Consider the following 271,000-nt stretch of genomic DNA (forward strand, 5'->3'; position numbering starts at 1 on the left):
TCCCCGCAAAAGATGCCAGGGTCGACAGCGTTTTTTCTACCCGGAACAAGCAAACGCTGCCCCAAAACTGGGGCGTTTCAAGCCATGGCTCCTCCGGCAACAGTCGCTTAAGCTGCAGTTCATCCAGTTCCCCCAGCCTTTCCAAATATTCCAGGCTGGAGCATTCACTCCCTCCGCAGTTCCTCCAGCCATTACGAGCCGTTTCTGGTTAAGTTCAAACAAATACAAGCAGATTCAAGCCGTGGCTCTTTCCGCCCCGAAAATCAGCTGATCGGGCGTTTCAAGCTGCGGCGTTTCAAAACGGCCACAATCTCCCGGCAAGAGCTCCTCTGCAGTTCCTCCAGCCATTACAAAGCAACTCTGGTCAAATTCAGGCCGTTTCGGTCTAATTCAGGCAGATGCAAACAGATTCAAGCTGCGGCTCTTCCACCCGAAAATCAGCTGATCGGGCGTTTCAAGACGCGGCGTTTCAAAACGGCTACAATCTCCCGGCCAGACCTCCAGCTGCCTCTCGCCGATATGGAGGGCACCAACGCCCCCAAAAACAGGGACGACAAAGCAGTCTAGTCATCCAGCCCTAACGTGGAGGCATTATGCACTCCAAGGGCGCCCCCAAGACCACCAAACCACACCAAACTCACGGAGCTCACCGAGCTCAGCTCGACACGTCCGCCATCTTAGTTGAGCCTGTTAACAGACTTCATCAGTTCCAAAATCAAGATCACACCGGCAAGCTTTGTCAGTTGTCACTCGCGGCAGTACAAATACACTAGTACGGAAAGCTGCCGTTCACTTTCGGGGGGAGGAAAAAAAAACACAACAACACCGCACGCTTTAAAAGATTGGAGTTTTGCAGCCTTTTTTCTCGGGCCCGTCCGCCACCTTTAACTTAAGGCTGCGCTCTCGATTTCCTGGTGTGTGTGTGTGTGTGTGTGTGTGTGTGTGTGTGTCAGACCCACGGGAATGGCTGGTAGGGAAGCGGCATTCCGGCATTCCCCCCCTTCCTGTGTGTCGAGCCCACGGGGCTTGACACACAGAGAAACGCAAATGCCGGACTGCCGCCACCTTTACTAGCCATTCCTGCGGGTCTGACACACACACACACACACACAGAGACACACACGCACGAGGGGGAGAAACAACGCTGGACTGCCGCCACCTCTGCCAGCCCTGCAAGCCTCTGCCGCCCCGGCGTTGGTGGTCGAGCTCTTCGGAGCTGGCAGAGAATCTCCCGCAGGAGGAGGTCGCGGCTTTCTCTCTTGCTTCGGACTGCAAGGATTTAAACTCCAGGAACAAATCCCGATGGAAGTTTTTTTAAAAAAAATACTCCTCCGGGTCGGACAGGGGACCCAGGCTGAGGTATAGGGGTAGTGGGGGGGGCTCGTGGACATAGATGGGCTCAAGTGGAAGCCAAGCAGCCCTCCCGAATCTGGGCTTCTGGACGGAGCAGCCGGTGGTGCGTTTCAAAAAGCAGAAAAGTTGGATTTTGAACATTTCAGCAGCGCATCTGCACCCGCTGCTTTTATGACCGACCTGCCGTTTCCCCCCCTCCCGGTCCTTTCCCCCGTCCAAGCGGACACTCCAGGCTCTTTAGGGGGGCGGGCGGGGGGGGAAAGGAAGCGTGCCGAGGCGCCGCTCACCTGCAATCGGCGATTGCGCTGGACTCGGCTGCGTGTCCGTCGGAGGGTTCAGATCATTCCGGGCCGGAGCGGCTTGGCGGGCGGGGCCATTGGGCAGGCGGCGCGGTGCAGCAGGGGAGTCAGGGCAGCTCTGCCATGGAGCAGCTGGGGTGGGTGGGTGGGGGGAGGAGGAGGAGGAGGAGGAGGAGGCGGAGAGGAGCGAGCGGACGAAAGACGGAGCCTCCCGTGGCTACCGCTGCTGAATATTGCAATGAGCCGCCGTCTCCCTATGACCGCCGGCGAGGGGATTTCATCAGAGCACGCAATCGGGGCTCCCCGCCCCTTGGTCCTGCCCAGATGCAGCAGCAGCAGCAAGACCCCCCCCCCACACACACACACCTCCGGTCTACCTTACGGCCCGGTGACTTGACCCCGGGGATAGATCGGAAAGAAGGCAACAGACCTGCAGAATCGCGGCGGCGCCCCCGGAGAAGCCTACCCCGAGGCTGCGGCCGATTTTTCCTTCTCCAGGCATTTTTCCTTCTCCAGGAAGTCCAACAGTCATCAAAGGGCCACGTTTGAAGACCCCTGCGTCTATGCGGTATCTAAGAGCTACCACCACCACCCACTAACCTCTCCACGGTGCCCCACCCCTTGGCTCTTCTCATTGCTGGGGCTCCTTCTCAGCGAAGGGGCAGGAAGGTCTGTTGTCAAGTCACCGGGCCGTAAGGTAGACCGGAGGTGTGTGTGTGGGGGGGTGGTCTTGCTGCTCCCCATTAAAATTAATAGTATAACAACATTTCTGTTCAAGGATTCAATGTAATACTTTGTTCTATTCCTCTCTCTTCCTTCTCCTCTCAAAGTGATTCCCAAACTATCTGGGGATTGCCACACAGTCATTCTGCTGAAAAGGAAGCATTATAGCTCCAAATGTAATGCCACAGGTTAAGATCTAATCATATTCATTACTGTTCAAATTTCTGTTTTCCATGTGCAATGTAATTATACACAATACTTAGTGAATGTTCTTTAGGATATAGTAAGCTGTTGTGCATATCTCATTTTAACACCATAAGAAATTAATTTCACGTTGTTTAATATAGCCCGCCATTGGTTTACCAAGAAAGGTCATTCAAACTTGTTATTCTAGGTTACAGGAATTATATCAATTTATTCAGGTTCCTCTAAGAAAAGACTGCTGGCTAATTCTCTAAAACCTCTAACTTCTGTAAAGTATCAGAAGCTGCAATCACATTGGGATAAAATAAACCAAATAACAAATATGTAAGGTGAATATATTGCTAAAGATGGAGTAGATTTCTAATTTTTCATCCTACAGTACCAGGCAGAAGACAAGCCTCAAAAGTTTAGAATAAAATCAAACATCGCCATCTAGTGGTAATTATACAAACTGAGGGTTGCAGAAATGGTGTGCCTTAGTTCCAAATTTGACTTTGAAATCAGCTTTTGGGGGAGGGGGAGAACTTTAATTAAATCTGAAGGCATGGCACATAGTGTTAATTTTGTGACATAAAAAAGTAAGTGTCGTGATAAGACACAAAAACTTTCTCTGACATGGTAAAAGAAAGAAAAAACTGAAAATTATTAAAGATGTACATCCTTACTTGTATTTGAAAGACATTATTGGCTTTGGCTCTTATATCCTAAAGTTTGCTTTGTTAGACAATAGGACAGCAACTGGCTGTGTTTTGCTTGCCTAGCTATTTGGCTCACTCCCATACAGGACTAACAATCTGTCTTGTATTTTGCTCTGTTGGCATCCATATACCTTAACCAGTTTGCAATACCAATACAGAGCATTGGCTGGTAGCTTGAGAGTTAATTTAATTCCTTCAAGTGTCTCGATTGGAATCCAGACTTCTGTGGTTGATGCCTTCCTGCATTGAAATCTGAATGCTTTGTCAAAGTCTGGTCTTTTCATTTTCCAACTACTGTCCTGCAGTCTCAGGTTTCCTTGTTTGAAGTCTGCTGTACATTTTGAGTTTCCATTGGGGCACCGATCTCATTTGCTCCAGCCAGCCTGAGATACTGAAGAAGATCCTGTCTTCTGTTTTTGGCTAAAGAGGTAACTTCCATCTTACTCTTCTTCTGTCTGGATGCCAAGAGAGTAAAAGCTGATTCCAGGCTCTTTCTTATCAATTTCATTATTGAGATTCTTTCAATCTCTTGGCTTTCCCTTGCTTCTTGGCGGCAAATGACTAAATCAGGGGTGTCAAACTGTCGGCCCCGTGGGCCAGTTTCATCACACTGAAGCCATACCCACCCCCATTGCCGGCAATGCAAAAAGAGCCTCAGTCTTCCTCCCTCAAGCAGAAACCCAAAGAGGCTAATCTTTAGAAATGGAGATTTTGTAATCCATTCAGAAAGACTGGACCACTCTGTTCATAAGCAAAACATCTTCAGCCACAGCTCCCACAGAAAGCTGGAGCTGATGGGATTAGAAAACAAAGACTTCTAAAATCTACATTTGCCACCCAGCTCCAAGGACAGGGCATGACCTCCTAGCCACAATAGGAGTCAGGCAACAATATTTAGAATACTAAGAGGACACAGTCAAGCACAAGTCAAAGTACATTTCACAACGAACAGGCATCTCAAATGCAAAGACCCAAAAAATGTAGAAAAATCCACCTACGCTCAACTCCATTTTGTCAGCTCTCCCAGAACTGCATGCTGTTGTTAGTTCTGCTCATCAATAAACAGAGCTTCTTTCCTAAGCAGCTAGCCTCCATCTTTATTTCCAGCACCTTTTCTCCCAGATTGGAACTGGACCTGATTTTTTCCCCCAACACAATGATACAGCTAGCATAGCATTTGGGATATAGCTTACTTCATCTGGGAATCGGTTAGCTGCTGTCTAACCGATGTTGCTCCATTCTCCAGAAAGTCTATCTGAGAGGTTCAGAATGGGTCAAGGTGAATTCCTGACTTTCACAACACAGCGTAAACTGTTCATCATGGGCATGCGAATGGATTTCCTACAGATTGAACCAGGGTTGCCTTTATTCTTAGCCTACTGAAAGAGGGATCAGCCATATGGGCAGTGAGTTTTCTTTTCCCCTGTTGCCTGCTAAGACTCCAAATATGTGGAGCCTATGCAAACAGGAGAAATGACGAGGTCACTCACTGCAAAAGAGAAACAATGAAAGTGAAACCTTGGGTTGTATTTTTACTGCAGTACACTAGGTCCAATATCTGACATTATGCAATTGTACTTTATAACCCGATAGCCTTTGCAAATTCATGGCTTAAAATACAACTCAGAGCTCTTTTGGACTCTAGGACAATTGCCAATTTTATAGATAAGGCTATTGTGCTACAGTCCATTTTACCACAGGAAAAGCCTATAGCCTGACTTCAAACTGGTAATCCTGATATTTACTGAGAGCAAGGGACTACTTTTCCTTCAAATGTCAACATCAACAAATGCAGGATTCTTTTTTATCTCCCCCCATCCCAACACTGCTGTCTGCACCTCTTTCAATGCCAAAAAAAGTATACGGATTTTCTCATTGTTTTGAGGGAAAACATGACTTTACCTCCACATTGGACTTTCAACCTCATAGCAGGAGCCCAGATCCCACTTAATTGGCAATATCCCATATCTACTCAAGAAGTAATTGATTTTTTTAAAAAAAATCTGGACTACAATCTGAAAACAAGGATTTATCTACCTGTTTTCCTTAAATCTGTACCTTGGTTTTTATAAAAAAAAGAAAGATAATTTTTCAAGACCTGATTACTGTACAAACGTATACATTTTGTGGCCATTACAAATCACTACCCACATGATAAATCAGAGGAGAGCTAACAATCTGATCTGGGTGAAAGAGGGACATGAGCTTATTGACCGTCGGTATGATAAACATGAATACACAACTATGCTAGTACAATTTTTATGTTGCTACATTTCCTATGAACAGGAAAACTAGCCTAATTTGCCATTTGTAGAATTTGTATATAGCAACTTTCTGCTTTACTTGATCAGCAGGTCTCCCCTTCAAGCAACTTTTGTTATAATGTGAAAAAAGTAAGGTTCTACATTTAGGCAGGAAAACCCAAATGCACAGGTATAGTATAGGTGGTACCTTGCTCAATAGTAGCAACTGTGAGAGAGATCTCAGAGTCCTAGTGGACAATCACTTAAATATGAGCCAGCAGTGTGCTGCAGCTGCCAAAAAAGCCAACACAGTGCTAGGCTGCATTAACAGAGGGACAGAATCAAGATCACGTGAAGTACTAATACCACTTTACAATGCCTTGGTAAGGCCACACCTGGAATACTGCATCCAGTTTTGGTCACCACGATGTAAAAAAGATGTTGAGACTCTAGAAAGAGTACAGAGAAGAGCAACAAAGATGATTAGGGGACTGGAGACTAAAACATAAGGAACGGTTGCTGGAATTGGGAATGTCTAGTTTAATGAAGAGGAGGACAAGGGGTGACATGATAGCAGTGTTCCAGTATCTCAGGGGTTGCCACAAAGAAGAGGGAGTCAAGCTATTCTCCAAAGCACCTGAAAGCAGGACAAGAAGCAACGGATGGAAAGTATTCAAGGAGAGAAGCAACCTAGAACTACGGAGAAACTTCCTGACAGTTAGAACAATTAACCAGTGGAACAACCTGCCTCCAGAAGTGGTGAATTCTCTAACACTGGAAGTTTTTAAGAAGAGACTGGACAGCCACTTGTCTGAAATGGTATAGGGTTTCCTGCCTGAGCAGGGGGTTGGACTAGATGACCTCCAAGGTCCCTCCCAACTTCTTCTTCTTCTTCTTCTTCTTCTTCTTCTTCTTCTTCTTCTTCTTCTTCTTCTTCTTCTTCTTATTATTATTATTATTATTATTATTATTATTATTATTATTATTATTATTATTATTATTATTAACCTGGAGGGAGGGCTGCCTCTGACCGAGTTATGCCCTCCAGGTTTCCGGGTGCTACACCAGCCACGGGCTCAGGGCAGGGGTGGTGGGGTGGCGGTGGTTGTTCGGGAGACTCTGTGCCCGCGGGAGGCCACTATTGTCCAAATGGCTGGGAGTGAATCCCTCCTCTTGAGATGTGGTCCTCGGGCTCAGTTGGGCTTGTTGCTCACATACCTGGCGCCCAGCTGTGTGGCAACAGCCCTGCCCGAGCTGCTTGACACTCTCTCAGGGCTGGCGGTGGAGTTCCCCAGGCTTATAGTCCTGGGTGACTTCAACCTGCCTTCACTGGGAGGGTCGTCTGAGTTAGCTCGGGAATTCATGGCCTCCATGACGGCCATGGGCCTGACCCAAGTTATTGAGGGCCCGACTCATGTGGGGGATCATACTCTTGACCTGGTGTTCCTATCTGGACAGTGGTTGGATGATCTGGGAGGGGGTTCACCAACCATCGCCCCCCTGTCATGGTCAGATCATTACCTCCTGCGGCTGGTTTTCCGTTATGCCACCCCCCGCCGCTGGGCTGTGGAACCGACCAGGTGGTTCCGCCCCAGGCGCCTAATGGACCCGGAACGGTTCCAGAGGGCGCTTGGGCCTATACCCATCACCCTTACAACTGCGTTGTACCCTTGCGACCTCTGACCCGGCGCAGATCCCGTTGGGCTCCATGGTTCTCTGCGGAGCTCCGGGAGATGAAGCGTCGGAGACGAGGTCTAGAGAGCGGTTGGAGGTCCAGCCGATCCGAATCTGACCGATTGCAGTTAAGAACCTTTATAAGGTCTTATCTTGCGGCGATAAGGACGGCGAAGTCTAACTACTTTGCTGCCCTTATCGCGTCCGCAGATAATCGCCCGGTCGCCCTGTTTAGGGTAACTCGCTCCCTCCTTAATCAGGAGGTGAGGGAGGATCCCTTGCGGGGACGAGCCGAGGAGTTTAGTCATCATCTGGCGGACAAAATCGCTCAGATCCGGACCGGTCTGGACTCTGACTGGGCAGAGTCTGATGTGGAGGAATTGGACGGTCTTGAGCATGTTATCTGGACTGAGTTCGACCCTGTTTCCCCTGATGATGTGGACAGGATCATGGGGAGGCTGAGCACCACCACCTGTTTGTTGGATCCGTGCCCCTCCTGGCTAGCTTATGCGGCCCGGGAGGGGACACGAGGCTGGTTCCATGCAGTAATAACTGCTTCTTTGAAGGAGGGTGTCTTCCCTGCCGCCTTGAAGGAGGCGGTGGTGAGACCCCTCCTCAAGAAACCTGCCTTGGACCCGGCTGTTTTAAATAACTATCGTCCAGTCTCCAACCTTCGCTTTTTGGCGAAGGTTGTTGAGAGTGTGGTGGCGCATCAGCTTCCTCTGTTCCTGGAGGAAACTGATTATCTGGACCCGTACCAATCGGGTTTCAGGCCCGGATACAGCACGGAGACGGCATTGGTTGCGCTGGTGAATGATCTCTGGAGGGCTAGGGACAGGGGTTGCTCCTCTGTCCTGGTCCTATTAGATCTCTCAGCGGCTTTTGATACCATCGACCATGGTATCCTACTGCGGCGTCTCAGGGGGTTGGGAGTGGGAGGCACCGTTTTACGGTGGTTCTCCTCCTATCTCCTGGGCCGCTCGCAGTCGGTGTTGACGGGAGGGCAGAGATCCGCCCCGAGGCCTCTCATTTGTGGAGTTCCTCAGGGGTCGGTTCTCTCGCCCCTCCTGTTCAACATCTATATGAAGCCGCTGGGTGAGATCATTCGTGGTTTCGTGGTGGGGTATCATCAGTACGCTGATGATACCCAACTTTTTCTTTCCACCCCGAACCAACCCAGCGATGCCCTCGCCGTGATGTCCCGGTGCCTGGAGGTGGTCCAGTTCTGGATGGGGAGAAACAGGCTTCGTCTCAATCCCGCCAAGACTGAGTGGCTGTGCATATCGGCATCTCGGGTCAACCAGACTATTCCATCTCTAACGATGGGGGGTGAGGTGTTACCCCCCGTTGATAGGGCTCGCAACTTGGGCGTCGTCCTGGATTCACGACTCAATTTTGAAGACCATATAGGAGCCGTGACCAGGGGGGCTTTTGCCCAGGTTCGCCTGGTACGCCAGTTGCGACCCTATCTGGACCGAGATGCCCTGTGCACAGTCACTCATGCGCTCGTGACCTCCCGATTGGACTACTGCAACGCTCTCTACATGGGGCTGCCCTTGAGGACCACTCGGAGGCTTCAGCTGGTGCAGAATGCGGCCGCGAGAGTTGTGATGGGGGTCTCCCGATACTCCCATGTAACACCTCTACTCCGCGAGCTGCATTGGCTTCCGGTTGCCCTCCGGGTGAAATTCAAGGTGCTGGTGATGACCTATAAAGCCCTACATGGCTTGGGTCCGGGATATCTGAGGGAACACCTGCTGCCGGCATCAAGTTCCCTTCGTCCAATGCGCTCCCACAGGGAGGGTCTTCTCAGGGTGCCACCGGTAAGAGATTGCCGGCGGACGACACCCATGGATAGGGCCTTCTCAGTGGGGGCGCCTGCCCTTTGGAACCAGCTGCCAGTGGAGCTGAGGACTGCCCCCGACCTCCGTTCATTCCGCCGGGACCTGAAGACCTGGCTCTTCGAGCTCTCTGGCCCAGGGTGAGGATTAATTTTATTTTAACTGGGGTTTTACTTATACAGGGATAAATTTATTTTTTTTAAACTTGGTTTTTTAACTTTTGTATTTTGGTTTTTAATTACCCTGTAAACCGCCCTGAGTCCTTCGGGAAAGGGCGGTATATAAATGTAATAAAATAAAATAATAAATAAATAATTATTATTATTGTTGTTATTATTATTGTTGTTGTTGTTGTTGTTGTTGTTATTATTATTATTATTATTATTATTATTATTATTATTATTATTATTATTATTCTCTGTCATTTGCCCTATAAAATTCCTGTCTCTGTGGCAAATGCACATAAGCAAGAAAGCCCTTGTGAGAGACCAAGTACAGTGTTTACTAAGTTTTTAGCTTCCTCTTATCCAAGTAGCTAGACTTGAAATTTATTGCCCCCCCTCTTTATCATAGATCAGATAAACCCAGTGGCCTTCCATTTGCAATTGCCCACCTCAATGCAAATACATCAAGCATTTCTTCATCCTTTTCTTGTGTAGGATGGACTTTTTTAATCTCCTCAATTCTTCTTCCCATCAGTTTTCATAGATGTGGAAAAGGAGTATAAAGTGGATTCTAGATGCTTGAATGGGGAGGCTTAAATATTTGTTTCACTGGAAGGGCTACCTGGACACAATTCTCTAAAGTGACAGGGGATGATCCTGCACTGCAACGTCATAGTTCTGTCTGAAATACTGACACAAGCCCTTCCCTCTCAAACTGCTTCCTTTGGCCTTGACACAATGATTATGTGTTTATGGAGAACAAGCACGGTCATTTCAAGTTTATTTCCTTTTTTTGTGTATGGAGATTCACAACTATCCAGGTCATAGTTGTTCCAAAGGTGCTTTTCCAAAAGGCAATTGGACTTTGATTTTTTTTTCTTTAAAAATGTTTCATTTCTCATCAAAGAAACTTTTTCAGTTCTTTCCTTTTCATTAAAATAAGCAATGATACGTGTTTTATCCCTTTGTTGGAGAGATTTAGATTTCTGCATCTTTTCATTCCTTCCTCACATCTGCAATTCTCGTTGGTTCTCTTTTCCTGTAGTACATAGGCATAGTAGTAGTAGTAGTAGTAGTAGTAGTAGTAATAATAATAATTTGATTTTGATTTTATTAGACTTATATACCGCCCTTCTCCCGTAGGACTCAGGGCAGTTCACAAGGTTTTTTAAAAACAATACAACAAATTACAAAAATTAAAAACAATTAAAATGATTATACTAACCTTGAACTAAAAACCCCAATTACAATTAAAATACAATTAAAACCCCGGTTAATACTCTCAGTCCAGGCCAGAAAGCTCGAAGAGCCAGGTCTTCAGGTCCCGGCGGAATGAGTGAAGGTCAGGGGCAGTCCTAAGCTCTACAGGCAGCTGGTTCCAAAGGGCCGGCGCACCCACAGAGAAGGCCCTCCCCCTGGGTATTGTCCGCCGGCAATCTTTTACCGGCAGTACCCTGAGAAGACCCTCCCTGTGGGAGCGCACAGGACGATGGGAAATTGACGCTGGCAGCAGGTGCTCCCTCAGATAATCCGGACCCATGCCATTTAGGGCTTTATAGGTCATCACCAGCACCTTGAATCTCACCCGGAGGGCAACCGGAAGCCAATGCAGCTCGCGGAGTAGAGGTGTTACATGGGAGTATCGGGAAACTCCCATCCCAACCCGCACGGCTGCATTCTGCACCAGCTGAAGCCTCCAAGTGGTCCTCAAGGGCAGCCCCATGTAGAGAGCGTTGCAGTAGTCCAATCGGGAGGTCACGAGCGCATGAGTGATTGTGCGCAGGGCATCTCAGTCCAGGTAGGGCCGCAAGTGGCGTACCAGGCGAACCTGGGCAAAGGCCCCCCTAGTCACGACTCCTATATGGTCTTCAAAACTGAGCCGTGAATCCAGGAGGACGCCCAAGTTGCGTATAATCATAATCATAATCATAATCATAGCTATGTTGGTGGTAGTGTGTACTAACAGAAGAGTCACCCATTCCAGATAGGCTTCAGCAGAAAATCCAGACTACGTGTATCCATCAACTCATTAACTGTTGAGAATCCAATACTGGATTGATTGCTGTCCAGGTAATCAAGGACCATGTATGAATTCCTGGGCAACTGTTGACAGGTGGGCAAGAGGACTTAGAAGCAGGAGGGGCGCCGGCCGTGGCGGGGTGGCGGCTGCCCTCCGGCGCTGCCTGCCGCCTGGGAAACGCTGCGCCTCGGGGGCCGGCAGAAGCGCGGGAGCAGCGGGAGGGCCGGCGACGGACAGGGAGGGCAGGGCATGTAAGTATTTTCCAGCGTATAAGACGAAAAACCTTGAAAATCTTCTTAAAAGTCAGGGGTCGTCTTATACGCCGGGTCGTCTTATACGCTGGAAAATACGGTATTTATATAGTATGGTTCCCATCTCATATACATGACTCTGGGCAGCTAACAGTTAAAACAGAACATAAATATAGCAAAAACAATGAGCATTAATACTATGAAAGAACACCAAAGAACAACTTAGAACAGCGCTTTTCTACCAGTGGTACTGGTGGTACATTGGCACCTGGCAGGTGGTATGCTGCCATGCCCAGCCTAACCAAGTGTAGTAGGGGAGGGAACGAGCCAAAGCGGTGCAGCACTGAACTTGCCGTGAGGGAGTCCTCAGGAGCTGCAGGGCTGCTGGGGCAAGACAAAGGCCACAGGATCAGCACTTCCAGCTCACCAGGAAGAGAAAAGAAGGAGTGGAGACAGGAAAAGATATAAAAGGAGGCAGTTTTGGTGGGAGAGGGAAAGAAGAAAAAAAAGACTCCAGAGAAAGAGTCAAAAGAGAAAGGGCTGTTGCCCCCTCCTCCTGGCCTACCCTGGTGGTCTGCTTTGGTTACCAAGCTGGGTCTCCTCACATGGAGAGGGAGTGGGCCTCCCTCTGACCCACACACTTTGCCCTCCTGCACCCACCATGAGCAACCTGGCTAAGGAGAGCGAGCACAGCAGGAGCAGCAGCCTCAAGGAGGTAAGCACAGCTGGGCACCCCTCATGGAAGTGGGGCTGGACTGGGTTGAGCTGCAGAGTCCTGGTGCCCCGGGCTGGGCCCTTGCCCTCTGCTGCCCAAGGCTCTGGGCAGCCTGCACCACCATCTGGGAGTCTCCTCCGTGCCCAAGATGGACAGCAAGACTCCTCTAGTGGACCATGCCCCGGCACTCACCCAGTCCCACCCCCCTCCACCAGAGACCTCTGGATCCCCTGAGTGACATAGAGCTGGCCACTCCCCACTCCTACAGTAACCACAATGCTGATGCAGCCTTCAATGAAATCAAGTTTGACACCCCTGATATAAAAGGATGAGGGGGGAGAGGGTATAAAAGGAGAAGGGGTGAGTGAGCCTTGCCCCATTTTACAACTTTTCTTGCCACATTTGTTAAGTGAATCGCTGCAGTTATTAAATTAGTAACATGGTTGTTAAGTGAATCTGGTTTCCCCATTGACTTTGCTTGTCAGAAGGTTGCAAAAGGGGATCAGATGACCCTGGGACACTGCAACCATCATAAATATGAGTCAGTTACCAAGCATCCAAATGTAAATCATGGGACCCTGGGGACGCTGCAACGGTCATAAGTGTGAAAAATGATCATAAGTCACTTTTTCCAGTGCCATTGTAACTTCGAATAGTCACTAAGCGAACTGTTGTTAAGTCGAGGACTACCTGTACTTTATCATGTTTTCCCCTTTTTTTGTTTTTTTGGTCATCAAGTTTTTGACACCTTGCTAGGTGATTGGTGGTACTTGAATATTGCCATATTCTAAAAGTACAATCGGTGAAAAGGTTAAAAAGCCCTGACTTAGAACACTCATTTAACACAATCACGACTTAAGAAATGGGCTTACCCATACTATCAGGACCCTAGGCCTGATGTCAAAACTAGGTTTTCAATGACTTGTGACAGGCTAGAGGGATCAGGGCAAGTCTAATCTCTGGGGGAATGATAATACAGGTGCCACAACAGAAAAGGCTCTGTTCCTGTGCCCTGCCAGATGGAGCTTTTTCACAGACAGGACCTGGAACAGGACGCTTCTCCTGGATCGAACAGAATTGGTAGACAACAATGCAGGGGTGGTCTGAGCCCACAAAGGGCTATTTTTACCTGGAAGTATACCAGTGGCCAATGTAGGTTGCACAGCAGAAGTGTCACATGTGCCAAACAACTGGACAGCCATTTGTCTGAAATAGTATAGGGTTTTCTGCCTGAACAGGGAGTTGGACTAGATGACCTCCAAGGTCCCTTCCAACTTTATTATTGTTGTTGTTGTTAATCATCGCGAAGTCAGCCAGATGTTCAGACTGGATTTGGCATTTTTGTCTACCTATCGAGTCTTCACCAAGGACCTGGGATAGGCAGATGTGGATATTTGATGGTATTACAGATATCGTTGCAGGATGGAAGCAGTTCCTAGTAAGGCTGCCTTTTATAATTGACTAATGGCGAATTTGTCAATGGTGTTCAAGTGGTGCTCCAATTGTTTTGGGATTGCACCCAAGGCGCCTATTACTATTGGTACTACCCTTGCTTGCCTTTGACACAGTCTTTCTATTCTATTTGTAGGTCTTTGTATTTTGTTATCTTCTCCAGTTCTTTCTCATCTATTTTGCTGTCTCCAGGCACTGCCATGTCCACTATGGCATTCTGGGCATTCTGGACCATCCCCGGGAGCAGACTCGCGCCCCGTTGTGAGAGGACGGGTTGTGGTGTGCCCCTGGGAGCATCCAACCGAGTGGCAGTAGGTTGGTGGATGGCCCAAATGTTCCACTCCTTACCTTCGAACCTCCTGTTGGATTTTTAATCATTGGACTGCCCTCTCTGGACTTGCTCGGACTGTATGCATCGATATTCTGATACGGACTTGCTCGCCCTCAGGGGTGCCCCCCTCTCCTGGGTGCGTCCTGCCTTCTTTTCTATCCCCAGTCTCGATGAGGGGCCCAATTATTGGGACCCTGAGAGATGGCCGGGTAAGGCCAGGGGCTCTCGATATAAATTTAATAAGAGGCCCCTGGTTAACTTTTTAGTCAAATTTTTTAGGGGGTTGGGGAGGGGGGTGGGGGGTAGTGGTTGTCTGGCTGTGGGGGGTAGCCAAACAACTGTGTTGCAGGCCAGGCCTGGGTCTGACGGCGTTCGGGGAGATCGGGTTGTGGTTACATCTGGGGCTCGGGAGCGGGTCGTGGGACTGCCGATTCCCACGACACTGGGGTATGGCAGCAGGCGTATGGACAGAGGGCCGTATCGTTACCGGGAGGGCCGTCTCCGCTGTTTACAAGCGGTGAGGCGCTCCGACCCTCTGGTTCTTCCCCAAGGTGCCGGGAGCGAGGATGTGCAGCCTCCTGAGCTCCGGCTGGTGTACCTGAATGCCAGGTCCGTGGTTAATAAAGCTCCCCTCGTTAGGGATTTAGTTGAGGGTGAGCATGCGGACCTGGCTTGCATCACGGAGACTTGGTTGGGCCCAGAGGGTGGGGTCCCTTTGGTTGACCTCTGCCCACCAGGCTTCCGGGTGCTACACCGGCCACGAGCTCATGGCAGGGGTGGGGGAGTGGCGGTTACCATTAGGGAGACCTTATGTCCGCGGGAGACCACCGTTTCTCAGATAGTCGGGTGTGAGTCTCTCTTTATGAGATTTGGTCCTGGGGCGCAGTTGGGCTTGCTGCTGGTGTACATTTCGCCTAGTCGCACAGCGGCAGCCCTGCCCGAGCTGCTCGATATCCTCTCGGGTTTGGTGGTTGAGTTTCCCAAACTTATAGTTTTGGGAGACTTCAATCTACCATCCCTGGGAGGTTCATCTGAGCTAGCTCGGGAGTTCATGGCTTCCATGGCGGCCATGGACCTGACGCAAGTAATTTCAGAGCCAACTCATGAGGGAGGCCACACCCTTGACCTGATTTTTTTATCTAGACGGTGGTTGGATGATCTAGGTGGGGGTTCTCCATTTATTATGCCCCTGTCATGGACCGATCATCATCTCCTGCGGCTGGTCTTCCGTTTTGCCACCCCCCGCCGTGGGGGTACGGAGCCAATTAGATGGTACCGCCCCAGACGCTTAATGGATCCTGATAGATTCCAAGCGGCGCTGGGGTCCCCACCTGCCTCCACTGCTCACAGCTCGGCGGATGCCTTAGTGGAAGCCTGGGAAAGGGCAGCCACTGAGGCACTTGACCGGGTTGTACCCTTGCGGCCCCTGACCCGGCGCAGATCCCAGCGAGCTCCATGCTTTTCCGCGGAGCTCCGGGAGATGAAGCGTCAGAAACGGGGCCTAGAGAGCTGCTGGAGGTCTAGCTGATCCGAACCCGACCGGTTGCGGTTAAGAACCTATATTAGGTCTTATCTCGCAGCGATGAGGGTGGCGAGGTGCAATTACTTCTCCACCCTCATCGCGTCCGCAGATAATCGCCCGGCCGCCTTGTTTAGGGTGACTCGCTCACTTCTTAATCAGGAGGTGAGGGAGGATCCCTTGCAGGGTCGTGCCGAGGAATTTAGTCAACATCTGTCGGATAAAATCGCTCGGATTCGGACCAGTTTGGACTCCAGCTGGGCAGAGTCAGGCGATCAGGACACGGGCGGTCTTGTCAATGTTACCTGGGAAGAGTTTGATTCTGTGACCCCTGATGAAGTGGACAGGATTATGGGGAGGCTGAGCTCCTCCACATGTTTGTTGGACCCGTGCCCTTCCTGGCTGGTTTATGCAGCTAGGGAGAGGACACGAGGCTGGCTCCAGGCGGTTATATCTGCTTCTTTGAGTGAGGGTTATTTCCCCACCGTCTTGAAGGAGGCGGTGGTGAGACCTCTCCTCAAGAAGCCTGCCTTGGACCCAGCTGTTTTGAACAACTTTCGTCCAGTCTCCAACCTTCGCTTTCTTGCGAAGGTTGTCGAGAGTGTGGTGGCGCATCAGCTCCCTCTGGTCCTGGATGAAGCGGATTATCTGGACCCCTACCAATCGGGTTTCAGGCCCGGGTACAGCACGGAGACGGCATTGGTCGCTCTGGTGAATGATCTCTGGAGGGCTCGGGATAGGGGATATTCCTCTGTCCTAGTCCTATTAGACCTCTCGGCGGCTTTCGATACCATCGACCATGGTATCTTGCTGCGGTGTCTCAGGGGATTGGGAGTGGGAGGCACAGTTCTTCAGTGGTTCTCCTCCTATCTCCTGGGACGCTCACAGTCGGTGTTGGCAGGGGGGCAGAGATCGGCCCCTAGGTCTCTCGTTTGTGGAGTTCCTCAGGGGTCGGTTCTCTCGCCTCTCCTGTTCAACATCTACATGAAACCGCTGGGTGAGATCATTCGTGGTTTTGGAGTTGGGTATCATCAGTATGCCGATGATACCCAACTTTTCTTTTCGACCCCAAACCACCCCAGTGATGCCCTCGCTGTGATGTCCCGTTGCCTGGAGGCGGTTCGGGTCTGGATGGGGAGGAACAGACTTCAACTCAACCCTGACAAGACTGAGTGGCTGTACATCCCGGCATCCCGGGACATTCAAAATGTTCCATCTCTTTCTATGGGGGGTGAGCTCTTACCCCCCGTGGATAGGGCTCGCAACTTGGGAGTCCTCCTAGATTCACGGCTTACCCTGGAAGATCATATAGTGGCCGTGACTAGGGGGGCTTTCGCCCAGGTTCGCCTGGTGCGCCAGTTGCGGCCCTATCTGAACCGGGATGCCCTGTGTACGGTCACTCATGCGCTCGTGACCTCTCGCCTCGACTACTGTAATGCTCTCTACATGGGGCTTCCCTTGAAGACCACTCGGAGGCTCCAACTGGTACAGAATGCGGCCGCGAGAGTTGTCTTGGGAGTTTCCTGGTACTCCCATGTTACACCTTTGCTCCGCGAGCTGCATTGGTTACCAGTTGTCTTTCGGGTGAGGTTCAAGGTTTTGGTTACGATCTTTAAGTCCTTACATGGCATGGGTCCGGGATACCTCAGGGACCACCTGCTGCCGGCATCAACTCCCCTCCGCCCTGTGCGTTCCCACAGAGAGGGCCTCCTCAGGGTGCCGCCAGTCAGGGAATGCCGACTGGTGGCCCCCAGGGGGAGGGCCTTCTCTGTGGGCGCTCCGGCATTATGGAACCAACTGCCGGTGGAGCTCCGGATGGCATCAGACCTCCGAACTTTCCGTCGTGGCCTGAAGACCCACCTATTTGAAATAGCTGGTCTGGCCTGACAGGGGATTATGGGTTTTAATTGTTGTTTTAGATTTGTATTACTGTTTTTAACTGGGCATGGGTTTAATCTTTTTTAATTTTTGTATTGTCTTTTTTATATATGCCCTGTGAACCGCCCTGAGTCCCTACCAAGGAGAAGGGCGGTATATAAATTAAATAAAACTAAACTAAACTAAACTAAACTATCCAGACTTTTTTTATCTTTCTTATCGACAATTGTTAAGTCCGGGGTGATATGTTGCAGGTCCTTGTCTGTTTGAATTCTGAAGTCCTAGAGCAGTTTAACTTTATCATTTTCTATGACTTTCTCTATTTTATGATCCCACCAGTTCTTGTTAACAGGCAAATGATATTTCTTGCAGATCTTCCAATGCACCATTGTTGCTACTTTGTCATGCCGCTGCTTGTAGTCAGTCTGTGCAATCTTCTTGCAGCAGCTTACCAGGTGGTCCACTGTTTCTTCAGCTTCTTTGCATAGGTGGCACTTGCTGTCTGTTGCTGTCATTATTATTGTTATTGTTATTATTATCTCCTGTAAGCACCCCATGCTATGAATAAGAAGCTAGTTTTCCCCCCAGGCATTGGGATAGGGTGAGGCTGGAGCTCCAGTGATTTTTTTTAAAAATCAGTTTAGGGTACTGGGAGCTGAAGTGTGTGTCCGATTTTGGCTTTTATTGTTATTGTTTTTTTAATGCTATCTCTGTTGCTGTGAACCACCCAGTTATGGCTGATAAAGTGGGTGGCTATAAAATAGTTAGGGGACGCGGTGGCTCAGTGGGTTAGGATGCTGAGCTTGTTGATCAGAAGGTCGGCAGTTTGGCGGGTCGAATCCCGAGTGCCGCATAGCAGAGTGAGTGCCTGTTACTCATCCCAGCTTCTGCCAACCTAGCAGTTCGAAAGCACGTAAAAAATAGGGACCACTCCGGTGGGAAGGTAACAGCGTTCCGTGCGCCTTTGGCGTCTAGTCATGCCGGCCACATGACCACGGAGATGTCCTCGGACAAGCGCTGGCTCTTCGGCTTTGAAACAGAGATGAGCACCGGCCCCTAGAGTCAGAAACGACTAGCATGCATGTGCGGGGGAACCTTTACCTTATAAAATAGTTAATTAGATGCTGGTTGTAAGCATTCAAAGCTACAAAACTGCTGCACATTTATTTGTTGTGAGCCCTGCCACCTTTACCACAGCCTGCTTTGATAGTCCACCCGAAAAAGAGTTTTTTTTTTCAAGAACAGGCTCCAGGATGTTCCCAAACCTGGACAAATAAGGTAGATGCATTTGCTTTTTTTTTTTGGCTAGTCCACCGTGCGAAAAATGTCTTTTAGAAAATGGTCTTGGCTGCAGCAAAAGAAAACAAAATAGGGCCGATTCGCAGGAGAGCATTTGTGCTTTCTTACAGGAGATGGTTCCGTGATTTTCACTTGGTCAAGGAGCCAGGTGTGAAGCGCACCTTTCAACGGGGCCTTGTTTCAAGCTTCCTGAAGGCTGCGGGCCCTTTAAATGTTCGCGCCCGGCCCGTGCTGCCTTCGGCTGAGAGACCCCGTGCATCCAGTGAGAGGTGAAACCAAGATGGCGGCCGCATAGCGACCGAGGCTGAGACGGAAGGACACAGACGGCCACCGCTTCAGCCATCCTCCCCGAAACCGCGGAGGGGATTTGGGCTTCTTTGCCGGGTGCAGGGAAGGAGCCAGGCCGCGTGAAAGGGACGAGGGAGGTTGGTAGGAGTGCCAGCAGCATCCGGAAGAGCGGGCGCAGGAAGAACATGGCGGCGGCGTCGCGTTGAGAGAGTGCAGTCATCGCTGCTCGTGAGGGGAGACGAGCACCCACGCTGCGTGCCATTCCGCCCCCACACGGGCGTCTGCCTCTTCCCGCCTCCATCCCAGCAAGCCCGGCGTCCCCCGCCGTCCGTTTAGGTCGCGGCCTTTCCCAGGAAGAAGGGGCGGTTCCGTCTCGGTCCTTTAGCCTGGCTAACGGAGCGCGAGGAAAGGGGCTTGGGGCCTAAGCAGCGCCTTGCACAATAGGCCTGGCCGAGGGGAAATTGACCCCCTTTTTGGCCCGGGCTTCCCCGTTCCCCTCCGCTGGCCTCTTCGCCCCTTCTGCTAACGATGCCCCAGCAGGACCCGCGGGTTTTCCTCCCCGTGCCCGTGGCGTTTTCACCTCTCCTTCGGAGGGCTTTTTGCATAGGCAGCTAAAGCTTCTTCCCGCTTTTCCTGTCAGTAAGGCTTGTTTTCCACTTGCTGCTGCTGCTGCTGCTTTTCAGGTTCACCTCATCTGCCCCCTGACTAACGTTAGTCGTCTGCCACTGGTGAATTCTTTCGATTGGTTTTTTTTTTGCTTGGAATCGCCTGTCGTAACGTTAGATTTCGCTTTTTTTTTAACTGTTGACGTTGTCGTCGTCGTCGTCTTTTTCCGTTTCTCCCGGTGTTTTTTTTTTCTTTCTTTTCTGTTTCTTCTCTCGGAAACCTTCGCGTTTGTAATTTCCTGTTTTCTCCTGTTCTACGTAGCTACCTTTTTTTTTACAGAAAAAAAAAGTTCTGTACTCCCCGTGGGTAGTGTGTGGCCTCCTCACCTTTTTTGGGGTGATGAGGCAGTTATTTTAACAGGACCGGTAAAAAAAAAAAAAGATCTGTTTGGGGTATTGTGTGGGACTCTTGCTCCCGTTTCTGCTCCCCTTCATTGAGGGGGGCAAAGCCCCCCCTCGCAGCTTTTCTTGATAGACTTATCATATAGACCCTTGTGGTTTGGAAAAAGGCAGAATGACCGATACTCGGAGGAGAGTGAAGGTTTATACACTAAATGAAGACAGACAATGGGATGATCGGGGCACTGGACATGTGTCCTCTGGCTATGTGGAAAGGCTGAAGGGCATGTCCCTGCTTGTCAGGGCAGAAAGTGATGGTAAGTATAGCTGAACAAGTTTTATACACCAAACAGCTTAATCCTTGTGTTAACGAACTGACTGTGACACGTGCTAATAATTAGATGTGGGACAGTGAATTTCTGTACTGCGTAAGTTGAGAGGGTGAGAATCAGGTATAATTTCTACATGATGGCTTTCACAAAAGACAATCTCCATCTGTGTTTATGTAAGTTGCCTAACTGTCATCAAAGTGTGTGGCTTTAGATTTTTCTAGATGGCAGACTATGGATAGTGTTAATTATTTAAAGTATTAATTAAACTTTCTCCTAGACATTGAGGACTTTTCCTATGATATTTAAATAACCTAATAGTTTAAGCTGATAGTATTCTGGTTTAACTCATGTGTAGGCCATTAAAATGCTATATGGCCAAATATTTAACAAGGTGTTCAAATCTTTATCTTACCTTAGAAATTTTGTAGACTATCTAAAATACTTTGTCGTGTCTTCCATTTTCTGTAGCAAAATTTAATTTGCTTTTTAGTTAAAACGAACCCTATCCATTATCATCCCTTAGAATAAGTGGAATCTATAATTTAAGCATGTTAAATGATTGTTAAACACAGTTTCCAAAGTTGCCAGTTTTGAAGCATGTCTCTATTCTCATATAAAATCTTTTTGTGAAGCAGAAGTGAAATTGGTGACTTGTTTTAATTATACCATTGAAATTTCAAATCCCATCTTGTCTCAATGTACTAGTATTCCTAGCTATTTGGCCATGTTATTCTTCTGTTTTTAATCATATAGGTGAAACAGCTGTTTCACATAAGTTTGAAGATTTTTATTCCGAAAGCAAGCATGAATGGAAGCTAATAGGGGAAAAATAAAACTGGAATCAATTTGCCACCAGTTTCAGTATGTCATTACTTTAAAGAAAGTCGCATTCACTTCAGTGAGACTTGTTTTTAATATGTGCATAAAAATATTCCAATCTGATCCTAATTAAGGAATGTATTTGCTTTAAGTTAGAATACAGTGATGTCATAATTTTAACCAAATATTCAGATGGACTCAGAATATAAAATAATTTTAGAAGGTTGTAACAGATTATTAGAAATGTGTGTCTTATGTTTACTATGCTAAAAATGTGAAATCCCATATTTGAGTGTATTAGTATAATAATGTATTTCTTTGATGTTCCTGACATTACCCACCAAACAGAATATAACATATCAGGATGGTTTTGCCATTGCCGGCAATGCATCCAGCCCATAGGTCGGCAGTTTGATACCCCTGATATAGGCCATCTGACATCTTAGATGGCAAGATGCATTTGATCTTCCCCTAACCAACCCTCAGTTATATGGTCCCTTCCATCATAACAAGATTATTAGGAAATTTGTTATACATTGAACAGTATACATCCTTGGGAGATGGGTTTGGTCGTTGAAGAACCAATTGAACTGTAGACATTACAGTTTTAAGACAGGCCTATGTCAAATTTATGTGGATTAAGTAAAGAGAGCTTTACTTAAGCTTTCTTCTCAGGCAGGGAGTTGGACTAGAAGACTCCAAGATCCCTATGATTCTGTGATAGTCTTCTTTTTATTATGAGTATTTGCACACATTTTCATGATTTCTATGGGCATCACACATTGACTTTAGGCATTTAATCATTACCATTGAGGAGCATACTTTACTGTTATTGTAAAACGGTGTGTATGTACATCTGTATATATAATGTAAATATTTACAATGTTTTAAGAAAGTCCTGTAATGTGTAAAGAATTTTAGGGTATGGATGTAAACATGCACCACTGTTGTCATTTCTTAAACTGAGCAATGTTTCGAGTACCAAGGAACCATGTGGATAGAAAACCTGTGTCCTCTTCACCTAATCAGCATCTTTGTGGCAAGTCACAAAGACCTATTCAAATAGCCTCACTCATATGATTAAATAAGTCCAGCATGTTTCAGTGGGATAGAATTTAGCAACATCAGATACAGTGCTGATACAATGATAAAATAATGAGGTGTGGGGGTCTCTAAGGTTGGTTGTTTTCTTGCAGACATTTTATTACTTAACTAGGTAACATGCTAGAATTTTTAAAATTCTAGTGGCTTGCCCTGCCAATGTTGGTGGGAGTGTTCTTGGTGGTTCCTTGATTAAGCTGTTGTTTACTGTTAGGTTGTTTGTCTGAGTTGGTAATTTCTTGATTGGTATTGTTTGCTTCTTAATTGTTGGTCTAAAGTTAATCTTGGTGTCACCACTAGTCATCTGGGTGTTGATTTGCTGGTGAGACAATGTTTTTGGCTTTTTGTTTCCTTTTTGCCTTTTTGATTGTCTTTTTTGAATGGTATGTAGATGTTGTTTTATCTACATGCCATTCAAAATAATTTGTGATACTTTACCTATTGTTAATTGTTTATCACGCAAACCAGTGCAGTGCAAAATGACATTATTAAAGTAGAGGCTTGTTGTCAAAGTGCATTTTTTTATAGCTCACCTGTTCTTCTGGTGACAAGTTGTAAAACATTAAAACCAATATAGCACTTTTAACCCATCGTACTAAGAACTTTCACTCTAGTTTTATTCCAGGCTTATTTGGAGCAGATTTTTTTAGGGATGTATACTTTTCTAATTTTGAAATACTTTTGAATAGTGTAAATGTTTTTAGTGTTTTATGAAAATGTTTTATTTCCCATGTCAATTTCAGTGAACTTTTATCTTTGTGCCCTAAGGTAACCAGTATAAATAAACACACCATCATTGGTGAGGGTGCTAATAATTTAACCATGAAGTTTATGACATTTTAGCAATACAAAATTTCCTTCTAGCTGGGCTTTGAGGAAATAATAACTTTAAAGGCAAATTTATTTTGCGATTGAAGTCAGTGGTATTTCTATTTTTTTAAGAATGTTCAGTTATTTTCAAAATGCTTCATACAATTGTATTATAAAAAAGATACTAACATAGTCCTGACAGTGTCATTTACACTGGGAATCAGTTTCAGGAACAAGATTGTTGTTTCTGTTTAACATAAATACCTTTTCACTTTGCCACCATCCTAATTTTTCAACTGTTATTCAGCCTTAGCAATATGGTTTAACTGTTATTATATATTTTTCAGATTTTGTAACCACCCAGAGTCCATTGAAATCAGGTAGTTTATAAATTAAAGCAAATATAATCTGGTGCTTAGAGATGTTGTAAATTACAGTTCGCAGATTTCATGATTGTACATCTGGGTGTACAGTGATTGCATATCTGGGTGATACTAGATTGGGGAAAAAACTTTTGATCCACTGATTTGATAAATTATAAAACTACGGCTAATGGTAGGAGAAAATATTCTGTACTGCATACATAATGTTGCTTCTTTCTGACTGAGGCAGTGAGTTCAAATCAATAGTTTCACTGGTCTGGGAAATAATCTTTATGAATTATTTCCAAACCAGGAAAGTTCATATTGCTACCTAATATTTTTAAATGATTCAGTATTTGTGTAACTGGGCTAGTAAAAGTGGCTTAAAAAGCACAATTTTGTATATGGGGCTGTTTTTAGGAAATTTGTACTAGTTTTTCTTAGATTATGTTTGTATCGTTGTTTGCCTATATTTCGGATTGTACAGAATAATGACACTTTCTGTTTATCCCTTCCAAAAAACTTAGAAAAGGTGTGATTTGTTGATTCTTCCATCTGGATTTTTTCACGTACAGTAGTTTTAATCAACTGAATATTTATTAGAGAGAAAACATGTCCAGAATGAACTTGAAAAAGTCTGCTTATCCAGTCTAACTCTTGCTTTAATTTTAAATATTGCACAATTTAATCATTGTCAGTTCCTAGAACTCTCTACAGCAGGCATGTCAAACTCGCAATGTCACGTTGTGCGACGTATTGTGACTTTTCCCCTTTGCTGGCAATGGGGAGGGCATGGTTTTATCGTGATGCATCCGGCCCGCGGGCTGGCAGTTTGACATGCATGCTGTACAGGATAAATACTCAATAAATTACTCTTTAAATAGGCATGTGTTATGAGCTAATAAGATAAGTTTTTTATTTTTATTTTAAAGCATCCTTGTGGAATGGTACACACATTTAAAATATATGCTGCACAAATGGAGATGGAACCAATCAAGTGGTCAATTTGATTGTGTTGCTACTGCCTTGGGGGTGGGATGAGGTTTTCATGAGTTTTTATGTGGTAGATTTTTAAATGTTCTAATCCTCCAAGAGTTTCCTACGTGCAAATTGGGCAGCAATATGAATGTGTTTAATAAATAATAAATTTGTTTTAATAAATATTACAATTTTTCCCTGCTCTTTAGGTTCTCTACTTTTGGAATCCAAAATCAACCCTAATACTGCATATCAGAAGCAACAGGTAATAGTTTAGTCAGTTTTATTTCCTTGCAATTAATTAAAAATTGAAGATATTTGGTATTGCTTCTTTAGGGACTGTAATGATAATAAAGATGGAGAAATTATATCCTTCTTGATAAAACAAAATTACAACATTTTATTAAAGTTAAAATAGAATATCAAACAAAAGTCATTATGAAAATCCTAAAAATTAATTTCAAATTCATAGATTTCAAGTTGATTGACAAAAATGTTCTTATCCGTGCCTGTGAACCTCTAGTATGATATTGAAAATACATTTTCTGATGTTTGATTAGCAACAGTAAATTCAGTTGCTCATAATGGTTTGGTAATTGCAGAAACCTGTGCTATAAAATTTTTTAAAACTCTTCCCTCAGTCACTGAAATATAGGACTCTAAGATGCAATGTGATTTGTTAGTGTTACCAGTCACTTATAGAGAGAATTCAGTCAATTCCCCCCTCCCACTTCACATCAGAGGAATGTGAGAGTTATTATATTTAGTGATAATTCTCATTCTGTGCACCTCTCTTTGTGCCCTAAAAATCTCCTTAATGATGTATTAGGATAAAAGGGCAGCAGTTCTGACTCCATGTATTTCCCTTCTGTTTCTCTTCTCTTTCTCATTCTGTGCAAGCAGACATAATGTATAATTTCCCATTGTAGTTTAAACAGATGGCAGTGCTTTTCAGCATCTAAGATTAATCTGATTGTAGCTTGATCAAAATATTTTCTTGTATTGATACGTAAAAGTAGAGTGGCAGATGTGATTGAAAATATACAACTTTCCTTGCACATGAAGAAGATACATCCCTATTACATAAATTATGATGTTCTCAATTTAGCCTACCTTTGTTACTAAATACCTTTGTTACTAAAGAATACCTTTGTTACTAAAATATACCTTAAAAAGGGTATGAAGTAATGAAATTGTCTATGTAATTACATTGGAGTGCAGGGAAATATGCTATTATATACCCAGTCTTTCTGTGAGACTGGCATAGAAATTTTTAACCTACACTTAGGGATTTGGGAAGAAACTTGTAAATTTGTCATCCACATTTCAGTAAAATTCAGGACAAAACGCATGCTGCAGCTATGGTTTGAAATTAGTTTTGTCATCTTTAAACTAAAATAAAATAAACTAGCTTGTTTGCTATTTTTATGAGTCTGGAATCCCATAAATTTTATTGAAATGGTTTTCTAGCACCTTAAATACCTACAAATTATATACCTTTTAATTAAGTTCATCAAGTTTTTGGTGATTGTACTACATCAATCTGTTAAAATTATAAGAACATGTCCATAATATGAAAACAATACAATGAGGACATGGTCTTTGTTCAAAACGGATGTGCAGAGTCAAATAAAGCATATTTTCATATAAAATTAATAAACTGCCAACAAACAATATGATATTGATATAAAATCACTTTTAAATAAATGAGCCAAGCAATTGTATTTCACATGCTACAGATGCATTTTATGAATATTGTCATTGTGCTACACACTGTTGTTGGGAAAGTAATTATTATAGTAACTCTTAGATATATCTTTTATTTCCTTAAACATATTTGAAGTGCAATCCTGATAAATACAGGATAAGGTAAGAAGAGGCTTGTTCTGAATTTGCGTCTGTTCTGAAGCAGTTTCTTGACCTTACTGAAATGCATAATTTGGTTGGGATTATCATGTGAGCCCAGAAAGACACCTTTTCTGATTTGGACTAGAAATGACTACAGCTCTACTAAATACCTATATATGTACGTATGTATGTACATATACATATAAATTTATTAATTTTGAAGGACACGCTGATTGTGTGGTCTGAAGCGGAGAACTATGACCTGGCTCTTAGCTTTCAAGAAAAGGCTGGTTGTGATGAAATATGGGAAAAAATATGTCAGGTAAGATGTGTACCTTGAATGTTTATCTGCCATAATTAATGCAATTAACAATGCTATATAATTATCTCCATTTCTCCCAGAAGTTTCACCTGTTTAAATTAATACACTGTGTTTTCAGTATTGTAATTGGAAATAATCTAAAGGAGCTGTAAGTAGACTAAAGTTGTCTACTGTAAGTAGATTAAATAATACAGCTGTGTAATGCTTTTGATTTGAATGCAGAAAGGTGCACCCTCCCCATCTTTTGTAGACCTACAAGGCCTGCTAGAGCATTGGAATTGATTGCTTCTTTGCACAGCTGCAGGGTGCAATTCTGGAAGTGGCTGCTGTTTTGTCCTGGGCACAAAATGGCTGGGTTAGTGTTGCTGCCATGTGGCCTGGGGACAAATTGCTCTGTTCTGTTGTGTTAACAAGTCTGTATAGCACTGGAAAAGCTTTCTGCAGCATTCAGAAGCTTCCTCGGTGCTGGGCAGACCTTGCTAAAGCAGCAAAACAAAGCAGTTTGTCTGGCGGTTGCCATTTTGTCCTTGTCTACAAGCAGCCAGAACAAAATGGTGGCTGCTTTCAAGTCACTGCTATGTGATCTTGGGACATGTGGCCTACATTCTTTCCCCAACATGAGGTGCAGAGAGCTACAAAAAGTAAGTACAATAAGTGATGGGCATCTCGGGAGTAGACTCAAGTGCTGTGGGGTCCTGGTGGGGTGGGATGGGGGTGAGAGGCGGGGAATGCCACAGCGTCCCTGGGGTCAGTCATAAGGGTAAATAATATTGGAGCGTCTGTCATAACTTTGAATATTCCTTCTGTCTGGGGTCCCCAACTCCCAAGCCACGGTCCACTAGTGGACTGCACCCTGTTTGGAACTGGGCCGTACAGGTGAGGAGTGAGTGCTCGTGTGCACAGGCTCATGTGCACAACATTTGCACGAGTGGCAGGTATGCACGTTCACACGCACATTTGTGCAAATGGCGAGTGGCTCACAGCAAGTGGAGCTATTATTGATATGCAGTCTTGATTTCGGATAAATTCAGAGCAATTTACAACAGTTAAAATGAATATGTTGAACTAGAAATACTGTAAGTCAAAATATAAAAGTACAAGCCTACATAATATTCTGATGCTGTTAAGAAAGGTTGTTAGTGTTACATGTTAGTGGCTACATCAAAAAAGTTATTTCTAGCATTTAATTTTTAGTGTATATATTCATTGGAAATACTAGGTACAATAGCATAGCCTTTTATTTAATTGAACTTCTTGATTCATGACTTGTTCTATGGTGCTTGGTAGTGTATTTCATTTTTGATGTTCTTTATTTTGCATTTATTGATGCAGATATATAATTCTCAACTCTATTAAAAATTAACATTTTTTTATTATTTTAATTCCATTTATATCCCGCCCTTCTCCGAAGACTCAGGGCGGCTTACAAGCTTAGCAGTAGCCTTCATTCTATGTATATGCCTGCTTATTAGGGCTTTCACACACACCCCAAGCGGCATTATTACAAAGTCAGCTTAATTGCCCCCAACAATCTGGGTCCTCATTTTACCTACCTCGGAAGGATGGAAGGCTGAGTCAACCTTGAGCCTGGTGGGATGCGAACCTGCACTAATTGCAGGCAGCTGGTGTTACTTAAGGAGGCATTAGCCCACTGCTCCACCAAGGCTCTTCAATTTTATAGCAATATATCTATATATACTTGTAGAAATGTAGCAACTGAAATGGTATACTTTCTGCTTTTCTTTCACTTTAACAGGTCCAGGGAAAAGACCCTTCAGTGGACATTACTCAGGATCTTGTGGATGAATCTGAAGAGGAACGTTTTGATGATATGTCATCTCCTGGTCTAGAGTTACCATCCTGTGAATTAAATCGATTAGAAGAGATTGCAGAACTTGTGGCATCTTCACTGCCTTCCCCATTGCGGCGTGAAAAACTTGCTTTAGCGCTTGAAAATGAGGGCTACATAAAAAAACTCTTAGAAATTTTTCATGTGTGTGAGGACTTGGAAAATACTGAAGGACTACACCATTTGTATGAAATTATTAAGGGAATCTTCCTCTTGAATAGAACTGCACTTTTTGAAGTCATGTTTTCTGAAGAATGTATAATGGATGTAATTGGATGTCTAGAATATGATCCTTCTTTATCACAGTCACGGAAACACAGGGAGTTTCTGACAAAAACTGCAAAATTTAAAGAAGTTATTCCAATATCTGACCCGGAGCTGAAACAAAAAATACATCAAACATACAGAGTACAGTATATTCAAGATATGGTTCTACCTACTCCTTCAGTATTTGAGGAAAACATGTTGTCTACTCTTCATTCATTCATATTTTTTAATAAAGTAGAAATAGTTGGTATGTTACAGGTAAGTTTGGATACTTTTTTAAATTGAATTTTTTTTTCATTTATAGGTGGTCCTTGCACCAGCCTTACTGTTAAAAGTAGTATTGCATTTAGTGCTGACAACACATCCTTCACATCAAAGTACCATAAGTATTATGAATAAGGTGAAGGAAATAATTTTGAATTTGAACCATTTCTAAATATTTTGTTTTGAACGTGAATTCACTCTTTAACAGGCCAGTTTTAATATCCTGATAATCTCAGAAGAGTTTTATTTTTGAAACTCTTAGTTTTTAATTTGAAATACCTCCCAAATGATAAATGATTTGTACAAATGATTCTGTACCAGCACCAGGTATTGGAATTCAGAACACTTTGAATTTGAAATGTTTTTGCCTTTCTATAAAACATCAGAGGTTGTTGACAATTGCAAGGCTTAAAATGCTAAATAGAAATGTTTTCTTTCCTTAGAACAAATAGAGAATTTTTAATATATAAATTTGAGCCTTTCTTAATAAAAATGCAGAAGCTGTCTATAAAGCAAAGCAAAGATATTTTTACACTTGCCATAGCAAAAGGAATCCCAGTGAAAGCATCTTCTATGCATGAGCATGCTTGTTCAATTAATGCAGTGGTTGCGCTCATTTTTTTCAAGGATATGGTTCCTTGAGCAGCTGGTATAGAAATGTGCTTTGAGAACACATCTTCCATTTGTATTAGTCATTAGTAGAATCTTCCAAATGAATATGCTTTTTAAAAAAATTTGCATGGGTTTTGTCTTTTTAAAGAAAGATTTTTGTGCAAATACTACTGATTCCAACATGCTCTTTCTAAATAAGTTGAGGGGAGGTGTGCATTTAAACTTTGGGGATGGTCCTCACTATGGCCAACTTACCGCGGGACAACTCACTGCTTTAATCGTTTCATTTAGTTATTTTTATTATTGATGATCACATTTTCATCAAAATTATTGTGTCTTGTATTTCTAGATTGATTTAATTTTATTATTATTGACCATGGTTCTGTTGAAATTAATTTAACTTTTATATTTGTTGAATTGTCTTGTGGCGAGTTGGCCATGGTGAATTATCCCATTCTGTTCAGGGATTTTTGAAAGTTGCTAACCAAGAATGGAAATGATAGTCTAATACTCTGCTTAGTGCAGCATCCATTAAATTACCATTGACATGACCAACCAGCCTCTGTTTGAAGAACAATTGACAACTTCATGTGGCAGTCTCTTCCGCTGTCAGACAGTTCATAAAAGAAATTCCATCTGATGTTTAGACTGAAATCTTTCCTTGTAGTTTTAATCCATTGGTTCTGATCCTTTCCTTTTGAGTTGAGCAATAGAGAATAAGCCCATTCCAGCTTCTGTGTCGCAGCCCTAATTTAGATACCTTAAGTTCTGGATGGAAAGTGGTAGCAGATTTTCATGATAATGTCTTAGTTCTACTTGATCTGTAGATAGCATGTGATCAGTCTGACCATAGGATCCCCTTAGAGCACTTTTTTACCTAGACTTTAATCACATTGCTAGCGTTTCTCCCTATATGTTTTGTTACAAAAGCTAAATTGAGAGATTTTTGATTCTTTATTCATCCAATGACAATTTGAGATTATAAGTCTGTTGACATTATAGCTCTGCTCTTATTTTACACCCAATAATATCATTATGGGCCTTTTGGATTTATTTGTTGGTGTCTAAGAGGTGGTAATGGTAACCAGGAGTGCTTTTTATTGCTGCTTTCCTACATTCTTGAGTGACTGGATCTGAGCTATTTCCAAATGCACTGTGCTTTATCAAGAGCAGCCTCTGAATATGTCTGGAGCTTTCAGTTGATAGAAAATAGAACTTCCCAAATGCTCATGTGGCCCAGAAAATGTGAATCAGTTCTGATTAAAATTGCCAAGTTTGTTTTCATAACAATATGTCTGGAACCATGTTCTGCAATAACCTAGCATTCAGAGGAGGGGTTGACAAACAGCATTACAATTGATTAAGGGTAACAATCACTGCCAGTAGCAACACTATATATACTTCAGATCAGAATATTTCTTCCTTCAAAAAATCATTTCTACTGTGCATTACCACTACTTGTTAAAATACTGTATTACTGTAAGTCCAACTTACATCATTTGCTTGGCTATTTCATTTAGTTAAAAAATAAAGCTATTCTTTATTCAGTTATAAAAAAACTTTTATGGAATAGTACAGGTTACCAAATTATTGGCTTTACCTGTACAATTCTGCACGAATGTAACTTTGGTGTTTACCTTAGCATTTGCTGCTGATATTTGTGAAGTAGGCATGAATTAAGAACAGGCCTTCTTGTCAGTGGCCAAGAGGTTTTAATTCTTAATTCTTCATTCCCGTTCAGAATGTATTTGTTGCTATAACATGTTAGTAGAATAGCTTATTAAATGAGTTGTCTGTAGATACGCATTTTTAAAACAAATTTTACATATCTCACTGCGTATCACTTTGGGAAGCACAGTTCTTAAAAGGAGCTTTTAGAAAATATTGTAAATATTAGCCTTGTTTGTTAAAATTAGTGATGAATATTATTTTTCAAGTTATCGGAATAGTGTGACTGAGTTAATGTGGTGGCACTAGAGCTATAATATCAAATAAGAGTGTTGAAGCTTTGATAAAATTATTCAGAAAAAATATTTTTGTATATTTACTTAAAAATACAAATCATGTAACCAGCACATAAAATAGTACTGCATGGTATTTTTATGAGACAGATTTTTCCTTAAGGATCCATTTATGTCCAGTTTCCACATTATGTGGAATCATTCTTCATGTTATTGTTACCTTGACAATCCCTAGCATAATGCTTGGAGAATGTCACAGAAACCGTTGGTAGATGAAGCTAGAGAGGGAACAACATAGAAATTGTTTTGGATTCCAGTACACATTGTGTTACCAAAATACCTGACATTGTGAGTGTATGCTTAGGTATGTATTTACAAACTGTATTTGGATATAGACAATTTTGAAGCAATAAATGGTATTAAGGCAAATTTATTAAATTATATATTTATTAGAGCAACAAGATCATTTTAAAGCAAAATGTTTGGACTTCTCTTATTGGTTCCCTCTTAATATGAATAAAAAGGAGCAGTAATGAGTAAAAAAGAAAGTTGATTTCTTTGGCCCTAACTAATCATCCAAGGCTTTTTTTCTGCTTAAAATGAAAGAGCAGGCCACTGTCAGGTAGCAGAACACTGTATCAGGCTTTCATCATCTACTTGGCTTACAGATAGTTTCAGGACCACCCTTTTCAAATGGAATTGACCTGAAATACAGTTTTCAGAGCTGGTGAGAATCCTGTTTTTTTGGGGAGGTGAGAGTAGCAAAAACCCAGAAATAGTCTCCTAAAATCAGATATCAACCTTAATGGTTTTATGAATGCTTGTTAAGACAAGTTGTATGAATGAACCAATAGAAGAGAACATAGGGTTGAACTGTGGAGTTTCTTGGTGCGCTCTGAGCATGGTTGTTTGCTTGCAGGCATTTCATTACTTGACTAGGTGACATCAGTTCTAGGGTTGTTAAATCAGAGAACCTGATAATGGGTTCAAAGGACATGGGCTCTCTTTGTTTAGGATACTTATTAGAGATATCATGTTATTTTATTCAATTTTCATATTTATATTGTTAATCACTAAGGAATCTTTGTGATTACAGCATTTTAAAAGTTCGATAAATGAGAAGTGTTGACTGTGAGGCTTTATGTGGAGATAATATGAATTTGACTTGTACCATATGGTGAAAAATTATCATTCCTTTCATAACATTTATTTTATTAAAATGCAGTAGATTTTGGTTTATTATTTGAAGGTATTTGCTGTTATGTTTTTTAAAGTAGTTTTATAAAAGGTCAATGGTCTTAAATCTAACAGAAGTCATATAATTTATTTAAAAAATGATTTGAAAAGAATATTGGTTAAGGGAGGTTAAGTATCTTCAAATATAATACTAAATCTCCTTTGATTCTTAAACACTGGTTTATTTACCTTTGTTACTAACTTGGATAAAATTAGAGGTTATTAGTGGATTAGAAGTAGAAAAAGTTAACATGCTACTAATATTTCTAGATAGTTAGAATAAAGGCTTGAACAAATAATAGGACTGTAATGTATAGGAATAAATGTGGAATGATAATGTAATACAATAGAGAACACAATGAACATTTTAAAAAGTAAGGCAACATAGTGAATAAATATGTTGGTACCTGCCAGATTGGAATTATTCTGATTAAAGCTCAGTTTTAATTATTTAAACTGCTATTGAGATAATAAATACATTCTTTTTATTTGATACCCTATTAGTATATATTAATTTCTACTCAAAGACAAGGAATGTGTTTATTTTCTAAGTATGACTTTTATTATGAAACATTTTTATTTTGTTTTTTCTGATTAATGTTAATACTGTAAAATAATTGCATGATGATATTTAATACTAAAGCAGAAGCAAAGCTGAGAAATCATTAGGTAGTAAACCAGTTTCATTTCCAGTTTAATTAAGTATGATTGGAGGATATATTTTTGATAAGTTTAGAGAAGAATCATCATTACTAAGCCACTTTTACATTGTATTAAAAAGGTTGTTTATATTGTTTGTGGAATAAAAACCTAATCAAAGTAATGGTTTAATAAAATTAATTTCAATTAATGAAATGTATTTCTGATTTGTTTTTTGTAGATGTATTTTTTTAAAAAAAAAAGAAAATTTCACCTGAGTCATTTATCTTTTTCTTTATGTTTGTATTGTTTATAATCTAAAAAAGAAATATTTATTTCCCAGTTTTATCAATGCCTATTGTACAGGTAGTCCTCAACTTACAGCAGTTCATTTAGTGACTGTTCAAAGTTACAGCACACTGAAAAAAACTGATGACTGTTTTTCACACTTATGACCATTGCAGCACCCCATGGACATGTGATCAAAATTCAGATGCTTGGCAACTGACCTATATTTACAACGGTTGCTGTGTCCTAGAGTCATGTGATCACCTTTTGCAAACTTCTGACAAGCAAAGTCAATGGGGAAGCCAGCTTCACTTAACAACCATGTAATTAACCTCAGTGATTTACATAACAACTGGCAAGAAACGTCATAAAATGGGGCAAAACTCAATAACACTCTTGCTTAGCAATTGAAATTTTGGGCTCAATTGTTGTAAGTTGAGAACTACCTATATTTTCTCAGGATTATTATGGTAGGCATTCCTTTTTATGATCAATAGTGGACATTCAGGATAATTTTTCTTGAACCTGTATGATTATATTGTTTCTGTTTCATTATCTAATCTGTGCTCCACATCCTGTATTCCTTGTACTTCTGTCATTGTGTTTTAGAGAGAAGGATAAGGGCTTGATTGGGGATGTGTCATTAACATCAACCGTAGAATAGAACATCTGCCCTGTATCCACTATCTCCAGATACTGGTTATGTATAGAATATATTTTGGTTTACTCTTTGTGATATCTCTGAGATAGATCCCTTCTTAACAATATAGCAAAGAAAGTATAATATTTTGAAGAAATATATTTACATTTTAAACATAGATTTTAGTTATTTAAAATCCTCGTTTTTATTTACCTGGCTTATGATACAACAGTATCAAAAAGCTACAGGTACTTTCTACAGTATTAATAGGAATTTCATGCCTTTAGACACAATAACATGTATTTGGAATAAGATAAATAAAGAATGGTGTATGTCTGTTCCAAGGAACTATTAAAAATAAACCACCTGCAAAGAATAAAAGATTGCATTCTGAAATATGAACAGAAGTGAAGACCATTGTCTGTCTTCCTTATAGCAATAAACCTTATTCATATAAAAAGTTCTATTTATTTATTTGTTTGTTTGGGCTTGACTTTTGATGGTCCATGTTACATTCTGAAATATTAATAGTTTTAGTTTAATATTCAAAAAAGCTTATTGCTACTTTTTAAACTGGTCCATTTTTAGTTTTAGGAATGGGAGATAGTGCTTAAAATAGGTCTAGATATTCAAATAGCGATTTGTTTGCTGAAAATGAATAAGACATCCACTGAACAGATTTGAAACTGGTGCTTTTTTGCCTAGAGGGGAATGATGGAAGAAACATTTTATTTAGTTTTAATTCAAATTTGTGAATATAATTTGTGGACCTCTGTTTTATTTTTGCAGGAAGATGAAAAATTCTTGACAGACCTATTTGCACAACTTACAGATGAAGCTACAGATGAAGAGAAAAGACAAGAATTGGTAGGAACGTTTTTATAAATGATCAAAAAGACAGTTGCTGCATTCTCTTTATTGATAAACATGGTTCTTTTTTCTGTGTTTCAGGTAAATTTCCTTAAAGAGTTTTGTGCATTTTCTCAAACATTACAACCTCAAAACCGTGATGCTTTTTTCAAAACATTGTCAAATATGGGCATACTTCCAGCACTAGAAGTCATACTAGTAAGTTTCCAAACTAGGTGATCTTAATTTGTGTAACTTTTCAGTCTTCTATAATGCTAACAATTTAATTTTGGGTTGGAAATACAATGTATATATGATTTATATTCTGTCCTATCATGATCTAACTGAGAAATAAAAGAGAGCAGAGCAAATGCACAGGCAAATAGAAAAAGAGAAAGCTGAAAAAAATCTGAAGTTTTTAATCAAGAAACACATTTTGTTTCAATCTTATACAAAACCATAGAAAGAAACTTGAACTGTAATATCAAACTGGAGAATATTTTAAGATTGAGGCAGTACATAGAAAATAAAATGATAAATAAGTGAATTAAAACAATGAAAAATGAATTTTAGTCATGCCTTTCCATCATATGTAAACAGTCTGTTTTTCTTTGTTTGCAGGGCATGGATGATGCCCAAGTACGTAGTGCGGCTACTGATATATTCTCATATTTAGTTGAATATAACCCATCTATGGTACGAGAATTCGTTATGCAAGAAGCTCAGCAGAATGATGATGTAAGTAGATGATCTTTGGTGATGCATCCATTAATAAGGAATATGAATAAAATTTGTTTAAAAAGTGTTAATTGAAAGAATTACTTTTCTATAACTTTACAAGTGGATAACAGTTATATAAATTTGTTGCTCTCAGTTTTACATAACATACAGTAAATCTGTTCAAACGTCTTGAGATGTGTTGGATTATAAATTCGATAATATCTATTTAACTCGAAACCTGATAGAAAAATATCTCATCTGAATAATCTGTCACTGCTTCCTGCAAGTGAGTTTACAGTTTAGGATTTAGTTTGGGGGATATAAAATCATCTCTCTTCCCCCCCACACACCTCTTTATTTTCTTAGCACATATTTCTTTGTTTTCTCCCAGGTCTACAATTGTGGTTCAGTGTTACTTATTTATCAGCACTAACCATTATTGTTACAAATGAGATTTCCTTATAGCGCTAGCATTTGCAAATCAAATCCTTTAAATTATTATTTGAGAATTCTACTTATTATTAACCCTAATGCTAATTATATTGTAATCTTATGAGCAAGAATTGGGCTATTTTTTTCCCATCCATGCTGCCAAAAAAATATAGTTAGTGACATTTAACGAGTTGTTTAGTAAATAAAATTCAGTCTATTCAGAACGTATAATTTAGATTATTTCAATTAGTATTAGCTTTTTGGGGAGCAGGGAATAGTTATCCCATGGAAATGTTGCTATACTGAATATTGTATAATTGGATCAGCAACACTCATTTTTGTGTAAACTTGCCTTAGCAAGTTAGATTTGATACTGATCTGGTTTATGTCATGCAGTTGTAATTTGACTTCTTGGTTATAGCTTAATGTACTGTGAGAACCCAGCCTGTCTGTGCAAAAGCCCTTTTAGCCATGATTCTGTCTGTTTGAGCAGTAGCTGAACTCCAAGTGGACCTCCGTGCTATGAGTCAACTCAGTCTGGGAGACTACAATTGTGTCCAGAGTTAAGGGCTGACTATCTTCCAGTTCAGTTGGCCATGAAATCCATAGCCACTGTGTGTTACTAGTTTCACTCTGAATGTGCTTTTTGCCATCCCACACTTAATACTCTTTTAAGGACTGGATCAGAATCACGCTACACCTCCTGTCAGTCCAGGAGTGGATAACAGTATCATCAGTATATTGACGATACCTGCTGACAGATGATCTTCTCCAGCAGCTTTCCTCCCCCACCGTCATTGATAGGAAAGCAGCCACTCAGGAAAAATAACTGCAACTCAGTGCCCCCAGTCCCAATCCTTACATCATATCCAGGAAAATATCATGACCCTGGTATTGAAAGCCACCAAGAGATTCTATAGGACCAGAGAGCTGAACTCCCCCATCTCAGTCCTAAAAATGGTCTTCCAACAGAATTGCCGCTATGGCTTTTGTTCCAGGCCTAGGCTAAACCCTTGCTGATAGAGGTCCAGATAATCAGTTTTATTCAGGATTCTCTGTAATTCTCTGTTGATCAACTTAAAAAAGGAAAATTTGCAGACAAGACTATATAGTTGTCTAAAATAAGCGATTTTTGAGGCTTCTTGAGGAGGTGGAAGAGAAATGCTTCTTTCTCAAAAATGTGTTACTGTTGTCAACACTTAAGTATTTCAGGCCCTTACTGCATATTTCCTGTTATAAATATATTACTTGTCAAATTCTGAAGTTAAAGTGTCTGTGGGTCATTGGCCAATGACATTACATAAATATTTTTGCTGCCTTCATAGATCAAGCACTAAAAAAATAATTGTAACTCTTATTGGGATCCTTATCTTCTCTTTTTGGATGGTCTCTTAAAATCTTTTTATGATATAAAATATCTACATTTGGACACGTACTTTTTTTTAAAGTGCATTATTAGTGAATGCTGATATAGAAACACAGTTCCATTGGGTTCACAAGTTCAGACCTCATTAACTGGAATTGCTTTTTGGTATATTTCACCTTTTAGGGTATGTTTAATGTTTTTGGCGTTTTGTATTTTTAACTAGGACATCTTGCTCATTAACCTCATCATAGAACACATGATTTGTGATACAGATCCAGAACTTGGAGGAGCAGTCCAGTTGATGGGCCTTTTGCGTACTTTAGTGGATCCAGAAAACATGCTAGCTACTGCAAATGTAAGCAAAAACATCAATTTCTGTGTTAAATTTTTTTGCTGTTAAAGCATTAAAGAATTAGTATGCATTAAGTAAAAATTGGTTTCTTTTTATTCTATAGAAAACAGAAAAGACAGAATTCTTGGGATTCTTTTATAAACATTGTATGCATGTTCTCACTGCACCATTACTGGCCAATACTACAGAAGAAAAGCCTAGCAAAGGTGAGCCTTCAGGAGGTTTTCCCACTGTTGTTTCTGAACAAGTAATAATTGCATGTAAGGAAGAATTCTGTTGTAAGGATTATTATGTTGCAATATTCTGTTACATTCGTATTAGGCATTGGGTCGTAGACCTGTCATTCCAAATGTGTTCCCATTTTAAAATAATTTGATGTTACAGCTTGCTTGAATGTATTTCAAGCCCACATTTCTTGCTTATAAACATGTGAAGTTTATTGAGCTCTTTATTCATATTTTATACTCTATTCCACGGGTGTCAAATTCACCGTGTCACGTGACATGTCGTGACATATCACGACTTTGCATTGCCGGAGCTGGGGTCTCCGTGTGATGCAACTGGCCCATGGGCCGGCAGTTTGACACCCCTGCTCTATTCTAAAGATAACATCTGCCAGTAAAAGAACTAAAGAATTAGAGATGGAGGGGAGGAATCTTGTGTTTCCGTCCCTTTTTAATGGTGTTAAATTCCATAAAGTATTTGCTTCACATGTCTAACAATTGAGAGGAAAATTAAGTGATCCAATATAGTGCCTGTTTATGTTTTATGTTTAGCTTTTGCAGGTAGTAAAATGTGAGTTATAAAAGGACATCTGTTGAAAATAATGGAAATGTATATCAGCAAATACATTATTTGTTTTGCTTTTAGATGACTTTCAGACTGCCCAGTTATTGGCCTTGATATTAGAGTTATTAACTTTCTGTGTAGAACATCATACATACCATATAAAGAACTACATAATTAACAAGGATATTCTTCGAAGAGTACTAGTTCTAATGGCCTCAAAGCATGCCTTCTTGGCACTATGTAAGTACGATGTAGTGTAGACCTCTGCCTTTATGTATTCGCAGTCTTTTTAGATATTTCGTTTGCCTATGAAAACAGAAAACATGAAATAAAACATAATTTGTGTTGGTTTTTTTAATAGCGCTGTGCAGCACTTTGAAATTCATCTCTGAAAGATACTCCTAAGCACAAATGTAATATCTGTCTGCAAAACCTTGAAGGAGGCATATCTTTTCCCAGAGTTGTGTGGTTGCCTGTACAGCTGCTTTTCTATCTTGGGAACAGTGTTTTAGCCAACTGTTTTTATATGGTCTTAAACACACTTTGGACATTGAATCCCAATGTTCTGCACAACCTTATTTTTCCTCCCTAGTTTCTAGCTATAAGTTCATTAATACAGAGGAGGAAAATATTTACAACTCAAATCATGATGAATGGACCTCAGAATATTCATAGAAAGTATTTTACTACAAAAATACCTAATATTTAAAAATTTGGATAGATTTAGAATTCCAGGAATATATAGAAAAAATTGTCAAAAGTTACGTCCAAAATAGTCTATGTTACCTACATAGACTATTATCCTATACATTCCTAAAGAAATTCTATGGAGCTATATGTAGATGACATATTTTTCCTTTTTATATAACAGCTTAATAATACATGTTATGAGTAGTGTAAAGCAGCGTTTCCCAACCTTAGGAACTTGAAGATGTGTGGACTTCAACTCCCAGAATAGCTGGCTGGGGAATTCTGGGAGTTGAAGTCCACACATCTTCAAGTTCCTAAGGTTGGAAAACGCTGGTGTAAAGGACAGGGAACCTGACATTGAGATGCTTTGGGGTGTAATTTGCAGATTTCTACCTTTCACCATGGTGGTCAGACTGATGGGAAGTGTGCTGCAAAGGCTTGTCCTTTCTGTGTACTTTTGTTTTTTCCTCTTGTTAGTATATTTCCAATGTCAACAAACATTGCTTCTTTGCTTTTTGCTATTGTATCGCTACATTAAGTTTTAAAAAGACCCTCTATCTACAGGTAGAATAACTTCTTTAAAAAATTTAATTCACTCTTCCCTTCATATCGCCCTTCAAATCCACTTTGCAGAGTTGAGTGATGTTTCAGTGTAGAATTTGGCAGGGCATAGGGGCACAGATAGAAGAGAGAACTTTCATTGCACAACTAGAAGTCCATTTACACAATATTACATGTCTGTTATATACTACTTTTTGACAGAAGAAGAACCATCACAAACTTCTTGACCAAAGAGTGGGCAGTTTTTATTCATCAGTATTGTAGCTACAACTGGAAATTAGATTGGCATGGCCAGTTGTAAAGTATACATTTACTAGAACTCAAATAAATGAGGTTATGCACAAACATTTTTGGAAAATAAAGCATGCATTGTTTGTAGTTCAGTCTTTTTTTGGGATTTTGTCTCATATACAAAATTTTAAAAAGGTAAAGAAAGTATACTGTTGAATCTCCAGTGTGCTTTCTTTTTCTTTTTTAAAATTCAGAATAGAGGTTAGAATTCCAAGAAGCACTGGACAGCAAAAAAACATGGTTTATTTTCTAAAAATGTTAAAATAGACCTTTATGTAAATAAAAATGCTAATCAATTCTTTAATTAAAATAATCTTAAAATATTAAAGTCAAATGAAGTATATCTGTGAATATGTAGGAAGTTGTCTGCAGGTACAGTGTTACCTGTCGATGATATAATACTAGGACTCTTTTTGTACAAGATGAGTAAAAATAGCTGTTTTCACTATTGAAAATATGTATTTTCTCCACTAGGTGCCCTACGTTTTAAAAGAAAGATAATTGGATTGAAGGATGAATTTTACAATCGCTATATAATGAAAAGTTTTTTGTTTGAGCCAGTTGTTAAAGCATTTCTCAACAATGGATCCCGCTATAATCTAATGAATTCTGCTATTATAGAAATGTTTGAATTTATTAGGGTGGTGAGTATTTCTTTTTCGAGAGGAATGAATGTTGATACTTTGAAATTAAAGTGAAGTTGTCTTGCATATATTCACATGGAGGGAGAAGTTCACATAGTCAGAAATATTAGAGATTAGGAATAATGGATATTCCCATAATATTGATTGTGATAGTATTATGAGACTATACGGATTCTTTGAGGAAAACATTCACAATAACTTTCACCTAGAAGTAAGACTTATGGGGAAAGGACCATTAATCATTGTTATGAAATCAATGGCTCAGAAATACACAAATACGTAAAAATGGAAATCTGCAATGTATGTGAATCAAAAGATTGTGATCAATTTTTTGCCACAAAATAGGGTCCCATAACATTAGGCCAGGAATATTTGAACTATCTGGTCTGGACTGAGGGGTTTAATGTTTTTAAATTGTGATTTAATTTTTGTGGCTAGACTTAATTTAATTTATTCTAATTTATTTTAATTTTATATTGGATTGTTTTTAAATTTTGCCTTGTAAACCGCCCTGAGTCCTTTGGGAATAGGGCGGTATATAAACCAAATAAATAAAGAAAGAAATAAAGAAATAAAGAAGATAAAGAACTTAGTTTGATTGTACACAAGGAAATCACCATTCCTGATTTAGAGAAAAATAATGTGTTGGGCTAGGGATTCAAATGAATTTGGATCATTCACCTGGGTTGGGTGCTGCTCCCAACAAATTTTAGCTAATATTCTCTTCTTCCATATACACACAAAAAAGTCTTAAGCAGAAGAAGATTGCACTTATTTTACATGATGGCCCTAATATTTTTTGAAATATTTTCTAAATTAAATCTCATATTATTCTAAAAGAACTGAAGTCTTTGAAAAGTACATTTTCTTTTATTGTCTTATGGAATGACCACAAGACCATGCTATAAGTTTATCAAGTTCCTTAAACATTGAATTATTTAAAAATGGGTCTCAAGACTACCTGAAGCTCATAAAACAGTCACATTCCTCTGTATCCAGTAGGTCCAGTCTGATGAATCTTCATGTAATTCCATGAATTTTAATTTTACCAAATTAGAAATTACCCTGTCAGTGGAATGTAGATGGAATGAAGATAATTCTGATCTAGTACCTCTTCTTCTGATCATCACTGACATACTAGCAAATAACGATATTTAAGATAGAGGCTTATACTTTTTTTAAAAAAAAATACTTGTATTACCAGTTCTAGAGGACAAGTTTGATGTAGTAGTTAAAGGTTCTGGGTTAAAAGTGGGGAGATCTCTGTTGAGTGGTTTTGGACCAGTCATTTTCTCTCAGCCCTAGCTTGGAAAGTGGAAAACCATCCCTGAAGATACTGACAAAACCACTTATAAAAATATTGCAAAGAGAACTCTAGGTCTGTCTTTGTAGCCACCAGGAGTCAGAATTGATTCAGATGGCTGTAATAAAACCTTTATCACTTGTGTTAAAAATGATACTTTGAAGCCTAGATGTTTTGAGCAAAAATAAAATGAACAAGAAGCAATTTTATAAAATTTGATGGACGTTCTTTAGTCCACCATGTTATTACTATGAATTGGGGCCATGGGCTCTTTTCTGCCTCCACAAATAGCACTGGTTTATTTGATTTTATGTTGCCATGACATCCAGATGTAGCATGTTGGATTCTTTCAAATAATTTGTTTTAAATTTCTTTTTTCAATTTGTTCTGCTTGAAAGAATTACAAAATGCTAAGATTAAATGACAAAATACCAAGGTAAATAGACAGTTTACAACTATTCTACTTCAGTGCAGTAGACCAGCTTTTTTTTTGCAGTGATAATTATGTTAATGTGGCTTATCTGTTATATACATGAAAAACTATCTGACTTATGAACAGATCAAATATGCTCTATTATATGTTTTTGAGCAAAATTGTATAGTTTTTAACATTTTAAATGGATTAAAATAACTTTGTTTTCCAGGAAGACATAAAATCCTTAACAGCTCATGTAATTGAAAATTATTGGAAGGCACTAGAAGATGTAGATTATGTACAGACTTTCAAAGGTTTGAAATTACGTTATGAGCAACAAAGGGAAAGACAAGATAATCCCAAACTTGACAGGTTAGTGCACTCTGAAATTATTATATCTTTGCCTATTGAAAATTTATTGAAAAATAGAAGAAGATTCATAGTCCAGTTATTGAAATGTCTTTTCTATGGACAGTCGAATGATCATTTATTTTGAAACGGCAAGAATGAGAATGGTGTAATACATCCATTGAGACTACTGGGAGTTGGATTTATGTAATGCTGAAACTGGAATTATCTTAATCTGATCACAATTAGGCTTACTGACTTAGGAGAATCTTTGTTTCTTGTTGTATAAAAATAATTCAGGGTTGATCTACAAAATTTTAAACATATATTACAAATCAACACATGCAAAATATAGCTGAAGTGCTTTATTTTTGAATAACTGTATGTTTCCGTGCGCTTTTGGCGTCTAGTCATGCCGGCCACATGACCACGGAGACATCCTCGGACAAGCGCTGGCTCTTCGGCTTTGAAACGGAGATGAGCACCGGCCCCTAGAGTCGGAAACAACTAGCATGCATGTGCGGGGGAACCTTTACCTTTTACCTTTTATGTTTGTGCAATGGCTAAGTAATTAGGTTAGAAATGATAATGTGCCACGTTAACACATAAGCACCTTCTCTTTTTCATTAATGACTGCACATCTAGAATTAGTTTTTGGGAAAATGTATTAAAGTAGTGAAGTATGTTCTAGAAATATTAGAGAATTAGGATTCAGCATGATACTCATTTTTGGCAGTGTACATATATTATAACCTCATTACAAAATCATCCTTTTCTAGCATGCGATCCATCTTAAGAAACCATAGATACAGAAGGGATGCAAGGACCTTGGAGGATGAGGAAGAAATGTGGTTTAACACTGATGAAGATGATATGGAAGATGGGGAGGTAGTAGTGCCACCCGCTGATAAAAGTAAAAATGATGAAGATATTATGGATCCTATAAGTAAATTTATGGAAAGAAAAAAATGTAAGTAACTTAGGGGAACATGTTACTAGTTGCCAGCTTGTCCCCATCACTAATCCCCCTGGCCAACATGAGGTAGAAAAAAGCAGGTAAGCTGCAAGGAGAGGGAGGCTTCAGTAGTTAGAAAAGCCTTTAGATCATTTGGAGGACCTGTGTCTGCTGTTATTTCACCCCATTTCACAAGATAAGACAGGGTAGTTATGCTCCAGAGATCTGTGCTTTTCAAACTTGATAACTTCAGGATGTGTGGCCTTGTAATTCACAGAATTCCCCAGCCAGCAACAACTTCTGTTGTTCAGTCCCTGTGTCCGATTTTTCATGACTTCATGAACCATAGCGTGCCAGGCCCCCTTGTCCTCCACTGTCTCTTGGAATTTGCCCAAATTTATGTTCACTGTGTCAATGATCTAACCATCTCATCCTCTGTTGTCCCCTTCTCAATGTCTTTTCCATTGAGTCCTCTCATCTCATTTGGTGGTCAAAGTATTTCAGCTTCAGCTTCAGTATCAGTCCTTCCAAATAGTCAGTGTTGATTTCCTTTAGGATTGACTGATTTGATCTTCATACGGTCCAAGGGATTCTCGAGAATCTTCTCCAACACCACAATTAAAAAGCAACCAATTAACTACTAGGGTTATGTTTCTAGCACAGGTCTCTCCCTGCTTTTCCTCTGTTGCCCTTTATTGTGATTACAACTTCTATTATTAGCAGAGGGATAGAATCAAGATATGTGAAGTGTTAATACCACATTACAATGTCTTGGTAAGACCACACTTGGAATATTGCCTTCAATTTTGGTCACACGATATAAAAAGATGTTGAGACTCTAGAAAGAGTGCAGAGAAGAGCAACAAAGATGATTAGGGGACTGGAGGCTACGAAGAATGGTTGCAGGAATTGGATATGTCTAGTTTAATGAACAGAAGGACCAGACAGCAGCAGTGTTTCAATATCTCAGGGATTGCCACAAAGAAGAGCGGGCCAAACTATTCTGAAAAATCACCTGAAGGCAGGACAAGAAGCAAAGTATGGAAACTAATCAAGAAGAGAAGCTAGAACTAAGGAGAAATTTCTTGACAGAACAGTTAATCAGTGGAAAGAGTTGCCTCCAGAAGTTATGGTGCTCCAACACTGGAGATTTTTAAGAGGAGATTAGACAGCCATTTGTCTGAAACGATACAGGATTTCCTGCTTCAGCAGGGGATTGGATTAGAAGACCTCCAAAATCCCTTCCAACTCTGCTATTCTGTTATACTGTTGTTGAAAAGATTATTGTAATCTAATTCCAACTTGGGTTTATTATTTTTACATCTGGTTATGGCACACTGTTCAATCATAAAAGCACATTAGCAAGAAAAACGTGTCTGAGTTAAATTTACCTGACTCTGTTTTTGGATAATAAATAGATATTGATGTTATCAATATAATAGATAAATAGCTATTGTCTATCTACAGACAGAATAACTATTGTATTTATTCAGCAATTCTTCTGTGAGTCAGTTTCAGCAATGAATAAGATATAAATTTGTAATAAATGAAAGTAATGCAAAACATATCAGTAGTCAGCAGCAGTGCATAAAGCAGGTAAAAAGGGAATAATTAAATCTTTACAGCAGAGCTAAAATTTAGTCAGTTAAAATTCAAAGATTTAAAAAGCTTTGGAAAAATTAAAAACCTGCATCTAGTACTGAAAAATAATATAAAAAAATTGCTAGGCAAGCCATTCCACTGAAGAATATTGTTACCTACTTGGTAAATGTGTATCTCTGTATTAGTTGTTACTTATACTTAGTCACAACTACATAATGTATGTAGTAATGCGTAGGTACAGGTAACAACTAATGTTCTTTCCATTTGAGAGAAAGGTGGTGATAAAATGTCTTTGAAATAAGCAGAGATACTTCAGTAATTTGATCAGATTATATCTTTATCTAATTTGCTTAATAGTCCAACTTGTTACAGCTGTGTTTGTTTTACATTCTAGTTAAAGAAAGTGAAGAAAAGGAGGTCCTTCTGAAAACTAACATTTCTGGTCGCCAGAGTCCAAGTTTTAAACTTTCCTTCTCAAGTGGTACAAAGACTAACCTCACCAGCCAATCATCAGCAAGTAATTTGCCTGGGTCTCCTGGATCTCCAGGATCTCCTGGGTCACCAGGATCTCCTGGATCAGTTTCTAAAAGCACATCTCAGATGGCAGCTATAACTACAAAGGTACTTTTTTTCCTTTAATCTGATTGTGCCTCAGTGTTATATTTTCAATATTATTCAATCAATCTACACAGTGCAAATAAAATTTGCCATTTATTCAAATAGAGTTTGTGATTTTCTCTCTCTATTATATCTGCTTAACAATAAAGGGATAAAATAATTATTGTTATTTTGTGTCTAGTTCCCCTTTATTGCTTTTTATTATCGACTTTTGGAAATGTAAAGAATAATTTACATTTGCATCTCCAGCCCTGGTCCCAGCCCGTTCAGAACCAGGCTGTGGAAGTGGTGGGCAAGCGCTTAAGCACAAAGCTGCATTTGTGAAAGTGGCTCATGTGCATGCGAAACCATCCCTCTCCCTCCTGCCAAAAAGGTTGGGAACCGCTGGAATAATTGATAGAAATTAATCTAGTAATGATTAAGAGATTGGGGTCAGGGCTCTCTTTTAACATGATGGTTAAAATGCATACTTTAGAAAACGGATACAGAAGAGCAGTTCCCCTGAGGATGCTGCGTGAAAACTGCCTTCCAATTTACCTTCTCCCCTCCGTTCTTCAATTGCCAAATTATCAGAGATGTTGAGACTAATCTATACTTCTCTTGAGATAAATTGCTTCATCTTTGCTTTGGCTTTCCCATATATCTTCATCTACAATAAAGCATTTAAAGAATTATGAACTCTTACTGGGGAACATGAAATCAAATTGAAAATCATTAGCTTTCCCAATGGGCCTATAGCTATTAAATCTTTTGAGGAATGTGACAAATGTAATAATAAGCTGGCATCTATGGATGGGCACTCAAATGTGCCTTTCATATCAAATATTTGACAAAACATTTCAGACATTTCTTATCAATAAATTACTAGAACTTTCATGGAAAATTGGTTTCCTGATAGCAGTCTTAACCCTTTGGTTGAATCAGTCTTATTGGTTAGTAGTTCAACAAGAGCACTGTAACTTTCCTGTTGAAGTTATGAAACTCTTTCATAAAAGTTAAGGCCAATGTAATTTTTCCATCCCATTCAATGTATCTAGGAGTGACCTTTCCATTCTCTCAAGATACACTGGCTTACTTTGTAGTTTGGACTGTATGTCTCCACTGGTTTTGGCATTTATTCATTTGTTCTTGAAGACTTAACAGTTTCACCTAAGTGTATCTGCCCATACAATCAGATCGGCTAGAGTAGATATATTCTACATTCCTTCTCTTGAACGTTGATATCTTGTGGCACTTAGGAATCACTTTTTCCCCACAGTAGTTCCTCCCTTGGGGAACACCCTTTCCCTTGAGATCTGGCAATCCTCTATCTTCTTGAACTTCTAGAAAGTTGTAATGAGTTGGCTCTTTCCTCAAGTACTAGAATACAATAAATTTGGACTTGATGTAAAAAAAACCTATATTTGTCACACTCAGTTTTTAGGACAACATGTTGTGAATAGCATTCATTTAATAATAAAGGCAAGAGAAAAAACTAAGAAATAAATATTCCGAGTTTGCCTTACCTGAGTGCTAAAGAGACAACATTGTATGTTTTAATAAGTGGATAAACTCAGATTAGACAGAACATAAAGCAGAGTACCAATTCATAATCTTTAAATTTCAGGCACATTTTTTAATATATTTTATTATTTTTTACAATAACCACCTTTAGTGCTTAGTGTTGTCTGGGTTCATATATTTAAAAACAATAATTATTAATTTCTATAATTGATCAAATGTTAGTTGATAATATATTTCGATCCTCTCTTCTTCCCATAATATTCTGCTTTTGTCTACATTAAACAAATATAATTCTTAATACTTTCAATACATACTGAGTTGGGTATAAACATTTTTTAGTATTTATACATATAACAATGTCAACATATAACATCTTTTCTAATCCGCCTATGTTTCAATTGTATTTATAGAAGTCATCTTATTAAATCATTATATGTCTTGTTTTCAAGATTTTTTATTTAAGCTTAATTTCCCCTCAGTATTGAAACCACTCTTATCAGTCATAATTTTCTCAAAATTCATTACCTTTGAATATCCAAATTTTTCATATACACTGTGTCAATATTTTTATATTTATTATTATTATTTACATATTATAAAAGTATTATACTACTTATATATCTTATCCCTCTTACTATAAGGCCCCTTTATGCCCAAGCTTTGTCTATTCTTTTAACCATGTTCAAACAATTATGTAATCATATAACATACCATCTAGCAATCTTATTATAGGGCTTCTTTACATCCAAACTTTATATTTTTTAACCATATTCAAACAAGTGTTTAGTCATATAGTATTCCATCTGGTAAGTTGAATCATATCTCTTAAATCTATTTCTAATCTTCTTCCTTTGCCAGGTCGCTTTCCAAATCAGTAGGTTTAGCTTGGCAGATTGTATTTTTGTAGATACTGTTGGAGATAAAGAACAAATTAAGTAGAATATTCGCTTTTTGTCTCCCACGCTTTAATGATTCTCCTGACAGCTCTTTAATCCATTTTATTAAAAAAAAATTTGTCCTCAAGTTTGTTTTGAAGTCCTGGAAGGTAAAACATCTTTTTTGTTTCCTTTGTTGTAGCAAAATTTTGCAGATTTTCGTTTGTTTGTATTAAGTTGTAGTTCTTTTCATTTGTAGCTTCCATATTTAAGTCATTTTCCGCTGATTTGTATTATATTGTCCGATCTATTTGTTCATTCTTTATCGTCATTTTTTGATTGTTTAATTGTGAGTTTAGGTTAGAGATATGTTCATTTATGTTATCAAAGTTGTTTTTAATTTTGCCATGATTTAAGACGATTGTCATTTGAATCTGTGGCAGCATTGCATATATTTTCTCCAGGAATGTATTTGCTTTGTCTTGAGTCATAGTTCCTGCAGATCTCTGATATTCCACGCTAGGGTCTTCAGCAGGAGGTGTTAGGTGTGGCTTTCTGTCACTTTTAGATATACAACATCCATTTTGTCTCCCTCTTCTAAGTAGTTTTTCACCAGTATCATAGTCTCCTTAATTAGCTTTATCAAACAACCAAAATCTTGTGTAGTTCTTACCTTTATATATGGTTTTTGTAATCCAATATGTTTCCAATTATCAAAGCACCACTAAAAACAGTATTTTGTAACAGTTCTTTTCAGGGGTCTTATAATTATCAGCCAGCCAAGATTTCAGTCCAAAGTGTTTAACCACCTGAAAGCTTTCCAGTAACTTCCCCTTTAGAAGATTAACAAAAGGCCAAGGTTTTTCTTTTTCTGCAAACAGTTCTTAAACTTAAAAAAGCAGCTCAGTGTGTTTATAATCCCAGAAGGTCAACAATTTCTAAACATATATAATTTCACTCTGTAGTAGATAGCCCAATGCTTTGTTTCCAGATGTTTTTTGCTATCTCTGGGCGTCTTGCCAAATTCTGAGTAAATGCACTATAGTTTTCTCTAATCCTCCACTAGGTATCAGTAGCTGTTCATTTTCCAGCTTTTAAAGCAAAGAGTTGTTGTTATTACTATTAAAGGTAAAGGTTCCCCCACACATGCGTGCTAGTCGTTGCCAACTCTAGGGGCTGGTGCTCATCTCCGTTTCAAAGCCAAAGAGCCAGCATTTGTCCGAGGGCGTCTCCATGGTCATGTGGCCGTCATGACTAGATGCCAAAGGTGCACGGAACGCTGTTACCTTCCCACCGTAGTGATCCCTATTTTTCTACTTGCATTTTTACATGCTTTCAAACTGCTAGGTTGGCAGAAGCTGGGACAAGTAACAGGCGCTCACTCTGCTACACGGCACTCGGGATTCGACCCGCCAAACTGCCGATCTTCTGATCAACAAGCTCAGCATCCTAACCCACTAAGCCACCGTGTCCCTATTACTATTATATAATTTCATCAATACTTTTTCAGATATGGAATTTTAAGAGTTTTCTTAGTTTTCAAATTTATCCAAACTGTAGTATTTTTAACCTCATTTCAATATATTTTTGTTCCCCATGAGAGTTTAATTCACGACTTCCGTCTACGGGAGGGTGTGGACGTAGTCCCCTTCCATCTCAATTTGGGAGGATTTTTGCTTCTTGGGAAACTTTTCCAGGAAATCAGATACAAAATAGGAGAGAGAAGATGAATTCCTCAACTAGTTTCAAACACATTCACAGTTGTTCTGGTTACTGCCTTTGGACTTCGGCTGCAAGTAGCTTGAGCTGCTCACCGAGGTGTAGCCAGCCTTTCTCCTGTCTGGTTAGAGGGCTTCCCCCAGATCAAGCGGGACAACTGCCGTTGTTCCTAGATCATCTTTCTTCGTTGCCTCTCTGGGGCGACTTTAGACCCATTTAGGGTCCCCTGGCAGGGCGAAAGCAGCCATGGGGTGCGGAACTCGCTCTACGGCGCAAAACCGGAAGTCCTAAATTTCAGGCACCTTAACTCCTTACAAATCACCTAAACATTTCTTAGTTGTAATAATGATAAAGCCATTTAAATAGTTCATGCATTAATATTACTTGGTGGTAGTTCAGTATATTCATAATTTGTAATTTAAATACTGTAAACTTTTAAGTATTGTAAATATAATTTAAATATATTGTAATTAAATATTGTAAATAATGTGTTTTACAATATTTATCAAAGTACTATAGTTCTACATGAAACAGTGCATTTAATTGGTAAATTAAATTTGTGAATGAAACTCAGTTCAATTTACAAATGATTTTTCATTTTTTCAGAGAGGACTAGTTGGGCTTGTAGACTATCCTGATGATGATGAGGAAGAGGATGAAGAAAATCTACCTTTGACACAGAAAGCAAAGCTAGAGTCTTCATAATGACAAGTATGAAGACCAGTATCGATTACAATACAAACTAGGTTTCCGGTTTTCCAGAGTGGGAAGTCCATGTTATAAAAATAAAAATAAACTCATTACTGTGTATAACACAGATCAACTTTAAAACAGATTTCTGCTAATCAGTGCCAATTTGGCGGAGCAGAAGAGGAAATACTACGCTTTATGGAAAAACATGCCTTTGACCTCTCCAGCTTGGACCACACATTGCCCTTTTCTCAGGGAAGGAAATGGAAAATACAACGCCAACAGGGCAGGAGTTTTGATGGTGGAATTCTGGATTGGCTGTTCAGTTGTTACAATCAAATTATGATTTCTTGGACCATGTACGAGATTTTGAAGAAAAGGCTTTTCTGCCATAATTCTTCATTAGCTAAGAATGCCAGCAGTTTCTTTATATAAAGAGACCTGCCTTTAAAACCACACATTCTGAACATTTTAGTCAAACTACAACAGATTTTAAAAAAACTTTTTTGGGGAGGGCTCAACATGTTTCCTCTTTTTTTAATCTGTTCCCTTTTGCCCTTTAAACTGCAGATTTTTGTTTGGAGAAGAGGGATATATCTGTCCCTTAATTAAAAGATTGAATGGAATTCTAGATGTCACTTTTATGTCATAATTTTATTTTTATTTTGCCCCGAGTGTATGCTTGGTTGTTGAGTATATATTTGGGACCATTAAAATTTTTTGATGTAATATAATCTCACTGTTGTGCTGGTACCTGTTTCACATGTGTAATTCTGTTCTACATCACATTTCCTAATGTGTTTAGAATTTTATGGGAGATGGTATAGTTTTTATTGAAAAAGAGCAAATTAATCTTGCCACAGTGAGCATACAAAAGCAATACTATTTTGTGACTAAATATTTTATATTAAACTTTACATCATCAACTGTCTTGAAACAATTCAGGGAAATAGGTTGATTTTTTTTACCAGAAAAATAATTTTAAGTAATCTATAAATATGAAATTAGTATTCCAAAGAGATTTTGAAATTTCTTAACTCGGAACATACTGGTATGTTTAAATTCAATTTAAAGTGGTTATCAAGAGTACAGTCATACTAACATTTGAATTTTGAAAATAAAAAAATAAAATTAAGGACTACAGCATTAGTGGTATTTTTTAAAAAGTGATTCCCTTTGGAATACCAGTTTTAATGTTGCACTATTCTGGGCTTATAACATTTTTATGAGAATTCAGTTAAACTCATTCTTGGGGGGAAAAGTAAGTTATTCAGGAGAGGTAATAGCTATCATTGCCTTAACTGCATACTAGACTAATAGCCCAATTACAAGAACTGTTATACAGATTTTATTTGAATGCATTTACTATCCTAGTCATCAAAATACATCAATTTTTCTGTAAAAGTACAGGTTTCAAGTATGATTTATATCCAGTTTCCTCATTTCTTCACAGATTAGAAGATTTATTCATTAGGTTAAAACTTCACATAAAATTCCAATGCCCAAGTATTGTGCTGTACAAAATTGTCTTAGTTTTTTTTAGATGTAGTAGCTGCTCAGTTTAGGTATATAATACAGTTCTCCAACAATCTACCAGGGAATAGGGAGACATGCATATTATTGCTTTTAGTGATTTACTATCCATACCATGGTTAATTGTGAGTTACGGTTGATGGCAAGTACAGGACTGCAGTTGCTGCTAAATTGATTTCTTCCTAATTTTATCTACTCAATAACAATCATCTTGTTGTCCTCATGAGATACTTACATACAGATCAGGAAGCTATGCTATGGTCAAAACATGGTGAAACAGACTGGTTCCAGATTGGCAGAGGAGGATGACATGTCTCTTCCCCTTATTTATTCAACTTACATGCTGAAGCTGGATTGGAAGATGAACATTGCATGCAATTTAAATGGGCGTGAATTAGACTACCAATGCCTATGTTTCTCCATCAATGATGCTGTCCTTATCTCAACCTTAGCCCAACATTTAGGTAGTCTTATGTCAAATCTTTACATTCCAGAAAATAAGTAGTTTCCTGCTTCTTCACAGAGCAAGGAATATAAACTTTATTTAATTACATCTCCCTCCAAGGAGACCACACCAGCTTTGAAAATCATTGAGAGATTCTTAGGACAGAATACAGATAATCCTCGTTTATCAAACACATTTGGGACTGGCAGTTCCATTGCTAAGTACCACAGTTGCCAAGCAAAAAAAACCCCATACGATCGTACTGGATTTATGACATTGGCCAGAATATAGGATCATGTGGCATCAGGCTCTTCTATATTTTTAACAAGAGTTACATTATTTCAGAAACTACTTTTTTGGTTTCCCCCCAATTCCTACTTCTAATTTAAATCTACAAAATGCTTAAGAAAAAGGTTGAAACCAGTTGCAAATAGTGCTTGCCCACTGATTACATGGTTATATGTATAAACGACAAAATATATCAACTACAAAATAAACCAGCTTTATTTTTATAAATAGTAATCAGTTCATAATCTGGCCTGTGTTTCCAGCAATGTAGTTTTTGAAAAGCTTTTTTTGCAGATTTAAACATTTACTTTAAAAAAAGCTACGGTTTCTTCATGCTTGTAAATCATCAAGAAACATTTTGTGTGTTTTCTTTTTAAATTCTGAGAATGGCAGGACTTGCCATCCCTTTAGTTTTGCCCAGTCATTTTTTAAAACCAAAATACTTTTACCATCCCCCTAGTAAATAACTTCTAGAAATGTATGAGCAGGGAACCTTTGTTGATGCTTGGAATGGTTGCTGAGAGACAGTCAAAGGCAGGCAATTACGGTACTTTGTGGACAATCGGCATTTGGTATATTTGAAATGTTTTCACACAGGAAATTCCACTCAATTCCACAACTGTTTGAATATGCCCAGGGAAACAGCAATACTAAATCATCCACATCTAGAGTTAAGAAATCTTCAGTGAAAAAATGTTACCAGTAAATGGCAGGAAAGCAATACAGAAAACTCTTTGCTTTTAATTTTTCAGACTTTCTGATTTGAAACAGCATTAATGAAGCTTGAATGAAATGTTAATTTTAAAAAAGGGAACAACTGATTTAAAAAAAAATGGTGGATACCACTGTTGTGTTGCACATACAGTAACTTTCTTCAAATCAGAAAACTTAACGGTTCAATCCTATACAGGTCTACAAGTAAGGTCCATGGTGCATAGTAGAATTTATTTCAAGGTAACTATGCTGATTTGAGTGGTCCTTGGTGCTCTCTGAGCTTGGTTGTTTTCTTACAGATGTTTCATTACCCAAACTAGGTAACATCATCAATGCTAGTTTTTGCTAGCACTGATGGTGTTACCTAGTTTGGGTAATGAAACGTCTGCAAGAAAACAACCAAGCTCAGAGAGCACCAAAGACCCCTCATTTCAACCTTGAGCTACAAATATTCTCCTTTATTGCTCTGACGATTTTCTTGAGGTTTAATAAAATGTACCCTGTAATGTTTCCGGATGGTTGATCCCCAGTCTAAGTTGAACTAGTGTGTTAGCAGTTTACTTGAATTCTCTTTATATGCACAATTGTGCATATATTAGGTTCTCAGTTGGTTCTGAACAATGGCTTAATGGTACATCAAACTAAAAAGATACATTCTCACATCTAAGTAATTATTTATACTCGACATAAATAAGTAATCATTTATACTCTGTATAAATAACTAATCATTTCTTTATATATATATGGTGTACAAGGGCTAACAGCATGACAAATAACAAAAACACAAGCCAGCAAAGGCAGTGATGAAAGTGCTACAGTTAAAATGTGTTTGTTAAAAGCAAACATTTAATGTAACAAAGCAACCATTCAGAACAGAGTAAGCAAATACTTACTGAAACTGTTTACTCAGCTGCAAGAAATGCCTATTTTCAATCTTGGGTGAGGGGTGGGGATGTTTGCATCTCTTTTGTATTATGTGTGTTTTGTTTTGAAATTCCCCATTTACTATGGTCACTAGGATATTTTTTCTGACAACCACTAGATGGTGCAAATATACTATTGCAGGGTCTTTTTAGTTACTGTAAAATGCAGTATATTGCCTTTTGTAAGCTAAATCACCATGTTTAAAGCTTCAGTTTCATGATGTTTTAGTTTTTAAGACAGCAGAATTATATTTGCATCAAAGTTGGTAGAAACTATGTATAAAATCGAACCACTTGGTATATCGCCACCAAGCCCAAATGTTTATGCCATATAATTTTTCACTCTTTCAAATTTCTCCTGATGTTCTTTCTAACCAGGAACAAAAAAGACTAAATAAAATTCATAGAGACTATTATTAATCTGCAGGAAAAAAATTGAAAATTATCCACCCTTATTTAACAACTTTTTTCTGAAACATGGAGAAATGTCAAATAATGTCATCAAAGAAACAACATTGCTTGTTTAAAGGGGAGGAGAAATGGAAGAAAGAAAAATTGATGCAGTATGCTTGAGGGATACCTCTCATATGTACGCTTAAACCTATTACCAGGGGTCTTCAAACTTGGCCCCTTTATGACTTGTGGACTTCAACTCCCAGAATTCCTCAGCCACACTGAAGTCCACAAGTCATAAAAGGGCCAAGTTTGAAGACCCCTGCCTAATACAGTGCCTGCCAAACTTAAGTTCCTGCCCCATTTATGCAACTCACAATGCTAAATAGCAATGTGGTAAAAGCAGTGGCCCTTTCCTGCTTTTCTATGCTCTGCAAAACAATAATTTATAAAACTATGCCGTGGGGGGGAGTTCCTTCTTTTAAAAAATGTCAGTTCCACCAATCAAAACTAAGCATAACCTTGAAAATAAGGCAAACAATTAGCTGATAATACCTCATCACAGTCCACTTGTATATACAGGCATTTCCTGATGGTCAATTAGACTACAGTTTCCAAAGCTGTAACTATTTCCGGATATGCATACACAATAGTGCCTCTGAAATGTTAGAAGTCTGGCTGTTTCACTGCACTTATGGAAAATAATGCAGATTCAAACTCCCAACACTACTGACTTGGCAAAACATGTTCAGGGTCAGGACTATATAAACAAAGTGACTTCTTATTTGATTAGCATGTATTTATTAAGAGAAGAAAAATACACTCTTCTCAGCTTCCAGTAACAAATTACCCACCTTTTCAGTACATAGCTTCCCCCAAATGCCTTTACTCCATCTTTTAAAATCTTTTTTTTTCAGTCAAACTATATTGCTCAACCGTGGCAACTTGAAGAAGTGTGGACTTCAACTCCCAGAATTCCCCAGCCAGCATGCGGGATACCAGGTGTTGGGGGAGGAGCAGAGCTTTGTGCTAGTCGTGACACCTTATTTTTTAAGCTCTTGTCTACAGGCATCTGGCAAGATATTACAGTAATTAAAAATATGTCAAATGAATATACTTTTAATCTATGCTATATTCCTATTAAATCAAAATATCTTTTGAAAACGTTTGTAACAAATCCACTGGGTGGATTGTGATTTATACAGTAACGGTAAAAGCATTTGTTTGTGGGAATACTGGGAGCTGAAGCCTACCTATCTTAAACTTGGCAAGTTTGAGAAGCTTTTATCTAAGTTTTCAAAAGTGCAATTAATACATCTCTGTTCTTATCAGCTAATTTTAAGGGAGAGGTCACAAAGAAGGACAAAATAGGGAACATTTGAACTGTATCCCAACAACCAATAAGTCAAACACTGATTGAACTTCCCTGTTACCGTATTTTCCGGCGTATAAGACGACCCCCCAACTTTTGAGAAGATTTTCAGGGGTTCAAAAGTCGTCTTATACGCCGGAAAATACGGTAATTGTTATGCTTCCAAAGGTTAAACATCTCAGTGAAAAGAAAATTGGAAAGGACTTTCTTCCTACTGAAATATCTGGGCAATCATAGATAGTTAACTCATCCTCATGTCCTCCAGATGTGTGAAGATTATACCTCTTACTTAAACAATATGTTCATTAACTCTGCTGACTGGAATGATGAGTTTGGGCTGAAGGCTGCCCTAGACCAGGGCTTTTCAACCTTTTCACCCATTGTACCACTTTTAGGATATGGCAACATCTGAGTACCACCAGTCGCCTAGCAAGGTGTCAAAAACTTGATGATCAAAAAAAAAAGGAAAAAAAGTTCGCTTAGTGACTATTCGAAGTTACAATGCCACTGAAAAAAGTGCCCCCCAAGCCACAGCCGAGCAAGACACCTGCCTTGCCACCCAGCCGCACTCTTCCTCCTGTCCGAGGTTTTCATTGTGAGCATTTCTGTTGAGGATTGGTAGCAGGGGTGGGGGGGTTGGTTTTTATTTTCCCCCCTCAGCTGGGTGGTTGCAGCAGGTTTTGGCCAATTCTCATGACCCTGGGACACTGTGACTGTCATAAATATGAATCAGTTGCCAAGCATCTGAATGTAAATCACAAGACCCTGGAGATGCTGCAACATTCCAGCTGATCGGCGCTTCTTCTGGGCTCAGCAGAAGCACCAGGATCAGTGCTGCTTTCCAGCTGGAGCCTGGCGCTGATCCTGGCGCTTCCGCTGAGCCCTGACAGCCCTGCAGCTTCAGCCATCTCTCACTCAGGCTTGTGCAGTGCTGCCACCGGTTCAGCTCATTCCCTTCCCCCGCTACCACTTTTCTAGTATGGTCGCGTACCACCTGCTAGGTGCCAATGTACCACAGGTGGTACCCATACCACTGGTTGAAAAGTCCTGCCCTAGACAAGCTTCTATTTTTAGCACCAATATTCTTCTCAGCAGTACCAGAGTAGTAAAAAGAATGAGTTCATACAACATACTAAGTTAAAAGTAAGTGAGCTGTTTATAGCTCAGTTATTTAATTTAGTAAACCAATGTTAACTATCCTGTGTTTGAGCAAATGTAATCCTTGTGATCTACTATGTAGGTGTGGGGAAATATGACAGATGTTCTAAACCACTAACACTAGTCTTATCAAGCTTTATAAGAGCACTTTATTTGTAGTTGTCAATTTACAAGGATTAAAGCAGACATGTCAAACTCGCGACGTCACATGATGTCGCGCAACGTATCAGAGCCTTTTCACCATTGCCGGCAATGGGGTGGGTACGGCTTCTGGATGACACATCCGGCCCACGGGCTGGCAGTTTGACACCCCTGGATTAAAGCAAAGCATCAATGGCAGTATTTCTTAATCTTAGTCACTTGAAGATGTGTGGACTTTAACTCCCAGAATTCCCATGCTAGGGAATTCCGGGAGTTGGCCACATCTTCAAATAGTCAAAACTGAGAAACTCTGATCTATGGTATGATATAGAACTTGCATGTAATTGACTTTTCAATTAAAAGGACTGTCCGTTTGAGTTCTAAAAGAGATAATCTAGTTACTTTGCTTCAGCTAAATCTATTAAGACCTCATAAATATATTTGCTAGACTGTGTTTCTATCATATCCTAACCATAAGCTAATTTATATTTGTTGCATGAAGCAACTTCATTGTTTGATTCTGTGTATTACTCAGATCCGGACATTTGATTTCTACAACAATCCATCTCAACAAGTGACTCTGGGCAGCATATGTCAAACATAAATTTGTATTACTACCATAAATCACAAGGGAGTGAGTGTATTGTGTGAACATAACCACGATTATCCCTTTTTGCATATTAGTCTCAATTTCTTCTATTAGCTGGCTGTCTGACTGAAATGTGAATCTTACCACTCCCATAGAAGATAGGTAGCAGCAGGTAATAGTAGTACATTCTATATTAACAAGAAGAAAGCAAGTTATTGAGACACTTTTATATGTTTTTGTTACTGAAAAACGGTTTCTGGAGATAATAACTACCACTAGGAGAACGCTTCACTGAAGATAGCAAAAAAAGCCAAGACAACCGGATGTTGTCTTTATGGTTCCCACCACTAAGAGCTCCAGTCTCAGTAACAGGTATAGTCCCCGTTCTCCATCACCCTCCCTAAATTTCTTCCCAGGACTGTGAGTTTAACTCCTCTACCTATCTAAATGATCACTTGCCCATTTCCTCCCCCTTCCCCCCCCCCTTTTCTGCTTTGGACGTTTTTTGGCATCAGTTCATGTTTAAACACAATAGGGAAGCCCAAAGCCTGTTAGCAAAGGCCCTCAGAAGAAAAACACAGAAGAAAAACATCCTGGAGCGCCAAAGGAAGACACGGGACGGCGGGGGGGGGGGGGGCGATGTTTCTTCTGCCGTGGTGGGTCTCTTTCCACCCCCCACCCACCCACCCACCGCCCGTCCCTTCAGGCACAGAGGAGCTCGTTTCTTTCCTCTCCGGACAGAGCGGACACCCCCAGCGAGGCCCAGCCGTCAGAGGTGCCAGCCAAGGAGGCTGCACTTCCTTCACCGCCATGGCAAGCTCGGTGGCACCCACGCTCTTTTCTGCTCTTGAGGCAAAGCTCTCTCTTTGTGTGTGTGTGTGTGTGTGTGCGCAGTTGTGCTTGTTGTTAGCTGCGAAGCCGTGGTGACCCCATGGACAATGTTCCTCCTGTTAGACAACTACTTAGACATGAGCCAGAGGGTGCAGCAGCCACCAAAAAAGCCAATGCAATCCTAGGCTGCATTAATAGAGGAATAGAATCAAGATCATGTGAAGTGTTAGGTGTTGTTGTTGTTGTTGTTAGTTGCGAAGTCGTGTCCGACCCATCGTGACCCCACGGACAACGTTCCTCCAGGCCTTCCCGTCCTCTACCATCTTCTGGAGTCCCTTGAAACTCAACGCCTACTGCTTCGGCGACTCCATCCAGCCACCTCATTCTCTGTCGTCCCCCTTCTTCTCTCGCCCTCAACCTTTCCCAGCATTAGGCTCTTCTCCGGCGAGTCCTTCCTACTCGAAAATGGCTGGTTCTGCCTAGGACTTGCCCGAACTTCTCCAGTCAGAGGGCTCCCAGGATCCCGTCGCACGCCGAAGATCAGAGCGGCTCCTCGATGCGAGACCCACAGTTCCTGTACACGCTTTGCCCCCCCCCCCGCGCGCTCCTCCTCTAAGGCAGCGTTTCCCAACCTTAGGAACTTGAAGATGCGTGGACTTCAACTCCCAGAATTCCCCAGCCAGCTATGCTGGCTGGGGAATTCTGGGAGTTGAAGTCCACGCATCTTCAAGTTCCTAAGGTTGGGAAACGCTGCTCTAAGGGCTTCATTAACGCCGAACACCTTTCCAGCCCAATTCGACTGCCATCAACTTCTTATTGGTCACTTCAAACTTTTCCCCCAGATTGTCATTTGCAACCCGCAACGTCGATCAACACGTTTTTCTTCACATCTCCCCCACACACACACCTCCCCGCGCATCCGACTCCTCCCGCTCGGCTCGGCTCGCTCTTCCCCCCCCCCACCCCTCCTTCCTCGTTTCCAACCTAAGAGAAAAGCGCGCGTCCTTCCTACAGGTAGTAGCTCTAAGCGCTCGGCCCATCCCATCGCCCTTGTAAGATGGGGGAGGAGGGGGAGCTGGAGCGCGGGAACGCGAAGCCCGGCGCGCCTTCGCTTCTTGCTTTCGACCTTTCCTGAGAGAGAAAGAGACAAAACTTCCGAGAGCTCGCTTTTACTCTTCGCAACGAAGTAGCAACTCTTGGGTGGCGGCGGCGGCGGCGGCGGCTGCGCTATTCGCCGCCACCGGAAAAATACTCGCGACGACGACGACGACCAGAAGCCAGAAAAGCGTTGCAAAAAAAAAAAAAAAAGCAGTTCCGTCCCGTTGCTACTCTCCGCTAGCCGACTCTACTCGGCCGTCGCCGACTCTACTCGGCCGTCTCCGCCTCACCCCTCGGCAGGTTGCGAACCGGCGGCGGCCTTTGGAAGAGAAAGTGAGGGCGGCGGACGGGAGGGCGCGCTGCTGGCGCGTCCCTCCCCACCCTCGCCTAGAGGGGAGGGGAAAGGAGATGAACCTCGCATTGTTCCCCTAGCAGGCGACTCCTTCTGGGCCGGGGGGGGGGGCTCCGCGCCTTTGTTCCCAGGCTGAGCGTCGCCCAGCCGCCGCCGCCGCCGCCGCCTCCGCCTCCGCCGGCTTTCGGATCCGAAACGAGCGCGGAGCTTCCCTGGGACAAGATGGAGGTGACCGTTTCCGAGCTCCTGGAACTCTTTCTGCAGAGCCCTTTGGTGACCTGGGTGAGTTCGCCAAACGGCCTTGGCCGTTTGCTTGAACCGTTTTTCTGGGCGGCGAAGGCAGGGCGGACGGAGCGCTTGGCTGCGGGGGGTGGGGTGGGAGGGAGAGAGAGAGAGAGAAAGTTTGGGATGGGATGCGCCTTCCCCTCGTGGCGCAGCGGGCCGGCCACCTGGCCAAGCGCGCTGGCTGGCCAGCCCAGGGGCCGGTGCGTCGAGTGGCAGGCTCTTGAGCGGCGACCGTCAAAAGGCGGCCGTGCCTTGGTTTTGCTGAGGCTTTTTTTCCCTCTGGGCTTCCGAGTTGGGGAGCAAGTTAGTTGGACGTGCTGCGCGGGGGCGGGGGGGAGGGAAACGGTTACTTCAGCGGAAATCAATTCGAAATCAATTGGTTTTCCCCCGACCGTAAGTTATATTGCCAATGCGATAAAATATCACTCGCTGGCAATGCTGGACTAGCCGGATCAAAAAGGGCAGAGAGCAAAGAGGTGTGTGTGTGTTGTTGGAAGGACCGCCTTTTGGTTCTGAAAGAAAGTAGTTTCTGTTTTCTTGGAGACCCGGCGGCAAGGTGTTAGGCACGGGATTAAAAGGAGGGGGTCTCACCACCACCACCCCCTTTTTTTTTTAACTAGATAGGCTTCTGCTTTCTAAATACGTGATTATATGAAACCTTTGTCGGGACAAATATTTCAATAAATGTACGAATCTTGTGTAAATCATTAATGATTTCGGGTTAGTCATTGCGTACATTGCACTTGGAACACTTTTGTAAGACTGTATGTGATTATAACTTCCTTTACGCTGCCTCCTGTACTGCAGTCTCTCCTTACCATAGAATGGTGGGTGTGCATGCATGCCTCCTCGTTGCACGTACGATTTTTATGTGCTATGTGCTAGCCACTTTGTAAAAGTTTTACTTGTACAGGTATATTCCTGCATTGCACCCACTTAGGAGGAAATGTTTCTGAGGTTAGTACTGGGATCCAGCACATTTTAAGGACACCATAGATTTTATAAAAGAAATTATTGAAATTGGTGGAGCAGATGGAAGGATGGTGAGGTGTGGATAGGCAATTAATTTTCAGGTGTTTATACAAAACTTGCACATTTGTAGGAGAGCGTAAATCAGTAGCATATGCTACATACGATGCCAGGCTTATAAATGTATATTACCTCTTCCTTTGATTTTAGCTAAACTTGAAAGTGCCTTTACCAAACCAGCACGGTCATGCCATGGGAAGACAGGAAAAATGCAATCCGAGGTGGTTTTATTTTAGCTCTGCTTTTTGCAGTCAAACTATATTACAGATTAAACCTGATTTTGCTACATGGTGCAGAAGTAATGATAATAGATTAATGAAATTCCCTTAAATAGTCCCAATAAAAATATACACAATACTGAATGAAGTAGCTAAGTGTGTTTTTCCTGGTTGTAGTTCTTCTTTGCAGGAAATTCTTACTCCAAAATTCAGTAATTTACCTGCAGTCTGACTTCTTGTTCCATGTTGTGACGTGTATAGATCCGGCCTCTATAGAATCTGATATGGAAGCTCTTAATAAAGTAACAGGAGCGAGATAAGGGTGTGCTGTGTTACAAAGTTACATTGGTAGAAACCAGACATGTTTGTATTTTAGCAGAATTGTTCTGCTTATAGTGGCTGACAAAAAAATCATGATAAACAGATTCTTTTTAAGGAGCAGTCTGTCGTGTTGGTCTGTGTTGAGAATTTAAATGAATTTAAAGATCTTGGAAGAAAACTCGATCTAGTTCAGATGAATTTTGAATGGATTTATAGCAGAGATAGAGAGTCAGTTTGGTATAGTGGTTCAGGCAGGCTTCAAAAATTGGGAGACTGTGAATTCTAGTTCCACCTTAGGCATGAAGCCACCTAGATAACTTTGGAGCAGTCACTTTCTCTCAGCTCTAGGAAGGTGCAATGGCAAACTACTCCTGAAAAACCTTGCCAAGAAAACTGCAGGGATATGTCTAGGCAGTCTCTGAGAATCAGACATAATTGAACTGAAGGGGGGAAAAACAGCAGAGATAATCATGGACATTTCTTTTTCTGTAAAAGAAATAGGAACGTTTTGTGTACCTTCACCTTATCTACTAGTACAGCTGCAGATATCATGGGTAAAATAGCAAGGAGAGTACACATTTCTGAATAGTCTGCTAAGTGGGATTCCTGTTCTATTATAGAAGGAGATGTGGGTTCTTCAGACCACTGTTAATAGCTGGGGAATGGATCCCTTGCGGCCTAACAGAACCAGGTTTTTTTTTGCCACCAATAGGAGTATGATAACCATTTTCATTATGAGTTTATAACCCTCAAATTATTCAAATGCATGTAAATACACAGTTTCCAAAACAAAATTAGAAAGTATGTTTAATCTTTGAAATGCATTTTCTAAAATGTTTTAATTTGTGTTTTCTGGCAGGTAAAAACATTTGGACTACCGGGGAGTGATAACGAAGACAAACTTGCAGTGTACATGAATCTAGCAGATGGAGTCTTCCTGAATAAAATAATGTTGCAAGTGTAAGTTGACCCAAAATGGCAAATCGCTTTTAAATTGTATAAAATATATTTGTATTGGAAATCATTGTTTCCATGCTAGATAATGTAGTGCTTTTACTTTTGGAAAATTTAATAAATAATCATTCCTAGCCTCTGTTTTTGAAGGGACGCGGTGGCTCAGTGGGTTAGGACGCTGAGCCTGTCGATCAGAAGGTCGGCAGTTTGGCGGGTCTAATCCCGAGTGCCGCGTAACAGAGTGAGCGCCTGTTACTCGTCCCAGCTTCTGCCAACCTAGCAGTTCGAAAGCACGTAAAAATGCAAGTAGAAAAATAGGGACCACTACGGTGGGAAGGTAACAGCCTTTGGCGTCTAGTCATGCCGGCCACATGACCACGGAGACGTCCTCGGACAAACGCTGGCTCTTCGGCTTTGAAACGGAGATGAGCACCGGCCCCTAGAGTTGGAAAACGACTAGCACGCATGTGCGGGGGAACCTTTACCTTTAGCCTATGTTTGGTTTTGGAACACTTTTTTGCTTTGTGTTATATATTTAAAAAAGAACAGCACAGAAAACATAATCTGTCATATTGTGCCAATTATTAAGCAAAAGGGAGCTTCTTGTTCCATAACATTAGAGCACATCCTGACATACACATGGTCTCTCTTGAAAATCTTAAATCCTCCAGTTAAAGATTTTTAGAAAACGGGCAGGGAAAGGTTTTCAACTGAAAGTTTGGAGAACAGTTGACACTTAACCTTTATTCCAAATCGGCCTCCAGAAACTTTAAACAGCTGCTCCCATTATTCCTGATTTGCTAATTGGGCTTATAGAAAATAGAAACTGAACGTTTTGGAGGTGTTCAGTTGTGAGAAAAACTGGTGCAGGTAATAATATGCCTGACGGTCATAAAACTAAGGTATAATTTAGAAGTTGGGAGTGGAGTCACATGTTTTTTGAAAATAATTCTTTAATATTTTAGATGGAAAAGCCCATTGATATTTACTTTCCCCGATTCGTGTATGTTAGAAATTGAGTACATAAAGGAGATCAGGACTCCTGTCTATCCCCAGGATAACTCTGAAAATTGAGCAGAGAGGGACAAAATTTGGAGTAGGAGAGAAAACAGTAAAATAAAGATTGAAGTTCAAAAATGGGCTAGATCCAGCTGGGAGCTGCAGTGCATCATTACCATTGAGGTGGCAGACTGCCTGTTGAGAATAGGCCCTCTACTTCCTTCTTCCTGGTCACATGACCAAGACGGGACTGTCCTTAAGGGATCATAAAGATTTTCATATGCCAGGCCTGCTTCCCTTATTATATTTAGCAAGTATATTTCACAGCTATGTAAGAAGTATCTTAAACCTTTTCATTTTAAGTTACATTATTTATCACCTGTTCCAAGCATAGAAATATCACAGATTACAAATTAACCTAAAATGGTAATGGATAAGAAATGGTAATGCCCAGGGTTAATTTAAATTTGTGCATAAGTCTTTATGTTTTAGCTCAGTGAAGCCTGACTGACCACATCTCTTCCTGTTGCAGAGTTTATGGCAGGATGAAACAAGGTCTTCCATTTGAAGTTTCATGATTGGGTTGAAACAGGCACTTTTCAAAGACTCTTAAGTCATATAGTTTTCTCAAGCTTGAGGTTTTCTTTAAAGATGTCCTTATTCTGTTCTTATTGCACAGTGATGCCCACCAATCTGAAAAGTTCATTGATTTCCAGAAATGAACTTTTTACACAGATGTGACGTGTGTTTAAAACTGGGACTGTTGGAGCAGCTCAACAAAGCTGGTTTTCTTCTTCCGTTACAGAGGGGATTTTTTTTTTAAAAAAATAGAACTGTGTTGGCAGAATGCCCAGTTGTGCCTCAAGATCAATGAAACTAAAACCTTTATTCAGTAGGGTTGGGTCTGTTAACACAAAACCAGAATGGTAGCATTTGTGTACAGTCCAATCTAGCTTCACTGTAAGGTGATCGTAGTGACGGTCTGTGACCTTTCTGGCAAGCTGTTCGGGCTTTTCAAAATGCTTATTTCTCCAGTGTAAAGCACAGGCTTACATTTCTTCTCTTCCTCATTTCTTTTCTGTGTCTGACCTTTTAAAATAAGAATAAAGCTTTTTTTCCCCCAGGGCAAACCTGTCTATTCTTAAGGTCTGTGATAAAAATTCAATATATTGTGTAGTCTTTTGCAAAGTTTGATAGCACATTTTGCAATTTTTTTTTAGAAAAGATATTTTCTTGGCATGTAGCTACACCCTGCGGTTTTCCTGTTGAGTCTCAATAAGTATTCTGATAAGTATTCTGACAGTTATTCAAGTTATGGTTGAATAACTATATTCTCTCATAGTTCAGATTATTCATCCATGTTATAGTGGAAAGCAGTAAAAAAAATTATCCCTCATCTAAGAAGTGCTACAGCTGAATGTTTAGCAAAAACCAAGTTAACCATTACTTAAGTCCTAAACGTGTGTGTGTGTGTGTGTGTGTGTGTGTGTGTGAGAGAGAGAGAGAGAGAGAGAGAGAGAGAGAGAGAAGGAGGAGGAAGGAGGATTGGCTAAAAGATCCAAGTATAGAATTCTTTTATCCATCATGATCATATTTGTTTGTTTGTTTTTTGAACTTATTTGCTGCCCAGTTAAAGTTGAATTATGCAGAATTTAGAGTTGTCTTTCCATATATTTTAAAGAAGTCCAGTAGATTGTAGAATATGCAAATTTCAGTTTTATGAGAATGAGGTTGAATGACTGGAGTGCTTGCATGAAGATGTATGGGTTTGTCTAACAGTAATGGGTTAGGCTTTAATTAAAATTTAATTAAGATAGAAAATTCAAAGTTACTTAAATGGAGTGGAGACTAATCAGATGTGGGTGTATGGTCTATCGTAGGGCTTTCCATCCAGTGGTACAGTTACCACCTATGGTACACTGGCACCTGGCAGGTGGTACGTGACCATCCTAGAAAAGTCGTAATGGGCGAGGGGAATGAGCTGAACCAGTGGCAGCACCGCACAAGCCTGAGAGAGAGATAGCTGGAACTGCAGGGCTGTCAGGGCTCAGTGGAAGCACCAGGATCAGCGTAGGGAAGCGCTGATCAGCTGGAATGTTGCAGCATCTCCAGGGTCTTGTTATTTACATTCAGATGCTTGGCAACTGATTCATATTTATGACAGTCACAGTGTCCCAGGGTCATGTGAAGTGACCAAAACCTGCTGCAACCACACAGCAGACGGGGAATAAAAACCAAACACCCCACCCCACCCCCGCTGCCAATCCTCAACAGAAATGCTCACAACAATGAAAACCTCGGACAGGAGGAAGAGTGCCGCCGGGTGGGAAGGCAGGTGTCTTGCTCGGCTGTGACTTGGGGGGCACTTTTTCCAGTGCCATTGTAACTTCAAACAGTCACTAAGTGAACTGTTGTAAGTCGAGGATTACCTGTACTTCACTTTTTTTCCTTTTTTTTTTTTTGGGTCATCAAGTTTTTGACACCTTGCTAGGCGACTGGTGGTACTCGGATGTTGCCATATCCTAAAAGTGGTACAATGGATGAAAAGGTTGAAAAGCCCTGCCAGGGGTGTCAATCTGCCGGATGCATCGTAGCAAAACCACGCCCACCCCATTGCGGCAATGGCAAAAAAGGTGCGATACATCGCAACACATCATGTGACGTTGCTAGTTTGACACCCCTGCTCTGGCAACATTTCCCGATGTTCCCACTTTAGAATTAGAATAATTCCTGATGATACTAATTACAGGTAGTCCTTGTTTAACAACCATTCACTCAGTGTCCAAAATTAACAACAGCGGTGAACAAATGGAATTGAAGCCCGATCATCAAAGTTGCGACTGTTGCAATGCACTGGCAGTCATGTGATCAAAATGTGGGCACTTGGCCCCTAGCCCGCATTTACAACCACAGGGTGCATGTCGGCTCCCCCTACCTGCCTGTCTTCCCCACCTTTCCCCTTTTGGCTGCCCTCTACTCTGCTGCTCCCACAGCTGTGCCCTCTGCACGGTACCCCTGCCACCCTGCCCTCTTCTGATCCTAGCTGATTTTGCAGTTTACGTCCTCCCACTGCTGACAAACCCCACCCCCACCCCCCAGCCTGGCCATTCTTGAGGCAGCTGTTGGCCACATGCAGCCTTCCTGAAGCCTCATGAAGCCTTCCCAAGGCCATTGGTGACAGTGGGGCAGAGTTGATGTTCATCCTTCATCATTGATAAAGGCCTTAACACAGCATTATGTTAAAGCTAAATGCGGTGAGCCCGAAGATGAGTGGTTAGGCCATTTTAAGCATAGAATGTTCTGGCACATCTTGGGGAAATATGTAGACACTGCAGGTGTGGCACTAGCAGTTTACGCTTATATTGTGCTTCCACAGCTTGCCTTACTTCTTAAGCTTGACAACCCTTATGGTTGATGCCAAGCCAAGTAGAGCAATTTTGTGCCAGTGTTTCCCAGATGGTCGTGTCTAGTCAAGCAACTTCAGGAAGACCTTTAATGTATGTTTGTGATATCTTTTTCTGCCCTCCATGTGAGTGTTTCCCCGCAGGTAGCTCCCCAAAAGGAGCTGCTTGGATAGGCACTCATCCACCATACAGATGTCATGATCTGTCCAATGGGTCTGTGCTCTCACAGCAGTGTGTGAACTGATGGTAGACTTGCTTTAGAGAAAACTTCAGTATCTGGTACTTTATTTGACCATCCGATGCCTAATATTCTACGAAGAGAAGTCATGTGGAAATGGGTGAACTGTTTTGCAGGAATGGGTTCTTGCCTCCAGAAACACTGGAATAGCTTATGAGTTTCTCTATAAGTGCCAGATCACAACTTTTTGTATCTCTGCAACTATGGCATCTAATTCTTGGGCTGTGTCATTAGATAGCAGGCTGACAGCTACTCTCCATGTCAACTTGGGAAATCCTTCCTATTGCCTCATCATGAATAGGTGAAGGTCAGTGCCTGACATCCGTGTTGCTTAGTGGCAGAAATTTTGGTCCCACTTAGGGTCACTAAGCAAGGACTGGCTGTGGTGTATTCCCACTAAATCTAGAGGCATTCTTACAAGAAAACTTCCATAGGGATTGATTAGTTTATGATGATTTTAGGCTGTTAAGGAAAGTTGTTTTTTTCAAATTCAGTAACAAACTCAAATAATATATGCAATAGCAAATTTGAAGTGATAATTGATAATGGCAGTCTCCTACACACACACGTACACACACACAAATCTTTTTCTGTTGCAGTTAATCAAGGAAACTATTTTCAAGCAGCTGATCTAACCTGCAAAAATTGCATTTCCTGTTAAACTTAAGCCATTTCTTTCAAGTCCTTTTGTGTTAACTGGTTACACAAAGGAGCAAATTATGCATGATCATTAATTGTAGAAATAGAATAAGCTCTGGGTTCAATATTCCTTTCTTTAGCAAGTGTCAGATTCAGTGGAGGTATTTTCCTTTCAGACACTACTTCCATTTAACAGATTGTGTGTCTGTTAAATTTGGGGGATCTATTAATTACTGGGTTTATTCCATAAATGGCTTGGTTGCAAAGATATATTTATGACTATGACATAATTACACAAAGATATAAATTGAAGCAAAATATGTAAATTTGGATTTAGTGGACATTGCCTTCTTCTGGAAGATCTGTTAAATACTGTAAAGATTTTATTAAAACAACACCAGCTGTGAATTGGACTTTTCATAGTTATTCCACCCTGACAACGTTTCTGAGTTTATTTATAGCTGTACTTTAAGTTCCAGTAAATTAATTTCCAATCTATACTGCATTTTTAGTTTATTGCAATGAATTGTGTTGATTTTGAATACTTAGGATATTATGACTATATGACTATAACTACTTGAGAAGTAATAAATGGTATAAATAAACTAACCCTCCCAGAATTGGTTGAAAGGTAGACAGCTACATAAATGTTTTAAATGCATACATGGATACATACATACATGACTAGCGCAGGGGTCCCCAACCTCTGGGCTGTGGCCCCCTACTTGGCCATGACTGGTTTGGAAGCGGGCCACAGAAGCGGCAGGTGAAAGTGTGCGCACATCCCCACTTGTGCAAGCAGCAGGTGAATGCGTGCACACGGGCTCCATTTCTGCGAGTGGCAGGCACGCTTTCCCGATACTTGCACAAATAGAGCTGTGTGCATGCACCCTTGCCAGCTGCTCACACGGAACCATCCCCTCTCCCCCACCCCCGCCCTCCAGTCCGCAAAGCCGGAAAGATTGGGGAACTGTCCTACGGTATCTGTAGATTAAGCAGTCCCGAATTTCCTGACAGCCATATTATTTTTCCAAATGTTTTCCTAATCTCAGTACAAATTAAATTATATTACCCTTCAAAGGTACGGCATGTGCTGTGTTAAAACATGTTTTAGCCAGGATCCTTATGTCTGAGTCGATTTGACTTAATAGTTTGAATTTCAATAATAACAGTTTGAAACCCATGTGAACCTGTATTAGGAATGCAGTAATGGCCTATTGTTAATGGCCCAGTCCTGTTCCCTGTTTTTGTGCAATGATGTGTCTTCAGGAGGTATACATTACAGTGCAATCAATACCACTTTACCAAAACAGCATTGTGCTACTCTTGATGTTTGTAATGACAGGAACTAGCTTTGCTTCCTTTTCTGATTGCTGTAGGTTTATTCTTGTTTGCACTCTTCATTTAAAATAGTATTTCATGTCTTATCTGTGTTTTCTTTGGTCTTGGCTGAAAATTAATACCCAGACTGTAACTCCCCCAATCTTTTTCTTGCTTTTCCTCTGTCCAAAAGTTATATTCATAGCATGGGGCCTGTTATCTGGAGGACCACCCATCTCTGTTTCTGTCTACTCAGTACAACTAGATAGACATGCCAAGTCTCCTCAAATGTTGCTATGTTGTGGGACTAAGGAAGCACAGCTTCTTTGTTGCTACTCCAATCTTCTGGAACAGCATCACCATCCCCCCTACTCTCTTGGTTCCAGAAGGCTCTTAAGACCTGGCTCTGTTTCCAAGTCTGGGATAAGTGTCCTTGTGGAGCCGTCTCTTTGTTGCTTTTGTTATTTTTAGGGTTTATAGGAGCTCCATGGTGAAGAAAAGATTGGGAACCTCTGCTTTAAGCAACTTTAATTGCATACTATAATAGTATGATATGAGCTGCAAGGTGGCCTAGTGTGAAGAACTCACCTTCCACCCAGAAGAAGGTTGAGAATTCAATCCTAGGTAGCAGTTGATGTTTCTCTCCTAAGGCACAAAGAAAAAAAAATATCTTCTGCAAACTCTGGCGTTAGGAAGGGCATCTGGCCAGCAAACACTCATCTCCATCTGATTACAGATTGTAAAAAGGGAATGGTTTTTTTAAATTGTACAGTTTGATGTAAACTGTCCAGAATGGGTGGCCATAACAAATTTATTAATAATATAATCCAGTAAAAAAAGTTTCAAATTACTGATGACAGCTTTGTGCTTCTTGATTTATTGCTCTTTAGAACGTACAGAGACTCTCATAAGCTCCAGGCTGGGGCTGCTGGGATTTTGAGTCCAACAGTATCTCACTGTCTAGCCAAGTATTTCTACTAGTACTTAGCATATGGACCCCACCTATACTGATATAATTGTGCTTGTCAGATGGATACATTAACATTTTTTGCCTATGCCAGATAACAGTATTATATAAAGTGACATGAAATTTATCACATATTGGTTCATTGCATTTATTTTTGCTAAAGGTTCAAAGTTTACATAGAGGTTCCTCCTAATTAATCTTAATTACCTTACCTCAATCTGGCTGAGTGTTACTAGTCAAAGATGATCCAGTGATCACTATAGTGAAATGGGAAATTTGAATATGAATTACCTCAATCTTAAGTCAGCACCCGAGCCACTGCAGTATGCTAATGGTATATTAATGTACATACATTAATGTACATACATTCAGCTGGCTTATTAAAAGAGTTGGTCTTCTTTAAATCCTCCACTTTCAAAATAGTCTGTATAGAATAGGTTTGAGAGCCAGTAAAGTATGGCTGTTTTTCTACTGATCTCTTTGTGTTGTCTACAAGAATGGGTTGGAAAAAGCTTGTTAGAGCTTTAAGCTGAACAAGCAGTTCTTACTGTCTCAGAGACAGTACAACTACGGTGGTACAAAACTGCTCAACCCAGAATAAAAAGCTGCAGATAAATTGATACTGTAAGATAATCTTCTAGCCCTCCAGTGTTTCAGAGTCATCTGTATTATAAATAAATAAATAAATAAATAAATAAATAAATAAACCTTTATTGTCAAAGTACACACAGTGACAACAAACCCTCCATCCTACCACACCATGTGAACCAACTACACCACACACCGGTCTCCCAAGTCAATTATGATAGTATCAGTTCTTAATCTTTTATAAATAGTTCCTAGGTGGTGAGCTGAAAAACTTAAAACTCCTTTATTGTTTCCAAAGAAGAGGATTGTTAAACTCTTTGAATAATAAGTTATTTTGTTTATCATCAGGAATCCCTACCTTTCGGAACTTTTTTAAGAGTCTTATTATAATCAATAATTATTGACTTATTGGAAAATACCCATGAACTTAAGCTACATGCAAGATGGTTAATTCTCAGTTTGCACTATGAAGTAGTTGAGACAGGGTCATGTGCTCTTACTGTTTCATGGGTTACTCAGAGAACAACATGGCTATCAATTTTTTCAAGGTTTAACAGAAGATCAGTTGTGTGCAATGAATAAATGTGCTGCTAGAGATAGTTGTGTGGGTTCCATAAAACAGTGACAACTGGAGCTAAATGACTAAGATGTACAACTTCTAAATAATGCTGAATCAAAAATGTTCTGAGGTTACCAGTTGTCTTAACATCAAATGAAAGGTGGATGCTTTCAACTTTTATGATGCCACAGGTTAATACTGATTAACTCTAGGTTCTGTTCTTAAGTTCACACGGGACTTTAATGGAAGCTAGTAGACCCTGCATGGGCCTGTTTGAAATAAATGCTAGCTTTTTATTCTTATATTACATCTTGAGTGCTTGTTTGAGCAGAAAGACTTGATGTAATAGTAAATTTTAGAAACAGAAACTTTATTTGCAGAAAATGCTTACTTTCTGCTTTTCAAGCACAGCTGGAACAAGGGTACTAAAATATATCCACAGATGATTCATCGTACAAAGAATTCCTTGAAATATATATGCACTTGGTTACAAGCTTATCTAATTATGCAATGAGTTCTAAGAAATTGTAAATTGAAGGCAATTGGGGTTTGCTTGGCTGGCTGGGGAATTCTGGGAGTTGAAGTCAATCCATCTTCAAGTTGCCAAGGTTGACAAACACTGAGATATCTTATTAACTTACCTATTGATACGTCAGTGTTAATGCTTTAATATAGAGGTCCCCAACCTCTGGGCCGTGGCCTGTTCAAAACCGGGTCACGGAAGCAGCGGGCACACATTTCCTCTCTTCCCCCCACCAGTCTGCAAAACTGGAAAGGTTGGAGACCGTTGCTTTAATACAAACATTAGACATATTTGTCTTTTTAGAGTATTTTGTACTATGATATTATTAGGAGCAATAAAAATTAGCTATCGGAAATAATTTATTATGAGAGGATTATATCAGCAGAAGCAGAACCGTTTATATTGGCTCCTTATTCGGTCCTGTGCTATTGTGTTGCATTCTCGCTCCCTCACCTCAGTACAGTCAACCATCTGAGTCTGTTTAATAGCCAGCAGAACCCACAGATGCACACTGGAAAATAATGAATGATTCTTTGAAGGATGCTGTCTCCTAGTTAAGATTTTTATTTTATTATTTTATTTTATTATTATTTTATTTTTATTCTTTAAATAACTTTTCCTGACATGATGCAAAACACAAATTCCTAATCCTGAGGATTTAGGTTGAACTGTATTTATTTACTGAGAGTTTTGACAGTTTGAATTAGGGTGGTGCATATTTTGAAAAGGGACGCGGTGGCTCAGTGGGTTAAGACACTGAGCTTGTCGATCAGAAGGTCAGCTGTTTGTCAAATCCCGAGTGCCGCGTAACAGAGTGAGCGCCTGTTACTCGTCCCAGCTTCTGCCAACCTAGCAGTTCGAAAGCACGTAAAAAATGCAAGTAGAAAAATAGGGACCACTACGGTGGGAAGGCAACAGCGTTTCATGCGCCTTTGGCGTCTAGTCATGCTGGCCACATGACCACGGAGACGTCCTCGGACAAGCGCTGGCCCCTAGAGTCAGAAACCACTAGCACGCATGTGCAGGGGAACCTTTACCTTTTTACCTTTATATTTTGAAAATGATTGGGAAGAAAAATGGTGACAAGCAACAGCGAGAAAGCAGAACTATTTAATTCGTTTTTTGCATCTGTCTTTACACAAAGGGAAAAAACAGGCCTACCTACCAAAACCAGTGCCATAAAAAACAGAATAGAAACGCAAGTTAAGATAGGCAAGAAAATGGTAAGTGAGCACCTGTCCAGCCTAGACGAGTTCAAATCACCAGGACCAGATGGATTACAACCCAAAATTCTCAAGGAACTTGCAGACGTGATCTCAGAACCACTGAACTGTATTTTTCAAAGATCCTGGAGCACTGGGGAACTACCAGAGGACTGGAAGAGAGCTAATGTAGTTCCCATCTTCAAAAAAGGGGGGAAAAATTGATCCAGGAAACTACAGACCTATCAGCCTGACCTCAATACCTGGGAAGATTCTGGAAAAGATAAACAACAAATCAGCGAACATCTTGATGCAAACAAAGTCATCACTAAAAGTCAACATGGGTTTGTCAAAAACAGATCATGCCAGACAAATCTTATTGCATTCTTTGACCAAGTGACAAAATTAGTGGACCAGAGGAATGCTGTAGATATAATTTACTTAGACTTCAGTAAGGCATTTGATAAAGTAGATCACAATCTACTACTTGATAAGATAGAAAAATGTGGGTTAAATAGCATCACCACCAGATGGATTCGTAGCTGGCTGACAGCCTGTACTCAGCGTGTCGTCCTCAATGGAACTGCATCTACATGGAAGGAAGTGTGTAGTGAGGTGCCACAGGGCTCTGTTCTGGGCTCTGTGCTCTTCAACATCTTCATTAACGATTTAGATGAGGGGATAGATGGGGAACTCATCAAATTTGCAGACGACACCAAGCTGGCAGGAATAGCCAATACTCCAGAAGATAGGTTTAAAATGCAGGAGGTTCTGGACAGACCCGAACACTGGGTGCTATCTAAAAAATGAAATTCAATGGTGAAAAAAGTAAGGTTCTACATTTAGGCAGGAAAAATCAAGTGCACAGGTATAATATCGGTGGTACCTTGCTCAATAGTAGTAACTGTGAGAGGGATCTCGGAGTCCTAGTAGACAGTCACTTCAATATGAGCCAGCAGTGTGCTGCAGCTGCCAAAAAAGCCAACACAGTGCTAGGCTGCATTATTTATTTTATTTATTTATTTATTTTATTTAGTTATATTTATATACCGCCCTATTCCCTGAGGACTCAGGGCGGTTTACAGGAAATTAAAAAATCCAAAATACAAAAATTAAGAACCAAATTAAAAAATATTAAATTAACCCTGTAGTCAGTTAAAAAGAACCCCAAATTAAAAATTCCTCCTCAGTCTGGGCCCGAGAGCTCGAAGAGCCAGGTCTTCAGGCCCCGGCGGAATGATCGAAGGTCGGGGGCAGTTCTCAGCTCCACCGGCAGCTGGTTCCAGAGGGCAGGCGCTCCCACCGAGAAGGGAGCATTAACAGAGGGATAGAATCAAGATCAAGTGAAGTACTAATACCACTTTACAATGCTTTGGTAAGGCCACACCTGCAATACTGCATCCAGTTTTGGTCACCACGATGTAAAAAAGATGTTGAGACTCTAGAAAGGGTACAAAGAAGAGCAACAAAGATGATTGGGGGACTGGAGGCTAAAACATATAGGGAACGGTTGCTGGAATTGGGTATGTGTAGTTTAACGAAGAGAAGGGTGAGGGGTGACATGATAGCAGTGTTCCAATATCTCAGGGGCTACCACAAAGAGGAGGGACTCAAGCTATTCTCCAAAGCACCTGAAGGCAGGACAAGAAGTAACGGATGGAAACTAGTCAAGGAGAAAAGCAACCTAGAACTAAGGAGAAACTTCCTCACAGTTAGAACAATTAACCAGTGGAACAACCTGCCTCCAGAAGTGGTGAATGCTCCAAAACTGGAAGTTTTTAACAAGAGACTGGACAGCCATTTGCTTGAAATGGTATAGGGTTTCCTGCCTGAGCAGGGGGTTGGACTAGATTACCTCCAAGGTCTCTTCCAACAACAACAACTACTACTACTACTTCTACTACTACTACTACTACTTCTACTTATTATTATTATTATTATTATTATTATTATTATTATTATTATTATTATTATTATTATTATTATTGCCTCTGAATTCATAGGTGTGCTATACTGATTATAGCAAGCACTTTTTTCACCTTCTGGAGGGAGGGAGAGACTGAGCTGCTTTTAAAAAGTTGTCTCCTTAATGAATTTGCATCTTTAATGTAGCTCTTGGAAACCGCATTGAATTTTTTTTAGCTTGCACAAATTTCATATTGGATGCTTTTAATAGTAGCACTGATGTGCACACTTGTGCTTTCAAATTTCAGACGACTGCTTCTCGGTCATGTTAGAAGTATTCATAATCTCAGCCAAAATGTTGGAAACTCATACTCCAATTAGGAGGAATGTCTGTAGCCTAAAATTTTAATTGTGTTAACATTCTGAAAAGCCTGGATGCAGAATGCTCACTTGAATCTCACTCCACATATATCTTTTTATTACATTCTTTGTTAATGATAGTCTTTCTTAATTTGAAAAAATGCTAAATAGCTTTCTTAGATATAATTTATTGATAATAGAATTAACAGAAAAAATAGATTAAACTTGTATATCTTGAAATATAAAGGCACACTGTTGGTGTAATACAAGTAATATAAACAAAAATTAATCATAATGATAGTGTGTTCTTGCTTGTTACCATCATTCCACATCAAGAGAATATATGACTTGGTAATTGTTTAGAGTCAGTTTAATTGCAGAGGCATAGACTTCTGATTAGTAATTCAGTACAGATATTATTCGCCATCCCTTTCCAAGGTTTTCTGCCTGTTCTTTTCTTGCAAAGTTCAGCCCAGACAGGAGCTGTTGCTTTAGAGCAGGGGTCTTCAAACTTGGCCCTTTTATGACTTGTGGACTTCCACTCCCAGAATTCCTCAGCCAGCGTGCCTGGCTGAGGAATTCTGGGAGTGGAAGTCCACAAGTCATAAAAGGGCCAAGTTTGAAGACCCCTGCTCGATAAGCTAGAGCCATACACAGACTTGGGAGAAGGTGCTTCAGAGCTTGCAAGAATGCTAACCGTGACACATTTCTCTATCTTTTAAAACATCTTCTGTACTGTGAATTATTTCCAAAGTGCTATACATCCCAGTAGATGTCACATAGAATTTTCTAGAAACGCTACCATTTGGCAACATATAAAGTAACTTGGAACACTTTAAGTTTGATGCAATAGTGTCACTGCACATTTTTTCCAGTTCATCCGGAAAGTTCATTTCTAATTCTACATCTCTTTCTGCTCTGCACCTGTGTTAATCTTATCATGTAACCATAGTGAATCCAGCTGTGTCCAGCTATGTTATGGTTTTAGACTGTTTTGTGCGCATGCCTAGAAAAAGTTTCTCACAGTTACTTCTTTACTTTTCTCTTCTGCCTGATGAGAGAATATAGTCAGTTTAGGTCTTTTTTTTAATCCCATTTATATCCCACCCTTCTCCGAAGACTCAGGGCGGCTTACAATCTAAGCACAAATCAATGTGCTTAGCAATAGCCTTCATTCTATGTATATGCCTGCTTATTAGGGCTTTCGCCCCGCCCCCCAAGCGGCATTATTACAAAGTCAGCTTATTGCCCCCAACAATCTGGGTCCTCATTTTACCTACCTCGGAAGGATGGAAGGCTGAGTCAACCTTGAGCCTGGTGGGATGCGAACCTGCACTAATTGCAGGCAGCTTGTGTTACTTAAGGAGGCATTAGCCCACTGCTCCACCAAGGCTTTTGTTTTCTCATTAAAAGTTTTACAATAGAATATGCCTCGGATTTTCTTTATTTGACATTCACCATGCAAATGAACCACGGTCCATCCTCCTCTGGTCAGAATATTAATTATTCCACGACAAATAGGAGCTGAAATAAAAATCAAATTGAAGTCCTTTTTTAATTACAATGCTGTATAGTAAAATTTACTAAAGCTAGCACTAATGGCAGAATTTCAGGTCGTCCTTGACGTATAACAATTCACTTAATGTCCATTCAAATTTACAATGGCACTAACACAAGTGACTTATAACCAATCCTCATTCTTACAACCATTAGCAGCATCTGCTTGGTCATGTGGTCAACTTACTTGGCAACTGGCATGTGTTGATGGCAGTTGCAGAGTCCCTGGTCATGTGATCAACATTTGTGACCAGCTCAAGAGGCTTCTGACAAGCAAAGTCTATGTGGGAATCTGGATTTGTTTAATAACCACATGAATTACTAAACAACTATGGCAAAAGAGAGGGTAAAATTTGTAACAACTACTTTACTCAGCAATGGAAAATCCCAGTTGTGGTTGTAAGTCAGAGACTACCTACATAATCTTTCAAACTCTCTGGGGGAGGGGATTTTTTGATTTAGTAACTTCTGAATTTTATGTTAAAATATTTGAAAAGGGCAAGAACGTAATAGTGGTCCCGCAAGCTGCTCAAGGTAGGAGAAAGTAATGATTTAATGGTCATAAGTTAATTTTTGTAGCTCAAACAACAGGACCAGTGATTCATTAAATGGAATGTATGTGGGAATTCAAAATATTAAAATATTGCTAGATCCTTGATTTATATTGTAACTGGTTAGTTTTATCATCTTGAATAAAAAGAAACATTTAAAACATGAAGCTATTAGCAATGTGTACATTTAATCGACTTAGGAACAGAATAATCTGGAGAATTCTAGAAGGTTGCTTCTCCTTCTAGGTCGGGGTCCCCAACTCCCGTTCCATTGACCAGTACCTCTCTGAGGCCTGTTGGGAATCGAGCCATGCACCCAGCAGACGAACAAGCAAAGTTCATCTGCGCATGCACGGGATCTAGATTGTGCCCACAAAACTATCCCACCCGGTTCGTGGGAGAACATTTTTCTTTTGAAACCCGGTCTCTGGAGCCAGCAAAGTTGGGAATCTCTGCTCTAGGCCTTGCTGTTCTAGGGGCTCTTCAAAGTATTTCAGGGTGTACTGGCTTTGAAAGAGGACATTTCCAGAACATTTCAAATTACTTGTGGTTTGGAAGTTTTACTTTTAGAAGTGCCAAACTGGCATCAGAATTGCAAGGTCTGGCAGGATGCAGTTAACATAGTCAAAGGCACGGGTGTCAAACTTGCCATGTCACATGATGTGTCGCGACGTATCGTGTCTCTTTTTGCATTGCCGGCAATGGGATGGGTGCGGCTTCAGTATGATGAAACTGGCCCATGGGCCGGCAGTTTGACAAAGGCAACAGAAATAACATGGTATTCCATATACGGATCAATGAATTTTGTATTGTAAGTCTATGACTTAAGCTTCAGTCCATGGGTGTCCAGCCTTTTGGCTTGCTTGGGCCGCATTGGGCAAAGAGGAATTGTCTTGGCCCACATATAAAATATATAGTTAATTTATAAAAATCACATAATAGTGTTAATAGTTTTTGATCTTATGGGACTGCATTACTAGCTGTCCAGGGCCTCATGCAGCCAATGGGCTCCTGGTTGGACATGGCTGCTTTATATGAAATCACCTCCAATTTCTCCTCCTCTTGCACCTCTGTTGAAAGACTCTGATTGTAGTCCAAAGTTTACTTGGTTGCATTTGTAAATATGATGTATTTATGAATCTCTAACATAAGTGGTTCATGCTATCAAGGACATTTCTGCCCTTCCCCCTGCCCTCTTTGTGAGCTTCAGAAGAAATCAAGAGATATTAAGTCTTTAACTTAAAAAAAGAGGATTTATAGGAATTCAGCAGTGTTCTGTGGCTTTCCTAGCTACTTTTTCTAAAAAGAGTACTGTAGCTATCAGTTTTCCAGCAACTTTTCCAGCCTTGGGGGCCACCAGTAATACAGATGGAAGAAAGGTTGTGATATTTACAAAAGACCGATACGGTGTGATGAAGAGATTTAATGTCACACTTGACTTCTGTTTATTTTTCCTCCATGTCCCTGCCCCTGCTGCTGTTATTAAAATATACTTAATGCCTTGAGAGTGCGAGCAGCCCAGCACCTGCTAATACTTAACAGATTTAGCAGCTGTTCTGAGACAGCTTTGCAATAATCCATAGAGGTTTCTTCAAACATCTGCTAGAAGGACCCTGCCAGCAGCTGCATTTTTGACAAACAGGAGAAAAGCAGGGAAGACATGAACCACAAATAACTCTATCTGATTGCAAAATTGGTGAATATGTGCAGCCTTAAAATAGTCCACCTTAGATCTGATCAGGAAGGAAGGGAACAGGAAGGAAAATGTTTTGCTCCAGTTTGTCTGGGGTGGGGGGCATGACAGATGTGAAGTTTTATGTGGAGAGGAGCTGGAAAGGGTGAAGCCTCAAGCACTCAAGTTCCAGTTGTGGGTGCCTCCCCCTCCTTTCCAAAACAGGTCCTGGCCAGCCCCCTCCCCTGTGCTTGTACAATGCCTACGTTGGGCTTGCTTTCTGTCAGTTCCATCTGCCACAGCAGCCCCTGTTGGGGCAGGTCAAGGGGCAACTGCACAGGTCCTACCAGAATAGATGAAATGGACGAGCTCCAGGTCCTTTCCCTTCAACATTGGCATTTTTTGGGCCCTCAGAAAATACCTTCTCTATGGTATATCCCCTCCATCCTCTCCCTGGAGGACTAACAGGCCCCCACCCTTTTAATTTTTAGGAGAGTACTTCAAATGATATTCTTTTTTAGGTTTTAGGAACAGGAGTGTTTCTCAGACTTGTCAACTTTAAAATATACAGACTTCAACTTATACTTCAACTCATCCTGGCTGGAGATTTCTGGGAATTGAAGTCCAGACATCTTCAAGTTGGCAACTGAAACAGGGGTAGGAGAGAATGTTCATTTTCTCTGGGAGGTATGGCTATATTGCCAGACTTTTTCTTTTTCTTTTGTTATTGATTTTTGGCTTTTATTTTGTGTTATATTCTTGATTGTAAGCAACCCAGAGTTTAAGTTGAGTAGTTACGCAAAGGTTTTAAATAAAATCATATGGTAGAATATGAAACACAAATATTATTATAACGTTATTTTTATGAAGAGAAGGGTCCATCAAAGCAAAAGTGTCAACAAAAGTCATAACCCGTCTCTTGATTGTGTGGTGCAGTTCCTTCCTACAGCTTTAGCCTATTCCACCTGGGTATGGAGCCATACTTTTCACCCTAAAGCTATAGGGGGGGGAGGAGGAGGAGGAGGAGGAGGAGTGGTATTGTGGGCAGGACGTAGCTCGAGTTGAGATAATGCCAGGTGGTGCAAAATTTTCCATGGGCCTCATGTTTGAGAATGCTGATATTAATGAGTGGCAGACCCTTGCTTTTTGGAGCAGAGAAGCAAACCCCAGAATTTGGGATGGAATCAATCCACTCTTTCTATTGACTTGTTAATAGAAAAGAGATGAGATAGCCTTCCTTCGCTGCCAGACTGCCCTGAATGCTACTTTTCCTTTTGTATCTAATGCTTTCCTAGCTGATATAACAGTATGAGAGGAGTCTTTCTCCCTTTTTTCAAAGATTGGTTGTTTTGGTTTGGTGGATGATAAAAGAAATGACAGGTTTAGAAACTACTCTTTGTTCCATACCTTACATTGCCCACAACACCACTGTTCTTCGATTTCACTTTCGGATACGGCAGTCCTTTTGGCTAGAATTTAATAAAGTTGAGGTCTCTGAGAGAAAAGAGGAATTGCAAATTTTGGGTTGACAGTCAATTTTGCTGCTTCATGGTCAAGCTGTATCTTTTGCAGTGAAGCTTCTTCAACAATCTAGAATCCAGAGTTTTAAGTAGAATCTTTTTCAGACATCTTTTGAAAGCCTGAGGCATCTGCTTTTCCCATCTCTTCCTACAAGTCTTTAAATTATTATTTTGCATTTGATTTCTGTCATGTAGATGAATTGCATTAAATGTCTCTTAATTACAGCTTTCCTTTTGTTAGTGAATAGCTGCCTTCCTCGCTTGTCTGCATACTTAATGCCTCCTGTTAAGGCAGTGGCCTGAGGCAGGGCAGGAAAAAAAATTTCTGCTGCCAGCTCTGGGCAGGTCTCCATCCTCACCATTCATGTAGCTACCGTGGTTGCAACAGCATTTCTTTCTCCATCATCATGGAAATTGTCTGTGAATTATATGTGCTTAGCTTGCTCATATTTGTCCAAGGCTAAACTTTTATAGAGTTCGTAAATATTTTTTGTAAATTAGCAACTAAATTACTAACTTGAGTTTCATATACTTTAGTCAGTAGACTTGGTGAAAGGATTATAACAAGAAAGTCTGTGATTAAGTAAATTTTTTGAATTTACATCCCATCTTCTCTCAGATTGCAATAATGGAACAGGTTGGAATGAGAGAAATTACTGACCCAAAGTCATTCAGTGAATTTTGTAGCTGAGGATTTGAACTTGGGCCTTCACAATCATAGTCTAGCATTCTAACTATTGAATGAAAGTTCCAAATAAGTTAGAAAAAGTGGTTTAACTTAAACCAAGCATTATTCAAAGTGAATATCTGCCATTATTATACAAATTGCTCTTAAGCTTTACTACTTAACTACAATTGTGATTAGGTTTTGTGCATTGTAAATATACAGGGAGTGCAGAATTATTAGGCAAGTTGTATTTTTGAGGATTAATTTTATTATTGAACAACAACCATGTTCTCAATGAACCCAAAAAACTCATTAATATCAAAGCTGAATATTTTTGGAAGTAGTTTTTAGTTTGTTTTTAGTTATAGCTATTTTAGGGGGATATCTGTGTGTGCAGGTGACTATTACTGTGCATAATTATTAGGCAACTTAACAAAAAACAAATATATACCCATTTCAATTATTTATTTTTACCAGTGAAACCAATATAACATCTCAACATTCACAAATATACATTTCTGACATTCAAAAACATAACAAAAACAAATCAGTGACCAATATAGCCACCTTTCTTTGCAAGGACACTCAAAAGCCTGCCATCCATGGATTCTGTCAGTGTTTTGATCTGTTCACCATCAACATTGCGTGCAGCAGCAACCACAGCCTCCCAGACACTGTTCAGAGAGGTGTACTGTTTTCCCTCCTTGTAAATCTCACATTTAATGATGGACCACAGGTTCTCAATGGGGTTCAGATCAGGTGAACAAGGAGGCCATGTCATTAGATTTCCTTCTTTTATACCCTTTCTTGCCAGCCACGCTGTGGAGTACTTGGACGCGTGTGATGGAGCATTGTCCTGCATGAAAATCATGTTTTTCTTGAAGGATGCAGACTTCTTCCTGTACCACTGCTTGAAGAAGGTGTCTTCCAGAAACTGGCAGTAGGACTGGGAGTTGAGCTTGACTCCATCCTCAACCCGAAAAGGCCCCACAAGCTCATCTTTGATGATACCAGCCCAAACCAGTACTCCACCTCCACCTTGCTGGCGTCTGAGTCGGACTGGAGCTCTCTGCCCTTTACCAATCCAGCCACGGGCCCATCCATCTGGCCCATCAAGACTCACTCTCATTTCATCAGTCCATAAAACCTTAGAAAAATCAGTCTTGAGATATTTCTTGGCCCAGTCTTGACGTTTCAGCTTGTGTGTCTTGTTCAGTGGTGGTCGTCTTTCAGCCTTTCTTACCTTGGCCATGTCTCTGAGTATTGCACACCTTGTGCTTTTGGGCACTCCAGTGATGTTGCAGCTCTGAAATATGGCCAAACTGGTGGCAAGTGGCATCTTGGCAGCTGCACGCTTGACTTTTCTCAGTTCATGGGCAGTTATTTTGCGCCTTGGTTTCTCCACACGCTTCTTGCGACCCTGTTGACTATTTTGAATGAAACGCTTGATTGTTCGATGATCACGCTTCAGAAGCTTTGCAATTTTAAGAGTGCTGGATCCCTCTGCAAGATATCTCACTATTTTTGACTTTTCTGAGCCTGTCAAGTCCTTCTTTTGACCCATTTTGCCAAAGGAAAGGAAGTTGCCTAATAATTATGCACACCTGATACAGGGTGTTGATGTCATTAGACCACACCCCTTCTCATTACAGAGATGCACATCACCTAATATGCTTAATTGGTAGTAGGCTTTCGAGCCTATACAGCTTGGAGTAAGACAACATGCATAAAGAGGATGATGTGGTCAAAATACTCATTTGCCTAATAATTCTGCACTCCCTGTAATTAGCTAGATATAATGATGTCACTTTGCCTGATCTACATGCTGATATAGTGGGGTGATCGAGGACAATGTTTTTCAACTTTGGCCACTTTCAGATGGCCAACACCTAGAACTTTGGGAGTTAAAGTCCACCCATCTTAAAGTGGTCAAGTTTGAGAAACACAGATCTAAGAACTTATATTCAGACTGTAGGTGTGAACTAGCTGTTCAGTGATTTCAAAAAGTGGGCAATAAGCACCACTATTGCTTGTTAAGTGGTTACTAGTTTGATTATTTTAAAAAATCACATCCTTTCATCTGCAGACTATCATTAATGTTGATCTAGACAATGTTACCCAACCCTGAAAAATCCAGATGTGTAGCCTTGAAGTCCATACATCTCAAACTCAACAAAGGTTAAGAAATACTGGTCTAGACCAGAGATCCCCAACCTTGGCAACTTTAAGCCTTGTGGACTTCAACTCCCAGAATTCCTCAGCCAGCTTGGCTGGCTGAGGAATTCTGGGAGTTGAAGTCCACAAGGCTTAAAGTTACCAAGGTTGGAGACCCCTGGTCTAGACGAAAGCTGGAGCCTAATGTGAATGATATATGAGCCAATATACATAAAGGGTGTATAATTAATTATACAACTTGTATGATTTATAGTGCGTAGATGGGAAATGGAATTTTACAAGATAGCCCCTCAATGAAAATTCGGTCTATGTAGTGAAACAAGTACACGGGGAAGAAGATTGGGGCAGCCTTGTGAGTTTAGAAACCATTTAAAGTTGAGCCTGTTTTAGTATTTGGATGGGAAATGACCTGGGAATGCCAGGACTGTAGATTAATTTGGGAAGTAGTACAAATACTATGTACACAGTGAAACTACCACGTTGAGAAAAAGACTAGACTATACTAACATTTCTGAACTATCATCATTCAGTGCCTCCTACATTGATACTTTTCAGCAATAACAGACACTTGGAGAGCACGGGAGTTATATTGTAGCATATTTAAGGTTGGATATCCAAGTTCTCCAGTTGCATGTGTGCAGTAGTTAGATGAAGTGGATAAGGCCCATGAGTCTTACCTCCTTAACTATAACCCTATCACTTCATTCTGTGAACTTTCCTAGAAGTTTTGAGCATCAGGTTAGAGTGAAGAAGTTTAAGCCAGGAAATGTTTTAATAATATTTTAATCTGTTTAATTTTCAAATTGGTGTAACTGTTCTAAATCTTAATCTTTTTCTTATAGAGATCCACGCCCAACAAACCAGCGCTTCAATGAGCATGTCAACAATGATGCAAACCTACGAATTCAAAACCTCACTATTTTGGTCAGGAACATCAAAACCTATTATCAGGTATATGCATATACAAGTATTTATCTTCAATACCACCTTCCAGAAAAATATTATAAAACATTTTTTAGAAAGAAAGACCAGAGAAAAGCTGTGTTTGCTGAAATTTTCAATTAATGTTCTGATCCTTGAAACATACTTAGGAAAAATACTGAGTCCTGTAAAATTATACACATTTGCTTCTACCATGGGAATGATTTCAGGTAGATAATGTCCACTGACTAATTTTAGAAAATAATACAGAATAATAAAGCCAATATTAAAGCCAGTCTGGAAACATTGACGTTTTGGCTTACTAAAGTCCAAGAATGGTCTATCAGAGCATCCGTTGTTGAGCAAGAAAGTAATTATTTCCTTTGTTTTCTTAGTTAAGTCATAATGTGAATTGCATTTAGACAGAAAGACTACATGGGAAATCACATATCAGTAGCAGATTAAGAATGTGAATTTAAGGTTTCTTGTATGTTTTTAGATTGTGTAACTGGTCCAGTTGAGCTATAGACACAGTTTCAGGCTAAATTTACATAATGAATAATGTCAGTCTTTTTCTGTAAAAGTCATTTGAAGTTATATATAATTGTCAACTATTAATATTTTTTAAAAATGTTAAAACCTAATGTCAAGTCTAAAATAAAACCTACATAACTAATGCCTCTGTGTGGAGGTGGTATTGGCAGTTTAAAGTTAAATAAAGTATCATAATGACATATTATTAACTAGAGCAAATCACTGTCCTTATCTAACATTTACTGTTCACCTGGATGAGCACATCTAGAACTGGAGAATTATTTTATGGTTGAACAGTCTTAAGTTCATACCACTCAAATTATCCAGCAGTGTATATTTTAGTTTCAGACTGATCAGGAGATTAATTGCTATAGCACAGTCTACCATTATTTTTGATATCCAAAAATAACCCACATTAGTTTTATGCTACTTTACTTGTAATTAATATGCACATGCTTAATTTTAAATCTGACTGACATTCTCTAATTTTGGATTCTAAGTAAGGCTTGTGTTTGGATGGGAAACTGTAAGATAGGAGTAGAAGCTGAAAAAAATACAAAAGAAGGCAGTAGCAAGCCACTTTTGTACTGTTATCTAGAAATCTCCATGGATATTTTCAGACATTCACCCAAAGTTAAACATGAATCAAAGATGTCTTTGCTTTTTTTCATTTAATTCACATATCTGGGGATGTAGTTCTGTAGCCAGCTAACTTTGAAGCTTCCATATTCTGAATTTCCAATATATTTTGACAAACTATTTTATTTTATAGCTTTGAATATCATACTCTGCCCAAATAATAAAAAATGCAGTTGCAGTCTTCTTTGTTCATGAAGAAAATATTAGTATGTCTGGGTACCTTGTATGCTGATGTTTCATCTTGTTATTCCTTTTTTCAGTAACGTTACCCTTTGTTAAAACTCTGTGTCTTCCTCAGGGTCAATTTATATTCTGCAGAAGAATAGTTAATCAAGAAAGGCAATATGTGCTAAACTCATAAGTATTAAAATGTGTATTTTCTTGCCTTGTAAAATTTCTATTGATTTCTTCATCAGTAAAAAATCATAATTAAAACAATATAAGTTGAATATAGTGCTTGAAAATATAATTGCAGGAATGCTTTTAAAACTAACTTTTAAAGCAGTTGATCAGAGCTGATAATAAATAATACTATATATAGTAACTGATAGGTTGAAGAGTTAATTTTTAAGTACGCATGGCAATAGTAGATGAATTTTAGTTATATGGAGAACTCCTATTGTACAGTCTCTGGGAACAAGCCTATTCTTCATTGGTAGTTTACATTTATTATAAGTGTTCCTATAATGCAGCAGTTGTTGGTCAGCTGATATATCTTTTGGAAATTCCTGGTTGTTTGGACTTTAAGTGTAAATTAATTCTGGCCACAGAATTCTGTCTCTCTGAAAAGATCACATGTGTTTTCTTGTTTCTGCCATACAGTAATTGAGAAAACAGAAATAAGAATGGAGTGATTTAATTTATTTCTGGATCATGAATGCTTTGTATTTATTCCCTGAGCTATGCAGAAAAGCAAAATTGAACAGTGGGAACAATGATAATGTGGACCAAATTGGTTAAGGAACAGCAATCCTGCAGTCAAGATTATTATTCTGCACTCAAGGATGCTATCAAAGTAATGTATCATGGAGATTCCGCTGCACTATTTCTGACCAATACTACCAAAATTTTGACTTTTATCTCAAGGTCAACTTGAGTTCCAGCATCTTGCCAGTTCCAGGCTGCTGCTGCCCTAATTTTTACAATCTCATAAATCTAGTAGTTGTAAAGTGAATAGAAAAATCTTTACTTTGTAATAGCTGGAGGCCCAATAGCAAGATTGGGCATGTTTTTCTTTCTTTACATTCCCTATCTGTCTCCAAATGTTTAATTATATTACTGCTTTGTCAGGCTGGTGCCTTTCTCTCTGAAATGGCTTTTTGTTTTCTCAGGCATTATCCGAAGCAAATATTTTAGCCCCCTCCTTTTTTTTAAGCAAAGGGAAGATATGGGACATTTTTCAAATTCTGCATCCAGTTTTGTTTCTTGAAAAAAAAAATAACGTTTTGCACTACATGTAAAATAATTGTGCCATTTGCTGCTTTCTTAAGCAAATATTCTTTAACTTTTTCTGGGATCTTTAGTCTTGTTTCTAAAAGAAAACTCAGAAATTTTAAAAAAATATGTTTTATTATTATTTTTTTTACTAGCTAGAAGTGAACCGATTACTATGTGAAAATGTGCTTGATTTAAATTGAAGAATAGAAATAGTTTTGGGAGTTCTTAATCAATAGAAGTAGGCTATGTTACTTCCTCAAGGGAAGTTTTCACCTGCAATGTATTTGAATGGTGGTGTTTTTCCTGTGTCTGATTTATTGCTCAGTTGGGCAAAGAAAATGAGACCTTTCTAACTTGTGTTGTTCTGTAGTAGGTGAAATTTAACAGTAGTAATTTGTAACAGCCTCTTTATATTTTAACCCCTCCTAAGAGAACAGTTTTAGTTTTCCTAATATGTTAACATCCAGAGTGATAAAAGGTAAAGGTAAAGGTTCCCCTGCACATGCGTGCTAGTCGTTTCCGACTCTAGGAGCCGGTGCTCATCTCCGTTTCAAAGCCAAAGAGCCAGCACTTGTCCGAGGACGTCTCCATGGTCATTTGGCCGGCAGGACTAGATGCCAAAGGCGCACGGAACACTGTTACCTTCCCACCGTAGTGGTCCCTATTTTTCTATTTGTATTTTTACGTACTTTCGAACTGCTAGGTTGGCAGAAGCTGGGACGAGTAACAGGCGCTCACTCTGTTACGCGGCACTTGGGATTCGACCCGCCAAACTGCTGACCTTCTGATCGACAAGCTCAGCGTCCTAACCCATTGAGCCACCGCGTCCCAGAGTGATAGAATGCCCATATTTAATATTTTTCAGTATGTATGCATTTTAAAAACACCAGCATGGCTATGAAATTAAGTAACTCCTTAATTGTAAAATTTTGGATCAGAAATAGTACACCTTAAGGCAGTGGGTGGCAGTGCCTGGCTGAAGAATTCTGGGAGTTGAAGTCCACAAGTCATAAAAGGGCCAAGTTTGAAGACCCCTGCCTTAAGGTTACTAGATCTGTGCTGACGTAATACAGGTATCCCCTAAATGGCAGCCAAAAATTCAGAGAATCCCCTTTGCTGCCATCTAGTGGTTGTCAAGAATTTGGAAGCTTTAATGTATAGGTCTACAATACATAGAAATTTGGAGCCGTGTTCATCACTAACTGGGAAATTCTGGTTCTGATTATTATATGCTATTAATAACATGGCAGGGATTTATAGAGAACAAGGTTATACTTGACTTAACAACCATTTGTATAATGACCATTTGAAGTTACAACAGCACGGAAAAAAGAGATTTATGACTGTTTTTGACACTAATGACCATTGTGGAAATCCCTGTGGTCACATGATTAAAATTCAGATGCTTGGCAACTGCCATGTATTTATGATGGTTGTGGTGTCCGGGGCCATGTGATCACCTTTTGCACGTTCTGACAAGCGAAGTTAGTAAGGAAGGCAGATTCATCTAACGACCTTGTCGCTAACTTAACAACTTCAGCGATTCACTTAATAACTCTGGCAAGAAAGATTGCAAAATGAGGCAAAATTCACTTAACAAATGTCTTGCTTAGCAAGACATTATGGGGCCAGTTGTGGTCATAAGTCAAGGACTGCCTGTAGACGATACCCCCTAAGCTAGCTGTCAGTTCTTAGCTGTGTTAGATAGATGGATGTGGATGGGCTTTAGTTTTTGCCTCAACCAATAAAATGACCTGGGCCATCTCTGGCTGGCACCGTTTACCCCATCTGTTGCCTGATTTACAATAAATGAAAAACAGATAAAAACACAATATTTTGAATGAAAGGCCATCTTGAATGTTAGATAGCTGCCCCGAAATTTGGAGTGAAAACCAGGGTTTATTGAACCCTAGACATGGTTGAGATAGGTTAAACTGTTCACACTCAATCTTCCTTTAATCTGGTTTAATAAGGAATGTATTCTGCCAGCCAAAACTCTCTTTTTGTGGTGGTGTTCCTGTCTGTCAAATTTAATAAACATGAGCTAACACAAATTAATTGCATTGAATTACAAGAACAAGATAAAAGCAAACCATTTAGACACATCTATACATAAAACAAATACTGTACAGGATTACTTGGAGGATTGCATTTGAGATAGGATGCAGTTTATAGTTTGTATTTAACAAGAGACTCTCATTTGATTAGAAAGGGAAAAGGTCAGTTTGGGGTTAATTCTTTGCTTATTTGGAACAGCTGCATTGTAAAATATCAAAGGCTCTATTCCCCTGGGAACTACAAATAGCCATGATTAGAAAGTGAAACCAGGTGAATCTTTCTAGGAATCTGTTCCCTTAGGGAAAAGTAGCACATTTTGCACATTCCAAGTTCATGAAATGTTAACATTTTATACACCTCATAACAATCATTCTAAGAGTTAAGATTGACATGGTTTTGGATTAAGCGAAAGTACTCCTCTCTGTGTTACTACACTATGCTGGCTGTTGGGCCATAATTAGATGTTAGTTTGGTCTGGGAATTCAACTTGACAGCAAGGTCCTGTTATTTCTGTTCTTATCACCAGCCAGAGGCCAAGGACCAGAAGGGACCCTAGTCCATGAAGGTCCATCACTAAGGAGCTTCAGTTCAACACCCAGAGAATAGCAGGTGGTAGGGCAAGAATAGGTTCATTATCTGCACCTGAGCAGCTTTCAGCAGCAGCTTTCTGTATTTTTAAGAGCTTTTTATAGGTCTGATTCTACAAAGTCAGGCATGAACCAATCACAGACTTTTTTAAATTTTGTATACCGTACTTCAAATATAACCTCTACGGCAGGGGTGTCAAACTCAATTTCATTGAGGGCCGCATCAGCATTGCAGTTGCCCTCAGGGGGCCAGGTGGGTATGGCCAGGGTGGGCGTGGCCTACTGGGTGGGCGTGGCTAGAGTGCGTATGACCTAATGGGTGGGCGTGGCCAGCTCTACAACGTTCGCATCAAGGATGCCTATGGGGGCCTGGGCAGGAGTGGGACAGATCTGAGGGTCTCTGGCAGAAGGAGGGTCTCTGGGCCAGGGCCAAGGCAGTGGGGGCCATTCCCTCACTGTTTCCAGGATGGCTTCACGGGCCACATGAAACCACTTCGCGGGCCGGATCTGGGCCCCGGGCCTTGTGTTTGACATGTCTGCTCTATGGTGTGTTTCCAAGGAAATAGTGTCTGGTATTGGAATAAGCAAAATCAAAAACCATTTTATTCCTTTTATGTTTTGTGTCTCTAAAAATATAGTCCCTGGCATTGGAGATCATGATAAAAGAAAAGATTAAAAAGTACTTTTAAACGCTATGTTCCATACACTCAAAATTCTGGGAGGAGAGCCATATAAATCTATGATAGTGAAACAATATTATTTCTGACCAGCAAATTTTATTTGAAGTTATAAGTTTTCATGAGATGCAGTACACTTTGTTAGAGGTATATACTGGCCTGACTGATGTAGGTAGGTTAAATTGAAGTAGATGAATAACTATTTTTCATGATGTAAGTAACTTTCATTTCCATATAACAAATTAGGCAGAATGCCCTTATATACATGCCCCTGTATACAGCTATCCTAGCTTCTTTTAATATTCATTCTTTGCGATGCACAATTATTTATCTTTCTGCCAGCGTTTCTCTATTTCTGCATCTTTGCTGAACCATTGTACTGTCTTTAGTAAATATTTTACCATTCTGGGTTTTTTCCTGTTTGACTTGTAATCTGTTACTTCATTTTTTTCTGTCAAGCAGCTAGCTTGGTCTTCAGTGGATTAATTTTTAGATCCATTCACCTTGTTGTATCTCTTGTATCTTTCAAATTAGAATTCTGCTTAATATTTTCCCAGAAACAGAGTAATGCCTCTGTAATTTTTGCAGGGATCACATTCTACCAATCATCAAACACAGATCATAGTCGTCATACACAAAATAAATGTGTCTCTACACTTGCAGCCTTACCATTTGCAACACTCTCACACCATTTTAGTTCATTATTTGATGTCACTATCACATGCTAATCTTAAAATATTATTTCCAATGTTCCCAGTATTCAGTTTCATGTCAGGATTAGCATGAGTTAGTGATGTCCAAATTTGTTTAATCACTTTTATTTTTATTTCCATTCACACTGCTAGGAGCCTGTTGATTAGCCCTATTCATCTAATTCAGACATGTCAAACACAAGGCCCGGGGGCCGGATCTGGCCCGCAAAGTGGTTTCATGTGGCCCACGAAGCCATCCTGGAAACAGTGAGGGAATGGCCCCCACTGCCTTGGCCCTGGCCCAGAGACCCTTCTTCTGCCAGAGACCCTCAGATTTGTCCCACTCCTGCCCAGGCCCCTATAGGCACCCTTGATGCGAACGATGTAGAGCTGGCCATGCCCACCCAATAGGCCATACGCACTCTAGCCATGCCTACCCAGTAAGCCACGCCCACCCTGGCCATACCCACCTGGCCCCTTGAGGGCAACCGCAATGCTGATGCGGCCCTCAATGAAATTGAGTTTGACACCCCTGATCTAATTCAAAAGTAGTATTTTATGTCGCTCAAAAAATCCTTTGTATTTTCTCTTCTGATTTACCATGACAATTAAAATTGATCAGAACTATGTAATCCAATCCTTCTGGACAGTGATAAATTGGTATTAGTATTTCTCTCATAATATAAAGTGTAATTTATTGCATTTTCTGAAGGTTGTATTACTGACGATTTTGAAGATGAAAAGAGGCCATACTTTTGTAGTATTTGAATATAGTAAATTGTAATCCAGTAATATTTTATTGTGTCCCCAAAGATGTATATGTCTAACAATTTCGAGATGGGTATAGAGTTTTCCTCCCAAGTATAGGGGGCTTCATGTCTGGCTAGGCAACCATTAGATAAGAGCAAAAAGCTACCAAAACTCTGACACTATCATAGGATTGCCATGATTTTTGCATTACAGATATGTTAAATCTACTGAAGTATGAATAGGGAATGATGGAAAAATGATCATAATATAAATGGTATAGGAGAGATGGTATAAATATGAGAGATATGTAGCTCCTGGCACAAGAGAAGTACAGCTCCACTGGTTCCTTCTAGAGACTTCTTGTTCTATTTCAAGATTATTGATCAATCATTTAAGAATTACCGGATGGGCTACAGCTTTTACGTATACAATGAGTTCAATAGCAGATAATTTATTTCTTTTGAATAAGTAAAAGCCACAACAGATTTCAGGCTTTCACCTAAAAGAATCATGATTTGTGGCTAAGGCTTTATCTAAAAGGTTCATGCCTATTCTTCTGGCTTTTGGAAGCAGAAGGCAAAGCTGATAGGATATACAGACAAAAGACTTTATATTCAAGTTGATTGGTGATTTTGAGTTGGGCAGTTCTTTGATTGTGGAGCTGTTAGATGGGGATTTTTTTTAAACAGACTGTGTTTCCTGGATTGTTTTGAATAATGTTGCTGAATATATGCTGTTTTTCAGGAATTTTTATCAGTTTAGAGGAGGGGTGTCCAATCTTAGCAACATTAAGACTTTTGGACTTCAACTCCCAGAATTCCCAACCCGGCCATCATCTACCATCATCATTGCCAGAGGACCCAGATTGTTGGGGGCAATTAAGCTGACTTTGTAATAATGCCGCTTGGGGGGGTGTATGAAAGCCCTAATAAGCAGGCATATACATAGAATGAAGCTAAAACTCAAATACTTTGGCCACCTAATGAGAAGGAAGGACTCACTGGAGAAGAGCCTAATGCTGGGAAAGATTGAGGGCAATAGAAGAAGGGGACCACAGAGAATGAGGTGGCTGGATGGAGTCACTGAAGCAGTAGGCGTGAGCTTAAAGGGACTCCAGAAGATGGTAGAGGACAGGAAGGCCTGGAGGAACATTGTCCATAGGGTCGCGATGGGTCGGACACGACTTCGCAACTAACAACAACAAAATACATAGAATGAAGGCTACTGCTAAACTTGTAAGCCGCCCTGAGTCTTCGGAGAAGGGCGGGATATAAATGGAATTAAAATAAAAAAAATAAATAAAATTGCCATCCTGAGAAAACTTCACTGGAACACAGTGACAAAAAGCAAACATGGAGTTGCTATATATTCAGAGAGTTTAATAGTGTGGGTACCTTGACTTAAGACCAGAAGCCTGGTCCTGGTTGCAATCATAATTTAAGGACTACCTCTTCTATTTGTCTTTGGCTCTTTTCCTTGATACTGTGTTCACAATTACATATGTATCGTTGTCTCTGATTGTCATTGTTCACCTTATTCCTAATAAAAAAATACTTGCAATTTATAGTTGCAAAGAGAGGTAGCCTATTTTCTACCAAAGATGTGGTGAAGACTGAAGAACTGAGCTATTGACAATCAACAGGCATGTGTCAGGGATTCTAGTATTTGTTTTTGGCTGATCAGAGACCTTAACATGCTTCTTTTTTTTGTCCTATATTTAGCATTTCAAGCTAATCAATGTAAAATGGTAAAATGTAAAAGAAACAATAGTACAACACAGTGATTTAACATATTTGTTACATTTATATTTCACTTTTTGTAAAAGGTAGCAGGGCAGCACACATTCCTCTCCTTTTTTCTTATTTTTTCTCTACAGCAGGGGTGTCAAACTCAATTTCATTGAGGGCCGCATCAGCATTGTGGTTGCCCTCGGGGGGGCCAGGTGGGTATGGCCAGGGTGGGCGTGGCTGGAGTGCGTATGGCCTACTGGGTGGGCATGGCCAGCTCTACATCATTGACATCAAGGGTGCCTATGGGGGCCTGGGCAGGAGTGGACAGATCTGGGGGTCTCTGGCAGAAGGAGGGTCTCAGGGCCAAGGCAGCGGGGGCTGTTCCCTCACTGTTTCCAGGATGGCTTCTGGGGCCACACGAAACCACTTCGCGGGCCGGATCCGGCCCCCGGGCCTTGTGTTTGACATGTCTGCTCTACAGGAACAGCTACATGATGTAAATTGGGCAGAGGGAAAGTGATTCATAGTCACCCAATAAGCTTTTGAGACCGAAGGTGACCAATATCCGTTCATGTTTTAATGAATGAATACAGTAGTCTAAATTGCATTCTTTCTTACTACTTTGCATGTTAAGTTCAAAGGCGCCAGTTCAAAAGAGCAGAGCAAATGACCTGAGGTTATACATAATACAGACTGACAGAAAACACCATTGATAAAAGAATCCATCTGGTTTATATGTTTATAAAACCTCATTGAGCAGAACACATAGTTCTTTTCCTATTTTATCTTTATAATAATCTTTGAAAAAACATGGTAACAACTGTAACAACTTTTCACCTGCATTGTATCTTTCAAAAGCAAGGCAAAAGTTAAAGCATGAAAACATATGTGTTTATTCAGCATGTACCTACACCGAATAAACAGTCTAAATCCTTGTTTTAAATCCTAAATCCTGTTCTGAAGGTTGTATATAGGTGGGCGTCATCTTACTTCTGTTTGAGCAAAGAATTACTTCCCCAGCTGCTCTGTCGTGCGCATCCCTTGCCCTTCAAGGAATGAACTTCAGGAATCTTTGGCCCTTGAAATAACTTTTGATATTTTTATAGTTGATTGGGCTGGCTATGTACTTCATGCATAACAGCACAATAGCCTGTTTCCAGTGCTCTGTTGATCAGACTGTACTGATTCTGTAATAACACAATTTAGTGACACTTTAATAGCACTTTTATTTGTAGAGAAAGTCTGGAATCAATTTAGTAATAATGTTGTGGTTTAAGATTACTATCCTATATATTCCTATTAGATGTTGCTTTACTTTTTTTTAAAAAAAAAAGCTTGTGAGGGCTTCCTTTAAGTTTGTTTTTGACACAGAATGAGCTAATTCTCAGTTCTATGGTTTCTTACCAGCCTTTTATTAGAATCAACTACCTCATTGTCTTCTCTTTCAAACAACAGGCTTGATAGGGTAAACTGACACCTTGACCATAGATATTCTTATGTGGTGACATGAAGAGTCTTAATACTGCTATATCTGAACAAGCCCCATTGAAAGAGGTGTCCTTCCATGTTGATTTTATAAAGCTGTTTATAAAATGCTTGTTATGCTTCATGAAAGGTGTAACAGCAGATGTTTCTGAATTCAGCATTTATTACTTTTTCATACCGTCTGTCTGGAAGAACTGCATCTGAGGAAATGTCATCGTGAAATTTCTTGGGTTTTGAAAATCATACAAGGTAAAACCTTGCTGTTGATACCCTTTTGAAAAATACCACCCACCCCTCAGTTCCTTAAACAGATTATAATCCACCAAATCAACAGAGCCTATCACATGCAACCTTAATACTTGGATCCTCTGAAACTCACCTAGCAAGGCTATTTTGAGGTTACTTATTTGTGAATGTTAATTAAAGATAGAGAACATTTACCTGTGGGTTTGTTACATGTCAGGACAAAAGCATCTTCTTGATGTGGGTGCACCTGTTAATTTTTCCCCCCATGACTTTTATAGTTAACTCCAGGTGAAGTAATAATTACCTCATGATTTCTGAGGTATATTAATTAAGTGATTTGCAGGAGAGAGAGAGAGAGAAATTAACAAGGCAGAATATTGATGCAGATAAGGCATTCCGTGATCTAGTTCTGTTCTTAACAATTGTATTTTTTAATGCTTGCTGATTTTCATCAATGCAAAGAATCCAGAATTGGTTATTGGTTCTTACAGCGGCCATTAAGAACAATATGGGGATCGCTTAAATATCATAAAGTTATTTAACGTTAGCCTAATGTTATTTAAAGCAATCTATTGTAAAATAACAGTAGATTACAGGTAGTACTTAACTTATAACATACAACAATTCATTTAGTGACTGTCCGAAGTTACAACACCACTGAAAAAAGTGACTTATGACCATTTTTCACATTTAAGACCGTTGCAGTGTCCCCAGGGTCATGTGATTTACATTCGGATGCTTCACAACTGGTTCATATTTATGACTCTGGCAGTGTCCCATCTTTTGCGACCTTCTGGCAAGCCAAGTCAATGGGGAAGATTAAGGTTAAGATTCACTTAACAACCGTGTTACTAATGTAACAACTGCAGTGATTCACTGAACAAATGTGGCAAGAAAAGTTGTAAAATGGGGCAAAACTCACATAACAATATTTTTACTTAGCAACATAAATTCTGGGCTCTGTTGTGTGGTCATAAATCGAGGACAATCTGTACTTTAAACCCAAATTGGTTGTATTCACAACTCAGATTATTAATGGTTCCTGGATAATGATGAATCTTGAAAGCATCATCCAGAATCAGTGCCTAAGGTAGCATGGTTAGGTGATTGTCAAGGCCTGTAAAAAATGGAGTCTGTGTAGAAGAGGACCAGGGTGAACCTGAAGGAGGGGTCAAACATGTCATCAGTGACGAGTCTCTGTGTGCTTGCAAGAGATCTCAGTCCAGCCCACCTTGAATGCCTCTCTTATCTCCCACTCATTTCCTTTGACTGCTAGTTGATTAGATTCTTGTAGAGCTCTTAAGCTTGCAATAAATCTTTATACTCATTTGAACTGCCTGAATCTCCTGATTTATCTGATGCTTGGCAGCCTGGTCCTCTGCTCTTATTGCTGTTCATCTTTCTATTCCTGCTTGTTCAAAGGCTTTTTCTGAGTTGGTGGACATTACAGCAAGTTAAGGGAGGTGGAGCAGTTTCTATTCTCCTTAACTTCTTTGGTTGACTAACTAAGCATATTGGCTCTAGTAAGGAGGAAGATAAAATTCAACAAGATGAACATTTTTACTTAGGGAGTGTTTTTTTTAAAAATAAACTATTAACATATCAACTTCTCTTATTATTCTACCTTGAGTAATTTCACATACTTCTTAGTGTTTGATTTGGATTTGGGAGGTTTAATTTTTTCTGATATATGTACCGGTATTACTAAAGATTGAGTTATTATAAAGTTTATACTATTACATAAATCATTTTGGACTACTTTTACTGAAAGGAATAATATATCAGTTTTGCAATTAGTCATAGTTGAATTTTGAGATTAATTCATTGTGTACACAATTCTTAGGTTACCTGGAAAAATAGAAATAGAAAATACAGATATCTTGGAAAAGCTGGAATGCTTAAATAGCATTTATAGTTTAATTACGACTAAGCATTCGAATTAAGCCCATAGTGTTTGTAGGACATTTTGTAAATAGTCCAAAATTGCCAGAACAATTATAAGATTTGATTAAATAAAGTCCTAGTCAGTTGCCAGTGCAAACTGAATTATAACATTCAAACTAGTCTCTTGAGACTTTAGCACTTCTAGAAAGATGGAGTGCATTTTAACCATCTATGTAACTTTAAGTGACAGAAATTTAATATATTATATTTTCTTATTACCAGTTACAGCAGAGAAACCATCAGTCAACTATTTGATAGTATAATCCAAATAAACTCTAGGTTAATTTGCCTGGAGAGCATTATAAACATGGATGATTGGTTGCATATGATTTGATATTATGGTGAAAATGATCAGGTTTGTTGTTACCGTATAAATTTCCAGTCAGGGAATACGTTGGTAAAACATGCTGCTGGCAATGTATTTGCTTCACTAGATTTGTATTTGTGTAATAACAGATAATTTGATTTGTGGGAATCAACATACATTGGTAGGTTTTGTGTCTCATGTTTCCTATGGCAAGAAACATGGCTTTCTGTGACTATCAGCAATAAAAAAAGTGAGCGTTGAAGCATGAACATTAAAAGCAAACAGCATAGATTCACAGATGTTGATTAATAAAGAACATATCTACTGTAATTTAAGAACTAAAGTTGTGGTAAAATGTAATCCTAAGGTTCTCTTCAATTATATAAAATTGTATGAAAAAAAATCCTGGAAAAATGCAATGAAAAACTATTTCCATATCAGTACCATGAAGACTGCATAGAGATGCAGTCACTAGGAATCTGTTTAGGTTTATGGTCTGATTTAGGACATATTTTTGCTACTGAGCCAACATGTAGTTTGATTATAAGCAGGTAGTATTATTTTTTTACATAATAATAAAATAAAAATGAATTTAAATTGCACAAGTACACATTTGCATACAACTATATACAACTTTAAATTGCTGTCTATTAATAGGAATATAAATCTTATTTATACAAGAAGGGAAGAATTTACGCCGGAACAACAGAACTTGTAGACATTGTTGTCCAGGCAATTAACATATTGAATTAACTTTGCATATTGAATTTCATATTGAATTATTTATTTGGCTACTTTTTCATAATGAGACAAGGCTAAAACCTGACACTATGTTCTTTCTGTGATGAATGTGAGACACAGTTCTGATTTAACACAGAAAGAGTGTGTAACTTTAAGGATCCAGATGAATTTGCATTTAGTACGAAGACTATGATTAAGGCATGATTTTGAAATAAAAGCAAAGGTTTAAAATCAGCTTTTTCACAACTTTTAGTGGAAATATGATGATGGTGCTGGTGATGACCTATAAAGCCCTAAATGGCTTGGGTCCGGGATATCTCAGGGAACACCTGCTGCCAGCATCAAGTTCCCTTCATCCAGTGCGCTCCCACAGGGAGGGTCTTCTCAGGGTGCCGCCGGTAAAAGATTGCCGGCAGATAACACCCAGGGGGAGGGCCTTCTCAGTGGGTGCACCTGCCCTCTGGAACCAGCTGCCCGTGGAGCTTAGGACTGCCCCCGACCTCCGTTCATTTCGCCGGGACCTGAAGACCTGGCTCTTCGAGCTCTCTGGCCCAGGCTGAGAATTTTAATTTTAATTGGGGTTTTTATTTTTTCAGGGATTGATGTAATTTTTTAAAATTGTTTTTAACTTTTGTATTCCTTGTTTTAAATACCCTGTAAACCGCCCTGAGTCCTTCAGGAAAGGGCGGTATATAAATCCAATAAAATAAAATAAATAAAATAAAATAAATAAATATGTATTGTCTGGGACAACATTTATTGGTTTGATTCTATGTTATAACTCACACTGGACATCTTAAGCATTAAATACACAAAAACATAGGATACAGCTGGATGCCCAAAGATAAATAAAAACCCTACTTATTGAAAAAGGGACGCGGTGGCTCAGTGGGTTAGGACGCTGAGCTTGTCGATCAAAAGGTCGGCAGTTTGGCGGGTTGAATCCTGAGTGCCATGTAACAGAGTGAGCACCTGTTACTCGTCCCAGCTTCTGCCAACCTAGCAGTTCGAAAGCACGTAAAAATGCAAGTAGAAAAATAGGCACCACTACGGTGGGAAGGTAACAGCGTTCTGTGCGCCTTTGGTGTCTAGTCATGCTGGCCACATGACCACGGAGACATCCTCGGACAAGCACTGGCTCTTCGGCTTTGAAATGGAGATGAGCACCGGCCCCTAGAGTTGGAAACGACTAGCACGCATGTGCGGGGGAACCTTTACCTTTACCTTACTTATTGAAAAAGGTCCCAGATGTACAATATAACTAAAGAAATATTTCCCAGAGGGAGGAAACAAGGAACATCACTGCTCAAAAAGAATTAGATAGACACACAAGAGACAAAACACTTATTAGAGTTGGGAGGAGGGAGGTATAGAATATTCTGAGGGAGAATGTAGCTGTCTGAAGGGTTATGCATCTTATTTATGTATTGTATTAACATGCCACCTATCTCACACTAAAAAGCCACTCTAGTTGGTTTACTGTTAAAATAATAAATATTAAAATATTAAAAACATTAAATACAGACACAAGAAGCAAGAAAAGCAAAATCAGTATGGCAGTCATAAATCACATTAATTATCCTTAATCATAAAATCTGTAATACTTTGCAGAGTGAAATATTCTGTTTGTCCTCCAAGAGCTCATATTGCCTTTTCTGAGTATATTTTTGTTATTTTATAATAATATTTAATAAAGATCTAAAAGTGACTGCAACAGGTTTGCTATACTTTCCAGAATAGTTCAAAGATTATTCCAGAATGCATTGCAGTTCTCATACTTTATATCCATTGTTTTCTGCTTGAGATTTAAAATCACCTCTTGAAGAGATCCAGCATCTTATAAATGTCAACATTCTCATAACATCCTTTCTACTTTCCTCCATTCTTCTCTCAGAGATGGTACAAGATGCATTGGTGGCTTTAAACAGTCTCTGTGGAGAAAATGGAGGTCCTTTTTTTAAAAAAAATAAATAAATCACTAATTACAGTTAACACTTTTAATTATACAACATTCTTGTTTTTTGCATGTAATTTTGCTTTGGGCCTTCAGAGGTGTGCAGAGTCAAAGTCTATTGCTATGCTGGTGAGGAAGCTGGAATAAAATGAATAGCACTTGCTTAAAGTCTGATGGCTGCATTTTAGAGTTCTCAATGATGGATTAAAGCTGAATCAGCTGGAGAGAGATTCTGTCAGCAAACTAGTATTAAATTAGGATTGAATAGCCAGACTTCATCCACATATGCCATTAGGTCCATCACAACCCTTAGCTCTCTTCTTTCATAATACCCCAAGATTGTTCAATGGTGATATAAATACTGAATCGTAATAGCTTTGTCAGCTTAAGACCACTAATAGACCGGTTACCTTTTCATGATAGGCACTTTTTTTTACTCCCAATATGAAAACTATGATTGAGTGAGATATACTTTGCAATACGTGTCTCAATCATTCTATATTCTACTGTTCAGCAAAACAAGATAGGGTATGCAAGAGTAAATATAATATATAAAACATGCTTCTGAATAAATCTGGTAAGCAGATTACCTTGCGGTAAAATCTGATTCCTAAAATGTATGTTAGATCTTGAATTTGTACCTCTTGGAATCCATGCTGAACAAGATGTGAATTTTAATTATTGATGTTGAATTACCATTAGAATCTGTTGGCAGGAAGAATGTTCTTCTTTTCAAGAATCATCCATAAATATCAAAATGTTTGTCATCTAGCTCAAGCAACAGTAAAATCATTGATCGCGCCAATGTCATTAGTGAGCCAAATGTTAAAATTGACTTTGTGGGAAGAATAGTAGAGCATTAGGAACAAGGTCTGTATTCTGCAAGTTTAATAAAGAGGCTCATTTATTTTGTGGGCTTTCCACAAGTCCAGTAGTTTAAATGAAAATTGGACAGTCACTCATATGCCCTCTGAGTTACATTTTCTCCTAACTTTTGTTTGCTAACTCTCCCCTCTGGCCATTTAAACATTCTACCACCCCCAGCACTATCCCAATATACACAGAGCTGAGGCTGACTTTAAAGTACCGGTAAGTTGTCTAAACAAATGTTACTTCTTTAACTCTCTGACCCCGATTGATCCTGACAAGTCATATCTAAATTGGAAGGAGGAAGATAAGACTCTTTGCTTGTGTTACTGCCTCTTCCTCTTCCATTTAAATTGTTCATGCCTACTATAATGGCTTCCTGATTTTGTTCATTTTTAAAAAAAAGGTTCATATCAAACTAACAGGAAGAGGAATACATAGGAATAACAGATTTAAAAGGGGCGAAAGACATGAGTTTATATTGTGAATAAAATAACTCCAAGTTTTTTCTAAAATGGTCTAAATTTCTTTCCCTTCACTCTGTCAAAACAAAACAAAAGTCTGAAAATTTGACAACACACCCATTGCTGCAAGTCAGATGTAAATTCGTCCTTCCAGTGACGTATAATAGTTTTGGCCATTGCCTACATTCTTGATCTCCTGATAAATTACATATATTGGGGATATAACCAAGAGGAATATAGACACCTTGCTCTGGGTGCCAGCCTTCCACCCAAGTAAATGACCAGAAATAGCCTTAATACAAATTGAAAAGTATCTTCCAAGAATTTTAAAAAGTTCAGTGTCACTTTTTAACCAAAAATGATGAGTTTTTCTACCAATATGACAAGTCAAGCACACAGAAATTGAAAGATACCAAATCCCTCTCTCTGGAAACAAAAAATACTGGATCTGCCTGTATATTTGATGTGCTGTAACCATCCACATTTATATCATGGCCTCCTGTGACTCTCACCCCTTCAGAAAATTGCCTATCCCTTCCTAAAGAGTTTTTTCCCTGAATGAAGAAGCAATTGGTTACCTGAACCAAAGAAAAGTGGCTGTTTCAAAAGGGTGGTGCTACATGGTTGTTCTGAAGCATCTTTTGAGAAACAGAAAGCAATGCGCAATCCTTTTTGAGAGTTTTCCAAAGAGTAGGAACAAACAGCGGATGCATTTCATTTCAGCTTACAATACTCATATACCAGATATAAGTCCCTAAATTAACAATGTGCAAATGTACCATAAGTGATTTTCATCAAAAACCTGGCTTTTTGAGTTAGCTGGCCTGGACTGAGTGGGTTTTAATGTTTTTAAATTCTAATTTTAAATTTTGGGGCTATTGATTTAATTTTATTTTAATTTTTATATTGTATTGTTTTAATTTTGCCCTGTAAACCGCCCTGAGTCCTTCGGAAAAAGGGCGGTATATAAATTGAATTAAATAAATAAATAAATATGCAGTTTAATACTGCATATGATTCAATTCAGCACGCATTATTCATGGCCAGATTAATTTATTTTCAAAGTTAAGGATTTTAGACAAGTGAGATTTAATGACATTTTTTAAAAGTTTATATTTCTTTCCTTTTTTTTTAGGAAGTCCTCCAGCAACTGATCATAATGAATTTGCCAAATATTTTAACAATTGGCAAAGATCCTCTCTCTGGTGAGTACCTTGGTAACATCATAATCCCTTTTACTTTAAGCTAAAAGTTTTGCTGCATACTGTATAACCACATAAATGTTTTATATGACTGTTTTATTGCATATAACTTAACATTAATTTGGCAATGAAGAACAGGATAGGCAGAGTAACAGCACAAATTAAAAATGGTGTATGTTATTCGTGTACTGTTTCCATCAAACAATAGAGACCTGTGCTCCAAGAGTCATTTGGGGGAATGAATGTGCTTTCCTGTATGTCAGCATTGTTTTATTGCACTCATCCCAAAAATGAGACCAAGGGACTGGGGAGTTGTGATTTTAGCTGCAGCTCTTCTTCACTGCTGTTTGCTGCCAGCTTAGGCACCAGAGGGATTGTCTATGTCTAAAGTGAGGTTACCATGGCAATATTTTTGCCCTTCTGTATTCTTTCTATAGGATTTTGCAGTGTCAGAAATATTTTCGTGCTTGAAAAACAGGAAACTGTTTTCTCAGAATTATGTTTTAGATACCAGCATATAGTGTAAGTTGTCAGTAATAGGCATATTACACTGATAAGTATTTTTTTTCTAGGCTAATCAAAGAAAACAGTACAGGTAGTCCTCAACCATTTATTTAACCATTGTTTAAAGTTACGACAACTCTGAAAAAAGTGACTTATGATCAGTTGTTGCACTTACAATCATGCCAGCGTCCCGACAGTGACATGATCAGGTGCTTTTGGCAGCAAGCATCTATTTACAAGGGTTACATGGTCCCAGGATCATGTGATCACCATTTGCAACCGTTCCCAGGAGGTTTCTGACAAGCAAAGTCAGTGGGGGAAGCTGGATTGCTTAATGATTGTGTCATTTGCTTAATGACCAGAGTAAAACAAATGGTAAAGTTGGGCATGACTGACTCACTTAATGACCCCATCACTTAGCAACATAAATTCTTACCCGAGAGCCTTATATAGAATATTTTCTAATACAGATTTGAACTTTTCTGCATCTGGGCATGCAATTTTTAGTCATGGCTCTCTTGATAAACATCCAAAAGTAATGCCAACACCTCAGAGCAGAACTAAGCAGAATTAACCCGGTTACTACTTGAATATGCTAACAAATTATCAGGATTATAGGCTGGCCTCAAAAAGCAAGGTCTTTCTTCTTCTGTACAATTGCCAAGAAAACTACATAGAGAGGTAACCTTGAACTTAGCAGAAATCATGTTTGACTCAGTAGAAGATTTTATTACATAATTGGTCTTTCTAACTTGTGAACCAACATAATAATCCCTTAGGAAGGTGAAATTAAGACTTATTAAAGCCTAATAATGTACTGAACATAACTTGTGGACTCAGTTCTGTTTTGTAATTCACATGTCATAAAAGAACTTCTATTAATAGATGTGAGATGGTGGGAAATGGGCAGGAACATGTACATACACACAAACATGCCCACACAGAGTTACTTCTACAAGGTAAATTCAAATCAGTAATCTGTTCTTATTTCTTATTATACAGTGGCCTTAGCTTAACAAACTAGTACAAATATAAATGTACATACACATACATTCATAGCAATAGTGCTTTACAGCCCTTTCTAAGCAGTTTACAGAGTCAGCCTATTTCCCCCAACAATCTGGTTCCTCATTTTTACCAACCTCAGAAGGATGGAAGGCTGAGTCAATCCTGAGCCACCCAGAATTGAATTTCTGGAGTGAGCAGTAAGTTATCCTGCAATACTGCATTCTAACTACTTCACCACCATGGCTCTAAACATGCATATGGTTATATACAAAGCTTTATATTTTTTTTACAGTTTCTTATATATACACTTTTTCCATTCCCATAGGTGCTTTGTTTAGGTTTCACTTTTGGCTTGATTTTTGTCTCCTCTAAATTAGAGGAAATTTTGTCTGGGGGGGGGGAGAGAATTCTCTTGAGACTCTTGGAAAGCCAGCAGCTTGTCTCCAAGCACAGCTCAAGTCCTTTTCATCAGCCAATCCACTATGGTGATCTTCCTTTTTGGATCCTGTTTGCTCCTTAGTCGCAGATGCTTAATTTCTGAAGGGAACCTGTCTTCATTAGTGCAGCCGACTCCTTCTGCAATTCCCGTTCTTGATACACATTGCAGTCCATAAAGACGTAACACCCATGGCCTAATAGATCTGCCCTTTTTATGAATTTTTACCACTAGGCAGACATGCCTTTTTTATAAGTTCTCTAATCGTTCTGAAAATCTTTTAGGTTTCATTTTGAATAGAGCTGACATATAAATAAAAGTCCTTCACCTTGAGATTAATTTCAACACTTGTCTCAATCAAGGAAACTCCCTCTGCCATAAAGATATACTTGACTGTGTGGACCAGTTCATTGGAGCATGCTCAGATCTAATGTCAATTGCTCAAGTGACTTGTTAAAAATAAAAGCAGATTCTTGTTGAAAAAAAATGAACAAAATCTAGTATTTTTATATTTAAAAGATTTCATCCTGAAGAAAGGTTTGTTTTATGAGAATGAAATATCTTACATGTTTCAACATGTACTCTTAAATTTATTTTAAACAGACTTGTTTCTTTCATATTTGTGTTTCTCATCTTCCATGGAGGATTTGAAAGGGGTGTTTTGACTCATAGAATTAGCCTTATCTTTGATAAAACCTGGCATATACAGGTGAAACTCGAAAAATTAGAATATCGTGCAAAAGTTCATTTATTTCAGTAATGCAACTTAAAAGGGGAAACTAATATACGAGATAGACTCATTACATGCAAAGCAAGATAGTTCAAGCCGTGATTTGTCATAATTGCGATGATTATGGCGTACAGCTCATGAAAACCCCAAATCCACAATCTCAGAAAATTAGAATATTACATGCAATCAATAAAACAAGAAGTGTACATAGAACAATATCGGACCTCTGAAAAGTATAAGCATGCATATGTACTCAGTACTTGGTATGGGCCCCTTTTGCAGCAATTACTGCCTCAATGTGGCGTGGCATGGAAGCTAACAGCCTGTGGCACTGCTGAGGTGTTATGGAAGACCAGGATGCTTCAATAGCGGCCTTCAGCTCTTCTGCATTGTTCGGTCTCATGTCTCTCATCTTTCTCTTGGCAATGCCTGCCAAGGTCAGGCGAGTTTGCTGGCCAATCAAGCACAGTAATCCCACGGTCATTGAACCAGGTTTTGGTGCTTTTGGCAGTGTGGGCAGGTGCTAAGTCCTGCTGGAAAATGAAGTCAGCATCCCCATAAAGCTCGTCTGCGGAAGGAAGCATGAAGTGCTCCAAAATCTCCTGGTAGACTGCTGCATTGACCCTGGACTTAATGAAGCACAGTGGACCAACACCAGCAGATGACATGGCTCCCCAAATCAACACAGACTGTGGAGACTTCACACTGGACTTCAAGCATCTTGCAGTGTGTGCCTCTCCATTCTTCCTCCAGACTCTGGGTCCTTGGTTTCCAAATGAGATGCAAAAGTTGCTCTCATCAGAAAAGAGGATTTTGGACCACTGAGCAACAGACCAGGTCTGTTTTTCTTTAGCCCAGGTAAGACACTTCTGACGTTTGTTGTTCAGGAGCAGCTTGACAAGAGGAATACGACATTTGAAGCCCATGTCCAGGATCCGTCTGTGTGTGGTGGCTCTTGATGCACTGACTCCAGCCTCAGTCCACTCCTTGTGAAAGTCCCCAACACTTTTGAATGGCCTTTTCCTGACAATCCCCTCCAGGCTGCGGTCATCCCTGCTGCTTGTGCACCTTTTTCTTCCACACTTTTCCCTTCCACATAACTTTCTATTAATGTGCTTTGATACAGCACTTTGGGAACATCCAACTTCTTTTGCAATTACCTTTTGAGGTTTTCCCTCCTTATGGAGGGTGTCAATGATGGTTTTCTGCACAACTGTCAGGTCAGCAGTCTTCCCCATGATTGTGATTCCTACTGAACCAGACTGAGAGACCATTTAAAAGCTCAGGAACCCTTTGCAGGTGTTATGGCTTAATTAACTGATTAGAGTGGGACACTTTGAGCCTAGAATATTGCACCTTTTCACAATATTCTAATTTTCTGAGATTGTGGATTTGGGGTTTTCATGAGCTGTAAGCCATAATCATCGCAATTATGACAAATCATGGCTTGCTTTGCATGTAATGAGTCTATCTCATATATTAGTTTCCCCTTTTGAGTTGCATTACTGAAATAAATGAACTTTTGCACAATATTCTAATTTTTCGAGTTTCACCTGTAGAGATAGCCAGTTAAAGCTGGCTGTTTTGAAACAGTCTTCAGAAGATGTGGCTGCTTTAATGATTTGAATAAGACACTTTATATTCCTACATGTTGCAAAGCACCCTTTCAAACGCTTTGTGCAGTGGTAATAATAGTACAAAAAGCCTTCCTAAAGTGGTATCTTAGCCAGTTTTTCTTTATTGTCATGTAGTCAGCATCTCTCTTGACCCTAATGGATTATTTTGAACTATTGCTGAGAAGTGATTCAGAAAAAAGACTGGCTTGTCCTAGAGCAGGATAGATCAGGGGTGTCAAACTGGCGGCCCGTGGGCCAGATGCATCACAAGCAGGCCATGCCTACCCTGGCTCCACAAAGGCAAAAAAATGTCGTGATACATCATGATACGTCACATGATGCGATCGAGTTTATTTATTTTTTATTTTTATTTTAATTCCATTTATATCCCGCCCTTCTCTGAAGACTCAGGGCGGCTTACAAACTTAGCAGTAGCCTTCATTCTATGTATATGCCTGCTTATTAGGGCTTTCGCCCCCCCCCCAAGCGGCATTATTACAAAGTCAGCTTAATTGCCCCCAACAATCTGGGTCCTCATTTTACTTACCTCAGAAGGATGGAAGGCTGAGTCAACCTTGAGCCTGGTGGGATGCGAACCTGCACTAATTGCAGGCAGCTGGTGTTACTTAAGGAGGCATTAGCCCACTGCTCCACCAAGTTTGACACCCACTTCAGTTGATAGCAATGGAGGAATTGGTAAAAGGAGTAGTGGTCTGAATGATTCAGAAGGCAAAGCATTGAACATTTATTGCAAAGGATTTAAATTCATTTTGCCAACAGTAATTGATACTTATAACGTCTTCTATCAGACCACACACAATTAATTGACGGATCCTCCTTAAATCATTCAAATTTACCACTGTTTGTTGTAGATTAGCATATAAGATGTTGAAGAATGAGGAAATTAATCAAGTAAATATTGGATTTTTCATTCCTTTTTTTTGACAGGGTTAAGCCTATGCAGTTGATAATTTCTATAAAAATTAATTCTTCCTCCAGCAATCTGGGTGCATCAAATGTCTTACTTTAAATCAGTGTTTCCAACCATTCTTTTCTTGTTTACTCTCCTAATCTTATTTCTTTGCCTTTTTATCTTTGTTTTGTGCTGTAATCTCTTTGCTGTCTCCCACAAAATCTTACCATCTGTTTCTTCCCTATTTCTCACACTGTGAGAGTGGGGGCTCTTCTCTGGTTTTGTACTATAGAAAAGCTTCTAGACTAGATTTTATTCCCTAAAGATCTAAAGACCTTAGCCCCATTGTGGGGAGCAGATGGGTGTACTACAAATCCCTCCATTTTAATTACCTAGTTAGCTAGTGTGAAAGCAGTTGCCTTGGAATTTTTGGGAAAGGAAAATGCCACTGAGTTAATTTTTAAAAGCAGTGGTCTTGTATGAGATCTGTTCTTCAAATTTAAAAGATAGAGCATTCTGTGGTGCCTTCAGTTTACAATCCATTGTGGCAGGTAGCTTTTTGCAAGGAAAACAGTTTTTACTTCATCAGATGTGTAAAGTAGACCCTGATTCATATATAGTTAAAAACCTGGGAGTATGTGAAGCAGAGATATAAGAAAAGAAGGAAGGACTTAAGAGATGATGCATATAATGCTGATGAATAAATTATTAATGGAAGCATAATCAAAAGGTGTGCTACCCTTTTCATATAGAATGTAAATACTAAAGAGCTACTTCAACACTATTCAAAGGACATGAATAAGGACAGTAAGGACATTGCTTACTTTTTTTAAAATTTATAGCCAGAATCCTCATTTAAATAATGACATAATTTGTTGAATCTGTTAACCCAGATGCATATTTCTCTTTCACAGTCTCCATACAAACCTGCAAACTATTTCAGTTTTAATGCCAGAATGATTTCTGGAAGGAATTATCTAGTTTTTCTAAATATATAGTTGAAGTTAATAAAGAAAAAAAAGCACTTTGTATGTGTGTGTATGTGTGAGAGAGACAGACAAACAAACAGACACAGTAATCATTTTTAGAGGCAATAGATTTTCCCAGAGTGAAACATCAAGTCACAATGGATATGTGGTGCCCATTAATTCTGTGTCAGATGAGGGTATTTCATCTTTGTTCCCACCATGCCCATCTATTCAGTGTTCTGTGGAGAAAGCTAAAAATAAAAACTGCTGCTTTTTCTAAAAACCCTAACAAGTGAAAGGGTAAATGTTGAAATAATGGCTAGCATCTTGTTTTCTTTTTAAGGTGACCTAGAGGGGAATACAATTATCATTATGTCTATGCCAGTCCCATTTTATAAAGGCCTTTTACTGAATGACTTCTGATATCTCCCAGGAGGACTTAATAGGCACAATTATTTCAGGGAACATGTAATTGTTTTAGCTTGACTGGAACAAGGAGGATGAATTTTAGTCATACAAAACTAGACATGAAACAGTGTTCCCCTAGAGTAGGTCAATTTATAGAGTCCATAATTTGGGAAAGAGACATTTATTTTTAATTTTACATAAACTAAATTTAACAAACAAATATTTAACAAATAACACCTAAGTTAGATATTTGTTATGATTAAAAGATGTACTGTATGCTGCAATTCAATCAGTATGGATCAATGATCAATGATCAGTTGGGTCATAATGAATTATTTCCAGCCTTTTAATCATGCTAAGGGGACGCGGTGGCTCAGTGGGTTAGGACGCTGAGCTTGTCGATCAGAAGGTCAGCAGTTTGGCGGGTCGAATCCCGAATGCCGCGTAGCAGAGTGAGCGCCTGTTACTCGTCCCAGCTTCTGCCATCCTAGCAGTTCGAAAGCACGTAAAAATGCAAGTAGAAAAATAGGGACCACTATGGTGGGAAGGTAACAGCGTTCCGTGCGCCTTTGGCGTCTAGTCATGCCGGCCACATGACCACGGAGACGTCCTCGGACAAGCACTGGCTCTTCGGCTTTGAAACGGAGATGAGCACCGGCCCCTAGAGTCAGAAACGACTAGCACGCACGTGCAGTGGAACCTTTACCTTTACCTTTAATCATGCTAAATCAAATTATATTTATAACATTATACATTGTTCTAAAACTCCATTATATAACTTAGGACAATTATGAAAGCTACAGTTATAATTTCAAGTTATAAGCAGTTTATATTTCTTAACAGAAAATGCAACATAAAACCACCTTGTATACTGTGATGCAAATTTGTTTAGGAGATATGCAGTCTCCTAAACAGCAGTCTGCCACTGATTCTACATTGTACATATTATACTTTTTAAAATAAAAACCTTCAGAATTTTTTATTAATGGCCAATTTTTGTCTCTTAGGTAAAAGTATAGATGAAATTAAAAAGCTGCTACTTTTGGTATTGGGTTGTGCTGTACAGGTAAGTTTGGGTTTGATTGCTACTAATTCATTTGAATAAATTATTTTCCTAAGAGTTGTTACATAAGGCTGTCAGCCATCTTTGATTGAACAGAGTCTGCAATCATCTCAAAGGTGTTTTTTCTCCCCCAAAAGGCAATTGGAGTAAGTGTTTTTTTCCCCCTTGAGGATGAAGATGTTTCACGTCTCCTCCAAGAAGTTTCATCAGTTCTGACTAGATGCTTTTTTTTGGTGGGGGGTGGGGGGACATGGAAGGATTATGGTCACAACTAATCGTTTCATTCTCACCACCACCATCACCATCCAGCATCTTTGAGACAACTGTGACCTGGATGATTGAGAATCTCCATTGTCAGTTTGCAATCTGAGATAATAAAGTTCTCTGAAGGCTAAGTCACTGATTGTCATGCCTTCCACGAATTCGTCCAACAATTTTTTGAAGCTAGCACTACATCTCATGGTAATGAATTCCACAGTTTAATTACACATTGTGTTACAAAAATGCTTTTGTTTGTCCAGATTCTACATAGATATCATTTTATTGGATGACTTTTGGTTTTAAAAATTTGGGAAGTAGAAAATAGCTTCTCCTTGTCTACTTCATTCACGCCATGCACAATTTTATACACCTCAATCATGTTCCTTCTCATTCATTTCCTTTCTAAATTAAGAATATAAGCCCTTATAGGAAAATAAGCTCTAATGCGTCTTTTGGAGTAAAAATTAATAGAAGACCTGGTCTTATTTTGGGGGAAATATGGTAACATGAGCAAGTCCTGCACTGGTTATTTTCTGCATACAATTTGAAGTTATATCAGAAGAATAAAATAGAATAAATAGAATAGAACAGAACAGAATAGAATAGGAAGGGACCTTGGAAGTCTTCAGTCCAGTGCTCAAGCAGAAGAATCTATACCATCTCATACGAATGACTCTCTAGTCTCTTTTTGAAAATCTACAGTGATGAAGCACCCACAATTTCTGAAGACAAGCTGTTCCACTGGTTAACTGTCCTCCCTGTCAGGAAGTTTCTCCTTAATTCCAGGTTGCTTCTCTCTTTGATCACTTTCCAACCATTGTTTCTTGTCCTGCCCTCTGGTGCTTTGGTGAATAACGTGACCCCCTCTTCTTGGTGGCCATCAAATACTGGAATACTGCTATCGTGTCTCCTCTATTTCTTCTTTTCTTTAGACTAGCCAAACCCAAGTCCTGCAGCTGTTCTTCATATGTTTTAGTCTCCAGGCCTTTGATCATCTTAGTTGCTCTTCTCTGAATTTTTTCCAGACTCTCAAAATCTTTTTTGTGATACGGTGACCAAAATTGGCTGCAGTATTTCAGGTGTGGTCTCACTCGGGTTTTATAAAGCAGTACTAATACCTCGCGTGATCTTGATTCTGTGCCTCTGTTTATACAACCCAGGATTACATTAACTTTTTTGGCTGCTGCTGCACACTGTTGGCTCATAGTCAAGTGATCGTCCACTAGGACTCCAAGGTCCTTCTCACAGTTACTGTTTTTAAGCCAGGTCTCGCCCAATCTGTATTTGTACCTTTGATTTTTCTTGCCTAAATGTAAGACTTTGCTTTTCTCCACATTGAAACTCATTTTATTGGATAGGGCCCATTGTTCAAGTTTGTCAGGATCTTTTTGGATCTTCTGGAGTTGTTGGCTACTCCTGCCAGTTCGGTGCCTTCTGCAAATTTGATGAGTTCCCCTTCAATTCCCTCATCTAAGTCATTGTTTGAGATACAGTATTTAAGAGTACTGGGCCTAAGACGGAACCTTGTGGTTCCCTACTGCTTACTTCTCTTCATGTGGATGTAGTGCCATTGAGGACTACTCATTGAGTATGGTTTGCTAGCCAGCTGCAGAACCATCTGATGGTGATGTTGTCTATTCCACCTTTTTCTAGCTTACCAAGGAGCAGGTTGTGATCTACTTTATCAAATGCTTTACTGAAGTCTAAGAATACTATGTCCACAGCATTTCACTGGTCTACTAGTTTAGTCACTTTATCGAATAATGAAATAAGATTGGTTTGGCATGATCTGTTTTTAACAAATCTGTGCTGGCTACTCGTTATAACTTTGTTTGCTTCTAGTTGTTCGCAGATCTGTTTATTGATTATCTTTTCTAGGATCTCCCGAGGTATTGATGTTAAACTGATTGGTCTGTAGTTTCCTGGGTCCATTTTTTTCCCTTTCTTGAAGATGGGAACCACATCAGCCCTTTTCCAATCCTCAGGTACTTCCCCTGTTCTCCAGGATTTGTGAAAGATACGTTGCAATGGTTCTGAGATAACATCTACCAGCTCCTTCAGAACTCTAGGATTTAGTCTGTCGGGTACCGGCGATTTATATTTGTCAAGGTCGGATAGGTGTTCTCTTACCATTTTCTTGCTTATTTTAATTTTTGTTTCTAGTTTGTCTTTTGCAGTGGTTTTTTGGTATGTTGAGCTATGGTTTCTTTTTGTGTGAAGACTGATGCAAAGTATGAGTTAAACAGCTCTTTCTCCCTGTTGCCTGCTATTTCCTTGCCATCTTCTCTCTTTAATGGGCCTACAGTTTCCTTGACTTTTTTCTTTTTGTTAATATGTTGGAAGAAACTTTTTTTATTATCCTTGATTTCTGTTGCAAGTCTTTGTTCGTTCTGAGCCTTTGCTTTCCTGATGTCATCCTTGCATGTTCTGGCTGTCTGCTGATAATCGGCCTTAATTATTTCCCCTCTTTCCATTTTTTGTATTTGTCCTTTTTGTCTTTCAATTTGTCAGAGAGATCTTTGTGCAGCCATGCTGGTTTCTTCTTGAATTTCCTGTTTTTCTTTTTCAGTGGTATTGTGCTGGTATGGGCTTTTATGATTGCATTTTTCAGAGTTTCCTACGCTTCTTGAGTTGTTTTCCCCTTTAGGATTTTCATCCATGGGATCTTTCCTAGGTTCTCTTTGAGTTTGTTAAAGTCAGATCTTTTGAAGTTTAAGACACTGGCTGGATTGTTCTCTACTGCTAGTGTTTGCATTATATTAAATTCCAGTTTGACATGGTCACTTTCACCCAAGGTTCCAGCAACTTCAACTCCCTCTATCACTTCTTCTCTATTAGTTAGAAGTAAGTCCAGTATCACTTTTTGTCTAGTTTCCTCCTCAACCTTTTGGATAACAAAGTTGTTGGCTATATAAACCTATAGAGCTCTTTATGGCTTGTCACCTAATTGTATACATAACTGGGGAATGTGTTTTTCTGTGTCAGTACTGGTTCTTTGAAATGGCCTCCTGATTGGTTTTCTGGAAAATGTTAAAAAAAACAGTGGATTTTGCAGAGGCTTCTCTTAAGTTTATCCCTGATACCACCTTATTGTCTTCTTGCTTTGTGTGTCTTTATGTGGCAATTGAAGTGATCGTTGTTATTGTGATTTGGACTGGTTTTCATTGAACTGTGTATGTTTTAAATTTTTATGCGCTATAAGTTGCCAAGAGTCATTTTGATTTCAACAGAGTAGAAGTATAATTGAGCGATTGTGTCACGAGGTACATACACACCGATAAATTAGTGTTTATAACAACTACATGGTAACAAAATACTCACAGTCTGACTTCCTCTTAATGCTGTTGATTCACCAAAAAAAATAGAATTGCTCATTTTTGATACAATTTGGTAAAAAATAATTTGTCAGATGAAATAAAATACCAAACCAAAGCAAACCATTTTCTATAACCTCTTCCATCCTAGTAACCTGTTTAATTAAAAAAAATGCATAGTGGTACAAAGTACATAGTGTAGAATTTTTTTCCCCAAGTTCAGATAATTTGAACTAAATGACATAAGCATTTTAGAATTAAAAATACTATCGTGGGTCTTCCCCACTCTACAATTAAATAGAAGATTACTGCTATAGTAATGTAAACTTATGCTTAGTCAAAGAAGACTAGAATATAGGAAATAGGTCTGTATAACATTTTAGAGTTCATTTCCAAAAGATACTTTTTACAACAACAGTTTTATGATGTTTCAGACCGATGCAACATTCACAACAAACACCTTTAGGGGGTCAGATCAAAGTACCACCCAGTTGTAATAGAGAATTAAAACTAAAAGTTAATTTTATTTATTTATTTTAATCCCATTTATATCCCGCCCTTCTCCGAAGACTCAGGGCGGCTTACAATTTAAGCACAAACCAATGTGCTTAGCAATAGCCTTCATTCTATGCATATGCCTGCTTATTAGGGCCTTCGCCCCCCCCCCCATGCGGCATTATTACAAAGTCAGCTTATTGTCCCCAACAATCTGGGTCCTCATTTTACCTACCTCGGAAGGATAGAGGGCTGAGTCAACCTTGAGCCTGGTGGGATGCGAACCTGCACTAATTGCAGGCAGCTGGTGTTGTTACTTAAGGAGGCATTAGCCCACTGCTCCACCAAGGCTCCTTTTATCCTGTCCATTAATTTTATCCTGTCCATTAATGTTAAAATCAACCTAAAATCAAATTGAAGCTCATGGCTATACAGAATTTTGAAATTAGATTTCTGTGTCTACTATATTACAGTAGCATGTATTAGTAAAATACTAGTACAGATCTTGCTTATTCACTAGCTTCTTTCATACAGTATGCATACATATATTAGTATTAAAATGTAAATGATGACTATTTTAGCAACTCTTTCTTATATATATGTAGGAATTTCAGAAGAAATACCTTATGTTCCAATTTCCGGGTTTATATTACGAAAGTTGAGATTTATACTTCAACCATCTGCAGGGTTAATTTGATGTTATAACTATTCAGGTGCTCTTAGCAACATTTACCACATGTACATATTCATTCAGTTGTGTTATATTTTATTTCCAATTATTCAATCTTATGTTAAAATGCCAAAAGTCATACATAGCTCTGCTAAAATAACTATGGAAACCAGGATTTAAGGTCAACCCTTTTGTCACATGGTTAGGACTTCAGCAGTTGGAAATAATTTATTAACTACTTAGATCATACTTGACATAAACTTTCTAAATAGTGATGAAATTTCTTACCCCTCCCTAGTTACATTAATATATTATTGAACTTCTAAATGCTGGTAATGACCTATAAAGCTCTAAATGGCTTGGGTCCGGATTATCTAAGGGAACACCTGCTGCCGGAATCAACTTCCCATCGTCCTGTGCGCTCCCACAGGGAGGGCCTTCTTAGGGTACCGCTGGTTAAGGAATGCCGGTGGGTTACTCCCAGGGGAAGGGCGTTCTCTGTGGGTGCGCCGGCCCTTTGGAACCAGCTTCCCACGGAGCTTAGGACCGCCCCTGACCTTGGCTCATTTCGTAGGGACTTGAAAACTTGGTTTTTTTGAGCTGTCTGGCCCAGACTGAGGGGTTTTAATTATTTAATTAATGGGGTTTTAGCTAAGTCCAGGGATTAATTTAATCTTAGTTTTAATCATTTTTAATTGTATGTGATGTATTTTTAACTTTTAATTTTCCCTGTAAACCGCCCTGAGTCCTACGGGAATAGGGCGGTATACAAATTTAAATATAAATAAATAAAATAAATAAATAAATATTCAGAATAATAAAAATGCTTTGTATTTGTGATCCTGATAAACTTGTGTGAGATGCATTCATTGTTATTTATTTTTTTTTGCTTACAGTGTGAAAGAAAAGAAGAATTTATTGAAAGAATAAAACAGCTAGATATTGAAACTCAAGCTGCCATTGTTTCACATATCCAGGAGGTGACATTCTAATTACCTTAAAATTCTAATAATTTTTTATAATAAGACTTCCTTTCTGTTGTCCAGATTATACATTTTCTCCATCCTGTTTATCTAACCTAGCTTAGTAGTTAATTGTTCTGTCGCTATAATTCAGTTCATACCCAACACCATCCTTTTAAAAAGAATGTCAGGAGACTGAATAACAACACCAAGGGTAATATTATATATAAACTTCGCATCTGAATGTTGCTTTTTCCAACATTTAGCTATTCTTCAGGGTTGGATAATACAAAAACATTTTTCAATCACTGCATTCTTGTCCTGTAATTCTTATTATTGTATTTATATTCAGCTTTTCTCCTGAAAACTCCAGGCAGGGTACATGGGGAAGGGGTGTTTCCAGTGGTGGGATTCAGCCAGTTTGCACCACTTCGGCAGAACCGGTAGCTATTTTTTTGTTGGCCAGGTCCAGAATGGACTTCCGGAAGTGGCATCCACAGAGAGAACTGGTTGTTCACATGTTTGAATCCCACCACTGGGTGTTTCCCCTCATTTTATCACCCCCACAGCAACTCAAACTGGTTTGAGAAAGAGTGTGACCGGCTCAGAGTCACTCAATCAGCTCACTGTTGAAATGGAGATTTAAATCTTAGTATCCCTAGTCTAAATTCAACACATTAACCAGTATACTAAATTGATGATTAATGTTGTTTGCATCAGTATGTTGATTTTTTAAATATTTACCATATCAGGAAAAACTTGCATTGCGTAGATGAAGAAATAAGACTTTACTGCAAAAGATCATTATTTTTATTTTTTATAATTGCTCTTTGATTTTTAAATAGATGTTCCAAAACTACAGCTGTATTTAATTTCATAATGTAATTTTTTTTTATTTTGACCACTGGCTATTAGTATAAAAACAAGCATAGCCTTGAAACATATCTTTTTGGCTGTTTTATTAGCTGTACTAAAATCCTGGATTTTTCTTAGCAACTATAATTTTGTTAAGGAAAATCTAATCAAATGATTAAAATAAATACAATGTTTTTTCACTGAAATAATGCACATGTGATAGCAATGGATTTCAACTACCAAAGGCAGGAGCAGATCAATAGGTTTTCAGCTTCCCTGGTAACTTGGATTCGCCAACATTTTGGGTACCCTTCTCAAGTCTCTTCATTTTCTCATCCAAAGCCTCCCCAGTTGTTGTTTTCTGCTGCTGGAAGTCAAAGTGTTCGGGTTTAGGAAGAATAATTTGATAAATCAAGATAAAAGTATTCATATTAGTATAAACAAGTATTGCAACAATTTATCATAAATTATACTGAAAAATTATTAGAATCTTAATTTACTTAATTGGCATTCTTAAACATCACTTGCTATGTAGAACTACAAATGTGTACATTGGAACTTAAGTGGAACAGTCTGGGCAGGGATAACGTGCAGATGGTTAGCAAAAATAGAGTAAGGCAAGAGAAAAGATCATGGAGAAAAAAATCTTAATAAGGCTTTCTGTCATTGAAGTGGGTTGCCAAACAGCAGGCAGTAATCTAGTACAATTTCTTATGCAAGCTCCTTATGCTAGTGGCTAACAAACCTGTACATTTTGGTCTATTGTTTATTTATTATACCAAGGCCAGGATCAGACTTGTTGGTTGAATCATCTATTATTCATATCTAGAAATAAACATGGCTTTTAACCCTTCTTACTTTCAGGTAACCCATAATCAAGAGAATGTATTTGACTTGCAGTGGTTAGAGCTACCAGATATGGCTCCAGAGGAACTAGAGTCTCTTTCCAGAAATATGGTTTTTCACCTTAAGAGGCTGATTGATGAGAGAGATGAGTGCACAGAGGTATGTATAATATGCTGGCATCCTTTAGACTTTCCTTTTCTCTTAACTTCAATACTCTCATATTGAATTATTTCTTATATATAAATTATATTATTATATTATATATATATTATATTATTATATTATCTTATATATAAATTATATATAAATTAATTTATATATATATATAAATTAAGGCATCCTTAATCTTATTCATTTTTCTCAAAATTAACATAAGCTAGGTAGTAGTATTCTTTTGGTCTGCTTATAATATTAACATTCAGAAGTTAAAATCTAAAAGATTCCTTTAAGTTAATTTTGACTCCTGGTTGAGGAGGATTTTGCGTTGTTCACTCTCCTGTATTTGAGCCATTCTGTTTGTTCCTTAAATTTATCACGTATTCTGTATAATAAAAGGCTTCCCTAACTTATTTTCACTCATCGTTTTTTTATCTGTGCATTGAGACACAAGAACCTTTGCCTTTGCTATCAGCTTTTTTAAAAACCTTCCTGTTTTCTGCAAGATGGTCTCACGTTAGGGATGAAATTAAACATGACTATAGGAGGCCTGTCTTGCACCTATGGGCCAGTTGTGATGATCCAAGAAATGGAGACGAGTGGGAAGACTAAGTGTAATAGCAAAATATTGTGTTGATGAGGAACTCACAACAATTGTTCGTTCTTTCTTATTTCCCGTCAGTCTGTCTTCTTCCCCTTGCAGTTTTCTCCCAGCTGGAGTCACTTGGTACAATTTGAATTTCATGGACAGAAAAGTGCTTGGGAATAAGCAATGCAAATTAAGATACAAAATGCAGGCAGTTTTTTTTTTATTTTTGCTCCCTACTATACTCTTTCTTGCAAAAGGTTCACTAGAGGCTCATGGAGATGCTTAATAAGGAAATGATGAGCTTACATTGGTATATCAGAAAATAACTTTTAAAATGTTTTTGAAGCCATTGCCCCATGCAATTGTCAGTATATTCTAAGATTATTTCCATACAGTTTTTGTTAAAAACATGTCTCAAATACACTTCAGTTTTCACTAACACATATGCCCTTATAAGGAAGCACTGTACATTTCAGTAATGCATGTTAGAATAGTGGAAAGGAAAATAATAGAAATAGGCAGTTTCTAAGATTTCAAACTGAGATTAGGACTTTTTAATCTGTAAATAATTGAAGAAACCAGAGGGAAATGGTGACATCATAATTCTCAAATTGGGCAGCAGCCAACTCCAGACGTTCAGGATACTGGAGAAGGACAGCTGGTCCTGGGCCCCCTATCCTGAAATGTTCAGTCAAGTCAATATTTTTCTTTTAAGACAGTAAAACTTCTAAGTACCAGCATGAGCCTTGTATTTCTCCTTCATATTTCAAGAAGTAAAACCTAAGAATAAGTAACTGAACTGAAAGCACTCTATTTTCCTGTAATCTTACTGCCTTCTTTTCCTCCCATAAGTATTCATGTCAGATTTGGATTACAAATTCCTCAAGGTGAAGATATGACTCTTTGTTACAACCCCATGAAGGAACACGTGCTAAATAAATCCAGCATCTTGGGCCTGTTTTGTTAAGAGTTCAACTAAATGTGTTGTAACCTCTTGTATTTTGTGCCACAACAATTTTTTTATGTCCATATGTTGGCCATTTTCTTTTCATAAATAATTTCCTTGTATGGGTGAAGTTAAATATATGGTGCATTTTTTTCCTCATAACATTTCATTTTCATTATTTTTCTTCCAGTTAATTATAGATCTCACTCAAGACAGAGATTACTTGCAGTCCCAACAGCCGATGAGTCCTCTAAAAACATCAAGTCCAGCTTCTTCCCCAAATCTTGCCAGCCGTCTCTCCAGTGAGGACAAGCAGCATTTGTCTGTGGAGCTTGCAGATGCAAAAGCCAAACTAAGAAGGGTCAGGCAGGAACTGTGAGTACTAAGGCAGAAGTCAGCACTTTGATCTGTATTGGTAGTTTTTCATTTAGAAGTGTTTCAGGATAGGACACCATAAAAAAACAAAACATTGTGGGGTTGGTACATTTCTCTATCCCTTCTACTTGTGTATATAGGCAAACTGCCATACACTAACCATTCTTAACAGTTTGTGTAAAGAAATAATACACACTGGGAAATGTTATGAGTAGACATAAATACAGGAGATCCTAACTTAATGACTATTAAGTGTACAGCGGCCATTCAGATTTGTGACAGTGCTGAATGAGTGCTACTTAAGACCAGTACTCAGAATTCTTGGCATTGTAGTGTCCTCATGGCCACATGATCATCATCTGCAGTTTTCTTTACTGTCTTTGGAATAGCAAAGTCAATGCAAAACCTTGCAGGAAGTGGCAAATGGCAGCCATATGAGATCACTTAGTGACCTGTGATTATTTGCTTAGCAATGGCATTGATGGAATTACTGTTGCAAAGCAATTTATGACTGAATTGCTTAGCAAGAAAATTCTGGTCCATTTGCCATTGTAAACCAAGGACTACCTATAAGACAGGGGGTTGTGAAACAGCCTGGCCAGTGCATGCACATGTGTGCGTGCACTCATCCCCACTCACACTAGCGCCACTGCCACTATGCAAATGGTGCTGTGCAGCAAAAATGGGGCACCATGTGGTGAAAATGGGACACTGTGTGGTGAAAATGGGGAGATGCTAGTGAGTGTCACATGGGCACTAGCACCACCCCATTTGCGTTACGCGTACTCGCAGTTCTGTGTATGTGCACACACATGCACATAAAATGCTTCCCCCTCCCTTTCCCTCTGTTCCGCCAACCGAGAAAGGTTGAAACCCACTACTCATTAGCATTTTCCCTGTGTTATGATGCCTTTAGGTGCATTTCTCCACTTTCTAATAATTGTGACTTCTTTTTCATTGGTCTATGGTCATTGCTGATTTTGAGGATTTAATAACAAGAAAACTCGAACCATTTTATGTTCCTCTTGCTGAACTTCAGTGATTTCCAAATTTGGCAAAAGAGGTACTAATTAACTTGTATGAAATCCTCAGGGAAGAAAAATCAGAACAGCTTGTTGACACCAGACATGAAGTAGATCAGCTAGTCCTGGAACTACAGAAAATAAAGCAGGAGGTAATAATATCTGTTAAATTATAAAGGAGAGCTATTAACATACATTAATGATACATTAAAGTGATACATATTCTGTTTTAGGCTATGTATTTATAGTTATACACATATTCACATACACCAATGAGAAGAACTTTAGAACTAACTAGACAAATCCATGAAAGTTTCTTAATTATGTCTGGAATCTGGAAATTCATAGCTAGGATAACAAATGTTATCAGTATCAGAACAGCACTATTTGAGGGTTTATTGCCACCAAGCTCTGTATGTAGGTTTCCTAGTGGTATCTGATGGACTAGATAAGAGGAGAACTTTTTAGTACTTAGAGGCCACATTTTAATCTTTCAATAAATACATTTTTGGCCTCTAAGAGCCATAGGGGACATAAGTAGCAATGTAACTGCATCACCATAGTGGATGCAGCTAGCATTTTGTATGTTCTTTGGCTAGGTTGGAGGTTGTGTGTGAGGATCTATGGTACCCATTTGTTTTCTTACATGTAGGACATCAACAGGATATTTATAATTTCTCTAGTGCTGCCTGTTATTTTTATGACACACAGAAACAAACATAGGTTTACAACATTTATTGCTAACTTCCTAAACAAAAATCCTTCCTGATTCATATACTGTACATTCATCCATATGTATCCATCCAATTAAAAGTTCAGGTGGCCAGGTGGAAATTGAGAATTGGAATTGTAATATTTCTAAGCCAAAGTAATGACCCTCAATCTGGATTTTGGCTTTGAAATGTTACAATTCCAATTTCTTTGATAATTTCTATCAAGGTTTAGCCAGTCTCAGATGATTACTGTTCTCATACCTTCTCATACTTTTCCGTACAATGTCATAATCTTATCCAGTTCACATGGATTTCTTATTTTAAGAACCACTTCTTGTTTTGAGAACTATCTCTTATTTTCAGAACTACCCCTTGTTGAATTCTTAGAAATCTGTATTCTGGAATTTTCCCACATGCTGCATGCTAATGCCCTGGATGCTAAGGAGATACTGAAGATCTTCTTGAAGGCTGAGGGTTAGCTATTTTTGGCCTTAGTGGATCTCTGGGCTGATCCAACAGTGATCCAGTTGCATTATTTAAAGAAAGAAGGATTCACTGATAAAGAATAGTGAAGTATGTTTTATCATTCAAATGTTTACATGCAGAAAGGGGGGGAGTGTCAATAAGCTTTAGAATGTGATACCTTCTCAAAAACATTTTTTATAAAATAAAGTTCTCTAGTAAGTTAGCACTGAAACCATAACAAAACTGAAGTGATTGATAGTACTTCCCAATTTGGGGGCTGGTTATCTTTATCAGGAGAAGAAACCTTCCTTGGTGTCTTTAAGGAATGAAAACTTAAAGAGTGAGTAGAGAGGTCTGAATCTGCAGATCAGTTGGCAATTTTAGATCATTTATTGCTACGTTAGTTGCTAAGAGTTCCTGGGCATAGTAATAACCCACAGGTTTCATAATTTCTGGCATAGACTTATCTTTGTTTTGTGGGAATGAGCAGACATGCAACACAACTTTTCCATACTGAAAAATAGAATAGAATAATAACTTCATTGTTACTTTGAATGTACACAAATTGGCATACATTAAAGTGAAATTTGTTGCATGCAGCTCTCAAAGGGTCACCACGTGCAATATACATTACATACATACATACATACATACATACATACATACATACATACCAGATTATGCCTATACCCACATATATTATATGACACAGAGAAACAACACAGCCTAGTTTGGATTACGTATACTTGTGCATGGCGAGAAAAATGAATCTTGCGAGTTTACCAGACAGATGGCATAGTTTTATTTCTTAGGCTTGCTCTCCTTATTGTGTTCCTTTATTGTTAATAAACCATTTCAAAAGTTTGCTGTACTGATTTTACTTTATTCAGAATATTAACCTCATAGCAGATGCCCGGTCTGCTCGGGCCTACAGGGATGAGTTAGATTCCTTAAAGGAGAAAGCAAACAGAGTGGAGAGACTGGAGATGGAGCTGGTCCGGTGTAAAGAAAAGCTTCACGATGTGGATTTCTACAAAGCACGGATGGAGGCAAGTTGGGGGCATAGTAAGAGCAGGAATTTTGGCATTTATTGCTAATTTAATCTGATGTATAATGTATTCTGTAATTGATTAGATGACCACTTACTATGTAATGGCATCATACAATGGTAACAATACAATTCTTATAAGAACCAGCAGCCTTTGGACGCTTTGATAGTCATTGTTCTATATAAAAGGTGGTTATGAACTATCCTTTTTCTGACTGAAGACTCTTTCTTATACCACTTGTGAGCTGGTCATCCTATATTCTTAATTGTATCCTGTCCTGGATAAAGTTTTTGGAAAACCTGAAAGGGAACATATCATTCCAGCCCCCTCTGCCAGCCTACAAATATAAGTCCACTCTAGCTTTCTCCTCTCTGTAGTGGAAGGCACTGGTAGAAGAGTATGAATACAGTTAACACTCCAGCCCAGGTTGCTTAAAACTGCAGTGTAATGACACTCTTCCTCTCTAGCAAAAGACCTGGCCATAGGTAACAGATCACTGTTAGATTTGGAATCTCTGCTTGCCTTAAGTCCAGATGGTTAAGGATTTTAGTAATCAACAGCATACGTTGCTCATGCACCCTGCCTGACCACTCCCACTAGGCTGTATAGTGCCCAGTTGCTCCCGGAAGTACTCATATTCAGATTCTGGTGTCTCATTTTTCTAGGAAATCAACCTCCATATGCCAACTCCAAAATCTGCCCTCAGATTTTCATTTTTGAAAAAGTGCCAGACCAGAAGTTCAGATCTGAGTGTAATGCTCCATATATTTCTCTTTTTAAGTTTACCCATGCCCAGCAAAGGAGGAACCCACCCTAAGTGATCAGGGAGAGTTCTCCAAAATATTGCCCTTTACTAATAAATTAGACTGATAAACAGTTATGGCTTTGTGTTTTGAGCAAACACTACTACTTTTTCTGAAAATAATAATAATTATGTATCAGTCAAGCTGTGATCAAAAACTAATGATGCTGAATACTAGTATAAAATTCATTTCTTAAGGGGAACCGATAGTTTCAAAAGTGGTACAATTTAATAAAGCTTTGTTCATAGTTCCATTTAATGTTCTTTTGGAATGTCTAAACTGCCTGCTGTGTAATCCCAGCTTATTGTGCAGTTTACTCAGGCATTTAAGAAGAGGAGCTGCAGAAACAGAATCTGGCTATAGTACCTCTTTCCTCCCTGATGCTCTTAGAAAATTATCAACTCATGCTGCTTAGTAAAGTGCTGACTGTTTCTTTGCTCTCAAATTGATTAAGAGATTAAAACTTTTCATCTACATAGAAAAGGACACGCTTGGAAGAAGTAATAAGTGGTCCAGCATTGCATCCTGTCGTCTTATCTATCTGGACCGGGATGCCTTGTGTACGGTCACTCATGCGCTCGTGACCTCTCGCCTTGACTACTGTAATGCTCTCTACATGGGGCTTCCCTTGAAGACCACTCGGAGGCTCCAACTGGTACAGAATGCGGCAGCGAGAGTTGTCTTGGGAGTTTCCCGGTACTCCCATGTTACACCTTTGCTCCGCGAGCTGCATTGGTTACCAGTTGTCTTCCGGGTGAGGTTCAAGGTCTTGGTTATGATCTTTAAGTCCTTACATGGCATGGGTCCGGGTTACCTCGGGGACCACCTGCTGCCGGCGTCAACTCCCCTCCGCCCTGTGCGTTCCCACAGAGAGGGCCTCCTCAGGGTGCCTCCAGTCAGGGAATGCCGACTGGTGGCCCCCAGGGGGAGAGCCTTCTCTGTGGGCGCTCCGGCATTATGGAATCAACTGCCGGTGGAGCTCCGGATGGCATCAGACCTCCGAACCTTCCGTCGCGGCCTGAAGACCCACTTATTTGAATTAGCTGGTCTGGCCTGATGGGGGATTATGGGTTTTATATTGTTGTTTTAGAATTATATTATTGTTTTAACTGGGCATTGGTTTAATCTTTTTTTAACTTTTGTATTGTTATTTATATATGCCCTGTGAACCGCCCTGAGTCCCTAGGGAGAAGGGCGGTATACAAATTAAATAAAACTAAACTAAACTAAACTAAACTAAACTAAACTGCTAATTGCAACTGTCAATTGCAATTGCAACTGTCAACAGAACCTTGAGATAATTTTTAAGATTTGTTTGTTTGTTTACTTATTTCACTTGTTTGTTGTCCATTTCACCTAGAAGCAGTTGCTAGAGTTTCATCAGGCACAATTGTATTTCATCCTTTTTATCTTACGGTAATTATTTTCATAGGAATGTAGGGCAGGGTTCCATTCTTGTAGAAAAATGCACATAAAAAATACTTTTACATTCTAGCTTTCAAATAATACATTTGCCGATCTAGCTAAATTCTATGTTTTGAGCTCAATATTTGAAGAATTTTATAGATACAACATTACTTTTCTAAGTTACAGTAAAATATTTCGTGGTATGCCATTGTTGCTGATATTAAACGGATACTATCAAAATTGTATGATGTTTGAAACCCTGGTTAAATCACTCAGTTTTGTGATTTTTTTTTAATTGCAGGAGCTTAGAGAAGACAACATTGTATTAATTGAAACAAAGACAATGTTGGAAGAGCAATTGATGTTAGCAAGAGCTCGTGGCGATAAATTACATGAGATTGAAAAAGAAAATTTGCAGTTGAAATCCAAACTTCATGACATAGAACTGGTACAGTCTGATATTTTTAAACATTGGCAGAAATTCTTTTTCAAGCTAATTAGTTTTCAGGAGACTGAACAGCAGTCTCATACCAAAAAGATTAACTGTCTTTGAAACAGTGCGGTATTTTTTAAAAATGCTGAGAGTTGACACTAGCTCGAAAGTATGAAGTTATATGTTAAGTTTGTATAGTTTAATGGTAGCATATATTTCATAGAAGAAACTAAATGTTTAATTGTCACATTTAGGATTTAAGGTCTCACCAGATTGCAATCTTTGTGGCTGGAGAAATCTTTCTAAAAGCATAAAATATTTCTCATAGAATCCAGTTCCAGCCCATAATCAAAGCCTTACTCTCAGAATGCTCGTGTGAGACAAAATATTTTCCAGAATATATTAAGCTTAGGAGGTGTGGGAAGGCAGAATGGGTTTGTAAGAAGCTATGGAGTGATCTGAAGCAATATGATAGGAATATAGGAGGCAAATGATTAAAAGGGAAATTAACTTTTGCTTTGTACCTTCTTTGTGAGCTCTCTAATTGACCAAAATGGGAAGTGGGATGTTGGCTAAACCAAATTTTATTTACAATTTATTGTGGGTTTCTTTTGTTCTGAAGTTAAGAGAAGCATTGTTTTTAAAACATAGTAATAATTGCCTGATCTGCTCACTTTGTCACACATCACTAATGTAGGCATTGGCATCCTTTAATGTACATTTGAGTTTTACCATTATCTTTCCTTTTTATTCTTATGTATGTTAGATTAGTTCTGCTGACATTTACATAGAGAATTAATCATCTATTAGAAAAAGCCAGATGAGATGATTTTAGAGCCACAATTTCAGATGTTTTCAGACTGAGTATCCACCAAACTGGTGGGAGATGAACCTTGATATTTTGATCAGGATAAACTTCATCCCCCTATTTAGACTGAAGAAATTTATTTATTTATTTATTTTAATTCCATTTATATCCCGCCCTTCTCCGAAGACTCAGGGCGGCTTACAAGCTTAGCAGTAGCCTTCATTCTATGTGTATGCCTGCTTATTAGGGCTTTCACACACACCCCAAGCGGCATTATTACAAAGTCAGCTTAATTGCCCCCAACAATCTGGGTCCTCATTTTACCTACCTCGGAAGGATGGAAGGCTGAGTCAACCTTGAGCCTGGTGGGACTCGAACCTGCACTAATTGTAGGCAGCTGGTGTTGCTTAAGGAGGCATTAGCCCACTGCTCCACCAAGGCTCTGATAAATGTTGCCTTCACCGCATAGCTTTTTTTGTAAACACAAATGTCCATCATCCAAGCTAGATGATAAAACTATGTGCCTTGTTCTCCATCAGGACAGGGATACTGACAAAAAGAGAATTGAAGAGCTCTTGGAAGAAAATATGGTGCTAGAAATGGCACAGAAACAGAGTATGAATGAGTCAGTACACCTTGGCAAGGAACTGGAACAGCTGTCAAAGAATACAGATCTCTCAGATAGTAAGTACTACAGATCAGTTTGCTAGTCCTCATGTCATATGTATTTGATTTTTGTATATTAATTCAGAATTAGTGGAAAAAAGGAAGAATTCCCATAGTGATCTTGGGTTCATATATGGCACAGTAAACAAAAATAATTATGTATTCCAGTCTTATGAGATATTCTTCCTTTCCTTTCTCATTTTTAAAAATGACTCATTTTACTTCATTACACAGAATGATTCATTATGCAGAATGAGATACTCTCTGTTAAGCTGGGCTTCCCTTAAAGTCCACGTTAATGGATTTAAAGATGATTATTTTTTATTAGTTGTATAGAATGATATTTTGATAAATTAAGACTAGCCAGGGTGTACCATGGCCCCTTGTTTTTAAATGGATATTATTTAAATGAATTAAAGTTATTTAATATAAATTAAAAGATTTTATTTAAATAAATTAGTTCTTTTTTGATGTTTTATTGATTTTGAACAATTATAATCTTTAGTACTTAGTAAACAACATGTTTACATATTTAACATTAGCTTCTTCAATGTAAATCTGTTGAGTACTGCACAATCCAGTGTTTTTCCCCTGATCTTCCTTTCTTCCCCATATTTTTCCATTTTCCCCTCATTGCATAGTTACAATTCTTGCTACTGTTGATGGATATAAAGTTAAATATAAACATCCTCATCATATTTTATTAATATACAAATAATAATATCAAATCGTAAATTGATGTCCTGTTTTTCATGCTCTTGTTAAAATTTGATTTCCCGTCAATATTTGAAATATCTTTATCAGTTATAATTTTCTCAATATTAATTACATTTATATAGTTAAGAATTTTATTCATACCAGCCACCCTCTTGTTTTCATATTTCCAAATTGAAAAAAATAAAAAATGCTATTTTAATTCTAAACCATATCTTTCATTATAAAAGTCTAATTATAGCTAAAGGTCATCCATTCTTTTAATCATATTCAAACAAATATTTAATCATATAATGCCCCCTCATTCAAAATCCATTTTCCACTCTTAAGACAAAGGGTTGATTTCTTATATTTCACCTCAAGATTTTTTTTCCCAAAGAGAAAATCTTAACAATTATTTCAGTTCTCAAATTTATCCAAATTGTAGCTTTATGTTATTTTCAGTTCAATATTATGTATTTCTGTCCCTCATAAAAGAAATTAAAATGCCGCTTCCGTTCCTCTGGAAGGCTGGGCCTACAATCCCCTTTCTTCTCATATTTGGAGATTTTTAGGTTTTGGGGAGCCTTTCCCAAGAAATTCAGTTGTAAAATAGTAAAGAAAGAATCAATGTTCTCACCCAGTTCCAAACATGCTGTTTACGATCTGCTAATTGGTGCTTTTCTTCTTTGGTTGTCAGTGGCTAATGGCTGGCCACAGGAGGGCTTTCCTCAAGTCAAACGGAAAGACCGCCATCTCTCTGTGATCGACAAGGCACCCCTCCTTCTTCATCGCCTCTTCAGGGTGACTTTAGGCCCTTTTAGGGCCTCCAGCAGGGAGAAATCAGGCACGGAAGGCAGAGCTCTGCCTTCCTGCATCCATCTCACCATGATGCCAAACTGGAAGTCAATAAATTAGCCAGTTCTGATCACCAGATTAAGAAATAGCTTTATCAGTCTGGAAATGGATCCAAGTTTGCAAATGTGTTTATAGTTGGGCATTCTGGATATTGTATTTCAACAGCAAGGAAATCTTTTGTCTTTGAGTTGAATGAATGTGCATCAAGTCGCATCTTGAAACTTGAGAAGGATAACCAGAGCCTGCAAAATATCATCCAGGAGCTCAGAGATGCATCTATAGTCACTGAAGAGAATACCCTCAAATTTGTAGAACTACAAAATGAGAATCAACAGCTTGGCCAAAAGGTAAATAACATAATTTATATTTACAGTCACCCAATCAAGTGTATTTGGAAGTTATCTACCAGAAGACATACTGTTGGCTACCAATTTAGTTGGCTTCCAAAAAAGCACTGGACAATCTATAGCTGTTGCCCTTGAAGGCAGTGCAATGCCTCTGAAAGCAGTCTGCTAGGAGATAAATTGTGCCCTTAATTGTGAGAAAAGATTGCTGGACTAGACAGGCCAGAGGTCCTTCATTCTGTCACTTATACTTTTTACAGCAGTGTTTTCTCAACCTTGGCCTGAAGATGCATTGACTTCAACTTTCAGAATTCCCCAGCCAGTGGGGAACACCCAGTCTGGCTGGGGAAATCTGGGAGTGGCATCCACACATCTTCAAGTGGCCAAGATTGAGAAACACCTTATTAGAAAAACTAATTAGATTATTTGGTCCTCTTAGTTTCTGTTGACTGATTGACAGCATCCTTAGAAGATAGGAACACATCTTAACATTTCCTACACTCATATTAGTTCTGCATCTGCTTTGCACTGAGAGTGTAACCAACTTGCAAATTCTAATTTATGTGTGGTTTATGTAGGACAATTTTCTGGTGTTTTTTTTAAAGAACAGAATGGCGTGTTAGGATTGGCAACCTTTGGATGACTGTAACTGGGCTGTCCTTGGAGTGCCCACAGTCTTTGGTAACTCTGATGTAAAGAAAATAGTGCTACTATGTGTTGAGGAGTGCATGTTTTACTAGTATTCACTGTCATTGGGTTTTTTTTCATAATGTTGAATAAATTTTTCAGCCTAGTGCAGAATGTTAGAAAGTCATAACATATACTTTTGGGTAGAGAGGGCAGATTCATGACATATGCAAAGAAGGTTTTGCTGTATATTTGGTAGTTGTTTATAATCTATTACATAATTGAAGTAGCAAATGACAGTTGCACATGCCTCTGAGCCTATCTCATTTAACCCTTCTTAAGGTGATACCCAGATCTTGTGAACTCAGCATGATTCAGTTCACTTGTTTGTCTTCTGGCTTGAAACAGAATAGTATTTTCAGAGCTCTGGGATTATGATTGACCAAATGCTGAAGGGTGTTAAGAGGATGCCCCCCCAAAAAAAAAGAATGCAGAAAGATAAGTAATAATGGCAGCTGCTAGAAAGGGTAAGACCATCTGAAGAACTACTGTTAAAAATAAAAGTCATTGGTTAATGATCAGCTTCATTTTGCATCATTGTGGTTGACAAAATAGGCCACATCATCTGACCAAGCTTATTTAGGAGGAGAATTGGGTAAATAGAGGTGGCCAGAAATGAAGTTATAAGCCTGAAAAAGAAAACAAATGTATAACCAAGTTTAGTTGTCTAGCTATATCTTAAAAATATGAAAGTATTCATTTTCTAATAAAATATGCAGCTTATCTGTAGTCAAGGAATGGGGGAGGGAGACAATGTGGTTCTATTTTTTTAAAAAGGAAATGAGTGAGAATGCATCAAATTTTAGGCCTGTTAAAGCTTCACATCCATTCTTAGTAAAATGATAGAAAGTTTTATTAAAGAGTAAATAAACATACAGAACTTGGCTTAAAAGCTTTTTCAAAGAGTAGACTTCTCAAAACCTTTGACTTGTAAACAAACATATAAGTAAGGATAATTCTGTATGGTAACTTCAGACTTTCAGAAATTTTGAACATATATTTAGTAGACATGATTTTGAGATGTCGTAAAATAGATTAAATAATCTCTGATTTTCAATAATTTGAGCAAGTTATATTTTTTAAAAAATACATGTATTAAATGAAATTGTAACATTTTACCCTGAGAGTCTTTAATTAAATCTTCCCATTTCATTTCTTGTCCTCTGACCTGACATTCCTGCAAGTTGAATTTACTGCTACAAATGATTGATATTCCGACCTTCAGCAAATATCCTCTTGGGAACAGTAAAGCCTGTTGTGATTATAGGCTTCTTAAAGTAAAATGTTCTTGTCTACATATTGGATGAGCCCCTTATCTAAGCTTTCCTGTCATGTAAAGTAAAGTGTGTTCTTGATCCTCCAGTCTTCACCCTTTTCTAACTCATCCATCCTTAGTGACAGTAACTGTTAGTATTTGGATATAGTATTTGGATATATTGCCAATTCATTCAGAAATCAGAGCTCAGCACTGTCATGGCCAGTTAATTTTTTATATGCCAATAATAGTTTCAGCAGGCTTGTTGGATGCTCAGTCAAGACTGGATATTCTGTTATGCAATTAGAACTTGTAGAGTATTACTTTACACGTATGCAAACTCTCTGTGTTACATTCCTTGTGTATTATTGAATTCATGATAGTCATGATTACATAACCTGGGGACTACCTACATTTGGTACTTTGGGTGAAGGGAAGGAGTTAGAAATAGTCATTTTAGTAGCATCAAAGAGCAATGTTGTTGTAGATGCTCATTCAAACATGCAGCAAATATAGTTTAGAAATGCCATCTCCTCCCATTAAGTAGCTGCTATATTGTCTTTGATCCATTGCCACATCTAAAGAAGGTAGAAGCCAAAATATTTAATTTCTGTTGTGTTATATTGCTTTGGCAAACTTATTGACAATAAGTTTAAAATACTTAATTTCTCAAAATGTTCTTCTATGTGAACAATGTTTCTTCTAAGTTACATAAAACCTTTGCTATCCAGATTGAGAAGCTGCAAAATCAGATAGAAAAGGAGAAACAAAGTAATCAAGACTTGGAGGCTTTAAGTGAAGAACTCTTGAAAGAAAAGCAAGATCTTAAGGACACAATGGAGGCTTTAAAAGCTGATCAAGAAAGACAGGTAGAGATGTGGGTTTTGCCAATGTTATTCCTAAAATAGGACCAAATGGTTGTTAGAAAATTGTTGGCTTACAGATATAACAGAAGGAGAAACATGTTTTTGCTGAATTCAAGGACTGAGCAGACTAAAAACAGTAAGCAGTTCATCCTTTTATTTTCATACTCATAATATATTTAAATTGGTTGAAATGTTGACTTATCCAGGAACCATCTTTCTGGTTGAGTTACCTCAATATAATGATTTAGAATGATTATTAAGAGATGTCACATCAGCTGACATTGCTAAAGGTGTAAATGAGTTGCATGAACTATTGTACACTGACATTGAGAGAACTGTAGCACCAGCCCTGCTGCTATTTTAAATGGTTTCAATTATTAATTGATATAAAAAACAGCGTCAGAGATCAAATCATTGCCAGTTCAGTAAATACAGCAGAAGTTATGGACCTGGTACTTTTTGAAGTGCAACACTATAATAAGGTTGGTTCTTCAAAATTCTTTGGATTCTAATAAGAATGTTGGTTGTGTTTAATTTTATTTCATTTTTTTTATTCATGCCTTTAGACCATTTATTCTCTTAACTTTGCCAAGCTTAGTCTTCCATGTGCCATAGTCCTTATCAGATGAGTGTCTGCTTTAGTCAACTAAGGCTTTCCTATTATGTTGATTAATAAATAAAGAAGGCATAGACTATGTTTCCAGCCTTGGTTGTACCAATACAACAGACAGCATTCCCTGTTAATAGTAAGGACAGTACTGCTCAGTTTTCATATAGTTTGGTCAGCATGCCATAAGCAGTGTCATCTGCCAGGGGTAGGGCAGAAGAGGCAAAGTGAGGATCACAGCAGTATAATAGAAATCCTGCCCCTCTAAATATACATTTAACCTCCACACACACACAGCATGCAGTAGTGGTGAATATCTGTAGCTCGGGTGTAGGATGAGGTAGAAGGTTTGTTCTCTGAGCTTGTGAGTTGATTTCTAAACATTTCGTTACCAGGCTAGGTAACATCTTCAGAGGAGTTTAGGGGATGTGTTTAGGGGATGTCCCCTAAACTCTGCAGATGTTACTTAGCCTGATAATGAAATGTTTAGAACCAACCCACAAGCTTGGAGAACGAACCTTCACCCTCACACATACAAATTCTGGGTTTTCAGTTACATTGCCGGGACCACCATCTTTTATTTATGTATTACATTTCTTTGCCACCCATCTCACCATGAGGTGAGTCTGGATGGCTAACAGCGTCACTTATTTTGACATCCTGTTCCGTAGAGGACACCACTGACCCTAAAGGCAGCAAAGCCCGCTTTTATCTCAAGGGTACTCTCACTGTGTCCCCATATGACCTTCAGCCATTCCTCTAGCATTTGTGCTAATAGACATGTTCCAGTTGGAGGAAGACAAATGTCATATGACTCATTGTGTTAGCTATCATTTAAAAAATAGAGTAAAAGTATGGATCAACAATAGCTTTATTTTTCTCATATACATTTTGCTGTAATGTAGTTTAAAACAATCCATTTCGTTTTATTAACCCCGATTTTCTACTACCTAACATGAAATATTGAAGAGTGCATATTTGGCATATAATGAATCATCTTTTTTTTTTTTTTGCTCTGACTCTAGATAAAAGACCTAGAAAAAGAAACGGAGCACCTGAATCAAATGGTTTTCTCTCTCAGACAGAGATCTCAAGCCGGTACAGAAGCCAAAGTGAAAAACATTGAAATAGAAAACAAAATACTCCATGAGGCAGTCAGTGAGAGCAACAGCAAGCTCAGTAAGCTTGAATTTGAGAAAAAGCAGTTGCAAAAAGATTTTGAGCAAGTTAAAGAAAAAGTAGAAAGAGTAGAAGGAATGGACAAAGAGCTTCATCGGCTAGAAAGGGAGAATGAACAGCTAGCAAAAAAAATTGCGGTCATGAAAATTACCACTGAAAAAGTAGAAGTCCTTGAACAAGAAAACAAGGACCTGGACGTAGAAAACAGAAAGCTGAAAAAGTCTCTAGATACATTGCACAATGTTTCCATCCAGCTGGAAAATTTAGAAAAGGATAATAAACAGCTAGATGATGAAAACCTGGAGCTCAGGCAAATTGTAGAGACTATGAGGTTCACCAGGACAAAATTAGAGCAGACAGAGGCAGAAAACAAAGAGCTGGAGAAGGAAAAGGAGGAACTTCAAAAAAACATAGTCATGCTGAAGGTTCTGCTCAAGAAATCAGAAAGGTTGGAGCTCGGTTACCAGAGTATGAATGCTGAGAATCAAAGACTGCAGCAAATTCTAGAAAATAGCAATAAAAAAGTTCAACAGTTGGAAAAAGAACTCCAGGGCGTTGAAGATGACAATCAAAGTCTTCAAAGAGAGTTGGAGGAATTGAAGATCTCAAGTAAGCAGGTGGAATTGTTGGAGAAAGAGAAGAAATTATTGGAACAGGAAACGTTTCAATTGGATAAAGACAAAAAGATGCTCGAAAAAGAGACAAAGAGACTGTGGCAGCAGGTAGAGCTAAAAGATGCAAATCTGGATGAGAACACTATAAAATTAACAGCAGTTGAAAAGGAGTACAAGATTTTAGAGAGAGAACTTGCTAGAGTCCGAGATTCATCAAATAAGATGAAGGAATTTGAAAAGAACAATAAAGATCTACAGAAGCAAGTTACTATTGATCAGAGAACTCTAGCTACACTAAGAGAGGTAAGCATAACTTCCCTGTTTACAATCTAGATGAGGAATTAGGAAACCAGGATGGAATGATTAATAGCTTTACAACTTCCTCAAAAATAGGATGAATTTTAGGCAGTCATTGCGGTCGTTCACTGTATAATCCATGGAAGCCAATTGTTGATTCAAATACACCAGAGCAAAGGCACAGATTTATCTTACACTAAAGTTCAGTTTAGTTTATTATGCTGTAGTATAATGTAGTAGGACGCAGTGGCTCAGTGGGTTAGGACGCTGAGCTTGTCGATCAGATGGTCGGCAGTTTGGCGGGTCAAATCCCGAGTGCCGCGTAACAGAGTGAGCGCCTGTTACTCGTCCCAGCTTCTGCCAACCTAGCAGTTCGAAAGCACGTAAAAATGCAAGTAGAAAAATAGGGACCACTACGGTGGGAAGGTAACAGTGTTCCGTGCGCCTTTGGCGTCTAGTCATGCCGGCCACATGACTACGGAGACGTCCTCGGACAAGCGCTGGCTCTTCGGCTTTGAAACAGAGATGAGCACCGGCTCCTAGAGTTGGAAACGACTAGCATGCATGTGCGGGGGAACCTTTACCTTTTTTAGTATATATAAGCCAATTGCAAACTCTTTATATGGTGGGACATAATCAGTTTTTTTATGAGTTATGGGTATTTCAGATAGGGCAGATTATTATCTTATACAATCAAGTTAATTTTAATATATTCAGATGTTCCATAACTGATAACATTTCCCTTTATTTGAATGAAATGAAAGATTTCAGTAGACTTCCTCATTTAATCATTGCTTGGCATGGAATAGCTGCTTTATTTTAGGAAAAAATCATAAGTATTATACAGAAGCTGAGAGACGATAATTCAAATTGTCATCATGTTGATTATCAACATGAAGATCATGTTGCAAAAACATCTATTGCTCTTCAGGTATGTTGAGCTACAACGGTTTGTGAGAAAATGAAGTCCAATAGATTTGGAAAGTACCAGATATCTATAGAAGATGTCTGAATAAAACCATTGTGCAATTAAGATTTCATGAGAATACAGCTACATCTAAAACCTTGATTAAAACATTTTGATTTTTGTTACTTCAGAGTAAAATTGTGTACATCTTCACGACATTTTTTCCCAGCAGCCTTGGAAGTTATTTGTTTTGTTGTCATTGTTCCTATTTGCAGGAATTAGTTCTTGAGAAGTTGAAAAACCAGAAGTTATCTAGTGACATGGATAAATTGGACCAGGAACTAGAGAAGATGGGATTAAATAAGGAACTGCTTCTGCAGGATGATAACGGCAACAGTGATAAGTGAGAAGATAGTTTGTTTCTGAGCCTGTATTTTTCTGTATTTTAATTTTTGTTCCTTTAGTCTCCTCTAGGTTAGGCTTCTTTGCCATTGGAAGTTATATTTGTCAGGTAGCTGGAAGAAAGTCCCCAGTCTAATTTAAATATGTTAAGCAGGTGGCTTTCTCATTTAAGCAAATGGACTACTGTTGGCAACAAAACTACCAATTCAAAAGCATGTGGGGCCATCTTGCAATTCATTGCGCATTGAAGGTTAAATTGTGACTCCTTGGAAGTTAAAATATTTTTTTCTTCTAACATTTATCTTTTTATTTACTCTTGAAACAAGTTTGCATAGATTTAGGTGTGTGACTATTGGAAAAATTTGTCAGATAATAAGTTTCTGTAGAAGCATTCTTTCTTCCAACCACTGCTTGAAGAAATGCGAAAGCTTCTTTGGATAAAGGATTGCAGTTAGTTTGTGGATAATGTCCAGGTACCACATTACAACAAATGGAGAGGGCCAAAATAAAAACAAGAGGGTCCAGGACAAAAATGAATTTAAGTTTAATACATGTGTAAATCAATTACGATCAAATTATCCAAACACATGTACACTTAATACTCTCCCCTTGTATCAATTAAAAATTCTAATCCTATTGCAACCCTTATGGGTACACTGGAGGTTGTACCCAGGGATTTCTGATCTGACATGTCATAATCACTATCACAGATGTTAGTACTTTTCCCCATTCTGGCTTGTCTCTGGGCAAAGCCCATTTGCATGGGACAAGTTTTACCCCTAATCTAATGCTTGCAATTCTATACATTGTTCCTTGATTGCATTTATTGTTTTTCCCAGAGGAGAAAATAAAATACTGATATAAAGCGAATCTTAAGCACTGAGCTAATATTTGCAAAACATGGGCTTTGTCCTTTTGTATATTGTCAATTACTAACATGCTGTGCTTAATATCCTCCAGGAAATATAAAATCTTGGAAAGCCAAGCTGAATGTATTCTGAAGACAACACTAGCTTGTAAAGAAGAGAAAATTGCTGCATTGGAGACCAAACTGCAAGAGTTTGTTAACTTAAACCAACAGTTACAGAATGAACTAAACATGGTAAGACAAAAACTCAGAAACAATGCTCAGTAGTAGCGAGTGACCCATGACTGATCAACTGTGAAATAATGTAAACTTTGATATATACAGAAGTTCTTCATCCTGATTTTAAAAAGTGCTTTTGACCCTGTGCTTTCTAATCTGTGGATGAAGGTCTCTGTTTTTTGTGTATGGCTTAGATTTCTATTCAGTTTCATTTTACAATTACCTAAAAGGGTTTCTCCTAAATAATTACCTGTAATTTGGAAAGGGGATCACCTTACATTTATTGAGAATAGAAGCTGCACTGTTCAAAGTGAAGGAATGGTTGGGAGGTACAAATTATGAAAACCTTCTTCTTCTGAAAACAGGAGGAGCTGCTAGCATTGCTTCAAGGAGCAATGGAGGTGAACATGCTAAACTCTGTTCTCTTATTGCTGTCCACATGTAGAAAGTGAATATTTACAATGGATATTTTTTTCTATTTATGGAAATTCTGCTCATGAATGAGAACTGAATCCTCGGCCAAATATTCTGGTAATCCATTTTTCCATAGTTGAGAGGTTCTCCATTTCAGATATTTACTCATTTCTACACATGGAGGAAAAAGAAAAGAGAATTGATTAACATATGAACGGAACAGGACTAACATTTTATGGATTCTTACCTCCATAGTAAGAACTTCAATCTCATTGGGATTTAGCAACAGAGTTTGCAGTTCAGTATACCAAAGATCACATTTCCAGTTTCTACCACTATTTACCTAGTGTAAGCTGCTTAAATAAATCTGTCCTTGGTACTGCAGTAGTTTAGGCACACTTGGCTTGGCAGCAACAACTATTAAACGTCTTATGCTTACTAAGCCCAAATTTTTGTTATCCTTTGTGAGTGAGTCATTAGTTCGTGCATGAAAATATGGTTTGTATGTAGAAGCTCAATTAATTTCACTGATGCAGGTTCCTTATTTTATTTGCAGAGACTTTTAATCAGTAGTCATGATTTCAGTTAGTATTATGTTCTTTTTTCTGGCCTGGCCTAGTTTTGGCTGTGGCTCTGGTCAATAGATAGATGGATGGATGGATGGATGGATGGATAGATAGATAGATAGATAGATAGATAGATAGATAGATAGATAGATAACACACAAACACAAACATGCATATACATACACGCATGTGTGCGCACACATATGCACAAACCCCTGTATAGATGAGTAACATGTATGCGCTTCTTTTGGAGAGAAAATCTCCAGAACTGATTTCAGTGGAAGTTGATAAAACATAGTTGACCATGTAGGGTTTTGGTCTGTATTTGTGAAGTTTTTTTTCCCTATCTAATGCTGCTTTTGTTGGAGGATTATCTTATATTTTGTGTCATCTTTTCAAGTAAATATTGCACATGTTACAACCTTTGCTTACATTTACAGATGAGGAAGCAGAAGCAAGAAGAGGGAACTTTTATTCAGAAGCTGAATCAACCATTGGAAAATTGTCAGAATGAAGCAACGATGGAGCTTCTCAAAGTGAAGGACAGAGCTATAGATCTAGAAAGAAATGTAAGATGTCAGCTGTGTGTGCTTATTTCCATTTTGGATTACAAACAATTCACATCTTTTAATTCATTATTGGGTTCTATTTGGACAGGTCTATGAGCTGATTAAGTGGTGTCTGCCTATTCCACGCACCTGTGGTTCTGAACACATTCTGTGCTAAACATTTTTATATAACTTTTCCTTTCAGAAGCATATTATAACATATTAATATATTATTCATATGAATAATACCTAAAATTATTTTCCTAATTGCGTTTCACCGTTCTAAACAATTAACCTTTCTATTAAGTTGGCAATCAATGAAGTTGCCTAAATAAAAAGGGCAGAGAAGGCCTTTCATGGAATGGTAGCATTTTTCATAATGACTGGGTTTACAAGAACTTTGCAGAGAATGCTAGACCACTTTTATGGTGGCTGTTTGTTCAAGAAGAGAAATGGACTGTCCTGTACAGCCTCGCTCTAAGTTTACCTGTAACTGCCAGACATACGACAGTTGTGAACGCAGTTGCCAGTAGACCACAGGAATAACCAACAGCCATCCTCTTGTGCAGATTGCAGGTGCTGCCATTTGAAAAGCCACCAAATGATAGATGCTCTCTGGCATAAACGTAACAACAGTTAACTACCTCTTCCCCCCACCAACCTCCCACTTGTGGGATATAGAGCAAAACCTCAGCCATTTCAGATCTTAAGGTATATTTCAAAGAGAAGCTGGACTGAGGGCAGAGCAAGGGGTTGGACTAGATGACCTCCAAGGTCCCTTCCAACTACTACTACTACTAGTACTTCTTCTTCTTCTTCTTCTTCTTCTTCTTCTTCTTCTTCTTCTTCTTATTATTATTATTATTATTATTATTATTATTATTATTATTATTACCATAAATCATCTCATATCTTCTAAAGAATGTAGAGATATCAAAAAGACAATTCCTAGCTCACCATAAAAGTGATCCAGCACCCTCTGCAAAGTTCTTGTAAATCCAGTCATCTTGCATAGCAATTTTACAAAAAGGAAAAAAAAAGATAAGAATATAGGCAAGTGAAACAAGTACAGTCTCTGTGGCTGATGGACAGAAGCAGATGGGTTTCTTCTTTGCTGAATTGAACTTCCAGAGATAGCGGTGTGGCATCCCTGTGACTTTTTATTCCTTCACCAGTTATCAGAAGTCTATTTCTCTTTCCTCTATTGCTCTGCTGTCTTAGAACCAGGGCTTTTTTTGTCATAGAACGTTCAGAACGGAGTTCCGGCACCTTTTTTGGATGGAACATTGTAGGGTAGGCAAGGCGGGTTGCATGACATGTGTGAGTTCCGGCACCTTTTTCTTTTACAAAAAAGCACTGCTTAGAACAATTAGCTGTTATAGCCAAATATTCTTTCCAGGAACAGAAAAAGAAAGCAAACCCTGCAAGTTCCTTCTGCCCTGAATGATACAGCAGTTATATATAGCAGTTGATCTCAGACGATGTGAGCATTTTATTCTCTCCTACCTTACCAATTATTTTTTTTCTTCCTTTCAGAATGCAGCCCTGCATACAGGGATACAGCTTGTTAAGGAGCAACTAGCTTGTTTGGAACTGCAGAATGGCTCTCTCAACAGCCAGATCCTGACACTACAGAAGCAAAATGCTTTCCTTCAAGAGCATAACACTGCAATGCAAACACAAACCGCTAAACTCCAGGTCAGAAGAAATCTGTCTGAAAATTTCTAGGTAGTTTGTTTTAGAGGAAGCAGAAAATAACTATTTTCTATCATTAATCCAATATACTTTCAAATAAAGACCATCTTATTTGTCTCTTGAGAAACCTATATGCGGGTCAAGAAGCAACAGTGAGAACTGGACACGGAACCACTGATTGGTTCAAAATTGGGAAAGGAGTCCGGCAAGGCTGTATACTGTCGCCCTGCCTATTTAACTTATATGCAGAGCACATCATGAGAAAGGCAGGGCTAGATGAATCAAAAGTTGGAATTAAGATTGCCGGAAGAAATATCAACAACCTAAGATATGCAGATGATACCACTCTAATGGCAGAAAGTGAAGAAGAACTAAAGAGCCTCTTGTTGCGGGTAAAGAAGGAGAGTGCAAAACTTGGGTTGAAACTTAACATTAAGAAAACCAAGATCATGGCATCTGGCCCTCTCAATTCCTGGCAAATAGATGGGGAAGAAATGGAAGTAGTGACAGATTTTATTTTCCTGGGCTCCAAGATCACTGCAGATGGGGACTGTAGCCAAGAAATTAAAAGACGCTTGCTCCTGGGGAGAAAAGCCATGGCAAATCTAGACAGCACACTAAAAAGCAGAGACATCACCCTGTCAACAAAAGTGCATATAGTCAAGGCTATGGTCTTCCCAGTTGCAATGTATGGCAGTGAAAGTTGGACCATAAGAAAGGCTGAGCGCCAAAGAATTGAGGCCTTTGAACTATGGTGCTGGAGAAGACTCCTGCGAGTCCCTTGGACTGCAAGGCGATCAAACCGGTCAGTCCTAGAGGAGATCAATCCTGACTGCTCTTTAGAAGGCCAGATCCTGAAGCTAAAACTCAAATACTTTGGCCACCTAATGAGAAGGAAGGACTCACTGGAGAAGAGCCTAATGCTGGGAAAGATCGAGGGCAATAGAAGAAGGGGACGACAGAGAATGAGGTGGCTGGATGGAGTCACTGAAGCAGTAGGCGTGAGCTTAAATGGACTCCAGAAGATGGTAGAGGACAGGAAGGCCTGGAGGAACGTTGTCCATAGGGTCGCGATGGGTCGGACACGACTTCGCAGCTAACAACAACTTTCAATGTCAGTGTGATGTATCTTCCTTTCCCAACCTGCAAAGCAATAAATCGAGTAACCTACTTTTTGAGAAAATTGGAAACTGTTTGGATTTGATGCGTTAAGACACGTTATTTTGCTTTTTCTAAGGGCAAAAAAAGAAGTAAAAAACAAAAAGAGGAAGGGATGGAAATTGTATTTTAAATTATCTTTCACTAAATGGAGTTTGTGTCTGTTCCTGATTAAATTCCATGCAATGTACTTCTAATAGTTGGAAGTAAGTCGGTTGTGGTAAGAAAATTCTTAAAGAGGTAGAGCAGAGAAGAGGTATGGTAGGAAAGACAAGCAATAAACATATGTTTTAATAGACAGCTTCAGAACTGGAACGCTCTTTGTAATAGTAGATTTGTCATTTTCTTTGAGAAACTATAGGTGGAGAATTCTACCCTAAATTCCCAGAGTACATCCTTGATGACCCAGAACACCTTACTCCAGAATCAGCAGCTGGCCAAGGAGAATGAATATGACAATCTGCTGAAGCGGAAAGAGCAGCTCAAAGCAGAATACGAGTCCCTTCTTCAGGATCATGAACACCTTGTGTTGCTGCACGAACGGCAGTCTACAGAATATGAAACACTAATAAAACAGCACAGCAACCTAAAAGCCTTGCACAAAAATCTTGACTTGGAGCACAAAGATCTAGGGGAAAGGTACAGGGTTTTACTTCATAGTAGAGGCTGGTCTCCAACTAATAACAACAGATGGTGGGAAGAAGCTTATCATATGGTGAAATTAAACATCTGAGTTTTATTATCATTACAGCCAGTGATGTTCAGATGATGTCTCTAAAGCAGACGTGTCAAACTCGCGACGTCACATGATGTCGCATGAGGCATCGGAACTTTTTCCCCATTGCCGGCAATGGGGTGGGCGTGGTTTCCTCGTGATGCGTCCGGCCTGCAGGCTGGCAGTTTGACACCCCTGCTCTAAAGCATTAGTTCCTAAGTACAATAAATATCATTCAGAAACTTATCTTTGGGGCAAAGTTAACAACATAACCATCACCTCCATTCCAAACAACTTGTTTTGAAATGGAGAATAAATATTTTTATAAAGCATCACTACTGTGCCCTCTTTTGTTAAATTGGCTTTGTCTGAACATTTCATACAATGTATATCATTTATATACCCAAATATATTTGGATTATATATGCATAATGAAAACAAAATTCAATACAGGTATTCCTCGATTTACAAGAGTTCATTTAGTGACCATTCAAAGTTACAATGGCACTGAAGGAAGTGATTTATGACTGTTTTTCATAGAACCTTTGTAGCATCCCCATGGTCACATGATCAGAATTTGGACACATGGCAACTGACTCATAGTTATGATGCTTGTGGTGTCCCAGGGTCATGTGATCGCCTTTTGCAACCTTCTGACAAGCAAAGTCAACGAGGAAGCCAGATTCTCTTAGAAATTGTGTGACTAACTTAACAACTGCAGTGATTCACTTAACAACTGTGGCAAGAAAGGTTGCAAAATAAAGCAAAATTCACTTAACAAATGTTTCACTTAGCAACAGAAATGTTGGGCTCAATTGTGCCTGTAAGCCGAGGACTACCTGCAGTTTATGTTCTGTTGATTTGAATGGGAACAAATGAAAAATGCTTAACTTTGGGTGAAATGGTATGGAAGGAGAAAAGAATAAAAATTATTGTTAAAGAGAAATCTTTTTAAAGCTTTCTGATTGTGGCAACCCAACCATCATATTCATTCAGAATATCTTCATAAAGCATGGGTATTGTCCCCTCTTTTGTTGAGTTGAATTAGTTTGAAAATTTTATAAAGGCTTTATAATGTGTTTTAAGGCAAAATTGTACATATATATATATATTTGTTTCACACAGGTACAGCAGTTTAATAGAACACAGAGTCAAATTGGAAGAGATGGAGATGATTTTAAAGACAGAAAAGGATGTTTTACAACAGGAGAAGAGAACAAGCGCAACAGTAACTGCAGAGAACCAGAAGCTTAAAGAAGAACTAGAAAGGTATCTATTTTCAGAAATGATGCTGGCTGATAATGAATATTAATGGGATAATTTGGTTGACCCGTATCACTGTTAGGAATGTATACAAAAGACTGCCTATTAGTTGAGTATCCATAAAATTTATGCTACAGTGGCTGCACTTGCTGACAACACTGGAGGTTTTTAAGAAGAGACTGGACACTTATTTGTCTGAAATGGTATAGGGTGTTGGACTGGATGACCTCCAAGGTCCCATCATCATCATTATTATTATATCATTATTATCATTATCTGTCTGGGTATGGAGGAGAATGTTATTTTATATTAATTCATTAACTGTGTACTTTTAAAAAGTCTTGAACTCTAGTATAAATCTGCTTTCCCAGTTGTGGGAAAGGGTCTTCTACCAGACAATCCGTAGGCTATGGAATGTTCTCCTAAACACTCCATCCTTTTAAAATGGCAACGCCCATCTTTTTAATCTTCTGTTAGTTGAATTGATCTCGATTTTAATTTTGCATGGATTTTAATTGCATTGGTTCTGTTATGCTTTATCATTTACATTTTTAATTCCTGAAAGTCACTATGAAAGGCAGTATCTAAGTTCAACAACAACAAAAACGTACTTTAAAAAAAATTATATTTTAAAAAATCTAGATAAATCCATCTTTTACATATTAACACTTGCCCCATACCCCCCCTTGCTTTGGCCTCTGGATCTTTCCTCTAGCCACAGATAGAGGAATATTAAATATTGTGGGACTGAAGAAATACAAACAACAGAATCCTAGTACAGTGAAACATATTTAATTGTAAGGGTGCACATTTGCATCAAGTCATTGTCCCTACAAACAGTGGACTAAGTTGATTGTATCCAAAGTAGTCTGTGTTTACAATTTAATTATTTCTGACAATTTATGTCACTGGAATATTGATGCATTTGGGCAATGATTCTATTGCACAACTTTATGTTATTGCAAATTTTACATCAGTTTGTAATTTGATACAAAAGATTAATTTGGTTTTAACAAATTGGGAAATAACAGACACCCCACCCATATAATCTTCTTAAATCAAGGTTTAGTAGAGTATTTGGTTTTAAGTCCTCAAACAACAATAGTATTTCTCAATAGGACAACATATACTGTAATTAGGGAATTTATTCTAATAAAATAAAGAATGTGAAGCCATAACAAGCAACTCTTGCCACAGAATTTTGTCACCCTGTCATATTAAGTTACTTTAATATTAAGAACTATAATAGGATATTAAGAAATTGAAAAAGATATTCAAATATATCTGTCAAATAAATTTTAAAAACAATGGATTAAACCAATGTTTTAGTTCTTGAGTTTACAACAGTTTATACCGTACAGAAGTCCCAGAATTAACAGTACTGTTATGCATTTGAATGGGAGTGTTTTTCTTTTCTATTTGAGGATGAATATCTCACACACCAAACTTAAGGCTGAGTACGAAGGGCTTCATAATCACACTAAGGAGCTGAAAACATCCTTGAATAATTCTCAACTAGAGCTGAACCGTTGGCAAGCTCGTTACGATGAGCTGAAGGAACAGCACCAGACTATGGATATCACCTTAACCAAACTGGACAACCATTGTGAGGTAAATTTTAAGGATTATGAAAATCCAAAAATATTACAGCCTTGGGAAATGTTTCAGCAAATCAACAGACATAGTGTGCATAATCTGTTAGAACTGATTTGCTCTTAAACCCATAGGACAGGATTAGAGTTCATGTTAAATCCTTAAAAAAATTGAATTGTGAGAGAAAGAGATCTTTAAAGCTAGGTGGCAGTTGGGAGAAAAATCTTTGTAACCCTTCCTAGAATTGCTTTTACTTTTTCTAGGCTAGCAAAAGAAGAGAATAAAAATTCAACTCCATACAGATAGTTCTTGACTTACAACCACAATTGGGACTGTAATCTTGGTCACTGAGCAACGTGGTCACGTAGCTTCGCTGCTTCGTGACCGCAATCCCAAAACTTGTAGTTGTGGTCATTAAGTAATCTCACAGGCTGTTAAACAGAGTTCCAGATAAGGAGTGTGGGGTGTTCAGGGGGCATGAAGGAGACCCTGGGAGGCTCTGCTCTGAAGCTGAAAATGCTCCCTGCTTAACTCCAAGCAAGATTTTCAGCCCCCAAGCAGAGAGACTTTTGTGCATGGTCTGATCCTGGCCTCTCCAGGCCTCCCCTGAAGCATCCTGCACTCCTTTCCTTATTATGCTGCCTCCCTACTGTCTGCTTAGATTTCAGCTTCCTCTCATCTCTGAGGGCTAGCTGAAAGAACTGCTTGCTGATAAAATGCAGCTCTGCTGTATGAATGGAAGGGAACTCTTTCAGCGGTTCAAATCTTCAAGATTTGAGCTCTGTTTCTGCACCTCACTAAAGGATTTTAATTCCTCATCCTGGACAGAAAGGAACTCCTTCAGTGGGGTTCAAGAACAGATCTTGTTTCTGCATCCTGACAAAGGAGTTCCACTCTCCTCTGCAGGCTGTTCTTTTAATCATGCCCCAGAGAGTAGAAGGTGTCTTTTCAGCAGGTGGCAGCAGCTTGCAAACTTCCCTGTTGGCTTCCCCATTAGTTAATGGGGCAGAGAAGATTGCAGATAGTTTCAGGGTGTTGGCAACTGGTTGTAAATATGAACAGGTTGCCATGCACCCAGATCACCATCGCATGACCATATTTATGGTGGTGCAAATTTTGCAACCTTTTCTGAGCTGTTACAGTTCCAAATTGTTGTTAAACAGTTGTAAGTCAAGGACTATCTGTAATGTCCCTTAAAACTCTCTCTGACAACATTTAAAATGGACTATGTCTAATTTTGCTCAGTGCTAATTGTGTATCTTAAGTGCTGGTGGTTGTATTACAACTGGCTGATATTGAAGTTCAAAGAACTGCTCACTGAAAAGAGAGTTTCCATAAATAAGAGTTTTTGCTTTGGTTGCTTCATAACATGTAGACAAATGTGTGCAAAAAACCTCATCCATGGTATGTTTCTTAAATAGCTGCTTGCTCGACTAAAAGGAAACTTGGAAGAAGAGAATCATCATCTCCTCAGTCAAATCCAGCTATTAAGTCATCAGAATCAAATGTTGCTGGAGCAGAACATGGAGAATAAAGAACAATACCACGAGGAACAAAAGCAATATATGTAAGAGAAGGGATCCCTTTGCATACTGATCTTGGCCTATGAGATTAATATTAAGGGGATGAGGAAACAGGAAAACATTTTAAACTATTTCAAAGAAATAATTGAGGGCAGCCAAAAAGCAATTCATGAAATTTCTTTTTTTTATTAAAGAGTTTTACAAAAACAGAATTTTACAATATATCCCCAAATCCCTCCCACCCCAAACCCACCCACTTCCCCCCCCCACTTCCCAGAGCTAAATACAGGATTATAGTTACAATAATCATATTCTAAATAAAAATTATGCATAATATACAATTAACCAAATTCATAATGTGCTTTAACTCCCCTTTAACATAACTACAAACAAAGTACCAATAACAATATCCCACTAAAATCTACTCATAAGCTAAATGGAACTTTTTAGTCCCATATTTGTTCTGAATATAATTTATCCATCTCCTCCAAACTGAAATATATCTTTCCTGTGACTGATCTTTCAAATAAGCAGAAATCTTAGACATTTCTGCAAGATTCGAAACTTTAAACACCCATTCTTCTATAGTGGGCAAACTATCCTTCTTCCAATATTGTCCCACCAGTAACCGTGCTGCTGTTATCATATTCAACATCAAATTAGTTTCTTTAACATCACAATCTACAACAATACCCAATAAAAATAATTGCGGAGAAAACTTTATCTTTCTCTTAAAAATCTTTTGAATGTTCCACCAAATTTTGATTCATGAAATTTCTCTGCAACTGCAGAATGCTTTTGGTAACCCTAAACATACATTTCATTGTGTGCGTTTTAGTATGGTAGTTGGGTATGGAAATGGCTGCAAGTCATTGGACTTGTTAAATGAAAAAAATGGAAGGTTTATCCCTAGTCGCTGTCGTTGACAGCACCAATAATGCATGAAGTGTTCTCCTGTATGAGCTTTGATGTATATTTCTGCTAGGGTCCAGTCATATAATGGTGTATCATATTCTTTGTCTCAACAAGCAATGATACCCCCTTCTTTGGTTGCTAGGTGAATGGGTGGGAGAGAGAGGGAGGAAGAGACAGACAGACAGACAGACAGAAGCAATCATATTTGTAGGCGTATTTCTTGGACAATATATAATGTAAACATACCTGTATTTAAGTATGTTTAAATTATAAATTAAGTTAGATACAGTCTAAGAAGGATTTTTCATCTTGCTATCAGGAATAATGACTTTTTTTGCCTGGAAAAATATGATAGTTCAATTTTAGCATTGTATTGCTTTCCTTAGCAATGTGAATTTTCTCTTCATTGTTATGTTTTTAACAGTGATAAATTAAATGACTTAAGGAGACACAAAGAAAAATTGGAAGATAAAATAATGGATCAATACAGGTTTTATGATCCAACTCCAAAAAAGTAAGTTTTATATAGGAAAACATGTCTTATTATCATATCCCAATCAATTTATAAGATACAAACTGTACTTCACATTTTGACTTACTAAGTTGACATGAATAAACCATGTGCTCTTTCTGTAAGTAAAAAAAAGGAGAAGTCTTCATTTAGCTATAGGCTTCTGTTTCAGAATCAGATTATACATAGTAGACAGTACATTAAATCACTACTGCAATTTATACATCAAATTAAGGTATGATTTCTAAAACCCCAATTTTGGATGTAGCACAATTGCATGTATAAGAATGGTTTCCAATTAGAATTAAATCCTACATTGGATTTATTTTTTAAATACAGAATTAATTTAGACATCAAAGCATGCTCACACAATTTAGTTAGACATTCTCCTAAAGAGGGGATTAAAAATATTTTTCCAGTAAAATACAAATAAAATCCTTCCAACCATTAACACAGTCAATATTAATTCAGTATATTTCGAGGGGGTATATGGTTTAGTGCAAACTAAAGGAAAATATTTGTAGCTTATGGTTGAAATGAAGGTCCTTGGTGCTCTCTGAGCTTGGTGGTTTTCTTGCAAATGTTTCATTACCCAACTTGGGTATAACATCACTGATGATGTTACCTAATTTGGGTAATGAAACATCTGCAAGAAATCCACCAAGCTCAGAGAGCACTAAGGATCCCTTGTTAGTGCAAGTTAATAAGAATCTAAGTTTGCAGGGACATTGCAGCTTTCCAAATTTGTTCTATTCTACAATAAAACATTTTCTGCTACTGTTAGGTTTTACAGCCTAGCCAACATACACATGCACACACAAAAGATCCAACCTGTTTGTTACATTTCCAACTATCTTTTGAAAATATTTGCTTTAGCAGTCAAGACTGGCATGATATACTAATAATAAAACAGTGAAAAGTTGAATGGAATAAAAATATGAAATTTACTTTGAATGCTTACTAGAATCTAAAGTCACCCAATTCAATAGAATCCTGGAATAATCAGCTAAAGGGGGAAAATATAAGCTGTAATTAAACTTTGGAATTTGCTGCCACAAAATGTGGTGCTGCCTACCAATTTGGCTGCTTCAAAAAAAGGTTGGATCAGTTCAGAGAAGACATAGGAATCAGGGTCTGTTGCCTTGATGGCAATGTGAGTGCCTTTGACTGCCATCTGCTGAAAGACTAGTGGGCTTCCTTGTGCAGTTAGGTGACCACTGTGAGAACAGACTGCTGGACTAGATGGATCAAGAGTCCAATGGAGCAGGGCACTGCTTATATTCTTACTATCCTCAGAGCTAGTAAAACGTTTCTTAACTTGTAGGTAGGTTGGGTTATAAGGACTTCTAGTTTTCTACCAAAAAGATTTTAAATAGATCTTTTATACGGAACCCCATTCATTTTTATGGCCATAATAAAAAAGCCCTTTATAAGCAACAGAATTCAGAAATATTCTATTTGTATCTATTTGTTTTAAGTCATAAATCTTCCTGATTTTCTTGCTGTAGAGCAGTGGTCCCCAACCTTTTCGGCTTTGCAGACTGGCAGGGGGAGAGGGGAACAGGATGGTTTTGCACGCGCCTGCTGCTTGTGCGAATGGAGCTTCGCACGCTTGTCTGCCACTTGTATGGCCCAGTTCCCAACAGGCCACGGACCAGGGTTTGGGGACTCCTGTTGTAGAGAGTGAGAAATTAAGTGAAGTAAATATTGTTTAATATGTAAGAGGGAAAAAATATACAGCTGTCCTGTTAAAAATTTCCAGGAAAAACCACTGGATAGGAGCTAAAGCCTTGGCTAAATTCATAAAGCCAAAGAAAGAGCCAACAAGAGAACGAGCGAAATCTTCAGCAGACAGTTCTCCATCTCAATTAGAAAGCATGGAGACAGCAGGTTCCCAATCTGCATTACAGCTGCCCAAGCAACAGAAGAGTCTGGAAACTACCTCCAAAGAGTTCAGCTTTGTGGAAGACAAAGAGCATAAGACGGGAACCATGGTCAAAGGTAGGTGTTGCATTTCATTGGAGAGTGAATTAGCTCTGTAGCAGTTAGCTTTTGCTGACAATTTTTGTTAACCAAGAGCATATTCGGTTTGTAATCCAATTAATAATCACTTCTGTTTGGCACTAATACTCTTTAGACTTTTTAACAAAATTAGGTATCTAGTTGAAAAAGCTAGCTAAATAATCCACCTTATGTAGAGAGAACAGTGGCATATTCTGTTTTCAGAAAGATGGTCAGATCTTGTCTATTTTGTAGAAGAAATTTGAGGAAGTGGGCATTTCATGCTGGAAGTATAGACTTATGGATGGAAACTAATCAAGGAAAGAAGCAACTTAGAACTAAGGAGAAATTTCCTGACAGTTAGAACAATTAATCAGTGGAACGACTTGCCTCCAGAAGTTGTGGATGCTCCAACATTGGAAGTTTTAAGAAAAGATTGAACAACCATTTGTCTGAAATGGTATAGGCCGGGTTTCTGCTTGAGCAGGGGATTGGACTAGAAGACCTCCAAGGTCCCTTCCAACTCTGTTGTTCTGTTAAGGTGTTTTATCTTTCCCTTCATCTATTTTTAAATATGGATTAGAAATATGGACTAGAGCAGAGTTGTTGACACCAATTTTGTGCATCCATTGGCATGGGGTTCCTTGTTAGCTTCAGATCCAAGCTTGCCACTTTGGAATTAATTCTGAAAATTAAGCAGGTGTTTCTTTCACATGGACAAAGATCTTTGGTTGTTGGGGTTTTTTTTTGTTTTTTTTTGCAATGCAGCCTTATTTTTTTTATAAAAAAAAGGTAAAGGTTCCCCCGCACATGCGTGCTAGTCGTTTCCGACTCTAGGGGCCAGTGCTCATCTCAGTTTCAAAGCCAAAGAGCCAGCGCTTGTCCGAGGACGTCTCCGTGGTCATGTGGTCGGCATGACTGGACGCCAAAGACGCACGGAACGCTGTTACCTTCCCACCGTAGTGGTCCCTATTTTTCTACTTGCATTTTTACGTGCTTTCAAACTGCTAGGTTGGCAGAAGCTGGGACGAGTAACAGGTGCTCACTCTGTTACGCGGCACTCGGGATTCGATGCGCCAAACTGCCGACCTTCTGATCGACAAGCTCAGTGTCCTAACCCACTGAGCACAAAATGCATTATAATTCTCAGCAACAAACAGGGCTTTTTTTCCTGGTAACTTTTGTCTTTAGAACCCTTGCTATACTGAATATTTATTTTTATTATGGCATCATAGATGTACCAAGTTATTTTTGTTGCCATTTTCTTGTTTTGTGTATTATTTGTGCATTCTTTTATGATTGTAGTGCTGCTCCTAGACTTGTATTTTAATGTTCTGTTTATTCCATCAGTCATGTGGAGCTCTTATAACTAAACTATAACTGAAGTATTGCACAATTGTTATATGCCATAATATACATGCTAATTCTGCATATTTTTCAAGTGTTAGTTGCTTTACACTACATAGTATCGGTGCATTCTGTTAATAAGTTAGGTTTCTAATTGCATTGATGAGTGGTTTTTGTTTTTTGTTTTTGTATTATGGGGCTTTTCCACAAGCAGAAGCATTCTCCAGAGTTTTTAGCCTGCATAATTTTTCTGCATTGAAAAGTGGGGTCTGACTTAGTGACAGCAGAGGGAGCAAAGAGAAAGGAAGCAACAATATGGATTCAAATATGAAACATGTGAAGGATCCTTAATAATATATGATCATTCCTTATGTTTTTGTTACATAATATGTCTCGATAAAGAATTGAGTAGACTTTGTTGGTAATGATGGGTAATAATTGCTTCAATTAAGAACATTTCTGAAATAGACCTATCTCTAATTCTTAACTTAAGCCCCACAAAGCCAGTAAATTATGTTGATTATCCTAACACGTGCCCTTGATCTATAATGATACTGTACAGGTAGTCCTTGACCTATGACCACAGTTGGGACCAGAATCTCGGTCATTGAGTGAAGCAGCCATTAATTGAGATGCCCTTGTGACTGCTTCTTTCAACAAACTGCAATCCTGACTCTCCCAGCTGCAGTCGTTAAGCAGACAGAGCGAAACAACTGCCTGTGAAAAGAGGGTGGGCAGCTTCCCTTCATGCTCAGAAGGAAACTCCTGTGCTGGGTTGGAGAAACAAAGCTGAGATCTTTGGGATGCAAGCTTTGTTTCTCCATCCCAGTTCAGAATTTCTTCCTTCCTTGTGCAGAAGAAAACTCTGGCTCTCGGCTAGAGAAACAAAACTGGAATCTTCAGATCTTCACTTTCATAGCCCAGTGCAGAAGTTCCCCTACCCTCCCTTGCCCCCCCCCCAGTGTGCGGAAAGGAACTTTTGCAGTAAGCTGAGAAAAACAAAGCTGGGATCCTAAAGATCCAAGCTTCATTTCTCCAGCCCAGAAAGGGTTTTCCACACTTTGTGCAGTCCATTCTTTGTGGGGTGCTTCAGGGCTTGGTATTCTCTCCTTTCCTATTTAACATCTACATATGTATGCTGATGATATCCAGCTTTATATCTCTCCCCCCCAGGTCACCTGACCGATGCCATGGAGAGTATGAAGGCCTGGATGAGCAAAATAGGGTTCAGCTCAACCCAAGCAAGACCAAGTGTCTCTTGGATCTCTGGTTTCAGGGACCTTTCATGGGTTCTGGATGGGGTGGCACTACCTCCCAGACAGACCCGGTGTGCAAACTGGGTGTCATCCTGGACTTATGGCTCTTGCTCAGAGGGCAGGTAGCGGCCATGAATAGGAGGGCCTTTGCACAGCTTCATGTTATGTGTCAGTTGAACCTGTTTCTGGACTGGGGAGGGGACTGCTCCTGGTCACTCATGCCCTTCTAACCTCTAAATTGGATTACTGCAAGTGGCTTTATGTGGGGCTGCCCTTAAAGGGTTTTCAGAAGCTTCAACTGGTGCAAAACAGCAGCATGGGCAGTTCCTGGTGGCAGTTACTGGCAGGAAAGGCATCCCCAGGAACCATCAGCTAGGGAGTGTTGGCTGGTGAGACCCAGAAGGAGAGCCTTTTCTGCCATGCCAGCTGATCTATCATTCCCTCCCCTCTGAGATTAGATTGGTCCTGTCCTTAGTGGCCTTTTGTAAAGCCTTGAAAACGTAACTTTGTGTTTGAGCCTGGGGTCCTGACCATAGGCTCGAGCTGATCTCCTGGTTATATGGATGATGCCCAGTTGCTATGTGGTTTTATTTTTGTTTTATATTGTGTATTTTGTGTTTTTATTTTATTGTAAGCTGCCTTGATTTTTATAAAACCCAAGTAAATAAATATGTTTATCTCATATATGAAATTATAATGTACATTTAATCATAAATACTAGGGCAGCCTTTCCTAACAGTGTTGTACTCTGAAGGAACCCTTGAAATACTTTTCGGGCCTCAGGGATCCTCTGCATAAAAATTAATGTAGGTACAGATGTGCAACGTTCAGAAAATGATGTGGAGGTTTTTTTCAGTCACAATCTGTTGTGGAACTGCACTGTTCTAAAGGCTGCTGCCGTAGATAGTTATCTATCTTATGTAAACTTTATCTGGTTAGTAATAGCTGTAGAAATGCTTAGTCCTTGTTCATGTTAACAGTTTTCTTGGATATTTGAAATTACATTTTAGTTATTTCTGTTACTTTTTTTTTCTCTTTTCTGGGGTCTCTGGGTGATAACACTTAGCAGCTCAACGTAAAAAGATTGGCTTTTTGAGAACCACAAGCAAGCCCAAGGAAAAGTCTCCTAAGTCTCCAACGAATAACTCATCTCTCTCTAATCGTCTCCGGTTCTGGTCATCTTCTGACATCCCATCCTCTCCTAATGAATCATTTTCCTTCTCAGAAATAAAAGATTTCTAACCTCTCCTCTTATCATTCATTCCCAATGCATTTCCAGTGTTTTATTTTTAAATAAATGAAATCTGTAGCCCTTCTATACACAGTCGTAGATGCTCAGCGTATAACTGAGACAGAATAAATCCAAGATCAAATCAAGTCAACACGGACAACATTTTCCCATCAGTAAAATGAAGGACCTTATTGCACAGTGTGGAACATTTCTTCAGTGCCATACACTTTAATGGGGCATATGACACTGTGCCTATACTTTTGCAAGTACTATTGGTGATGGTGCACATACCGAGTAAGTGAACTTCTTGTGTGCTACACTAATGCTTTGCAGATTTGCCCATGTGCCTCATGTCCTGTCCAGATGTTAAAATAGATTTTTGTTGCTGTGTCACTGGCAATGCATCCTTTTAATAATATTCTATTCTGCGTTAAAAAAATAACTCCTAACAAATTTTGCAATTTCTCCTATATCCATTGTGCTGCTTGTCTGTGGCCTAATATTATTGCAGGGTCAACATGAAAATACAGATACATCTGCCATTGATGAAAATAGTTGGATAATAATCTGTGTTGCTTTTTTAAAATGCTAAGCCAACAGTATCTTCAAAACACGCATTAAAGTTGATTTTTGTTCTGATTAGCAAACACCATTATAGTTTGATAGTAAACAGCCATAGTTGCAGCTGTGCTTAGCCAGTTAACATTAAATCGCATAGCAGTGCATCAGAATAAACACTATATTCAACAGACGCTTATGGAATTGAAACTACATGAAATATATTTGTCCTCTGTTGCTTCAGCCATGGTGTGCTTTATTAATTTAGCATGCTACTTTAATAGCATGGAATGGTTTGTGCCTTTTCTTTGCCTTTTTCTGCTGTTTTAGTTGACTTCAAACCTTTATGCTGTTAGACCAATTTTGCGATGAGTGATTTCAGGAGCTTCTACAATGCAGGAGAAATTTTACTTCTTGAGTTGTCTGTACCACTTCTACTTTCATGGAGAACAACTTTGGCCACTTGAAGATGTGTGAAGGTTTTCCATGGTGGCCAGAGAATTCTTGGACTTGAAGTCCACACATCTTCAAGTGGATGAGATTGAGAAACATTGCTCTTGAAATAATTGGAATGTGAATGCCTTCTAATCAGAATTCATTCTTTAAAAATTCAAATAGGACACTTTTTCCAGAAAAGAAGGCATTCTGTTCTCCCCCATATTACTGAATGAATCTTTGTTCATTACTACAGCAAATATATTTAGTGGAGTGGAATGGATTATAGCATTAAAACATGTCAGCAACAGAAATCCCTAAAGGATATGATATGTTGCAAGCATTGAATAGAAATATCGAACAGAGACTCAGAATCCAAATCCTATTCAACTAACTTTCTCTTTTTTTGCAATAAATTCCACTTAATTTGATACAATTTACTTCAAAACAAGTGTGCTTAGGTTTTTAGCCTTGAAATGACTTCAGTTATTCCTCCCCTCCCTAAATCATATGATCCATATATATAGCTCCATATATATATAGCACACATGTTCCGTCATGTGTGTAAAGTGCTATTCATTCCTCTGTCACTCATTCTTGCTGATCTGAAATTAGGTTAGAAAACTGGATAGAAATAGATAATACCTGATCATAAATGAAAAGACTGTAAAATCAGCAGAACTTGATGGCACTGTTTTTCCCTGAGTGTGTATTTCTAAGGTGATGAGTACTTATGCCTCTCTCTCACTTCTTTGAATGTTTCAATGTTTTCCCATTTGACATTAGGGGAGTCAAATCTGAAGAGAGTTTCACACTGTGGAGGCAGCAATGACCACATTGAAAATACAAGAGATCCTGCTATTAAACAATGTTATGTGGACTCAAGTTCCAGGATTTTCTCTGTTCCAACTCCCTATTCAACTTTTACTTCCATCTCTAGACAACCAAACAGACAAAAAGGTAGGTATATAGCATGCCTATCTTCATGGGGATTATATTTCAGTAAGATACTATTTTTCCTGAGAAATAACATTCAGAAGAAATATTTTTTTAAAAAAAATTAAAAATTTAAAACAGTTACATAGCCACCCAACTTAAAAAAAATTGTGGTTTGCAGCCAGTTGCAATAGCAATAACACTTATATACCACTTCATAGTGCTTTACAGCCCTCTCTGAGCGGTTTACGGAGTCAGCTTATTGCGCCCAAACAACCGGGGGGCATTTTACCAACCCCATAGGGATGGAAGGCTGAGTCAATCTTGAGCCGGTGAGACTAACTGCCAAACTGCAGAAGTCAGCAGAAGTAGTATAAAACAATATAAAGGTAAAAGCAGAAAAAAGCTGACATCATAGTCACACTTCGCTGATGTATGGACATTCTTGTCCCACCCTGACCTTGCCCTATCCCAACACTTGGCCAAAGAGCCAGGTTTTAAGTGCTGCCTGACCTGTATGAAAGGGTGGAGATCTGTTGGACATCAAGAGGGGAGAGTGTCCCATAGGACAGGGCTGCAATGGAAGAGGCATGCTTCTGAAGATCCACAGATGATAATGTTTAAAGGAAGGGAATCTACCTACTTTATCTGCTTTGGTGAGACAGACAGACGTCCTTGAAGACAGGCGATCCTGCAGATAATGACTGTCATTATACTAGCCAACTGAATATATCACATACCAAAGCCCAAACATCACTTTAAAAAAATGTTATATCTTTCAGGCCATAATTCAGATGGTGACCTGTATGAAAATTCCTCTGCAGCAGAGCTTTCCAATAAGCAGCACAGTAAGTTAAAACTGGTTTCTTTCTCTTTGCCTTTGATTATGATCCTGGTGTTGGATGAGAGTGATCCTCAAATATGCAGGGTTATTTTCACAGAAGAAGATGGCTACAATAGGGTGAATGAAGTCAAAAAGTCCTATTTTAAAGAGAAGTTTTATCCCCAGTTCTTGGGCTTCAAAATAACATAACTTCAGAAGAAATACAGATTCCTTTGCTGCTACCGAAGAAGTTTCTTGGAAGATAAGCAGTTGTTTTATACTGAGTCCCTCTACCCTTTGCTGTCAATACTGACAGGTAGCAGTTTTCAGACAGGGATTTTGTTGCTCCCCAACTTGGAAAGACTTGCCTGCAAAGCATTTGCTCTACTGTTGATCCATGTTCTTCAGTAAGGTGATTTTAGAGGGTGATTATTCCAGTGAAGAAACACCACCACCTTGAGACTCCTCTCCATCTCTGATTTCTGTTCTTTCTTCTTGTGTGTATGTCTCTGTGTTTAATTTCCTGCAGTGTCTGGATCAGATAGCTTAGAGAACAGTGAAAATGCATCCACTAACAGCTCCCCTTTAAACCTGAAAGGTATGGTATTTTCGCTATAATATTCATTTACTACTGTCCCTTAATTATTGGATGGGAATGTGCATCAATTAAATCTTTTATCTTTGGGGCAAGGCTTGCATTTTTTTGTATATATGACTTAGGGTGCCCCAGCCCTTTTATAAGGATGTGTCAGATATTTTTAATAGAATAAATGAAGGTGATTTTGATATCTTTGAATTTCTTGATACAGGATCTTATGACTATATTCGTGACAGATCAGAAAGCTTTAGCAGTGAAGACATGATGATGATGAAAAACATGCCTAGCACATCCAGAGATGGTCTATTTTGTTCCACCTCTTCTGCAGTTGTGGCTTCAAACACTAAACAGAGTTCCTCATTTAATAAGAATGGAACATTATTATATGATATGTCTCAGAAAAGCAATCATATACAGAAGCAATCTGTTAAGCACCGATCTGCCTCTCCGGGTAATGAGATGGTAACCTTAGAAGAATTCCTTGAAGAAAGCAACAGACTATCTCCAAAGAAAGTAAGTAAATTATGTAGAAAATACATTGTTGTCTGTATGGGAATAGAAGATCATCAAAGAGAGATGCTAAATTGCATATTTTGGGACCCTGGTTGTTAGTGGAACTTGCAGGTGTATCCAACAGTCAGACCTAGTTATCCCACAGGCTGAATAAACCTTTGTTTTCCACTAATAAGATTCTCTCTCTCTCTCTCTCTCTCTCTCTCTCTCTCTCTCTCTCTCTCTCTCTCTCTCTCTCTCTCTCTCTGTGTGTGTGTGGGGGGGTGTTCATAGGTTCTGTTGATAAAAAATCATGGACATTATTGTTAATTGGAATGATAAATTAGAAAGCAGAATAGAGATAAAAGTGAAGCGTGTAAATTATTGGACTATTATGGGTTTATTTGCAATGTTTGACACGTATGGATCTTTTACGACTGCAGTATACCTTTCAAATGGACATAACAAAGACTAAACTGCCAATACAGGCAAAGCTCTGACCTTTATCGTATTTAGTACAAAAAAGCACTCCATTGTTTGCTTGTTTGTTTTGTGAGGGGAAGACAAAAGTAAGATGGGATGCAAATTTGAAGGCTAGAGTTCTAAAGCAATTTTATTAGTTTTTCTCCTAGTAAATAGATGTTGTGACATGCCCTCCATGGCAGGATGTTTTTGAGAAATGTCCATCTTCAAAAAGAATACCCACTCCTTAATTAGGATGAAATGTATTTATTTCTTATGTATTTGTAGGGGTGTGGGTCTGTACATATGTTGTGTATAGTATGTTTAGGTGTGTGTCATGTATGTGTTTCACTTTGAGAGTGGCCAACTAAATTTCATTTTTGTTGTGTGTTGTTGTGCCCACAGTAAAAAAATGACAATAAAGGTTATCTTATGTCTGATAGCCCTTTAAAGAAAACAACCTCTATTTCTTGTTCTCATTGTTTCCATTAGGTTGTAATCCTTATAAGGAATCCACTTCTATGTATAATTAAAATGAACTTGCATTTATATTAAGATTGCAATCCCATTGTCACTCTAGGCAAACTCAGATGCACTGTCAGACATTAATCTCAATATGATTAGTAGGCAACTCAGTTCTGAAGCCCAATTTTTATGTAAGCTTATCTTATATTAATATATAACATTTTAGAGCCAGCAGCCTTATGAATTCACTAACCTTTCTGCTGCCTTGCATTTTGAGAGATGTAGCCTAAGATTGTTTACTAGAAGGGCAATTCAGAAATAAACCTCTGGTTATCAATGACAAACACTCTCAGATACAGAACTTTTATTATACACATTAGAAAACTACAACATTACATTACTTTTTGACATAATCGCCATTCAAATTGAGGCACTTGTCATAACGTCTTACAAGGTTTGAAATTCCTCAGTAGTAGTCGCTCAGCGCCAAATCTGGGCTATGGAGGGGTGGTGGTGATCAAAACATCCCAACAGAACTGCGTTAAACATTCTTGGGTGTGTCTAGTCGTGTGCGGGGGTGAGCATTATCGTGGACCAATACTACACCGGAAATCAGCATACCCTGATGCTTGTTATGGATGGCTCATCTTGAGTTTTCGTAACTTTTCACATTAGATTTCTGAATTGATGGTCGAACCATGCTCCTTTGGCATCTTCACATTTGGTGGGATTTTCTATGACACCATTCCCAGTGTGGTGTTGATTCACGATAATGCTTGCCTGCACACCGCTAGACGCACCCAAGAACTTTTGAAGCAGTTCTGTTGGGATGTTTTTGTTGTTGTTTTTTAAAGAAAATTTTATTGATTTACATTTAATTATTTGAAAAGCAATGTGGCGGCTGAGTTGGTCAATAATTCAGTAACATACAAATATGCCCAATGCCTCTATGAGGGAGATGGGTATTTAAAAATTTTAATATATAAACAAATAAAATTTTATTTAAATCCTCTTTTTAGGATGCATCCAGTAAAGATGACTTGCTGAGTGACTATTTCAGAAAAGCCAGTGGGCTTCCATGCCCTGGAGGTCACTTTCCACAGTCACACAGGAAGGAGCCAAGCAAGACACCCACCAGTTATGTCACTCCAACTATAAAGATTCCTGGCACTGCTGAAGATGGAAGACCAGCTAAATCAGGTCACTACACGAAACCAAATCCTGGGCCATCAGAACCTGTGGCAAACTCCAACAAGCTTACCCATGGACCTCGAAGTCAGGCCAGTCGAGCATCAAAGCCAACCTCTCAACAGAATAACAACATGGGCAGGCAGAGTGCTTCACTGAACCGGGCCTATAGCTTGGCTTCAGCAGATCTTCTGAGAGCCACTGGTCCCGATGTGTACAGACGGTATGACAGTCTTCCGAAGCCTGTGGCTGCAGATAGCCAGATAGGCAAAGACTCAGACAGCCAGACTTCCCAGCTGCCTTTAGCTTCTACTTCTCAGAGCTTTTTGAGAGAAAGATCACAGCCTACAAAGATAATGGGTTCTTTGCAAAGTGTGGATTCTCGCTGTCGACAACTTGATGTTAGGCGCCTTTCTCTTGCCCCTCCGAAAGATGAGAAGTCACTCTTGTTCCCTCCATTTTCTTATTCTTCCACCACTTATAAGGATGATCTTTCATCTCAGCCACAGGAACGGGCAAAAGTAGATTTAGAGCAACACTGTTCTCCACAATATGCATCTAAAACCAAATCCAAGTCATTGTTGCAAAGTGGGGAGGTCTCCACTGGGACTCCTGTCAGAATTGTTCCTAACAGTACAGAAGGCAACAATCTTCATGGAGCTGGTTCAACTGACATTCACATTGCCAAATGCCCAAATCCATCGCCAGAAAATAAAATTTTGGCAGAGGGCATTGAGGAAACAAATAGAGGGCTTGGTTCCAAGAACCCTCCTTCATCAACAGATCCCCCTATTGATCAGCAAACTGTTTGGTATGAATATGGCTGTGTGTGACTCCACGGTTCCACTTAGCCAAGGATTGTATAAGATGTGTTTCACTACTGAAAATTGGGTGACCCTGGGAGATTTGCTAAATACTGTTGTCTTAATTATCTTCTGGATGCTTTACACCTCAGTAGAAACATGTATGGGCATACTTGAGGTTCAAAACTAACAGTTCCAATGTCTAAAAGAGATTCAAGAGATTCAACCATCTCTCCTTCTTTCTCTTCTTCAGTTCAGGGTCATATTTCTCATAGTCTTGAGTGCCTAACATTTGGTTCTCTTGTGCCTTTTGCAGGCCTTTTTCTTTTACTATTTGGGAAATTGTATCTGTGTGTTTGTCTACTGAGCTCAAATCTTAGTTTACGCACAATTGCCTGTTATTTTTAAATAGCATCTTTTTACGATTCTAAAACATTCTTTTGGATGTTAAAAGCAGCATAATGCAAGTGTGTTGTCTTTGCACTGGTAGTTATTACCATTTAGAGACTTTTTAAAATATCCTGACTTCTTTGCTGCACTTAACACTAATGTGCAGTACAGATGCTGCCATTTTATATGTGTGTAATATTTTTTTATTGAAAACACTGGAAATAATATGCCTTTGTTGAGGGGCATGGTCTCCTTTAAATGACAACTGTTCATGCACTGGACTGATCTGTTTACCATTCCATGCATTCAATTGCTTAATGGCCCCATTGGTTGCCTAGAAAACCTTCTCTGTAGTGAGTCTGCCCTCCTAATGTGTACAGTTCTTTTGTCTAAAATATACATAGGAGCTCTTTTAAAATGATGTCCATGGATATTGGAATGCTGAAGCTTACAAGCTATCTCAATAAACAGTTTGCAAGTTCAGGCCTTGTTCTAATTTGGTCAGCATGATCTGTGTAGAAATGAGGTTCCATTTATATACATATTTTTATGAAATCATATTTATATCCAGATTAAATATTTTATTGTATGGATTTCATTGACTCCTTGTGCACATCTCCTGTTCTATTGTTTGATTATAAAGAGATCCTTTCTAACAGATTGACATAATCATAAAACTTTTCTGGATGTGTGATTTATGAGAAAAAAATTGAATCTGTAACAGATTTCACACAACCAGTGATTAGAGTGTATCATAGTTTGTAGCAGTCACATTGTGAGAAGAGCAAATTTGTAATAAAGACTTTAAAATACAAATATCTGTCAAAACTGTCACTTTCTCCCAGAAAAAGCATTGCTCCAAAATGTAGGCTGTCACAATACATACCCTTTGTAGCAAAGCTTTAATATGTGTGAGTGTGCAGGGGTGGTACCACCTTCTTGTAACTTCAGAATATGATTCTCTATCTTAATATTTATAGAAGTGCTTGAGTTTACTTCTATAGTACAGCAAAACCTTCTAAATGCATTTCATAAATATCTAACATTGTACACATTTTTCCAACATAGACAAAGAAAATGTTTGCTTGGTTAATTCTGAAATCAGTTATAATCTCAACCTATGTGGAAGCAGACATGTTGGGAAAGACAAGGTGTTTGTAACTTGTTTGTAACAAAAGTTCTGTAAACATTTCTTGACAGATTCTTAATGTAAGCTTACTGTAAGAATTCTCTTTGAGGTGATGGATGGTTAAGAGAAAAACCTGAGTTATATTTAATGGAATGAATGCAATACGGTGTATTTTGGTGGAGATTATCTATCCAGTTTATATGGAAATGGTTTTGTGAATTCATGATAAATCATGATACAATCCTGAATAGAGTTGGGCCCACTGCCTCCCATGAGCACATCTCTAAATCATTCACTTTAAAACATTAAAAAATATCTTCACAACACTATTAGGAAGAAATACAGCAGTAATGCTGCCACCAGCCACTTCCTGGAGACATTTCTCACTGTTTTGGTTTACTCTGGAGGTTGCAAGCAGCAATTTTGTTTCTATCAGTAACTTGCCCATAGGAGAGAAATGTGGTTAGCATCAGGAATTCAAGTATTTATTATGTATATCAAGATTAAAGAAGTACAAGAAAGTTAAAAAGGCACACAAGTAACAAAAAGACGTGAACAATAAATATATGAAAAGGTTGAGATTCTAATACAGAAGATGATGAAAAAAGCCAATGCATTCCTAGATTGCATCTATCATAGACTATTGCCAAGAGAAGTAACTGTTCATTTACTGCATTGGTTATGTACCTTGAATGGTTATCTATAGCCAGCAGTGGACACCACATTTTAGGAAGGGCATTATTAAATTAGAATGTGACTAGAGGGGGCAACCAAGATAATAAGGCACCTGGAAGGAAAAATATACCAAGAACAGTTAGAGGCAATAGGTTTGCTTAGTATGGAAAAGAGAAGAAGACATGGAAATATACTTGATGATAAACTGTATGTTTCCATATCATAGGAAGTAGTAGTTCCACTCTGTTCTGCTAGACTGATTTGATCTCAGTTGATGTGTCCAGTTCTGGGCAACATATCTTGAAAACAATTTTTTGAAAGAGATTAGCAAACTGAATTTATGTTTAGCTTTGAGGAAGAAAAAACCCCAACTGAGATCAGGTGTAATAACACTTTCATATGTATGTGCAAGTACTCTTCTCTGTCATCCCAGAGTGCAAGACATGGAATTAACTTACAGAAAGGAATATTGTAGAAAAAGCTGTTTGACAATGAAACTAAGGGCTAAGTGATACTGCACAGACATTCACTGGAGATGCTTGAGATTGGATTTGTAAGCTGATTGAGGAGTTACACTCAGTCCTAAATGTCAACTTTCTATATTGTGATTGTCCAAGATATGCTACGTGTGTCATATCCTTCGACAAACGCAGGTCTGCTCCCAAAGGAGCCACCGATAGAAGGGAGATCAACAATAGAATATGGAAAGAGGGCAGGAGTAAGATGGAATGGGGGCAGCTGTAAGTTTGTAGTTGTGCTTGTCATCTATCCTGCGAATCCATCTGTCCTGACTTTGCATTGTTAATTAACATTGGTGAAAAACAGGGGGCAGACTTTCCTCTCTAAGTTTAAAAAATATTATTGTAATGTTACTTAAAATGCACATTGCAATATCAGACATAAAGACTTGGAGAAAAGAATAGTTGCTTTAAAATAGCCTATCTTTCATTGGTATTTTCAGGAAACTTAAAAAATACAATACTGTAGTTTTATTCTGACATTTCCAAAGTTAAAGCGGAGAAAGGGGAATTTCAGATTGGGTATGTAAGTTGAGACAGTTCTATTGGGTGAGACCTAGGAGTCCTAGTGGAAGATTACTTGACTATGAGCCAGCAGTGTGCAGTAGCAACCAAAAAAGCTAATACAATCCTGGGTTGTATAAACAGGGGCATAGAATCAAGATCACATGAAGTATTAGTACCGCTTTATAAAATCCTAGTAAGACGCCACCTGGAATACTGCAGCCAATTTTGGTCACCATATGTCAAAAAAGATGTTGAGAGTTTGGAAAAAAAATTCAGAGAAGAGCAACTAAGATGATCAAAGGCCTGGAGACTAAAACATATGAAGAATGGCTGCAGGACTTGGGTTGGCTACTCTAAAGAAAAGAAATAGGGGAGACATGATAGCAGTATTCCAGTATTTGAGGGATTGCCACAAGGAAGAGGGGGTCACTTTGTTCACCAGACCACCAGAGAGAAGACAAGAAACAATGGTTGGGAACTGATCAAAGAGAGAAGCAACCTGGAATTAAGGAGAAACTTCCTGACAATGAAGACAATCAACCAGTGGAACACCTTGCCTCCAGAAATCGTGGGTGCTCCGTCACTGGAGATTTTTAAGCAGAGACTAGAGTAGGCAATTACCTTTCTGAGATGGCATAGGTTCTCCCGCTTGAGCAGGAGGCTGGACTAGAAGACCTCCACGGTTTAATAATAATAATAAGTTGGAAGGGACCTTGGAGGTCATCTAGTCCAACCCCCTGCTCAGGCAGAAAACCCTATACCATTTCAGGCAAATGGCTGTCCAGTCTCTTCTTAAAAACCTCCAGTGCTGGAGCATTCACCACCTCTGGAGGCAGGTTGTTCCACTGGTTAATTGTTCTAACTGTCAGGAAGTTTCTCCTTAGTTCTAGGTTGCTTCTCTCCTTGACTACTTTTCATCCGTTGCTTCTTGTCCTGCTTTCAGGTGCTTTGGAAAATAGCTTGACTCCCTCTTCTTTGTGGCAGCCCCTGAGATATTGGAACACTGCTATCATGTCCCCCCTCACTCTTCTCTTCATTAAACTACACATACCCAATTCCAGCAACCGTTCCCTATCTCTATTCTATTCTCTATTCTCTTATTCATATTATGTTTTTCCTCATGACTTTTCAAATGTAAGGATTGTTATTTTTCCTGCCACCTGACAATTTTGAACCTTATATTAAATTCTTATCAATTGTTGCAATATTAATCAATCCTACTGCCACTACGGTGGGAAGGTAACAGCGTTCCGTGCGCCTTTGGCGTCTAGTCATGCTGGCCACATGACCACGGAGATGTCCTCGGACAAGCGCTGGCTCTTCGGCTTTGAAACGGAGATGAGCACCGGCCCCTAGAGTCGGAAACGACTAGCACGGATGTGCGGGGGATCCTTTACCTTTACCTTTACTGCTTCTTAAATGAAACTCTGAACACTGAAATCCCTCAAAAATAAAGTGCAGAAAATACATAGTGGATTGTCCCCTAACATAATTGTGCATACATATATGCCTGTAGCTTTAGGATAATACCTTGTCAGACACATAAATGAAGTGAAATCCACAACAGGTTATGATGTTTTATTTATATAAATTATGCATCTCAATACAGTGGGTGCAAAGGTGTCTTCATTCCTTGCTCAGCCAGTACAATCTATAGAATAGAGCCAGAGGACTTTTTAAAAGGTATCCAAGCAACATTTGGAGGCATTCCAAGGAGGGGGGATTCCAGAGAATACTAATTGTGGGGGAAATAGGAGCAGGGAGGTGTGTGGGATATGTTTGCCCCCTTGAGTTATTTGTAAAAATAATAAAGGTGGAATACAAACAAGCATAGTTAAACAGGTAAACGCCGAGATCTATACTGTAATGAGGTGGGAAGAATACATTGCTTAGGATGCTGTGAGAAGGGTGTCTCTGAGGAATAAGTGTGTCAAAAGGATGTTTTGCTTTTTGGCCTTTCTGGACCATTAAGAGACCCTCAGATGACAGCTAAAGGGAATGCTGAGAAGCATCTGGTGGAGTTACCTCCAATTCATCTGGGCTGGGCAGGGCTGTGGTGTGGTACTGACAAACAAAGCAGCTGATGTGCTGCTGCTGCTGCTCCTCCTCCTGATCAGTCACTGACAGCTCTACTTTGGGAGGAGGTTAGTCAGACAAGCCTCACTTAAACTCCGATGCAGAAGCTCCATTTCACAGGCATGAGAACTTTCACCATTCCCAGGGAAACTCGGCACTTTTCTCTAGGTGAGCATCAATTCATTTTCTGAAATAGGTGTGAAAACCAGCCAGCAGCAGCTCAATGCTCTGTAGGTGTGGGTCTCCCTAAATAGTGACATCTTGATTTCTGAACTTCTTTTAAGAAGTTGGAAATGGCTGGGATTAAATAGTGTACCGATAAATATGCTCTTGACCCCTAAAACATCAAACAGAGCTTCTTTTGAAATAACTCAGCTGGGTTTGTGTTCCTTATTTGAACTATAAGGGTGGGCAGCCAAAGTATTGAAATGGATGAATACTGTTAAGTGGACAACTTTATCCACGCGTATCAAAAGATGGAACTTCATGCATAATCTACCTGGATAGATTCCTGTTAAACTGAATGAAGCTTTGAATAGACATTGATGGGAGTGTGCTATAAAATCCTTATTTAGAAGATGACCTACCTGGGGTTTTATATTCGGAGGCAAGCATACATATTCCTAATGCTGCAATCATGGTTCGCACTCAGAGGAAAGTGGGCCTTTAAAGTGTTACTTTTTGCTTTGTATTTGATTTCATGTCATTGGAACTTTATTTTGTTCATTTTTGGGGTTTTAAAAATATGCTGCCTTGAACGCTCAGATTGAACAGAATGACAGGATGCTAAGTGACTAAGTGAGTGAGCAAGATGTCTGGTGTGTTAGAATTTCGGAATTCAAGGGAAGCTGAGTTACTTTGGAAAAATGTCCTCAGGCCTTTGCCAAACCTTAGGGGAAACATCAGAAGTTGTACAGCTACTGGGCCACACTCCCCAGCATGCCAACCAGAGCCACTGATAGAGCAACAGAAGAAGACACGGTTGGTAGAGCCTTAAGGAAGCTGAAACCTATTTCTCCACCCAATGAAAGGTCAAACATTGTTAAGAAGTCAATTTTGACTTAATAATGAAACTATTCAACAGCAGAACAGATAGTTCCCTGGAGCTATTTAAGCAAAGATGGGAACAGACTCGCAATGATTAAATCTGAATTAAGCAGATCATTTGGATCAAGAGATCTCTAGGGCAGAAAAATTATTTTTGCTCATAGCAGCAAAGTATAAGTTCAGATACTAACTCCCAGCCAATATTTTCTGACTATCTGAATTTTCCCTGCCTTAGCCATGAAAGCCAATTGGATGACTTTGGACCAGTCACTCTCCCTCTCTCAGCCCAACCCACCTCAAAGGGTTGTTGTTGTGAGGAAAATAGCAAGAGGAAGATGTGTTGGATAGGTTCATCATCTTGAGTTATAAGACGATATATATATATGCAGAAATACAAATAAAAATAAATATGTTTCTCCTTTTTTAAATTGTGCTATTTCTCTATGTCAGTTAAACAATCAAGTGGAAGGACTCTGCGTGTATGTACATGCAAATTCAATATTTATATCCATTTTAGATCTTGATGGAGATCTATGTTTGTCAACATTACTGCTCACATGTCAGATCTAAAATGTGTGTCAGTAATGGGTGTTTGTTTTGCCTGAGTTGTAGATATCACTGTAGAGCTGGTCCTCCTGCTCAGACAAATTCCTCAGGCAAAAGTCCACTTACTAAACTATTTTTTTTATATGATTCCTTTTTTTACCACAACACCCACGAGGGAGCTGAAGTAGTCATTTATTTGCAGTTTGTTCCATTGGACTGGAACAAATGTTTGCCAACTCAGTATTATAGGCTATATGCTATATATAGTTTTAAGCCATGCCTATCCTTTCAACTTAAAACTTCCCATTGTTTTCAACTCCTAAGAGCTGCTTCCAGATGTGACACATTTCCTATAAGAAAAATGCTTGCGTGCAGGAAATAGCGTGGAAATAATGCCAACCTTCTGCGGGTGAATATTTAATGTTTAACCCCTTATGCTAGTAACATTAATATGCATGCCATGGGACAGCAGATTCATAATGACTGTATGGTATGCATGCATTGTCACCATTTATATCATAAGCTATTAGCATGTCAAGTATAACAGAATCTTTGGTTTGGGTACTAAAAAAATTTCTGCAGTAAATAAACATCCCTTTAGAACTGTACAAAAGACACACATTGGTAGCATACAGGTAGTCCTCGACTTACAACAATTTGCTTAGTGACTGTTCAAAGTTACACAGCACTGAAAGAGTGACTTACGACAATTTTTTGTACTTATGACTATTGCAATATCCCCATGGTTATGTAATTTACATTTGGATGCTTGACAATCAATTCATGACGGTTGCAGTGTCCCGGGGTCATGTGATCCCCTTTGGCAACCTTCTGACAAGCAAAGTCAATGGGGAAACTAGAGTTGCTTAATAGTTGTGTTGCTAATTTAACAACTGCATTGATTCACTTAACAAATATAAAGCCCTAGTAAGACCACACCTGGCATACTGCCAATTTTGGTCACCATATCACAAAAAAGATGTTGAGAGTTTGGAAAAAATTCAGAGCAGAGCAACTAAGATGAGGAAAGGCCTGGTGACTAAAACATATGAAGAATGGCTGCAGGACTTGGGTTTGGCTAGTCTAAAGAAAAGAAGAAATAAGGGAGACATGATAGAAATATTCCAGTATCTGAGGGGTTGCCACAAAGAAGAGGGGGTCACATTATTCACCAAAGCACCAGAAGGAAGGATGAGAAACAATGGTTGGAAACTGATCAAAGAGAGAAGCAACCTGGAATTAAGGAGAAACTTCCTGACAGTGAAGACAATTAACCAGTGGAATAGCTTGTCCCCAGAAATCGTGGACGCTCCATCACTGGAGATTTTTAAAAAGAGGCTAGACAGACACTTGTCTGAGATGGTATAGGTTCTCCTGTTTGAGCAGGGGGCTGGACTAGAAGACCTCCAAGGTCCCTTCCAGCTCTATTCTATTCTAAATGTAGCAAGAAAACTTGTAAAATGGGTCAAAACTCATTTAACAAATGTCTTACTTAGCAACATAAATTTTGGGCTTAATTGTGGTTGTAAGCTAGGACTACCTGTGCATGCAAGGACCTTCCAAAAATTCTTGTTCATTTCACACATACACACAAACATCCTAACCTCCTTCTTTTTTACACATAGCATCCTATGACAATATAATCCCCTCAAAAATTTGTCCGCTGAAGTCAGTGGCTGGCAAACAGCAGTATATGGGAAATCCAAAATACAAGGATTTTTTAATTAATCAGAATTGCAGCCTTGAATAAAAAGGCTATCTTATCACTTTAAATGCTGACCATCTAGATGGGATCCTCTGTGAGTGAAGCCAGGATAATTGCCTATAAAATCTCTGTGTAGGTACAAGATCTCTGTAACTTAAACTCAGATGCTCAGAATGCAGACAGAAGGTCTGTTATCATGAAGCAGACAAATCAATTCCTTTACCTATTGAATTTCCTTTCCCCATCTTAAACAAATTCTGCCTGTCCATTAAAATATTTTAATGAGTTTATCTTCTTTAATATAAGCTACTGCTCAATAGCAATTGTGCCACTATGTATTAAAAATTTGACCAGCTATTTTGGCAGCTTTTTAGTATTTGTTGGTTTTGCTTTCCTAAAGAAAATGTTAAATTTCCATAGCTCTGTATCTCACTGCAGATATGGGGGTGCATCTTTGGGTTTCTCATTGATGTTTGCACAATTTCTAGTAAATGCAAATGGATTTTCCATTTACTTGTGCCTAAGCTCTATTAAAGAGCTTTTAAAGGTTAGTCATTTTTGATTAATCACCGATTTTAATTCTCTAAAGAACTAACTTCCAATGACAGAAAACCAACAATCCATCGATGGATATTTTTTATCATCCTAAGTATGGTGAAATATTTTCCTGGAAATGCTACAAGAGAAAATATGAAAGATTAAAAAATGAAGGAGCTGTCCAGCAAGGCAAAGTTTAGCAGCTGTACTTATTCTACTTCCAGGGTTATCAAAGTGCTGGTCTTCCGAAGCTTAGGATAGCAAAATTGTTTCATTAAAATTGGACATAGCTTCAAGGGGATTGAGTATCTTAAAGCCCTGTTCTTTAAAAAGCTAAATATTATGTGTACAACATCTGTAAATTCTCTTTCTCTTTCTTCCAGCAAAACATAATTGTGCGTGCATGCTCATGTGGTCTGAGTACTTCATACACATTGTAAAGCACATCTTCTGAATGCTTAGCAGAGCCCTACCAAATTCCATATCTATATCATCTATATCTATATATCTGCAGTATATCTGTATATCTATAACTGTCTATATCTAGATATGCTATTGCTTATAATTAATTAACAATATTTTAGAAAACTATAATTTTCACATTTTAAAACTACTAGATTATCCATTTGTATTATATCTTTTCATTCTTTTTTCATGTTCTCTCTTGTAATTGTTTATGATTTTTTTCAAAATGTTCAGTTAAAAAAAATTGAACTTGGTTGCATTGGCACAAAAATCCAATAAATAAATTTATAGAAAACCTAACAGAAAATGGAACTTAACCCCCTTGGAATTTACTTTTGCTTCCCATTGAAAACAGGAGCTGGATCAGGACATGGGAGACCCAGTCTGGCCTTAGCCAGGGAAACTCAGTGTATGATTTTGGATCAGTCACATTCTTTCAGCTCAGCCTACTACATAAGGTTGTTGTGAAGAAAAAAAGTAGAAGGAATCCAGCGTAGAATATAATGGGCTGCAAAAGAAAAGGCTAGATATGAAGCATAAAAGTATTGTTTAGAAAGACATCTGGCAAAATATTGGTAATAATTAATACAGTACTTCTGATGGATCATAATTACTGTTATGAGTAGTCTGTTTTCTCCGGATATCTGGGTTTCCCGTTGAGTGATTGAACGAGAAGGAAAAGAGGCACATTATGCCAGAAAAAAGCAAGATTTTTTAAAAAGAAAATAATTATGTGCAATTTTTGTCTTCATAAGACATGGATCATATCTTTCAGCCATTTTATCTCAAACATGAAAGAGAATGTTTGAGCACTTTTAATGCTAAAATACTGCAGTGCCCTAACATTTGCAAAGAATGTGAGTAATTGACAGTATTTTAATAATATCAGGAAACTTCCAGATATCTGGCTGAACACTAATTTTGCCCCTAGGTGATCTGCAGGAAACAGAAAGCTGCAGTTGAGAACCTCTGGTGTGATTTAGTAGAATTCTTGCTAATGCTCTTACACGCTGAGTAAATTTCAGGATTAGTCAATGTAATTGCACACTCTGTTTTTTTCTGAAACAGTATACAATTTTGAGGCTGTAGAAGGTAGTGACCCTAAAAGTTTAGCAACAAGTATGCATATATCTGCACTCTCACTCTCACACATGCATACATGCATGCGCACACAGACACATAACGCACATAAAGAAATAAGTGAAGATTCCATTACATAAATTTCTGTCTCCAAAGACCTAAGCTTTTCAGGGTTTTGCTGAATTTGAAATGTTACACTATATTAAAATATGTGTATTATGAGTGAGCATCAAAAATGTTTTTGTTCTGGAATCCATCCTTTTGGACAAAGGCACTAAACAGCTCATACATTAGAAACTCTTCATTGGTTATTCAAAGTTTTGCAAAAGATGCTGTGATTTGTAAGATATACAAGTTCATAGGAAAATCAGTCAGAAAAAAGAAAGGGACCTGATGATGTTGGTTTTTTTTTTAGATAAGACCATATTCAAGGCAAGTGAAATCTCAAGAAGATTAAGGAAAAGGTTTGAGGGAGGTTTTCTGTCTGCTGTTTTTTGCATATCTAAGATGCTTCCAAACTCATTGCCATTTCTATGTTGAATATAGCAAAATAGAAATACTGCACATGGTGGCACATGTATTACTTATGGCCTGTGTTTAATGCCGCACACTCTAAGAGCTGCCTTTGAAAACAATTAAACAATTTTAATTGTCTGAATTGAACCAGGATGCCTAATTGATTGCCCATAATTCCTGATATTTAATCCTAGTGTGCTGCTGCTACCAGCAGGTAACTTGTGACCATCAAAAGTAGATATGTAATTTTCCTGAACAGACTGCATGTATTGACAAAAGTGTTCAGTCACAGTTCCTGATTAATAAATTGGGAATAATGCCAAGACCTTCCAGAAGTATTGCATGGACAAACACAGTAACAATTCTTTTCTATAGTGAGAGCTAAAATATTGTACGTTTTGATCAGCTGTAGTCCCAGTCCTATTTGTTGAGACAGAATTAGCAGGTGGTATGTACTTAAAGAGCTGTTCTTTTTGCGTGTTTACTAACTAGCTATATTTGGATATAATCCAAGGTTCGTATTGCAAATTGCCAGCAGGCTTAAATCTATAAGAATAGAAACAACTGAGGAAATTATTGAGTTAAGCCGCACAATAGCATTTGAGTCCAGAGTAAACAGACTGAAGGGAGCTTATATTGATTCATGCATTGTCACATGATAGATTAAAAAGGACAAGGTACAGTCAATATATTTGGTTAAAATGCCCATCACTATATAAGATATAGGCACAGAGTTAGTTCAAATTAAATATGACATTTGTGGGAACTAGCTCTTAGGTAATGATTTACTCAAAATTTTATAACAACACATGATGTCATATGTCGTTGTTGGAGTAAACCATCACAATTATATTCTGTTTTATTTGTATAATTCTATTTTATGCAGATCAGTAATAGTGAGTTTTTTCATATTTTTCAAAGGAGAGAGAAAAGAGCTATAGCATCACCTATATTGGATTTAACATTTACCAACAGGAAGTACGGTAAGTTAAAGTGTAATGGTAGGGACCTTTGGAGAGCATGACCATGTAATCCTAGAACCCACCACTTTGGAGGTAAGAAAACTAAAGAAAGATTTCAGGAGATCTGACTTCAACAAGTAAAGAAAAAAAGTAAGAAAGATTCCCCAGGTGGAATCATATAAGAGCAAAAAAGTTCAAGAGAGCTGCAAGATTCTGAAAAATTAGATAGTCAAGATCCATCAATACTAAAGGGAAAAAAGGAAGGTGCTTGATAAAATGGTTTGTTTGTACCAAGAGCCTTCTGAAGAACTGAGAAACAAAAAGGACATTTAAAAAAAATGTAGAAAGTGGAATATAACAAAAACAGAATATCAGGAAAGGCACAGATCTGCATGGATGGGATCAGAAGAGCTAAGGTCAGTAGGAATTGAGGGTTTCTATGAATGCCAAAAGAAACAAAAAGTATTCTTTGGGTATCTCTAGAACAAAAAGAAGCAACAATATGGGGAGGGGAAGAGAAAGGCAGGCCTAAACAGTGAGGAATTGGTAAGAGAACACTTGGTAGCTTTGACCAGATGTATCACATCCCAGGGATTAAAGTAACTGGCCATGTCACATGTGAGCCAGTAATTGAAATATTTGAGAAATCCTGAAGCTACGACTATGTGCCAAAGGACTAAGAAAGAGCCAAAGTTTTCACAACATTTTTAAAAAGTGGAGAAAACTACAGACAACTGTCAGCTTGGGATATGGGAAAATCTTGGGAAAACATAATTAATCACTTTATTTGCAAGCACTTAGAAATAAACAGGGTATCAAAAGGCAGTATGGATCCATTAAAACAGATCAAGCCAGATAAATCTTATTGCTTTTGTGGGAAGAATCCAGAGAAAGAAATATTTTGGGAAATATTAAAAAGGCAGAATATATTTCCCCAAAGGATTTTAAAAGCAGAAACAACCCCCCTCCCCAAGTCTCTCTGCCCGAAACAGAAACCAGGTCTGCAGAAATGCAGATGTGATAATCTTGTCAGAAAGATTTGAGTCAGGAAGCTGGGATTAGAAAGAAAGGTCCCTAGAATCAACAATCCCTCACACCAAAAAATTCAACAGTCATCAGCCACAGCCCCAGGGAAGCAGGATATGACATTTGGGACATAATAGGATTAACCCACCACTATCAGAATACCAGAAGGAACAACTCCAAACAAAAGCCCAAGAAGGTATAAAAACCCATTCCCTACTAGATGTGGTCTCTTGTTTTCCAGAGCCATCTGTCTGTCTGGCTCTCCTCTTCAATAAACTACAACCTTCTTTCTAAAGCAGTCGCCATGTTGTTTATTCCCAGCTTGGACTGGACGCTGATAAAGATTTTTCCTTCAACACGTTATTTGATGATACGACCAAATTAGTGCATCAAGGTAATGCTGTGGATGTACAGAAAGTCCTAGGGTTCTGATGGCGATTAGGACCAGAATTTTTGCCATAGCTAAGCAATGTGGTTGTAAAACTCTCTCATCTGACCAACGTCACTTAGCAATGACAATGCAGACAGTCCTGATTGCCGTTGTATCCCCAAGATGGGTAGGGCACTAAGCAAGAAGTGGTAAAGTCCCGAGCAAGCAGTTCAGAGATGCTTTTTTTCCAGGAGGCAACTGGATTTTCTTGTGTTTCTTTTGAAGATGTTTCACTTCTCATCCAAGAAGCTTCTTCAGCTCTGATAGTGGGGAGTGGAATGATTTATTTTGCTTGCAAACAGATGGTCATTTGCATTCCTTTAGAGAGTCATTGGAACTATTTGGAAGTTTACCTGTGTCCCCAGGGTCACCTGAGTAGTGCAAATGTGTGTGGAGCCTTCTTGGCTGCAGGATGTTTTCTGCCCTTTGTCCCTTCATTGTTGAAAACAGGCACAAGCTGTTGGGGATGAGCCTGTGCTGTCTGAATTCCAAACTGAAGTTCAAATGATTGTATTTTCTGGAAATCCATTCATACTCTCTCACCATTCAAAGGGTGTTCATCCCAAAGTGCATAGCTAAATGTCTATGGAGATTCTCAGTCATCCATCCAGATGTCAAACTGCCAGTCCGTGGGCTGGATGCGTCACACCGAAACCGTGCTCACCCCGTTGCCAGCAATGGGGAAAAAGTCACGATATGTTGCGTGACATGATGTCACGAGTTTGACATGCCTGCCCTAGACAGTCCAGGGATGCCACAAAATACTGCTCATCAGTGCTTGAGATTTTACTGTCTGAGGTATTAAGTTTGAATATTGAAAGATGAAACCATAGTGATAACTGGATGTACTGTATATCTTCTGTTATAAAAAGTTTAGACACTTGAAATATTTGTATAACCTATAGTCCTGATGTTTTACGCTTCTTGCAGTGCTGACTTGAAATATCTGTATTGTGCTTTCTCTGTTGTATAATTTGCTTGTGTAATTTTCAAGCTGCTTATATTAAAATAAGTTTAATGTGAGGTAACTTGTTGTTCCTATTCTCTCTGCTTGAGGTGGTTCAGCTGTTGTTGGCTGTAGCCCAGTTCTCTTTTTAGTTGGTTTCCTGTTTAACATTGGTTATTTAATTGCATGTTGGGAGTTCAGCAGTCAGTGTTTGAGCCTGTGCCTGGTAACATTCTGGTTTTGTTTAAAATAACTTGTATAAATATAATATAAGCCCCACTTGGTTTCGACTAAAACTCGTATTTGGCAAAATCAACAACAGGCTTGGGGGAAGAATAAAAAAATATTTAATAGCTAGGAGAATAATTGTATTTATCTCTCATTTTTACGACGACTTATGAGGATAGGTTATAGCGACAGGTCAACTAGAACTCTAGCTATGTAATGCTCCATTAAAGCTACATAGCAACTGGGTCATGGTTAACAATGATTTCCATTATATTAACTTCTGGTGATAATCAATTTATTGAAAAACTATTCACTGGAATAAATGCTCTCTTTCTTTATCATTGTGCTTAGTCTTGTTTTCCACATCTGCTCTTTGGGATCATATATAAACCTTTAGCCTGTACTAGTCTATTGATCCATACAGAAACATCAATAATTTCAAACATTTTTATAGATTTCTCAGAAATTAAACTTCGTAGATTCTGCTGAAATAAGATGTATGCTGTCACGTTATTCACTTTCATTTTATTGGTTTGGCATTATTTATGTGGTATCATACCATAGAGTTCCTGAAATATTATACTCAGCAAGGTTTTAATTGTCAGCCAGTCAGTTACAATCAACAGGAGCCTTTATATTAAACTTTGTTACATATGAATTGCATATTTTAGATTTAATAGGAAATGAGTTTTGGTTGCATTCAAGATTTAGCCATTGTGATTTTAGAAAAGGAAAATACATTATTAATGGAATCATTAATGGGGAACTGTACCCTAAATGTATGTAATGTTCCTACATCTTTTAGATGAAAAAGCTGTTTTATAAATTATAGCCATACCTTTCATATGAATATGCTCTTTGATTAAAAGGAAACCAAGCAGACACAGAAATTCCAAGCGTAAATAAGTTCAGGCCTCTACTTGATGTAGTGAGTAATAAATGTCCTCTTTAAGGGGGAAATTGTGCATTGATGAGTAATTAGCCTATTGTTTATGTCTCATTTAAATATATCTGTTTAAAATGGCAATTTTCAGAGTAAACCTGTGCACAATTTTCCCCTTAAAGAGGACACATATTACTCACTAATGTATTATTGCTGTGCTACCCGGTATTCAAATACCAACTACCATACAATATAAGTTCTTCATATGTCTGAAAAGGTTTCATTTTTAAAAAAAAATGTAAAAAGTTTAAGATAAACAGCATTTGGAAAATTGGAAAGGAAATTCTGAAGCCAAAAAAAAAAAAACCCACCTCTCCTCTGCACTCTGGTCCGTTCTCTTTTCTAGGATACAGACATAGTAGACAAATCAAGGCATGTTGTGATCTCAGACAAAATGTTTGCCCTAACAATCAAATTAAAATCCGGTGAGAGGCTAAACCAGGCAAAGGTGAACTGTGAATACAGTACTGAAAAATCCCTGTCAATATAGTTGCCAGACGGGATCTGAGATTGGATATACATCTTTACCCAGGCATGGGCTTTAGCACATATGCTGAAGAGTCCTTCAATTCCTCCCCTCCTAGGTAGGCAAACTGTTGTTTTTTTTGTTTTAAAAAGAAAAGGGCAACAAAAGTAGTACTCTGGGAAAACGGCAAAATGTAGCTGTACTTCAGCTGTTAAAGCAAATGGAGTGTATGGTCTCCCCAACAGCTCTGATAATTGGTTAGAATTATTGCCATTATTGTCAGGGAAGGTCCAGGAAAAAGAAGCAGAGAATTTTGCTTTCAAATTTGACAAAATTGCATGCATTTCTATAAACCAGGTTTCACATATAATATGTTAAAAAAAGCTTTATTTTGTTCATCTTTTATGAGATTAATTGATTTCCAGAAGGGGGAAGGAAGATCTCAAATTTTAAATAGACACGTATAAGCTACAGGTTAGGGTCAACCAGATAAGTTGTTATTATTTCTCTGATGTTTACCTTTTTCCTGCAAGTAAAGTCACACAAGTCACAAGAACCCTATATCTCCCATACACCAGACAGAGGGGGATATTTTTACATGAGTGACTTCTTGGAAGATACTGTAAGTATTAGTAGCAGGAACGATCAAAGGCAAGGAAACAAGGCCAGGGTTATGTAGAACAAGATGTCTTTTGGGAAGAGGTTTGAGATCGCCAGTCTTTTACTCTATTGGCTCAGCCACATTATGTTTTCTCTGAACTGGTGCCCTTCACATACCATTGAAATTATTGTAGCTGACCTACAACACATCAAAAGAATACCACACTGGGAAAAAGTCCCAGTATAGTATAGAAGTGAAATAACTACAATATTTTGGTATGATGTTTGTGAAACTTCATAGTAATCTGAATGCATTAATTTGTGATTTTAGACAATATCATTGACAAAAAATGAGAATGTTATGTCCTGTTGCCTCTCATGGTTGTTTCCTGACATTGAGATTTGGAAAAATAATACACAAGTATTGCCCTGCAGTCCAGTCTGTTAACAATAGAAACAATGTCCAGCCTTTTTATGTTCCTTTCCCTTTGAACCAATGCCTTGCTTATTTTTAAAAAAAGGTTTTCCCTTTTCCCCCTTGGAGGCTCTTTAGGGATTTTTTAAAGTTCACTAGGAAGATGTTAACTTCTACTGACCAAACTGAAGACATCAAAGTGGTCCTCTTTCTATAGCACACTTAACAACTGGGTTAATGGTATGTGTCTGCGGTAGAATTAGTTTGTTATGGGAACATCAAAAAGGGTCAGGTGACCTGACAAACTATATATACAAGTTCTTTATAGAATTAAGCAAATTCTACTCCTTTAGCCATGCCATGGGAACATCAAAACTCAGTCAATCTAATCCTCCAAGAAAAAGAGTTGGAATGGAAGAAGAACTTAAAAAACAACCCCTCATTATGGAATTCACTAAGAAGGCCTAGTAGTACAAAACCACTTCCCAATCCCTGATTAATAGCACCAATTCAGCCTAGTGCTGACTACTTAACCAACGGGGACAGGACTAGTGATGCAATGCAGTATTGCCAGTACTTCCTGATACAAAACGTCAGTATAGTTGGAGCAGGAATGTCTTGGATTAAGTGATCTCTGTTTCTGTTTCTGTGTCTCTCTCCCACCCCTGCCCCCCTCTGTGTTCATGTCAGTTATGACTCCTGATGACTGTTTGGACAAAGTCTGAGAGTCTAGCTCAAAGTTGCCCAGCTGGCTTCATGTTGAAAGCAAGACTAGGATACAGGGTCTTCCACTCTGTAGCCTAGTGGGCTAACCATCACACCAGACTGGCTATCTTATATAAGTGAATAGGAAGCACATTTTTTAACAAAGGAAAAATGTTTGATTCACTGAATGCAATTCTGTGCTAGCAGAACCATCAATAAGGGCATTTGATGGGGTTAGTGGCTGATTGGGATAAGTGGGTTTTGGGAACAGCGCCAATGATCCATCAACTCTTCCCCCGGCATATTTCCTACCTCCAGAAAATCATATTTGCCCCTTTCAAATATCGATGTTTTTTCACTGGAAACCTCAACCAAGTGTGAATGAGGGAGACAGAAACAATTTTTCCCCATGGGAGGAATTCTTTCTTACGCTTTCTGTGCACTTACACAGTATTCAGTTTTAGCAATTGAAATCTATCTAAAACTAGACAACAGCATCTGCATGAGAGCATTAAACTTCACATTTTTCCCTCCTCTGGGATTTATCCTTTCTTGACATTCTTGGAGCAGCTACATCCTGACATTTGTATTTGGACTGTTTACATTTTCTTTTTTCTTCACTCTTTCCCTCAGTATGGGCCCAAAGGCCTTTTGTAATGGAGGCTTAAGCCCAGTGCCCCCATGATCTACAGCCACTCTGAAAGGCATCTCCTCATCATACATCAACTTGCTAGCATGACAGCAACCCCCTTGAAAGCATTTGCCCAGGTTTACTACCAGACCATGTGGTAGTAAAGTTCCCATACCCAAAGACTGTTCCTTACTTTTCTCACTTGATATTTCCTCACAACCATCCCCACAGAGTAACCTTACAGAAGTTGTGAGGGTTTTTGTTGTTTGTTTTTGGCAAATCTGTAGCTAACTATAGTAAAATATGTGGACCTTGGAGAAAAAGTTAAGTTATTTTTGTTAGTATATGATTCATTTGGAGTTTGGGCTGCTATTAACATTCTTTGCTTTGGGCACCAGGTGAAGGGCTTGGATTTTTGACCTGTATTGAAAGTTAACAGCCATTAGACTGGCTGTGTTCCTGATGAACATCTGGTTTTATTTAATCCTTATATTACAGTGATTGCTGTTATAATCTTTGAAAGAATTATCTACTTTGTTACATTTATTGTTTCATCTTAGGCATTTTGTAGCTATCAACACATTTCAAATTCATTTATGAGTTGACAGGTTATAGATATGTTAATAGATTAAACAAACAATTATGTATTTTTAAAAGAGACTCCAGTAAATTAGGCAGAAACTTTGAATCCCAGAGAGTAATAACTAATAGCAAAATCCTTGTACTTTGAAGGACTCATTTTGGAGGTGGCTAGTAAATTAGTAGAAGATCCAACCTCCATCCTGTGTTATTTATTTATTTATTTATTTATTTATTTATTTATTTATTTAGATTTAATTTAATTTAATTTAATTTAATTTAATTTGTATACCGCCCTTCTCCCGAAGGACTCAGGGCGGTGAACAGGGCAATAAATACTAAAATACAAAAGTACAAAAATTAAGAAGAGATTAAACCATGATGCCCAATAAAACAGATAAATACATAAAAACATAATAAAATCCCAAAACCCATCAGACCAGGCCGGCTTGTTCAAACAAATAGGTCTTTAGATCACGTCGGAAGGAGCGAAGGTCGGGGGCCATCCGGAGCTCTACCGGTAAACGGTTCCACAGATCAGGAACGCCCTCCCCCTGGGGGCCACCAGTCGACACTCTCTGACCGGTGGCACCCTGAGGAGGCCCTCTCTGTGGGAGCGGACTGGGCGGAGGGAAGTTGACGCTGGCAGCAGGTGCTCCCTAAGGTACTCCGGACCCATGCCATGTAGGGCTTTAAAGGTCATTATCAGCACCTTGAATCTCACCCGGAAGACAACTGGTGTACATATTGATTATTGGCTTTATTAATGTTTTAATTTTGATGCCCAATGATTTAATCTTTTGATACTTTGTTTTATATTATTAAGAAAACACTGTAATCCACCCAGAATTGCTTGATAGTAAGATAGGTAACATATACAATTAATTAATTAATAAACAGTAATATACATAATAATAACTGGCACAATTATATATAGTATATCTCAGAAATCTCCAGTAAAAGAACTATAGCATACAAGCCATCAAAATCACTGCAAAGCATTTTAAGTAAAACCACAGATCATGGACCAAAGATAGAGCAGGAGTTATTTACAAAATGAAATGCATGAATTGTGAACATCAAATAACAGAACAAATTCAGGAGTATGATGAGTAGTTCAGACGTGTCAAACACAAGGCCCGGGGGCCAAATCCGGCCCACGAAATGGTTTCATGTGGCCCGTGAAGCCATCCTGGAAACAGTGAGGGAATGGCCCCCAGTGCCTTGGCCCTGGCCCAGAGACCCTCCTTCTGCCAGAGACCCTCAGATCTGTCCCACTCCTGCCCAGGCCCCCATAGGCACCCTTGATGCAAACGATGTAGAGCTGGCCATGCCCACCCAGTAGGCCATACACACTCTAGCCACGCCCACCCAGTAGGCCACGCCCACCCTGGCCATACCCACCCGGCCCCCTGAGGGCAACTGCAATGCTGATGCGGCCCTCAATGAAATTGAGTTTGACACCCCTGAGTTAGAAGATACGACAGAATCTCATTAATTTCATTGTGCACAGACAAGTTCAACTATACAGTAAATTTGCCTCAGAAATAACTGAAACTCTAATTTGGGCCAAGTACAAGAATGCATAAAAATTCCTAATAGACTGGCACTCTAATAAATTATCAACCAACAAACACATAAACCTAGACCCAACCACTGACTATTTCAATAAAATAGCCAAAATTCAATTTGATAAGATGTTAAAAACATAAAATCACCACATCCCTTATCGTACAATTATTAGCCAACACTCAGATAAAGAAAAGGAGACAACCTATCAGTGAAGCAAAAACTAGACAATGAAGTATTAATTACATAGAAAACAAAAACACCTAACAGTAGAACCCACCCAATCATATATAAGTCCAGTAGGACAAGTACCGGTAAATATATATTTCACACCTAATCAGAAGACCTCAGTTCTCCAAGATCATAGTACTGAATATGTTACCAAGATAGACAGTGAAACATCTGCAAAAATAAAAACAGTCAGAACTCTTACAGTTTCATTCAAATCCTGAACTAAATATATTCTCCACAATGGTATCTGAACATTTGTGTTATATTTAAAAAGGCAGTGATATCCTTGGTTGAGCTCAGCTCCTAATGACTTTATCCGTGTACTTTTCTGGGGTCACATTTTAAAAGTTGCTTGCCACTATCTTCTTCCAAGAAGTTTTTTGTAACTTAATGAAGAACTCTTAGAATTCCCAGGGTTTCATCCAAGTATCAAGCAGGTAGTATACAGACTAAGTTTCTATAATACAGTAACAATATGCTAGTGAATTACAATTTAGCCTGATGTGGCATGTACTGTAAATTTGGTCACTATAACTTATTGCTCAGTATCAATGACCAAGTTGACTTTATGTAGAATCAATTCCACTGTTGATCATTATTTCCTGTTTTTTTAATTATGGGTAGTTGTTCCAGGTTTGTATATTGTTTTTAACTTGTATTTATTGGATTGTTCTCAAATACTTTGGTCACCTAATGAGAAGGAAGGACTCACTGGAGAAGAGCCTAATGCTGGGAAAGATTGAGGGCAATAGAAGAAGGGGACGACAGAGAATGAGGTTGCTGGATGGAGTCACTGAAGCAGTAGGCGTGAGCATAAATGGACCCCAGAAGATGGTAGAGGACAGGAAGGCCTGGAGGAACATTGTCCATGGCGTTGCGATGGTTGGACACGACTTCGCAACTAACAACAATTGGATTGTTTTTAATTTGTTGTGAGCTACCCAGAGTTGCTTAGATGAGATGGGCCACCATACAAGTAGAATAACAGAACTCTAGTATTTGTTCCTCAAAGTCTGCCTCTATGGAAATTTCCCTTCATATCCCCACAACTATCCTACAACCAAACTTGATTGAGATAGAAAATTAATCTGGGGACACCCAGTGAGTCCCATGGCTAGGACTCTCAGATTTGGTCTGCAAATACTAATGATAAGACAGCAAAGAGAGCTTTTTGTTGCCATTTAGTGAGCATCACATCTTGGAACCCCTGTTCTGATAGCCTTACTATGGATAAGGGTGAACGTATACTCTATCTTTCTAGTCTTAGGCCGCCACTCTGTCCCTCCTCCCCTCAGCACAAAGTGACAAAACAGGTTTAATTAAGTAAACTTAATCACAAGTGAGGATATTATGAGTTGTTCAATAAACCATTACTTGCTATATGGGGCCGGTCACTAAATTCAAGAATTTTAGGTATTGGAGTATCGCCTTTGTGTTCCTGAATTACGAAAAAAACTGATTTATTGTTGAATTTAATAAGGATTGTTTTATGACTTTTTTTTCCTTGCAGGTGATTACAAGTACTGATAATGATATAAAGCAAATATAGAAATAGTGAAATGGCAGAATAAAGAATACCTCCACTGAGCTAGCAGACTGAAGAACATGGAGAGTCTTCCAGAAGAGGTGATGGTCAATAACACTCAGAACTGCATCACTGATCATAGCATACATCAGATGTTATCACCTGTGATATACATACTTGTCTTTGTAGTAGGACTCCCAGCCAATTGTCTCTCATTGTACTATGCGTACTTGCAAGTTAAGGTCAAGAATGAACTAGGAATATACCTTTGCAATCTAACCATAGCAGATCTACTTTACATTTTCTCTCTACCTTTTTGGCTGCAGTATGTTTTGCAGCATGACAACTGGACTTACAATGAACTCGTATGCAAAATTTGTGGCATCCTCCTTTATGAAAACATTTATATCAGTGTGGGTTTTCTCTGCTGTATCTCCATTGACCGTTACCTTGCAGTGGTGCATCCTTTTCGTTTCCAACAGTGTCGTACAATGAAGGCTGCTGTGGTGGTGAGCACTGTCATCTGGACTAAAGAAATTGTGACTTGTTGCGTGGTTTTTAGACATGGAGAAGTGAGTAAAGACTCGGAGAGCCATGTAGTGTGCTTTGAGCATTATCCCATAAAAAGCTGGGAACATAACATAAACTTTTACCGTTTTACAGCTGGTTTCCTATTTCCATTTTGCCTCCTTATTTTTTCCTACTATGGAATTCTACGTGTTGTCCGGAAGAGTCACGGTACTCAGAAAAAGAGGAAAATTCAAATTAAACGCCTAGTTTCAAGCACAATCTTAATTTTCTTAATTTGCTTTGGACCATATCATGTTCTTTTGTTAATACGCAGCCTATTTGAGAACAGCTGTGAATTTGCTGCCAGAATCTTTAACGTCTATCATATTTCTCTTTTGTTGACCACTTTTAATTGTGTTGCAGATCCCATACTATATTGCTTTTCAAGTGAAAATACCTACCAGGATTTTGCCAAAATAGGAAGATCTTGTTTAAAATGCCTAAGATGTATTTCAACAGAAAAGAATGAGTCCTATCCATTAAATACTCCAGTAACCATGAAAAAGGACAGTGAACAAGATGATCTGAACACAGGATTTATTAAATGAACTCTATGTTATTCTTAAAATAGAAGAAGTACGACAGTCTTTCTCACCCAAATAGTGATATAAACTCTCTATGTGTGGATTTGCTCACTTCACTTTTTTACATCTAAGTATAGATATGAGAATCATTACAGCCTGTAAAATGGTTCATAATTTAAAAATACAGTTAAATCTGCTATACTGGCATTCTTTCCATGTGGGGAGTTCCTTGCTTCCTTTAAAAAAATCAGCTTCATTCAATTCAGAACTTCACCCCAATGTGTTAGTTATGCAAAATATATTTGAAGTTTATAAGCTATTCAGATGCATACTCTTTGGATAAAAATAATATTCTATATTTAAATATTGTATTCTTGGAAAGTAGATGTCAAAACATATTTTTATAATCACGTGTTAAGTCTACCAACTAGCGTGTGTCACAGGGTCTGAAATTATTCAAATCCCTTCTACCATAAGAGGTTTACATATTGTGCTAAGCAGCTGGTATTTTTTTCGAAAACTAGCCATACCAATTTTTATTCCAGCATCTTGTGAAAACCAAGCTTATGCGGCTGGTTTATAGTTAGGAGTGTCATGCAAATCACACAACTAGGTTAATTTTTAATAATCCACAACTAAGTCAATTATTAGTAGCCTAATATAAACATAATACAGTGTATTTGATTTCAGCTCAGTATATTATATGAATACACATACAATACTGTGGTTTATTCCTGACCAATACTGGAACTCAAGTCAACTGAAGCTTACTTAAAAACTACCTTAAACAAATAATGCCATAGCAAGATATGTGGAAAAATAATTAAATGCCCGTCTTTAGAGGCATTTAAGAAAAATAAAGAAAAAAATAGTATTTATTTACAATTAGTGTTACCGGTATTTCTTCATTATACTATTAATGCAAAATAAACAGCAAAACTTTTTGTAACATTTGTACCCATCCTTTGGACTACGTGTAAGGAATTAATCTGATAACTGCCAAACCAGCTGTAGCAGTAATCTTATGTTTGTAAATGAACTAAAATGTTACAGTTGTTAATTCAAACACTTCAGTCATGTTTAGATCAGAATTATTGTTGATTTCTCAAACAAAAGCAATGAATATTAGGAATTTTAGAGAGAATAGTAAACAAAATGGGAGGTGTAATGTTTAAAATAAATGCAAATAGATCACAGAAGAAAAACTGAACCTGAAACAAATTGCATTGCTGAAATATACTGCTCAAAATAAATAAATAAATAAAGGGAACACAAGATAAGACATCCTACTATTAAATACAGTACATTGTGTTGTTTAAGTGTTCCCTTTATTTTTTTGAGCAGTATATATTCTGCTCCAAGGAAGACTTAGTTTGTTTAGGTCAACACTCAGTTTATTAGTAGTTTTATGCAACAAAATTCTATACTAAGCCAAACAGACATGCATTTATTTGTTGGTTATATTTTGCTTTACATGGAACCTTTATACTATAGTTCTTTCTCCAATTTATTCTGCTCCTAAATAAACTAATTTGTTCTTAAGTCAGGGGGCAAAATTCTCTGAATACAATAGTACTGATTCAGGATGAATACGCAAATGGTTTGGCATTTGTTATTGCAACAGAAATGGTAATGATACTCTAAAGCAGACACAGCTGAAGATGATTAAAAATTTGATCTGACTGCAGTGTAACAATGATTAAAGTAAGAAGTCATAACCTAACCTGTACGTCATATAGTTGTGGGAAGTCCATTCTAAGCATTCTTATAAAAACATTAATTTTCAGAAGTTGGAAATTGCATCGGTTTGTAATTTAATCTAATCTCATTGATCTAATTGAGTTCACTGGAATATGCTCAGCTATAAGTTTACAGAATCACAACTAATTTTCTATTATGAAATTTGCATTCACAAATCAAAATAACTTCAACAGTTGTAATAGAAATGGTCAATGTCTAATTCCCAGCCCAGAATTTAAGTGGACTTCTGCTATCACTTAATAAAAATGTATATAAAATATTTTTATGGACTGATTTGGAGGCAATGAGGTGAGCTGTTAATCTCCTTTCTTCTGGTCACTGCCACAGTTTTTACTATTTCTCTTCTAGCATTTCACCTCCCAAATCCCAAGATCTTTCTTTGCTCTCTGCTAACTTCTAAAGATCAAGCTTGAGTATGTTAGTGTCTGTCTAATTTATAATCCCTTGTTTAAGGCTGCATTTCTGAGTTAAGAAACCCTGGTTCTACAATTTTGATATTTAACTGTATACTGTTACTTCTCCTGAGCTGTTTCTCTTTCTGTTGTTCTACTTCATCCACTTTGCATAAGCACAACATCCCACCTCAACATAAATGGGATAATTTTAGAAAGGGATGTGATGGAGAACAGAGGGGTACTTTATGAGAGAGAAGTGTTCTGAATGTCCAAGAATTCAATTATTTCAACAGTTTTTTTTTAAAAAAATCTTAAGTCAATTTCAACTTCCAGTTTTTTGGACCCATACCATAAGCACTTAAAAAAATAACAAGGATTCACATGTTCTGATTTATGTGGGGATAGAAAAGGGCAGACAGGAACTAAGTTGAATTGATGCAAATACAAAATAGAGCAAAAAAGGACAAGTATAAAAAGTGGAAAGAGGGGCACATAACTAAGGCAGAATATCAGCAAATATCCCTGCAAAGATGGAGTGAGGAAATCTAAGGCTCAAAATGAACTAAGGCTAGGCTGCATTAACAGAGGGATAGAATCAAGATCATGTGAAGTGTTAATACCACTTTACAATGTCTTGGTAAGGCCACACTTGGAATACTGCATCTAGTTTTGGTCACCATGATGTAAAAAAGATGTTGAGACTCTAGAAAGAGTGCAGAGAAGAGCAACAAAGATGATCAGGGGGCTGGAGGCTAAAACATACAAGGAACGTTTGCTGCAATTGGAAATGTCTAATGAAGAGAAGGACGAGGGTGACATGATAGCAGTGTTCCAATATCTCAGGGGCTGCCACAAAGAGGGAGTCAAGCTATTCTCCAAAGCACCTGAAGGCAGGACAAGAAGCAACGGATGGAAACTAATCAAGGAGAGAAGCAACCTAGAACTAAGGAGAAACTTCACGACAGTTAGAACAATTAACCAGTGGAACAACCTGCCTCCAGAAGCTGTGAATGCTCCAACACTGGAAGTTTTTAAGAAGAGACTGGACAGCCATTTGTCTGAAATGGTATAGTGTGTGCTGCCTGAGCAGGGGGTTGGACTAAATGACCTCCAAGGTCCCTTCCAGCTCTATTCTATTCTACTCTACTCTACTCTACTCTACTCTACTCTACTCTACTCTACTCTACTCTACTCTACTCTACTTCTATCCTGGACATGGCCTTTAAGAAGGATTCAATTACTCCAAGAAATGGACAGTTTGATTATGGAACTAAAAATTACATTTTATGAGCAGCGATAGAAAGAACAGAATACAATTATTCAGAAAGAAAAGGCAACTGAGTGGGAATATGATACTCTGTGTTCATACTGGAAGGGTATCATAGAGAAGGCCACAACTCATTCTATCATTCTGGATGAAGACAGGACATGTAATAACTCAGTTAGTGGAAGGCAAATTCTGGTTCAAAGTTGAGAATCTCCTCTTAAGAAGAGCAGTTTGACAGTGCAACCAATTACCTATTGAAGTATTCAAAAAAAGCTAGATAGACTTTTGTGGATTTTAATTTGGATGCTTGCCCTGAGCAAAGATGAAACTCTTCAAAAGAACTTCCAAGGCATTGTTTACCTTAAAGAATCTTTTATTTGAGAAACAAAGTATCGGCACTACATAGTTAAAGCCAAAACCTGAATTCCCCTCCCCCGGACACAAAGTAGCAAAGCACAATTCCCTTCTCCAATTAACAGTCATAAATCACATTCCCCAATTAGCTTGAAGCAAGGGGTTTCTCCCCAGCTCTCCAGCCTGCCAAATCTTTATCAACCCTGGGTGCAATAACCTTGGATTCCCATGGCTGAGTTATTATTGTTTTGACTAACTGGACTCTCATCCACATCCCCCTTCCCAGCATCAGCTAACTCTAAAAGCGAAAGAGAAAAGATGGCTACATTTCCATCTGTTGTCAAAGCAAGAAGTGGCTGTTCCATTCTTATTATTTTATGGGAGAGAAGAAAGTATTTCAAAACAGTGTCTACAGCTTTCCTTTGGAGGCATCCTTGGATTGTGAAATTCAGAGAAAAATAGAGTTGACTCGTTCTTGCAATCAAATTAAATGACTACTGCCTGAATTACAGTTTTAACGTGGCATCTGGCAAATGCGGCACAGATGGATCTTGTCTAAATCTAAGGAAATACATTCTCAATTAATTTATTGTTGATATATTTTAGTCAAATAATTGAAAAAAGACATCATTCTGAAAAATCTATTCTGCACTGACATTATTCCAGTAATTTACTGTACAATCACAGGTTCTTCTACCTTATAGTATTTGGAATAGTAAATTGTGGCAGGATATCTGATCAGAGAGTGTAATGGTATTCTGGACTGAATGTGTTTAATATACCATATTTTTAGAGAGGGAATATTATTTGAAAGTTTCTTCCAGCAGCCTCTCTATTAAATTTGAATGAATGTCAAAGAATGGCAGAGCATCCACTTCCATTGCCAAACTTGCAGTGATCCCACTGCGAACGTGATGCCGCTGTAATATCTTCAGCATGTTTTCTTCCTAAATAGTAAAATAGACAGTACATTTTTTTAATTCCCTTTAAAATGTAGGTTTTTATTTTAATAGATGAAAGTGCTCAAAGTCAGGAATTTATTTTAATATTTACTGCTTAAGTAAATAATAAGAGTACCTTGTTAGGGAAGATGTTATTTCCTGTTTCCTTCGAGACACGTTCACATTAACAATAAAACAGCACTCTTGTCACTCAAATGTTAAAATGCATTTTTCGCTATCTAATTATAATAATCTGGAAATGTAGGAACAGAATCCATTTGTATTAGACTGTTTTAAGTGTCTTTATTAGAATAATATTATACTAACTAGAATTTCCAAGCTAATGTTTATAGTCTTGACATTTGGCACCATAATTTCAGTTTATAAAATAATCTATAATTACCAATGCCCTGCTTTCATAGTAAGGTGGTTAAAAAAAGTAGGAATTGAAGAAGAAGTTGCAAAAGCTGTCTGAAGCCAAGGTATGGCAGAGAGAGGATAAAAAGGATGAAGCAGCAAAGGTAAGTCAAACAGGGTCAAAAAGATGGACCAATGATGTTGCATATCCAGATGGTATTGGAGCATTGAAAAATAAAGAGAAAGAGAGCAAATGAAAGGAGAAATACCATCTGGAAACGCAACATCATTAGTATTATGATTCATAGTCATCTTGATGCCTGTTCCAGATCTGTGTCCAATAACACACATTAATCTTAATACATTACATTTCATCAGCTTCCTACACATAGATTCACTTATTCATGAATAAATGAATCTATGCCAACAGACTAGAGGTAGTTGTTGCTTATTGACCATTTGTTCAGTGAGCATTATGAACAAATAACATTTGTAAATATTTTATTTATTAAATAAAATATTAAATTAATTATTAAATTAAATTATTAAAATTATAAAGTTATGATGCTGCCGAAACAGGAAACTTATGACCAGTTTTTGAAGTTCTCGCTGTCGCAGTATCCCTGTGGTCGTGTGACTGCGATCTGGACATTTGGCAACTGGCTTGCACTTACAATGGCTGCAGTGTCCTGCGATCACATGATCACCAATTGTGACATTTGTTGCTGGCTTCACACAAACAAAGGCAATGGGGAAGCAGGCAGGGAAAGTTGCAAGTTGCTTCAGTAAGTTGCTCCCACCTTGTAGAAGCCCAGCAGAAGCCAACCCTGGCCCTGCCTGCCTGCCTTTGCTTAAGCATCTGTGACCCTTGCTTAATGACGGCAATGTAGCCTGCCAGGATTGCCATCACTAAGCGATGTTACCACCTGGCATTGCATTTTATGATCACGTTGCTTAGCAATGGAAATTCAGGCCCCAATTGTTAACCTTACTGTATTTCACAATATGAAAGACTCTGAAAAACTTGCATGAATTCAAAATTGCATTGCGTTGCACCGATCTAGCTCTAGTTCTGCATAAATAATGACATAAAACTGTTAATGGCCCTCATGAGAGTGAACACTTTCACCTACATTTACTTTACAATTATAAATTTGAGTTGTTATCAAAGAAATGGTTAATAGGCTAGCTATGACCAAGCTCATGCTAGTTTAAGAAAGTTTTAAAAAGGAATCATCGTGGAAGCCAGTTAGTTAAGCTAAGAAGACTTCAGTTACACACATTTATTTAACCTGTAACTTTCTTTGCTCTAGAGCAGACATGTCAAACACAAGGCCATGTGGCCCGCGAAGCCATCCTGGAAACAGTGAGGGAACGGCCCCCACTGCCTTGGCCCTGGCCCAGAGACCCTCCTTCTGCCAGAGACCCTCAGATCTTTCCCACTCCTGCCCAGGCTCCCATAGGCACCCTTGATGCAAACGATGTAGAGCTAGCCACGCCCACCCAGTAGGCCACGCCCACCCTGGCCATACCCACCCGCCCCCCTGAGAGCAACCGCAATGCTGATGCGGCCCTCAATGAAATTGAGTTTGACACCCCTGCTCTAGAGAACTAATAGGTGAAATCGGAACTCATAATCAGTGTATGGTATTTGAACACAGGTTTCTAGGGCTGGAAGGGACCTCGGAGGTCTTCTAGTCCAACCCCCTGCCCAAGGCAGGAAGCTTTACAGGTAGTCCTCAACTTATGATCACAATTAACCCCAACATTTCCATTGCTAAGCAATGGAAATGATAAGTGACTTTTAAGTCACATTACGAGCTTCCTTGCTTGTTAAGTGAATCCCTGTAGTTGGTAAGTTAACATGGTTGTTAAGTGAATCCTGTTCCCTCACTGACTTTGCTGGTCAGAAGGTTGCAAAAGGGAATCACCTGACCCCGAGATGCTGCGACCGTCATAAATACGAGCCAGTTGCCAAGTGTCCGAATTTTGATCATGTGTCCACAGGGATGGTACAATGGTCGTAAGGGTGAAAAATGGTCATAACTCACCTTTTTCAGCGCTGTTGTAATTCTGAACAATTGCTAAATGAAAATCTGTAACTCAAGGACTACTTGTACAATTCAACCATTCTAAAAATGGGTCTCTGGAAAGCTCTTCTCTCATGAGTCGCCTGGATGAAAGAGATGGACGTTCTCCCCCCCCTTATTTTTATTAGAATTAAGTTGGTCAAATTTAGTCATGGCAAACGTTCTTCATATGCTCTACAAAAGCTTTTTTTATAAAAAAAGAAAAAAGAAAAAAGCAAAGGCAACTCAATTTCAATAGCTACCCAGCAATTACTCAGTGCTGGCAAGCTCTGCATATTGCGTCAATCACCCCATATAGAAAACAGTTATTATTCCATGAAAAAGTTCTTCCAAAATGATACCTTAGCCACAGAAGGTAATGCTGACGCCCAGTTCTTATACTTGGAAAACCTGGGATATCCAACAGCTTTCCTCAGATAGCGGTCATGTATTTCACATGTATTGAGGATATATAGTCCACAAGCAACTGCATAGCCTCCCCAATTGGCAACACCTGCCACAGAAAAGTGCCATTAAATAAAATCTTTGAGCTAAAACAACTGAATGGTACTTAATAATATAAAAGACCAGCCTATAATTGAAATTTAGCACAAGTAATGCTTGGACAACAGGAGGAAATGCAGCTTTCCCCATCATTTCTAGGATCAACAGAATCCTGTTGTGCTTTGGCTTATTTGTTCAGAGAGTAATACGTTGATCTATGGCTGTTTTAGCAACAGTATAATTTGTCCCTGACCTTCTAAAACCTGGTTTAGATTATTTTCAAAACATGCACCTGTTAGAGGGGCCTAGATAATTTGGAGTCCACTTAGTATTAGTTCTACCCAGCATGAACAACAGTCAGGGCATGAAATTTTATTACTTATTTATTTAATTTAAATTGTGCTACCCTGATCCCAGAAGGATAATCTCTAGGTCCCAAGATCCCTAAAACCAACAATCACTTAATCTTGTAACAGATAAGTTAAAGCCTATGCTTTACCATCCAGACCTCCATAGCCTCCAGGCATAGGGAAAGAACTTTAATGGCATCACCTGAATAGACCAGGGGTCTGAGTAGCCTCAACATACTTAGATAATTAACTCCACAAGACTGTCTCCCCACTTCCAAGCTCTTAAATTGATGCAGAACGATATCATGATCAAAGGCTGCTTGAAGATTATGGAAGGCCACCCCCATTTTAAGCCCCACAGAGGTCATCAGCAAGTATGATCAGTGCCATTGCAGTACTGATCTGAAATCTGCCTGAAAACCTGCCTCTCTGTATAATCTGCTTCCTCTGGCACAGGAAACCTTCCACCTTCTCAGCCACTTTCTCTAAAGTAGGTTAGAAACCAGATGAAAATTGTCCAGATTCATTGAATCCAAAAATGGCTTCTTGCAAAGAGAGCAAACCACAGCTTCCTTCAAAAAAAAAAAGCGGAACCATCTCCTCCTTCAAAAAAGCATTCAGGTTTAACCTCCAAGAGGTTTGATTTAATCTGGATAAGAAAGCAGTGGAAGCCATTTTTTTTCCTGCTTAAAGGAGGGCTGTGCACTGATATAACAGACTCTGCTAGTCTTTCAGATGATCTTGAAAACCTGGCTATGTGCCAGGGCCTGGGGTCCCAAGTGTTTCCTGGCTATGTTGACAACAATGGCTTATAATATCTCTTGGCTGCCATTTGTATTTAATTCTTTTTTGTACTGTGTTTTTTTTGTAAAACTGTGTTTTAACTGTTTTGTTTTTATGTTTTTGTTTTACTCACTGCTCTGAGTCACTGGTTTGAGACAGGCAGCTACACAAATTGAATAAATAAATAAAATAGTGGCACAGAAGTATGTGGAAGACAGACTTTTATACTGTAGCACTTGTGGTTTGAAATACTTCGCAGAGAATTGGGGAAACAGATCAGCCTGAACCCTGCCAATCTTTTTGCAAGGACTTGAAAACGTGGTTCTGTTCTTGGGCAGGGAGGTAAGATTGTTAGTTGGAGCCCATGAGATGCTATTTTAATTCAAGTTTGATTTTTTTCTTACTTTGGCTGCCAGTTATATAATCTATTTTGATATTGTTCTGTTTTTAACTGTTGTTCAGAGTCACCATTATGGCAAGATCACAAACAGCTTATTTAATGATTTAGTTATCTAGGTGATGACTGAATACAATAATCAGAAAGGGTAATGAAGCTTTTTTTTTAGTTTCTTATGATTTTGCACATGTGCATATTTTGGCTTGTTCAAGCCTTACCTGCAACAACCGCAAAATCAGCTTCCACATCACAAACTATGATATCTCCATTTTTAATGTGCTTCTTTGTGGCTTCTTTTACTTTTCCCATTCCCAATTCATTTCCTCCATCCCCAATACCTAAATTAAAATGGAAAAAAATTACATTGGAATATTACAGTACTAAATGTAGATTTTTATACCAATGATCCTTGAAGAAAATCTAATGAAAAATTAAAAATCAGTGGAACTGTTAATATTATGTACAGTAAATAAACCTTTTATTTACAGAACTGTCACATTCCTACTGTGACAATTTCCCATGAAAACTGCACTCTGGGTAACCACTGAAATACCCCAGCTTTATTAATTGTGCATATTAAAATTTGTATCTGCTTTCACAGATAATTGAATGAAACATCATTGGAAAATTTAGACTTCTTCCATTTCTTTCTCCATCAATTTTGCCAGGATGACAAAATAATCAAAATTGTAAATGTGATTGGAAAATTGAACTGTTGCCTAAATTGCTGACTTATTAATATTAGCATTTGTGCATATTTATCCATTTGCAAGTTTTGGTAAAAAAAACTCTGTAATATCAGTATAGTTGGGGCAGGAGTTGATATATACATTGGCACCTGGCAGGTGGTACGCGATCCTCCCTAGCCTAGCCAAGTGTGCAGCGCAGGGCTTGCCATGAGAGTCATCGGGAGCTGCAGGGCTGCTGGGGTGAGACGTCCAGAAGAGAAAGGAGGAGAGGGTGGAGACAGGAGAGGCTATAAAAGGAGGAAGTTTGGGCGTGAGAATGGGAAGGTTTTTGCAGAGACGTGTACGTGAGAAAGAGAGAAAAAGCTTTTTGTGAGAGAAGCAGTGAGGAGAAAGGGAGAAGAGAAGAGAAGAGGAGAGGAGAGGAGAGGAGAGGAGAGGAGAGGAGAGGAGAGAAGAGAAGAGAAGAGAAGAGAAGAGAAGAGAAGAGAAGAGAAGAGAAGAGAAGAGAAGAGAAGAGAAGAGAAGAGAAGAGAAGAGAAGAGAATGGGAATGGGAATGAGAAAGAGGGAGGCAGGGAAACAGGAAGGAAGGGAATGAAGGAGATGAGAATGAGAAGGGAGGCAGGGAAGGAAGGAAGGGGGGGAGGGAGGAAGGAAGGAGATTGGTATGAGAGAGGGTGGGTCTGAGGGAAGTCCTGCCTTAGCACTTGTTCAACAGTAGCCCTTCTGCCCTTTCACCATCCCCTTGCCCCCTCCTCCTGGCCTATCCTGGTGATCTTCCATCCTATCGCTAAGGATGATTTGGTTACAAAGCTGGGTCTCCTCACATGGAGAGGGAATATATTTATATTTATATTTATTAAACTTATATACTGCCCTTCTCCCGTAGGACCCAGGGCGGTTCACAAGGCAATTAAAACAACATTACAATACAAAAATTAATACCAATTAAAATAGAATGGGCCTCCCTCTGAGCCACACACTTTGCCCTCCTGCACCCATCATGCGCAACATGGGCAAGGAGAGCGAGCACAGCAGCAGCAGCTCCGAGGAGAAGGTAAGTGCAGCTGGATGCCCCACTCGGGGAAGTTGAGCTGGACTCGGTTGGGCTGCAGAGTCCTGGTGCCCTGGGAGCTCAAGGGCTGGGCTGGGCACTTGTCCTCCGCTGCCCAGAGCTCTGGGCAGCCCTTACCACTGTCCAGGAGTCCCCTGTACAGCCTAAGAGGGATGGCTAGGCTCCTCCGGTGGACCATTTGTTAAATGGGTTTTGCCCCATTTTACGACTTTTCTTGCCACATTTGTTAAGTGAATCACTGGAGTTGTTAAATTAATAACATGGTTGTTAAGTGAATTTGGTTTCTCCATTGACTTTGCTTGTCAAAAGGTTGCAAAAGGGGATCACATGACCCTGGACACTGTGACCATCATAAATATGAATCAGTTGCAAAGTAACCAAATGTAAGTCACATGACCCTGGGGATGCTGTAATGGTCATAGGTGTGAAAAATGGTCATAAGTCACTTTTTCCAGTGCTGTTGTAACTTCAAACAATCACTAAGCGAACTGTTGTAAGTTGAGAACTACCTGTATTTTATCACTTTTTCCTTTTTTTGGGGGGGGCATTAAGTTTTTGATACTTTGCTAGGTGACTGGCATATTGTCATATCCTAAAAGTGGCACAATTGGTGAAAAGGTTGAAAAGCCCTGATATATACCATCATAGCCTGGCCAAAACATAACAGCCATTATCTTTAAGGATTATAAAGCAACAATTAGAATAGTTAACTTCTACAGTAATCACAAAAAAAACTAACAAAATAGACTTATATGTGTCTATTCTCAAAAAAAACCTCACAAAGATCAGTGGGGTTTATTTCTAAGAAGTTGGTATAGGACTGCCCTTAGAAAAACCACACAAGAAATTGTATTCAAGGAGCATGACAGATGCCTATTATTTGGGTCTTCTAAAAAAATCGCAGAATACATGTTTTCAAACTTGAACAGAACTAAATGTTAATGTATGAGAGAAATTCTATTTAAAATCCTATAAAGTTATTAAGGAGATACTCCCTCCCAGCATATTTTAAAATATGCTCCTGATACCATTAAATTTTATTACTTAGTTTGATCAATTGCGACACACATGGAGCATTGAATTTTATTTCACTATTGTCCAATTAGCTTTACTGAATTTTCAATTAAAATAAAATTCAGTTTTGCATGCAATGCTTCTGCTGAATAATTCCAATAGGCATGTAATTTTTATGTATTTATAGTTTTTGTACATGTGTGTACAAACCAAGCTGACCACAAAGCACCTATACTTTTTCACTTATTGTTTCTTTACTTCCCTTCCACTACATCAATATACTGAAATAAGACGTCACATCTGTTGTATGTTTGCATGTGCATTTTCTCCTCAAAGCTCAAACTGGGTGTGTGTTCCTGGTCTCCCCTTATTTTGAGGAGCATCGTTGACATGTTGAATCTATATGTGTCTACTTTTGTCCCAGAATCTAAGCAATCTAATGCATACAGGTAATCTTCAAGATATGACTGATCATTTAATAGCCATTTGAAGTTACAGCAAACCTCCCCAAAGCTCCATATGACCTTGTTTTGAAGTTACAACTCCTGCAGCACCCCTGTGGTCATTTGCCCTTATGACCAACTAAAAATTGCATTCTGATAGCTACAGTATATATATCATTGCAGCTTCCAGAGTTGCATCACATGGCTGTGTGATGAAGTGATCTGTTCCAGTGCTCTGAAAGGCCTTGGAGTTCTTCAAAAGTTAAGTGAGAAGAAAGGTGCTTGGCCTGTGGGGTATGAATTGGGGGTAAAGGCCTGTGGAGACCCAAGAGGTGGAAAGCAGAGCACGGGGTCTCTCTCTCTCTCTCTCTCTCTTGTGTGTGTGTGTGTGTGTGTGTGTGTGTGTGTGTGTGTGTGTGTGTGAGGCCATGGAAGGTCTGGGACAGGCCTAGGCCTGAGCTAGGCCTCCAAGGGCCTCCCCCACCCTGAGGCACATGTTTGTTAATGGCAACATCAGGGAGAGCTGGAGTGGAGATCATTAAGAGAGGCCATTTCACTTAACGGCCATTGTGACATGCAACTGAAATGGGCAGGCTCAATTATAGTTGTAGGGTTTGTGTTCATACAAGCGTAGAGCAGGGTTAGAATAAATTAATATATACTGCTCAAAAAAATAAAGGGAACACCAGTGGCGTAGCGTGGGGGGTGCAGGGGGGGCCGGCTGCACCGGGCGCAACATCTGGGGGGGGCGCATTAGATGCATTTTACTTTAATTACATCAGTATTTTCATAACAAACAATACATGTGCTTAGGGGGTAAGGGTTTCTTTAACTAATCTAGTGGAAGAGACTCGAGTGCTAAAATCCACGGGTTAGGGGGCGCAAATTACTTGCCTTGCCCCGGGTGCTGACAACCCACGCTACGCCACTGGGGAACACTTAAACAACACTATGTACTGTATTTAATAGTAGGATGTCTTATCTTGTGTTCCCTTTATTTTTTTGAGCAGTATATTTTAAAAGCATATTTTAGAAAATTTCAAAGAGCACCCGTAAATAATGATTAATTGGAAATTCCTATTTCCATGACTGTGAACATTTGAAACCTTAAGAGTGTTAAATATTGCTTATCAATCTGAGCACCATTTCTTTTGTCTCACCTCAGTTATTTCAGTTGCATAATGGACCCTGTTCTTAATGTCTCCAGGTAGTTCATAGTAACAGTAATACTTTTATCAGATCATTGAAGGAAAATACACATACTGTACCTGTAGTAGTAATTCCTGGGAGAGTTTGTGCAGCTATGAAGAGTTCATCAATGGGATCTACTAAATGTTTAATATTAACTTTTCTTGCATTATAGTAATTACCATCAGCAGCCATCCCAGCACGTTCTATTGCTATCAAATGATTAAATCTAAAGAAAAAGAATAAAAAAGAATTAAGATTCAATTCTAATGCTAATGATAGCTTGATGTACCCACCATTACTCATTAAGGCTTCTCAATTCAAAAGCCCATATACTCCATTTACTATCAGGGAACATGAGGAATGTTTTTTGTTATTCAATTTCTTCAACTCTGCGTCCTTGAGTTCCTATTCATCCAATCTTGTTCCAGTTCCCCAATTTATTACTTTAGTCTTCATAATAAGAGCCTTGGTGGAGCAGTGGGCTAATGCCTAAGTAACACCAGCTGCCTGCAATTAGTGCAGGTTCGAGTCCCACCAGGCTCAAGGTTGACTCAGCCTTCCATCCTTCCGAGGTAGGTAAAATGAGGACCCAGATTGTTGGGGGCAATAAGCTGACTTTGTAAAAATGCCACTGGGCCCCCCCGAAAGCCCTAATAAGCAGGCATATACATAGAATGAAGGCTATTGCTAAGCACATTGATTTGTGCTTCTTAGATTGTAAGCCGCCCTGAGTCTTCGGAGAAGAGCGAGATATAAATGGGATTAAAAATATATATATTTATTTTGGCTAACTCCACCTTTCACAGTCTAATGCTCCCCAGCTGACATGGATTACAGCACCATTCATCCCCAACTATACCTGGGAGTTAGGCAGGTTGAGGCTTATAACCTGAGTAAAATTCTTCCCTCCAAATAGGTCATATATTTTTTTCTTATCTTTCTCCTCATTCTGCTCACTTGTCCTTTATGCTCTCCTTCTAGCATTCTCTTTTATGCCCTCTGTTTATTTCTTCCTATTTCATGAGAGTACCTGGAGGAAAAATACTAGTCTCTTATCTTTTCTAGAGAAAGCTGAAGGCTAGACAGGCTCCCAGAGAAAAGTTGCCTTAAAGCCCTTCTGGTACTTGAAGTCAGCCAGATGATATCTAGCTAACATCTGTGATATTATATGAACCTCAGGAGCTGAGCCCCGTTCTTGTGCCCTACACTAGAGACTCTCTGAGATCAGAATAGATCACTATAGCCAACTCGCTGTGGGACAATTTACCACGGAACAATTCAACAAATACAAAAGCTAAATTGATTTTGACAGAACCATGGACAATGATAATAAAATAAACAAAGTCAAGTCAGAAATAGAAGTTGCAATAATTTTGATGAAAATGTGGTCACTAATAATAGAAGTAATTGAATGAAACGATTAATACCGCATTAAATTGTCCTGTGGCGGGTTGGCCACAGTGAGTTGGCTGCGGCAAGTTGTCCTAGACCCCTCTGAGATATGCTAGAGTTCGGCATTACTTTGCTTTTGGGGACATATACCTTGGTTTTTCTGGATTCCCATCTTCACATAAGAACTGCAGAGCCGAATCTGGAGAATTGCTTTGGTAACTGATTACAGGGACTGGCGTTTCCAGTATTTCTAGAATACGGAGAAAGACAAAGGTAAGTTGGATCATGACATTAATCATGCCATTGTTAGGCCTGTGGAGAGGGCTCCTCCAGGCATGCAGGAGCTGCTGTGCCTTTAAGCACCTGCACTTACTTCTCTCCTCCTACAGCCTGTGGATTCAGAGAGAGATGTTGCTAAAGAGCAAAGTTCCTCACCAAATAATCTGCACATGCCTGATCACTGTTTCAAAATTATTATTTTTGTCTTCCCAATATTAAATAGGATCAGTTGCGTGGCTGAAATTTTCAGGACATTCTTCTCCTTTGTAAAATAGGATGAATGTAAAGAAAGCTGTGACTAAGTCAAACCTAAACATGGGGAAATTCTACTGATTTCAATAGAAGTTTTTAACAATTTTTTTAAACCAAATTATTTCTGTTTTTCATAGCTTGATTAGATTATTCCCAGTTCATTTGCTCAGAATAATTAAATCCCACCAAATACTGGGTGAAATATTTAACTGCAATATAAGACACACCCCCTCCCATTTTAAAAGGAAATATTTTGGTGGAAAAAAATATTGTCTTTCTTTCAAGTAAACGGAATACTCACTACAAGAAAGCTTAATTATGTGTCCTAAATCCATCCCCATTGGTTCCCCCCTTCTCAAAAAAAGAAGCAAAGAAACAAAAAAACACAACAACCCCCAAACCCCAACAATTATGTAGGAAACGGTCATTCTAACAAGAGTAAGGGGGGACAACTATGGCCCCATTACAACCTGTGGACTTCAACTCCCAGAATTCCTGAGCCAACATGGTCGTAAAGGGACCATAGTTGCCTACCCCTGAACAAGACCATCTGCAGGGAAAAGGAGAGACTGGGACCAAGACAAACATGGCAAGCACAACCATGTATCAAAACTGTCCCTTTTGTACATGTATGCAACACTGATACATGTACAATGGCCAAAATGCAACTGCCATCTTGACTTTTGTACCCCTACCCTTATGAATACCTCTTCACTCCAATAGCATGAGGCTCATATTTCTTGCTTATGGAACTCAAAAGAGTTTACCATATAATTAATTCTATTGGGGGTTCAGGGGAGATACAGATGCTAAAACGTCTTTCCCCAGATAAATACCTTTTACTGATAAAAACATATGATATATGTCATGATATGACATATTATATGAGAAAAACATATTGTACGTTCTATGTTCTAAGTACTGGAAATTAGAATTACTATAGGTATCACTACATTGAACTCTGACTGAGCTCCCAATGGAATTTGACCTGGCTCAGAGCAGTCTTGGGAATTCTGAACTGGTATAGCTTACTTCAGATTTTCCTGGTTATCACAACTTGATCCTTACATGGAACAGGCCAAATTCTAAACACTACTTTTATATATATCTAAAGGGATCTAATCACAGATAATACAAAAAACCCCCCCTATCAGCTCTCAATGGAGGAATGGAAGAGGAAAACATCAAAGATTCAGACTGTTGTAATCTAAAAAGTGCTGGCATCCTAGTTTTCCCTAGTTAGTTTTCTTTACTAACCACACGGGCTAGATTCGCACAATGCGTTACACCAGAACCATGAAAGGCTACCTGAGGAACCACCTCACCCCAATAGGCTTGACCTGCTCCACTTCTATCAGCAGAAGGGGCATGCTGTGGATTCCATCAGCCAGGGAATTGCAGCGGGCAGAGTCTAGGAGAAGAGCCTTTTTCTGCCATGGCTGCCACCTTTTAAAATATCATCCCCCTAGAAATAAGATCTGCCTCCATCCTTTTGGTCTTCTGTAAGCGACGAAAAATCGCGCTCTGCCAACTGGCTTGAAGGTTGTGCAGAATGTGGCCATGCGGGTTGTGATGGGAGCATCCCGATACTCCCATATTACACCCCTCCTGCGTGGGCTGTATTGGTTGCTGGCTGCCCTTCGGGTGAGGTTCAAGGTGCTGGTTCTTACCTATAAAGCCCTACATGGCTGAGGCCCGGGATATTTACAGGACCATCTGCTGCCAGGAACGACTTCCCATCGCCCTGTGCGCTCACACAGAGAGGGCCTCCTCAGGGGCCCTCTCTGTGTGAGCCAGACAATGTCGTCGGCCAGACAATGTCGTCGGCCAGACAATGTCGGCTGGCGACCCCCAGGGGGAGGGCCTTCTCTGTTGGGGTGCCTGCCCTTTGGAATCAGTTCCCCTGAGAACTTTGGATGGCCCCAGATCTCCGGTCCTTTCGTCGCGACCTAAAGACATACCTTTTCCAACTGGCCGACCTGGACTGAAGATGGGGGTTTTAATTTTGTTTTAATTTTTATTGGTTTTTAGTGGGGCTTTGTAAATTTAATCTCTTTTAATATTTGTATTTATTGTTTTATTGTTGTTTTATTGTTGTTAGCCGCCCTGAGTCCTTCGGGAGATAGGGTGGCATATAAGTCCCATAATTAAATTAAATTAAATTAAATTGAAGGTGCTAGTAGGTTAGATAAGATCCCACCTCCACCCTACTTACACACACTGATCCTTTATTTAATTTACTGATAACATTAATCACTTCAATTTTCAGATTTGATGTTTTAATGTTTCTATTTGAGTTGTTTATATTGCTTTTGTGCTACTGTAAGCCACTCAACAGTCATTTGATGGTAAAACGGAGACATACAAATTCAATAAATGAAGAAAATAAACCACCTTACAGTTTAGAGTGATAAATACAGTAAAGCCAATCTAGTAGATTTACCTAGATATTTGCTGTGCTGCTGGCAAGAGTTTTAAATATATGTATTTTTTTTTACAAAACACTATCCTAAGTATGTAATTTCCTATCTCACACTAGCAGTTTTGTCATAATGCATGCATTTGAGAATTACTACTCTAGATTTTAAAACAGGAACAAAAAAGAAGTCAACAATAAAAAGATGAAAATGCACAATGTGGACAGTTTCAGTTTTTAAGACCCTTTCACACAATCAGGTTATAACGGGCCATGTCATACCTTGCTCAACAGCTTCCTTGATTATCTTTCTATTTAAATCGAGAGCTCTTTGATCCGTTACTATAACTACGTTTTTTCCCAAGGCTTTCAAGATTGCTGCCATTGCAATGGCTCCAGGTGGCCCATCATTTTCTTCAGGAGGTTCATACTTGAAATGGGTGGGAAATCCTGTCGTAATCAACACCGACTTTGCATGGGAAAGTGACAGGCAGGCCTTTAGAAGTTCATCCGGAGAAAACAGATGTTTCACACCTCTGTTCCCTAAGCACGGATAATACAAATGTTTTAGACTAAGAACATCCTGAGGATACTGGCTTGCCATGGGCATTTATTTAAAAATAAAACTAGTTTGTTTTGATTGCTGATAGATAAAAAAAATCTTACAAGCTGCCAGATGCAATGGCTCACAGTATCAGGAAATGAGGCAGAAGAGAAGATTTCAGAGCTGCTCTACCAGATTTTTCTTCTTGCCTCAACAAGCACATTATTTGTTTTGGCCTCCCTCTGATTTTTTTTACCTCTTCAAAACAACATTTGACACATCATTCATTCATATTCTATAGAAAGCCTCTGCAAAGTTGAGCTACAAGTTAAGTATTAACTTAAACGATGACCTAGGGCTAATTTAACCATAAAGGGGTAGTTTGGAAATAAATGCATCCATTAAAAGTACCGTATTTTCCGGCGTATAAGACAACTGGGCGTATAAGACGACCCCCCCAACTTTTGAGATGATTTTCAGGATTTTTCGTCTTATACGCCAGAAAATCAGCGAGCCCGGGAAGGCACGCCCTCCCCTCTCACTGTGGAGGAAGCAGGGCAGGCTGGCGTGCTCCTTAACAGCTGGGGAGCGCGCGCGTGCGCAGGACTGCCCTGCCGGCTCCCGCCAGACGCCAGCCTGCCCTGCTTCCTCCACAGTGAGAGGGTGTGCCTTCCCGGGCTCGCTGATTTTCCGGCGTATAAGATGACCCTCCAACTTTTGAGATGATTTTCATGGGTTAAAAAGTCGTCTTATACGCTGGAAAATACGGTAGGATTTTTAATTTAATTTTTTCTTTTGACAGGATTGTTGCAGAAAATTATACAGAGATCGCTTTTTCTAGTAAATGTTTTAGACTCATAACATGGTTGTGTTTTTTCTCTTACCTGGATCTATCGCTATTATATTTTCTAAGCATATAATTTTCTTCACAGCTGCTGTTGAAGCAATGCTATAATGCAAAGGATCCTGAGAAATACAGTAGACTTCAGGGAGATCTTTATCATTACCAGATGCATCATCTTCAACTTCCAAATCAGTGATAAACATGCAACCAGGTGAATGGGTAAAAGCCAGTGGAGCCTCTGGGAAGTAAAGACAAGCTCAGTAAGCAGTGTACAGTAGGAATTAAAGCCTTTCTATCATGTGAATTTTGAGGAAATGGGCAGAGTTCTCAGAGCTACTAGTGCAATCACCTATATGTTAGCTCCATGTCCTGGGATAAAATTGGTGGTGAATTTACCCTTGAGTGAAGGATGGGCCCTTTTCCTCTGAAAATACAGTGATGCACTGTCCCCTTAAGAAATTATAGCTGGTCCCCCAAATACTGAACATTTGTCTAGTTATCAAACCTCTGCTTTGGGGGAAAGGATATGAAAAAAGTGATGTGCAAGAAGAGATGGTCACGAATGAAAATATGATAAATGATATCAACAGAATATAAAAGTGGGTGCCCAGAAAAAAGACCAAATACGTGACTATGTTACTACTGCATACTCTATAGCTGGTAGTCTGGTAGCACCTTTTTCAGTTAATAAATTTTATTAAAAGGTGTAAATTTTCATGAGTTGCCACTTCATCGGACACATAGAGTGTCTAGGCTGATACAGTTTTAAAGTGGGATGAGGTGGGGAGAGAAGGTGGGAAGAAAAGGTAGATGAAAATAGGTTGGTTATGCAGATGCAGGTTACATGTGATAACAATTACAAGTACTTTATCAATTATCAATTACAGGTACTCCTCAACTTACAAGAGTTCATTTAGTGACCATTCAAAATTACAATGGTACTGAAAAAAATGATTGATGACTGTTTTTCACACTTACGACCATTGCAGCATCACCATGGTCACATGATCAACATTCAGATGCTTGGCAACAGACTCATACTTGCAGTGTCCTGTGGACATCTGATCACCTTTTGGAATTTTCTGACAAGCAAAGTCAATGGGGAAACCCTATTCATTTAACAACCATGTTACTAACTAATCACTAATTGCAGAGATTCATCTATCTATCATCTATCTATCTATCTATCTATCTATCTATCTATCTATCTATCTATCTATCTATCTATCTATCTATCTATCTATCTAATCTATCTATCTATAGATAGATGGATAAGATAGACCTGATCTATAAGAACCTTGAAAACAAAGAATTATCAAACGTCATCCTGAATTTGTCAAGACTATACCTTGCTAAACTATTCATGCGTATCATGTAACTTTCTCAGTAGAATGTAAGGATGTTAAAATCATAATGTACTTCAGCAAAGCATTTGATAAACTACATGGTAATTAGCAAATTTGTATGGACTGGTTGGCATGACAAGTAGATATTCAGCTAGCTCAATATCCTATTCCAAGAGCGTTCACCAAATGGTTCATTATCACATTGGCGAGGTATCAAGTATTGGCTAATCTGTTCTTCACTATTTCATTAATATTTGGATAATGAATTATAAGGAATGCTCATAAATTCGCAGATGACCAGCTTATAGCTTATTTTCTAAAGATAGAAACAAAGTAAGTGTTTAGTCAAAATCTCAAACAAATGATCATAATTTTTATTAAGGAATTTTAGACTGCATCAACAGAATTTCCAAATCATAAGAAACAACCATTCCACTCTGTTCTGATTTGATAAAAGTTTCTAAAATATGTATCATAAATAAGTGGGTCTCAGGTAAATACCTGCCTTACCCCCATCGTGGCTGGGTACACAGAAAAAAAGAAATGTAATTCTTAAAAGCTTAGCATGTAAGAAGAATCTAAATCATAAAATTACTTTGCAGGACTATTCTGTGCATGATTAGGGGAAAATTATAGCTTTGTGGGAAAAATATTCTGCAAGGTTAAGTTCAAGGCAAAAGAAAAATAGACAATGGATTATCAGTTGTTGGTTCTTTTATGTAGGTTATATTTTAAAATCTGGACACATGAGGAAGCAAGACTCAGTGCAGAAGACCTTGAGGCTTGGAAAAAACAAAAGCAATTGTAGAAGAGGCCAACAGAAGAGAAGGCTGATATTATCACAGATGAAGTGAGCATGAGCTTATATAAATCCAAAGAAGCAATTTCTGCAAGTATGTTTGTCCACTGAGTCATGAACAATCGGAAGTAACCAAAGAACAACTTTTAAGCATCACTTGGTTTGCTGTAATAAAGCAGCAGTTCTGGTAATTCCACTAAATACATACTGCAATTGATGACAGCTTCTATTCCTGTTACTCCACAGGCCCAAAAGACTGGTACATCTCCAGGATGAGCTTGTACTGCATCACCATATTCTGGACTGGAAAGATCTTTAATTCCTAACAAATCTAAAATGAAATTTTATTAATACTCAAGCAGAAATGCAGAAAACAGCCACTTATCTGAAATGGTATAGGTCAGGGGTAGGCAACCTCGGCTCTTTTATGACTCGTGGACTTCAATTCCCAGAATTCCTGAGTCAGCTGACTCAGGAATTCTGGGAGTTGAAGTCCACGAGTCATAAAAGAGCCGAGGTTGCCTACCCCTGGTATAGGCTATAAGGTCTTTTGCTTCAGCAGTGGGCTGGACCTCCAGCTCTATTCTATTCTAAAACCCAATTAGGCTGAGGCTTAATGTTGCAAAACATCTGACAATTCCCTGAGAGAGAGCCTGGGATGTGGCATGGAAAGTGATGTTGGTGGGAGACTGTTGCATAGGATACTGGCATTCCTAGTAGGATCTTCTTTTAAATCCTCTTACTTGTACATAAAGTCATTACAAAGCTAGACTGTACATTAGTAAGCTAGACAAGCCTAAAGCCTGTTATTTTTCTATCTCATGCATGCTTTGTATTATAGATCATAGAAACACAGGGGAAAAAAAATCACTGACCAGAAGAGCCAATGTGAACTGGTGCTCCATGTGATTTTTTCATTGGATGAGTGATCTGCACACACTCCTTCAGTTTATCTTTAGGTATATATCTCATCGTTACTATTAGATTACAGTGAAAACATTCGGTATCACAGCAAGGAACAGTGGTCTGGTAAAGTTTTAAAAAATGATCCAAGCATTAAGAACAATGAAGAAATCTCCAAAGGCTTTTTCTTTCAAGTAAGAAGGCATCATCTCTCTCCATATAAATGCAATTGGGTGACAAAAGGCCACAAGATTAATCACTAGCATGTTCAGTTGCCTTCACCCACATATTATTTATTATCACCTTTATGAATCATATGGTGTGATATTTAAGCTCATGTCATTGCTATTGCTAACTTTCCCTTTAATTGCATGGTCACAGCAACTAAACATTGAAACATTAAATAAATTAGTAATGTCATATTAGATTTGTTTTAATTTCGAATAACATTAAGTTATAAATGTTTCAAGAACATATTTTGCAACTAAATAAAAATAGCCAGATATTACAGTAATTGAGGTTCAGCATGAAACATAAGATTGTCATCCCACGATAACCGGAAGTGAGAATACAGATTTTATTGGTAAAGATATTCCTTGTAATTAAAATAATCGCAACATGAAAACACGTGTAATCACATGCTGATCAGCTTATTCATTTTGAAGATTTACATTAAGAAAGGAATCAGACTACAGTACTTGTCAATCAAATAAAAGGGGAAGCTGAGCAAACTGAATGCTTTTTGTCTTGTGCTGTGATTAATAGCTGATATTGAGAAATATTTTGCATATGTTTAGAGAAAAAGGCAATTTTCCCTTCACCTAAGAATGGGTTACCGGTATATCACCAATAGTGAAAACTATCTGCTTGTGACTACAAAAATCCAAATGACCACCAGATGGCAGCAAAGAATTATTATTTTTATATCTATCTGTTGCCCTCTGATGGTTATTTGCTAGCTCTGATGAATTAATCTTCATTAATCAAATACTTACATGTTCTGAAACAAAACTGGATTTTCCAAAGTAATGTTTTAATCACTTTGTATATTTCTAAATATTTGGAAATAATTTCAATACAACATAGGCCCATATGGTTCCAGGACTTTAGAAGGCATAGAAAGAAAACACTATTATTTATCTTATTGTTGGAGTAATTACCTGGTTCATGTTAATGGGCGGGAATACTTCTGTCACATTGCAACTAAAACAGCCTCTCTTCCTATTTTTTTTAATAAGCAGTGATCACATCCAGCCAAGAGAAATAAAAAAGATATCTAATGTATTACAAATCAAATAATTCTGTATTTGACAGTAATTGAATAAAACAATACTGAAGTTATCAGCTAAAAAATATTTAAAAATGGAAAGAGTGAAAGAATTGGCTGTTCTGTTCACTAGAGGCTAGGAAAGAGGATTAGAATTTTGTATGTGCCTATGTGCAACCTAAGAATGCCTACAAGCATTCTTTCTGAGCTAATACAAATTATTATTTCTATTGCATCTGCGACTATTTATATACAGCAGTATCATGTGTTTTGAGAAACATCCCCAGCAGGTGGCAGTACTTGGCTAATGTTGTTTGGGTCTACAAGCTAATGGGGGTTTGAGCCAGATTAATACTTGGATGGGAAATCTCCAGAAGATACTGTCCCAAAGGTGCTTTTTCCAAAAGGGGACTGGACTCTCTTGGGTTTTTTTTTTCCTATGAATTTTTTTCTTCTATTCTTACCTTATACATGCTTACATTACATTTTTGTTCCACATTTCTTACAGGAATGCCAGCTTTCTGGAGTGCCTTTTCAAATGTAAAACTACAGCCTAGATAAAAGGTCACCATGTCTTTAAACTGTTCAGAATATTCTTTTTGATTTGTCAAAATTCCTGTGGATATTCCATGCTCATATTTCTTGTATTGCAAGCAGTCACTTCTGCAAAATGAATTAGTATCATCATTGGACTAGGTACTTTATTTATGACTCTTAACAAAATATCTACTTACGGTACTTTCAGAGAAATGGTCACTGAATTCAATGGGACATATTTTTAAGTAAAATATCATTTCACTAGATTAGTTTAAGGATGAGTTCTTATGTATAAAAGGTAAAAGGTAAAGGTTCCCCCGCACATGCGTGCTAGTCGTTTCCAACTCTAAGGGCCGGTGCTCATCTCCGTTTCAAAGCCGAAGAGCCAGCGCTTGTCCGAGGACGTCATGTGGCCGGCATGACTAGACGCCAAAAGCGCACGGAACGCTGTTACCTTCCCACCATAGTGGTCCCTATTTTTCTATTTGTATTTTTACGTGCTTTCAAACTGCTAGGTTGGCAGAAGCTGGGACGAGTAACAGGAGTTCACTCTGTTACGCGGCACTTGGGATTCGACCCGCCAAACTGCCGACCATCTGATCGACAAGCTCAGGTTGAGAAACAGAATCACACTGCCTGCACAAAAAACTGCACTCTTGTTTTGCACTTTCCTGAGTCGTGAGAAAACATTATAACTTAGTTTTATTTTAAATCTCTCTCTCCCTTATAATTCACATACTGATAAAAACTGTGCAACCCTACATTGACTTTTGAAAGTTAAAAAGTCTGAAATAATAGAAAATACTGAGATTTTTGCAGTAAAGTAGCCTGAATGCCCAGAAATGGTAAATGGCGCTAAAATATTTCTTGATAGTTTCCAACACAGACAGCTTTATACATACCTTATATCAGAACTGTTGCTCAAGAAAGGACATCCCCATTCCCCTGGATTACTTCTATACAGCAAGGGAAGTGGTCCATCATTTGCTTGACAAAATTTTTCAAAGTCATCAGCAAAAGATTTATGCATAATTACAACATTTGCCTGTACAAATCCTGTAAATATAAAAAGGCAGACATTTAATTTAATGTTATTTACTCAAATAAAAATATTTATCATTTTTTGGATGTAATCAATCATAAAAGTGAAAAATATATTTCTGATATAGTGATGTATTTACTTGCAAGAACATCTTTTGTACCAAATTCCTTCTCCCATGTTGCTCGCTTAGATATTGCCAATTATGCACATATCTCACATTCAGATTAATTGACAAAGGTATAGATAAATCATAAATTATCTCACTTATGTTCTCAGCATAATTTTTAAGTAGCATTCTATTTCACCTAATCATCAGTTCTCTGATTTAATAAAATTCGGTATCACCTTAACAGTGACACAGATCAAGTGTGGTATATAGATATAAGAATGAATTTTAGCAGGCTGCAAAAATTCTGTTTTGCTTCCACGTAGCGGTTGTCTGTTACAATCAAGATTTGCTATTCTTTTTTAAATCTAACAATTTGAATTTTACGTATAACTAAACTAAGAGTAACCTTACTTAACAGAATGAAAATCTCTATATAAATGGGGCATAGTATCCTCCGCTCACTGTGACTGTGGGGTCCCATGTCAAACTGCAGAGCATATTGTGACTGTCCAGTATCTGGTTTTTTTAAAATTTAAACAATGCTGCACTTCAATGGTTATACGGCCTAGACATTAATGTTTAAATGTATATATCTTTTTGACTTTTATATTTTATTGGGTTCTATTAATCTAGCTGAAATGTTAACTTATATATTGCTAGTCAAGGTATAATATGCCACGCACTAAATAAATAACAGAATGAAAATTAAATCTGAATAAACATAAATAATATTTTACTGAACGTCACTGTAAACACTTTAGTACTGTATTTTTCCATCCCAAACTTTTCATGAATCCCAGCTGAGTCCATTAGCCACTTGGGCTAAGCCAATCAAACAGGCTCTACCTCTTTGCAGTGGCGGGCTGGCATGAAGAACTCCAGGGCAAGGGGGCATGGTCTGAGCATGACAAGTGAGTGACATCAATTTCCTCCAAACCCAGGGCACTATGTCGTTACCCCAACATAAAAACTAATATCTAGTGTGTAACATCCATTGTGGATTGGATCGTTATAATTTGGATCAGGTCCATGGTTGCCATGGTGGCCACGAACTCTTGAGCCTGATTGGATAGCCACAGCCACTCCCTTACCTGTGCCCTGAGATTGTGGTATATTTCACAGAGAAATTTGGCCTGTGAAAGAAGGTCCTGGCTGGTACAGTAGTGGCGTGCATATAGGTGGCATATAAGCAGGCAGCCAAAAAGACAAGGGTGGGGATAGGGAAGTGGAGGAGTTCAAGAAGAGGCAGTCTCTTACATTACTGAGGCTCAGGGCTGGGAATGGCTTAGATTGGGGTGTGTGCTTGTCTAACCACTGGTAGATTCAGTTAACAATGGCAATGGGGACTGCTGGAATTGCTGCCGCTAAGTCATACAATCACATGATGTCACACATTATATTGCATTGCTTAGTGATGGAAATTCATTCCCAATTATGGTCATTAACTGATTACCTGTATGTACTCAGAAGCATCTCTTCCTGGTTTTGATTTTAAAATATTGCCGAAGACTCATAAAATTCACAGGACGATAAAATATTTCCCACCATTTTAAAATCAATACTATTACAGGGACAAAATCTTTGAGAGATGTTACCATATAGCAGATTTGAAGCAAGAGATTTAAACTCATTTTTGAAAAGAATATTTGAATGTACCTAAATATAAAGTATGAAAATATTTGGGGAGCTAAAAATACATTTATAATTAATTCCAAAAGTTTAACATGATCATGGAAGTTCGGATTTAGCCATTAATTCCTGTAGTGAACTGTCCCATAATCTTTTTTTAATACAATGAAATGCTGAGGTCCTACTCCTGGAAAATAAATAATCATGATCAATGCCAATCTGACCAATCTTAGGGTAACCTGCTTAAGCTATATATCTATAAAAGATTAATTTGGGATTTCATGAAACAGCCCTTCTTTGTTTTTAAAGATGTCTATTTGCAACCAAAACTTAATATTAAAATGTCACCATCAAGGCAAGCCTGCACACCAGACATTCACCCTAGTGCCACCATAGGAAGTCAAAAGAGAGTGGTAAGAAACAGGTAAAACATAAGGTTGAAATGCTGGATAAACAATAAACCCTGTGCTGACAAAACAACAAGACAAGACAGATTGTGTTTGATGTAGTGATTAAGATGCTGGCCTAAAAATAGGAGATGGTGAGTTCTAGTCCCACCTTAAGTATGAAATTTGGCTGGGTGACTTTGGACCTGTCATTCTCTTTCAGCCCAACCCATCTCACAGAATTGTTGTTGTGGGAAAAACAGGAGAAGGAAGGAATATTAGGTATGTTTATCACCTTGAGGTATTTACAAAGGCAGGATAATAAATAAACATTAATCAAAAAAAAAGAGCCTCACTCTATACTGAAAAATTAAAATATGGTAATACAGGAGGAAATACTGTGAGAAGCTTTGCCTTTATCTGCCACTGGAAAGACAGACTGCCCCAAGTGCAAAACTTGAGTTCTTAGTGTTACACCTGGATGACTCTCCCCCTTCCCCTCATTCCATTGAGTTGCACAAGTTCAAAATTACACAACAGCTGCAAAGTACAAACTGCCTAACATTTCCTGTTTTTAAGTTTTATGCAAAAATGCTTTAAAACCCCCAAAGAGATTGAATGTACACTGAATAATAATGACAACTCATAATTTCATATGGTAATTAGGATACCATTCCTTAATCAATATTTAAACTCTGGATTGCATAACCATAAAATGGTTTAGTTTGCCATGTAAATGTAATAACTGAATATGCTAATTTATATGAATTAGAGAATAGAGAGTCAAGATAATTTGAACTGGAATTTCTATATAATGCTGGTAATTTAAATAAACTATTTTTGGAGGAACATTTCTCATGGAGAAGGGCGGCATATAAATTTAATAAACCTAAGCTAACGTATATTAATTCATGAATAAATTAGTCTTCTGTTCAATCAGTTTATATGTCATTTCAGGAAAAAACCCTGCCTATGATGTTCCTGTTTCATGTTAGTCTGAAGTTTGGAGAATAAATAATTAACAGGATGTTAAGAAAATAACATAAAAAATAAGCTACTGAACAGAGCCAGCTTGATTGCCCTTCTGCCAGAAAGCTAGGATGTGAATAAAATATAATTTAAAAAAATACAGTCTTAAATTTATACATAAAAATGACTTTTGAGCATAGTTCAACTAGGAATTTCCCTGCAGTGATTAGATCAGTTAAAATATTGCCTTGTCTAAAAATTGATTAAATTTACTAATTGGCTAAAATGCAATAGAATGCTCATTTGCCCTTTCTCATGGCTGCAAGGGAAGGGGAGATTATTCAAAACTGTGGCATTTCACATACGTATCTGCCGACTCATACCTGAATGTCTACAACAGACATGTCAAACACAAGGCCCGGGGGGCCAGATCCGGCCCGTGAAGTGGTTTGCGGCCCGCGAAGCCATCCTGGAAACAGTGAGGGAACGGCCCCCACTGCCTTGGCCCTGGCCCAGAGACCCTCCTCCTGCCAGAGACCCTCAGATCTGTCCCACTACTGCCCAGGCCCCCATAGGCACCCTTGATGCGAACGATGTAGAGCTGGCCACGCCCACCCAGTAGGCCACGCCCACCCAGCCCCCTGAGGGCAACCACAATGCTGATGCGGCCCTCAATGAAATTGAATTTGACACCCCTGGTCTACAACATAGATTTCTAGGCCATCTCTTTTTTGTACTAAAACTGATAAAACTAAGAAACACTTATAAGTGGAAATATTATAAATTATTTCTTAATGCACATCGAGGGTTCACCAAAAGGATTTCACTGATCTACCTTTATATTTACCTTCTGCCATTCCGGAGGTATTTCTAATGTTGAGTTTATTTGATCGAATCAGATTTCTGACAGCATAAGGAAGAAGAGCTTTCAAACCTGCCAGGCAAACCATTTCTTCATCCTGAAACAAGATAAAAGTATATTTAGTTTTATAGATAGATATTATATATAATTATATACAGAAATTTAAACAACCATTATTTTAAACTTATAATTTTAGTCGATGAACTTTGTCTTTGAAATGGTGAATGGCTCAATCTTTCACTCCATGGATATTCAGATTATTTTCTAAAAGAAATATGGCTTCACTATCTAATGAAAGATTTTGGAGATCAAATATGAAGCATGGCACAACCCTATTAAAATATAGCTGCATGGCATAAAAGTTATTGCCTTTAATTTTAGAGTTAAACTATATTCTATATCATTATGTTCTATATAACTCTCTCACACAATTGCCCCTTAACAGTTCAAGATTAATTTTAATAATTTTTTCAGCTTTCTATAATTACTGGCTTCAGGATCTACTATTGATAAAACAATAAAATAAAAGCTCCAATAATCTTATATCTACGTTTACCTTTAATGTCATTGAAGTCATTAGTTCTAAGGAAAATAATTCCGGAAGAAGTAACACTGATTTAAAGCATGGAACATTCACTCACGTTCTTTTAAAATTAAGGAGTTAATATTTAATGCATAATTGGTTATATATTTTGAATGTTTAAAAGAATAACAATTTCTGGTATTTGTCCAAAGCAAGACTACAACTGAGTATTGATTATTTTGTATACCGGTATTTGTTACAAGTATATAGAATTTGCACATTTTTGCCAGATATTTTATATATTTAGGTAAAAAATAAATCACATCATTAGTAGTTCTAGCCAGAATGGGAACTGTAGTTCAACAAGAAAAGCATAAATCCCTCTATTTTAAAGAAGCAGCTGAAGTCCTTTTCATCAATTGAGAGAGGAAAAAGGGAGGTGAGCAAATGAACTACGGTAACTTTACCTTACAAAGCTCTCTTTACTGATACCCACTCTACTGATGCCCAATTCCATGGTGAATTAAATTTACTTCTTCTCTGATACCATTTGAACTAATTAGGTAACGGAAATGTTGCCTAACCGGACACAGAACAATGCAATCATTTCAGAACCACAAAAAATACATTGCGAAGGGAAGTTAAGAGACAGTTATTTTCATAACTTGACTATAAGTGGAGTTTTAAAACTACGCATGAACATTTGCTGGTTTTTTGCATATTCCACATAAAAACACATATATCAAAATTTTGATTTCAATACTAACTGTCCACCCGGAAGCTCCAACTGGCACAGAATGCAGCCGTGAGAGTTGTGTTGGGAGTTTCCCGATACTCCCATGTCACACCTCTGCTCCGTGAGCTGCATTGGTTGCCAGTTGTCTTCCGGGTGAGATTCAAGGTACTAGTTATGGTGTTTAAAGCCCTACATGGCAGGGGTCCGGAGTACCTTAGGGAACACCTGCTGCCGGCGTCAACTTCCCTCCGCCCTGTGCGTTCCCACAGAGAGGGCCTCCTCAGGGTGCCACCGGTCAGAGAATGTAGATTGGTGGCCCCTAGGGGGAGATCTTTCTCTGTGGGCGCCCCGGAGCTATGGAACCAGTTACCGGTTGAGCTCCGGACGGCGCACGATCTTCGCTCCTTTCGCCGCGATCTGAAAACATACCTGTTCGAACAAGCCGGCCTGGCCTGAGGGGGGGATTGGTGGGGTTTTTATTATCATTTTATTGGGGTTTTATTAATGTACTTATTGTTTTTTATGGGCATGTATTTAATTACTTTTTAATTTTTGTAGCTTTGTGTTTTATTCTTGCCCTGTACACCGCCCTGAGTCCTTCGGGAGAAGGGCGGTATAGAAATATTAATAAATTAAAATTAAATTAAATTAACTGATATTTACTCTATTTAAAATTGTTGCTCACGGTACTGAGGTTTTTTCCCCTTACACAATGAATTCATAATCCTTTTTAATATCTGTAGCTTCAATGTATGAACCTAATGAATTTTCTATCCTGATTAAAGTTACCAGAAGGGAGAAGTATATAATTTGTTGAATTTGTGAAACAAAGTATATGTTTTCACAGATAAAACACCTTCTTCTTAAGATGGGTATGGTTATTTATAGATATTGTTGCCACAGTACATTTAACTGGCTTGTAAACTATTTCATTTCAGTGATTTTGGACCTGTTGTTTTCAGTTTTTTAGAAGAAATGATACTACTATTAATGATTCTAGGATTACTCAATTTGACTTATATCTTGTAGAATGTTCTCTCCTATACAAAATGCTCATGAGAAGCATTGATTGAATCCCTTTTTTTTCCAGCCTTGCCTACAGTTGTTTACTGAAATCACCAGTCCAATACTATCAACTTGAATTTGGGGGCATTTCCAGTTGATCAGTCCTTCTGTAATCCAAGTCTTTTGATTTCATAATTTGACTCAGACAATTATATTTTCAGATAAGTAGAATGCCAAAGAAATGGGCATGTTAACATGTTAGTGAATTTGCAACGCTGTAGAACTGAGAGACAATCTTGCCTTTCCTAGCCAACAGATGAGCACAGAGATAAACTCGGCCTGATCAATCTGCTGAGGAGCAAAGAGTGCTTGTTCTTTTTCTTTTTGAAGTTGTTTTGCACTGAAAAAATTCTACACTCTGTTCAGAGAGTAAACATAGGATTCTCTGTATTAGTGGCAAAGTGTCTTGTTCTTTTCCATCTGTACACGTTGATCCCTTGAGTCAATCTGAGGCATCACTTGGCGAGGTGAAAATGCAGACATTTCTGCACTGACGTTTATTGTTAAAAGACCTTCCCTTTTAATAAATACATTAAAACAGCAACAAGAAGCCAGGATCTTACACAAAAAGCAACTCTTGTAGAAGTGGAATTACATGACGGATTTACTCCCTCCCCAATCCATGATCTGACTTGCATCCCCTCCTGGATATGGTCTTGAAAATAGAATGTATTCTATTTAAAATGATTGTGTCTATGTCTACACCTCTATTCCCTTTTCCCTTCCCCATCTTTTCCCCTATTTACTTTTGTATTTTCATTGTATCATATACTATAAAACTAATAAAACTTTTAACAGAAAAAAAAGATTAGTGTTAAAGAACAGACTGCTTCTCTTGTTCCTTCTATTTGTTTTCCCCCCAGTCTGGTTCAAATTTCAAACCTCTGTTGTGGTAGGCACTAACTTATGCAGATATAATCTACTTGATAAAAACCAGAAATTGTAGAGTTACTTGGATGAATAACAAAAACATAGCTATACATATTTCATAAATTTCTTTATCTAACTTATGTCTATCTGCAAAAATCATAGAGTGGTAGTAGATTGGAATGTTAACATGCTAGCAATTGGCATGGTTGCAAAATAGTACTATAAATGAATTATAGGCTGCAGCAAGAGAAGTAAAATTTCCAAATCACAAGAAATAATAATTTATTCTGCTTTGACCTATTTTAAGTTTTGTGTTCTGTTCTGGACATTACACTTTAAAAGAGATTCAGAGAAACTAGACCAGTTCAGACAAGAGCAATTAGACTGTTAACAGGATATTAACTAAGAAACTAAGTCCAATGATGCAAGATTTGAAGGAGCTGTATACTTTTAGATTTTAACCTTAGGAGGGATATGACAGCATTCTTCCAATACCTTAAAGAATGTCACAGACATTCAGACTTTTCAGACTATAGTTCACAAAATAATCACTTTAAGTTACAGATTCCATTGACTGTTCTGACTTGAAATGACTATTTGCAGTAGCCATTTTTTCCATGTTCATGTGTTTTTAAAAAGAGGGTGGGGTTGCTTTAATGAACAGCAGATCTGCTGTCTACATGTAAGCTCCAAAATACTTCTTTAAATTAATTTTAAAGCACGTTCAACCTATCTGTCTATGTACCTAGGCCGCTTTTACTCTGAAATATGTTAATATATAGGTTTAATCCAGTGGTCATGTTGTAGTACTTCCATCTCTATCTCTGTCTTTGGGAGGTCTTATGGGATGCTCCAAAATGGATTTGTACTATGTGCTATGAAGAGAAATAACTGAAGTTTTGATTTTGGTTTTGGAAGGGTTTTTTTTGCACATCAGTTTAAGTATACTTTGTATTTTTACTAATTTACCTAATAAACCAAAATTATTTTCCTAAAAGGTTTAAAACCTTTATGTCCTGCTGAGACAATAACAACAACAACACAAACTCATTTGTGGAATACTAAATGTTCTCTGCTCATTAATTAACTTGATTTTTCTATCCTAATGCTCTATCACTAGAAGCAAGGAAACTAAAATATAAACATAGGTGTATTTTAGGAGCTGAGATGGTACTAATGTTTGTATCAATGGCTAATATTTGTGGGGCATCATATTATGCATAAAAACAATGAAGCTGTTAGTGCTTCTCAGGATGTTGTGGCTTTATGCCATCAATGTCCTTTTGGCTATGCACAGAGGCAGTCTTGGGTGGCAACAGTGGAGCTGGGACTGAAATACGAGTTCAGGAGTTTTCAGAAGTTTTACACAGCTACCACAGCCTCCAGGCCTCTACTTCTGTCTCAGCACCACATTGTGGCCATCTGCCCCAACTCCACAGCACAAGCCCCAGTTGCCACTGCCCCATGCTCCACAGCCCTACCTTGTCCAGTTGACCTTTGCCAACATTCTTCCACTGCTGCTGAGGTAATGCCAGCCTGACCTTATGCAAAGCAACTTCTGGCTATGCCAGGCCTTCTTCCCAGGTCTGCTCACACTGTTCTCCAAATTGTATACCACATTCTCATGATGCTTCTGAAACCCTTTAGAAAGCGTCTGAGATCAGGTTAAGCATTGTGAGAACAGGTTAAGCTATATGGAGAAGATCAGCTGTCCTGTTTTCACAATGTTTCAGAAGACCTCAGAAGCTTTCCGAAAGCTTTCTGAAGCACTGTGAGAACAGGGTGGCCTATTTGGAGAATAGTGTGTTTGATTTGGAGAATGGGGCAATTGTTCTCAGGAATAAGGCTTGGCCTGGCCAACAGCTGCATTGTAAAAGCAGCCTGGACGTGCCTTGTCAGCAGTGAGAGGAAGATAGTAAAGTTGCTGGGCTTGGCAGCAACTACACATTGCAAGATGGTAGTTCGCTGGGGGATTGAGCTTGGTGGCTGGCTGTGGTGAAGTGCCTGCGGAGTCACTCTTCAGTAAATGTTGCTAGCTACAAGTAGAGGCCTGGGGGCAGTGGCAGTCAGCTTAGACTGCTGAAGGCTCTGGGCTGCAGTTACCACAAGGAATGCCCCTGTGTAGGGTGGCCCAAAGTGCAGGGATGGGTAAAGACAGGTGGCTTGGAGGAGTTGAAGAACAACAGTTTCTTACCTTACTGAGGCACTAGGCTGGGAGGGAGCCAACTGGGAATGGTTGGATCATAGTGCTCGTCACCTAACCTGTGCATTTCAGGTTTATGATAGTAACTAGGATTACCCAGGATTGTTAAGAACAACCTGCATAATAATAATAGTAAAGTAACTGTACAAAATAGCCTCTAGAGTCAGATAGTCCTCGACTTGCATACCATTAATTTAGTGACCAAAGTTATAATGGCAATGAAAAAAGTGACTTATGACTAGTTCTTGTAATTATGACTGTTGTAGCATCCCTATGGTCACATGATCAAAATTTGGGTACTTGACAACTAGATGTATTTATGCAGCATCCTGGCGGTCACGATTACCAATTTGTGACTTTGCCAGCTGGTTTTTGGCAAGGAAAGTCAATAGGGGAAGCCAGATTCACTTAATGGTCATATGATTCATTTAACAACGGCCATGATTTACTTAACAACCATGGCAAAAAGGTCAGAATATCAGGAGGAACTCACTTAACATTCACTTTGCTTAGCAACCAAAATGCTGGTCCAAATTGTGGTTGGAAGTTGAGGACTACTTGTAATAAAACCAACATCTATGCACTGTGAGTTATCAGAGATCAAGCTTGCCAGTCAACAGGATATCAAAAGCAAGAAAAAACACTTAACGTCTTCTGAAAAATCCATTATCAGATTTCATCTATAGCTTCAGTATGAGATAAGGTGCAGTGCAAAGTAGTTTTGAATTTATTATTCAAATACATTCTATATATCTCTTATACACAGCAGAAGTACTCTTATATTGAATTCAATTGCACTTGCTCAGTTTGCTTATGAACTGTTTCATGTTTATCCTCACTTTGGCTTTTCAGAGATCAATTCCCAACTTCATATTCTGTATGAGTATTAATTAATTTCTTCTTTTATGAGAATATTATTTCTAGAGTAGTTAGCAATTAACATAAAAAACTAGAATATTTCCCATTACATAAGTGATGTGTGTGTGTGTGTGTGTGAGTGCGTGTCAACTAATATCGCAAATAGATCATGATTATGTCTTGCTTTTATTAGTTCATTGCTCAAACTGAGCAACTTTGGGAAATAAATCACAAGTCTAATTATCCATTATCAGAAATGTGCTCTCAGTCTCAGTTAAACTCGGAAATCGGAGGCTTGTCTGACCCCCAAAGAAAAAATTTGCTCTCTCCACCAAGTTGCTTAAGCTAAAGCAGGGTTTCCATCCCCCTCCACCATTTGCTTAGGATGGAATGACAGCTCCTAGACCTATTCTGTAGTGAGACACTTGAACTCAAGAAATAAATTCTAAATCAACGAAAGATACGTCAGCAATGTCGTTTCTATCTGGCTCGTTTCCTTGCCTTTCAAAATTCATTCAGCATTTGATTAGTGGTTCATGAGTATCCTGCATTGACCTTAATGGAGCCCGTGTACCAATCTCAGATCCAGCTATTTTCTATACAGTAAACGTTCCTTTTAATGTGGTCCATTTTTATTTTTGACAGCCCGTGAATAAAGGGTGGTTTTTGGAGACCGTAAGGATCACAGTACGTGCAATAGTTCCAAGGGACCTTGCAATCGTCAGAATGTCAAGGACTTTAACTCACCGCGCTAATCTTCGTGCCCACGCAACCGATTACCTGCCTTTTTTTTACACTCGGGAGGTAAAATACTTACTCGCTGGTAGGAAAGATCGAAATTGGATGCAGATTTGGGGTGTGTGTGTGTGTGAGAGAGAGAGAGGGGGGGCGTAGTTAGCGCCTGTGATTGGTGTAGACGCTAAACCAATGAGGACCCGTGTCTCTTAGCAGATGATTGGGATGAAGGGGGGGGTGTATTTGTTACGGTTTTTGACCAATCCCCGGCTTGGAGTGTAATCTCTCAGGCCAATGAACGCTGAGTTCGACTCCCTCTCTTTCATTGCTTTAGTATACAGGGGTAGGCAACCTCGGCTCTTTTCTGATTCATGGACTTCAACTCCCAGAATTCCTGAGCCAGCCAAGCTGGCTCAGGAATTCTGGGAGTTGAAGTCCCTGAGTCAGAAAAGAGCCGAGGTTGCCTACCCCTGCTTTAGTAGATGGGGGGGGGTGCAGATTGAATTTCTTGGCTGTTCCAGGTTCTTTTACACCCCCCCGCGTCCCGCCGCCTTTTCTTTTGGAGCGCTAGTCCCTCCCTCCTCGGGAAATGTGGGGACCGAGCGGGAGGGCCTTTTTTAGCGCGCTAAGCGGCAGTTAAATTCGCGCTTTGTCAGATGTAGGCGCCCCTTATTGGTTTGTTCGTTTGTTTGAACAGACGGGAACCCTCCACCACCACCACCAAGTCATGGAGTACGTTTCTAAGGAATAAAAGCCCCCCACCCTTCGCGTGGGGCGGCCCTGACCCCAGGGTCCCTTTGCTCATTCGCCCCCGCCGCCCCCCCGGGTTGGCCCTCCAGGGAGGGGGGGGGGCCTTTGAGGAGATGGAGAGAGCCGCCGGCTGCGCTGAGGAAGAAGGGGAGCCGTCGCTGCTCACCGTCAGGCACGAGCTGAAGAACGGTGAGTCTGCCCGTCTAAGCTCAAGAGGTGGGGAGGCTGCGGGGAGGGAGGGTGGGCAGATGCGAAGGGGCGGGAAGCGCCGGAGGAGTCCCTCGAGAAAAGGGGGACACCCCGAAAGGGAAGGAGGGTCAGCGTCGAAAAGCGGGGACGGGACGGGACGCGGCGGCGAGGGAGAAACAAAAGGCTAGATACCGGGGTCTTCAAACTTGGCCCTTTTATGACTTGTGGACTTCAACGCCCAGAATTCCTCAGCCAGCAAAGCTGGCTGAGGAATTCTGGGAGTTGAAGTCCACAAGTCATAAAAGGGCCAAGTTTGAAGACCCCCCCCCCCTGGGCTAGAAGAAAGCAGCGCCTCGGGAGTAAAGGGAGCGGGGATGTTGTGGGGCAGCCGGCCAGGAGGGCGGTGTTCGGGCTGGCAGCCTAGGGAAGGGGCGGCGACTTGGGGCCCAGAGGACTCGGAGGAGAACGAACGGAGCAAGAAGGTTTGGGAAAGACTCGAGTCAGTGGAGAAAAATGCGTGCCTTTATAACTCTTTCGATGTTGTGCTTAACCTGAACGCTTTAATACCCGGATGGCATCTTATGAAACCAGCCCACCAAACGGATGTAACTAAAGCAGGGGTCTTCAAACTTGGCCCTTTTATGACTTGTGGACTTCAACTCCCAGAATTCCTCAGCCAGCTTTGCTGGCTGAGGAATTCTGGGAGTTGAAGTCCACAAGTCATAAAAGGGCCAAGTTTGAAGACCCCTGAACTAAAGGGACTGATGAAATAAGAGAGGGGGGGGACTTAAAACGGGCTCTCCGTTATATTATTATAAGGATTCTGAACAAAAGTTATTTAGAGAACTGCTGAGAACATCCGTTTTTCCAGCCAAGGAAACCACTAGATTCTTCACTTGCACATGTCTGGAAGGGGCTGATGCACGACTAAAAAAATATAAAACTTATGCAAGAAGCAATAACGGTTCTGCATTTTGGGCAGAGTTCATGTCTTAATAAATTCCTGGCTAATGTCAGTTGTATAATTTCTGGAGACTGGTAATAGTAAGATTTATTTATTTATTTATTTATTTATTTATTTATTTATTTATTTATTTATTTATTTATTAGATTTATAGACCGCCCTTCTCCCGAGGGACTCAGGGCGGGGCGGTGTACGGGGCAATTAAAATCATAACATATAAAAGTTAAAAATAGATTAAATTAAATTCAGCCCCAAACAAAATAATATAAAACTTATGCAAGAACCAATAACGGTTCTGCATTTTGGCCAGAGTTCATGTTTTAATAAATTCCTGGCTAATGTCAGTTGTATAATTTCTGGAGACTTGATATAGTAAGATTTATTTATTTATTAGATTTATAGACCGCCCTTCTCCCGAGGGACTCAGGGCGGTGTACGGGGCAATTAAAATAATAGCATGCCAAAGTTAAAAATAGATTAAATTAAATTCAGCCCCAAACAAAATAAATTAAATTATGAAATTTAAAACCCCAATCCCTCAGTCCAGGCCGGCAAGCTCGAATAACCAAGTTTTCAGGTCACGGCGAAAAGGGCGAAGGTCGGGAGCCATCCGGAGCTCCACAAGCAGCTGATTCCAGAGGGCAGGCGCGCCCACAGAGAATACTCTCCCCTTGGCCGCCAGCCGGCACTCCCTGACCGACGGCATCCTGAGGAGACCCTCTCTGTGGGAGCGCACTGGCCGATGTGAAGTTGACGCCCGCAAGATACAAAAGTGTTACATGTACTGTTTTACCCAGCTAATTCTGGCAAAAGTCCATATTTTAGACAGTTGCTCACAATGCTATATTTCCAAACAACAAAAGTTTAGCAGTTACATAGAGCTAGCAGATATTGTTGACCATATGGCTTTGGTGGATGAGACAAAAATGATTTAGATGATGAAACTGTGAGGAGAAAGTAAACTCAATGCATTGGAAAGTTGACAACATACTAATTCCCCCTACATGGTTAGGATGACATTTATAGGAGGCAATGCAACTACATTGTTTTAACTTTACTTTTTGTAATTATTTTAATCAAGCTAATTACCAAAAGACCTGTGTATTTCTAGATTTTTCTGGTTCTTGTATTGCTCAAAACAATTGCTGTATTTATTATTTATCACCTTGGTCATTTTGCATATTATTTTTACATTATAATTCTGGTAAAAAAATGATTTATAGTATGCTATGCAATTAATTATTTCCTTTCTTTAAATTCCCACCTGTATTAAGTGACTTTTTGTATATGCTTTTAATTCTTGTTCTTTAAAAATAAAAGAAAAACTCCTCTTATAACAATCCCACAGAGTCCACCTGAATACATTTACAAGCTCACAAGCCTGACTAGAGGGTACTGGCACTCCTATGCTTTTACTTTTCAGCAGTGAATAAATAAGGCATGTTTCCCATGATTTGGAAGGTAGTAAAAAGCCAATATTCATAGTCATTAATAGCCTGATCATCTATGAACATATACAATCCCCTTTTAAAATTGTACAAATATGCTACTACTACACAATTGGCATGGAATCCTAAAGCATGTGTGCTATGTAAACATTTATTCTGCTAGTTCTGAATCTGTCTGCATTTAGTTTCAGTGGAATATATTCTTCTGTCCATTCCCATTGTTTATGCCATGCATAAATTTGTATATCTCTATCATGTCTCCCCTTACTATTTTTTATTCTTTGATAAAGTTCAAAGATGCTGTAGTCTTTCCTTGTAGGGCAGCTGTTCCATTTTCCTAATTATTCTGAATGCCATTTTTGTTTCTTTTCTAATGTCTATAAGAATTTTATAAAGTGCAATAATAAAGAATTCAGGAATGAGTCAGCTGAAGTAGTAAAATAATTAGATTCAAATACAAATCCTAGTGTATACAATTTTATATCTTAGGGACAGGAGGGAAGGGGCCATTCTGATGTCTGATGGCATGTTCTTCAAGATGAGTGGAATTGCAACTGAAAATGCATGTTTCAAGGTCCTTTCCTCATGGTGGTCTCTTGGACTATGACCTGGAGTAAGCCTACCCTTCTTGATCTTATTGGGCAAGCAGATGTTATTGAGAGAAAGTGGTTCCACAGACATCCAAGTCTGGAACCATCAGTATTTAAAAAGTGACAAGCACCACCTTGAATCGCGCATGGAAGCTAACTGGTATCTGATACTTCCTTAGAAGTAGAGGTAATATATATGACATATTAAGGAAAACTGATGTGCAATCTGTTACATCATTTTAAAATTAGTTTTCTATAAAAGCTGTTTTATTAGAAGATTTTTGGAACTGTTGAAATAAAAAAGTATGTTAATCAGTTAAATCGTCTTGTCTCCAAAGGATATTTGAAATCAAGTTGAAGATAGCTATAAACACATCTAGTAGGGCTGTCATATGATGTATCACTTTTGAAACAGAATAATTTCATCATTTCCAGATTCATGTTTCTCTTTAGAAGTTCTTCAAAGGTATTTCTATCTGCATGAGTTTTATTAATTATGGTTAACATATTATGTAAGTTCCAATTAAATGAATGTAAGATGCAGATGCCTTCATTTTATAAATGTTGCTCATTTTAGTAGCTAAAGTATGTTGTGGATTACAGAATGTATCTTCAGTATTTTTATATGCAATATTGAAATATTTTGTTCTCATTTTTCTGTTTCTTTGTGATGCTACAAGAAGATGAAATGTTAAATATAACTTATAGTATTTGTTTTTATGATCTGATATAGCAGGTTTTCCAAGTAGCTCATAATAGCTTATTGATGAACAACTTGTATAGTTATGGTAAATAGAACAAATGCGCTATTCAGTGCATAACAAGGCTCAATTGTATCTTTGTTTTTTGGGTTTTTTAAAAATCATATTGATCTGCATAAAATGACAAGCATAATATTGTACTATAATTGTACCATATACTTTGCACTGAAAATTAAATGTAAGTCAATTTAAAAAATATTTATTTCATTTTAACATACATGAGAATCTTTTTGAATAGATAATGCTCTTCAGATAGACCAATATTAGCTGCTTCAGTTTAGTAGAGGCTTAATGTATTGACTTCAAATGATGTATGTACATAAATCTACATAGAATTTTGCTACATGCAGAAAGGCGATTGATCCAATTACTAAAAATGTTGTGATATATAATCGTAATTGATTCAGAATTTATGAACTGAATCCTGGCAACGGTGACTTATCCTTCTGACTTGCAGTTATACTACTGGTCTAAATGAAGCTATATTTGAAATGATGTGGAAATTGCACATACAAATTGCAGTTGCCAAGATGTTAGTGGATGAGAGAAATTACCCTTATATAATAGTTGTCTTTTGGTGTCTTAACTGGATGCCAGTAGGTTTCTGAATACTAGCTTTGTCCTAATATTCCAGGGTATTTGAGAGAACATCTCCTTTTAATTTATTCTTTCCATCAGATGCATATTTTTATGGTGAAGATGCTTAGAAACCTATACTTGAAAAGAGATCAAAGGAATCTGGGCCTGTAAGCAATTCTTCAGTATCATAGCAGTGATGGGACATAGCATACTGTATTGTTCACATAGGCTGTCCGGACACTTTTTTTTTTTACACACTTCTCTACTTTTCTGCTATGTTGGGGATGGCTGACCAGGTAAAAAAGATCCTACCCCTAGGTTAACCATCATCTCGGTTTTTTAACTTTTAATCCAATTTTTCTAATTTGTTTTTAGTACTTTTTACTTTTCATTATATTGTTAAACTGCCCAGAGTCATTGTATCAATGAGATGGACAGCATAGAAATGAAATGAAATAAATAATTACATAAATAAATAAAAATAAATTTTTAATGTTATTTATTTCATAAAATTACAATTTTGGGGAAAGTTTACCAACAAGAGGACACATGCAGCAGCTATTTTTATTGTTATACCTTAACTAGTATGTTATAATATTCATACAACACTTTGAAATGATTAGTTGAGATGGAATAATTCATTTTCTCATTATAAAAAACTATAACCAACAATTAAATCAGTGAAGTCTTGGACTGAGGAGGCAAAGCTAAAGCTAGAGGCTTGCTTTGACTGCACTGACTGGAAAGTTTTCGAACATACTTCTGCAGACTTGGATGAACTCACAGATTCTGTAACATCATGTGTTAATTTTTGTGAAGACATATGTGTGCCAACCAGGAACTTGCGAATGTACAGTAACAATAAGCCTTGGTTCACAGCTAAACTCAAGCAACTACGTCGTGCCAAAGAGGAAGCCTACAGGAAAAAAGATAGAATGTTATACAACCAGGCCAGAAATGTATTAACAAGAGAGATCAGAGCAGCAAAAGGAAGCTACTCTGAAAAGCTAAGAAATCAGTTCTCAACAAATGAACCAGCAGTTATGTGGGAAACTCTCAAAAATATTACTGATTACAGCAAGCTTCCTTTCCATGCTGAAGGAAATCGACAACTGGCAGATGACCTGAATGTGTTTTACTGAGAGGAAACCACTGTCACTATCTCCACTACTCCATCTCAGATACACCAACAACAGCCATACCTCCTACAACTGACCCCATCCCCTTGGGTCCCTCACCTCTGGTGATCACAGAAAATGATGTGCATGGTTTATTTCACAGACAAAAGCCTGGAAAAGCACCAGACCCAGACAAAACTCCTTGCTTGAAAGCTTGTGCTGACCAATTGGCCCCCATCTTCACCTGCATCTTTAATAAATCATGAGATGTGCTATGTTCCTTCTTGCTTCAAATGTTCTACTATCATCCCAGTGCTGAAGAAACCCTCCATCATAAATCTGAATGACTACAGACCGGTTGCTCTGACATCTGCAGTTATGAAAACCTTTGAAAGGTTAGCGCTGGCCCACCTGAAAACTTACCACGGATCCGCTTTTAGACCCCTTGCAGTTTGCCTACCGAGCAAATAGATCAGCAGATGATGCTGTTAATACGGCTCTGCACTATATCCTGCCACATCTTGAATCTCCAAAGACCTATGCAAGGGTCCTTTTTGTAGATTTCAGCTCGGCATTCAATACCATCATTCCAGATATTCTTTTCACTAAACCATGCCTGACCACACCTGTAAGTGGATCAAGCTTTCTAACAGACAGGAAGCAGCAAGTGAAGCTAGGCAAAATCACATCAGATACCTGTACAATTAGCACAGGATCTTCCCTCCTCCCCTCCACTTCTCTCTCTATATCAATGACTGCGTCTCAAAAGATCCCTCTGTTAAAGTATTGAAGTTTGCAGATGATATAACAGTGTTTGGCCTTATTAGAGAAAACGACAAATAGGCATACAGAAGGAAGGTTGAACAACTAGCCTTGTGGTGCAGCCAGAACAATCTTGAACTGAACACACTCAAAACTGTAGAAATGATAGTAGATTTTAGGAGAAACCCTACTATACTACCACCTCTTACAATACTAGACAACACAGTATCAACAGTAGAGACCTTCAAGTTTCTAAGTTCTATAATATTTCAAGATTTCAAATGGATGCCTAACATCAAACAAGCACAACAAAGAATGTTCTTCCTGCACCAACTCAGAAAGCTCAGACTGCCTAATGAGCAGCTGATACAGTTCTACAAAGGAATTATTGAGCCTGTCATTTACACCTCTATAACTGTTTAGAACTGCAACCAAACAAGACAGACATAGACTTCAAAGAACGCATCCTACCCACGGGCCGGCACTTTGACACCCCTGCTATAGGGCATTGCACACCAGAAAAACTAGACATAAGGACAGTTTTTACCCCTTTGCTGTCACTCTGCTTAATAATTAATTCTTACAACACTGTCAAACTGCTTAGTATTACTGTGATACTCCTCATCTTTCCTATTACCTATCCTTATCTTTTTATGACTATAAGTTTGTTGCTTGTATCTTACAATTTATATTGTTTTTTAGTATCCTGGTATGATTTATGTTGTTTGCTTAGCTAGTACTCAATGACTATCATTAAATGTTGCATCTTATGATTTATGATGAAGTGTTGTATTTTACGATTTATGATGAATGTATTTTCATGTTGTTTATGATCATGATTATCACTATTACTTGTATGTACACTGAGAGCTTATGCACAGGAGACAAATTCCTTGTGTATCCAACCCACACTTGGCCAATAAGGAATTCTATTCTATACACTTTAAATAAAATTATATTCACTTTGTTATATACATGGAAACCTGAATACAACAACACCTTAGTGACAACTGTGCTATAAGTATTATATGAATAATGGAGAAATCTTAATCATGGATACCATGTAATTTATATTACTATATGTTTGCTTGTTGGTGTATGTAATGTTGACATTGGATTTTTTTTGTTAGCAAACTTAACAGGCCACACAGAGAAGGTGGGCATTGAGAACTTTGAACTCCTGAAAATTCTTGGGACAGGAGGTATGCATTATTTTATATTGCTAATAAAGCATAAATGTACTTCTTAAAGCATTCACCAAATAAAATTCTATTTTAGAGATAAATATTTTGAGTGGCTGGGGTAGGTAGTTAGAGGTATCAATATTTTTAATTTAATTTAATTTATTAATATTTCTATACCGCCCTTCTCCCGAAGGACTCAGGGCAGTGTACAGGGCAAGAATAAAACACAGAATTACAAAAGTTAAAAAGTAATTAAATACATGCCCATTAAAAATACAGTTAATACATAATAAAAACCCCAATAAAATGACAATAAAAACCCCACCAATCCCCCCTCAGGCCAGGCCGGCTTGCTCGAACAAGTATGTTTTTAGATCGCGGCGAAAGCGAAGATCGGGCGCCGTCTGGAGCTCAACCGGTAACTGGTTCCACAGTTCCGGGGCGCCCACAGAGAAGGATCTCCCCCTGGGGGCCACCAGTCGACATTCTCTGACCGGTGGCACCCTGAGGAGGCCCTCTGTGTGGGAACGCACAGGGCGGAGGGAAGTTGACGCCGGCAGCAGGTGTTCCCTAAGGTACTCCGGACCCCTGCCATGTAGGGCTTTAAACACCATTAGATCAAAGTTTCTTCCCAACTAAAACAATCAGGCAGGGAAATAAGTAGAATTTCTTTATTATTTATTAGATTGCATTCTTCCTTTCAGTTAGGAGCTCACGACAGGGTAAATTTTGCTCCCTCTTTCTAGTTTTCCATCACCCAACGAGCTTCCATAAAAGAAGGTTGGTTATTTTTATTTTTATTTTTTTTATTTTAATCCCATTTATATCCCGCCCTTCTCTGAAGACTCAGGGCGGCTTACAATTTAAGCACAAACCAATGTGCTTAGCAGTAGGCTTCATTCTATGTATATGCCTGCTTATTAGGGCTTTCGCCCCCCGCCAAAGCGGCATTATTACAAAGTCAGCTTATTGCCCCCAACAATCTGGTCTCTACTCTCCACAGACCGGACAGTGCATGGGTTTGTGTGCTGCCTGTATCCCATGGATGGGGTTTTGCTTGTTTGGGTGGACCGGTTGCTGGCATGCTGCGGCCTGGTACCAATCCAAGGACCAGGGGTTGAGGACACCTGGGTTAGAGGTACTGGGTCTCCCCACCCCAATTCCAACACTTCTAAGACCATTTCAGGCAACCCAAACCCATTTTGGAAAGGCTGAAATAGCTTCAAAATCAAGACTGCAAAGACTGATTCAATTCAAAGAGTCACGAAAAACATTCTAGACAACTGGTAATAGAAAGTCAGCACTGGATCATTTCCATATACTTAGTTTTATATATTTTTTATTTTAATTCCATTTATATCCCGCCCTTCTCCGAAGACTCAGGGTGGCTTACAAGCTTAGCAGCAGCCTTCATTCTATGTATATGCCTGCTTATTAGGGCTTTCACCCCCCCCCCCAAGTGGCATTAATACAAAGTCAGCTTAATTGCCCCCAACAATCTGGGTCCTCATTTTACCTACCTCGGAAGGATGGAAGGCTGAGTCAACCTTGAGCCTGGTGGGATGCGAACCTGCACTAATTGCAGGCAGCTGGTGTTACTTAAGGAGGCATTAGCCCACTGCTCCACCAAGGCTCAGTACAGTTGTTCAATTCAGAATTGGTCTAATCAGGAGCAACAGTGACTGAACTATTCTCAAGAAGTGTTTTCCTACAGTCTTGTGCTTCTTTGCTTCTCAGCCTTCTGGTTTGATCTGTTGCCATTCCTCTTGCAGATTTAAATAATCCAAAAACCTGACTGGGATTTGTGGCTTTGGTACTTCAGTTAAAGTTCTAAATCTGTGCTTGCAATGCTCAAAGTAAATCGCAGTGAACACGGGGATTTCTTTCTAAATAGACATGTGGCAGCTGAATTAGTATAATTATTCAAATCTGAAACTACATGCAAACTAGTAAAGCATTATTGAATTATCCTATGCCTAGTGAAATTCTGTTCAACTACTTTATTTTATTGTCATCCCATGAGGTATAAAAAGCAAAAGTAGCTACAAGAGGAAAACATTCAAAGAGCATCTAGAAAATATATGTTTTCTTAAAAAATGCTTATGTGTCTGTTTTTCCAAGACATGTTGAATTAGCCACTGGTGGGTTCAGAAAGGGAGGAAGAGGAATTGGTGTGTCTAATGTTCAAATGTGTACCTTAGATAAAGGGTAGGAGCAGATTTCTCTAAAGCAGATTTACTTTTAAAGGTGGATATGATTGTACTAAGTAAAAAGAGTAATTATGAAATCCAAATCAAGTAGGTTGATTTGATCTATACAGTTGATACTGTTTTGAGATTTATTTTTATTACCTTTATAAGCCTATTAGTATGTTTATTTTCTTGTTTTTCAGTTGCTCCATTTTAACTCTGATAGCTTTTTTTCTCCTTAGACTCTTGCTAAAGATTAGGACTTTACATTTCTTTGGGGGCATAACTTTCTTAAAATAATATTTTATGTGTTAATCAAATCAAGAAGATAAATGACATTGAGTTTAAAGATTTATGTTAAGTTTGTTATTTTGAAAGTAGCTTGATTTGAGCACTCTGTGCTGTGGAGGTGGAATTATAATGGAGGGTTGGCTATTACTATTTTACACCTGTGTAATATTTTTGGTTTTAGCTTATGGAAAGGTATTTCTGGTGAGGAAAATCAGTGGTCATGATGCTGGCAAATTGTATGCAATGAAGGTATTAAAAAAGGCAACAATAATTCAAAAATCCAAAACAACTGAACATACAAAGACTGAACGACAAGTACTAGAACACATTCGACTGTCTCCATTTTTGGTCACTTTGCATTACGCTTTCCAGACAGATACAAAACTTCATCTCATCTTAGGTAAGTGTAAAAAGGAAAGAACCATTGAAGGAAGGAAAAAATAAGGTCTATTTTCATTTGCTGTTACAGTTAAGAAATTAGCTCCTTCCTCCCTCCCTTGTAATGGTATGTGATTCAGATATACACAACAGAACAGTTACCACAAAGAATTGTGCATCAAACTCTGATCTACATCGGTCTATGAGAATCAAAGAATACATTTATGCATATTTTTCCCTTTGAGAACCATCCATCCAGTCTGCCATTGATTGCGTTAAATAATTATTTGTGCAACTTGTTTTATCACTAAAAAGCCCAGCACTTGAATGAAACAAAATGTAGCTGATTATGTTAGAGTACATTTATTGAATGAATTGTCAATTGGCAGGAGTATTCATAACTTCTAAACTGTGTTGGGTAGCACTGCTATCCATCTTAAACAACTTTATTTTAGTAGATGAACTTGGGGAGAGATGTCTTATTATAGGTAGTATGACCATAATTTGGACTGCTAAGCAATGTGGTCATTAAGTGAGTCATACCTGATTTTAGGATCTTTTTGTCATGGTCGTTAAGTGAATCCACAGCCATTAAGCAAATCCGGCTTCCCCCATTGACTTTGCTTCTTGAAAGCCCCCTGAGAAGGTCACAAATGGCAGTCACGTGACCCCTGGTTTCTGCAACCGTCATAAATACAAGCGCCCAAATTTAGATCGTGTAACTGCAAGAATGCTGTGATAAGTCTTAAGTGTAAGGGTATTTTTCAGCATCATTGTAACCCTGAATGGACTGAATGGTTGTAAGTCAATTACTACCTGTATTCAAGAATGTTCCTTGAATCAAATAGATTTGTAAGCTTTTGTATCACTAGTACGATAGCATCAAATCCTGTACAGTAAGTAAATCACAGCAAAAATGTTGTATGCAATGCTCATTGCATTGAAGTCCAGTAAATTGAAGTTTTAGTATATCTTTCGTTTAATTTCTAATGTGAAATCAAACATCTGCAATTCTGCAACACTGTTATTGTTTTACTTGTCCATGGTTAACTGAATCATGCAGGGGTATAAAAGCAAGCTTTCTGGTCCTAAGGTAGACTTCCAGATCAGTCTCCTTAATGATGAGACAGGGTGTGGCAATTTAGAGTGGGGGAGAGGAGGAGGTCATATAGTATTTACTTTCTGCTCTACAATAAGAGAGTCACAAGAGTCTGTCCTTCTCAGGGGCCATAAAGTATTCCTTTTCTATTTTTGTTCAGTCGGGATATTCTCCCCATATCATTTACAACATAGCCATAAGTGCTTGCTTATATCATCTCCCCTCAGAGACCCTCACTTACCAACTTGGCTCCTTTAAAATCTTTCTAGACAGTCAATATCACATCCAGACTACAAAAGTCTGGGCAAATTTCCCTGATGTAGTCCTGTGCCTTCTATTAGACTTAATCTATCTGTCTTTGCTACTATCTATGGGAGTTTTGCAGTTCTGTAGTCCTCTACTTACGATCACAACTGAGCCCAAAATTTTTGTTGCTAAGTGAGACAATTGTTAAGTTAGTTTTGCACCGTTTTATAACCGTTTAAATGAATCGCTGCAGTTGTTGAGTTAGTAGAATGGGTGTAAGTGTATCTGGATTCCCCATGGACTTTGCTTGTCAGAAAGTCACAAAAGGAGATCATGTAACCCTGGGACACTGAAATTGTCGTAAATTTGAACAAGTTGCCAAGCGTTTGAATTTTCATCATGTGACCATGGGGATGCTGCAATGTCATATGGAAAACATAAGTCACATTTTTCAGTGCTGCTGTAACCTCAAACAGTCACTAAATGAATGTAAGTGAAAGACTACCTGTATGGTCTCTTTCCTCTATTTCTTTGTAATCTTTTGACTTTGCACAACAAATTGTTTCATAAAATACTCATCCTGGCAGAATCTGCTAACTACTGTAAGCACAGACTATTGAACCTAATTTTAACCTGGTGTAAGCTACAGTTCGTGTGTGTGTGTGTGTGTGTGTGTGTGTGTGTGTGTGTGTGTGTGTTTAAACTCTTAATTGTTATATTTTCCAAAGATAACTGTAACTATGTTGAGGGATTTTTTTTAAAAAAAAATTCAATTATTTGAAAACAGATCTACTCTGAGGGAGATGGGTGGTTTAGAAATAGGAAATATAGATACATAGGTAAAAAGTCAGCCTATAATTGAGACATTTATTATATTCCTGTGAAAGTCCATAAATTTTCCAAAGGAAGTAATTGTGGCTAGTGATGAAAGCAAAAAAAAAAAAAAAGTAACCACCAATATATGTAACATTTGCTACTACATGATATAAAATGTATTTTTGGAATCAATTCAGAAATTTTGCAGATCCCTAGTAAATAACCTGGTTTCCTGTATCTTAGATTACATAAATGGAGGAGAACTTTTTACCCATCTTTCACAAAGAGAGAGATTTAATGAAGATGAGGTACAGATATATATCGGGGAGATTGTTTTAGCACTGGAACACCTACACAAGGTGAGACAATATTTTCAACTTTTTTGAAATAAATTTATTGAAAGGAAAAATGTAAGTGAAATTAAAGTTAATTGTATGATGGTGTTTTCACTTTGGGTGAAGGAGGCACAAAAATCTGTATTTAACATCTCACTACTGCATATGATAGTTTGTGAAATGTGTTTATATGACAAATAGTCACAAATCCTTCAGTTGACACTTCCCTAGAAGTGATATGATTGTTATCCATCTACCCATGCTTTATTTTCAGGTACATTTATTTTGCAAGCTCAGTGCAATGCCTAACTGCACTTAGAATTATTACTGACATATTTTTCATAATTCTACACTGCTTTGGACCATAGAACCATAACAACCTTTTTAATGCTAGTAATCAGGCAAAAAAAATTAAAAATATTATCTTCATTTTATATCGTTAACATGGGCGTTTTTTCTGTTTAACATGGTGTATATTTGAAATATATGGTTAAATGCCAACATGTGAGAATATTTTAACAGACTCTGCTTAGTAGTGTACAATTATTTTAATTTTTTCCAGTTGGGAATTATCTATCGTGACATAAAACTTGAAAATATTCTTCTTGATTCAGATGGACATGTAGTTTTGACAGACTTTGGACTAAGTAAGGAGTTTGTTAATGATGAAGTAAGTATCTACATATTAAGTGAATCTAAATAAGCCAGAAAATTCATGTATTGATTTTTTTTCTCAGTGAAACTTTCTTTTTCCCCCCATTGAGATGAGATGGAGGGATCAGATTTACCCTGTGGGATAATTTGTGAAAGAGAGAGAGATGTTTTAAAATAAACCTTTTAAATATACTAGTCCAAAAGATATTATATAGAGAGAGCCAAACATCTCTGAAGAAGACCATTAATTAGAATGATGTAAATCCTAGTAATAAGTTTTATCCTTGTTGTTTTTCCCCTGTGATTGTGGTATCAGTGACTACATTGGCTATAATATATTTTTTTTTCAGAATGAAAGAGCTTATTCTTTTTGTGGAACCATAGAATATATGGCACCAGATATTGTCAGAGGAGGAGATACAGGACATGATAAAGTAGGTTATTGATGATAATGAATATACTTGAGAGCCAATTTGGTGTAGCAGTTAAGAACAGAAGGCTGTGAGTTCTAGTTTTAATCTAGGTCAAATCAGCTGGAGGGCATTGGGCTAGTCCAGGGGTCAGCAACCGGAAAAAGGAAAAGAGCCACTCAGAACCAGTTCCATCACACAAACAAAAAAGTGGGAGCCGCAAAAAGTGCGCGCGCGTCCACTCATGCGCATGCGCAAAAAATATTTTGTGCATGCGCAAAATGGGAGGCACCTGCGCGGCGACCGGTCTCCCCTTTGGAGAGGTGCGCGCCGTCCCGTTCGGAGACCTGCCGTGTTCGTCAAACGGATGAACGCGGCACCAGTGCAAACGGGATGGCGGCAGTTTGGAGAGTGCACACGCACCTCTCCCAAGCCGCCGCCGTCCAGAGACCTGCCGCGTTCATCAAACATTGACAAACGCGGCAGCTGTGCAAACGGGATGGTGGCGGTTTGGAGAGTGCGCGCGCACCTCTCCCAAGCCACCGCCGTCCGGAGACCTGCCGCGTTCGTCAAACATGGACGAACGCGGCAGCTGTGCAAACGGGATGGCGGCGGTTTGGAGAGTGCGCGCGCACCTCTCCCAAGCCGCCGCCTTCCGGAGACCTGCCGCATTCGTCAAACATGGACGAACGCGGCAGCTGTGCAAACGGGATGGCGGCGGTTTGGAGAGTGCGCGCGCACCTCTCCCATGTTTGACGAACTCGGCAGGTCTCCGGACGGGACGGCGGCGGCTTGGAGAGGTGCGCGCGCACTCTCCAAACCGCCGCCATCCCGTTTGCACAGCTGCCACGTTCGGCTTGGAGAGGTGCGCGCGCACCTCCGCCCTTCGGAAAGATGCGCGCGCACCTCTCGGAACGGGTGGTGCCACTCTCCATTTTGAGAGGTGCATGCGCACCACTGCCCATTCAAAGAGGTGCGCGCGCACCGGGTGACTGGGAGCCGCATGCGGCTCCGGAGCCGCGGGTTGCCGACCTGTGGGCTAGTCATTCTCGCTCAGCCTGAAGAAGCAGAAAATAGAAAACCTCTTCTGAAATCTTGGCAAGAAAACTTCAGAGACTAGTCTAGATAGTTGCTGTGTATCAACACAAAACAAAAAACAGTAAAGATTAAATTACAACCTATTTTCTGGTAGATGAAATATACTTTCTGTATGTTTCAAATATATTTTTAATTGCAAGATACTTAGGATTTAAAATAATGAATAAACCAAGTATTTCAAAATATATAAAATTATATTAACTTCTCAGTCCTATGAATATGAGGGTGTATGTCTCTTATGCCAGAGATTCCGAACCTCCAGGCTGTGGCCCACTACCGGGCCGTAGCCTATTTGGAACTGGGCCATGCAAGAGGTGGGCCAATGTGCGCATAGCTCCACTCATGCAAGCGGTGCCCCAAACAAACAAAAGGTTTTGCGGAGCGATATTGTGCTGCTTCAGGTTTTCCATCCCTTTGCAAAAGCTTTTAGTGTGGGGAAGCCTGAAGGAGTGTGAAACCCTGCCCCAAAGGCTTCTTTCTTGCACGAGTGGAGCTATGTGTGCATGCACGGTCTGGTTCCCCTCTACCCACCCCAGCCCGGCCTCCAAGCCTGCTGTGTTATGCAATGTAATTGCTTAGAAAATAGGATTCATTGTCATAAAACAGACATGTCAAACACAAGGCCCGGGGGCCAGATCTGGCCCGCGAAGTGGTTTCATGTGGCCCACGAAGCCATCCTGGAAACAGTGAGGGAACAGCCCCCACTGTCTTGGCCCTGGCCCAGAGACCCTCCTTCTGCTAGAGACCCTCAGATCTGTCCCACTCCTGCCCAGGCCCCCATAGGCACCCTTGATGCGAACGAGTGCGTATGGCCTACTGGGTGGCCATGCCCACCCAGTAGGCCATACGCACTCTAGCCACGCCCACCCAGTAGGCCATGCCCACCCAGGCCATACCCACCCAGCCCCCTAAGGGCAACCTCAATGCTCATGTGGCCCTCAATGAAAATGAGTTTGACACCCCTGTCATAAAAGATAGTCACATTATTTGCCAGTGTAACAGTAACCTGTATATAGCCAAGTAATATGGAAACAGAAAAATCCAACTTTTTCTAAACTTTGACTAGGAATGATAATTGATGTTTTCTATTTTCAAAATGCTTTCTTTCATTTGAAAATAAAATACCTTCTATCTATTATGATGTACAATGTTTTTTATATAATTAATTATATCAGAGATTGAACCTGAAACTTTCTAAATGCAAAGCAAATGTTTCACTAGCCTTTAGCTGTTTAGATTAAAAAGTCTATTCTTTAAGAATTACTGTAATTTAAAAAAATTAATCAAGTTGTTTATCTTCTTCCAAACAGTAATTTTCTGGGGAATAAGTAATTTAAAGAGGTAACATCTAATTCCTTAACCTCCTGTCAAGACCCAGTATATTTAAAATAATATCAAACTAAGATTAGTTTCAGCCAGTGCTTTTTTTGTAAAAGAAAAAGGTGCCGGAACTCACACATGTTATACAACCCGCCTTGCCTACCCTACAAGGTTCCATCCAAAAAAGGTGCCGGAACTCCGTTCTGAGCATTCAATGAGAAAAAAAGCCCTGGTTTCAGCCATATTTCTAATTTTGGAAATGCAGTTTGGATCATTCACTGTCTATTAGTACAATATATCTTCTGGGGGAAAATGGAGGAGGGAATTCTCTGTATGTTTCTTCAGCTTTAGAAAAAGGACAGAATATATCTCTAATAAATGAGTAAATAACCAGTTGAAAATGATTAACAATAATTAAGATAGGTTGTTATGCCATCTCTATATGTTGCTTCAGCATTTCTGCCCTTAGTGAAATCTAATTCTGATTAAACGTAGCTCCATTTTTAGTTGATGGTAGTAGAGTTTTGTGGCCAAAAAACAGAACCATTTTTCTTTTTGCATATGTACTAGAGGAGATTTCCTTAGCTCATTTTCAAATGGTGATATTGTTATATATTGGTATCTGAATACCTTGAATAACTATTAATATCTTAACTGTTTTAAGGACTAATAGCATTAGCTATAGCTCACATTTTATACATTACCTAGAACTAAGGAGAAATTTCCTGACAATTAGAACAATTAATCAGTTGAACAACCTGCCTCCAGAAGTTGTGAATGCTCCAACACTGGAGGATTTTAAGAAGAGACTGGTCAAACATTTGTCTGAAATGGTATAGACTAGAGTTTCCTGCCTGAGGAGGGGTTTGGACTAGGAGACCTCCAAGGTCCCTTCCAACTCTGTTGTTGTTGTTGTTATTGTTATTATTTAAATTAAAATCTTTTCATATACTTCATATTTTTAAAAATAACTGAATAGTTTATTCTTATTTCCTAGAAGAATCACATTAATAATCTTCATTAGTACATATTTATTTTATAGGCTGTTGATTGGTGGAGTTTAGGTGTTCTGATGTATGAATTATTAACTGGAGCATCACCTTTTACAGTTGATGGGGAGAGAAATTCACAAACCGACATATCTAGGTAAGTTATCAATTCAAAAGAATGAAAACTTAAGACATTGAAGGGTTCTATTCTTGTATTTGTGTATTAGGTTAATTTGATTCAATTGTTTTTAAAAATACACATAGGATGTTAGACCCATCTCTTGTCATTACTTATTCTATTTATGTATTGTTAGGTTCAACAAAGATGGCATCCATCAGTTTATAAAATAGAAACAATAAAATACATAAAAGCTGATAAAAGCATCACTATAAAGCAGAAACTATAATAGTAATTATTCATTTCTTAAGGTCCTCCAGAACTACTGTCTTTAGGGCAGTGTGGGATTCAAATACCTGAACAACCGGTTCTCTGCTTGGATGCAGGTCTGGGCCTCTGAGGCCTAGAATGGACTTCTAGAATTGACATCTACACACTTCCTGTGGGCCGTTCTAGGCCTCGGAGGCCTCAGAGGCCTAGAACAGACTTCCGGAAGTGACACACACACTTCCTGTGGGCTGTTCTAGGCCTGGGAGGCCTCTTCCAGGCCTCCGAGGCCTAAAACAGACTTCCAGAATGGACATAAATGCACTTCCTGTGGACCATTCAAGGCCTGAGAGGCCTCCTCCAGGCCTCTGAGGCCTAGAACAGACTTCCAGAAGCAATGTGGGTTCAGCCAGTTCTCTGAACTCAACAACATTTAGCTACCGGTTCTCCTGATCCGGTGTGAACCAGATGAATCCCACTTTAGGGCCTTCTAATCGATAATTTCAAGGAAACTGTTCCATAAGACAGGAGGAACATTGATTGCATTAGGGGCAAAAATGTCCTCTGTGATATGAAACCGGCAGATCACTTACCATGGTCATATCTTGGATAGAGATATCCTTACTTTAGTAGTCGTCCACACTATGGTAAATTCTCATGTAGATTATTATAAAGTGAATGGAGATACACTATACTATGTTGTTATGTTTTAATTTATTATATTTTAATGTTTTGTGTCATTACTTGTGTTGTGAGGCTTTGATAATGGAGTATCTTATAAGTCAAAAGCTATCTTCAATGATAATCTAGAACAGTGGTGTCAAATTCAATTTCATTGAGGGCCACATCAGCTTTGGGTGGGTGTGGCTGGGGTGGGTATTGCCTACTGAGTGGGCATGGCCAGCTCACGTCACTCGCGTTGGGCGCCTTGCAGGACTGGGCAGGATTGGGGCAGGTCCGAGGGTCTCTGGCAGAGGGGAGTTGGGACCAGGGTGAGTGCTGCGGCATGGTCCACTGAAGGAGCATCACCATCCCTCTCAGGCCCTGCAGGGGGGGCCCTGGACAATGGCACGGACTGCCTTGGGCAGCAGAGGTCAAGTGCTCCACCTGGCCCTTGAGCTCCCATGGCGCCAGGACCTCACAGCCCTGTCTATCCAGCCGCACTTCCCCGAGGGGGCGCCCAGCTGCACTTGCCTCCTCCTTGAGGCTGCTGCTGCTGTGCTCACTCTCCTTGGCCAGGTTGCTCATGGTGGGTGCAGGAGGGCAAAGTGCATGGGTCAGAGGGAGGCCCACTCTCTCCATGCGAGGAGACCAGGTTTTGTAACCAAAGCATCTTCAGCAATAGGATGGGAGACCACTAGGGGATGGTGAAAGGACAACAGGGCTGCTGATGGCCAAGTGCTAAGGCAAGACTTTCCTCAGGCCCTCCCTCTCTCTCATTCCAATCTCCTTCCTTCCTTCCTTTCTTCCCTGCCTTCCTCCTTTTCATTTCCATCTCCTTCCTTCCTTCCTTCCATTTATTCCTGTTTCCCTCCCCTCCTTCCTTCTCTCCCTTCCTCCCTCTCTCTGTGCCCAGGAAGAAACAAGGGGAGGGGGAGAAGTTGGCAGTGCTTCTCTCAAAGAATAACAGAGTTGGAAGAGACCTTTGAGGTCTTCTAGTCCATCCCCCTGCTCAAGCAGGGGACCTATACCATTCCAGACAATGGAATATCCAATCTCTTCTTAAAAACCTCCAGTGAAGTAGCATCCACAACTTCTGAAGGCAAGCCTTTTCACTGGTTAGTTGTTTTCACAAGTTCTTGGTTCTAGGCTGGTTTTCTTCTTGATTAGTTTCCATCTATTATTGCCTTTGAATGCTTTCGAAAATAGGTTGACCCCTTCTTCTCTGTGGCAGCCCATCAAATATTGGAACACTGCTATCATGTCACCAACCCTAATCCTTTTCACTAAGCTAGACATACCCAATTCCCACAAACATTTGTCATATGTTTTAGCCTCCAGCCCCCTAATCATATTTGTTTATCATCCATTTAGACCGGATGGTCCCCCTGGTTTGGTTTATAGAACAGTGGCCACGAGCAGAGCCTTCTCAGAAACAGCACCCCAATTATAGAACTTTCTCCCAAGGAAAATATGAACAGTGCATCCCTCATCTGTTTAGAGGCAACTCCAAACACACTGTTCAGCTCTGTACACCGCCCTGAGTCCTCCGGGAGAAGCGGTATATAAAACAAACAAACAAATAAATAAATAAATAAATAAATAAATAACTACTAATATTTTTCTTCCTTAAAATACATAACTTTTAATATTGTTTTAAGCAGTGCTGGTGATGCTTTACAATAGCTGTCTTTGAGAGTTTTCTTGTAAACTAACCTGGATTTCTCCGAAACATTTAATTTCGAATTAGACATTGATTTAATAAGTTAGGCAGAAGAAACAAATGTTTAAATACATCTAAATCCCACAGACCTACTGCCTCCTAGGCACATACTGCAGAAAAAATAAGGCATTCTATTTTTAGCCAGCATAGCCACAGGATGATGGGAACTGTGGTCCTTGACACTCAAAAGACATTAGTTTGGGTAAAGTTGGATTAAATTATAACAGAACAGATGAGAGGAAGTAGAAGCAAGAAACACTTTCCACGTCTCCGACAAAATAATTGGGGGGGCAGTTGACTTGGCCTTTTAATTTCATCTCACGCCAATTCCTCTCAACTTCTCATTCAATCCAAAGAGTTCGATTATCAGCTGGATTTTAGGGAGGGGAGGCAGCAAGAATAGGCCACAAAGGCAATCTGTGAGTTTGTTCTCTCGCCTGCCTGCATACCACCTCAATGCAGTGTGTGTGTGAGAGAGAGAGAAAGAGAGAGAGATCCCCTTTTTGTAAGTTTGCTTACTCTGTTTGCCACGCTCCTCATTCCCCAAATTTTCGCTTCCCTGCTGGCTCAATCTCTCTCTCTCTCTCTCTCTCTCTCTCTCACACACACACACACACACACACACACACAAACTCTCCTTGCTTTCTCCCCCTTCTCGCTGTTTTCCTCCAGCTGCACCTGAATGGAGTGGGAGGTTAAAAAAAGAGAGAGGAGAGAAAGGGGAAGCTCCTCTTTTTTGTAACACCTCAGCTTCCTCCTCCTCCTCTTCCCTTTCCCTCCTGCATTCTCCCTCTCCCTCCCTCTCCCTCTCTCTCTCTCTCTCTCTCTCTCTCTCTCTCTCTCACACACACACACACACACACAGAGAGAGAGAGAGAGAGAGAGAAACCCTTCCTGCTTTCTCCTCCTCCTTTCTTTCCAGCAGCCACAGGCTCACACATTGCCGGCCACCGGCAGTTCATGACAGGCTTTGCATCCAGCTTGAGTACTGTGTTCCCCTCTCAGTCCCTACCACATGGTGGAGAGGGCAACCAGGAGCCGGCCGACGCTGGCTCGTGCCACCGTGCGCTCCCATCCCTTTCATCTCACAGACTGGGCACGCCCTAGGGCACTAGGCTTACAGAATGCCATGACCTGAGCGAGGAAAGTCATGGCCCAACAAAGCAGAGCTGGACGAGGAGAGGCCCAGCAAAGTGGGGTGTGGCCAGGTGTGATGGGGTTAGGCTGGGAGGGGAGGGGCAGGGTGAGGCAAATGAGCTGCAGCTGCGCACCACCAGCCCCTGATTTATGTGTGTCGGGGGGGGCGCCCAGCCGGGTTGAGTTGGGGCAGCAGGGGCCGGTCCCTTGCCATTCTTGGACAGGCCCGGGGCCAAATCTGGATCCTTGGGCTGATCTAGTTCACAAAATATGGTTACTAAAGTATCTACTTGAGCTGGGAATTAGGTATCATGTTTATATAACATCAGTATTACATTATCTTCACTGGCTTCATTGACTTCATGCCGCTAGTGTCTTATAATTTTGGCATCAAGGTTCTGACTTATGAACACAACGAAGTAAGCACAGCTGAGACGATTAAATGTCTAATGCAAAACTTTATTGAGTGCGCCATTTTGGCACTGATGAAAGTGAAAACCAGCTCTGAGTTTTCGTGCCTATTTTGCCATATTAAAAGACTAGAAACCTCCCTCCCTTCTTTGTGCAGATCACATTGCCCAATTGCAGGTTAGGCAGTTGTTATGAGAGAATCCACAGTCTTCAATAAACATATCTCCACTTGTCCTTACTTCTCATGATCTAGCCGGCAGGTGCTAACGGCTCACATTCCAATCTCCCCCCTCCCCACAAGCTGTTGGCAAGCTGCGAAGCAGTTATGTCTGAACCAGCCTGGTCACTCTGCGAAGCTTGACATTTGGTTTGTTTGGGGGTTGAATTCAAAATACTAAAATTTTAAATGCTTCACAGTTTAGGATCACAGTACAGTGTACAGTAGCATACCTTTTTCCTTCCTGCATATTTCTGCTTAAGCACTACAGTCATCTTTAGTGGCTTTGTTCTCTTACTTGTTCCTGCAAGTAAGGGAGTGGGTACTAGGAGCAGACATGGAAATGTTTGCCTTAGACTAGGTCCCTAGGATATCTAACATTTCTTGATTGGCTTTGCTTTTTTTTCCTTAGTAACAGAACAATTTCTTATTTATATGGCCTTTTAATTCCCCCCCCTAAATTTAGGGTTGCAGTTATTTTATGCTAGTTTATCTCTGCTTTTAAGTATCTGCTCTTTGATTGTTTTAAATTACTGTTTTAATTTTACTTAGAATAAATAATACAGTATATTTTAACTGCAGTTTGTTGCCTTGTATATTTTTTCCAGCTGTTATTGCAGGGCAATGAATACATTTTAGTTAGTTTTAGAATTCCCAAAATCAGCAACTATCCTTTTACTTCAGGAGAATATTAAAAAGTGAACCTCCATATCCACAAGAAATGACTGCGTTAGCTAAAGATTTAATTCAGTGTCTTCTAATGAAAGATCCCAAGAAAAGATTGGGTTGTGGTTCTGGGAGTGCTGATGAAATCAAACAACATCCCTTCTTCAAGGTAAAATCAATTTTGTCTTTGCTATAAACTGCTCATTTTTTATTGGCTATTTTTGTAGATAATATGCAGCAGATACTAGAAATAAAGTCTTTTCAATCTTATTACTGAAATATTAAATCCCTGGAGAGAAACATCAGATTCCTTCTGTGTTTAAGTGCCCTCTGAAACAGATTCACATATTTTAGCAGAACCTTGAACCTGGATAATTGTTCTAGTATAAACTGCTGTAAGTTTTTCCTTTTTATATTTTAAGGACATTTTAATTATGGTTAAATCATTTCACAGTTTGGCATGTAATAAAAGACAGCACAGTTGCCTCTGCCATCCACTTTACCATTTAGGCTTTAGAGCTGGTGGGGACCACTTAACAAATAGAGGGCCACCATTTGTCTCAAATTTACAAATGAAGCTTTTGCATTGTTGGATGGGGCACAAGCCTGATAATCTCAAAAAGTGTACTTTTGTGCACTGCTCCTACCTGTGTAGGGGCCATATTCAATGCAGGATATAACTGTAATCAGTCAATAAAAATGCCTCCTTACTTTTTCAAAAATATATGAATAATTTTTCTCAGTGCTATTACCATTATTTGTCATTCATTAAGCAGTTTCTTTGAACGGTGATCATGATGAACCATTCAGCAATTTATCCTTAAGTATATTTGCCAATAATACAGGTAGTCCTCGACTTACAACCGCAATTGAGCCCAAAATTTCTGTTGCTAAGTGAGAGAATTGTTAAAAGAATTTTGCCCCATTTTATGACCTTTCTTGCCACAGTTGTTAAGTGAATCATACAATTGCTAAGTTAGTTACTAATGCCTCCTTAAGTAACACCAGCTGCCTGCAATTAGTTCAGGTTCGCATCCCACCAGGCTCAAGGTTGACTCAGCCTTCCATCCTTCCGAGGTAGGTAAAATGAGGACCCAGATTGTTGGGGGCAATTAAGCTGACTTTGTAATAATGCCGCTTGGGGTGTGTGTGAAAGCCCTAATAAGCAGGCATATACATAGAATGAAGGCTACTGCTAAGCTTGTAAGCCGCCCTGAGTCTTTGGAGAAGGGCGGGATATAAATGGAATTAAAATAAAATAAAAAAATAAAAAAATAATTGTTAAGTGAATCTGGCTTCCAGATAGACTTGCTAGTCAGAAGGTTGCAAATGTGATCCCGTGACACTGCAACTGTCATAAATATGAGTTAGTTGCCAAGCATCCAAATTTTTATCACATGACCATGGGGAAATTGCAAAGGTTGTAAGTGTGTAAAATGGTCATAAGTCATTTTTTTCAGTCCTGTTGTAACTTCAAATAGTCACTGAACAAACTGTTGTAAGTTGAGGACTACCTGTATATCTTGATTAATTTGTAATCCTATGCATAAAATAAGTCCAATTATATTTGAGTAGATGTAAATGGGAAGCTGACATGATCTATTTTCTCTGAACAATATATATTGACAGTTGAAACAGTTACCTTTTTGTCTGTTCACTCTTTTCTATGTTTAATTTAATATATTGTTTCAGAAAATAAATTGGAATGACTTGGCTGCCAAAAAAGTGTCTGCTCCATTTAAACCAATAATTCGTGATGAGTTGGATGTTAGTAATTTTGCAGAGGAGTTTACAGAAATGGATCCAACATATTCTCCAGCAACCACTCCAGAGGCTGCAGACAAGCTATTCCAGGTAACTGGAAAATTCCAGCCATATAATAATATTACTAAAGTTTTGTGGAGAGAACATTTACAGATTAAATGAGACCATCCATCCTATTATCAAAATTATTGAAATTATTGACTGGCAATTGTAGTTTTGGAAGAGAGATATTAAAACTAGTATAAACAAGCACACTAAATATACACTGCTATTGGAAACTGTGCACTTGCATACCTTACATCCTGATGTCTGGGATAAATATGCATATCGTGGGTTTTGTATCATATGCATGTTTCATCACTTGCATTCCTGTACAGAATTCTATTCCAGTATTAAGAGAAAATCTTTTTTAAAAAGTAGCTTTCTTTGGGGCACATTAAACATAACTGGCACATAATAGATTGCAAAAAGATATAAAAAATGAAATTGTCAGCTAATATTATCTGTGACCCATCAGCTGAAATTAGTGATTGATTAGTTTGATTGAAACAAGTGATTGATTATATACGAAGAAAAAAATTGAAAAAGAAACTTAATATTAAGTTTTTGATTTTCCAGACATTTCCTTTAGAAGAAATAATATTTCAGAAATTGAGATTCTATTATTAATAAATGATTTAAATCTGTAGTATTATAAGCTTCAGAATAAAATTGCTAAGCACATTGATTTGTGCTTCTTAGATTGTAAGCAGCCCTGAGTCTTTGGAGAAGGGCGGGATATAAATGGGATTAAAAAAAAAAGAAAAATAGCTTGTGCATCTAATCTTTACAAATTAAAATAGTAACAGGATTTGAGAAAACTTGCTTATGGGCTGATTAATGCACTAGGGAAATTCCATGGCCTCTCAGGGGAAGGAAAAGTATTTTGCTTTCTCTGGTTGGTGTTGTTTTGCCTGCAAAGAGGATAAACTGAGGAATACAAGATGAAATTGTAAGGAGACATAGGAATGCTTGCAAAATAAGGCAGAAATGTAGAAACTGGCTGGGGAAGTATAAATTGTTATCTGCCAGTGGCATACGAGGTTTTGGGAAAAGGTAATACAAATTGCATAGAAATAGAAAGTAAAAGATAATAGCAAGATAAAGGAAACATCCAGAAATGCTAGTTGGACTTGAAAAGTATATTGCTTATAAGTGCCAGACGTGAAAAGCATATTGTTTGTAGGTGATAGAGTAGCTATAGAAATACCAACCGGCTCTTGTTTAAATTACTGCTTGTAGTTCTAGGCCACAGGTCTGGAACCCGCGGTTCTGGAGCCACATGCGGCTCTTTCAGATGACCATCAGGTATACTACTGGGGGCAAGAATCTCAGAAGAAATGGAGTAGCCTTCATAGTCAATAAAAGAGTAGGAAAAGCAATACTGGGATACAATCCTCAAAATGACAGAATGATCTCAGTTCGAATCCAAGGCAAACCATTCAATATCACAGTAGTCCAAGTCTATGCCCCAACCACCAGTGCTGAAGACGATGAAATTGACCGGTTCTATGAAGCCCTACAGCACCTTATTGAACTAACACCAAAAAATGATGTCCTTATCATCATGGGGGATTGGAATGCTAAAGTAGGAAGCCAAAAGATAACCGAAATAAAAGGCAAATTTGGCCTTGGAGTACAAAATGAAGCAGGGCACAGGATGATAGAATTTTGTCAAGAGAATACGATGGTCATAGCAAACACTCTTTTCCAACAACCCAAGAGACGGCTCTACACATGGACATCACCGCAGCCAAAGATGGAGAAGCTGTATACAGTCAGTAAAAACAAGACTAGGAGCTGACTGGCTCAGACCATGAGCTTCTCGTTGCAAAATTTAGGCTTAAACTGAAGAAAGTGGGGAAAAGCACTAGGCCACTCAGGAATGAACTAAATCATATCCCTGACGAATATACAGTAGAGGTGACAAATAGATTTAAAGAATTAGATCTGATAGACAGAGTGCCTGAAGAACTATGGATGGAGGTTCGCAACATTGTGCAAGAAGTAGTAACTAAAACCATCCCAAAGAAAAAGAAATGCAAGAAAGCAAAATGGCTGTCTGAGGAAGCTTTGCAAATAGCTGAGGAAAGGAGGGAAGCAAAAGGCAAGGGAGAAAAAGAAAGATACACCCAATTGAATGCAGAATTTCAGAGAATAGCTAGAAGAGATAAGAATGCCTTCTTAAATGAACAGTGCAAAGAAATAGAAGAAAACAATAGAATAGGGAGGACCAGAGATCTCTTCAAGAAAATTGGAGAGATGAAGGGAAAGTTTCATGCAAAAATGGGCATGATAAAGAACCAAAATGGCAGGGACCTAACAGAGGCAGAAGAGATTAAGAAGAGGTGGCAAAATTACACAGAAGAACTATACAGGAATGAGCTTAATGTCTCTGATAACCACGATGAGGTGGTCACTGACCTCGAGCCAGACATCCTAGAATGTGAAGTGAAATGGGCCTTAGGAAATCTGAGCAACAACAAAGCTAGTGGAGGAGACAGTATTCCAGATGAGCTATTCAAAATCTTAAAAGACGATGCAGTTAACGTGCTACGCTCAATTTGCCAGCAAATTTGGAAAACTCAACAGTGGCCACAGGATTGGAAAAGATCAGTTTACATTCCAATTCCAAAGAAAGGCAGTGCCAAAGAAAGTTCAAACTATCGCAGCATTGCACTCATTTCACATGCTATTAAAGGTATGCTTAAAATCCTACAAGCTATACTCCAGCAGTATGCGGATTGAGAACTACCAGAAGTACAGGTAGGATTTTGAACAGGCAGAGGAACTAGAGATCAAATTGCCAACATACGCTGGATCATGGAGAAAGATAGAGAGTTCCAGAAAAACATCTATTTCTGCTTCATTGACTATGCTAAAGCATTTGATTGTGTGGATCACAACAAACTGTGGCAAGTTCTTAAAGAGATGGGAGTACCAGACCATCTTATTTGTCTCTTGAGAAACCTATATGCGGGTCAAGAAGCAACAGTGAGAACTGGACACGGTACAACTGATTGGTTCAAAATTGGGAAAGGAGTCTGGCAAGACTGTGTACTGTCGCCCTGCCTGTTTAACTTATATGCAGAGCACATCATGAGAAAGGCAGGGCTATACGAATCAAAAGTTGGAATTAAGATTGCCGGAAGAAATATCAACAACCTAAGATATGCAGATGATACCACTAATGGCAGAAGTGAAGAGGAACTAAAGAGCCTCTTGTTGCAGGTGAAGAAGGAGAGTGCAAAAGTACATTAAGAAAACCCAAGATCATCGCATCTGGCTCTCTCAATTCCTGGCAAATAGATGAGGAAGAAATGGAGGTAGTGACAGATTTTATTTTCCTGGGCTCCAAGATCACTGCAGATGGGGACTATAGCCAAGAAATTAAAAGATGCTTGCTCCTGGGGAGGAAGGCCATGGCAGGGCTATACGAATCAAAAGTTGGAATTAAGATTGCCGGGAGAAATATCAACAACCTAAGACATGCAGATGATACCACTCTAATGGCAGAAAGTGAAGAGGAACTAAAGAGCCTCTTGTTGCAAGTGAAGAAGGAGAGTGCAAAAGTTGGGTTGAAACTAAACATTAAGAAAACCAAGATCATTGCATCCGGCCCTCTCAATTCCTGGCAAATAGATGGGGAAGAAATGGAGGTAGTGACAGATTTTATTTTCCTGGGCTCCCAAGATCACTGCAGATGGGGACTATAGCCAAGAAATTAAAAGACGCTTGCTCCTGGGGAGGAAGGCCATGGCAAATCTAGACAGCACACTAAAAAGCAGAGACATCACCCTGCCAACAAAAGTGCATATAGTCAAGGCTATGGTCTTCCCAGTTGCAATGTACGGCTGTGAAAGCTGGACCATAAGAAAGGCTGAGCATCAAAGAATTGAAGCCTTTGAACTATGGTGCTGGAGAAGACTCCTGCGAGTCCCTTGGATTGCAAGGCGATCAAATCGGTCAGTCCTAAAGGAGATCAACCCTGACTGCTCTTTAGAAGGTCAGATCCTGAAGTTGAAACTCAGATACTTTGGCCACCTAATGAAAAGGAAGGACTCACAGGAGAAGAGCCTAATGCTGGGAAAGGTTGAGGGCAAGAGAATAAGGGGACGACAGAGAATGAGGTGGCTGGATGGTCACTGAAGCAGTAGGCGTGAGCTTAAATGGACTCCAGAAGATGGTAGAGGACAGGAAGGCCCTGGAGGAACGTTGTCCATGGGGTCGCGATGGGTTGGACACGACTTTGAAATTAACAACAACAGGATTCAGAAAATTCATTATTTTGCAGATAATGTAAACTGGAAATGATTGCTTTCTATTTCTTCTCATATTACATTCCAGAGAAGGGAAGCGGAAAGATTAGGACTCAGGAGGCGGCTAGAGCTCTCCCTGACATGGTTAATTGGGATGTTTCCAATTAAAGCGAAGCCAAACAATCATTTTTGAAAACTATTTCAGCTTGCTTACTTCTCATGAAAAATTCATGCTGCCTTCTCTGATCAATCAAGATTGGCTACCTCCTTTCAAGTCTTGGCCATGTGGAACATACCCTTTACCATTTCCACACAGACTCTTTATTTTGCAAATGCCATTCTTTGAACAAGCAGCTATAAAAATATATCTATTTAGACCAATTTTACTCTATTTAGTTATACTACACAGGTTTAATCTAGTAGCAGTCATTTACAAAGTCTATCTCTTCTCATAGAATATATTGCAGAATATGTTGGTGCTAATAGTAATTGATCAGTTGCATTTTAACATGCTGTCTGAAGACACATATATAAATATATTTTGATGCATAGACAAGTATTTTAAAATTTTCAATTTTGGGTATCAGAATATAATGTCTTTCAAGCAAGCTTTTCTGTGATTATATAATGATGTATTATTTCCTTCAACGGAGTGGAATGTTCAAACAGTGATTGTTATTTTTCCCCCAAGTATGATTAACCTAATATTGACATTAGAGCTAAAATTAGATACTTTAAAATTTTGCACATAACTGATGTTTGGTTTCTTTATCATTTAGGGATATTCTTTTGTTGCTCCTTCTATCTTATTCAAACACAATGCAGCCATTATGGATCCAGTTTATTTTCTGACAAAACATAACCAACCTGGAATTACAAATATTGCGAGAAGTGCTATGATGAAGGTAGTCATAACCATTCAAATGTAAAATAATTCTTTAGTACATAACATATTTTAATGTGAAATATAAAACTTAATAGTTTTCTTTACTGTGATACAGGAATATCTTATTATTTGGGCTTATTTTGTTCGAAAGTAACAGTAAAACTCCTATATCCTGCTTATTAGCTGACATTTGACATGGATTCATTTAGTTAGCCGATGTAAGGCATAGAATACCGTATTAAGCTTTATCCAGGTCTATCAGGGAAGTTCTTACGTGCATGTTTTCATACCACTTAGAATAAGCTTAGTCTAGAAAGCGCTGCAGATTTGCTTATATTTTTTATTTATTTATTTATTTATTTACCGGTATTTATTTATTTATTTATTTATTTATTTATTTATTTATTTATTTGATTTATATACCGCCCTTCTCCTGAAGGACTCAGGGCGGTGTACAGGGCAATAAAAATAAGAATACAGGTTACAAGATTTAAAGTTGAATGATTCTGCCCAATGTTGTAGGTTAGTTAAAATAATGTTAAAACCCAAACCCATCAGGCCAGGCCGACTGGTTCGAATAGATAAGTTTTTAGATCACGCTGGAAGGAGCGAAGGTCGGGGGCCATCCAGAGTTCAGCTGGTAAGCGGTTCCAAAGGATTGGTGCACCCACCGAGAATGCTCTCCCCCTGGGGGTCACCAGCCGACATTCTCTGACCGGTGGTACCCTGAGGAGGCCCTCTCTGTGGGAACGTACAGGACGGAGGGAAGTTGACGCCGGCAGTAGGTGCTCCCGTAGGTAATATAAAACAGTGTCATGGGCATACATGGACACAGTAACATGCCTGGCCTCTGCTAATACTGCTTGAAGCATTGATGAATAAGCAACTTGTTAATAAGTTTTTTTCTTAGCCCAAACTATCTGGTAATGAAGTTCCTTTTGCACATGCCATTTAAGTGTATATGCTTACAGTTGTCTATTTTTTGTTTTATTCAGTAACTGTTAATAAATAAAATGAAGTATTGCATTTCAGGACTCTCCATTTTATCTCCACTATGAGCTGGACTTAAAAGAAAAACCACTGGGAGAAGGTAGTTTTTCCATCTGTCGAAAATGCTTACACAAAAAAACTAGACGTGAATATGCAGTAAAAATAATCAGTAAAAGGTATAAAAACAACCAATGCATTATTATTATTATTTTTAAAAAAATAAGTTAATTTCTAGAAAAGCCTGCAATTTAAATATTCTCTGAACAGCTTAAGCTGTTCAGGACAGCACAGTAGCAAAATTAAAATTGTAAAACTTTGGATGAAATCCTGAGGCAGTGGAATCATTATAATTTTACAATAAAATGTCTGGGGGGAAAAGCAGCATGGTAAAAAAAAAAAAACATAGCGGCTAGATATGTCCTCCTGGGAAAGTGCTATATTCTCTTTCCTTTTTTATCTCATTATGTTAAAGTTCGGATCTCCTATTTTATATTTCCTTTCTAAACTTTGCTCACTCTCAAAGGAAGCAGCATGATGATTACTGTATGTATGTTTATCTATATCTTTATACAAGCTGCCATTCACCTCCATTCTGAGGGGAAATTATTTGTTAACAATGTAAATGCTTTAAAAGATTATGTTTAGTTGAAACAAACAACTCTCTTACATAAAAATATTGAAACATTTTAAATACTTACAGCACATACTTCAACCCTGAGTTGATAGAGCATTTGAGTCATCAAGTCCATTCAACTGCTCAATGAATGAAGAAAACTTAATCCATTTAGTGATGGAAAGCCTGTCTTCTTATTTGGTTATTGGTTTCACTGTGAAGCTGCTCTTACTCCTGGGAGGTTTTTCCTAATAAGTTACAGGAAGGAATATTCTGATTAAGTGTTGCATTCTAAGATAGTAGAAAATAGCTTTTTGGATTTTTTTTCTTTTGTGATATCCCTTCAGATGATTCAAGAGTGATGTTATTCTGACCCATCAGTCTTCTGTTTTGAGCACTGAACACATCTAGTTTGGGTCTACAGATAGTCAATATCTTCTTATTTCTATTTCTGTTTTTATATTTGGGGGGGTGAAATCCTTTTTAAATATTGTCTTTTGAACTGAAATTAGTACTCAGTGTAGGATCTGTCCAATGAAGAATAGACTACACACTTTCTGATAAAGATAAGAAATGGAAACAGTTCTTACCCTCAATCATACAATGTGAAGAATACAAAGGTGCAAGTTCTTAATGTTACAAGGATCTTAATCATCTCCTTTGTCAGGTTGAAAACAGTTGGATAATCATATTAGAACATGGGTTTTAAAGGCACATTGTTTACATCAAACTTTGCAGTCTAATTTATAAAGATAGCACTGTCAAATCAGAAGTTTGTTTTATCATAATATTCATTGACTTAATTTTTCAGGCTAGAAGTCAACACTCAGAGAGAAATTACAGCTTTAAAACTCTGCGAAGGACATCCCAATGTTGTGAAATTGCATGAAATTTATCACGATCAGGTATTGCAATATGCTTTGCTTTCTGTATTTGCTCTGCCTAATCTTTAGAAAGCAAGCAAGAAAAGGTGGTGTGAATATTAGAAACATGCTAAATGAAAATGAAAGGAACACAAATGACAGTATATGGAGGGATTTTACTGTTTTTTCTGTTACAAGCTATGGAAACATTTTAACTTTCAAATCTTTCTTTTCACCTCTTCAGTTAAATTAATTATTGTTGTATATTGTGTTGGGAGGCACTAATAGACTCTGCCAGAACAACTACTCTGTTAAGAAATAAATATATATATTATAGTGTAAAGCTACTGTGGACTTACCTACCATAAAAGATGCTATTATATATCTTAATTTTTTTAAAAAAACTATTTACAAGCTAGAGAAGAAAGGGAAAAAACTGCAAACATCCTTATTTATTTACTAAATTAAACTTTACTTATATTCTGTATTTATTTCCATGCTAAGTTATACATTAACTAATTAAATTTAAGTCGACTCATTTCATGAGAAAAAATGAGACATGGGGAAAGATGTTTTTTCTATTATGCAGTGTCTACTTAGCTGTGTCTCTCTGTCTGTTTATCTACTCTTGCATACATGCTCCTTTATATAGAGAATGTACCAAAAGTCTATTAACTATTAATTTTTTCAGATAAATTGTTATTGTACCTAGGTATGTTCAAATATCATATGTCAAATAAGTAAGAAAGTATTTAGAAGAAAATAGCAACTTTCTTGAACGTTTAGTGTAATTTATATAACAAATTATCTATAGGGCCTGACTTTTGATATAGTACATGCACACACACAGACAAAATAATACAAAGAAAGAGAACAAAATACATTTCTGTTGATCCTGTTTGTTTCCAAACATTAATAAATTATTTAAATAAACTTAATACTTACAAAAAATGTGGAAAGTAAAATTGTATGGAAATATTTTCTATCCCACAAAGAACCTCACTATATGAATTAGCATTGCTTTGAGCTCTATATCTCCAACAACAAATTGAACCCTAATATATTTTTTTTCCTAAAAGTACATATAGCTATCCAGAAGATGCAAAATAATATTTTGTTGTGGGAATTATTTATTTATTGCATGTGTACATTGCTAATTCAGCAAAATGACTCAGAAGATTTGTCAATAAAACCCACAAAAAGATTACGGTAGAATAAATATTTTAATCCCAAGTTTGATCAACATTTTACTTATCAGAGAGAAGCCAGTTGGGTCCAGTCTGATGAAAGGGTGTGATAGCCAGTATAAATTCAACCCCTTTCTTAATTCTGGATAGAAATATTCTAGTATTTAGCAATGTAGGCCTGCCTTTTTCATCCTAACTATTAAAGTCTTGTTATATTCAGTGTCTAATAACACTATATAAAAAGTGAAATAAAAATCCCTCTTTTATTTTCAGAGAGGAATAAAACATTCTAATCCATGTTAAATGATCTTGAAGGGAAAGAAAGGAAAACTTAAATATCAGCATTGCCAGTAACTTTTAGGCTTTGGCTGTACCCAATGAAATAATTATAGGAGGATCTACTTTTGCATTATTTAAACTACACGGTTTACTAATTTCAAAATATTAACCTTTTATCTAGAGCAGCGAAATGCTGTTTAATCAGGATATATCAACTTCTTTCTACGGTTAGTTAGCAAATAACCCAAAAAATATCAACTTCTCATTTGTTGGAACTCAGAGTATGTTATAAGATGCTTACTTGCTCATTGGGGTTTCATTTTTGGAGCTAAACCGCCAGAACAAATTTTGTGGGTTCTTCTAAAACTCAGGAAGGTGGGATAGAAGAATCATTTTGATGGTGGAATCTAATTTGACTCCTGCAGTGATTCACTTAACAAGTGTGGCAAGAAAGGTTGTAAAATTACAATATATTATCATTACCATATATCAGTTGAATTACAATATATCAGTTGAAAGAATTTTCAGAGCTGTATTTGTATTTTAATTGAATAGTAAATCTGTTCAACTAATTATTTCTCTTCTACATTTAGAAATACATTTTTCTAAAAATTATATTTGTTTTTAGCTCCACACGTTTCTAGTAATGGAACTACTGAAAGGGGGAGAATTACTTGAACGCATCCAGAAAAAGAAGTACTTCAGTGAAACTGAAGCTAGTTATATCATGCACAGATTAGTTTCTGCAGTGAGCCATATGCATGATGTGGGAGTACTACACAGAGATTTAAAACCCGAGGTATGAATTTAGGAACTGTGTGAAGCTTACAAAGTCTGACCATTCTCACCTTTCTTATTAATTCTTTTATTCTCCTTTACTTTGTCAATTTGTTATAGCTGTATTTTTAATAATTGATATAAATAAAAACATAATAAAATATTTATAAAAACCTTAAGATAAGGACAAGTTATCTATCAATAGTAAGGTAATATTTTCTCATAAGAGATACATAACCTGTGAGTTATGAGAGGTGTCATTTTAGTCAATTGCCTACTCTTCTGTCCTATAATACAGGTAGTCCTCGACTTACAACAGTTCATTTAGTGACCGTTCAGAGTTACAATGGCACTGAAAAAAGTGACCCTTATGACCGTTTTTCACGCTTATGACTTTTGCAGCATGATCAAAATTCAGACGCTTGGCAACTGACTCATATTTATGATGGGTTGCAGTGTCTGGCGATCATGGAATGAAGACGCCACATTCACTTAACAACCATGTCACTAACTTAACTGCAGTGATTCACTTAACTGTGGCAAGAAAGGTTGTAAAATGGAGCAAAATGCACTTAATAAGAGAAATTTTGATCGTAAGTTGAGGACTACCTATATAGCCTTCTTTGTATTTGTATTAGTTTTATTTGTTAAATTGAGTGTCTATTATACGTGCATTGTTTTCCAGCTTAATGTTAGAACTACACAACTTATGTTCTAAGTTAGTAAATTCCACTTCACTGGAATTGTGGGAAGGTATGGCTGAAGAGGAGAAATTGAAACACCATTCTGCTAATGGAAAATTTCTGTACATAGAAGAAAATTATTTGAAATCATCCTATAAGAAAAGCTATGCTTAGGCAAGGATTTATTATGGGTGCAGAGAGTAAGGAAGATGATCTTGACAGCAATATATAAGAGCTCGTGTTGTTATTAATTTTTTAACCTGCCCTTTTCCCCATTATCTAGTGAAAGAGGCTGAGTCTAGAGAAATGAGATAACATTAGGAAGAAAGGGAAGGAGATATAGCCCAGGCTTGTTATTAAAGCCAATCTCAATAAAAGTAGTTTTAGCCTTCCTGTGGAGTTTATTTCCTGGTCTGCTCCGTAATGCTGAAGGGCTAACAAATTAAATTGAAATAGAAGATACTGCTTTGAATTTATAGATCTCAGTTGTTCTTAAGAAGCTGTTAAATAAGTCCAATAATTTTGTATGATTTTTTTCTGTGCTTATTTGCATAGACAGTGTCTTCTACTCATTAAAGCAGATTTTTTCAGCCTTCCGTATAAGCATGAAAAAAACCTGATGCTGCTTTAAGAGTCGTATTAACTTTTGATGAGTGTATTTTTAAACCTGTATTTGTTCCTGTGAAAATCTGAAAAAATTACTAGCTTGTTTAGTGAGTACTTGAGAGGTGAGGTCTGAGGCACTTTATTAAATCATTTTTTAAGCATGCCCTGCCCTACTTTTCACTAGACCGGTAGTCCTGATTTGACAATGGAAATTGGGACTGGGAGCTCCATCACTAAGAGATGTAGTTGGAAAGTGCAGTGTCAAATGGCCACATGACTTATGATGGCATTTGCAGCAGTTTCAGTTGCTGTTGTTAGGTGAATCCCACATGGCCCTGGCATCCTGTGATCTTATTATCGCCATTTCTGACTCCTTGCTGGCTTCCTGGTTGATTTTGCTTAATGGAAGCTGGCAGTGAAGATTGCAAATGGCAAACACAGGACAACAGAGCACTGTGCCCAAATGATGATCATGTGATGCTGCAATGATTACAACTATGATGAACAGCCATAAGTCTCCTTGTTTAGTGCCATCATAACTTCAAATGATTGCTGAATGAGTGGTCTTTGAATGATGTATTGCTTTTGTTTTGTTTTTTTATTCTTGATGATTAGGCTTTTAGAGAAAAGATATTCTGAGTGTGTAACATATAACAAGGTATTATCTTTTGTCAATAAAAATCATTTCAGCATTCTTGCTATAATAAGACAATTAACTCTACTTCTCTAATATTTTTTTAGAATTTATTATTCACAGATGAAAGTGATAATTCAGAAATAAAAATAATTGATTTTGGATTTGCCCGATTAAAACCTTCAGACAATCAGCCTCTTAGAACTCCATGTTTTACCCTTCATTATGCTGCTCCAGAGCTCTTAAACTATAATGGTTATGATGAATCCTGTGACCTCTGGAGTTTGGGAGTTATTTTGGTAAGCATATTTGGCATTTTTAAAGAAGTATCCAAGCATGACTGATAACAATATTAATGGAAAAAGTTAATTATATTTGATGTATATAAATGTTCAACATTAATGTTGAGCAGAATATGAAATATTTCATTAGATGTAGCAGAAAAGACTAAGAAAAATGAACTGCAGTTCAACTGGCTAAAATCTACGATCTTTATACAGTAGAAACAAAAACTGTATCCAGCAAAATTATAATTGAAAACAAGGTCAAGTATTATAAAAGTTAACCACCTGTCAGATACAGAAACATTTAGACTAACTGCCTAATAAGTAAGATGCCTGAAAATAATAGAATTAAAGATATTTATCATCATAATAAATTTAGTGGGGATTTTTGCATAGGTTGCTAGGGAAAGTGGGGAAACAATTCTGATTTCACTTGAATTAGATCATAAGACTGGTGATGTATTTTGACCATGATTAATCCTTTAATTCAGTCAAATTTGTAATCAGTGATATAGTCTTATTTACGATTAAATTTGTTTAAGTATACTATCTTTGGGCACAGATCGTTTGGCAATAATTGATAGGAAGCATATTTTGTCCGGATAGTCCATTGTTACAATTATAATAGCAGAGTTGAAGGACTAATGGCATTTTACCTAATCACTTTCAATAGAAGATTAGAGTTTAATAAGATTATACTCTTTCTTGTGAAACAAGTTGACTGAAGCAATTATACTTTGTAACTTATGAAAATGTTACTTTATTTATACTGCAGATAATCCTTGCTTAATGACTGGTTGGTTGCGATTTTCAAAGTTATGACAGACACCCCCACCTCAACAATTTTTTGAAGTTCTGAAACTGTACCCCCTTCATGGTCATGTGATCACATTTTGAGTGCTTGGTAACGCTCTCATTTTAGGGTTGTTTGCAGCATCCTGTGGTCATGTAACCATGATTTCCAGCAAAAGTTGGCCATTGGCTATAACAGATTTGTTTAATGCTTGCCACATTCACTTAATCACTGCAGCCTTCATTTAACGACTACAATGTTTTACCAACCACTGGAAAATAGATTGTAATGATTGCCATAACTTACTATTGTAATTCCTGGCTTAATAACGGTCGTAAGTAGAAGACTACCTCTGTGTAAAAATAAACTTTAAAATGATTAGATGTATAATTTATTATTAATGATATTTATTGTATATCTACACAAATATGATAAATAAGAACTGCATTTATATGTAGTTATTGATTTAAAATATTTCTTTCTCCCCCACCCCTTAAAAGTATACAATGCTTTCAGGACAAATACCCTTTCAGTCTCAAGAAACCAGTATAATATGTACAAATGTTTTGGAAACAATGAAGAAAATTAAAAGAGGGGAATTTTCATTTCAAGGAGATGCTTGGAAAAACGTTTCTCAGGAAGCCAAAGATTTGATACAAGGTATATATTGATCACTGACTTATCTAGTAATTCTTAGGAGTATTAGATAGACATACAGAAACTTTATTTTGTTCATTGACCAATAAAAATACCTTCACTAAAGTGAACAAAGCAAAGTTAATCCATAACATCAGTGACTTCTTTGTAAGTGAACTTACACACAGTGTAGCAAAAGTTTGCTACTTTCAGTGATATAAATTATCCTGGTTATCTAAGAAATAATGCAAATAATTATTGGAAGTGCCCCAGAAATATAAATAATAAAGGGATAATTGGCTAGTGGTAAATGTCCACATAGACATGGCAGTACAAAAGTACATGGGGGTATTAGTAATAACTTTTGGAAATTACTAAAATATTTGCTGAGGATGCTAACACAATCTCTATAAATTAATAACTGAAACTATATTATAATAGATTTCTGTTTCTTTAAAACAGCTTCATATTTTATTTTATCAAGTTTTACTTTTATAGAATCTAATTCAGATCTTCCAGCTTTCAAATTTGTATGTTTAAAAAAGTTTCAAGGTTTGGAGTACATAGACATTTCTAAATTAAAATTAACAAGGTAATTAAACTTAATTAATATAATATTTCATGACCTTTCTGTAAATAAAGTTTCATTGTAATCAATTTACATAAGAGGAATATCAAAGTAGTATACATTTAAATAAAGATTAATAAATTCAGCCATTTAAAAAAATAATTGCCAGTATTTAAGTTAACTGTTTATAAATGAATGTTAAATAAGTAACATTCAATAGATAATGTTTGTTATTTTAAAATATCTAATGCATTCATACTAGGACTTCTCACAGTGGATCCAAATAAGAGGATTAAAATGACCAGTTTGAGACACAATGATTGGCTTCAGGATGGTTGCCAATTGTCATCCAACCCATTAATGACTCCAGACAATTTAGGATCTTCAGGAGCAGCAATACATGTCAAAGCAACTTTTAATGTAAGCTCATACTACCTTTTTTCCCCTAAATGAAACTATATTTCTCATGTCAGCCTATCATTTACTTCAGGAGTATCAAACTCAATTTCATTGAGGGCCGCATCAACACCATGGTTGCCCTTGGGGGGGGTGGCTAGGGTGGGTGTGGGTGTGGCCTACTGGGTGGGCATGCCCAGCTCTACATTGCTTGCGTCAAGGGTGCCTGTGGGGGCCTGGGCAGGAGTGGGGCAGATCTGAGGGTCTCTGGCAGAGGGGGGTGGGACTGGGGCAAGTGCCAAGGCACGATCCCCTGGAGAAGCCTCACTGTGTTCCTCTCAGGCCATGCGACGGGGGGCTGGATCATGGTACAGGCTGCCCGGAGCCCTGGGAAGCAGAGGTCAAATGCCCAGCTCGCCCTGCGAGCTCCCGCGGCACCAAGCCCAGCCCCACTTCCCCAAGAGGACGCACAGCTGCGCTTACTGCCTCCTCAATGCTGCTGTGCTTGCTCTCCTTAGCCAGGTTGCTCATGATGGGTACGAGGGTAACGTCAGAGAGAGGCCCACTCCCTCTCCCTGTGAGAAGACTGGGCTTTGTATCCAAAGCTTCCTTAGTAATAGGATGGGAGACCCCCAGGATAGGCCAGGAGGAGGGGGCAAGGGGATGGTGAAAGGGAGCAGGGCAAGGCTAAGGCAGGACTTCCCTCAGACCCTCCCTCCCTCCCTCTCCTTTCCTTCCTTCCTTCCTTCCTTCCTTCCTTCCTTCCTTCCTTCCTTCCTTCCTTCCTTCCTTCCTTCAGAACAGAGTGGTGAGAAAATATTTGAGATGAAGGAGGGAGAAAAACAGGCAAGAAACGGAGCTGGGGAGGTGTCACCCTTCATTAGGAATGAAGAAATGCACTATCGCCTGGAAGTGGCCAGCAAATGGGGATACCACGAGTAGTGTGAGAGTTACCTGTGCAATGCCGCCCAGCCTTCAGCCTGCCTGGTTTCAGCAGGCAGCGGGGCACTCTCCTTACAGTGCTGAGAGGCTGAGCTGGGCGGTGCAAAGCTGTGAGGAGAGCAACATTTTGGAAATAGTTTGTAATTGCCTTCTTTCTAGAGCTAAGTAACTAGTTTAAAATTGCACAGCTGATTTCATCCCTAGGGCAGGACTAGAACCCATGGTTCTCCAATGGTTTTATATTCAATCCTAGATGCACATAACTCTTAAAAAAACTTGTCTCTTTTGAGAGCCTCCTCTGACATTCTCATGTTTAAGATTCATATTTAGCTAAATTGTAGACCAAAAATTCAAATGTCTCTGAATTGGCTAGGTGTGTTTTGCAGTTGATAACAAAGACTTTGATCAAATCTGTCATTAGTATGCAGCACTCATAATAGGCCAGGCCACACTTGTGGGGAAGCGAGAAAGGAGCTGTCAACCACTACAGAAGGAGGAGCCAGTGATCGGATTGGCTCCTCAGAACTCCTTTCCAGATCAAGGAGAGAACTAGGATCGCCCACAGGTTTGCTCCATACAGTCTGTCAGCTAGAAAGATCATAAAATAACAATCTTCAACCAGTTTGAGGCCTCTAGGAGCTAGAAGAAAATCACCCTGCCTAAGCCATGATTTGGGCCTTCAAGAGATGCGAGGTTTGCCTACTTTAGGAAGTTGCTTACTATTGATTTTCTAGATATTAAGAACCTTCTGAAGAGATAGTTTCATCACAGGAAGAGTTTCTTTCTACAGGATGAGATAAGTTTAAGAATGTTTAAGGATTAAACAGAAAAAAATCAATTTGGGGATAACAGCAGAAGAGGGATTAGAACGTTATTAGAAAATTAAAAGCTAATTTAAAGGGCTAGATGAACTTGAAAGAATACTTTTTGTGGGTGTTTATGAAACAATATAGGAAGATTTTGAAATTAACTGTAAGAAATACTCTTATGGGAAGTTGTGCTGCTTGGAAAAAAAAATATGGTAAGAACAGACTTTGAAGGTTGACCAGAGGGAAACAGAGAAAACTAAGGATTGTTTTTGCTATTCTAAATAGGCTTTTAACAAGTATAAAAGGGAAGGATTTTGCCTCCAGAATGTTGACAAGGCACCTCTTGCAAAAAGAAGAAAGATGAAAAAGACAAGCACAAGCACAGAGACCCGTAGCAGTTCCAGTGAAAGTTCTCATTCTTCTTCCTCTCAATCCTATGGTAAAACTACCCCTACAAAAACACTACAGACAACACATCCTATAGACGGCAATAAGTCAGAGAATATCTTTCAATTCTCTGATTGAAGATCTGTTCTCTTGGATAATAATTGAAATTTCCTGATGCCTGTTCTCTTGAATACAGTAATGAGATATGTTTACAAATTGCCCCTTCTAATATTTTTGTTTCAGTCTGAGGCCAAAATAGGACGTGTTGAAATACCACTGTGTCTGTAACCAGAATCAAAATTCAAAAAACAAAAAAGTGATATAAAATGTTTTATTTTAATATGTGTGCATCTCCAACACTTTTTCAAAGATGTCTATAATCCAATGGCATAATCCTGCACTTAGGAGCCTGGTCTCTTTATTATATTTGGTTTTCTTTGTAATACACACACGGCGGGGAGGCTGAAAAAGACTGAGGCTGTTTTCTATATAAAATATATTTTATTGTGCAAATTTACAAATGTGTGTGTGTGTGTGTGTGTATTTTTTTTAATCCCATTTATATCCCGCCCTTCTCCGAAGACTCAGGGCGGCTTACAATCTAAAGCACAAATCAATGTGCTTAGCAATAGCCTTCATTCTATGTATATGCCTGCTTATTAGGGCTTTCAGCCCCCCCCCCCAGCGGCATTATTACAAAGTCAGCTTATTGCCCCCAACAATCTGGGTCCTCATTTTACCTACCTCGAAAGGTAAAATGAGGTATTAAATCCTCAACAAATATGTGTTTCAATATATTTCATATTTCATATTCAATATATTTCAATATATTTGCCAGAATCAAAAATAACACATTTCCTTATATGCAGAAGCTATTTTTTATGCAAGACATATATACACAAGCCACTTGCTCAGCATATGAAGAAGTAAGTCCCTACATGACATATAAGTAGCAACTTAATTTATGTGATAGTTTGGAGACCATATACAACTTTATTTCTTCCACTTTTTTCTAATGAGATAATAATATTTGGGATTATAAAACTTGACTTGGAGAGAGAGAGACTTTTCAAATATAAAAATAATTCTGTGAGAATTTTATATTCCTTTTATCATGTGGATCAAAAAACCCAAGCTAAGTATGCTATGATATGTAATACATTAAAATTGGCAATTGGGTTGTAGCTTAATATTCAATATATTTTTATTCTGTATCAAGCTTCTGTGTGGTTGATATTATAATTGTATTTGATAAGTAACTGAATGATATTGTGAGTATTTCTTGGAGATGCTGTAATTTGCTGTAGCAATTTCAATAAGAATTATAAGCTTATACTATTTAATCTTGCAAGACATTTTTGTGATATTTTCATGTCTAGACATAATGTATCTGAGTTTGCCTGTTTCACACTGGGTATACTTTAATGCATTTATGCATTGGAAAATTAAGGCGATATTTTGTCAAGCACTGTGCTTCATAACTCTACACTGTTATTTTACTATAGTAAAATTTTCTACTGTAGTTATATTTTGGATTCATAAATATGGATTTTCTGATGCATTTTTAAATGATAACATTTTAAACTATGAAGCACGATTTATAAATATATGTGTTCTTCCATAGTTCACATGCTGCAGTTCTGCAAAAAAAAATCTATAGAAGTAGTCTTACTGTGGGTAATTAGTGAGGCAATTTGTATAAAGTTAAGCTTATATCTATATTGGCATTATTAGACCTCACTTAGTGGATTTTAGAAATACCTTGCTGTATTGTAGAATGAACAATCCAAATTCTATGCAAATACTCCTTTTCTATAAGAACTATTAACTTCTTTACATAATTGTATCTATTATAGTTTTCATAAATCTTTTGCATACTTCTTTAGGGAAACTGGAAAAAAAACCCTAGAGAAGCCTGAGAATATTTTCATGAATAATTACAGAGAAATAACATAATATGTCTTTCTGTGTAATTTACTCAGTTTTTATGGCCATCTTAATTTCAAGATATGTAAAACATAGAATTAGCAAGTTTTTCTATCATATATTTTAACTTCTGCACTGTTATTTCTGTAAACTATGCATCCAGACTTGGACAGGACAGTATCTTGCATTGGTAACTATTTAAAAGCACTTATGTTTTTTGTGTGAAGTAGCACAACTTTGAGTTTTAAAGAAATGAATTATTTAGCTTTCAGTTCTCTGCACACTTTTTCATGAGTATGCATGATTGAACTCCATGAGATATTTCAATAAATAGATATAGGATTGGGTTGCTAATTGCATACATTGATATATGTTATGTTACCTAGTTTGGTAATCAAATGTCTGCAAGAAAACAACCAAAGCTCTGAGAGCACCAAGGACCCCATAAGTTAAACTTTGCAGCACAATATTGAAAACTGAACTGTTTAGATTATTCTGATCTTTATATATGCTGAGAGCAGAAAGATCTTAATTTGTTTGCATCAATACTACATTACTAATGGTGTAAATTAGATTTACTTTATATATATATATATATATATATATATATATATATATATATATATATATATATATATATATATATATATATTTCATTTAAAACATTTTTCTCTGATAATACAGATAAACACCTTGAAGAGATGGAAATGATGTGTTCAGTAAATTACATAAATATTTTGCTATGGTGTGTCACTTTCCATTTCAAAATGAAGATGGATTAAAACATCTTTTTAAATAAAATATCAATCTTTTAGTATTTTAATTCTGATACAACTAAATGTATATGTAGTATAGACAACTTATTTTTAATATCTAATACCTTTGAGAAATTAAAAAAGGGATTTTTTAAAATATCAAAATTTAAAAATTTGGTATGATGTCATGAAAATCACAAAAGCACTGTTTTATATTTCTCAGGAAAAGGATTTTGTATATATTTCCATTGTTTCTTCCACAGGCAGCTATTGTGAAAGCTTGATAAACTATAACTTTATACTATTAGGGAGGGGATTTTCATGAATAGAAGCATAAGTGAGTGTAAATTGGATATTATTATTATTGATCTTATATTTATTCATAAGTTTGTACTATATTTAAAACTTAATTATTTACAGTATACTTTAATATATCAGTATGTATAATTATCTAGAGGAATAGATACAGCAATAACAATTAGAAATTATATGGTACATGTGTAACTATGTTTTCAAAGTTCTTTTATGATATATTTTTTACAATCAGATCCACATATATAAACCAAAATACTTCTTGCTATTAATAAAATTATCAAGAGTTAAACAACATTCCTGCCTTTTTATATGTTTTATCCTGCTAGTGGAAAGGTAAGACATTAGGAGATGCTGGATAAAGCCTCTATGTTTTATATCATTGTTGGGGATTAAACAGCTTACGCTGACTGAAATGATAAATTCGTGATTTTTATTTTTTCTCTGTTAAAAAAGATAAATCTTAAGCGAGTCTAGCAGAGAAATATTTATTATACCCTTTTCCTAAAAGTTTGCTACATTATGCTATTGATAACTCAGGTAATAATTTATTACCCATAAAAATATTATTCTCTGACTTTAAAATTTGGCATCAGGCAAATAGGCATTAATTGTTGTAAATAAACACAGGATAATATACCTGCAAGATTGGTAGAATTTCAAGTTTATTATGATGGTGGACTAGCAAATAAGGTGTGCTTTGTAATATTAGTAATAGAGAAAGGTGGTGCATAATTCGATAAGGTCAGAAATCTTGCATTAATTATTCACATTTTAATTTTAAGATTTATTTAATTCAGATCTATTTTAATTTTCTTTTGTTAAAGAAAATCTCTTATATAATAAAACTATAGACTAATATAGCATAGTGGAAGAAATTGATTTAAAATTAATAGAATTCCGAATAAGGCTGTATTTTTTTTAAAAAACGTTTATACATCGAAAAGTATTTGTTTAAACAAATTACTTCAAATAAAGAAAGCATCACATCTTTCTTTAGAGTTCTCAGATCATTACAGTGTGATTGCTCATTTTATACACTTGGAGAGCAGGAAAATAATATTGCTGTGAAAGACAGATACTTCTGTTGCAACATTTATCTGCTATTTTCTTTGGTTTTGCATGGTAGATGAATGTACATCCAATAATTAAAAGTTAGCAATTAAAGTAGAATAATTGTCTTAAGATGCCACATTGGCACTGATTTACAAGTTTCTATTAGATGCTTGTGACATTTATATAATCCATTCCTAAAACATCTTTAGTGACAGTGCATACCTATGTTCTTTTAAAGGCTTGGATAAGGTCAGAAATCTTGCATTAATTATTCACATTTTAATTTTAAGATTTATTTAATTCAGATCTATTCAGATCTATTTTAATTTTCTTTTGTTAAAGAAAATCTCTTATATAATAAAACTATAGACTAATATAGCATAGTGGAAGAAATTGATTTAAAATTAATAGAATTCCGAATAAGGCTGTATTTTTTTAAAAAAACGTTTATACATCGAAAAGTATTTGTTTAAACAAATTACTTCAAATAAAGAAAGCATCACATCTTTCTTTAGAGTTCTCAGATCATTACAGTGTGATTGCTCATTTTATACACTTGGAGAGCAGGAAAATAATATTGCTGTGAAAGACAGATACTTCTGTTGCAACATTTATCTGCTATTTTCTTTGGTTTTGCATGGTAGATGAATGTACATCCAATAATTAAAAGTTAGCAATTAAAGTAGAATAATTGTCTTAAGGTGCCACATTGGCACTGATTTACAAGTTTCTATTAGATGCTTGTGACATTTATATAATCCATTCCTAAAACATCTTTAGTGACAGTGCATACCTATGTTCTTTTAAAGGCTTGGAAGACACTTTAAGGATTTTATGAAATAATCTTTATGTATGCATAGAAATCACTTCTGTTGCCACTGCTGTAGAAGCATCCATCTGAATAGTTTGTACTGCCCTAGTAATTAAGTATGTGTAAACAATACTTCTGGATTGTCTGTTTTATCTCATCCTTCATAAACTTTATCTAACAGTGTCCATCCATTTCTGGAATAGGCACAACTAGCAGAAAAAATATCCCATTACCAAGTCTGCTGCAAAAAAGTAGAGGACTTTCGACAGTAGTTCTGAAGTGGCATTCAGAGGCTGCAGGAAGGGAAGGGAAAAAGACACAGTGCATAAACTGAAGCTGTTCACCTGAGATGGAATTTAACTCATATAATCATTACCTAGGAAAATAGTTGTACATACAGGGTGACTTTTCAGTGTATAGATAATTATACTTACCTTCTGTGACTGTGTTGGCTGGTTACTCCCACCAAGATTTGAGGGTTTTTAGGATAACTACCGGTAGTTCCTTGAAACAATTTCTTGTTAAACTTGAAAGATTGTTTAACTCTTAATTTAGTTTTTCTTGTTAATTGATTTATTTTATTTTATTCAGAAAATTAGGTTGCCAATTTAGGGTGTATGTATAAAGTGTTTCCAAATCTCTGAGCCCTGGTTCACTTGCATAGATTATGCATCAATTAAAAATAAGTGTTTTATATTGTGATTGGTTTGGTGATAGATACAGGGGTTATGTATTTAGTCAAACAAAAGAACAAGAATGAAAAGGAAGTACTCCAAGATAGGCAGTTTATTAAAATATGAAATAAAAATTTAAAAGGTTAAATAAGAGGAAGAGCAAATCAGTCAGTGGGAGTGTTTTACTAGCAGTATAAAAGTTTTGGAATCAATTAATTAAATTGTTATAACTATTATAACTAAAATTCCCCAAATATTGTCTAGGGTTTTGAGATAAATATGAGTGGATATTTAAATTAAAAAGTCATGTTTATCCATTGTTTTACTTAAAAAGAACCAGTAGATTGTAGGTGCCAACTCTAACATGAGGATATTATATGAATTCCAAAATAGGAACCAGTATATTTTTTCCATTTTTCACTCAGAGACAGCAGTTTCTTCCATAACAGGCTGACTTGATGAGAAATATTTGAATGAAGTTTCTACTCAGGTGATCAATCTATTATCAAATGAGCCTGATTCAGAAATGTCTGTCTGTTAATATTTCTTTTTAATTTATTACTTTGTTTGTGAGGTTCCAGATAGCAGAAAATAAGATAAAATAATCTTTTTTTAAAGTGCAAAAACTTTTAACTCTTACATCTTATTACAGGTTTAATTTTATTCATTTATTGGGTTCTTATTGAATATATAGTGGTTTCTGCAAATCTTTATACACATACATATGTGTATGTGTGTGTGTGTGTGTATGTGTATGTGTGTTTTCTGAGGTTTTCGCGGGTGTTTGTATGTAGATCCTTGGTTATTCGGGTTTTTCCCCACGTAGAATTGGAGGTATCAGGGCAACCTTTTCGACGGATGAGATTTCGTCGAAACGTTGCCCTGATACCTCCAATTCTACGTGGGAAAAAACCCGAATGACCAAACATGGGACAAATCTTTATCTCCTGTGTCAGCCTATCCTGAAGGCCATCGACAGGCAGTAGTCACACCAGTGACAGCTCATATTTGTGTAAATTTTAAATTGCTAACAAAGAATTAAGGGAGACTGATATGCATTTCAAACTTATTAGTTTTCATCAGTCAGCCATACCCTTCCGAGATTCCGAGATATATATATAAATAAATACATTTATTAATATTTCTGCCTGAAGTGTAATATTTATATGGTTTATATACCAAAAAATTAATAATCACTTAAACTATTGGGATAACCTCATTCTAGCTGGGCTAGAACTAGTCTTAACTTATGCAGATTGGAACAGGGGCTCTTAAAGATTTATTTTGATGAAAGAAAAATCCATGAAGTTTCTCTTTTTAGTTGTGGCTGACTTTATGTGTTATCAGCATCTATTCATAATATCCATAAACACAAACTTTATTGGATGCTTATTGTCATAATTAACATTACTGCTCATCAGTTCCTCAATTAACAAATTTTATATTTACTGGAGTTGTCAATATTAGACATAGCTATATAAAATGATAAATATGCATGCATTTTACATGTGTTTTAATATGTTTACAATTTGGCAAGTCTTTAATGGGTTGCATCAACTTTAGAAAGAAATCAAGTTGGAATTTGTAATTGTCAAAAATATTTTTACCTTCAGTAAATTTGCTGAAATGGTTTTTTGTGTGTGGATTTTATGCAAAAAGCAGTAGACTATGTATGTATGTATGTTCAAATATATTTGTTTTACTTTCAAAACAATAAACTTGACTATGTATAAAATGTTACAAATTTAATTTACTGAATTATTGATGGGTATTGGTCTTGCAATGCACACCATAGGAGTATTAGTGTTTGTTACATTTTTAAGGAACACTGTTGTTATTAATTGGGATGAAAACTAGCAGTGGCTTAGTGCAAAAGAAATACTGATATGCCACCCAGAAAGGGATGCATTCATCACATCTTCTCTTTGGCAGGGAAGGGAAGCTGCAGAGAAAAATAAGCAGAAAGGAGAAAAGACTACTTGCCCAGAGACACCACCAGAGCAAGGCGTGTGATCACACAAAGGTGCCATAAACAATCATCCCCTTCCCAACCCAGAAGTCTAGGCTGTTGGAAAAGTTGCAAACCCATAAAGGTTAATTTGTACAAGCCTCTGATCTCATCACTATGGTTTTCTCTTTGGTAGTTCCTTGATCAAGGAACTACATTGATCCTTGATCAAAAAAAAATACTAATCAAGGCACTACCAGGGAGAAAACCATACCCTCATGAACATTGGCAGAGCAAGCTACTGTGTGTAAACAGAGCAAACTGTACATTTCTTTGCATTGATGTTACGTAGTTGGGTAATGAACCATCTGAAAAAGCTCAGAAAGCACCAAGGAATCTACAGTTCAACCTTGAGCTACAGGTACTCCCTTCTATAGTCTCTTATTATCTGTATGATATAGTTCTATTACCCAAGTGCTAGAACGACTAGAATAGAGTCCGTCCTTGGGAAGATTACCGTGCATTGCCTAATGCTAGAGCTGGCCCTGAGCTGT

The 271,000-nt window shown here is 38.5% G+C and overlaps 5 protein-coding genes across 9 annotated transcripts; 4 read left to right on the plus strand and 1 right to left on the minus strand.

Moving 5' to 3' along the window:
* The first annotated feature begins 18,935 nt into the window (after nucleotides 1–18,935).
* Nucleotides 18,936–51,741, plus strand: PPP4R3A (protein phosphatase 4 regulatory subunit 3A). Of its 4 annotated transcripts, XM_083379487.1 has the most exons (16): nucleotides 18,936–20,273; nucleotides 23,366–23,398; nucleotides 24,568–24,623; nucleotides 26,430–26,528; nucleotides 28,285–28,902; nucleotides 35,074–35,151; nucleotides 35,236–35,352; nucleotides 35,755–35,871; nucleotides 37,875–38,006; nucleotides 38,107–38,209; nucleotides 38,874–39,032; nucleotides 40,809–40,978; nucleotides 42,926–43,068; nucleotides 43,824–44,014; nucleotides 45,996–46,222; nucleotides 50,923–51,741. In XM_083379487.1, exons 1-16 carry the CDS (start codon nucleotides 20,132–20,134, stop codon nucleotides 51,019–51,021), a joined length of 2,484 nt encoding a protein of 827 aa, XP_083235613.1. In that variant the 5' UTR covers nucleotides 18,936–20,131; the 3' UTR covers nucleotides 51,022–51,741. The 4 variants fall into 4 exon arrangements, with proteins under 4 accessions (XP_083235613.1, XP_083235615.1, XP_083235614.1 ...); XM_083379489.1 differs by lacking the exon at nucleotides 38,874–39,032; XM_083379488.1 differs by lacking the exon at nucleotides 23,366–23,398.
* An 8,646-nt stretch (nucleotides 51,742–60,387) lies between these two features.
* Nucleotides 60,388–162,702, plus strand: CCDC88C (coiled-coil domain containing 88C). 2 transcript variants are annotated; one of them, XM_083350205.1, is made up of 30 exons: nucleotides 60,388–61,125; nucleotides 63,556–63,656; nucleotides 85,339–85,447; nucleotides 103,665–103,734; nucleotides 111,322–111,380; nucleotides 117,014–117,097; nucleotides 118,799–118,939; nucleotides 120,662–120,846; nucleotides 121,939–122,020; nucleotides 123,937–124,095; nucleotides 126,607–126,753; nucleotides 128,086–128,230; nucleotides 129,929–130,110; nucleotides 132,781–132,918; nucleotides 134,548–135,618; nucleotides 136,795–136,922; nucleotides 137,882–138,023; nucleotides 139,429–139,557; nucleotides 141,073–141,234; nucleotides 142,751–143,028; nucleotides 144,230–144,373; nucleotides 145,792–145,978; nucleotides 147,382–147,527; nucleotides 148,823–148,912; nucleotides 150,672–150,910; nucleotides 156,524–156,697; nucleotides 157,456–157,521; nucleotides 158,026–158,094; nucleotides 158,306–158,607; nucleotides 160,533–162,702. In XM_083350205.1, the coding sequence occupies exons 1-30, from the start codon at nucleotides 61,066–61,068 to the stop codon at nucleotides 161,532–161,534; spliced, it is 5,991 nt and encodes a 1,996-aa protein (XP_083206331.1). In that variant the 5' UTR covers nucleotides 60,388–61,065; the 3' UTR covers nucleotides 161,535–162,702. The 2 variants fall into 2 exon arrangements, with proteins under 2 accessions (XP_083206331.1, XP_083206332.1); XM_083350206.1 differs by lacking the exon at nucleotides 132,781–132,918.
* A 4,242-nt stretch (nucleotides 162,703–166,944) lies between these two features.
* Nucleotides 166,945–185,844, plus strand: GPR68 (G protein-coupled receptor 68). The gene is made up of 2 exons (XM_083349643.1): nucleotides 166,945–166,967; nucleotides 183,937–185,844. The coding sequence occupies exon 2, from the start codon at nucleotides 184,032–184,034 to the stop codon at nucleotides 185,067–185,069; it is 1,038 nt and encodes a 345-aa protein (XP_083205769.1). The 5' UTR covers nucleotides 166,945–166,967; nucleotides 183,937–184,031; the 3' UTR covers nucleotides 185,070–185,844.
* A 2,883-nt stretch (nucleotides 185,845–188,727) lies between these two features.
* DGLUCY (D-glutamate cyclase) lies at nucleotides 188,728–221,291 on the minus strand. Its single transcript, XM_083350225.1, has 13 exons — nucleotides 221,283–221,291; nucleotides 214,196–214,307; nucleotides 210,116–210,269; nucleotides 209,141–209,339; nucleotides 207,382–207,532; nucleotides 206,715–206,837; nucleotides 204,402–204,599; nucleotides 203,256–203,516; nucleotides 200,177–200,276; nucleotides 198,712–198,860; nucleotides 194,442–194,561; nucleotides 192,552–192,703; nucleotides 188,728–189,769 (listed from the first exon to the last, which is right to left on the minus strand). The coding sequence occupies exons 2-13, from the start codon at nucleotides 214,296–214,298 to the stop codon at nucleotides 189,626–189,628; spliced, it is 1,854 nt and encodes a 617-aa protein (XP_083206351.1). The 5' UTR covers nucleotides 214,299–214,307; nucleotides 221,283–221,291; the 3' UTR covers nucleotides 188,728–189,625.
* A 511-nt stretch (nucleotides 221,292–221,802) lies between these two features.
* Nucleotides 221,803–263,396, plus strand: RPS6KA5 (ribosomal protein S6 kinase A5). The gene is made up of 17 exons (XM_083350213.1): nucleotides 221,803–222,139; nucleotides 229,492–229,563; nucleotides 232,207–232,425; nucleotides 234,808–234,923; nucleotides 235,462–235,569; nucleotides 235,904–235,987; nucleotides 239,424–239,527; nucleotides 244,588–244,738; nucleotides 246,262–246,423; nucleotides 251,411–251,536; nucleotides 252,550–252,683; nucleotides 253,932–254,025; nucleotides 256,078–256,248; nucleotides 258,257–258,448; nucleotides 259,727–259,886; nucleotides 260,693–260,850; nucleotides 262,863–263,396. The coding sequence occupies exons 1-17, from the start codon at nucleotides 222,064–222,066 to the stop codon at nucleotides 263,100–263,102; spliced, it is 2,367 nt and encodes a 788-aa protein (XP_083206339.1). The 5' UTR covers nucleotides 221,803–222,063; the 3' UTR covers nucleotides 263,103–263,396.
* The last annotated feature ends 7,604 nt before the right edge of the window (nucleotides 263,397–271,000 follow it).

This window comes from Vipera ursinii, assembly GCF_947247035.1.
Source record: "Vipera ursinii genome assembly, chromosome: 1".
Lineage (NCBI taxonomy): Eukaryota > Metazoa > Chordata > Lepidosauria > Squamata > Viperidae > Vipera > Vipera ursinii.

What these genes read in the sequence shown, in the direction of transcription:
- PPP4R3A (XM_083379487.1), top strand. Translation starts at nt 20,132, where the DNA reads ATGACCGATACTCGGAGGAGAGTGAAGGTTTATACACTAAATGAAGAC. An exon ending in AAATAGTTGGTATGTTACAG is followed by an intron (nt 28,903 to 35,073) that starts GTAAGTTTGGAT and finishes TTATTTTTGCAG; the next exon opens with GAAGATGAAAAATTCTTGAC. An exon ending in GCATGCCTTCTTGGCACTAT is followed by an intron (nt 39,033 to 40,808) that starts GTAAGTACGATG and finishes TTTCTCCACTAG; the next exon opens with GTGCCCTACGTTTTAAAAGA.
- RPS6KA5 (XM_083350213.1), top strand. Translation starts at nt 222,064, where the DNA reads ATGGAGAGAGCCGCCGGCTGCGCTGAGGAAGAAGGGGAGCCGTCGCTG. An exon ending in AGGAGTTTGTTAATGATGAA is followed by an intron (nt 235,570 to 235,903) that starts GTAAGTATCTAC and finishes TTTTTTTTTCAG; the next exon opens with AATGAAAGAGCTTATTCTTT. An exon ending in GAGATACAGGACATGATAAA is followed by an intron (nt 235,988 to 239,423) that starts GTAGGTTATTGA and finishes TTTATTTTATAG; the next exon opens with GCTGTTGATTGGTGGAGTTT.
- DGLUCY (XM_083350225.1), bottom strand. Translation starts at nt 214,298, where the DNA reads ATGGTTTGCCTGGCAGGTTTGAAAGCTCTTCTTCCTTATGCTGTCAGA. An exon ending in AGTTCACATTGGCTCTTCTG is followed by an intron (nt 206,838 to 207,381) that starts GTCAGTGATTTT and finishes ATTTCATTTTAG; the next exon opens with ATTTGTTAGGAATTAAAGAT. An exon ending in CATTACCTTCTGTGGCTAAG is followed by an intron (nt 189,770 to 192,551) that starts GTATCATTTTGG and finishes TTTACTATTTAG; the next exon opens with GAAGAAAACATGCTGAAGAT.
- CCDC88C (XM_083350205.1), top strand. Translation starts at nt 61,066, where the DNA reads ATGGAGGTGACCGTTTCCGAGCTCCTGGAACTCTTTCTGCAGAGCCCT. An exon ending in AGAGAGATGAGTGCACAGAG is followed by an intron (nt 118,940 to 120,661) that starts GTATGTATAATA and finishes TTTTTCTTCCAG; the next exon opens with TTAATTATAGATCTCACTCA. An exon ending in CTATAGATCTAGAAAGAAAT is followed by an intron (nt 139,558 to 141,072) that starts GTAAGATGTCAG and finishes TCTTCCTTTCAG; the next exon opens with AATGCAGCCCTGCATACAGG.
- GPR68 (XM_083349643.1), top strand. Translation starts at nt 184,032, where the DNA reads ATGGAGAGTCTTCCAGAAGAGGTGATGGTCAATAACACTCAGAACTGC.